The sequence below is a fragment of the Schistocerca nitens genome, chromosome 2, assembly GCF_023898315.1.
Source record: "Schistocerca nitens isolate TAMUIC-IGC-003100 chromosome 2, iqSchNite1.1, whole genome shotgun sequence".
Taxonomy (NCBI): Eukaryota; Metazoa; Arthropoda; class Insecta; order Orthoptera; family Acrididae; genus Schistocerca; species Schistocerca nitens.
The window spans coordinates 110079815-110343277 of record NC_064615.1 but is presented as its reverse complement, the minus strand read 5'-3'; the positions used below and the strand labels follow the sequence as shown (position 1 = coordinate 110343277).

The 263463-nt window shown below is 41.4% G+C and overlaps 1 protein-coding gene across 1 annotated transcript; it reads right to left on the bottom strand.

Moving 5' to 3' along the window:
• Nucleotides 1-33099: 33099 nt before the first annotated feature.
• Nucleotides 33100-206574, bottom strand: LOC126234863 (clavesin-1-like). The gene is made up of 5 exons (XM_049943604.1): nt 206484-206574; nt 122954-123048; nt 45187-45297; nt 34270-34411; nt 33100-34183 (listed from the first exon to the last, which is right to left on the bottom strand). The coding sequence occupies exons 1-5, from the start codon at nt 206572-206574 to the stop codon at nt 34137-34139; spliced, it is 486 nt and encodes a 161-aa protein (XP_049799561.1). The 3' UTR covers nt 33100-34136.
• Nucleotides 206575-263463: the final 56889 nt, after the last annotated feature.

The following is a 263463-nucleotide window of genomic DNA, read 5'->3' as shown; positions in this document are numbered from 1 at the left end:
AAGTACAAAAGTAACAGTGATCTGTATTCCATAAAGAGCTATTTGTAAAGAGAGTTGACAGCTTTCAGTTTATTTAGAGCATGAAAAATAAGTAACTGTGTTAATGTGTTTTACTGAAATGTTTGCACATGCTAAACTCATGTTGGGAATACAACTTAACCAAATCCCAACCACTAGTACACTGCCAGCTAAACACTTATATGAATTATCTTTCATTAAAAATACATAGTGGTCTGACATTTAATTGACTTGGTAAGATGCATACAACATGTAAATGTTTCTTTTATAAAATAATACATTCTCTTTTGTTGCGTAGATGGCAAAAGATCATGTAATAAGTTTTTGTTAAACCTTAATTGCTAAATAATTTTTGTATACAAAAAAGATATTCAACAATGGACAAGGTCCAGTCTCATCAAAGCAGTACCCATTTCACACCAATGATTTCCAAAATGCTGTGTATGCCTTTTTAGGGTAAATTCTACATCCATATCTGAATGATGGAGCTGGAGAATAAATATGGTTATAGTTGAAACATGTAGTTGCAAAACAAAATGTTATAGCTTGAGCAAAGTCATGGGTAATAAGAAAATTCTTTTAAAGTCATCCATGAAGGTATCAGAATCCTTATTAATAAAAAGGAAGAACTTAATGAACCTATACAGAAAAAATGATAAATGGAATAAGAGCAGAGTACCACATGGAAATCAGTTAAATTTTATAGAATCTTCTTGATGAATACAACCTAATATACTACTGTAAAACCAATAACAAGAAAGAGGATTGGCTACAAATGCAAAACAGGAGTGTGAAGTGCAAGGCCATTCTGATTGATGAAACAAAGGCTTACAGTACTGACATATAGGCCACAAACTGGAAATATCTTAAGCTCCATAAAGAAGCTAGAAACAGTTTTAACACACTGACTGCAACAAATCAGCTGCTGGCAACAGCAAAGCCTCATGTTAGGTGCCATATGTCTCTTGGTGGCCATAGTGATCAACATTTTAATACGGTTATGTAGATTCAACTGCAGCATCATTGCTTGTAAAGATTTGAATGCCGATTTTTCATGAATGCTGATCGAGGGCACCTAGAGTTGTGTATGTCCAACTTTGAATTATTACTCCCAGAAAAATTCCTGAGAAGGATTGAAGTACATCGTGTAACAGAGCATGGTGGTGAAATGTTAACGATTGAATGATGTACACACTTTATACAGTATTGTACGAGGGCTGTTCAGAAAGTAACCTCCGGCTGATTTAAAAAAATACACCAAGTTAAATAAAAATATTTTAATATATACATCTTACAACTACATCTTTGCACTATTTTTCTACATAGTCTCCATAGCGATTGAGGCACTTATCGTATCTCTTCACAAGCTTTGAAATTCCTTCTGCATAAAAATCACCCGCTTGTGCCTGGAGCCAATCTTGCTGTCACTATCTCGTACAAGAGAGTCTTAGAAATCTGTGGAAAACCAGTAGACAACTCCGACATTGAGAAACGTCGATTTTCACGAACTTTTGCATCAACTGTCTGAACGAGTTCGTCAGTCACCAATGATGGTCTACCACTCCTCTCTTCATCATGAACGTTTTCTCGTCCACTTTTAACTAAACGTACCCATTCACGGACAACTCCTTCACTCATAACTCTTGGTCCGTACACGGCACAAAGCTCACGATGAATAGCTGCTGCAGAATATCCTTTGGCTGTAAAAAACCTTATGACAGCACGCACTTCACATTTGGCGGGGTTTTCTATTGCAGCACACATTTCAAACTGCCACAAAAACTAAACTAGCGCAGGTACGACGTTCACTCGACCACGGCTTGATGCCGACTGACCTGTTGAGTGCGTGAACGCACAGATGGCGTTGCTACTCCCCCCACAACCCGCACTGTGACCAATCGGAGGTTACTTTCTGAACCGCCCTCGTATTATAGAATCCCAAAATTATTTTAATATGGAGTTTAGAAAGACAGTATGGAAGAACGCAGAGGAGAAAAATATAAATCAGACAGTGTAGATGGAAAATTTAACTCTTTCCTCCATGTACCCCTAACAGCACTTTGTCTTGTTTTCACTAAAACATACAAGAGAACAATCAAACAGTAGTAGGGGTAAGGGTAAGGGTAAGGGATGGGTGACCTTGGGATCAAAATATCTTGAGATAATATGATTTACCACCCCTATATTAAGCCACCTGAATAAAGATATCCATGTTCAGCTACCTCCATCACAACCTGTCAGTTCTTTAATTGGTATCAATTGGATCACCAGACTTACTATAAAAGTTATACCTCATGAGATAAATGCAATTTTCTACATACAAATCATCAGGCTACTTTATCTTATGAGTAACCAGCATCAGTTCATATGTTCAGTGACATCAATGCTGGAAGACTGTCTAAATTGATGAACACCTCCTCTGTTCATGTATACCTGCCACATTCAAAGTTTAAAGTGCTCGCTAGAGATACAGGAACAACACAAACTATCTGAAAACACTTACAGAGGAAAAGATTATCAAAAAGGGCATGCCAATATTCAGGGTGACTCAAAATTCCATTAACATTTGAAAATGGATTAATTCACAGAATATGTGGTAGTTAGAGATGTAAAAATTGAACACACATGACTGAAATGACATTGGGATTTATTGAAACCAAAAAGATAGCAAAAGCTGGCCAACAGATGGCACTCAAAGGCAACATGCACATGATGCCACTTGAGAATCATGTATAAAGTGGCCATTGTGAGAGACGGAGTCAAATCATTCTTATCCTGGCTGATAAACACCTGCTGAAAAGTACAAATTTTATGCAAGATGGTGCTCCAGCCCATGTTGTTACATGTGTGAAAGACCTCCCGTACACCTCATTTGGTGAGGATCATGTGCTGAGCTGCCATGTCCTTCATGCTTGGCCTCCCAGGTCCCCAGACATAAATCTGTGTGATTATTGGTTGTGGGATTACCTGAAGTTACAAGTCTACCGTGAGTATCCAACCTCTTTAGTGATGCTAAAAGACAATATCTGACAGCAGTTTCTCACAATGCTTACTAATATGCTGTACAGTGTTAACAACATTATTCCTTGCCTATGGGTATTGTTGATGAATGACTGCTGACACATTGAGTATTTGTTATAAAGAACATTGTCTTTGCTAAAAATCAATTATTATGCTAATTATTGCTTTTGTATCATGTGAAGCGCCATCTGTTGGTCATTTTGTGCACTTTGTTTTGGTTTCAATAAAACCGCATGTCATTTCAATATGTGCATCTGTATTTACCTCTCTATCTACATTATTCAGTGAAGTAGTGAATTTTCAAATGCTAATGAAATTTTGGGTCACCCTGTAAATTAAAAGTGAATCTCTGATAATAATACCTACTTCCACACTTTCGAAAATATGATGTCACAACCAGACTTAATGAACTTTCCTCCATATGAAGACAAATAATTACTAAATGACAGTGTCTAGAATGCGTAAGTGAAACAATATTTAATTTTCTTGGTTCCACCATCTATGAAATGTAGCAGTGCACAAATACGCCAATTAGTACTGAGATATAAACTATGCAAATATAATACGGTTAGAATATTATAGAAGGACGTGTACAGAAAGCTCTCTTTCAGTCTTTTTCTCTTGTTATTAAGTCTTGGATGGAATTAGGTCTTCGTTGCTGAGCTGTATTACTAAATGTGACTCATACTTACGTTTGAAACTGACTGAATGCCCATTAAAAGAATTAAAAAATATTTTATGACATTAAGACTATGTCATTTAAAGAACGTCTTTTATTTTGTATAAAAAGGAAAAGATCCATTTTATTCAGTGCTAGGGAGATAACTAAATACAGAAGCTTTTATTTGGTTTGTGTTTATTTCAAAACCTATTTTATATGTGGTTACTAGTTGCACATTACACTAATTAGAAGCTGCGGTTGCTTATTAAGTCTGATTTTTGTGATCAGCAAAATACCAAACGAACTGTTTCCAAACTAACTGTAAGCCATAACTATTTTGCAATTTTGAAGTAAATGTTTTTATCCTTCTTCACTTCTACAAAAATAAGTGAAATTAAATCAAACTGGGCACCCACAACAGATTAACTATAACAGCCCACACTCCCCCATACTCCAGTACTGTGACACTCTTTTGTGCCTTCTTACTCTTTTGTTTCGTTCTCCCACCAAAATCTAAAAATCTGAGCTCCCATAGGTTGTATAGCTCCTGTGCTGCTCCCCATTGCCTTTGTAAGCTCTCCTAGGAGCATTTCATGTACAGCCATTGCCTAGAAACAACAGATTGTATGTCTTGGGGAGAGGGCATGGTGATTACAGTGATAAATAATCACTTGGTGAGGCTGTTGGTCTGCCCGCGATGGTCTCCGGGTTATCAATTGTTATGAAGTGCTCTGGGGCTGACACGAGCAGGTAGCTGTCGAAAGAAAGAGGGGATTTCAGACCTGTTGTGTCGATCGTAGGTGGAAGCGGCATGGACTGCTCTAATTACCTTGAGACTGTGCTGTAGCCCGACTGTCTATTGTCAAATTTGGCCCTAACCATGAGTAGTGAGTCCTGCAATGTTACAGAAATGTCTTCTGGGAGGTAGTCTCGCAGGTCTAGGCTGACTGTAAATTGGCTTGATGGGCCTGGAGCTGGGGCTGATGGAGGGTAAACATTGGGTGTGTCCACTAAGGTCCACGCCAGTTTTATGTTGTTCAGTGACAGTGTTGTCATTTTTCAAGCTTGCAAGATATCAAAAGTGTTTGGCCCTCATTTTAACACCTTGTACGGACCACTGTACACATAGTGGATTGTGGGTTTGATGGCAGCAGTTCTGAGTATGACGTGTGTACATGATTGGAGGTCCTTGTTCACAAAGATGGTCAATTTGGCATGATGGGATGTGGATGTGGTGGATGTGATTCCTCACACGTTTTACTAGGTCTGGCAGGTTGATATCCATGGGATCAGTGGTTTGTGATACAAACTCTGCTAGGAGAGTGGTCAGTTCCCCGTAGAGCACCTCTGCTGGTGAGTCATCCATATCTTCTTTGTAGGCAGTTAGTATACCCATCAGCAGCCAGAGGAGGGCCACCATTCATTCCTGGTCATGGCATATGAGCACTGTCTTGAGGGTGCAGTGCCACAGTTCCACAAGTCCGTTGTATTGAGGATGGTAGGATGTTGTGTGGAACAGGTGACACCCACAGAGGTGGCAAAGCTTGGAGAAAAGGGCCAACTCAAACTGCTGGCCCTTGTTAATTGTCAGGGACTCAGCAGCTGAAGAGTGTAATCCATAATGCGATGAAAAATCAGGTGATGGTGTTGGCCCAGATATCAGTCAGAGGTGCGGCCACTATCCATTGAGACGTTCTTTCTATGGCTGACAAGATGTCCTTGTATCTGTTTGAATCTGGGAGTGGCCCCATCAGGTCTATGTGGGCATGCTGGAAATGGTCTTCAGGATGGAGAATTTCTCAAAGGGTGGTTGGGCATGATGTCTAATCTTGGCCCATTGGCATTGGATACAGGCTCTCATCCACACAGCACATATCCTAATAAATCATGTCTGTACTTCATACCCCAGGCATGTTACTATACCCTAATGAATTCAGAAATGTCTTCATTCACGTGACCAACTGTCACTCAAAAGTCTTTCATTAGTTTTACAAATAACATGTTAATACCATTTTGTGGGTAGATACTGAACAGTCTTTAATTATTTATCAGTGTAAATGTCCCAAATACATTGCCTAACACTAAGTATAAAGGTGCAGGACATTTCATTGTAATGTACCTGACCCACAGTACCCTCCCATGGGTTTTCCTACTCATTTCTACTTACTTTAATCCTAATGTGGGTGCACTTCACCTTATATCCCATATCAGCCACACTGTAGTTACTTTATAACACTACATGAAGAAGTTCCTTTACTGTATCTAGATGCCAATCTAAATCTTCTGTCACTTCAGCTTTATTTGTTTTGTTTTGTTGCAGCCTGCCATGGATTCCTCTCCTGTGCCAACATCTTCATTTCCGAGTAACTTTCGCAACCTACATCCTCAATTATTTGCTGAATTCATTCCAATCTCTGTCTTCCACCAGAATTTTTACCCTCTACAGCTCCCACTAGTACCATGGAAATTATTCCCTGACATTTTAACTGATGTCCTACCATCCTGTCCCTTCTTCTTGTCATTGTTTTCCCTATATTTCTTTCCTCACCAATTATGTGGAGAACCTGCACACCCCTTACCTTATCAGTCCACCTAATTTTAAACATTCTTTTGTAGCACCATATCTCAAATGCTTCAAGTCTCTTGTTTTTCAGTTTTCCCATGGACCATGTTTCACTGCCATACCGTGCTGTGCTCCAAACATACATTCTTAGAAATTTCTTCTTCAAATTAATGTCTATGTTTGATACCAGTAGACTTCTCTTGGCCAGCAATGCCCTTTTTGTTGTCTTATACCATATCATATATACCCAAGCTCACTTCCTCTAAATTAATTCAGTTACTTCACCTCTACGTGCTAAAAGTTTGTTTATCATAGCTGTGTAGATATATGTTTCCCAAAAATATTTTACAACAATATCATACTCTCATCAGTAGTCACAAGGATAGTTTTTTAGTGTGGATAATTTCGTCACTTTCTCAACTTCCAACCTGTCAGTATCTACCTCATATCTCACTATGTCTCATTCTCCAATTATTTCTACTTCTTCTTTTGAATGGGCCTGCTAAGGACCACAATATCCAATTTTTCAGCCTGGAGAGGGACTTGATGTTTGCCCAGTAATCCCACATTCTCTGGCAATGTTTCTCCTTTCTCTCCTTTGTCCAAAGGGCACCGGTCTTTTTACAGGGTGATCTGTCCTGAAACCTCTTTTCTTTTAGTATCCTTCTGAGAAGTGCTCAGTTTCTAATGTCCTTTCAGTTATGTTCAGTTCCTGGATGTCTTTCTTGACTTCTATAAGCCATGGTGTCACCGTCTTCCTGCTCTTCCAGTAGTTGAGAAATCGGTTGGTCAGTCTTTTTTGGTCCATCCTTGTGATATGTCTGTAGAAAGTGAGATGTCTCTTCCTGGCTACATCTGTGATTTTCTCAGTATGATGGTATAGCTCCTGGTTTAATTGTCTTCTGTACTCACCATCTGTTTTGATCAGTCCCAGAATTTTTCTCACGATCTTCCTCTCCTGAATCTGTAGTTTATCTGTTAAGCCTTCCCTGTTCAGGTTGTGGCATTCTGAGGCATATAGGGCTTCAGGGTAGATAACTGTTTGTTGGTGTTTTAGTTTGGAATTGCAAGATAGGCATTTATTATTATAGATGTTCTTGGTTGATTGATATGCTAATTGCAACTTATTAATTCAAGTTGTTAGTGCTGTTCATTTTGATAGGCTATGTTCCAACCATTCTCCTAGATACTTGAATCTGTCAAATTTCTCAATTTGACGTTTTTTGAGCTGTAGTTTCACTGGGAGTATCACTGCTGTTGGTGAGATATTTTGTCTTTTCTAGTGACAATTGAAGTTCTACCTTAGCAGCCTGGAGTTTGAGTATATTGAACTGCTTTACTGCTACTTCCACTGAGCTTGCTGTAACTGCCAGATCACCTGCAAAAGCTAAACCGTCTACTACTAGGCCCTTCCGTTTGTGTCCCAGGTAAATACCACTCGGTATACACTCCTGGAAATGGAAAAAAGAACACATTGACACCGGTGTGTCAGACCCACCATACTTGCTCCGGACACTGCGAGAGGGCTGTACAAGCAATGATCACACGCACGGCACAGCGGACACACCAGGAACCGCGGTGTTGGCCGTCGAATGGCGCTAGCTGCGCAGCATTTGTGCACCGCCGCTGTCAGTGTCAGCCAGTTTGCCGTGGCATACGGAGCTCCATAGCAGTCTTTAACAGTGGTAGCATGCCGCGACAGCGTGGACGTGAACCGTATGTGCAGTTGACGGACTTTGAGCGAGGGTGTATAGTGGGCATGCGGGAGGCCGGGTGGACGTACCGCCGAATTGCTCAACACGTGGGGCGTGAGGTCTCCACAGTAAATCGATGTTGTCGCCAGTGGTCGGCAGAAGGTGCACGTGCCCGTCAACCTGGGACCGGACCGCAGCGACGCACGGATGCACGCCAAGACCGTAGGATCCTACGCAGTGCCGTAGGGGACCGCACCGCCACTTCCCAGCAAATTAGGGACACTGTTGCTCCTGGGGTATCAGCGAGGACCATTCGCAACCATCTCCATGAAGCTGGGCTACGGTCCCGCACACCATTAGGCCGTCTTCCGCTCACGCCCCAACATCGTGCAGCCCGCCTCCAGTGGTGTCGCGACAGGCGTGAATGGAGGGACGAATGGAGACGTGTCATCTTCAGCGATGAGAGTCGCTTCTGCCTTGGTGCCAATGATGGTCGTATGCGTGTTTGGCACCGTGCAGGTGAGCGCCACAATCAGGACTGCATACGACTGAGGCACACAGGGCCAACACCCGGCATCATGGTGTGGGGAGCGATCTCTTACACTGGCCGTACACCACTGGTGATCGTCGAGGGGACACTGAATAGTGCACGGTACATCCAAACCGTCATCGAACCCATCGTTCTACCATTCCTAGACCGGCAAGGGAACTTGCTGTTCCAACAGGACAATGCACGTCCGCATGTATCCCGTGCCACCCAACGTGCTCTAGAAGGTGTAAGTCAACTACCCTGGCCAGCAAGATCTCCGGATCTGTCCCCCATTGAGCATGTTTGGGACTGGATGAAGCGTCGTCTCACGCGGTCTGCACGTCCAGCACGAACGCTGGTCCAACTGAGGCGCCATGTGGAAATGGCATGGCAAGCCGTTCCACAGGACTACATCCGGCATCTCTACGATCGTCTCCATGGGAGAATAGCAGCCTGCATTGCTGCGAAAGGTGGATATACACTGTACTAGTGCCGACATTGTGCATGCTCTGTTGCCTGTGTCTATGTGCCTGTGGTTCTGTCAGTGTGATCATGTGATGTATCTGACCCCAGGAATGTGTCAATAAAGTTTCCCCTTCCTGGGACAATGAATTCACGGTGTTCTTATTTCAATTTCCAGGAGTGTATTTTGTACTTCCATTTTTTTCACCAGCGTCTGATCACCTTGTCCAGTGCACAGTTGAAGAGAAGAGGTGAAAGTCCATCTCCCTGTCTAACTCCTGTCATTATCTCAAAGCTTTCTGAAAGTGTCCCCCCAAACTTTACTTGTGATCTAGTGTTAGGGTCTTTTGAATAAGGCTGTGGGTTTTCTGGTCCAGGCCCATTTCCTGCAAAATTCTCTGTCAACAGAATCGTATGCTTTCTTGAAGTCAATGATAGTAACTACATACTGTTTATTCGCTACTTTAATTTGACTTAATATTGACTTCAAGTTAAGGATCTGTTCAGCACAAGAACGTCCTTTTCTAAAAACACCCTGATAATCTCCAAGTTTTGGGTCCAGTTGAGGTTCGGCTCTGTTTAATAATGCCTTAGATAATATCTTATAGGTGACTGGTACCAATGAGATCCCTCCATAATTGTAGATGTCAGTCAGATCACCCTTCTTGTGTAAGGGGTGGATCAGAGCAAATGTCTAGTCATCTGGCAACTTCTCAGTAGATGATCTCAGTCAACTTGCTGATTGCTTTGTCTCTAGCGTGCTTCCAGAGCCATGCAACTGTAGCGTCTTCTCCTGTTGCTTTGTTATTCTTCAGGGACTGAATGATATTTTTCACTTCTTCTTCTGTTGGAGGGTGAGAGTTTGGTTGTCTGGGACTGTCTTGATAGATAAAGGAGGTTTTAGGGGATCCACAGTTGAGGATATTCTCAAAATATTTGGCCAATATGTGACAGTTGTCTTTGTCATTATAGGCTATGTTTCCATCTGGTCCTCCGAAGTGTAAGCTAGGTGGGGCATAGCTTCTAAGGTTTCACTTGAAAGTTTGGTAAAAGTTTCTAGTGTTATTCTTCTTGAAATCTTCATCTAATTGAGTCAATTGGTCCTGAGTGTACTGAAGTTTAACCTGCCTAATGGTTTTGACAGTTAGCCGGCACTGTTCTATGAACTTCTCCTTATTTGCTTTGGACTTCTGTGAGCTCGATCTTAACCAAGCTGCTTGTCTCTTTGCGATCACTTGGTTGCAGGTACTGGTCCACCACTCATCCCTTCTTTTTCTTTAGTGGGGCAACTTCTGTTGTGGCTTTTACTAATTTGTCCCTTAGTTGGTTCCAGTTGTTGCATTCATGATCTAGTGTTTGCATTCTCTCTGCAAGTAAATTACAGTTTTTCAGTTTTTCCGAGTTAAATTTGGTAAGTTTGGGAGTTTGAGATTTTCTTGTATTCCTAGGTAGAAATTGGAACTTTATTTTTGAGAGGTAGTAATCTGAGTCCAGGTTACCACCTCTTAACACTCTCACATTCTGGACTTCTCTACAGGACTTTCTTGAAATGGCCACATGATCTATTTGAAACTCTCCTAGGAGTTTATTGGGTGAAGTCCATGTCTCCTGTTTTCTTGGTAGATGCTTAAAAGGCCATTGATTTCATTACTAGGTTAAGTGCGTTACAGAGTCCCACAACTTGTTCTCCATTTCTGTAAGTGTGCTTGTGAGCTCGGTATTTCCCCACTACATATTTTTACTTCCACTCTTTCCCTAACTGGGTGTTAAAATCACCCAATAATATGACTGTATTCTGCTCTGGGATCTTGCTGATAGTGTCCTTGAGTTCTTCCCAAAATTGGTCTGTGCCTTCAGTGTTTTTCTTGTTGTCCTGGTTAATAGGTTCATGTACATTCACAATGGTGTAGACCTCACTGGAGCATCAAAATGTTAATAGAGACATTCGACTATTAGGTGAATGGAAGTTGATAACTGAATCAAATATTTTGTTACTGACAATGAATCCAGTTCCCAGGTGAGTGATGTTCTTCATCTTCCAACGTCCCACTTTGCCCTTGAATATTTGATAACCCTGAGATTCAAAGGTGTGTTCATCTGTATACCTGTTCTCTTGTACCACTGTGATAAGAATCTTGCGTTGTGTCAGGGTGTCTGTCAGATGCTTCAACTTGCCCATCTTGAGCAAGGAGTTAACATTCAGCATGGCAAAGTAGTTACATTGTTTATGCCGTATCTTTTTTCTAGAAGTTTTAGGATGCTCCAACTCATCCTTGTTGCATGTTGGTGTGGGCTCCCCAGAATCCAAAGACCCACTAACATCACCCGAGGCGACGGTGGATTGAGTACCACTTGGGGTAATTATATCTGTAAGTTTGTCCTCCATGCTTTTGTTGAAAATGTTGTTGGGTGGATTAGGATTGTTACAGCCTAATCATGTTACTACCGAGGTTGTAAGCTCCAGTAGGTTTGATTTCAGGGTTTACTTCCTTAGATTAGTTGCCTTCCCAGGTTATGGAGACCAACCTTCCCCTAGTGGTTCTCCAATTATTTGCTACTGCTCTGATGCAAGTTAGTGTATCATTTCCTTTACCATTGTAGCATTTTGTGACTTGCTCTCCTCCTCTAAAACAGTAACCTGTCTAAATCATACTGGAAAATTGTTTGTCTAATTGTCAATGTATTATTATGAACTCTTCATTCTCCAGGATTCCTGTGAATACAAGTATAACAAGTCATGTTGTAGTTTCACCTTTAGAGCTCTGGAATAGAAGAAAGAGAAGTTCAACACATGAAGAAAGAAAAAAATAGTTAACAGCAATTCATTATTGTCATCAGTTTGTCTATCATTCATCATATTTATTCCCCATCTATGCTACACCTCCTCTAGAAAAATAATACGTACCCCTTCACTATATATTATGTTGATAAAACATAATAAAATTCCCTGTTAAGTAAAAAATAGAAAAGTTTCATATTACATATGTATTATGTAATACTGTTGCAACATGTTAAAAAGATGTATCTTCAATACTTATACTAATTAGGAATTGTGAATTCATTCATGTTTCAGATATGATAATCATATACGTTTTATTGCAGAACTTATTCTGCTCAGCATCTGCAATACATAAACAGTCGTAAATTTATTTTTTCTATATATTCACGATAAAAGACTTTCTCTGTTTTATATGTTAATATTACTATGTATTTGTTTATACTTAATAACATGGTACCCCAGAGACCTAGTTATAAATATATTAATTCATAAAGGGTGAGGAACCAATGCAGATAAAATAAATATGGGATGTTGCATTACTTCATATAACTCCTAATCATATCAACATTACATAACCCTTTATTTTGCCCATTGGGTGGATCTACCAGAAATACTACCTTGGGGTGAGAAATATCAATTATTTTACAAGGTCCTTCACAATAAAAAAAATTCCAATCTCCTTTGTCAAGTTGTAGCTCTGATGGGATTTTACTAGAACTAGTACATCTATGTATAAATGATGTGTGACTGCATTCTAATTAATTTCTTTGACTCTAATTTCAGACTGACATTTTAACTATTTTTCTACTTGCTTTTGTATATCATCAAAGTTGATGTTTCCAACATCAGGCCTGGTGTAATATTTTAATAATAGTTCTCCAATAAATTGCTTATGAAGTACTTCCATTGCCAAGAGTCCTATAGATAGTTGTGGAAGCTCATTTAGAATCACCTGGAACCTGGGGATCATCTGTATTCATGTAGTGTGTCTATGTGAACAATACATTCCATGCAGTCATCTGATTTCCTTCATTACTCTCTGTCAGATTTGACTGCAGATGGAGTAACATGTATAGTTATATGTCTTGAACCAGCACTCTCGTATCACAAGAATGTAGGTCACACACCTCCTCTACCTTGTCATATGTTTAATGACTTTCTTTATTTCAAAGTGTTCATAACCTCTGAGTATAAACCAGATCAGGTCCATCTCCATGTCTTCTGGGATGCAAATCCTCCAGTAACAAGAGTTCTCATTTAGTCTCCAAAACAAAGTATCCTAACAAACAATCCACATTTCCTTTCATTTTCTGGTAAAATATTCTGCTCTAATAATGACAATACTTAACTGAAAAACTCATTCATTTTATCTCCCTCCTTGATTGTCTTGCTAGAATTCTCACTTCATTATTGGTGCAAATTATAGATAAAAAATTAATAGTAAAAACTAATTCCTGGTCCCTCTGTTCTAGTTAACATATTCATGAAAAGGGATAATCATGAAAGTGCATCAGGTACTGTATTTAATTACCCTTCAATATGATGTATCTCTTTAGGAAACTTCTGCAAAAATCTTATTAGTCTACTGTGAAGAAGTTTAGTCCCCATTACAAAACTCAAAGGCTGGTGATTGATGTATGTTACTATCTTTGATCCCCAAATCAACATTTGAAACTTTCTGAACTCCATACAATAGCTAGTATTTCTTTTTCCATAGCTGATAATTTAATTCATTTTTATTAAGAATTCAGCTAGCAAAAGCTATGATATTGATTTCTCCTTGTGCCACTCCCCTTGAAACAGTTCACAACCTAATCCATATTCTGAAGCATCCTTTGCTAACCGTGAATTGTGTTTTATTCATCTCATGACACACATTTGCAATCCATTAGGCTGATGTAACCTTGGATGCATAAGTTGCTTAGCATCTAATAAACAATATTTAATTTTGTTAAGGGTTTCAGCACTCCCTCATCCCATTCCTATTTAGTTCTTTGCTTAAGAAATGACAATAAGTGTGGATCATTCATGGATTGACATTTTATGAAAAATCTGTCCAGCTAAATCCAAAAATGAACCTAACTGCTTGGCATTTCTTAGCTCTAGGCAATCTTTGGTTGCTCATATTCTTTCAGGGTCAGATTGTATCCCTTTTACTCTTACCATATGTCCTAAAAAAATTTATTCATTTCTACCAAAGTGAGAATTTTTTAAGTTAACTGTAATACCCCTAGTAAGGTTTCAGTTAATAATTCACAATGTTCCTCCCATGATTCTGATATTAATAGCAAATCATCTACATATATTATTAAATCTTGTATTAAATCATCTTCCAGCACTCTGTCCAATACTCTTACTGATATATTCCAAATGGAAGTACTTGGAACTGGTAAAACTTCCCTTCAAACACAAACACCATATGTGGTCATGAGTATTCGTGCAATTTTGCTTGAACGTACCTGGCTGTGAGATCCGTTGAACTAAAGAAATTGGCTTGCTCAAATCTGCTTAGTGATTCATCTGTTCCTACTGGTTGGTCTCTTTCTGTTTTGATGTGTTTCTTTAATATCCAAGCATCTAATACCAAGAACATTCCACCAGTCACTTTAATTACTACCAGTAATGGATAATTGTACACACTTAGACTACAGTTATCCCATTTTTGATCATTTTGTGTATCTCTTCCTCTTTTTGTAAACCCATAGGAATAGCATATGGCTTACAAAAAAAGTCCTATTATATAAAAAGGCCTATTATATTTTATTTTAAAATTACAGACATAATCTCCTATTGCTCTTGCCATAACAGAGAAAACTACCTTATTTGTAATTAATATATCATATAATTCCTGCTTTTATTCTTCTGTCAGATGTCTGATTCACAAGGTTTCCATTGTAGACTTTTGTGGATTGCAGCCATTTCAACTACAGCATTCTCCATTACTACTGTTTTAGTAGTGGCTACCAATTATATCTTGGCTACGTCTTTTCTGTCTGACTAACTGCTTTTGCTTTATTCTTAAATGGTACATTTTAAGAAATTGTTCCAATCCTCTATGATACTCTGTTAGTATGAAAAATCAAGCATTACTTCCATGTTGTAACAACCAATCAATTCTGAGTAATACATGCAAATTAAAATTAGGGATGACTAATAAAGTTTGTTGACTGGAGGGTATCATCTCTCTAGGACAACTGGCCTCTGTATTACAAGCAGAAATTACTGCAATCAGGACATGTGTGGAGGAGAATATGCATAGGTGCTACAAGGACCATAGCATCTACATCTATTCAGACAGTCAGACAGCCCTGAAACCATTCACAGCTCCTGCAACAAGATCTAAGATTGTTGCAGAATGCCACAAGGCTCTGGTGGAGCTATGGGGAAGCAATAGGATAAACTTAGTGTGGATCCCTGGCCACTCAGGGATCTGTAGCAATGAACAAGCTGACAGACTGGCTAGGATTGGGGGTAACAACTCCATTTATTGGACCAGAACTTGTCCTGACAATCATTAAGGCTATAATCAAATTAGAACTACAGAACTGGCTTAGGAAACAGCACATAGGATGTTGGACCAAGGTCCATAAACAAACACATGGTAAGGTAATGATTCCCAAGCCATGTTTTTAAAACATAAGCTCTGTAATCCTGGGATTGAACAGGAAAGAGATCAAACTCATGACCTGGACTGATGACCAGCCATGGGAATTTCAAAAAACATCTACACAGTGGGTATAATGGAAGAGGACCCTAAATGTAGGATCTGTGATGAGGGTGAAGAAACTGCATCACACCTAATCTTCGAATGCATGGCATTGGAGAGTAAAAGATACAGAATCTTCGGGACAGCTAGACCTGAAGAAATTGTGTCTAACAAAAAACTGGTAGAGGGACTCCTTGCACTATTTAAGGGCATTGGTTGGCTTTACTAGATATACAGGGAGCAATACTGCACATTAAACTTAGTTTCGGTGCAGGCAGTGGTAGGTTAGACCTAAGCCGTTTTAGCTTCCCTGTTACAATCAAATCAAAATCAAATCAATAATTAGTTTACTCATGTTGAGCTTGAAGAGCCAATCTGGAGTGACTGCTTAAGAGGAGAACTACTTAGCCAAGTTTTCTATAAAAAAACTTTATTGCAGATAACTGGTTTTTGGTAAAACTAACTTACCATTTTCAGATCTTCATAAAGGTTGTGAAGATGTTTGTAATAACCTTTACGAAGTCCTGAAGATGGTAACTTAGTTTTATCAAAGCCGGTTATCTACAATAGAGTTGTTTTTATAACTACCTCAGCTACAAAGCTGTTCTTCTGCTAAGTAATAGAGTTTGGTAAAATGGAGAACCATTCACCATAATTGGTGCTATTGTTTCTTCTTTTATAGGCTTACCTCTACTTCGGGTTATGCATGTTACATAAACACTAATTACTGGTAGTACTGGACATTTTTCATTTTCTATACTCAAGGTCATAAATTCCTGTGAAATTATTGATGTATTGCTACCTGAATCTTAGTGAATATCTACCTCTATTTCAAAAATTTTATCCACAGTTATAGGTTTTATTTGTTCCTCCTCTATTGTTCCTTCTTCTTCTTCTAGCAGCCAGTCACACCCTTCCTTTCATTGTTTAAATTATCTAACCCTTCCATTAATGTTAACAAATCACTAACACTTGTCCATCATTGATACAAGACTTCTTTATGTACAAGATAAAGTAATCAGCTTACCAATAAATCTGCTAAGTGTCCTATTTTACTATCTAAATATTTGGTATGTGTAAGGTGCCATTCCATATATTTCTTGTGGGAACCCCAACTATTACTATAATTCTTAGGATTGAGTAGGTCAAGTATTAATATTTCCTACATGCTAGCTGACCAGTATTTCCTCTTGAAACTACTTTTGAAACCTTCCCAAGATTTGAAGTTTTCAGAATGGGAACTATTCCATTCTGCTGCATCTCCTATTAAATAGCCTAATGTAAAACCTATTTTTCTTGAGTCTTCCCACTTACTTGGTAATGATTTAGAAAATGCTCATAAGAGATAAATTGGATGTACTTGCTTTTCCACTTTAGATTTAGGAAATTACTTGGATGATCGTAACTGGAATTCCTCCAAGAATTCTTTAGACACCCTATATTAACACTGTTCCCTCTTTTTACAATATCTAACTGTGTTTTCGCTAAATTTTGAAATTTTGTTGTTGTTGTGCAGCACTACCCACAGAAGTGGTAAGTCCACTAAAAGATTCCACAGTGTCCTGTACCTTCTGCTCTACAAAATCTTGCGGTTGTTTCTCTAAACTAGTTAACTCTATGCGGATTTAATACCTGGTGGTTTTATAAGGTCTCAACTCTTTCTTGAATCTTTGAGATTTCATTGCTTACTGCTTAGAAATTCTCTTCAACCTAGCTGTAAAATGATCTTTAAGTTTAGTCATCACTTTAGTGTCTACTGTTGCTGGTAGACTTTTAGTTAAGGTACCAACTTTATTTTCTAAGGAACCTACTAGATTTTCTATCATAGTTATGCATGACAGAAATTCTGTTTCAGTGGTGTCCTCCACTTTCTTGTTTATATTTTCCTCTAATTGCGTGATATATCCTTCTTGTAAAGTCAGTTTGGTATTTATTAATGTTTGTAATCTTTCACCATTAGCTTCTAATGTGTTTTTAAGACTATTTGTTAACTCTTTAACTTAGGCATTTGCGATGCTGCTACAGATTCCACTGCTTTTGCTTCCATTGCACACTTAACTACTGTCACAAATTAAAGCTATTTTAATTTCAATTTGTAGTAGAAATAAGTAACCATCAATGATTGAAATGAAATTATGAAACAAAATCTCACTGTTTCACTTCTCATGAAGTGTCTCCATCATTACTGTGGAAACAAAATTTTTGTATTTGGCTCACTGGATGAAGTGAACTGCATGCTGGTGTTCATTGACAGTAAACAGCTGATGCACTGGCGAAGAGTTGCTGATGATCAGTGTACCATTTTGCCGATGGGCTGCAGCTGGCTGTGATGCATTTTGGAGCTGTATCTGGCTGCTGATTAGCTGCTACCGCCAAGTTGGTGAAACAATTCTGTAATTTTGGAGTGTACATCAGCTCACAACTAGATGCTAATTACAAACTCGACTGTCTTCTTCTCCAAACCTGAACTGAATTTATTGTTATGTTGCTAAGTATGTAATATTTGCTCAATATTCATCATGCATTTACTCTGTTGTAATAATTCTGGCTGGTGTTTACAAGTTTACAGCACTATTGCACCCTTCAAATTACGGATAACTTCTTGAGCTATTGTTGTAAAATAATATTGGATAACTTGTCTTCTCCAAAGTGTTGAAATTTGTATCACAATGTATTGTGTGCACTTGGTAAGTTGTTTTGTTGATTTGTTGTTGCTTGTAGCAAAATATTGTTTCTTCTTAATGTTTTGTTGAAACCCCTTGAAAATTTGTTCATCTTTTTAAAGCTTCTTTTTTCAATCATACACCATGCTTCTGACTCACTGTGACACCACAACATGGGCTGAAATGTACACACTGGGTAGTTGTGTGTGAGCATGTAGCATCTGCATTGGATCTGTCACTCAAAGCTCAAAGTCAGTGTTACCTTTTTGATAATTCTGGCAAACAATTACAGTCACTATTCTAAAAGTTCTCATGGTCTAGCTATTTCATACCATAGTTGTTTACAGAGTTGATTTCGTTGGACTGCTACTTCCTACAGGGTGGCACTGAAAGAAAAGTCTTCACTACTCAACACTAATGAAATAATCAGTTTACTCCTTTCTTTGGTATTCTTCTATATTTGAACAACTCAAGTCAAGCAAATGACAGATCCATTTAACAATAATGACAATCACATAACTCAACATACATTGAAGCATTGCAAGCAACGTCTACCATCAGGGTAAGTCAGTTCGAAGACAGTGACCATATTGCTCTGAGGAGTTCGCCACAACTTCCGTATGTACCACCAAAGCACCACTCATCATCCACAGCCAATGATCTTTTTTTGTATTTCATTGCCTGTTTTGGTAATCACATGTCCATATAATGTCTGCACCATCTGCACATACATATACGAGGCTGCACACAGTGCATGTTTACTCATTTACACTACACCAAGTTAATATAGAACATGATCACCTTTGGCTACTGCAAGAAACCACAGTGGAACAGGCTGTTCCAAGGAACATCACACTGCACACCTCTTAGAAAACAAATTTTACATATAGTTGGGTTGAATCATACTTAACAAACAGAATTCAAAAAGTTGTGATGAATAATTCTAACAACGTCGCATCAAGAGAAAAATTTAATTACTGCAGAGAAATCATAAAGTCCCACAGGATAGAATTTTGAGTCCACTTTTATGTCTTATATCTGTGATGTCTAGCAGAATTGGTATATTTTGCAAACAATACTAGTGTTATAATAAATCCCATTAGAGAGAAAGCAACAGAAGAAATTGATAATGATGTTTTTTTCAAAGAAGTGTTAAGTGGTTCTCTGAAAATGGAATCTCTCTAAATTTTTAAGAAACATATTACATTCAGATCCATTCAACAAATAATCATACAACAATTGATGCAGGACATGAACAGCAGTCAGTAAACAAGGCAGAATGCTCCAAATTGTAGGGTAAAAAAGCCTTTCACTGATGGAAGCATGTTGCTGAGCTTCTCAAACAGCTAAATTCATCTGCTTTCACTCTTCATATAATGGCAAGTCTTGGAAACAAACAAATTAACCCTCGAGCGGGTGCGCCTGTGCATAAAGTGCGCCAATCAAAAATAAAATTTCATGGTTCCATTGTCATCTCACAACTGCAAATCCATACCCATTCCTTCACTATTGGTTCAGGTAACACGGAGATAAATTCTGTTATCATACATCCAAGTGAGCAATGGTAATAGAAAATACAAAGTGATGTAGGCAAGAGAAAATGTACGATCCATGCAAAAAAATGACCCTGATTACGAACTAGCAACATAATCCCACATTGAGGCAGTTGTCTAGGAGATAATTAGTGATCGAATAAGCAGCTGGCTGGGATCTGATGCTACTGCACTGCTTAATGCTTCATGTGGGTCATTACTGTCTATGTAACACCTGCCCTTGACAACAGAGGTTGATAGTGAACATTTATTTCATTATTGTTTGATAAAACAGTGGTTAAGATCTAATTATGTAAGTTTATTTACTTGTTGCTTAAATAAACTATGATTAAACTGTGATTTTGATCATACATGACTTACCTTGATAATATAAAGAAAGCTGTCCTACACATTTGTGAAAAGTGCACCTTGCGGCCGATCGTGTTATGAAAAACAGCGTGCCCACTTGAGGGTTAACCTTCTAATACATTTTCCATATTTCCACTCAATGATGTATTATGGAATAACTGTCTTGGGTGACTTGTCAGTTAGAAAGAAAGTGCTGATTACACAAAAGTGAGCTGTAAGAATAATATGTGGTGTTCACCTGCAGTCATCTTGTGGGTACCTCTTCAAGGAGTAAGGCATGTAAATTGCTCCTTCACAATACATATACTCATTAGTAAAATTCATCACAAGTAATCCAGCACAATTTGAGAAGAATAGTGATGTCCATTCCAACACTATAAAAAATGACCTTTATTATCCATTATTATAACTTTCAAAAGCTCACTGAAAGATGCACCAACAAAAGTTTTGATTATTTTGCCAATAACATAATGTGACTACAGGTAGCAAACAAGTTTTAAATCAAACCTACATTGATTTTTCCTGGATAACTCTCCCTATTTTTTAGACAAATTTTTATTTAAAAACTGGTAGCCTGTAAGAAAATCTAGTTTTTAAGTGTAGTTGTGTGAGTAGAAATGAGAAATAATATGTCATCATCAAGGAAAGAGGTGGTATTATACTGTATTAGTGTGATGTCTCATGGTGCTGAATATTTTGATGGGTGCATTTATTTGGTTGTGCTGGTAGTTACAAATAGTAAAAATATTATGTACAGGCCTGCAAGCTTCAATGAAACAACTACAATGAGATAAGTGTATCCATAGTAGTCAAACAATGGAAAATCTAGGATAGAATGTAACAGTTTAAAGAAAAGGACAGTTGTTACTCACCATATAGCAGAGATGGTGAATTGCAGAAAGGCACAACAAAAAGGCTGTCAGAAAGTTAGCTTTAGGCTAACAAGGCTTTTGTCAAAAATAGACAAAACACACACACACACACACACACACACACACACAAACACACACACACACACACACAGATGGCTCCAGCTGCCAAAGACTGTAGTAATGTGTGTGTGAGTTTTAAAGCTTCTTTTTTTTTCAATCATACACCATGCTTCTGACTCACAGTGAGATCACCACATGGGGTGAAATGTAAACACTGGGTAGTTGTGTGTGCACATGTAACATCTGCATTGAATCTGTCTCTCAGAGTCAATGTTACCTTTTTGCTAATTCCTGCAGACAATTACAGTCACCATTCTAAAAGTTCTCCTGGTCTAGCTATTCTGTGCCATAGTTGTGTACAAACACACGCATGACCACAGTCTCTGGCTCCAGCTGCCAGAGACTGTGGTCGTGTGCACATCCGCGAGTGCACGCAAGTGTGTGCATGTGTGTGTGTGTGTGTGTGTGTGTGTGTGTGTGTGTGTGTGTGTGTGTGTGTGTGTGTGTGTGTGTGTGATGGGGGGGGGGGGGGCAAACGTGCGTGTGGGTGCGTGCATGCGTGCGTGTTTTTGTCTATTTTTGACAAAGGCCTTGTTGGCCGAGAGCTAGCATCTATTCCTTGCTCCAGTCCCCCTACAACTGCTTGGTAAGTATGTCCAAAAGCCAGAGGAAGGCAGCTGCGTTGCACCTCCAGTAGGATATTTCCTGGTAAAGCACTGTGATTTTAAAACCAATGTTTGTGATTATGAAAGATTTGCTTGATTGTTAGATCAGTTATCTGTTTCATATTTACTATTGGACACATTCATCAGTACAAGGAGGAGAGGGGGACTAAAAAAATTAACTCTTTGTAACGCAATAATTTTTGAACAAAGTTGCTTACTGTTACAGTAAGTGGAAATGTAGTGTAGCTATTACATTTGTTGTGTATGAAAGCAGGATGATCTGATCAAGTATAAGACACATTCTTAAGGATACAAAGGGAACTTGTGCATTCCAAGACTACTACACATAATCAATGAGAATAGCCTGCATCAAAGGATTGACCGTATGTACTCGAAGCTAAGCCACACTCAAATCTAAGCCGCACCTGAAAAATGAGACTCGAAATCGAGGAAAAAAAATTTCCTGAATCTCAGCCGCACCTGAAATTTGAGACTCGAAATTCAAGCGGAGAGAAAAGTTTGAGGCCGCACCTCCAAATCAAAACAAAGTTGGTCCATTCAAATATTAGACACAATTTAGGTCGAATGAATGACGATACAGCTATGGTAGTTTGGTTCGAGTCGTAAGCTTAGCAGTCAAGATTTACCAGGTAGCCATTGCTATGCGTCAGGCGCTCCATCCGTATTTATACGGGTACCCTCCCCTTTTCACGTGCTTCATCTGGTTTAAATTGATTGCCTTTTTTCTTTGATCTGATAAGTGCCGTTCTTTGTTACAGGTGTTTTCGTCACTCTAATCTGAAAATGCATTACTGTACTGTGTCTTGCATTGTTTGTCGCATTCAGATAATGAGTGTTTACGGCTTGTTGCCGCTCGCGGCATGGCTTGCTTTTGTGCATGCTACCGCGCTTACAATTAAAAAAAGAAAAAAAGAGAGAGAGAGAGAGAGGAATCGTCTCGTTAGCGAAACAATGGCAAGAGACTGCTATTTGTTGATACTTACACTGCTGCTTTCTTTGATAATGATCAACAAGAACCAAATAATAGACTGCGTATGATAGAAGATGTTCTGAACGAGAGTTTGGTGAAAATTTTTCTCTGTTTGAAAATCTTTGCAGACGCCTCTTTAGTACATTACATTCTGCACAGAAATTAGTCATCTTAGATTTAAAAATCTAGTCAATTGCCATGCTTCATTTCTGACTGTATCACTTTTAGGCATAAGGATAATACGAATATAAACATGACATGACATGTATATTGTTTCGCCTTTGTTGTTGTCTCACTCTAGTTTCGTAGGTTATTAGGCAGACAGGATTTAAATGAGATAGCAGCAAACACGAAAAAATACATGGCAAAATGTTTATATTCGTATTATTCTTATGGTGAAGAGAATATTGCATGTGATTCACAATTCATAAAAGTTCCTATTAGCAACCGCGTCTTCTCACAGGTAGGAAAAAATTCAGAACGTAGAGTTGGCAATATTGACAAACATCCCAAACAGTCTTGCCAGTCGGATTTTCGTAGTACATCAAAATGCCGCTACATTCGAAGATGAACAATACGGAATTTGTATTTACTTCATTGGATAATGTATGAAAGTGCAGTGGTCGAAACTCAGGGCAGAGAAAATAGCTCGTCTTCCACCTTTTTTTTTTTTTAATTTATTTACTGACGCAGAGGTTTTGGCACCAGAATTTGTCTTTGTGCCTGCAAAGCATGCCTGTGTAGCGCTACATATATTCGACGGCAGAAGTTAGTTGCGGCGGCACCTACCAACATTTTTCAGAACTTCCACTTACTTTGCACTCAATTGTAAGCCGTAGGCGGGTTTTTGGATTACAAAAACCGGAAAAAAGTGTGGCATAGATTCGAGTAAATATGGTGAATACTGTGTATGGTAGGCGAGGATGAGGTGCGAGGGTTGTCCATAAAGTAAGGTCTCCAACGAGCTCCCATTGAGACAAAGCAAGCCAGCTTAAATCTGACAACACCACCGTGTTCCTGTCTTCCCACACAAATATTCTTGCCAGTCCCCACCTCTCTGTGACACTCATTCTTGGTGTAGCAGCCATTAATGATGGAAGGGAAACTCAATGTTCCCACCAAGTGTGAATTGCAATCAGTGGTTAGATTTTGAAATATCACAATGTGTGCTGTGTTGTTCAAGCAAGACACAGCCAGTGCAAATGCACCACAGGCGCAAAGATGCAAGCTGGTGCCAGTGCCACAGAGACTCACCACTTGCATGAGTTCCACCAGCACCACGGGTGGCACTGAGGATGAAGATATCGACTTTGCCTCAGCCAATTGCTGGCCGAGTACATTCCACCAATGAACGGATGACAATGGACAGAAGCGTACTTAGGAGACAGAAGAGCAGCTCTTACCCATTTAGTTATAAATCATCGTCCAGGGCTGACTTAGACAGGAAACATCATCTAGTGAATTCTTAGAAGTGAACAGACTTGTTGTAAATTGAATTTGCTATTTACTCCGAAGTTTATCTATGATTATTTGCACTTAGCCATTGAGGGCCTTTTTTGCATTATATTTCATGTAGTGTTACTGACTTCATTATTCGACAAGTCACAAAGATATGTAAACCTTCTCAACTCACTTGTGTGACTTTGTTACTAACTTGTTGGAGTGTTGTAGAACCTTTGTTCTATCCTGTTACCTGACCGTGGGGCATAGCTGTGTAATAGTGGCAGGGAGAAATTGTCTTAGGAGCATACTGCACCAGAAGCCATTTCATGAACTCACAACTCGGCCTACCATAACAACAGTGGCAATTCAGCCTCCACAGCAGTAGTGATAAGGCCTTTACAAAAGGGTGTGTGCCAGCTGGGTCCCACAGACACTCACTTATGAACACAAAAAGAGGTTTCTGCGCCACTACTGGGAAGAGGGTGAGGAATTTCTGGATTCAGTTGTAAACAGGGATGAGACTTGGGTCCACTACTTCATGCTAGAGACTAAGGAACAATCAAGAAATTGGCAGCACTCTGGTTCTCCAAATGTCAAGAAGTTGAAGCAAACACTGTCTGTGGGGAAGGTGATGGATTTGGTGTTGTGGAACAGGAAAGGCGTCCTGCTGGTCGACTACCTGGAAAGATGTACAACAATCAACACTAACAAAGTTAAGCTGGGCTATACAGAACAAAAGGAGGAGTCGGCTGACAAAGAGAGTTCGTTTACAACATGACAATGCCTGCCCTCACATTGTCCACAACATGACAGATCTCACAACCAAATTAAGGTGGGAAATCATTGACCATCCTCCATACAGCCCTGATTTGGCTCCCAGTGACTACTAATTGATCCCCAATTTGAAACAACACTTGGGGTGAATGAAATTCCCAGGCGTCAAAGAACTAGTGGCAGCTGTCCATTCCTTCCTGCATGAGTCGGCAGGAGAGTGGTATGATACAGGTATGAAAAATCTTCTGAAGTGTCTCCAAAATGCATCGATCATGATGGGGACTACATTGAAAAATACCTAGAACTCCAAGCTTTTGGAATCTGTACTTTTGCAATAAAATGATATTTACTATGTAAAGAAACACTGGAGACCTTAATTTACGGAGGACCCTCATATTTGTGGGGAAACCTGTGTGGTCAGGAGAGGTACTATTCAAAATTAACAGCCCTATGGACCACCAAAATTGTATCTACTGGCCTTCTAAAAATCCTCATGTTCTTGTAGACAAGGCAGTGAACATACCAGTGCTTAATGTGTGGTGTGGTTTGTTATCACAAGATTTGATTGATCCTTTCTTCTTTGAGATTACAATAACGGGTCAGGCATATCCTGATATTCTGCAGACAATGATTTAACCCGCCATCCAAACTCTGAGTAGAGAAGAAACATCTGACAAGCAACAAGACAGAGCCCCACCTCACTCACATTGAAATGACACAGTGTACCTAGATGACAGTCTACCTGCATGGTGGGTAGATCGGCCACAGGGAACCGTCTAAGATTCTGTGTATTGACAAAAACCATGTACATTCAATGTGCTGCATAAAAAAAAAAAGAAATCATAGCCTCATGTGCTGCAGTTGCACCAGATCACTGACACCTGTGGTTGAGTCTACAGTTCAGCGCCAAAAGTGTTTAGAAATTTCTACTTGTAGTTTTGGACAAAAAACATAACTCTCTCCCTATGTCAAAAACTGTAAATTAAGTCAATTTTTTTAAAGTTGTGTATGCTGTCAAACAGTGAGTACATTCTTTGGACCCCTGTATATGACAATTTTTAATAAAAGTAATGTTAAACATCACTTGGTTTATATATTTTACTGCACATCTGGCCATGTCTTGCCTAAATGTGGTACAAATGAGAGTATGGGCATCCACATTTAAAGCAAAGTGGATAACCTTTATGTATGCTACACACCGGTCTTCCATTTTTCTGTACTTTAAAGAATATTATATACTATAGCAATGAAAGTATCTAATTCAGTCTACATATTTTTTTCTCTATACATTGTATAACTGTAAATTCAACATTACTTTTAAGGGCTAAGGTTGAATGTTAAAAGCATTAGACTCAATGTCAAATCTTGCCTACTCCACTCAAAATGTACACACAACAAAAAGTTTTGAAACACCCCATTTCCCAGAACTCCTGGAGATAGACGTTGACTGTGGATGTTGTGTCACAGACACAGTCCCTTTGACTGTTCAGAGATGTCACTAAACCCGCCCAAAGATGTAAACAACCATGCATGAGCAGCACCTATTAGGTGGAGGAGGTCTGACAGCCAATCAATTCCAGTCATTCCACCAGGAATGAGGTACACAGCTCACGTTGTCTGTAGTTCAACCTGGCCTAGATGATCAATACTGTGGTTCGATTGCATCCGCATTGTTACTTTGTGCCAGGAAGGGCTCTCAACAAGTGAAGCGTCCAGTGTATAAGAGTGAACCAAAGCGATGTTGTTCAGACATGGAAGGGATACAGAGAGACAGGAACTGTTGATGACATGCCTTGCTCAGGTCTGCCTAAGGGCTACTATTGCAGTGGATGACCACTACCTATGGATTATGACTCACAGGAACCCTGACAGCAACACTACCTTGTTGAATAATGTTTTTGTGCAGACACAAGACATTGTGTTATGACTGATTGTGCACAATAGGCTGCATGATGCACAACTTACTTCCAACTTCCATGGCGAGGTCCATCTTTGCAACCTCGACACCATGCAGCGAGGTACAGATGGGCCCAACAACATGCCAAATGGACCACCCAGGATTGGCATCACGTTCTCTTTATCAATGAGTGTCACATATGCCTTCCACCAGACAATCGTCGGATATGTGTTTGGAGGCAACCCAGTCAGGCTGAAGCCTTAGGCACACTGTTTAGCGAGTGCAACAAGATGGAGGTTCCCTGCTGTTTCAGGGTGGCATTGTGTGGGGCCAAAGTATGCTGCTGGTGGTCATGGAAGATGCCATAATGGCTGTACAATACGTGAATGCCATCCTCCAACATAGTGCAACCGTATTGGCAGCATACTGGCGAGGCATTTGTCTTCATGGACAACAATTCGCAACCCCATCGCACACATCTTGTGAATGACTTCCTTCAGGATAAGGACATCACTTGACTAGAGTGGCCAGCATGTTCTCCAGACATGAACCCTATCCATAATGCCTGGGATTGATTGAAAAGGGCTGTTTATGGACGACATGACCCACCAACCACTCTGAGGGATCCATGCTGAATTGCCGTTGAGGAGTGGGACAATCTGGACTACAATGCCTTAATGAACTTGTGAATAGTATGTTGCATTGAATACAGGAATGCATCAATGCAAGAGGATGTGCTACTGGGTATTAGATGTACTGGTGTGTACAGCAGTCTGGACCACCACCTCTAAAGGTCAAGCTGTATGGTGGTACAACATGCAATGTGTAATTTTCTTGAGCAATAAATATGGTGAATATGATGTTTATTTTGATCCCTATTCCTATTTTCTGTACAGGTTCCAGAATTCTCAGAACCAAGGTGTTGAAAAACTTTTTTTGGTGTGTATATAAAGTGAATAAGTGTGAGTTGAGGAGACATCTTCATCAGCATAATATGTTCTCATACGGTAAGATGAAATCCAATACATAACTCAGTCTCCTGGCACTCATTGTGACAATTATCAGTGGTGTTAGTACCATCTTTCCTATACTGGTGGCTATAATGAGTCACCCTCCTCTAACATTACCTTTTTTTTTAGAGAAATAACCGATACCATGTATACTATCGATTCTTGTGTAGGTGAACATTATATCAGCTGTCTAACTGAATTAACTTCATATGATTTTGTATATGATGTGTTACATTTCATGCTAAAGTATGTAAAAATAAATTAATTTCTTAGTACTCTGTACGATAGTTAAAATTTTGCAAAGGCAGAGAATTTTAATAGTGATGTAGGGGAGGGTAATATTACAAGTGTGGGCATCAGCCATGATCTGTTGACTCATAATGAAGTTTTGTCTGTTGCAGAAGAGGAAAGGACAATTACTTGTGTATTTTTGTATAAATGAGCTTCAATCACCTGACAGAGGAAGACCCAAGGACTGCCCAACAAAGTCGGATCAACAGTGACAAGATAATATCAACAATGACGGACCAGATGAATTGAAAGAGGACTTCACAATGACAACGAGGCACATCAATAAGAAAAAAAGATAAGTACAGACTATTTGTGAAATTAATATTGTAGGTGGCCTTGTGTGATTGCTAGGAAAATGAATAGAGATGAGGGTAGTAGTGATGAAGTGAAAGCTGTACGATGTAGCCTAGACATGTTTGAACCAAGTGAAAGTGTAGAAAGCAAAGAAACAGTGAAAACCAATATTTTGAAGTTGATTTTATTAAAATTAGACGAAATGAAGATGGAATACAAAGCAAATTTAGTGCAGTCAATGATCAGTTAATAGAAATAAAAACAGAACAGTCTGAAAACCATGATAATATGGACAGGGTACAATACCAAATAGACCAACTTATTAATCAGGTTTCAGAACTAAAAGATGGTTTGTCAGAAGGATTAATAAGTGTAAATTAAAAAGTTGATGTGTTAGAAAATAAATTTATTGTTTTGGAAAATGAGTTCATGGCCCAATCTGCACAACAGGAGAAGAATGTTGATGATGTCAGAGTTAAACAGAGAGCCACAGCAGAAAGAATGGAACAGTACTGTAGTGGCTAGGATAAAAAAATAATAATAAATGTTGAAAACAGTATGATAACTAATGTAAATGTTTTAGACCAAAAAATTTCAGTAGTTGAGGAAGTTTGTATTCACGACAATCTGAATTCAAATAATGGTATTGCATGGTCCAACATTCCAACCGAAAGTTTCCCATCAGACAATTTACATCCGGTGGATTTTCTACACCACTGTAGAGATAGTTTTGTGTCAGGCATGAGTGATGAACAAAAGATTAAATTTGTTAAAAGATTTCTTGAAGGTGAATCCCTGTCTTGGGTAAACCTAAATTTCAGTCAGTGGGAGACATATCAAAGTTTCAAAAAAAGTTTTTCAAATAAATTTTGGTCAGAAGCTGAACAAGGCAGAATTAAAAGTGAGCTTCTGAATGATCTAAATTATAGGAATAGGGACAGTACAGTGAAAGAATTTTGTAAGAATCAACTTAAGAAATCACCGCACCTTGACAGGCCCTTTGATGAAATGACATTGACTGACACACTCAAAAGGAGATTACCAGAGACATTGCAGTGGGATTTAGTACACGGACCTGATGATTGCCTTGAACAATTTTTACGATATGTTGACAGGCTGGACAGGGTAGTAGAAAGAAGCATGTACCATAACAATCATAATGATAGTGATCACAATGGTAATAATTACAGAAACAGATATAGTGGTAATTTTTATCAGGGTCTAAATGGTAATAGAGACAGAAATTTTGAACAGACAGAATAGGAATAATGGTGATAATCATGGGTGAATTTATAGGCGAAACAATCATAGACATGGCTATTCAGGAAATGGCAATCCAGCTCAATGAAGGGCCACAGTTTTGAGGCAAGGAAGCACAAGTACAGGACCCCCAATTAACAACTGAAATTAGATAATGAAAACAGTATTAAAATGTGGCACAGATATCTGAAGTTGAACACAAGGAACGTCAGATTTCTCAATTACGTATCGATCAAAGGTTTTGAAACGCTATGATTAATTATAAAGATGTGGATGTTAATCACAAACCAGGATGTGAGAGTAATGAGAATTTTGATGTAGTGTGTATGTGTGTACTAATAATTTCTTCTCTTGGTCAGAAAACAGTGTTATTGATGTATGTGGAACAGGTAATAACTGTATTGTATCTGAATTAGGTCATATGTTTGATGAAGATGTGAATGAGAGCTGTGAAATTACTGAAGTCAGTAAGTCTGAGACTGGTAGCTAGTGCAAATGAATGTAGGTGAGGTGTGTGACTTTGATGGTGATGAGACTGGTGGTGTTAATGATGTTATTGATGAAGTAATTTTGGAAGAATATGATGATGATGATGAGTATCATGTTTTTGTGGAGTTTAAGAATAGTGAAGTTCCAGAGTTATTTGTGAATACAGGTAAGGTGAGTGATGTTTGTGATGATGTAAGTGAGAGTCATGGACTACCAGTCCAGTCAAAGCAGTTTTTCATTAATGTCATGCAGACTAATGATCCGAACAGTAAAGGTGAGTTATCTGTAAGCCTAGAGAATAAAGACGAAAATTTTTTTAAATTTGTTTGGGACCAAATTGATGATAACATAGATAATGCAATAAGTTAGCTGTGGTTAGTCAAAATTTATATCCAAATTGATGGAATGAAGTGAAAGAAGATCTAAGTAGGAAATGTAATTTTGTCAGTAATATATTTTGTGTTCCTTCTGTAATAAGTGATGTTAGTTGTGCTATGGAATCCGTTCAGTGTATTCAATTTTTATCTGACAACGTTTGTAAACAAAGCAATGCTATGATACCAATAAAGTTGATAAAACCCTGAAAAATCTGTGTGGATGTAGCATCTGATGCAATTGAAAGTGATATCTTACATGAAGTGTCTAATAACAAAGTTGATGGTTTAGATTTTGTATGTCCTTTCATTAAGATTAAGACTGACCAGTGGGAAGGGAACTGTTTGGTTGATACTGGTAGTTCAATTTGTGGTAAATCTGAATAATTTAAAGATGATATCCAATATAGTAAGAATTCAGTGGAAATTTCCATTGCACTTGTAATGATAAGAGGTGCCACTGGTAAGCAAAGAAAGTATGTGAAATGTCAAGTACTGTTAACATTTATTATAGAGGACAAGACCTGTAAATATGATAATGATCCTTAGTCTAGAAGAGAACATTCACTACATCTGTAGATTTTTAAGACTGTGTAATTGTGTTTTGTTTGCCATGAATGTAGTGTGTAAGACCACATAGTTTCTAGTGTTCCATCGTATGCATTGACTGAATTTAAATCTATTTTTAGATTCATAAAACTATATAATTGTGTTTTGTTTTCTGAAATTTAGCATGTAAGATGATGTAATTTTTTAAAGATTTGTCTTATCTATTGACTGAGTTAAAACCTATGATACACTATACAGTTGTGTTCTGTAATGGATTTGTGCTTTAGAATTTAATACATATATGCCATGAGATTAAAGAGTAGCTCTTTTTTCAATTTTACAATGGGACAGTATTCACAATTTGCACTGCAAAAATTAGGAACAGTATCTGCACATATCTGTGTGTATTAACTTACTAGTCCATTCTTTTCATTGTGTTTAACTCAATTTATTAATGTATATTATGTGAACATTCTCACTGACATAAATCCCATATAACTGACCTGAAAAAGTTAATAAGGATACCGTATCTCGTGTGATGTGAAGAAGGTACTGAACAGCATATTTAGTACACAAAACAATGTTTCAGGATTTGATGTGAATGCTAGACAGGAAGTCACCTATCTGTTGGAACATGTGATGAGAACTCTAGGGAGGTAGCTGAAAGATGTGAGCAGATCCACTTCCCACACTGCTGTATGACTGTACCCTGCTGGACAAGTCAGCTTGCAAGAGATCGTAGGTGCTGGGTAATGTACTCTAGCATCTGTTGACTGGATCTGTGTTGTGACTGATATTTGTGAACTATTAGCTGAGACTGCTAAAGACAGTGTTATTCAGCATAAATGCATGTAGGGGGATTGTCTTTCCAATACATTATGTAACTTTAAATCAGTATGTATTTTTTTATCAATTGTGAATGAATCTTCTAGATTTTTATATATGTAGGTTAGTTTGGGTGGACAGTTAGAAAATAGTGTGGAAGACATTTATTAGTATGGACTATATAACAATATGAATACATGTCTGCTTTTGTACACTGATTTATGCTGTCAACCTACTGGATTGTGTCATCAATCAAAGCTATTTATGACTATGCTTACTTGAATCTATCCTAAGTGTTGCAATATTGGATCTGACTGGATCTTGTGTCATGGACAGACTCATGCTTTATGACTATGAACCTTATTTTGTTGCTGGTTTGTAGTCAGTGTGGTTTGGATTCATGGGTTGGTCCCCACATCATAAACTTTGGCTCTAATATTTTTCCATTAGTTTGTTCTTTCATGAGTCAACATACTGTGAATATTATGGCTTACATGGCTGATTGGTTCCTACTCATGAATGAGTATATTCTTATGGTCTGTAACTGTCGTTATGAGATTTAGGTGTCAGCCCACTCGTCATACGCTTATGCTCTGAAATTTTTTCTCTTCTCTTTTGAAAGTTTGATTGTATAGATCTTAACATAAAATTTATAAATTCTAGTAGTTTGCATTATCTCTGTAATTATGTCTATAGTTTAGTGGTATAATGTTGTAGTTTTGACCTTGTATTATTTGTCTTGTGACAATGTGTTCCACAGATCTGAAAATCTGAATGCCATATCCTGATATAGGTATAGATTATGATCTGTATAGTAGATATTTTTCTTATGTTCTCTGTAATATGTTATGTATCAGATACTTCTATACATCCATCTTCTATCCTGGGCATCATTTTATATACCGTTTGGCAAACCTTATAGACTGTCACACAATATTGTAAACATTCTGTTTTCAAATTTTGTAAGGGGGATATTATAATGGGTCACCCTCCTCTAACATTACCTTTTTTTATAGAAATAACCGATACCATGCATACTATTGATTCTTGTATTGGTGATCATTATATCAGCTATCTAACTGAATGAACTTCATATGGTTTTGTACACAATGTGTTATATTTTGGGCTAAAACATGTAAAAAGAAATTAATTTGTTAGTACTCTGCATGTACAGTTAAAATTACTCTTCTTTTAAAAATATGTGAAATTACAAAATTTCAGGTATACTAAAAATTCATATTATTAATTGCAGAATCTAACACGAATTATTACATTTATTTCCAGGGTCATTCATAAAATAATGTGATATCTTGCTTGGGATTCTTTTTTGTAAAGAAAGTCTGTAAACTCTCTTGCTTTGTAAACTCTTTGGAATTTTGTGAGTCCATTAGGATGTAGGTAGTAGTGGGCATCATTCAGATGGAAGTAGACGTTTTTCTAAGTTTGTCAACAACAATGTAATTTGTGGTGAGATAGAAGTGAAAATTGTAAAGTCAGTGTGATTTAGAAGAATGGGATAAAATAAAAAGATATTCATAATTACAGGCAAATCTTCATCAGTTATTCAGTTCAACAAGAACCCGTAACGTTATAAAATTACAGCCTCAAGTATGTACCCCTAGACAAGATCTGGAGCCAACAACAACAACCACAAAATAGTGAAGATAAGTAAAATGTTTTTCTTTTGTATATCTTACACCTCTTGAAGCTTTCCAAATTTGTACAAAGACAGAGAATTTTAATAGTGATGTATGTGAGGGTAAGATTACATGGCAGAATGTGATTTCTGAAATGCTTTTCACCTCCAGGAGTCTAAATGACTTCTCTCTATAGTGTAACATAATTATCATAATTTAGTGACCTCACTCACCAAAAAGTGTTTTGTAAAATAACAATTTTATGGTGGTGTTAAATACATACCCACCCTTGACTCTTTAAGGTGGATCTCCACAGTATTTTATTGCCAAACAGCTGTAATGTACCTAGAACTTGAGTACATACAGGTCACAACAAACAGAATATTGGGTGCTTCTATATAAGTTCACAACTTCCTAATTACTGAAGTAGGAGGATAAAAATGATAGCAGTTGACATATAAAATGAGCAACAACACTACAGTTTGCATGTGTATAAAAATGCCATTACAGTATTTTTTTCCAATGTAGGCATTGTGAGAAAATACACTATTCTAGATACAAAACTATATTATACACAAAGCTTTAGCTCTCTTGTACAAACATGATAAAACCAGTCCACTTGCTTTTACTGTACAAAAATATTTTACTCAATACAGAAAATGCATGTAACTATGACAGTGATGCTTTTTTCAAGATATCTGTCTTCTTCTAAATAATCAGATCATCTTCAAAAATGTAACCAACTTTCTTCAGCCCTAGAAAGAGAGAAATAAACTCACATGTAAGAAACAGTAACTTCTTCATGATAGTAAAATCATAATGTTTCACTGTGAACACTCACCTAATACCACAGGTTGACTGAGAACATAGGAAAGCCACTCATTTAGATCTGTTTCTTTTCCAGAGCCTCCTAGGTCAGGGGGCAACCAGTCAGGAGTTATGTGGCTATGTAGTGATTCCATGTCATGTCCATGTAAGAACAGCTAAACAGAAAATATTTCAAACTAACAAGTAATCACATGTATCTTTTTGATATGGCTAACATTTGTTTAAAGATATTCTCTTTTGCAAATAAAAAATATAATAGCTGAGCCAGTGCAAGAAGATCCCTAACAGTTGCAGTGGCTGGAGTAGTGCAGCTTCACGCTCCTACCTTAACTAGTCATGTAACATGATTTTGTAAACAGCTCTATGAGAAAGTTATGGAGTGAACCACATGCAGAAAATATTCTGTGGTGATTATTAGGATCGGTAAAACTTTCAGCAAAAAAGGTTTTTGTCAACTAGATGCAAAGCAATCAAAGTATTTGACTCGGATCATAATATAAGAATAATGAAGAGAAAAAGAGGCAATCTGTTAGAATACGGTATTCTGACAGTTTCATTTATGGGGAAATGAATTAGAAACTCAAGTCTGTGGCCACAACAGGGTTGCTTTTATGCGTAGATAATCCAAGATGAAACCTAGGAGTCTGCAACTTGAAAGGACCCATGCCACAACATTTAGAGTATTACATGGCATAAAGTACAAACTAATCTCAATAAATTGGAGAGTAGTTTAAAAACAGAAGTTCCAAATGAAAATTCTTTTCCTTTTTTAATCTCCTCAAGTCATTAAATTTTCATTTGTGTAGTAAATTGTTATACAACTAAATAACAATCCTTAAACATTGCATTATGGGTTTTTAGTTTGAACTTTACCCTAAAATGATTTCTTTTCAAAGTCAGTTATCATAAAATCTAAAATTTCACTTCACATTGCCTGAACATTCAGTGTAGCAATCTGTAGATTCTGACTACTGTCCTGAGCCACAAGGCTGGGCACACACATTGATATGAGTAAACAGAAGATGCAGTAATGTAACAATAATAAACGTTGACACTGTGGCAATCATATGAAATATAAAGACAAAAATTGTGGATACCTGAAGAAATATTCTGAGTTCTGAGTTAAAAAAATTGGTGCAAATTTGTGTGGGACGTCAAAGAGTACTGACTGTGTGTAAATTGACTAAAGAAATTATCAATTTATGTTTGAAGAAAGAGGTTCAAAAGGAAAGTGGTGCCAGAAAGAGAAATGTGAAGGAACTGAGAGTAACCATTATTAGAAGAAATAATTGAGCACAGAGGAATATTGAGGCCAGTGGCATGTATCCAATGGATGTGAAGTAAGCACTGCTTACACAGCATAAACTGGAAACAATGGTGAAACTAATGGAAACAATGAAGTTTAAAAGCATTCCTTACATAGGCTGGCAAACTTTTGGATTAGCACTGCTGATTTTTCATGAGTCTCACCAAAATTTGTAAGATTGTGCTCACTACAAGTTACAGTCTGGGTAAGGTCTGATGTTCCGTGAATGGGTTGTACAACTGGAAACAAAGCTCTGTGGAGGATGGTTACCTGCTACCTCCAGCCACCAGCTCCCACAGTGAATTGACTGAGGGCCTTGGTATAAGGTTATAACCACTAAACATAATAATTTCTTTTCAACTGCTGTAGAAAATGTGCTTATTGTTAGTGAAAAAATTATTTATGCATGTGGTATACAATTTTGTATTATCTCAACAACATAAACAGGCCTAACAGTCTCTAATGCCCATTTCACAGGTACACTGCTATTGGTAGGAAGGTAATCAACCAAGTCCATTGTTTATCACACTGCTGAGCAGCAAAATTGTGAAAGTTGGAGCAGGGTAGCACCAGAGGGAATGCTGGACTCTGCTGCACAACTTTGTTGCCAGTAGTTTCAGAGACAAGAACATAATACAACTGGGTAGACTATAACTGAATCACGCATCACAACTATAAATCCATATCACAGTTCAATCTGCATCTATACAAGAGCAACAAGTGGTTATCAGGATGCCTAATACTTTAAAGCTGAAATATGCAATAATTCTGAACTCATACATCTTCTCAGTAAATGTGACAAAAAGCTAAAACTTTATTCAATAGGTTCTTCTGTGTTTACAGGAGCATCAACTCTAATAGAAAATGGCTTGACTGCATCTATTTCAAACACTTTCATGAATAAAATAACAAAGGAGAATAATGAATTTTGTCTAATTTATTCTGGGTAATGTAACTGATATGTACAATTTCTCGCAGGACTTCTTGATGATAGCTGTCATAGCTGTTAGTCAAGTAAATTAAAGGTTTATAAAATTCATGGAAAAGCTCAGAGTTTTGATGGAAATGCAAATGGATGGTCATTTTAATGGATTCCAGTTAAGAGTGATAAACATGTTTCTAGTCCAATGGTCATTCATCATTTCACTGAATTCAGTGCTATTGCAAGCTGTGCCAAAGATCAAAGGATGCAGATTTTCTTTTCCTCTCTTCCACTGGTCTACCTACCTTTCTTTCCAAGTAAACAAAAAGAACTGGGTTCTACACTGAAGAGCCGAAGGAACTGGTACACCTCCCTAATATCGTATAGGGCACCCAAGGGCAAGCAGAAGTGCTGCAACACAGCATGCCATGGACTCTACTAATGTCTGAAGCAGTGCTGGAGGGAATCGACTCCATTAATCCTGCAGCACCATTCATAAATCTACAGAGTATGAGAGGGTGGCAATCTATTCTGAACAGTACACTGCAAGGCATCCCAGATATGCTCAATAATGTTCGTGTATGGGGAATATAGTGTCTAGCAGAAGTATTTAAACTCAGAAGAGTGTTCCTGGAGTTACTCTGTAGCAATTATGGATGTGTGAGGTGTCGCATTGTCCTGTTGGAATTGCCAAGTTTGTCGGAATGCACATGGACAGAACAGATGCAGATGATCAGACAGGATGCCTACATACATGTCACCTGACAGAGTTGTATCTAGACAATTCAGGGGTCCCAAATCATTCCAACTGCACAAGCCCTACACCATTACAGAGCCTTCACCAGCTTGAACAGTCCCCTGCTGACATGCAGGGTCCATGGATTCATAAGGTTGTCTCCATAATTTGAAATGAGACTCTTCTGATCAGGCAGCATGTTTCCAGTCATCAACAGTCCAATATCGGTGTTGACAGGCCCAGGCAAGGTGTAAAGTTATGTGTTGTGCAATCATCAAGGGTACACAAGCAGGCTTTCGGAACCGATAGCCCATATCAATGATGAATGGTTCACATGCTGACACTTGTTGATGGTCCAGCATTAAAATCATCAGCAATTTGCAGCAGGGTTGCTCTTCTGTCATGTTGAATGATTCTCCTCAGCTATTGTTGGTCCCATTCTTGCAGAATCTCTTTCCAGCTGCAGCAATATCTGAAATTCGCTTTTTTACCAGATTCCTGATATTTCATGGTACACTCGTGAAATGGTCATACAGGAAAATCCCCTCTTGATTACTACCTCAGAGATGCTGTGTTCCATCACTTGCACATTGACTATAATAGCATATTCAAACTCACTTAAATCTTGATAACTTGCCATTGTAGCAGCACTACTGATCTAACAACTGTGTCAGACACTTTTTGGCTTATATAGGCATACCCAACCACAGCACCATATTCTGCTTGTTTCCATATCTCCATATTTGAATACACATGCATATACCAGTTCTTTGGTGCTTCAGTGTAGATGAGGAAGTAAAGAAATGACTGTCTCAGGTGTCAGCTATGTGGTGGAGTTTTGCATTCTGTGTGTGAGAACCCTAAACTGGAGTTGTTGGTTTCATGAAAAGCCTATACTGCTGCGCATGGATTTGAAATCATGATGCAAGAATTCGTTTCAGTTTCATTCAACCTACTTTTGCAGACTACTTCCCTTTCACTGACACATTATTTGATATATTTCAGTCTAGAATTTATGATGTTAGCTAATGTATGATGAAATAAATGAATTTGAAGAACTGCTGAAAATTAAATGGGATGGACTTGTGAGAATATGGGAAAAACTAATTCATGGACATCATATGTATTAACAAGTAATTAAATGTCAAGAATAATACTTCTCTCATTTTGGTAACAATCTATGGAATAACCTACTAGAATTTTTTTTACACAGTTGTTTTTTCCTGTTTAAAGATAGTGGTAGCATACATTTCCAATTAAATGCATCATAAAAATGTTGGTGATTTCTTGAATTTTGTTGTCAAATGGGCTCCAGACTGCATACTATGAAATTATAAATCTCTCTGAACTTATTTAGACTACTCTTGCATCCAGTGCCTCAGCTAAGAGCCTTTCAGTCATGAAAAAAATAAAAGACTATGTATGCACTTCATACCCTGAAGAGCAGCTTACAATGTTAGCTCTATTATTAATTGAAAATGATCTCCTGTGGAAGCTGATGTCTTGAGTTTTATGGCCCAGTAAGCAACAAAATTGCCAGAAACGTATTATCATATTTAAAAATGAAATTTTATTGTATTGTAACTGTTTATCCTGACAATAAGTTCAGTACATAGCACTGATCAAAGAGTAATATTGGTAAGAGAGAAGTAAAGTCATTCACATCTACTGGGAATATGGCAGACCATGAGGGAAGGAAATGGCATACTTAAAGACTCAATGAAGGGGAATTGCATGACAGAGTCCCAAAAAAGACAGTCTTAAACAAAGCAGCAAGGGCCAACAAATACAATCGAAGTCACATAAACCTGACAAGAGGATTGAGAACTAGGAGTTAATTTATAAACAAAGAATAAACTCAAAGAAACAGGAGATTTTTCAGAAGATCACTATCCTCTCTACACAACTGATAAAACTTAGAACAGCTACATTAAGAAAAAAGAAAAATATGAGAGATTAGGGTGTAATGTCCTGCTGACAACTTCATCAGACAATCATAGGCTTAGATTGGAGAGAGGTGAAGAAGTTTTATGTAAAAACTCACAGGTTGGTACTAACTCTATGACTGCTGATGTGATACTTATTTTTTTTTTTTTCAGTTATCTATATTCTTGACAGTGTATGCTATGCTGCCCAGTTTAGTCAAGAATAAATGTGTTCCAAATGGTAATATTAATTATCTGAAGTAGTGTGTCAGGTTTATTCTTATGGGTGCAGCAAAAAATACAAAAGTGATCTCATCAAAGCAACAAGATCGCAATACTGTATGCAATAAAACTAGTGCTTGTAGACATTGTCAAAGTTACAGTTAAACAGTAGATGGCTGCACCATTCAAACTCAATCAGTCATTTAATAAAATGTTTACAACTGCACTTCAGACCCCAGTGGCTAATGCTGGTGCAACACCTGGTGAAAATCAGTCATTTTTTATGCCTATCCAACTGGGACCCTACTTTTCTTCAGAACATCACTCATTAGACAATGATTTCTCATATGAATTAAGATGTAAACTATACAATCAAATTTCAAATTACTCAGGTCAGTTAAAATCATTTGTGATGAAGCAAGCTGGCATAATTTTAATTCCCCTCTTGTTTTGCCATCTGCCTCCTTAAATTTGTTTTGTTACTTTTAACTAATTATCATTAACATACATGAATATAATCTGCATTTCCATAAAAGAGAAAGATTGGCCCTCAGTTTTAAAGTAAATAACTCTAGATCTAATTTTATGCTTAATTTTATGTATGTAATTGATTTTCTAATTTATTTTTACTATTTCTTGTTAGAATCTTTCATTATAGGTGAAATCAGTAATTATTTCGTGACTTATATTCTATTGTTGACATGTAAACAAATATAAATTCTGTAAAAATTGTAAACATTTGGAAGGTGAGATACTAGCAGTCTTAAAGTATCTATTTGACTCTATTCGGAAACATGTTAGCAAAACCAGCCCTGAATTAATTCCGAAGTAATTAACAGTTTGGTCAAAAGTATTGTTCATGCAACTATATTTGTTAATTTCATGATTTAAACAAATAATTTGACCTAACTCTTGTAGTACAAGGAACTGTTAAAAAGAACCAATTTTTTATGTATTCAGTTAATTTAATGAGTTTAGTTTTAATTGTAGTTTCTGTAATTTTAACTTCGAACAATGTGTAGTTTCAGCACCTATTATTGTGATAATATATAAGGGCCCAATTTTTGGTCACGAGACAGTTGGTCCAGGGCCGAGTTTCAGATGAGAAACCTGTGCTTGTTATTACAACAACAATGCTTCAATTTAATTGTGAAATTGTTAAACAATTAGGTCGTGTGTAAAAACCAATGACAATGGCTGCTTCATATGCACCTGATTATTCTTCAAGAACTGTGGACTTTGTGGTTATGTTTTTACTGCTCGTGGATGCTCAACAGTAAACTATTGTAGCAGTATGTGGAGTTTCACCTGCAAACTATTAATGAGGCTTATCGTAAGTTAACAATAGTGCACTGGCCATATAACTGTATATTATTGGGAGGTTGTGAACAGTGAAATTAAAGTACTATGAAACACAACCGTGCACCTGTCGGCTACATAATTTGCAGTAATCAGTGTCTGAATCCACAGTCCATTTTTTCAGCAAGTGTAGCAATGCAGTATGTTGACACCGAGGACAACAATCAACAAACGAAGAAATAAGGCAGGTGGAACCATCGCATGCCCTGGTGGGTGAGGAGTATTGTACGTAACCACAATAAACAAGGATTCGCAAATTTTGAGCAGTGAATTCAACAGCGGTTTACAGTGCAGTGGAGCACCAGCCAATCGATGCATGGTTTTCATGGCCACTTAATTTCTTGTGGTGGGTCGTGTGTTGCCATATAGCCGCTGTGACTGGGTCCGGGGTTCGGAGTGACTGAAAGTAACACCACACCGGCTCCCGTCCCCACTCACACCGTTGCCCGTGTCCCGCCACGTGGAGGCGGGCTCTGTTTAGATCCATTTGATATCTTTTTTTTTTTGTGCGGTATTAGAAAAACTTATAACTAACACAAAATCAAGTAAGATATTAATAAACAAAACGAAATTAAATATTTAGAAAGAAGGAAGGAAGAGAACTGAATAGAGAAGGGATAGGTATAATATTGCCAGTCACCTGGTTGTGGGTGGCGGCCCGGCTCTTGGAATGACCCTCAAGACGCTGGCCGTTGCTCACCATGCCTTTAACATCTACCATCCTAAAAACTACCTTAACTAGAAGAGATTAGGGTACGTTAAAGCTAGAAACTAAGACTAAGACCTCCATGTCCAGCCTGCTAAACTATTTACGATATACAATAGAGAGGTAACTGATTTTGTGCTTGGCTCAAAGTTGCTAATGAAAGGCTACTTGTGATAAAAGTAATAAGGTAATGACGCTAACGGTTTGTGTTGAGCCTACAAGGCTCCTAGTAGAATACATCAGGCGCAAGCACCTCCCGGCCCCGCCGACAACACGACCTGAACGGTGGTTTTCCCCGATCTACCATAGGTATCCGTCGGGTTGGGCTCAGTGAGACAGCAGCCAATCAGTGAGCAGGTTCTATGGAAGCAGCCACTGAGCACAGGAGCAGCCAATCTGCATGCAGGTGGACACAGCTGACCAAAGGTAAACAAGACGCCTTGCTGAGAGATTTACAATGCGCAGCAGACGATGAATCAAGAGGACAATCACAAAAACAGCCTTTATTCCCACAGCATTACAGGCCAATTAGCCTCTTGCCAACTCTCAGCAAGATCTATGTGTGCCTCCTGCTTATTCCCATATGAGACCACGTCACCAATGAGCGACTTCTGCCGGATTTCCAATTCGTATTCCGACAGAAGCACTCCGCCCCACAACAGTTCATGAGACTGGTAGAAGCAGCCACAGAGGGCTTCAACCAGAGAGGCTACTGCAGGATAGTGTTAGTTGATGCAGCCAAAGCCTTCGACTCAGAGTGGCATAAAGGGCTATTATACAAGTGATACACGCAGGGGTTCCCTGGGAACATAGTCAGGTTAGTCCAAAGCTATCTCACAAACAAAACTTTCTCTGTCAAGGTAGAAACAGCCACCTCCACCAAAAGGCATATTCACGCTGGGGTGCCACAGGGATTGGTCTGGGGCCCGTTTTGTACAGTCTGTCAGTCTGTACACTGTGGACACTCCCACAGCCCCCCCCCCCCCTGGTGCACACTACACAGTATGCTGACGACACAGCCTTTTACACTCGTAATGCGAGTGAGGACCTGGTCATTCGCAGGCTGCAAAGGGTTTTAGATAACACGGAAACCTGGGCGTGTCGCTGGCACATCACCAGCAACCCTGAAAAGACACAGGCTATGCTGATCACCCGGAGACTCGGGAGACGTGAACCCCCTCAATGTCCCCCCTTTCACCTCCACCGATATGGATCCCGACTCCCCTGGTGCAGATCCGTCAAGTATCTAGGCAGAACCCTGGACTCGAGAGTAAGAATGTCCATCCTATACCCAGTCCTCAACACAACCAGCTCCATCCCTGCTCTGTAGGAGTAAATGTCAATCGGGCCCTTATACAGCCAGCAATGGAGTATGTGTGCCCTGTCTGGGGATACACGGCAAAGCAGCATCTGGACAAACTCCAGAGGCTGCAGAACTGAGCCCTCAGGAGGGCACTGCATCTACCCATGGGATTCCCCACCAACAGTCTGCACGCCACTGCCGAAATCCCCCTCCTCAAAGAAAGATTCCAAGATCTGGCAAGGACTTTCTATGAGAGCTCATCCACTGCTTAGGTCGGCAAGACATGTCCCATGAGAAGCACAAACGCCCTATAGCAATCTTCAACGACTAAGTCGATGAGAAAAATCCCAAAATTTCCAAGTCCTAATACCAATCCTTAATCCTTAAAATACCCAATATTTCACCAACCACAGGCAAGTACAAGATAGGTTTTTCTGAGTGATAATTTTGTCTGGTCAGTAATGAAAGTTAAATTTGCCTTAGCATAAGCATCTATTACTGTGGAGTGTTTTTCAGTAGAGTAAACTGGGCATTAAATAAGCAGAGCATGTGTTTATTTATTAGATAATGAAACAATAACGAAATAAGAAAGGGAGCCTGTCTCTGCAGTAGGGATATTTTTTGAGAATGCACTCCACTTGTTAACTAAATGAGAAAGGTAAGTAAAATAATGGTTCTGACAGACATGACTGAGTAGTGACCAGTGATGTGCTCTGAAGATGTTTTTTGGAGGGATCAGCAGTAACAGGACTGGATGTGATGGCCCGACAAATCTGCTTTTTAAGTAGGCTGGTGGGGTAACTGTGTCCAGTAAAGGCTGAGGTGAGAATGGTGGTGTATTGCTGTAAAGAGTCTGCATCTGAACAAATATGTTTGCCTCAAATGCCAAGGCTGTATGGGAGGGAACGTTTGACATGCAAAGGATGTCAATTGTCAAAAATTAAGTACTGTTGTTTGTTAGTAGGTTTAATGTGAACAGAAGTGTGTAGCTGGCCTTTGGTAAGGACGAGACCAACATCAAGAAAAGTGGCACTGGATTCAGAATAGGACCATGTGAAATTTATTTGGGAGAAGGTGCTCAGAGATTCCAGGAATTTTACCAGGTCAGCCTCAGCATCTCCGCAATATTCTTCTCAGACCCTATGCTGTTCCTGCACCCATCTCCCTAAAGTATGGCTCCTATTCCTGTGATCATCCCCGCTGCAATAATTGCCCAATGCACACTCCTACCACCACCTATACCAGCCCTGTAGCTGACAAAACATATAATATCTAAGGGACAGCCACCTGTGAAAGCGGCAGTCAGAAGCCCAGGATGGTCAGCTAGACCTCATGCTAGTGAGTTACAAATCAATCGTGAATCAGTTAGATGAATTTTGCATAAAGAATTAAAATTCCATCTCTACAAGATGCTCATTGTCCAACAACTTAAGGAAACTGATTTTGCTGTACGAGAAGACTTCGCTTACAGAATGCAAGTGATTTTGGGATCGAATGAAAATGAAATTTTATTGATGAGCGATGAAGCTCATTTTCATTTAAACGGGGCCGTGAATAAGCAAAACCTACGTTACTGGGCTCCAGAGCATCCACACCTTATCCACCAGAGTCCTCTACACTCAGAAAAAGTAACAGTCTGGTGTGCTCTTGGCTCTGTTGGCATTATTGGATCTTATTTTTTGGAAGAGAACGGGGCCACAGTTACTGTTAATTCAGTTCGCTACATTCGTATGCTTGAAACATTCTTGAAAACAGAACTAAGAAGACGACGAATCCCTTTAAAACGTGCTTGGGTCCAGCAGGATGGGGCAACATTGCACAACGCAATGACAGTTCTTAGACGCATGTTTCCTGGCCGGATTATCTCACGTTTTGGCAATGTTCCTTGGCCTCCCAGGTCTCCCAACTTGTCAGAATGTGACTTTTTTCTGTGGGGGTACCTTAATAACTGTGTCTATAACCACAAACCACGAAATTTGGACGAGTTGAAGAATGCAATCATTCAAGAAATTGCTGCCATCCCTGCAGAGATTTTAGTCCGTGTGATGGAGGATTTTGAGAAGAGACTTGAGTCCTGCATTCGAAACGATGGACATCACCTTGACGACAGTATTTTTCACAAATAACTTCGTTAACCAGAATGACAAATAATGAGCTTTGATTTTGTATAAATAAACATGCATTAATTTTAAGGTTGGCTGAGTATTATTTCATTAAAAACCGTCCGTCTCCCGTGTGTCACCCTGTAATATTGTTGGTCTGGAGTTTATTTTTAAAGCTATAGACGCCGAACTGTGTGTTTATTAGGAGCCTACAAGACATCTGACACATGAGAGTATCGAAAAGGAGGAAGCAAAGTGCATTAATAAAATGTAATGCATCCTGTTCAGTTATATGTAAATTAAATTTTAATAAATTGTAAAAACTATGTAATAATATTTGGAAACTTACCCTTTTCTGCATACGTTCATTAAGGAAGCTCTTGAATAGTGAAAATACCAGTCCAAAAATTGCTGGTTCATTTACAACATGGACTCCATTTATTCGTATAGGAAAGCAATTCTGTAAATGAAAAATTTAGCTGTACCAGTGTTATTATAGTGCTAATATATTATTAATAATAAGGTCCCCGGTGCAATGTCCCCATTTTGCGATCTATTATCTGACAAAAAGAAAGAAAGAAAGAAAGGAAACACATTCTTTCAGGAGTCAAATGTTGAATCTTTTCATCCTCTGTCCTCTACGACCAGTACCACACAGTATAGAAAATGAGCAAAGTGCTTTTCTACTGATTATATTATGCAACCCTGACAACTCTGTGTTGGAATTTTAATGCAAACTTACGGCCAGAAGTTCACAGTGCAGCTACAATAGTGTATTTATGACAATATTTTACACCTATACACTATCCAGTATGGAAATACAAAGGAAGAGATAGCACAGCGTGTGGCCACAGATCGGGTAGACAAGCAAAGGAAACACCATCGTCATAAAGTGTATTTAAATTCTAGGACAACAGAATAATAGTAGCTGGTAGAGGAGCAAAAGATTGCCAAAGCAATGCCAGATTTAAAGTCCTGGTTCACAAATGGCAAAATTACCATAAATATGAACATATGAAAACTGTAAATTTAGCAATATGCAGTAAAATGTTCTTATAAATTAAAATGTGGAAGACTAAATTATTGCACAGCATTACAAAAGAGTGATCTTCTAGTGTACTTTTGATATTAAATTGACCGTCTTGGTAACAACTATATTAGTGAGCTAATAAAAATAAATGAATAATAGGTATTTGATCATATCCTTATACGATTCAGTGTAAGCATCAGCAAACTGAATCATTCATTTGGATAGTTTTCCCAGTCTAAATAGTGTAACAGTAAGGCAATGTACAATCACTCATGATGCATGTGATTTCAGAGAGCGTGTCCATACAGTTCACAGCCCTGCTTATAGAGGCCGCCTGGGTCAGCCTCCTGGCGTGCTCTGCTCAGCTGCCAAAGAAACAGCACTACTTAAGCAATCACAAATGAGTGCTTGGCTTATTCTTTCTGTTGTATTACTGTTGTCCGGTCAATGTGCTCAATGCTATGCACAGTCAGAATGTTATGTGTTAATCTATAAAGTACTGTGTTCCATAAAGCTTGTTTTTTCTTGGTATAATAAACTTGACGATAAGTGAGGGTTATGTTTTCTCTGTGTGTCAGTGCTAAGCCAGCTGACATCATCTCAATGGAAGAAATACTCCAACATCTACGAAACGTAAATGGAATGAGGCTAATGATTCAAAGACATTTCCAGCTTCACCACAGTTCCTATCGTTTCACATACTGAAGGTGGTCAGTCCTTCGCGACAGTAAATTCGTTTATTATTCGGAAAGGTGTTGATGCAATTGCCGGCCCTGTGAAATCCTGCTCTCATTAACGTAATGGCACTTTGCTTTTGGATACTACTTCTGATTCACAGGCACAACAATTGCTTGCCAACTCGCTTCTCCATGGCTGTCCTGTTCATGTCGAGGCCCATAGAACTCTGAATTCTTGCTGTGGTGCTACGTGCACTAGACTGCTTGACAGTCTGACCAAGGCCGAAATCTAATCATACCTCTCTGATCAGGGTGTCATTGCCATTCATCAGGTGATGAACAATGTAGATTCCTCCTTAGTGCCCACCTGCACGGACTGGTGCTTCTGTCCAAGATCAAAGCAGGCTATGAAATTATCACAGTCTGACCACACATTCCAAACCCGATGCACTGCTACCAGTGTCATCATTTCAACCACGCTAGAACATATTGTTGACACCCAGCCAAATATGTAAACCACAGTAGGGATGCACACGAGGGCAATTATCCACCTCTTTCTCCCCACTGTATCAATTGCAGTGGCAGCCATGCTGCCTCCTCTCGGGATTGTCCCATGTATCTTGATGAGAGGGCTGTCCAGGAAATCCAGGCAAAGGAAAAAGTGCATTACCCAGCCGCTCGCAAGCTATTGGATAGTCACAAACCTGCGTTCTCCCGCCTGGCACTTATAGTTCTGTTCTTGCTACCTCTCGCTCCATGAAGGACGTGGCCATGCAGACATGCGATCTCAAATTCAGCTCTGAAGTTGTGAAATCGCCCAGTGTCAAGGTAGCATCGCCATCCCCTCGTACAGCTGTGCATCAAATCATCAAACTCTCGCCTGAGGGGGCGAAGCCACCAGCTACACGAGTAGGCCAGAATGGACAGAAGGAGTGCTCCCGTCAAGACTTCCTATATCCCTCCAGCCAACCAACATCTGAGTCATCCTCTGCTAACTGGAAAGGCTCAAAGAAGACCAACAAAGACAAACAATCTTCTCCTTCACCGAATCAAAGATCCTCTTTGATGGTGTTGCCATGTGGTACCTTAGCCTGACCAGTCCCCCGTCGCTGAGGTGCACCACCGACCCTTTTTCTGCACTGGACTCCACAGACCAACAGCACAAGCAAGCTGATGTTTCTGTGGACCTCATGGAGCACGATCCTCCTGCTTCCGTGCCCTGCAGGAGCAGTTCTTTGCACGCTATCACTCGGCAGCCGCCAAGGTGACACCATTTCATTTCTTCATCATCATGACTCTCCTCCAATGGAATGTTCTTGGGCTTTGGACCCACATATAGGATTTATGGCTGCTTTTAGCATTTTACGCGTCCTCTTGTACTCTGCCTTCAGGAAAAAACATTGCATCCTCATGTCCACTTTGAGCTTTCACATTTCTTCCCAGTTTGTTTTGATCTTCCCCCTGAGGTCGGCATTATGTCTCATGGGGACGTCATGCTGCTCATAAGGGATTATATTCGTAGCCAACCCATCTCCCTGACTATCCATCTTCTTCAAGCTGTTGCAGTTCGCCTTTTCCTTCCTCACCTGACTTTTTCCCTCTGTACCATTTATGTCCCTCCATCATTCAGCGTCACCAGGGCAGACTTCTTTCAGCTTATTGGCAGCTACCTCCCCCATTTCTGCTACTCGGTGACTTCAATGCACATCAACCCCTTTGGGGTTCTCCCAGGACCTGTCAGAGAGGAGCCCTCTTGGCTGATCTTAATCAGCTCAACCTCTTCTGCCTTAACACTGGAGCACCCACATTCCTTTCTGACTCCTTGCACACCTATCCCCATTTGGACCTATCGTTCTGCACTGCCCAGCTTGCCCATCGTCTTGAGTGGTCAATTCTTTTTGACACCTACTCGAGCGACCATTTACGATGTGCTATCCATTTGCTGACTCTGACCCCAGCTGCGTGCATACCCAAATGGCTGCTTACTAAGGCTGACTGGCAGCTTTACTCCTCCTTGGCGACCTTCGAAGAACAATATTTCCCTAGTAGTGATGACCAGGTGAGCTATCTCACAAACGTTATTCTTACTGCTGCAGAACATTCCATTCCTCGCACTTCCACTTTACCACGCCGTGTCCCAGTCCCGTGGTGGACTGAGGCACGCTGTGACGCAATTCGCGCGTGGAGACGTGCTCTCCGCATTTTTAACCATCATCCTACGACGGCAAACTGCATTCATTATAAACATATGCGTGCAAAGTGACGTTGCGTTCTTTGGGACAGTAAATCAGCTAGCTGGATTTCATTCACTAGTTCTTTTAACAGTTCCACCCCTTCCTCTGTTGTGTGGGCCAACCTTCGGCGGCTCTCTGGGACCAAGTTCCATTCGCCAATTTCCTGCCTGACAGTAGCAAACAATGCCATCGTGAACCCTACTGATGTCTCCAACACCTTGGGCCGCCATTTTGAGGAAATTTCGAGCACTTCCCACTATCACCCTGCCTTCCTCCATCGGAAACGAGTGGAGGAGGCTCAGGCGATACCCTTCTCTTCTCAGAATCATGAGTGCTACAATGCCGCCTTTTCTATGAGGGAGCCAGACCATGCTCTCAGTTCATCCCGATCGTCCACCCCAGGGCCAGACACTGTCCACATTCAGATGTTGCTGCATCTTTCTCTTGTGGGCAAGCACTTTCTGCTTAATACATACACCCGCATCTGGGTAGAGGACACGTTTCCCGGACGTTGGCATGAAGCGACCGTCATACCTATCCCTAAACCCAGTACGGACAAAAACCTTCCGTCTAGCTAACCCCCCCCCCCCCCATCTCTCTTACCAGCTTACTAACGACTGCACAGTGTGGATTTCGAGCACGCCATTCTGCAGTTGACCATCTCGTTTCTTTGTCCACCCATGTCATGCATGGTTTTCTGTGGAAATCCTAGACTGAAGCCATGTTTTTCGATTTGGAAAAGGTCTACGGCACCAGCTGGAGAACTGGTATCCTCTGTACTTCTTACACGTGGGGCTTCTGTGGCCGCCTGCACCGTTTCCTTCAGGAACTTTTAAAAGGCGGAGTTTTCAAGGTGCATGTGGGCTCTGCCTTGTCAGACACCCTTTAGCCAGGAAACCGGTGTGCCTCAGGGTTCCGTCCTGAGCATCGTCCTCTTTGCTATTGCCTTTAACCCTATATTGACATGTCTCCCACTGCGCATCTCTTGATCCCAAGTTGACGATTTTGTCATCTGTTTTACTTCTCCACGGACCTGTCTCACTGAGCGGCGTCTGCAGCGATGTAGCGATGTTTTGATCGTCTTTACTCCTGGAGCATCGACAATGGCTTTTGTTTTTTTACTGACAAAACCGCCTGTATGAATCTCTGGCGGTGCATTTGGTTTGTCACCCCATCTTCACATCTTGGGCCTGTTGCTCTTCCGCTCTTTGAAACTACGAAATTCCTGGGACTCATGCTCGATAGGAAACTCTGTTGGTCCTCCCAAGTGCCTTACCTGGCAGCCCACTTTACGCGGTCCCTCAAAGTTCTACGTGTCCTCAATGGTACTTCGTGGGGTGCAGATCGAAGCACCCTCCTCCGTTTGTACCAGTCCCTTGTCCGTTTGAAACTAGACTATGGGTACTGTGTTTATCTGTCTGTATGTCCGTCCCTCTTACGCTGCCTCAACATAATCCACCTTCGAGGCATCCGTTTGGTCACTGGCATCTTTTACACTAGCCCGGTTGAGAGTCTGTATGCTGAAGCTGCTGAACTACCATTGTCCTACGGCCGTGACTTTCTCCTCAGTAGAGTCTTCACCACCTTGGCTTCGTGCAGCGCCCCATCTTCACCTTGGGCTTCATTTGCTTCCTAAGTACACTACACCAGCCTTGCTCTGTCGACTTCAGTTTCATGACCTTTGCATGGAACTTCGCAATAGTACCTTTGTGTTCACTGATAGCTCTCGGACTGACCATGGTGTCGGGTTTGCCTTTGTTATCGGCGCCAATGTTTTTCGATATCGACTTCTGGCACACTGCTCAGTATTTACAGCAGAGCTCTTTGGCCTGTATCTGGCCACGGAGTACATCCAGCAACACAGACTTTTCAATTGGGCCCTCTCTCAGACTCTCTCAGCGCCCTTTTATTTATTTATCTATTTATTATCATCCCAATGATCACATTTGTGATATAGGATTTGTCAGGGTACATTTTAACAACTATGTAATATCTTTACAAAATTTTTATCTGTGCTGAATTCATATGAATCTATCTTATATTTAATACAATATACAACTAATAAGTGTTTTTATAACATAATTTCTTATGTGCTTGACAGACATATTCACTGATGTAATTTCATTTGTCACATTAACTTAAACATATATTCTTATACAGCTGCACAGAGATATTCACTTATGCTGTAGTAACATTTGTCAAGCATGTGGTTCTTTATAACAGTTTTAAATTTATCCTCATTTTCCAGCTCTTTGATATGTTTTGGTAGTGCATTAAAAAGCTTGATGCCTTAACTACATACATGTTTCCAACTTCGGGTCCTTGTTACAGCTTGTATGTGGAGATCTTTACATTGGTAGTCCGTATTGGTTTTCATTTTGTCCTGATTTCTTTTGATCACCAACAGACATTTCAGAATGTATAATGATGGAACTGTTAAAATTTTCAATGCTTTAAAAAGGGGCCTACAATGTGTTTGAGGTGGGCTCTGGGTCATTATCCATATAGCGCGTTTTTGTAATTTGAAAATCTCATTCATCATCATCATCATCATTTAAGACTGATTATGCATTTCAGCGTTCAGTCTGGAGCATAGCCTCCTTATAAAATTCCTCCATGATCCCCTATTCAGTGATAACATTGGTGCCTCTTCTGATGTTAAACCTATTCCTTCAAAATCATTCTTAACCGAATCCAGGTACCTTCTCCTTGGTCTGCCCCGACTCCTCCTACCCTCTACTGCTGAACCTATGAGTCTCTTGGGTAACCTTGCTTCTCCCATGCGTGTAACATGACCCCACCATCTAAGCCTGTTCGCCCTGACTGCTACATCTATAGAGTTCATTCCCAGTTTTTCTTTGATTTCCTCATTGTGGACACCCTCCTGCCATTGTTCCCATCTACTAGTACCTGCAATCATCCTAGCTACTTTCATATCCGTAACCTCAATCTTGTTGATAAGGTAACCTGAATCCACCCAGCTTTCGCTCCCATACAACAAAGTTGGTCGAAAGATTGAACGGTGCACAGATAACTTAGTCTTGGCACTGACTTCCTTCTTGCAGAAGAGAGTAGATCGTAGCTGAGCGCTCACTGCATTAGCTTTGCTACACCTCGCTTCCAGTTCTTTCACTATGTTGCCATCCTGTGAGAATATGCATCCTAAGTACTTGAAACCGTCAACCTGTTCTAACTTTGTTCCTCCTATTTGGCACTCAATCCGTTTATATTTCTTTCCCACTGACATTACTTTCGTTTTGGAGATGCTAATCTTCATACCATAGTCCTTACATTTCTGATCTAGCTCTGAAATATTACTTTGCAAACTTTCAATCAAATCTGCCATCACAACTAAGTCATCGGCATATGCAAGACAGCTTATTTTGTGTTCACATATCTTAATCTCACCCAGCCAGTCTATTGTTTTCAACATATGATCCATAAATAATATGAACAACAGTGGAGACAGGTTGCAGCCTTGTCTTACCCCTGAAACTACTCTGAACCATGAACTCAATTTACCGTCAACTCTAACTGCTGCCTGACTATCCATGTAAAGACCTTTAATTGCTTGCAAAAGTTTGCCTCCTATTCCATAATCTTGTAGAACAGACAATAACTTCCTCCTAGGAACCCAGTCATATGCCTTTTCTAGATCTATAAAGCATAACACTTCTCCATTATTTGCCGTAAGCTAAAGATCTGGTCCTGTCAACCTCTAAGAGGCCTAAACCCACATTGATTTTCATCCAATTGGTCCTCAACTAATACTCGCACTTTCCTTTCAACAATACCTGAGAAGATTTTACCCACAATGCTGATTAAAGAGATACCTCTGTAGTTGTTACAATCTTTTCTGTTTCCATGTTTAAAGACTGGTGTGATTTCTGCTTTTGTCCAGTCTGATGGAACCTGTCCCGACTCCCAGGCCATTTCGATTATCCTGTGTAGCCATTTAAGACCTGACATTCCACTGTATTTGATGAGTTCCGACTTAATTTCATCCACCCCAGCTGCTTTATTGCACTGCAATCTATTGACCATTTTCTCAACTTCATCAAATGTGATCCTATTTCCATCATCATTCCTATTCCATTCTACCTCGAAATCTGAAACATTACTGATGGTATTTTCATATACATTGAGCAACTCTTCAAAATATTCCCTCCATCTGCCCAAGGCATCCACAGGATTCACCAGCAGTTTTCCTGACCTGTCCAAAATACTTGTCATTTCCTTCTTACCTCCCTTTCGAAGACTGCTAATTACACTCCAGAATGGTTTTCCAGCAGCTTGACCCATAGTCTCCAACCTGTTTCCAAAGTCTTCCCAAGATTTCTTCTTGGATGCTGCAATTATCTGTTTGGCTTTGTTTCTTTCTTCAACATAACTTTCTCTGTCTACCTGAGTTCTAGTATGTAGCCATTTTTGATACGCCTTCTTTTTCCTTTTACAGGCTGCCTTGACTGTGTCATTCCACCAAGCTGTTTGCTTCATCCTACTTTTACACACTACTGTTCCAAGACATTCTTTAGTCACTTCTAGTACTGTGTCCCTGTACCTTGTCCATTCCTTTTCCAATGACTGTAATTGACTACATTCAACTAACTGGTACCTTTCTGAGATCGCTGTTATGTACTTGTGCCCTATTTCCTTATCCTGAAGTTTCTCCACTCTTATCCTCCTACATATGGACCTGACCTCCTGCACTTTCGGCCTCACAATACCAATTTCACGCAGATTAAATAATGATCAGTGTCATCAAAGAATCCCCTGAATACACGCGTGTCCCTCACAGCCTTCCTGAATTCCTGATCTGTTATTATATAGTCAATGACAGATCTGGTTCCCCTGCCTTCCCAAGTATACTGGTGAATGTTCTTATGTTTAAAAAAGGAGTTTGTGATTACTAAGCCCATACTGGCACAGAAATCCAAGAGTTGTTTCCCGTTCCTGTTGGCCTCCATATCCTCTCCAAATTTACCCATAACCTTTTCATACCCTTCTGTTCGATTTCCAATCCTGGCGTTAAAATCACCCATGAGCAGAACACTGTCCTTGTCCTTTACTCTAACAACTACATCACTGAGTGCCTCATAAAAACTATCCATCTTATCTTGATCTGTCCCTTCACAATGCGAATATACTGACACAATCCTAATTTTCTTGCTAGACACTGTCAAATCTATCCACATCAGTCGTTCATTTACATACCTTATTGCAACTACGCTGGGTTCCATTTCTTTCCTGATGTAAAGCCCTACACCCCATTGTGCTATTCCTGCTTTGACTCCTGACAGGTAGACCTTGTATTCTCCCACTTCCTCTTCTTTCTCACCCCTTACCCGAATGTCACTAACAGCTAAAACGTCCAGCCCCATCTTACTTGCAGCCTCTGCCAGCTCTGCCTTCTTCCCAGAGTAGCCCCCATTGATATTACTAGCTCCCCATCTCATTACTATTTGTTTGCCAAGTCGTATCTTAGGAGTCCCTGGTTTGTCAGTTAGAGGTGGGACTCCGTCACCTCCAAAGGTCCAAGGCATTTTGTTCTGATTGTTGCCAGCATCATGTTTAAAGTACCAGGGAAGCAGGTTGCTAGCCTTACTTGCCCCGAGTCCCATTGGGTTTTACCCCTAACGGTTGAGGGACTAACCGGTGGATTTGGTAGTCTTTGCCGTATGATCACAAAGGTGAACAGGACTCAGAATATGTCCGAGATGCCCAGCCTTATTCCAAAGTAACTGGTATCCCGAGTGTCGGGACCACTCACTTGGCCACTCATACGTTGCCCGTGGTTCATGAACTAGGACATGACTACAGGAACCCACATCATGAACCACAAAAATCTCATTTAGACGACAATTTGTTTTTCCCCAGAATACTATCCCATAGGATGCAATGGACTGAAAATAGCCAAAACATACTAATCTGGTACAGTCATTACTACAAACTCTTGAAATTATTCTAAGTACAAAACATGCTGAATTTAGTTTTAGCGCTAAGCTCACCACATCGTCCTTCCAGTTAATATTCTCATCAATGTGCATACCCAGGAATTTTGCACACTGCACTCTTTCAAGTTGTTTGCCCTTCATGGTGGAATTTAGGTCGTCACGTTCACTTATTTTTCCATATTGCACATAATTAGTTTTTTTTTTTTTTTTCAGTGTTAGCTTGTTAGCACTAAACCACTTTTGTACATCTTGTAGGACATGGTCCACAGTACTGTGCAATGACTGCTTCATATCACTAACTATTAAACTTGTATCATCAGCAAATAACATGATTCTAGCTTTTCTCTCTGACACCTGAATATCATTAATGTAAATGAGGAACAGCAAGGAGCCTAATACACTTCCCTGGGGTACTCCTACTGTGACCTCCCTTGGATCTGATCTTAGTTTAATTTTTTGATTAATATTTGGTGCTGTAATTTCAAGCAGGCTGGAGTGGCCGTGCGGTTCTAGGTGCTACAGTCTGGAACCGGGCGACCGCTACAGTCACAGGTTCGAATCCTGCCTCGGGCATGGATGTGTGTGATGTCCTTAGGTTAGTTAGGCTGAATTAGTTCTAAGTTCTAGGCGACTGATGAGCTCAGATGTTAAGTCGCATAGTGCTCAGAGCCATTGTAATTTCAACCACCTGCATCCTCCTTTCCACGTAAGACTCAAACCACTTTTTTACCGGTCCTCTGATACCTATAGCTTCAAGCTTTTCCAAAAGTATGCTGTGGTCAACAGTGTCAAAGGCTTTTGACAAATCTAGATTTATCCCAACTACACTTTTTCCCTCTTCCAATTTAGTGATTATTTCTTTTGTGTATTCCAGTACAGCTGTTTCGGTACTTCTCCCAGCTTGAAATCCATGCTGATTACTGTTTATCAGATTGTGGATATTAATATAATGTGTGACTCTATATTTCATTAGTATCTCTAAAACCTTAGTGGGAGACGTGAGAAGGGTCTGTAGTTTTCTATTTTAAGCTTATCACCCTTTTTCAACAGGGGAACGACTTTAGAAATTTTCAGTTTCTGTGGAAACACGCCCTAAGACATTGGCAAGTTTGCTATGTGCGCCAATGGCTTTGCTATTTGATTAGCTGTTTTCTTTACTAGTATTATTGGCACCTCATCTACTCCAGCTGACATCTTGGACTTGAGACTTTTAATCACATCTAAAACTTCCTTTTCGTTTGTTGGAACTGCCATCATACTGCTGGCTGCCTTGGGTGCTTCCATCTTAATCTGCTCCCCAAAATTCCTGCTTAATGTCTGGGGTACATTTAAAAGGTAATTATTTATACAATTAGGCATGGCATATTTATCTACCATTTTATTCTCCTCATCTTTTAGAATAATTTCCTCGTATTTGATAGGTACCCCGGTTTCTTTTCTCACAATTTCCCATGCTATTTTAGTTTTATTTCTGGACTGTTTTATTTCCATATCATTACTTAATAACTTTGCATTTGCAATTACTCTGCGGTATGTTTTCCTATACCTTTTTTACATATTCTATAAAATCAGTATCTGTATACTCCCTCAACTCTGAATTCAGTTTTTTAATGTTTTCACATGATTTCTTAATGCCAAGAGTCATCCAAGAACTTGACTTTATGTGTCCAGTAGACTTGATTCTAGTCAGTTTCTTTGGAAAACACATCTCAAAGTTCATCATATAAATCGATGCAAATACACTACATGCCTCATCTGTACTTGTTTGCTTCATAACATCTAACCAATTTTCATTTTCTAAGATACTTATGAACTGATGACAGCTGTCCACAGAGAAGTTTCTTTTTAAATATTATTTACACCTTTATCTTCCTTTGACCTTAAAGGGATTTCAATGGTGAGAGCATTGTGGTCAGACAATCCTAAATCTATATTTGTTACCTCTATGTCAGTTGCTGACATATTTGAGAAAATGTTATCTATGAGGCTGTTGGAGATTTTTGTTATTCTAGTTTAATTATTTATGTGTGGTGACATGTTGAAATTCTTTAATATGTCCAAAAATTGCCTTTTTTGTTGACTTTCAACTAGAAGATTAATATTGAAATCACCACAAAGAATAATCACAGTTTCTTTTTTGTAAAAAGTATTTAGCAACAATTCTAATTTATCAAAAAAGACTTCTATGTTTCCACATGGTGACCTATACACTGTTATCACTATGACTTTTTTCATCAGGCCATATAGCTGGAGAGCACCTGCTTCAAAAAACTTTTCAATACTTAAGTTCTCTGCTTCACACCTCTTTTTAAATTCTAACTCTTGTATAAGGTAAATACCGACTTCACCACCTTTTGCAATTTTCCTACAATAATGATTTGCCAGTTTAAATGGATTAATATGACATCAGGTTGGGTGTTACTTACTGCTATTTGAAGTTCACAATATTTGTGCTTGAGGCACTGCACATTTAGTCATAATCTTTAGAATAGGGGAGTAAGCATTGATGGTATTTCTCCTTTCGTTTAACACTGTTAACTTGGAGTTTTCATTATGGCTGGATACCAAAAATCCTGTTGTACCACAGGTTTCTTGTTTCTGTTGCTTTTCCTACTTGAAGTGGATGATGCTGATTGATTGTTTATACTAGCAGTGGCAGCTGATGACATTTTAATATTCACTATAGCAGATGTTGATGTTTTTAGTGCTTCAGCAAATGTTGCTCTTGTTAAGGTTTTCATTTCTTCTGCTTCTGCCCTCATTTGGAGTGGGATTTTAGGGAACTTTTCTGTTGATATACGGCTTATTTCTTCTAGTATCTTTTCACCCATCATCTTTTTTCATAATAGTTCCTGTGCTGTCCATGCCTCATGAAATGATTTCTCACTGAGCTGTTTGCATCCACAAAAGTTGCACACTTAAAAGCACAGCAGATCTTCCTAAATTTATTATTTGTTGACTTTATTTCTTTTTTTACTCATGATTCCTCGATTAGATCATGTCTATGTGGCACACTTACAACGAGAACCTTGAAATTTAGATCTGACAGCTTTTTTAGAGTTGTTTGAAGTGCGCTTGTCGCTAGTTGGTTTTCATTTTTGTATATGTCATTTGCTCCGCCTATTAGCATACAGCATGTTCCAGTCTTAACTAAGTTTTCTCAGTTATTTACTATTTCATTAAGGGGAGCACCAGGTTTGACAATGCCTGTTACCCTAAACTGGGACTGCCGATCATTTATTATTTGTGCCACACCCTTTGCGTGACTATCAACTAATACACAGACTTGATATTTATTGTTCTCCAGGTGCCCTCGTTCCGTCGGATTTATAGTACACTTTGAAGAAACATTTCTCTCGTTAGAACACACAGATGATCTAGATTCACTTTCGCTTATCTTATTTTTTGAGTTCACATTTCGTCCTGTCGTGTCTTTGTTACCCGTTTTTCTTTGCACTCTATTTCCTGACGATTTCATACCGTCAGAAAGATTTAGTTCACTACGAGCAGAAGTTTTGTTTGAAACGAAAATTGCCGGTATGTTTTCATTACACTCGTCTTTTTAAATCGTCATATTTCCGTTGCTTTATCAGTTCCTCTAACTTATTTACGTAACGATTTGCAAGCACAAGGTCTTGCTGAATGATGCAGTAACACTTTCTTGTATGCAGTTATCGTATCTTGACAAAGCTACCATTAGTAGATAGCAGCATTCCATGCCACAGTCACATTTCGCGTCCCATTCTTCCGTTCCCGCGAAACACTTTGCAAGAATCCATTTCTGCGACACTGCACATAACCTGATACCTTTCGCGATGTAGTTATTGCAATTTATACAATTTATACTCGATATGTAGCCGTTTACCGTGGAACTATTTATACACACTTCTATACCCGACGCCATCTTTACTCTTATTCAAGTCTATGTGTGCTGTACGCCGCCCATCCATTAATGCAAGGATCCAAGAAAACTGTCACTTGCTCATTCTTGGTGGAGCAAGTGTGATGTTTATGTGGGTTCCTGGTCATGTCGGTCTGCCAGGAAACAAGGCTGCTTAAGCTGCTGCCAAGGCTACAGTCCTCGTACCACAGCCCACTAGTTCCTGTATTCCCTCCAATGATCTCTGTGTTGCCGCCTGCCAAGAGATGGTGACACTTTGGCACTGCCATTGCTCCTGCCTTCATGGGAATAAGCTCTAGATTATCGAGCCTCGCTCAGCGGCTTGGACGACCTCCTCTCGGCTCTCCCGCTGGAAGGAGGTCATTTTAACTAGGTTGCGTGTTGGGCATTACCTCTTCAGCCATCGTCATTTGTTAAATGGCGCTCCCCCACTACTTTGTACACATTGCGCCGAAGTTTTAACTGTCCCCCACTTCCTCACGGAATGCCCATATTTTAACCGTGCGGGCTTTCAAAAAAGAAAATGTAAGGAGTGGCCCTCAACTATGTACCCTCAGACTCAGAGTTGAAATATTAAAAGTTTTGGCTGGTTTCGTTGTCTAGGGTCTGGGATACATAGTTGCCGCATTACAAGCCAAGCAGAGTCTACAGTATACAATATGAATATAGGGTGTTACAAAAAGGTACGGCCAAACTTTCAGGAAACATTCCTCACACACAAATAAAGAAAAGATGTTACGTGATTCCTAGAGTAGATTCTGGGTTTCCAGAAATTACATGATACGCGAGCAAAAACCATGTTCTAAAATTCTACAATAGATCGATGTCAGAGATATAGGCCTATAGTTTTGCGCATCTGCTCGACGACGCTTCTTGAAAACTGGAACTACCTGTGCTCTTTTCCAATCATTTGGAACCTTCCGTTCCCCTAGAGACTTGTGGTACACGGCTGTTAGAAGGGGGACAAGTTATTTCGCTAAGCCGCCTATAACACCATGTTCAAACTCACTTAAATCTTGATAACCTGCCATTGTAGGAGCAGAAACCGATCTAACAACTGTGCTGGACACTTGTTGTCTTGCATAGGCGTTGCCGACCGCGGCGCCGTATTCTGCCTGTTTACATACACTCCTGGAAATTGAAATAAGAACACCGTGAATTCATTGTCCCAGGAAGGGGAAACTTTATTGACACATTCCTGGGGCCAGATACATCACATGATCACACTGACAGAACCACAGGCACATAGACACAGCCAACAGAGCATGCACAATGTCGGCACTAGTACAGTGTATATCCACCTTTCGCAGCAATGCAGGCTGCTATTCTCCCATGGAGACGATCGTAGAGATGCTGGATGTAGTCCTGTGGAACGGCTTGCCATGCCATTTCCACCTGGCGCCTCAGTTGGACCAGCGTTCGTGCCGGACGTGCAGACCGCGTGAGACGACGCTTCATCCAGTCCCAAACATGCTCAATGGGGGACAGATCCGGAGATCTTGCTGGCCAGGGTAGTTGACTTACACCTTCTAGAGCACGTTGGGTGGCACGGGATACATGCGGACGTGCATTGTCCTGTTGGAACAGCAAGTTCCCTTGCCGGTCTAGGAATGGTAGAACGATGGGTTCGATGACGGTTTGGATGTACCGTGCACTATTCAGTGTCCCCTCGACGATCACCAGTGGTGTACGGCCAGTGTAGGAGATCGCTCCCCACACCATGATGCCGGGTGTTGGCCCTGTGTGCCTCGGTCGTATGCAGTCCTGATTGTGGCGCTCACCTGCACGGCGCCAAACACGCATACGACCATCACTGGCACCAAGGCAGAAGCGACTCTCATCGCTGAAGACGAGACGTCTCCATTCGTCCCTCCATTCACGCCCGTCGAGGCGGGCTGCACGATGTTGGGGCGTGAGCGGAAGACGGCCTAACGGTGTGCGGGACCGTAGCCCAGCTTCATGGAGACGGTTGCGAATGGTCCTCGCCGATACCCCAGGAGCAACAGTGTCCCTAATTTGCTGGGAAGTGGCGGTGCGGTCCCCTACGGCACTGCGTAGGATCCTACGGTCTTGGCGTGCATCCGTGCGTCGCTGCGGTCCGGTCCCAGGTCGACGGGCACGTGCACCTTCCGCCGACCACTGGCGACAACATCGATGTACTGTGGAGACCTCACGCCCCACGTGTTGAGCAATTCGGCGGTACGTCCGCCCGGCCTCCCGCATGCCCACTATACGCCCTCGCTCAAAGTCCGTCAACTGCACATACGGTTCACGTCCACGCTGTCGCGGCATGCTACCAGTGTTAAAGACTGCGATGGAGCTCCGTATGCCACGGCAAACTGGCTGACACTGACGGCGGCGGTGCACAAATGCTGCGCAGCTAGCGCCATTCGACGGCCAACACCGCGGTTCCTGGTGTGTCCGCTGTGCCGTGCGTGTGATCATTGCTTGTACAGCCCTCTCGCAGTGTCCGGAGCAAGTATGGTGGGTCTGACACACCGGTGTCAATGTGTTCTTTTTTCCATTTCCAGGAGTGTACATTCCTCTGTGTTTGAGTACGCATGGCGATGCGAGTTTCTTTGGCGTTTCAGAGCAGAATGATTGTGAGACACAAATTTTATAAAGTCGTTACACCGAGAAACGATTTGGCGATTTCTATGTTGTGGATATTTTATCGGCAGGAGATTAGTAGAAATCTCGCGGCACGCCTGACATTATTGGCGGCACGCACCAGTGTGTCGCTACACGGCGGTTGAGAAACGCTGCACTAGACCGTAAGCTGCGGACAAACCTACGATGGACAAAGTATAGTATTCAGAATGAGATTTTCACTCTGCAGCGGAGTGTGCGCTGATACGAAACTTTTTGGCAGATTGAAACTGTGTGCCGGACCGAGACTCGAACTGCCAGGAAGTTTCAAAGTATAGTATTCACGAAGAGTGAAAGAAGTGGGTGAACCAAGAGCGTGGAAGAGTACTGAAGGTCGTCGACCTCGGCGCAGCTGAGCACTCACCGCGAGGTAGTGGACCATGGTGCGCGCGAAGCCTGGCGAGAGCGCGCGCAGCTGCTCGAGGCCGAGCCCGCGCAGGTCGAACACGGCGTGCACGCCCGACAGCTGCGCCGCGGGCTCCAGCGCCGCCACCTCGCCGCACAGCCCGGCCGCCTGCAGTAGCTCCTCCGCCGGCCAGGCTGCGGGCCGCCAGCGGCCGAGGCGCAGCAGCAGCAGGCGGCGCGCGCGCACCTCCAGCACTCCAGAGGCCAGGCAGCGCCGCACCCACGGCCGACGCGGGCGCCGCCAGCCGGGCCCGCGCTGCCGCACGAACTCCTCGTACAGCTGCGCCTGCGCAACAACGGTCACCTCACTCAGGGAGGCGGCTGCGAGCATTGAAGTCGCGCGGAAGGCGTGCGTCGGTGCCGGGATGCCACGATAAAGGGAGACCTCACCAGACAATATTAGTCAATTGAAGCCATAGTGGCTACGTTTGTGAACCGTGACTGTGTGGAATAATTACTGATTTGTATTTTCCGTTACCAGTCGCTTTTATTTGCTTCATGTTTAATATATTGCAAAACAAAATTTGAAATTTTCCTGGCGAATCAACTGTTCTAAAAGATTTCGAGTTTCCAGCCCGTCGTCGTAAACTTCATTGCACAATATTTCGGCTGGACAACTGTCAGCCATCTTCAGGTGAGCCGAACGAGGACTGACGGAGACGCTGATTCTGACGCTCTACAAACGGGCCTTGGCCTTCGCCCGAGGTGTAGGAGTTTTGAATTATTACAGTCTTTCCTCCTGTTCCTGATGATGCGATGATGATGTGGCCTCACTGTATGGTGTGTCCTCTCGTTGTCCAGTGTTGCTCCTGGCTACTAGCATGCAGGCATGCTACTGGTGAACTTTGGTGTTTTGGTTCTTCTTTGTCTCGCGCGAGACGTTCTGCAGCGCTGTCTGTAGGTTTGCGGACAGCTTCCTCTCGCCGTCGCGGACCTCCTTTCTCAGCCGCACGACTGCGTCCTCTAGGATGTATTCCCAGTCGCGCGGCGTAGAGACCGGGTTCGCGTTGATGGTGTTGAGGTCTTTGTTGGTAACGAACTCGAGCAGAATTGCCCGATGCCCGCCACGTAGCTCGTACGGCCTGTGTGGGAGCGACGGCTTCCGTTCCCCTTCCACCTGGGCGAAGAGGTACGAGTTCTTTTGGGCGTTGTAGGGCCCATCCCGTACCACGGTGGCAATCTTCTTCAGCACGTCTGGCTTGTTCGTGCCGTCCGGGAAGGGTATGATGTCCGTGCGTAGTTTGCCAACCTCTTCTTGCTTCCCCTGCTGTGTTACCTCCCCACCTGGAGTTGGGGAAGGGGAGGACGGTGCCACGTCCATGGGCGTCTCCCCGGTCTCCTGTATTGCTACAGGTTCCGGGGCGACGGCCGTTTGAGTGGCCACGTCCTTCTGCGACGGTAGGTCCGTCTGCGTGGCGGCGTCCACCTCCAGCGGGCGCACCGCAGGGGAGGCGGGCGCGGGGGCGGGCACCATCTTCTTGTTCAGAACTCGCAGCTCCTCACGCAGCTGCTGGAGCTGGCGGTGGACTGCGACGAGTTATTCTTTGAGTGCGGCCCGTTCTGCCCCAAAGGCGGCTCGGAGGCCGGCCGTGGCGTCGTCATGGCGGCTTCTGCTTCGTGTCGGCGCGGCTCGCACCCCTCGCCGGAGCGGGAGGGGGGGGGGGGGAGCGGGCGGCAGGGCGGCCGTCGTGGCGCTGGACGCCGCCGCAGGCCGTGGTGCGGCGGGCTGACGGCGTGACTCCCTGAGGCAGCTGCAGCTACGCGAGTTGGCGGCGTGTGGCCCGCCGCAGTTCGCGCAGCCGCAGGCCACCCCACCAGGCTTCGTGCAACTGCGGGTGTCGTGTGCCGCCGCGCACTTCAAGCACGCGACGGCGTTCTTGCAATCACGCGCAGTGTGCCCCAGCTGCTGGCAATTGTAGCACTGCACGATCTTGCTGTTCTGCTGAGTGCGCTTGCGCTTTGGCTGCCGTCGGCGGTCGCTGTTGTTCTCCATCGCATTGGTGAGAGTTTCCAGTGCGGCTGCAATCTGCTTTCCTTTCCGTCCAGCCATGGCGTTGGGCTAGTGGCGTTGGCGTGCGTGACCGACGGTAACGAAGTGAGCCGCAGCGATTCGAGCAGCGGAGTGCGTGCGTCGCAGACTGACGAAGACGTTCTCCAAAAATGGCTCAAATGGCTCTGACAAGGGAACCTCCCCATCGCACCCCCCTCAGATTTAGTTATAAGTTGGCACAGTGGATAGACCTTGAAAAACTGAACACAGATCAATCGAGAAAACAGGAAGAAGTTGTGTGGAACTATGAAAAAAATAAGCAAAGTATACAAACTGAGCAGTACATGTGCAAGATAGGAGTACCAAGGTTTAAACGAACACAGGAGCGTCGTGGTCCCGTGGTTAGCGTGTGGAGCTGCAAAACGAGAGGTCCTTGGTTCAAGTCTGCCCACGAGTGAAAACTGTAATTTTTTTATTTTCAGTTTATGTGACAAACTCTTATGTTTTCATCACTTTTTTGCGAGTGATTATCACATCCAGAAGAAAACCTAAATCGGGCAAGGTAGAAGAATCTTTTTACCCATTCTCCAAGTGTACATGTTAGATGGGTCGACAACATATTCCTGTGATGTGACACACATGCCGTCACCAGTCTCGTACAGAATATATCAGACGTGTTTTCCTGGGGAGGAATCGGTTGACCTATGACCTTGCGATCAAATGTTTTCGGTTCCCATTGGAGAGGCACGTCCTTTTGTCTACTAATCGCACGGTTTTGCGGTGCGGTCGCAAAACACAGACACTAAACTTATTACGGTGAACAGAGAGGTCAATGAACGAATGGACAGATCATAACTTTGCAAAAATAAAGAATGTAAACTTTTCACTGGAGGGAGGACTTGAACCAAGGACCTCTCGTTCCGCACCTGCTCACGCTAACCACGGGACCACGGCGCTCCTGAGTTCACTTTATCCTTGATGTTGCCTATCTTGGCATGGCTACTAAGTTTGTATATTTTGCTTACTTTTTTCATAGTTCTACACAACTTCTTCCTGTTTTCTCGATTGATCTGTGTTCAGTTTTTCAAGGCCTATCCACTGTGCCAACTTATAACTAAATCTGAGGGAGGTGCGATGGGGAGGTTCCCTTGTGAGCACTATGGGACTTAACTTCTGAGGTCATCAGTACGCTAGAATTAGAACTACTTAAACCTAACTAACCTAATGACATCACACACATCTATGCCCGCGGCAGGATTCGAACCTGCGACCGTAGCGGTCGCGCGGCTCCAGACTGTAGCACCTAGAACCGCTCGGCCACTAGACGTTCCCCGCTCCTTCTTATGTAGTGCGCTGATAGTACTGTCGCGCATGCGTTGCAGTCGCGGAGACAGAAGGGCCACAACGCCCGGCGACAGCTCCCTCGCTGGTGGAACTGTAGTACTCTGCTGCCGTCGGTATTGTCGCTGGCCGCAACTATCGAAGTCTTCTGGCGTCTTCGTCTCGAGAAAATTTCGGAGATGACGGGATTCCATGCGTTACTCAATTGGTAACCACTGTCACGGTTCATTACATTTACCGCAATGCGTATTTCAACGGATTCTTTGATAATGGTGTCCCAAAAAGTTGTTGCTGTGGCCAAAATCGAAGTTTTGTCGTACTCCGTCAAATGTCCGTTAGAAATACAATCTTCCGCAACTGCAGACTTATTGGGTTGAAGAAGGCGAGTTCAACTTTGATGTTCCGTACAACGCTATTCCACTGTACGCGTTGTCTGTCCTATATAGGCCATACCACATTGACACGGTATTTTTTAAACTCCCGCCTTCCGCAGTAACAACTCATCCTTCACCGATCCCAGCAAATCCGAAATCTTAGAAGGCGGACGAAAAACCACTTTCACATGAAAATTATTAAGAATCCTCGCTATCTTGAAGGAGATATTTCCACCGAAGGGAAGAAAAGCTAGGGATTTGGCTGGCGCGTTCTCCTCTTTATCCACTTCCCGGTTCCTGGCTCTAGTTGAGAAGGGCCTGTTAATTTGCCGGGTCGAATATCCATTGTCTCTGAACACCGGCCTTAAATGTACAAGTTCCTTAGGCAAATTCTCTGCATCCGACAACGTATGTGCCCTGTGCACTAGGGTTTTAAGTACACTCATGGTCTGGGATGGGTGATGGCAACTTGAAGAATGCAAGTACAAATCAGTGTGAGTGGGCTTACTATAGACAGAATGTCCCACCGAGCCGTCACTCTTCCGTTTAACCAAAACATCCAGGAATGGAAGACAGCCATCTTTCTCTAGTTCCATAGTAAACGTAATATTCTCATCGATGGAGTCAAGATGATGAAAAAACTCCGAAATATCGTGCAGTGAAGTTTACGACGACCGGCTGCAAGCCCGAAATCTTTTTGAACATATTGCAATGCGTTTCGAGGACGTTCTGCTGACTTCAGGCTTTTATACGTACGGAATATTATTACTTAAAAACAAAATGTTCATATGGCTCCATGCTGATTAATAATCGGAGCTGCATGTATTGTCAACTTATTTTTTAAAAAACGACACTCAACTATATTTGTTATACACTGAAGAACCAAAGAAACTGGCACACCTGCCTAATATCGCCTAGGGCTCCCATCAGCACGCAGAAGTGCCTCAACACGACGTAGCATGGACTCCACTAACGTTTGAAGTAGCGCTGGTGGGTATTCACATCATGAATCCTGCAGGGCTGTCCAGAAATCCGCAAGATTACGAGAGGATGGAGATCTCTTCTGAACAGCACGTTGAAAGGCGTCCCAGATATGCTCAATAATGTTCATGTCCGGGGGGGGGGGGAGGGGGGGGGTTGGTGGCCCGTGGAAGTGTTGAAACTCAGAAGAGTGTTCCTGAAGCCACTCTGTAGCTGTTCTAGACTGCACTGTCCTGTTGCAATTGCCCAACTCCATCGGAATGCATAATGGACGTGAATGGATGCAGGTGATCAGACAGGATGCTTACGTGCGTGTCACCTGTCAGGGTCGTATCTAGACGTATCAGAGGTCCCATATCACTCCAACTGCACACACCCCACTCCATTACAGAGCTTCCACCAGGTTGAACAGCCCCCTGCTGACATGCAGGCTCTTTGGGGACATGAGGTTGTCTCCATACCCGTACACGCCAATCCGCTCGATACAATTTGAAACGAGACTCGTCCGACCTGGCAACATGTTTCCAGTCATCAACAGTCCAATGTCAGTGTTGACAGGCGAAGGCGAGGCGTGAAGCTTCGTGTCGTGCAGTCATCAAGGGTACCTGAGGGGGCCTTCGGCTCCGAAAGCCCATACCGATGATGTTTCGTTGAATGATTCGAGCGCTCACATTTGTTGATGACACAGCATTGAAATCTGCAGCAATTTGCCGAAGGATTGCACTTCTGTCACGTTGAACGATTCTCTTCAGATGTCGTTGGTACCGTTCTTGCAGGATCATTTTCTGGCCGCAGCGATGTCAGAGATTTGATGTTTTACCGGATTCCTGACATTCACGGTACACTTGTGAAATGGTGGTACGGGAAAATCACCACTTCGTCGTTACCTCGCAGATGCTGTGTCCCATCGCTCGTGCGCCGACTGTAACACGACGTTCAAACTCACTCAAATCTTGATAACCTGCATTGGCCGACCACAGCGCTATATTCTGCCTGTTTACATATCTCTGTACTTGAATACACATGCCTTTACAAGTTTCTTTAGTGCTTCAGTGTAAGTTTACGCGTAAAGGATAGTGAGAGGTATGAGGTCATCCACATGAGTGCTAAAAGGAATCCGTAAACTATCGGCTACACGATATATCAGTCTAATCTCAAGGCCGTAAATTCAATGAAATAGCTAGGAATTACAATTACGAAAAATTTAAATTGGAAAGAACACATAGAAAATGTTGTGGGGAAGGCAAACCAAAGACTGCGTTTTATTGGCCGAACGCTTAGAATATGTAACAGATCTACAAAGAGACCGCTAGCACTACGCTTGTCCGTCCTCTTTTGGAGAACTGCTGTACTGTCTGGGATCCTTACCAGGTAAGATTAAAGGAGTACATCGAGAAAGTTCAATGAATTACAGCACGTTTTGTATTAATGTGAAATAGGGTAGAGAGTCTCAAGGACATGATAACGATTTGGGATGGACACCATTAAAACAAAGACTTTTTCGTTTCTGCGGAATTTTCTCACAACATATCGATCACTAACTTTTTTCCTCCGAATGCGACAATATTTTGTTGACGACGACCTACATAGCGAGACACGATCATTATAATAAATCAAGGGAAATCAGATACAGGTGTTCGTTTTTCCGCGCTCTGTTCGGGAGTAGAATAATAGAGAACTATTTTGAAGGTGCTTCGATTAACCCTCTGCCAAGCACTTAAGTGTGACTTGCAGAGTATCCGAGTAGATGTAGATGATGATTTCACTGCAAATTTTACATTTTTTAAAAATGGCAGTGTATATACTCAAAACACAATGTTATTTTAAATCTCACAAATAATTTTAATGAGACTGGAGAGAAGACATAATTGCAGTGTGGCACATGTATCGAAACTTATCAATTATCGGACACCACTATGTAAACAAACGTATACTTGGCTATCTGTGAAAACATTATACTAACTAAATTGCCATTGTGGTATCAAGGGACCACGCTGGGACATCAGCACATGTTGTATGTTTTAATTGTGTGATGTTTTATTTGCGACATGCTAATGTAAGACCTAAGACGAAACAAGGCCCCGAAAGTAGACAACATTCAATTAGAACTACTGATAGCCTTGGGAGAGCCAGCCCTGACAAAACTCTACCATCTGGTGAGCAAGATGTATGAGACAGGCGAAATATCCTCAGACTTCAAGAAAAATATAATAATTCCAATCCCAAAGAAAGCAGGAGTTGACAGATGTGAAAACTACCGAACTATCAGTTTAATAAGCCACGGCTACAAAATACTAACACGAATTCTTTACAGACGAATGGAAAAACTGGTAGAAGCTGACCTCGGGGAAGATCAATTTGGATTCCGTAGAAATGTTGGGACAAGTGAGAACTTAAGTATTGACCCTACGACTTATCTTAGAAAATAGGTTAAGGGAAGGCAAACCTACGTTTCTAGCGTTTGTAGGCTCAGAGAAAGCTTTTGACAATGTTGACTGGAATACTCTCTTTCAGATTCTAAAGGTGGCAGGGGTAAAATACAGGGAGCGAAAGGCTATTTACAATTTGTACAGAAACCAGTCGAGAGACATGAAAGGGAAGCAGTGGTTGGGAAGGGAGTGAGACAGGGTTGTAGCCTCTCCTCGTTCTTATTCAATCTGTATATTGAGCAAGCAATAAAAGGAATCATCATCATCATTTAAGACTGATTATGCCTTTCAGCGTTCAGTCTGGAGCATAGTCCCCCTTATAAAATTCCTCCATGATCCCCTATTCAGTGCTAACATTGGTGCCTCTTCTGATGTTAAGCCTATTCCTTCAAAATCATTCTTAACCGAATCCAGGTACCTTCTCCTTGGTCTGCCCCGACTCCTCCTACCCTCTACTGCTGAACCCATGAGTCTCTTGGGTAACCTTGCTTCTCCCATGCGTGTAACATGACCCCACCATCTAAGCCTGTTCGCCCTGACTGCTACATCTATAGAGTTCATTCCCAGTTTTTCTTTGACTTCCTCATTGTGGACACCCTCCTGCCATTGTTCCCATCTACTAGTACCTGCAATCATCCTAGCTACTTTCATATCTGTAACCTCAACCTTGTTGATAAGGTAACCTGAATCCACCCAGCTTTCGCTCCCATACAACAAAGTTGGTCGAAAGATTGAACGGTGCACAGATATCTTAGTCTTCATACTGACTTCCTTCTTGCAGAAGAGAGTAGATCGTAGCTGAGCGCTCACTGCATTAGCTTTGCTACACCTCGCTTCCAGTTCTTTCACTATGTTGCCATCCTGTGAGAATATTCATCCTAAGTACTTGAAACCGTCAACCGGTTCTAACTTTGTTCCTCCTATTTGGCACTCAATCCGTTTATATTTCTTTCCCACTGACATTACTTTCGTTTTGGAGATGCTAATCTTTATACCATAGTCCTTACATATCTGATCTAGCTCTGAAATATTACTTTGCAAACTTTCAATCGAATCTGCCATTACAACTAAGTCATCGGCATATACAAGACTGCTTACTTTGTGTTCACATATCTTAATCTCACCCAGCCAGTATATTGTTTTCAACATATGATCCATAAATAATATGAACAGCAGTGGAGACAGGTTGCAGCCTTGTCTTACCGCTGAAACTACTCTGAACCATGAACTCAATTTACCGTCAACTCTAACTGCTGCCTGACTATCCATGAAAAGACCTTTAATAGCAAAAAAAGAAAAATTTGTAGTACGTATTAAAATCCATGGAGAAGAAATAAAATCGTTGAGGTTCGCCGATGACATTGTAATTCTGTCAGAGACAGCAAATGACCTGGAAGAGCAGTTGAACGGAATGGACAGTGTCTTGAAAGGAGGATATAAGAGGAACATCAACAAAAGCAAAACGAGGATAATGGAAGTGAGACGCTTAAAGTAGTAAATGAGTTTTGCTATTTGGGGAGCAAAATAACTGATGATGGTCGAAGTGTAGAGGATATAAAATGTGGACTGGCAGTGATAAGGGAAGTATTTCTGAAGAAGAGAAATTTGTTAACATAGAGTATAGATTTAAGTGTCAGGAAGTCGTTTCTGAAAGTACTTGTATGGAGTGTAGCCATGTATGGAAGTAAAATGTGGACGATAAATAGTTCAGAAAAGAAGAGAATAGAAGCTTTCGAAATGTGGTGCTACAGAAGAATGATGAGGATTAGATGGGTAGATCACATAACTAATGAGGAGGTATTGAATAGAATTGGGGAGAAGAGAAATTTGTGGCTCAACTTGACTAGAAGAACGGATCGGTAGGTAGGACATGTTCTGAGGCATCAAGGGATCACCAATTTAGTATTGGAGGGCAGCGTGGAGGGTAAAAATCGTAGAGGGAGACAAAAAGAGATGAATACATTAAGCAGATTCAGAAGGATGTAGGTTGCAGCAGGTACCGGGAGATGAAGAAGCTTGCACAGGATAGAGTAGCACGGAGAGCTGCATCAAACCAGTCTCTGGACTGAAGACCACAACAACAACAACAATAACAATGCTAATGTACCCTGGCACGTTTATTACAATGTGACGCAACATCACTGTGTGACTTTCAATGTTGAAATAAGCATGCACATCTAATAATGTAACGAGGTACGTTCTAATGTTGCAGTAGTGTCCACAGTGGCTATATGAAATCATATACAGGGCTATTACAAATGATTGAAGCGATTTTATAAATTCACTGTAGCTCCATTCATTGACATATGGTCACGACACACTACAGATACGTAGAAAAACTCATAAAGTTTTGTTCGGCTGAAGCCGCACTTCAGGTTTCTGCCGCCAGAGCGCTCGAGAGCGCAGTGAGACAAAATGGCGACAGGAGCCGAGAAAGCGTATGTCGTGCTTGAAATGCACTCACATCAGTCAGTCATAACAGTGCAACGACACTTCAGGACGAAGTTCAACAAAGATCCACAAACCGCTAACTCCATTCGCCGATGGTATGCGCAGTTTAAAGCTTCTGGATGCCTCTGTAAGGGGAAATTAACGGGTCGGCCTGCAGTGAGCGAAGAAACGGTTGAACGCGTGCGGGCAAGTTTCACGCGTAGCCCGCGGAAGTCGACGAATAAAGCAAGCAGGGAGCTAAACGTACCGCAGCCGACGGTTTGGAAAATCTTACGGAAAAGGCTAAAGCAGAAGCCTTACCGTTTACAATTGCTACAAGCCCTGACACCCGATGACAAAGTCAAACGCTTTGAATTTTCGGCGCGGTTGCAACAGCTCATGGAAGAGGATGCGTTCAGTGCGAAACTTATCACTGATGAAGCAACATTTTTTCTTAATGGTGAAGTGAACAGACACAATGTGCGAATCTGGGCGGTAGATAATCCTCACGTATTCGTGCAGCAAATTCGCAATTCACCAAAAGTTAACGTGTTTTGTGCAATCTCACGGTTTAAAGTTTACGGCCCCTTTTTCTTCTGCGAAAAAAACGTTACAGAACACGTGTATCTGGACATGCTGGAAAATTGGCTCATGCCACAACTGGAGACCGACAGCGCCGACTTCATCTTTCAACAGGACGGTGCTCCAACGCACTTCCATGATGTTCGGCATTTCTTAAACAGGAGATTGGAAAACCGATGGATCGGTCGTGGTGGAGATCATGATCAGCAATTCATGTCATGGCCTCCACGCTCTCCCGACTTAACCCCATGCGATTTCTTTCTGTGGGGTTATGTGAAAGATTCAGTGTTTTAACCTCCTCTACCAAGAAACGTGCCAGAACTGCGAGCTCGCATCAACAATGCTTTCGAATTCATTGATGGGGACATGCTGCGCCGAGTCTGGGAGGAACTTGATTATCGGCTTGATGTCTGCCGAATCACTAAAGGGGCACATATCGAACATTTGTGAATGCCTAAAAAAACTTTTTGAGTTTTTGTATGTGTGTGCAAAGCATTGTGAAAATATCTCAAATAATAAATTTATTGTAGAGCTGTGAAATCGCTTCAATCATTTGTAATAACCCTGTATGTTTGAGTCTGCATTACTTGAGATGTTTGTTTTTGTAAATGTTAGAACCGATGATGACACCGTACATCTGTAGAAAGTGGTAATAGCAATTAAGAGATTTCCTAGCGATCTTGCTAAACTTGATTCTTCAAGAGTAAAAAGTGTTAATCTAAATTAGCATACGACTTTTTGTTTGTTATTCGCTGCTGGCGTGGCTGGTGAGGTATTTGGAGGGAGGAGGAGGAGGAGGAGGGGGGGGGGGCAGGCAGTGGTTGGCTGGAAACTGATGTCCGGTGATGCCTTCTGCTGTTGTGGAGCTGTGTCGTTGTTTATTATTACTGACGCCACAGCTTGTGTAGGATGCAGAAAGTTTTGCATCAGTGCTTACGGTGCGAGAATCTGCCTGTGCAATCTTTTACTTGATAGTTGTTAATTTACGATTTTGATGTCCCAAAACCAGTTTGCATCATTGATACACTGGCGGAAATGTTGTGAGACGTTACAATATTGTGCTACACTCCTGGAAATGGAAAAAAGAACACATTGACACCGGTGTGTCAGACCCACCATACTTGCTCCGGACACTGCGAGAGGGCTGTACAAGCAATGATCACACGCACGGCACAGCGGACACACCAGGAACCGCGGTGTTGGCCGTCGAATGGCGCTAGCTGCGCAGCATTTGTGCACCGCCGCCGTCAGTGTCAGCCAGTTTGCCGTGGCATACGGAGCTCCATCGCAGTCTTTAACACTGGTAGCATGCTGCGACAGCGTGGACGTGAACCGTATGTGCAGTTGACGGACTTTGAGCGAGGGCGTATAGTGGGCATGCGGGAGGCCGGGTGGACGTACCGCCGAATTGCTCAACACGTGGGGCGTGAGGTCTCCACAGTACATCGATGTTGTCGCCAGTGGTCGGCGGAAGGTGCACGTGCCCGTCGACCTGGGACCGGACCGCAGCGACGCACGGATGCACGCCAAGACCGTAGGATCCTACGCAGTGCCGTAGGGGACCGCACCGCCACTTCCCAGCAAATTAGGGACACTGTTGCTCCTGGGGTATCGGCGAGGACCATTCGCAACCGTCTCCATGAAGCTGGGCTACGGTCCCGCACACCGTTAGGCCGTCTTCCGCTCACGCCCCAACATCGTGCAGCCCGCCTCCAGTGGCGTCGCGACAGGCGTGAATGGAGGGACGAATGGAGACGTGTCGTCTTCAGCGATGAGAGTCGCTTCTGCCTTGGTGCCAATGATGGTCGTATGCGTGTTTGGCGCCGTGCAGGTGAGCGCCACAATCAGGACTGCATACGACCGAGGCACACAGGGCCAACACCCGGCATCATGGTGTGGGGAGCGATCTCCTACACTGGCCGTACACCACTGGTGATCGTCGAGGGGACACTGAATAGTGCACGGTACATCCAAACCGTCATCGAACCCATCGTTCTACCATTCCTAGACCGGCAAGGGAACTTGCTGTTCCAACAGGACAATGCACATCCGCATGTATCCCGTGCCACCCAACGTGCTCTAGAAGGTGTAAGTCAACTACCCTGGCCAGCAAGATCTCCGGATCTGTCCCCCATTGAGCATGTTTGGGACTGGATGAAGCGTCGTCTCACGCGGTCTGCACGTCCAGCACGAACGCTGGTCCAACTGAGGCGCCAGGTGGAAATGGCATGGCAAGCCGTTCCACAGGACTACATCCAGCATCTCTACGATCGTCTCCATGGGAGAATAGCAGCCTGCATTGCTGCGTAAGGTAGATATACACTGTACTAGTGCCGACATTGTGCATGCTCTGTTGCCTGTGTCTATGTGCCTGTGGTTCTGTCAGTGTGATCATGTGATGTATCTGACCCCAGGAATGTGTCAATAAAGTTTCCCCTTCCTGGGACAATGAATTCACGGTGTTCTTATTTCAATTTCCAGGAGTGTATTTATATTGGCACTATTTTTTGACGCAGTTCACTGCAGTTTCATCCTGAGGGATATCGTGCAAATTCTGTCCTAATGGCGCGATAGACTGTCAAAAACCTGAGCTTGTTGGAACGCCCTGCCAATAATATTTCAAACGTTCTCAACTGTGGAGAGATCCAAAACCTTGGTGGCCATTGCAGTATTTGGCAAGCAGGAGAACAAACAGTAGACACTCTAGCCTCGTGCGGGCGGGCAATAACTTGCCGAAATGAACGTCGAGGATGACTTGTCACGAAGGGCAACAAAACGGCGCGTAGAACATCGTCAGCGTACCGTTGGGCTGTAAGAGTGCCGCGAACAACAACCAAAGAGGTCCTGCGATGAAAAGAAATGGCGCCTCAGATCATCATACGTGGTTCTTGTGCCGTCATGCTGTGTGACAGTCATGCAGGTATCCCACTGCAGTCAGGGAGTTTCCAGAGATGTCTTCGGTGTGGAATATCATTGATTGGAGTAGAGTTCCCTTCAGTGATGAGCCCCGCTCCAAACTGAGCCCCAATGCCTAGTGAAGACGTGCGTGGAGATACTCCGTACAGTGAAGAGATACCAACCTAAATGTTGCCCGCCTTATGGTCCGACATCCTGGAGTGATGGTTCAAAATGGCTCTGAGCACTATGGGACTCACCTTCTGAGGTCATTAGTCCCCTAGAACTTAGAACTAGTTAAACCTAACTAACCTAAGGACATCACACACATCCATGCCCGAGGCAGGATTCGAACCTGCGACCGTAGCGGTATCGCGGTTCCAGACTGCAGCGCCTAGAACCGCACGGCCATTTCGGCCGGCGGAGTGATGGTCTGGTGTGCCACTTCATTTCATAGTAGGACCCCTTTGGTGGTCGTCGGTGGCACAGCGGTGTGTCGATGATATTCTACGCTCCATTTTGTTGCCCTTCATGGCAAGCAATTCTGGGCTTACATTTCAGCAAGATAATGCCAGTCCGCACACGGCAAGAGTTTCTACTGCTTGTCTTCGTGCTTGCCAAACCCTACCATGGCCAGCAAGGTCGCTGTATCTCTCCTCAATTGAGAAAGACCCTCAAACCAGCTGGTGATTTTTGACAATCTAACACGCCAGTTGGGCAGAATCAGTCACGATGTGCCTCAGAGGCACGTCGAACAACTCTATCAATCAATGTCAAGCCAAATGACTGCTTGAATAATGGTCAAAAGTGGACCAATGCGTTACTGACTAGCTCTATTTCCGAAGGTGAAGCTCTTTCTCTTGAATAAATCATCCAGTTTTTCTGAAATTGTCATCATTTCTTTGCCTGCATTTGAACATTACATCTATCGATTTCTGTCCCATTCGGATAGGTCGCAGGTTCGAATCCTGCCTCGGGCATGGATGTGTGTGATGTCCTTAGGTTAGTTAGGTTTAAGTAGTTTTAAGTTCTAGGGAACTGATGACCTCAGATGCTAAGTCCCATAGTGCTCAGAGCCCATTCGGATAATTTCTTCTTGGCGCGTCTTTCTTTTCCTTTTTTCTTGGAGTGTATCAGTGTTCCTCCTTAAATATTAAAACAAGCAGCTTTTCTATAGGTCAGAACATAGAAGAGACTGCATGTGAGTTATTACTGCAGAATACTTCACTTCTTGTTTTAACACACTATCTATTCCCTATGGGAAACTTTCCACAATTTATGAGAAATCTAGATCCATTACTGTTGTTCCGGTCAGACAAGAGGAAACAATTAGTAGTTTATGGAGATTTCGATGTAGATTTCTCAAAGGAATCTGATTGGAAGATTGAACTGGAAGTATTAGTTGGCTGCTTCAACGTGATTTTAGTGAATTTTCCAACTCGGTTGCAGTAACGTAGCAGACCGTAACTGATAACGTTTTTATAGACAGTGCTCAGGCTGATACAGTTAATGTTACTCGATTGCTAATGGACTATCTGATCATTATGTACAGTGTAGCACTTTCATATAAAGCAGAGAGGCTTATTAAAGATACCGGGACGGGATTTTTCAAGAATAACTTAAAAGAATTGAAATGAGATGAGGTATACGTGGAAAGACACGCTAATGTGATATCCAATAAATTTCATAGTAAACCTAGATTACCTTCCTTAAGAAGTTATTCAGAAATTTCATTCAATAAAAGTAAGCCATGGATGACTAAAAGGATTAAAATATTACGTAAGAGAGAAGGGGAAATCTATATAAAGACATAAGAAGTCAAGATCTGTTGTTACTCGGATTCCGCATAAAAATTCTGTAATATTTTGAGGAAACCATTAAATTGTCCAGAAACAGGCACATCATGACAGAAATTAATAAGTAGATAATGAGATTAAAACTGAAGTACAAGGGATATAGTGAAACAAGAGACAGGACAAACGATCCGTGTAACACTCACAATGAAATTCAGAGAATGCTGTGACTCATCATTCATAATTTCCGACAAATGTGTCAGTTGCACAGGAAACTTTTCCAGATAAATTAACGTATTCCTTTTTAAGGAAGATGACAAGAAAGACTTAAGTAATTATTGTCCAGTTTCTTTACAGACATCTTTTTCCAGGTGATGAACTTAACAGTAGTCTCATCTCTTAGCAGAAACACTTTACTTGACACGTTGAGAGTTTGAATTCCAGAAGGGCTGTTCGACTGGTAATACTATTCATATATTATGAGTTTTAAATAACATAATATCGGCAGTTAGTGTTTTTGTGATCTTTCCAAGGCGCTGGTTAGGTCACGTTATTCTCTTTGAAAAACTTAATGTTATGGACTTGATAAATCATACTTAACAGGCAGAAAGCAAAGAATTGTGCCGAATATTTCAAATAACGTTGGAGGGGAAATTTAGCTAGTGGGGAGGAATCACGTAGACAATTGCACAGGGTTCAGTTTTATATCCACTGATGTTCCTTATGTTATATGTGAACGCTCTCCCACTTAACATTCCTCAGAGTTGGTACTTTTGCAGACATTATTAGTGTTATAATAAATGCCATTGGAGAGAAAATAACACAAGAAATTATTGTTCATGATGTTTTTCGAAGGATCATTAAGAGCTTCTCCGAAAATGTGCTACCGCTTAATTTTGAGAACATTCATTATTTTCAGTCCTGTAAAACAAATAGCGTCTTACCATCGGAACATGAACAGTAATTAGCGTAAAAGATAGCATGTTCCAAATTGTTGGGTCTACATATCGATCAAAACTTGAACTGGTTGAAGTGCATTACTGAACTGCTCAAACAATTAAAGACCGAGGAGTAACGTGCTCATTAATGCGAAATTTTTGGTCATAGGCACATTTAGGAACTTGTAAATGGCCAGCATGTTGCCATACTTTGAAACTAATGATGTATATACATTCTGTAAACCGACTCGTTCCACATCATTTTGATAAAAAGATCGATCAATTGGTCTAGGAAACATGTATCTAACTAACTCAAAGAACACACTGTTCGCCTTTCGTGCTGTACTTGCTGAAGAACTGGCGCCAGGCGCTCCTGTGACCTGCCAAATTGAGACGTTTCTTTAGGAAATATACATTTTTATCTGAAGGGTAGAGTCTAGTGTAGTACGTATGTACACCTTCTGTCCTTAATTATGTAAACATAAATTTTGTTTAAATCGATATTGTAAAACGCAGATGTCATATGAATGATACCAGCGATCTGCATTTCAAATCAGAACTTTCCAGATGTTCAGAGATATATGGAATTCGTTTGCTAAAGCAATGAAATGTAAAGCTGTTTCATTTGTTTTATGAGCGCTGGCTCACTTCTATCTTGCCTTCCATCCACGGTGTTGAAGAGTTGATTTACTTGTGTCTTCTCGTGTACGCGTTTCTCGCTGGCATTAAATAATATTAAACTTGCGTATCTAATTTAAACGTTTGTTATCATTTATAATTTCCTTTCTTAGAACTCTGACATGTGTATGTATTTATTCACTATTTTTCAGAATATTCAATGGCTGGAATAGCGAAGTTGGTAAGCAATTGTTGGAAGACGAAATGAGCAAACACGTTTCGTGTTCAATTTGCCTTTAAACCAAATACAATGCGGCCCTGAGATGCAAGTTATGCTGTGAATGATTCGTCCACTGGTCTCCAATCAATGATGTTGTCGATCTTCAATATCAATCGACGGTACTACAAAAAAAAGATTAATATTCTCATACAGCACTATGTACTGAACATAAGTACTTTCTTTACAAGCACGAGCCCCGTGCGATAATATATTCAACACAATCAAAAAAGTGTTGTTCTCTCATGACCGTTGTTGTCTGTATCCGTTACGTAGGGTAAGATAGGGTAAGAATATGCGGTGACCTTTTCTCTACATTGGCTACACTGACCGGTAACGAAAAACTACATTCAGTTGTTTCTTCCATAACGACGCCATCACATGTAATCTTCAAGAGCTTCGCCGGTTTTATTGGTTGTACCAGGTAAATATAAATTTTTGTTTCAAATTATTTATGTTGAAGTTGTATATCGTAAGCAATAAGCACTATCTAGGTATTCACTAGAAAATAAAATTATTTGGCAAAAGAATCGCCGTTCTGTGAGGAACAAACGACAGCACGACAAACAGCGGAACCAAGCAGTGACTAGCATTTGTGATTTTGTTTTTAACTCTTTGGTGCATCAGTTAAGAGTACGCTCTAAGTTAGTGGGAAAGACTAAGCGCATACTCTTAACCCCCACCTCTCCCTCTTTGTTTCTAACGGTCACTAATCCAGTAAAACCCATTAGGTAGACAGGTGTGAGTGCTTTGTTTCGAGCTGCATATTCTAGTGGCCACTATCCACACAGTTGAGAAATCCTTCAAGTCAATGGGAATATTGCCGTTCAGTCTGGGTGTCTTCACAGCAGGAGATTTTGCTCCATCAGAAATCACTGAGAGAGCTGAATTTCCAACATCTGAAGAAGGCAAAGGAGTTCGATAGGAGCCCACGGACAAATGCTGCTCAGTGACAGATGATCTCTCCACTCGAGAAAGCCACAGTGTCCACTTGATTCCCGTAGTGTTACGCTAATGTCTGCTCTTGCATTGGCTCATGGCCATCCCCACCAAAAATACGTCGTTCTTACTTGCTGAAGACATCATTTGACTCATCTTGACCACTTTTCGCACTAAACTAATACATTACAACAAATATTTACGTAAAGAAATGTTATAAACATTCGGTCACAGAACATTCACAATAAACATAAATACAGGTTTGCCCATAAGTAAGTAGTCAGTATTCTTGCGCAAGTGCACTCAAGGTAAATGACAGCGAATTGTCGTTAAAATGATTTAAACAATCACTTATCCCTTCTTGCTTCTTGACAGAAGCGTCTTTTGGTTCTCTTTCTATTTTTGGTGCCTGCTAACGCTTGCAATCGACCGCTTTTAAATTAGCACAGCTTTTTAGTTGCACATACAATCAACACTTAAATAATGTTACTGGAAAAATAGTGAACTGCTCATTAGATAACGAAACAAGTATAAAAATATGTGAGATATTCATACTGTACTCATTTGCTGTGTAAGTGTGGAGAAGTTATGACAAACATTTGCATACTAAAAAAGATGTATAAGACATTATAAGTCAATAAATAAAATAGATACAGATGAGTGGCTTTCTGAGATGATTGCTATTGTGCAATGCTATCATCTGAGATATCGTTTGTTGAAATCAGATGAAGCGCTTAAAAATTGAACTTCCTGGCAGATTAAAACTGTATGCCGGACCGAGACTCGAACTCGGGACCTTTGCCTTTCGCGGACAAGTGCTCTTTTTAAAAATTGGTAATTCAGAGGTTCATTGTGAAAATGTTTATTCGCTGTGAAATGTTAATTTCTGTAGTTTTAAAGATATTGAAATATTGCTGAGTCATTGGATGTGCCTCATTTTTCTGAGATCGCAGATGCATTCAGATTTGCATTAATATTTGACTGAGTTATTCTCGAATCTCAGAGAGCTGTAAGAAGCCATCTTTCAACTTGTCTCACAGCCTGCTATTTCTTGGATCGTTGTATGTCCTGTTAAACGTCAAAATTCCCAGTACGGGGATTTTCCCATTTACGGTCAATTCTTTGTGCCAGCACCTGGACTCACCACTGGACCGGCAGCGGCGCTTTGACGACCCAAGGGCTGCTGGACAGCTATCAGTCGTACAAAAAATGCATCTTACCTACAACCTTTTCTAGGCGACCGATTAGCTCGCCTACATACGCGTCACGTTACACGCTGTAGGTGCTGTTTCTCTGAAGTTTGCTAAGCGAAAACGGGCTAGAAAACTGCATGGTTCTCAATAATCGTGTAAAGACAGTTGTTGTAGGTATACTGTTCATTACGTCACAGGATCCTCGTCGAAATCTTATATCTTACTGGCCGTCTTACCAGTGTGCGATTTGTGCTTTTACCAGTGGGGGGGGATGTCTTAGGGGGTTAGTATAATTATATATTTTACTAGCTTGGACCGTGGCGTTACCCACGTTTAAACAGTTATTTATAAATAGATGTTAATGCCGAAACTCACTATTCACGCGTACGCACTATCAGAAAAGCCATCCCTTGTTATATCTTTAAAAGTACATTATAGGTAAAGCTTATTTACAAAATCATCTACATACAGGTATACGAGGGGAATTCAAAAAGTAAAGGCACATTTGTGAAAAGCTGTACTTATTCTGATGATAGAAAACTGGAACATGCTATTTTTCTACGTAACCTCCCTGGACTTCAATGCAGTTTTCCCGACGTTTTACGAGTTTTTTTTTATTTCATCAGAAAATACGTATTACGGTTGCAGCTGTAACCAATTTTGCACCGCACCAATGACGTCTTCATCACTTTCAAATCTTCTTCCCTGTAGTGCTTCCGTTAAGGGTCCAAACATGTGAAAATCATTTGGAGCCAGGTCTGGACTGTATGATGGTTGTTCTAGCACCTCGAATCTCAACTCCTTTATTGCGTCGGCTGTCCATTTGGCAGAATGTGGGCGAGCGTTATCTTGCTGCCGGATGACACCTCTTCACAGTTTTCCACGACGTTTGGATCTGATTGCAGGTTTTAGTTTCGTACGCAACACATCACATCCATCATACAATACAGACCTGGCTCCAAAGCCTCGTTTACGCTGGGACGACGTCTTGCAACATCGTGGCATGCTACGGAAATGTGTCGTGCGTCGTCTTGTAGCATGCTACAACAGGCAACATTTTGCGGCGTATGTTGCTTGCGGCAGGTTAATTTATACCAAAGCATCAGAATTTGTGCCACACGTGTGTCGGTCTTGCAGTATAATGGATGATAAAGCGATCGCAGCGGCGGCCTACTTGGTACTTGCACATGCAGCTAACAACGTAAATGAAAAACAAAGGAAAAGAAACGATGGTGGAAGAGAAGAGTATTTAAAGAAGGTCCACGAAATAGTATCCTAGGAACTAGAAGCAGACGATGGTGCGTTTTTTAGTAATTTTAGGAGAATGTCGACTGAAGATTTTAATTACTTACCGTACTACAGTTAAGTACCCCTCTTATTGTAAAGAAAGATAACAACTGCCAAGACAGTATTTCACCAAGAATTCGTTGGGCCATCACATTACGATTTTTAGCCACTGGCGATTAATACAAGTCACTAATGCTCTTATTTAAAGTATCATATTCTGCTATTTCCCTCATAGTGCCAGAAGTATGTGAAGCTATTTCATTGGTGTTGAAGAATTACATAAAGGTAAGCACGCAACATTCAATACTGATTTCATTTAAGTAATGTTTTATTGGCATTTTTAAGCAAATTAAAATGGATATTAAAGAACTGTTAAAAATACTTATTTCTAAAATCGAATTAATTCGAGCTCTTCTGTTTCTGTTTGAACAAATCCGTCACAATTATTATTGTCCACATATACAATTTCACAGCTAGGTTTTGCAACCATTGTTTCGATGCTCGGAGTTTGCTGTTCATACTCCCCTAAGGCCGCTTTAAAAAGAACATTTGAAAATATGTGCTTGACATATGTGGGAGGTACATGTTCTTCAAGAGCTAAATAGCCGTCATCTTTTGATACTGTGTCCTCTGTGTCATCAATCTGAAAAAATAGGGAAAGTAATGAGTATGTTTTACTTTTCAGATTCCAAAGAATACTGAAGAATAGCAGAAGGCAGCAAGGAATTTCGAAGTGGAGTGGAATTTCCCTCACTGCATAGGAGCCATATATGGCAAACATCTGAAAATTACGTGTCCTCCGAATGCTGGAAGTGAATACATCAACTACAAAAAAAATTCAGCATTGTCCTTATGGCAGTTGTAGACGCAAATTACTGCTTTCAATATGTAAATATTGGATGCCACAGGGACAGAAAGAGAGGGGAGGAGGAGATTGACTTAGAGGGGGAGAGGAAATTAGTGAACGGGAGAGTGACGGAGGGGGTAGGGGGTGATAGAGGAGAGAAGCAGATGGACAGAGAGAAGGGCAGGAGAAGATGTGGATGGACATAAGGGGAAGGTAGAGACATCCGGGAAATGCCGAGTTTATTTACCTCATTTATAAAATTAATAAATGTTCATATGTTGTTAATTAACAACTTTGTAAATGATTCATGTAATATACTATACTCAAACTATACTAAAATATGTGATGAATAAAATGTAAAATTTAAATTTTTGTATTGTTTTGTGCTTAATTTTAACACTCTGAAATTATAAGTGAATGTTAATTTGTTAAATCATCGTATTATGACAAAGCCACAGCAAAGTGTAGCCGGTTCAGCTAGTACTACAGTATATAATTGTGATTTTAACTTACAGAGTTTAGTTGAAGAGACGAGATGAATGAGACTGCTCCTGAAGTTTCGAGGGTTTGCCTGTTGCTTTGTCAAGGGCGTTATGGTGCTGAGACTTGATCCACCTTGCTGCAAATTTTTCTGCATCCAAGCAATGCAGTGTTTCTCTGATCAGTCAGTGTTAAATTCATGGCACTAAATCCGCGTTCACATTCAGCCGTAGATATAGGTATAACTTAGACTGCTTTCACAAGTTCCTTCACAGAATTGGGCATGTGTTGAGGGTTTTCTTTATAGATTCGAAAATGTTTAACTGTTGACGCACACGTGCTTTCACGTAATTTAAAATCCACCTTATTACACAAGTGAGAAATTGACATGTCACCATAAAACACACGTTCATAATCATCTGAAGGCCGTGTATCTGAATTTAATACTGCTACATCGGAAAAGAAATCCAGGTTCTCAAAGCGGTTTTTTATATTGCCTACCAAAGACTGAAAAAATTTCTTCCGAAATGTCTGAAATCTGTTATATTCATCACAAGATGGTTCTTTAATTAATACCCCTTTGAATGTGCGCTTTTCCTCCAACTCTTGTACTATCATCCTAATTCGTGGCGAGTCATTTGTTTTCAGTGTTTCAAGAGTTCTTATAGCCACGTCAGTTTCCTGTTTTGCTTTAAGGATTGAAGAACTTCTGTTCTGCATAAAGAATGATAATACTTGCAGAACTTCTAGGGCCTCATAAAGCATGACTAATTCCATTACAAGCAACCACTTTGTTAGATGTTTTAGTAAACCTTCATATTTAGATCTCTCCTGAGTTAATCGGGAACCATCATGTCTCAGTTTTTCAAAAAGATGGACAAGAGTACTGTGACTTTCAAGAAGAGCTCGAACAACATTAAATGAGGAAGCAACCGAACGTACGCGAAAAATACGGCCTAGTTTTAATAGGTGCGAGGATAATTCTTCTGAAACACTTTGTAGTAGTCTCTGATTTTTGGGACTTCGAGAAAACACAGAATATAAGAAATCTAAAAAAACCTGTATATGGTATACATCTGCTAAATCATTCATTACATCGTGGACAGCTAATTCCATTTTGTGGTTCATACAATGAACGACAGTTAAATGGCTGGCTCTGAGCACTATGGGACTCAACTGCTGAGGTCATTAGTCCCCTAGAACTTAGAACTAGTTAAACCTAACTAACCTAAGGACATCACAAACATCCATGCCCGAGGCAGGATTCGAACCTGCGACCGTAGCGGTCTTGCGGTTCCAGACTGCAGCGCCTTTAACCGCACGGCCACTTCGGCCGGCGAACGACAGTTAAATCCTTATGTAAATGACTACGCAGTAGAGCGGCTACGCCTTTGTAAGGTGCAAGCATTGTTGAGGCCCATCTCTTGTGATATCTACAAGGTGGTTTTTTAGTGCATCATTTGTAATGCCATACTTTTCAAGAGCTGCTAACAGTGTGCTGAAAAATGCATTCTCCTGCCCCACTTTCTAATTCAACAATGCCAAAAAAATAATTGCAAGCAATTCCCTCAAAGGTCAAACGTAAATATATTATCAAACAAGTTTTATTGGAAACCGTTGTACTTTCGTCCATCATGATACTAAAGTTTGTACCCGAGTCTACAAGGAAGTGAGCAAGATTCTTTTTCATTTCTTCTCCTACAAACATAATGATATTTCGGCATGCATGGTCAGAACGAAGCATATTACCGACTGATAAACCATTAAGCTTTTGTAGTTCGATTTCTGCAGGATACGATTTGAATGATAATTTCTGTTTAGCTATTACATATACAGATCTGAACAACGAAGCAGTTGCGATTACTTTTTCTTGATGCTGCTTTCCCCACAACTTTTCACTTTCACTCACGCATTTTTCTAAACTTTTCTTTTCTTTTATACTCATGATTTCTACGCAGTTCATGTGTGATTTGCACTTTGTATGATCACCGATTTTATCATTTAGTTTTTTGGCGTTATTAGCAGAAACACCAGCTAAAAACGCGTTATCGATACGCACACGCTCACTGCTTTCTACCTTAAGTTTGAAAGATGATTACTGTTAATGAAGTAAAAGATCCACACAGTGGACACCAAACGAAAAAGCTACTCCTTATGTTTCTGATCTAGACTGCCATAAAAATGCGAAGGAACTGTTAATCAGATTTCAAGGAGAAGTTATAGTCTAATTCACAATCGTTTTATTGATCTTAAACAAGACAAGACAACAAAATTATTGAAGAAAAATCATACAAAAGATAATTATTTAACAAAAGCCTTACTAAAATGGGATATATGGTGGACAAAGTGATCTGCTGGGGATCGACCCACGACACTAACCAGAACACTACTCGCTCTATCTCACTTCATACACGTGAATCCAGGTTATGGCATCAAACTACGCCACCACCAAGCATCTATATTCTACCATACAAAAAAAAGGAAAAATATGGTTCGAAAGAACAGGGTGCTGAGAAATAGATATTATAGCCCTACGTCGCAGCAGCGAATACTTAACCATCCTACTGGTCAAGGAGGCACACTACGATGCGGTCGGCGACTGAAGTCATGGACGGCGGCAATCTGTTATTAAATGCGCGTTCCTGAAAAATGCAAGTATGCGGTCTCGCGTTCGGTTAATTCAGAACGCAGGTACTTCCCTAAGAGCCTCTGAAACCTCGACTGATTCCAGTGTGCAGGTGGAACTGTTTGCTGGTCTGCCAAACCAATTTGACTCCGTGCCACGACTGTGCGTGTCGGAATTCGTCAAATGTTTAGACGGCCGTCTCAAGACAAATAAGTACACACATACGCCACTCGTTGTGACCGTGATGATATAAGCAGTACCTCCGACGGTTCAGAAGGTGACTGGCACGGGCTCTAAGTCGCTCCCTAGCAAAGGACACAAGTCTCACCGTTTACATAGAGACCTGCAGTTCTTTACTAGCGAAGTGCCAGTACAAGAGACTTGTGCAAGAGTGACGATCTCCCTTTCTCTGTGTTGCCTCCTCAGCTCGGTTCCAAAAGCACATTTCTTTTTTTTTACTTCCCCCAATTTCGCACAACCCAATCACAAGCTGGAGCCTGGCATTCTAAGCTCGGTGAATGGTCTTTGGTCTGCAAACTGATTTGACCAATCAGAGACTTAGAGATAATTAGCAGAAAATGGAAAAAAATTCAGCTTCGCAGCATCTTTCCCACACGTTTGCCATGTTTTTTGCTAACACAATACAGGGTGGAAGCACAGCCCTCCATAAACAGCTTGTTATCTCCCCTGTTGCGTCCATTTCAAAGTTTCCAGGGAACAGCCATAAAATTGCATTGAAAAACATGTTTTGAAACAGGGTCTGCACGTCTGGGCATCAGGTTTCCTGTCCCACGGACATTTGCAGAACGTTTACATTTCTTTTGGCGGCTTGCTCGCTACCAATGCCTACAATGCGCTGTCGGCAACTTTTTGGTGCTAGGCCGTATACCTGGATGTCTGCCCCTGCCCGTGGCGCCAAGCTTAATGTGTTTCTGCACAATACGACCGCGGCACGGGGCCGTCTGGAAATGTCTCTTCATCGTTCTCCAGAAAAAACGCACTTTGTCGCCCCACCAACGCCGTGCTTTTACTGCAGTCGTTTAAGTCGGCACCCTATTCCTTTGAACACAGGTAAAGCTTACCGTATTTCTTTCCCTAGATCAAGCAAACAAAACCATAAACTGCTGCCCACCATTTCATCACAATGTATGAAGTCAAATCGCCGTAGATCGCATTCCCTACACCAAAACAGAAGTGAGAGTGCCCTGCAGTCTCTCAAGTTCACGAACTTGTGAACACACTGTGCATATTACTAAGTTTTTGTCATTTACGGACAGCCATGACTTAATCTTTTGCCAGTTTTGAAAACGCGATAAGGCAACACAATTTCCTACTATAATCTCAAGAGTACTGTTACTCCCATTCCTACCTTGAGACGTGTCACAGTTTTCAGTCACCGGAGATTCAGTCTCTTCCCCTGTATTAGCACCATCATTACCGTTTTCTTTTTTACACTCAATGTCTATTTTAACTCTTTTAGCACCACTGTTAGTATCCTGACTGTCAGAGTTTGTACACGTATCAGGTAATACACTGCTCTTAAGGAAATCAGAAATTTTGCTTTGTTTGAATGACATCCTGCAATTCCATAGTTCTTACAGGCCCAGATGCACTCAACTCACTAATGAAGATACTGCAGTGGGAACGTGTGAAGATCACGATGTGTCTGGCGGATTCGAGGCAACGAACGAACGGCGCCAATTAATTTGGAGTACGCGATGCTGGGGAGGCTGTGTTAAGCTCCACCCATGTGGTTCGCAGCTAGCGGAGTCAGACTGTCCGATCCTGTCTGGTAGGTACCGTTGCTCACTTCGCACTACTTTGTGCCTTCGTCCCATGCGCATTAGTCTGCGCCATACCATTGCCAAAAGGTGGCCTAACGGTAAATGTTCGCACAGGTACCGGGTCGGTCACCACCCTGTGTCAGGGCCCAGGGTAGGAATTTCAGCCCACAGCTCACCCAACTCTGTGGTACGACTGCTGTGGTATGACTGCCACACTACGTCCCTCGCAAGCTCGCAAGTAAACGGATGATGCACCTTAGACGAAAGCAACAATGACAACATGTGAATGATAATTTAGTTCTAAATGTTTTGAAATGCTTAATTACTACATAAAACTTTTTCAAAATTAATAAGCAAACATATTAATAGTATTAATAGTAAGACTGTATTAAAAACTTTCAGTGTTCGGCTCCACAAAATTTAAATTATATGTAAAATTTTACTCCAGTGCATGGGAAATAAACATCCCAGGTTGGGATGCATAAACTAAAACCAGAGGAGGGGATGGTCTGATGCAGAGGGGGGGAAATCCCCCCCATCCCCCCCTGCAAATCGCACACTGATTGTTACATACAGTAACTTCGTTAATTACAATCTGCGAAGTTGTTCAGAATTGCAGAAAATACTATCATTCGGTAGGTATAATTGAAATACATGAAATAGGATACAAGATCAAATATGTATCTGTCGCCTCAATGGAAAATAAGTGAAATGATTCAAATTAACAATGCTGATAACATTTTTGTTAATTACACAGAAACTACTCCATCCTAAATCTTCCTAACATGTTTATGGGTTCAAATATGTGTACATTAGTTTTCGGTTTGATTAATATTTCAATAAGTATTACAGTAGTCCTAATAATTGCTTTCTTTACATCGTAAATAAGATTTCGTTTTATGAGTGTCTGTAATTACTAAATAATTATGTGTTGTTATGATTAACAATTGGATAGTAAGCTGACGGTATAGTAATCAGAGATGTTATAGGTTTCAGACAGTCACAAAACAGTATTTTTGGTGTCTCTTTCATTATTTGATTCTAAGTAACTGAACGGTTCTAACTGTAATTAGTTAAATTGATTGTTTGTGTCTCTAGCAGTGAATGGATGTAATACTGACGAGCACTTTAACATGATGTTATTGAGGATTATATTTTAATGTTGAAAATGTGAAGTTACCTACATGGGTCCTGCCGAATAATGTAACAGTTAGTAAAGTAACGTTAATTAGCTTTAGTGTCGTGTGAAAGATAAGCTAACTTAGTTGCTGGAATCATATGAAGAATGAACTGTAACGTTTCATGATGTTTTTCTTGCCATTCAGACGAACATGATTCAGATTCTCGATAACCAAGTGTTTCCCTTTCCCCTACGTCTTCATGATTATCCTGTGAACGTTCCCTCCTTCCTAGATGACAGCAGCCGTGTTCCTTGTTCGATGAATACTCAGGCAGACTACCACACCACGACTGACCCTCTAAATCACCCGAACTTAATCCTGCACAAAATGTCTGGAACTATTTGGAACGGTGTGTGTAACTAGGCAATCATCATCGCCATCAATAGCAGCTCCACTGGATCTAAGGATCGGTGGATGGCTTCAGCTAGATATGGTAAAGCTGCAGAAACTTTTGGACTCTGTTCCTAGTTGAAATGAGGCCATTATCAAGTCTGGAGACGATGTTACACGGCATAGACCAAGCATTCTGTGACAGCCCCCAAATGCTAAATTTGCAAAAATTATTATCTGGAAACAAAAAAATAAGACCATATAGCATATTAAATTTAAAAAAAAATTCCTTTTTCATGAAGCTCGATTCAAGATGGCGAACATAGCCACAGAAATCCGTAAAGTTGTTCTCAAATAACGCCTGTAGGTCCGATCGAAAGATCGGAAACGAGAAAGCTGTAACGCTTAAAAATCTAAACAAACACTGTTCTTTGCCTTTTTTAACAAATTTTATTATTGCGCAACCTAAGTTTCGAGTTATATGCCCATTTTCAAGTACATTACTGATTCTCATAAATGATAATGCACAGATAAACATGATGATAAGCCGAAGATAGTCTTCTCCACTTCTTAATGTGTCGATCCACAGCTTAATGTAAAAATACTTCAATGACCAGTTTTTAACAAATTACATATGGAATTACACAATTCAGCAACTACAATAACATGATGGGACTGAAGTTATGCATCAGTGAAGAAATTTTAACTACTGATGGACTGAGGCCCAAAGTTTAACCACTTAATAAAAACCTTATTTTGCAACTTCGCAGATTTTTGTGGCCATGTTTGCCATCTTGGATCGAGTTGCATCAAAAAGGAACTGCATTTAAAATGTAACTTCCGAAATGCTAATTTTTTTTGTTTTCAGGTAATAAGTTTTGCAATCACTTCTCAAATGGTTCAAATGGCTCTAAGCACTGTGGGACTTAACATCTGAAGTCTTCAGTCCCCTAGACTTAGAACTACTAAAACCAAACTATCCTAAGGAGATCACACACATCCATGCCTGAGGCAGGATTCGAACCTGCGACCGTAGCAGCAGTGCGGTTCCCGACTTAAGCGCCTAGAACCGCAGTCACTTCTCCATATTGCTTGGACTAGTATTAGTGCGATGTGTCCCAAGGGTAATTATTTTTTTTCGTCTGTTGTCTTTTTAGTAACTGGCAGATAGATCACCAGTTACTCAAACAAATTATGAAAACTGCTATGTATAATACAATTTTTAAATACTTAAATAAAAACAATCATTATATAAAAAGGACACAATTAAATGAACACAATCTAGTGTCGATATTGGTATTCTCCCCCTTATGCTCTGGCGTGCTGTTTCGCCCTATCGGTTATTTAAACTGCACTTCCAAACCACTGTAGAAACATGTGCAGTATTCTGAGATTTCTGATCGAAACTGCGTGAGTAAGTAATCCTTCCACCAAAAGAGAACAATTTATAAAGCTGTGCAGCAAAGCAGCACTGTCAATAAGTGAGTGCTTGAAGTTACACTGAGGTGTCAGAAGTCACGGGATACATCCTAATATCCTGTTGGACTTCCTACTGCTCGGCGTAGTGCAGCAACTGGATGTGGCTTGGAGTCAACAGGTCGTTCGAAGTCCTCTGCAGAAATATTGAGCCTACCCTGCCTCTATAGCCGTCTATAATTGCGAAAGTGTTGCCGCTGCAAGATTTTGTACACGAACCGACCTCTCGGTCATGTCGCATAAATGTTCGCGGGATTCATGTCAGGCGATCTGGGTGGCCAAATAATTCACTCGAATTGTCGAGGATGTTCTCCAAACCAATCGCGAACAACTGTGACCTGGTGAGATGGACTATTGTCATCCATAAAAATTCCGTCGTTAAGTAGCTACAAATGGTCTCTAAGTAGCCAAACATAATAACCATTTCCAGCCAATGATCGGTTCTGGTCGACCAGAGGACCCAGTCCATTCCACATAAATGCAATCCACACTATTATGGAGCCACCACCAGCTTGCACAGTGCATTGTTTACAAAATGAGTCCATGGCTTCTTGGGATCTGCGCCGCACTCGAACCCTACTATCTGCCATTACCAAATGAAATCGGGACTGATCTGACCAGGCCACAGTTTTTCTGTCGTCTAGGGTCCAAGTGATATGTCACGAGCCCAGGAGAGGCGCTGCTGGCGGTGTCGTGCTGTTAGCAAAGGCACTCTCGTCAGTCGTCTGCTGCCATAGCCAATCAACGCCAGATTGCGCCACACTGTCCTAACTGATACGTTCGTCGTACGTCCCACATCGACTTCTGTGGTTATTTCATGCAGCGTTGTTTGTCTGTTTGCACGAACAGCTCTAAGCAAATGCCGCTGTTCTCGGTTGTTAAGAGAGAGACGTCTGCCGTTGCGTTGTCCGTGGTGACAGTTATCGCCTGAAATTTGGTATTCTCACAAGGGAACCTCCCCATCGTACCCCCCTCAGATTTAGTTATAAGTTGGCACAGTGGATAGGCCTTGAAAAACTGAACACAGATCAGTCGAGAAAACAGGAAGAAGTTGTTAGAACTATGAAAAATAAGCAAAATATACAAACTGAGTAGTCCATGGGCAACATAGGCCACATCAAGGATGTTCTGAGCTCTAGAGCGCCGTGGTCCCGTGGTTAGCGTGAGCAACTGCGGTACGAGAGGTCCTTGGTTCAAGTCTTCCCTTGAGTGAAAAGCTTAAACTTTTATTTTCAGACAATTATCAGAGTTCAGGCACTCACACATAATCAACTTCGCTCTCCAAAATTCCAGGACATGTTCAGATTTGCTTGGACATATGCAGGATTTGACGGTCTACACACGGCAAAATTTGAAAACGTTTAAAACATACGTTGTGACAGAGCACAGACAAAACTGTGCGACTGTGAAACTGTTGCATTCATTTGTTGCAGTTTATGTGACACTCTCTTATGTTTTCATCACTTTTTTGGAAGTGATTATCACATCCACAAGAAAATCTAAATTGGGCAAGGCAGAAGTATCTTTTTACCCATTCGCCAAGTGTGCAAGTTAGGTGGGTCGACAACATATTCCTGTCATGTGACGCACATGCCGTCACCAGTGTAGTATAGAATATGTCAGACGTGTTTTCCTGTGGAAGAATCGGTTGACCTATGACCTTGCGATCAAATGTTTTCGGTTCTCATTGGAGAGGCACGTCCTTTCGTCTACTAATCGCACGGTTTTGCGGTGCGGTCGCAACACATACACTAAACTTATTACAGTGAACAGCGACGTCAATGAACGAACGGACAGATCATAACTTTGCAAAAATGAAGTAAGTAAAATTTTCGCTTTGGTGAAGACTTGATCCAACGACCTCTTGCTCCGCAACTGCTCACGCTAACCACGGGACCACGGCGCTCCTGTACTACCATCCTCCTTGATGTTGCCTATATTGCCCATGGACTACTCAGTTTGTATATTTTGCTTCTTTTTTATAGTTCCACACAACTTCTTCCTGTTTTCTCGATTGATCTGTGTTCAGTTTTCAAGGCCTATCCACTGTGCCAAATTATAACTACACTCCTGGAAATTGAAATAAGAACACCGTGAATTCATTGTCCCAGGAAGGGGAAACTTTATTGACACATTCCTGGGGTCAGATACATCACATGATCACACTGACAGAACCACAGGCACATAGACACAGGCAACAGAGCATGCACAATGTCGGCACTAGTACAGTGTATATCCACCTTTCGCAGCAATGCAGGCTGCTATTCTCCCATGGAGACGATCGTAGAGATGCTGGATGTAGTCCTGTGGAACGGCTTGCCATGCCATTTCCACCTGGCGCCTCAGTTGGACCAGCGTTCGTGCTGGACGCGCAGACCGCGTGAGACGACGCTTCATCCAGTCCCAAACATGCTCAATGGGGGACAGATCCGGAGATCTTGCTGGCCAGGGTAGTTGACTTACACCTTCTAGAGCACGTTGGGTGGCACGGGATACATGCGGACGTGCATTGTCCTGTTGGAACAGTAAGTTCCCTTGCCGGTCTAGGAATGGTAGAACGATGGGTTCTATGACGGTTTGGATGTACCGTGCACTATTCAGTGTCCCCTCGATGATCACCAGTGGTGTACGGACAGTGTAGGAGATCGCTCCCCACACCATGATGCCGGGTGTTGGCCCTGTGTGCCTCGGTCGTATGCAGTCCTGATTGTGGCGCTCACCTGCACGGCGCCAAACACGCATACGACCATCAATGGCACCAAGGCAGAAGCGACTCTCATCGCTGAAGACGACACGTCTCCATTCGTCCCTCCATTCACCCCTGTCGCGACACCACTGGAGGCGGGCTGCACGATGTTGGGGCGTGAGCGGAAGACGGCCTAACGGTGTGCGGGACCGTAGCCCAGCTTCATGGAGACGGTTGCGAATGGTCCTCGCCGATACCCCAGGAGCAACAGTGTCCCTAATTTGCTGGGAAGTGGCGGTGCGGTCCCCTACGGCACTGCGTAGGATCCTACGGTCTTGGCGTGCATCCGTGCGTCGCTGCGGTCCGGTCCCAGGTCGACGGGCACGTGCACCTTCCGCCGACCACTGGCGACAACATCGATGTACTGTGGAGACCTCACGCCCCACGTGTTGAGCAATTCGGCGGTACGTCCACCCGGCCTCCCGCATGCCCACTATACGCCCTCGCTCAAAGTCCGTCAACTGCACATACGGTTCACGTCCACGCTGTCGCGGCATGTTACCAGTGTTAAAGACTGCGATGGAGCTCCGTATGCCACGGCAAACTGGCTGACACTGACGGCGGCGGTGCACAAATGCTGCGCAGCTAGCGCCATTCGACGGCCAGCACCGCGGGTCCTGGTGTGTCCGCTGTGCCGTGCGTGTGATCATTGCTTGTACAGCCCTCTCGCAGTGTCCGGAGCAAGTATGGTGGGTCTGACACACCGGTGTCAATGTGTTCTTTTTTCCATTTCCAGGAGTGTAAATCTGAGGGGGGTGCGATGGGGAGGTTCCCTTGTCAGCACACTCTTGACACTGTGGATCTCTGAATACAGAATCCCCTAACGATTTCCGAAACAGGATGTACCATGCGTCTATTCCTCATTCAGAGTCTGTTAATTCCTTTCTTGCGGCTGTAATCAAGTCGGAAACCTTTTCACAAGAATCTTCTGATAACAAATGAGAACTGCGGCAGGTGCACTGCTCTTTAAAAAACCTTGTGTACCCGATACTACCGCCATTTGTACAGGGTGTCCCAAAATGAATGACCCGATTTTAAATAGAATTTTTTATTAGAAAGAAGGGCTTAACACCAACAAATTGTATACAAAATTACTCAGAAAAGACAGAAGTTTGTAAAAATCCATCATAAATGTTCAATATGTCCTCCATTGGCTGCAAGGACGACATCTAGCCAAATTCATCCCAAACTGAGCGTAAGGCGTCTTCTGTCGCTGAAGCTACAGCAGCTGATATTCTGGTTTTTAGTTCATCAATGTCACGAGATTAGGGAGGAACGTAAACACATTGCTTAACATATCCCCACAGGAAGAAATCACATGGTGTTAAGTCGAGGGACCTAGGAGGCCAAGAGTGTAAAGCCTGGTCTCTCGGTCCTGTACGCCCTATCCAACGTTGAGGCACGTTGGGATTAAGGAAATTGCGCACTTCGTTGTGCCAGTGCAGTGGTATTCCATCTTCCTGATAGGTGAAATTGTCAGAATCAAGATGTGGGAATAACCAGTTCCGTAGCATTGCAAGATATGATTGTCCTGTTACGGTTTCTTCCTCAAAAAAGTAAGGTCCATAAACCTTGCTTTGTGAAACAGCACAAAAAAGATTCACTTTTGGTAAATCACGTTTGTGTTCAATTATTTCATGAGGATTTTCGAGCCCCCATATACGCACATTATGACGGTGAACCTTACTGCTAGTATGGAAAGTTTCCTCATCGCTGAATATCAACCGTGACATAAAAGTGTAATCTTCCATGTCCCCTAGAACAGCATTGCTAAAGTCCACTCGCTTCACTTTGTTATTATCTCGAAGAGCTTGTACCAGTTGTAATCGGTATGGTTTGAGGACTGAACGACGCCGTAACACATGCCACACTGTCATGCGTGGTAACGCAAGTTCTCGGCTAGCATGACACGTAGACTTGAGGGGACTCCGCTCAAATGCTCGTCGGATTTTTTCCACTGTTTGTTCAGGAAAGCGTGGCCGTCCAGGACTTTTGCCTTTACAGAGGCACCCTGTTTCTTCAAACTGTTTATACCACCATCGAATGTTCTTTGGTGATGGTGGTTTAGCAAGAAATCGAATATGAAACGCCCGCTGAACTGCGTTCACTGATTGAGTACGACTAAATTCAATAACACAATACGCCTTCTGTTGCGCGGACGCCATATTGCGCGAGACTGGCTGCACGCTCCAGGTCAGCGCTCGTAGCGACATCTAGCGGATTTTTTATGAAACTCTAGACCATGCCGATTACATCTAGCTCTGTTTCAGTTACCTAGTGACATTTGCCACAATATTATTACAAGTTAAAATCGAGTCAGTCTTTTTGGGACACCCTGTATATGAGCATATCGCTATCCCACTACTTTTGTCGCCTGATTGCAGACAGTGGACGGCGGGAACTGTTGGTCTTGCCTACGTTATTGATCAGTAAAGTGTTGAACGACGCCAAGTGTCATATTTCACGGAATGAAGCGACAGGAGACGCGTCACTGCCGCTAAGCAGATTCCAAACACGAGGGAGGCTGTTGCTGCGGCCAAGGGCGGCCGCGCGGCTTTCTGCAGACGCCGAAGGCCATCGGCGAGCTGCTCATCACGTCTCGTGCCTCTGGACGTGCGCTCCGCTCTTGCCAACGGCTCTTCAGGCTGCCGCGGCTACGACCGACCGCCACAAGGCTCTGGACCGCGAGACCTATGCCCTCTGACGAGTTTGTAAGGGGTTCACCACCCTGCTGGAGCAAATGTAATCTCGATGTATTGCTCATTTGCTAGAACGACAATTCACAGGCGCTGCCTGAGACATAAAATGTCTTTGCCCTGTTGAAAGAGAGCTGCAATAGAGTCGCAGGTCAGAGCAGTCTCTGCCGCAGTTGCAGTCACTCGCTCCTACAGTGTAGCTGTAGTCTGTCGCTGGTACAGCGCAGTTTACATTTAGTAGTTGTTAAAGTCTCAGTGCAGAACAAATTGTAAAAGTTCATTATATGGAACTGAATAATAATTGTGATCAGCTGTAGAGCTAAATGATACCATGGAATGAGATGATGATGAAAAAATGAATAACTGTTAATGTAATGAAAAATCAACAGTGTAATTAAGTCAACCATCTTTTGTAACGTAAATTTTATTATTTTTATTGGCAAGCACGTAGTTAAGTCACTTGTCTGAGATGTTAATATGAATTTGTTTCAATCTTTTCTTTTGTGACTCGTCAGCACCAATTGACCCGGATTTGTAATACATTCAGTTTTCCCGTGTAATGGATTGTAGGTCTTTATAAATAACGTAAAAAATGTTCAGAATATAATTGTTTTTACCAGTCAACATAAAAGTATAATTTCCCCTTAAGTCGTTGCCAGCCCCGATCCAAGCATTTATCTAAATTAAAATATTCCAGAATTTTTGTCAGGTCATAGTCATGTGCTCTTTAGTAATCAGACGACCAGCTGTGCAGCTGTGTCACTAAGTAAAGTCAGTTTTTCTAGTAATTCAGATCTCAGACAAATGTTTATCCAGTATTAGTAGATAGGCCAGCACTGCACTAAGCTGTGCCATTTACGAGCAGATATATAGACAGTGTTATCCAGGTTAGTCGAGAGCGCTAATGCGCTGCTTCCTGGACTGGGGTAGGCGCGCCGGCCCCGGATCGAATCCGCCCGGGGGCGTAACGACGGAGGCTGGATGTGGTTTTTAGGCGGTTTTACACATCCCACTAGGTGAATACCGGGCTGGTCCCCACGTCCTGCCGCGGTTACATGGCTCACAGACATCTGAACACCTTCGCACTATTCCATGGATTACACTAGACACAGACAGTTGAGTCACACTAATTCCATAATGGGGGGTACGGGGTTGTGGCAGGAAGGGCATCTGGCAACCCCTTAACTTAACCTTGCCACATCCGATTAACCATGCCGACCCTGCGTCTTTGCGGGAAAACGGCACAAGCAAAAGAAAGAAAGAAAGAGTACAGGCATTGTTATCCGGCGGCACCATCACAAGGTAAGAGTTTTTCAGCTTACTTCTCACGGAAAGATTCAGATTGATTCCACAGGGCCATGGCGTAGTGCTGCTTACATCAAAATTTATCCGTTTTTCATGGGTTAACATTTATCAGTTTTCATACGTCAGAATTTAATCATTTTTATTTTTTTTATTTACACCGGAAGGTTACACTGCATTATTTTACATTTTTTATTTATACCGGAAGGTTACAAGTTCTCGTCCCTTTCACTGCATCACTCCACACCGATAACACCAATGCGAGGGCTATTTTTTTTCCAACCTCCGATCGGTCGCGAAATGGTAACCACAGCGAAAATCGAAAATGTTACACAATAGTGGAAATCAGTATAAAGGAGTGGATATTTGCAGAAAAATTAACACTGTCAGTTGGAAATACTGTCGTGTGGCGATAGCCTCTTGGCGCACGTCTTTTGAGTTGACAACACTTCGGCGATTTGCGTGTCGATGAGGATGATATGATGATGAAAGCAACACAGCACACAGTGTCCGAGTGGAGAAAATCTCCGACACAGCCGGCAATAGAACCCGGGCATGGCTTTCTGCCGCGATGACCACCTCAGCTATGGAGGCGGACGTTGGTTGGAATAGTTGCGCACAATGTACGTGCATTACTATGAAATCCGACAAATGCAGTCAAATGGAATCGCCTTTGATGTCAGTAGTACAGTACCTAAGAACATCTCAACATATGAGGTGGTAAAAGTATAACTCGGTATAGAGACAGTCGGCTTTGTGCAGTGTTAGTGTGTGCCCATGGGCGTCTTATTACTACTCATAGGGAACAAATACCATTAGTGACAGTGCGTGTTGTGTACATTAACCACCATTGTGACAATGACACAGAGAAATCAGTTATCATGTGATAGTAAAGCAAAAATCGGTACGCACAAGGAAATGGGACTCTAATCGTCAAATTAGAATGGAAAATATGAGCAAAACAAAATTATCTGAGCCACAGAAAGGGCTACTTTTGCGGACAGCAAGGTCCGAAAACCGTTATTCTTATCAAGTTGTTAGTAATTTTCAGTTGCCAGTAACTGCCAGTCGTGTACGACAAATTTTGTCTCATTGCGAACATCTTGCATTCAAAAAACAAGAGTAGAAACCAGCTCTATACCCAAACATAAATAGGTTAGATTGGAGTTTCCTGAAAAACATATATCATGGACTTAAGAATAACTTCTTCAGAGAAGAGAAGAAATTTGATTTAGATGGGCAAGACGGGTTTCAATATTATTGGCATGATCTGAGAACAGAGCAACAGGTAAGAATGAACAGAAACTTCGGTTGCAGAAGTGTTATGATTCGTGCAGCGTTCTGCGCTAAAGTTGTTATGCATTGCTTGGTTGAACACTAAAACGAACTCTAACACGTACAGCCAGATGCTAGAGACAATTTTGATTGGGGGAAGAAAATCTGACGCTTCAACCTTCAACAAGATAATGCATCTGTGCATGTTTCGGTTACAACCAAAAAGTGGTCTGAAGCTTGTCCATGACTGCACGTAGCCTGGATTTGAACCCAATGGAAAAGCTATCGAGAATACTTGCAAAGCGCGGTTATCACAATGGAAGGCAATTTGAGGCCGTATATGAGCTGAAAAGAGCTATACGACAAGAGTGGACGAGAATTTCACTGCAAGAACTACAAACCCGAACGGAATCAATGTCGAAGAGAATTCTTGAGGTAGTTAGAAAGGACAGAGGTTGGACAAAGTACTAACAATACAAAAACACAACAGGACAGTGAGTGCATTTGTATCAATTTCCATCCAGGAAATGCAAACGCCTGATTTTGTTAATCGTGTTATGGAAGAAACAATGTAATTACGGTGTGGTTGTTCATGACTTATATGTATCTACTGCTTCCATAGAAAATTCGATACATGTATGCTTCATACATTGTACTGTTACTTTCGTGGAAACCTGTCTTTATACTGATTTCCACTACCGTATTTGCAACTTTTAGCTACACCTTCCAACTACTCCTCTAGACAGACATTGCTCCAACTCAGTCTCTCCAGACTCATGGAAAACGTTTCTGTTACTTCAAATATTTTTTCATAATATCGCGGCATATGAATGTCTTAAATGAGCAGTCCAACAACAGTTCTTTGTGACTGTTCATTCGGAAAGAGATTTTCCTTTGTCCAGATGGATGGACAGTGGGACTCAAAGTTATTATCCACGGTATACGACCATGAAATTTGTTTTCTAATATTTATTTAACTACAAAACTAAGAGACTGAAAAAGCAGTTTCAGTCATAACTTCTCAGTTGTGGAACTCTAAGAAACATTTTCTCTCTTCAGTGATACACAAATATACTTGGCATTCGGAGCTTATAAACTTGGTTCTAGCTTTGCAGCACTTGTTTTGGCATCTCATCCATTTACTTTTGTCTGCAATCGGCGAGAGAGGCAAATGTCTGTTTGCACTTTTCCTAACATCTCCGTTTGGAACTTGAAATACCTTTACGTCTTTCGTAGGAGCTACTTCATGAGATTCAGATTGAGAGTGTGAAGAGTAAATATGTCCTGTCATGCTGCAGTTGCAGCAGAAATCATGGCCTTACCGATATTAATCTTAAAATCCAATAAATCCATAACTGACTTGTTGTTAGCGTCGAGTGCCTTCTGATCCTTTCTGGCCGCGCGGGATTAGCCGAGCGGTCTCAGGCGCTGCAGTCATGGACTGTGCGGCTAGTCCCGGCGGAGGTTCGAGTCCTCACTCGGGCATGGGCGTGTGTGTTTGTCCTTAGGATAATTTAGGTTAAGTAGTGTGTAAGCTTAGGGACTGATGACCTTAGCAGTTAAGTCCCATAAGATTTCACACACTTTTGAACATTTGATTTGATCCTTTCTGTACTCATTTCACGAGTTCATGGTCGCCATGTAAACGAAATGGAAGAAGACTTTTACAGGCCATTTCTTTGTCTGTGTAGATATTCCACAATAAGAAATCATTTCGTCACATAGATCCACACTTCCCATTGGTTTGTTGTAATCATAGATACATTTGGGCTGAGACTCTCCAATGAATTCTGTTGTCTTCGTATGCCACCTTTTTACTATACTGGTTGGAGAAGCATCAGAGACAGTAGACGCTACTGTAATATAGCTATTATCTGTTGTGGACTGAGGACATCCACTTTGATGAAATCTCGCTGCCGCTGAAAGAGACTAATAAAGGTGTCCTGGTAGGACGGATGTGCGGGTTCCAGGGTAGTATACACGGAATGAAAGTAACACAGAATAGTGAATAGTAAAATTAATCAACTTTGGTTACGCTGGTTACAGAAATTGTAGAATGCAGCTTGCGGGCTTTCAAATAGATAATGAATGATGGTTGTGAGCACTATGGGACTTAAATTCTGAGGTCATCAGTCCCCCAGAACTTAGAACTACTTAAACCTAACTAACCTAAGGACATCACACACATCCATGCCCGAGGGAGGATTCGAACCTGCGGCCATAGCGGTCGCGCGGTTCCAGACTGTAGCGCCTAGAACCGCTCGGTCACTTCGGCCGGATAATAATGAATGAAATGAGGTGGCTCTCAACTACGTACCCTCCGACTCAACGTTGAAATATTAAAAGTTTTGGCTATTTTCGTTGTCTAGGGGCTGGGATACGTAGTTGAAGCATTACAAGGCAAATACTGTGGAGTCAACAGTATACAATATGAATAGACACATGAATCGAATGGTCGAAGGTTTCTATCACTCGGCAATTGCGAATTATGCATGTAACATAGAAATTTATAAATGAAAGATTGCAATTAAATAAAATCTGCAGGTACTATCTTAACGATTTTTGAATGATGAGTACGATGGTTCAAGTACTTTTGAGAATGCGGTATATTTCTGCAAAATACTTATTAGTGTCGGTGGTCCAACAATTAAATAAAATATAAGTTGAATAATAGGGAAACAATATATTCCTGCTGCACGTAATTAGTTATGAACGACAACATAGCTTGCGAGATATTCACTTCTAAAGGCGCACTACGTCTTCACTGTAGAAGCCACGGAAATCTCACAAGTTCACAAGTCGGCACTCCGAAGTATTTCTATCGCTCGTGATCACGCGCAAACTGTTCCTTCCCGCGACTGTGCGTCCCTCGCGCCGTCGCGTCCAAGACTCCACGCGTCCTCTGCAACTCTGTTCAGAACCCCCGTACTCCTGTGTCCTCTCTCGAAACGATGCTCTTCTCCCACTTCCGTCCAGTCTCCCCACTCACAGAGCGCTGTGATTGGCTAGAGCGCTCCCTCCACGTCTCCAAACTAACGCATACTCACAAACATATCGAAACACATACGAAATGCTGGATTTACATTTAAACAACTTGAAATTAAATAAATATTCCTACGGCTGGACCATAAACACGCTCTAACACACATTATTAGATACATAAACAAATTAGATAAACGTATATCTAAGGAATAGAACAAAAGGTAGGACAGTAGCTTAATGTCTCTGGGCTTTCTAAAACACAGTAAGTATTTAACCAATTTCTTCATGAATAGTACATGTCGGATATAAACAAAGACAAAGACGAATAAATATATTTATAAGCATGCTGCTACCGTTTTTTCGTGTAACCGTGGAGTGCCTGACGCGATCGATAGTAATCGGCCACTTTGACCTCCAATAACTCATGTACTATTCAAGTTACATGCCTGTAATTTATACCAATTTAGATTTACACTAATAGCTTTCTAAAGATACGGCGATCGACAAAATCGGATGTAGCATTTATATTTTGGAAATTCGTTGCTGGGTGTTACTTGTATAATTTACCATCAGATACTTCACTATAAACTAATAAAGATACTGAAAATCTGATTACACCATCAGAATCGTCGTGCGAATAATAGTAATGTACATGTTTCTTTTTGAGGTATCATGATTCATCTGGCTGCTATTAATTTCTATACAAACTGTGAAATGTCTACCATTAAGCTTTCACAAAGTCCGCTATCTTTGGCCCTCTCGGCGCACAGCGTCACCAAGGAATTCCCAGCCACGTGCTCGATGGACCACGTGCTGGGGCTACCCCTCTCGTCCGACTAACTTTCGGCACCACGTGTTTGCTGTCGGGCCCCGGTTGGCCTAGCGACCGGTCCGGCCACTGCTTCCTTCGAACTTAGAACACTTTCAGGGCGCGACGACTCGCCCGTTACCTCACAGGCTTTAGCCTACTTGTCCTGCGTTGATTACCGTTCCATGAACACAATGCAGATAACATTCTTTGAACTAAAACCGGAAGAAAACAAATTTTCTGTCTTTATGTACTATTCGAAGGGCAGTTCCGAACTAATAGTACTCAGTTAAATCTCTAGGCAGGCGGTCTCTTTCCATACACGATAATTCTATTCACTGCTCTGTTTCTACTGAAGATTAACCACTGTCTATCTATCGATCATTGTTTGTCGCACTCGACGACTTGAGGACTAGACGAACGTCGCACCCTGTCTAGACAACTTACAACTGACAACTTCTGCTCGTACAGTACACGGTTATTTATGCGCATGTGTGTCTTCCTGGTGTCGCCGCAACTCCATGGGGCGTGGTTCTCGCGGGCGGCGTGATTGGTTTGCGCTGAGCAACGTTAGCGCTGCGGACGGACGATCACGGTACTTCTGGTACCAACTGTCGCAAACTCTTCTTACGTGGCCGGCCGCGGTGGTCTCGCTGTTCTAGGCGCTCAGTCCGGAACCGCGCGACTGCTACGGTAGCAGGTTCGAATCCTGCCTCGGGCATGGATGTGTGTGATGTCCTTAGGTTAGTTAGGTTTAAGTAGTTCTAAGTTCTAGGGGACTGATGACCACGGATGTTAAGTCCCATAGTGCTCAGAGCCATTTGAACCATTTTTTTCTTCTTACGTGATATCTCAGTACACCACATTATCGATCCGCTTCAAAAGGGAAATGTTGCTACATTCTCTGACGAACTCGTAGAAATGAACGTCTACTTCTCTTTATCAGTTCCCTGTCTCCAGTGAGTTTGGATGGAATACGGTAGCTAAAATGGCTCCTATTTTACACGTTTGTCTTTGCAACAGGTAGTGCAATAGTAGAATGGATGTGAAATATCTGTCAAAATACATAGCATGCTCGCTGGCAGACTTACTCTCTTCCAGCTTCTTCTCCACAGAATCTCTCAAACCAAGATCAGGCCCTGGTTGCGCAGACTGACAAGTGTGGTGTATAAAAAAGTTAAGTACCAGTTCATCAGCATTTGTCGGCATAAAATTCTTCATACCGACGGCATTTGGCTTATTATTTACACACTGTCTAAGAGAAGTCTTGCCACGGAAAGCAATCATTTGTTCACCTATCGAAACATGCCTAGAAGCTGGCAATGAAAAACATTTTCTCCTAACACGGTCAATGACTGGTTACACCTTCCATAATTTTTTTATTTGCCTTGGTTTCGTCTGAATCACTCAGACATCTTTCAAAATGCATGTAGTTCCTTAGTTTGAACATACGATTCCTTGCAATTACAGTTACAGCAGGGACCCTCCATCTGCTGCGGAAATAAATTCTCAGTCATATACATTTATCGTAGCATGCTACCATCTTAACAATACCTCGTCGTAGAGGGCAGCCTTCTGAGATTACGTCAATTGACTCAATTCCCTATGCTCGTCTGCTGCTTGTTGTCTGTGCCAAAATGCTGTCTTCATAGCCAGTGGTTCACGTGAGTGAAGAGACGAAAATCAGAGGGAGACAAGGCCGGGCTGTATGGGGCGTGGTCAAACACTTCTCATCGACACTTTTGAACATGGCTGTCTTTCAGAAACCGTATACAAGTTTCGGTGGGGAAATAACACAGCCAATCGGTCGCAAATAATTGTTTGATACATTTACCTAGGTTTCGACACATGTAAGGATGTCTTCATCACAATGAAAATTTCAAAGCCCTATAAAATAATATATAGAAAAATAAGTTTGACAGAAACATTAATCAAGATGAGAAATGTCATAACACAGAAAGATTACTTATGCAACGTTACATTGCGACAAGGAAATAATCAAAGTTTAGTGCAGACATGCTCAAGTCAAAGATTAAAAATTAAGAATGTTCCAGCCTTTGGTACGTGTACCTTGCAAGGAACAACATCAGACTGGCCGTCCCAGTGGCTTACACTGCTGCTACGAAAACAAGACACAAGTTGCGTCGCCTGTCGGTCGCAAACTGTGACATACTGTATGCCTATTTGAGACATCATAACAAAATAATCGAATTAGACAACAGTTAATTGTAAAAAACAAAATTCAAGGGATGAGAACTTAATGTATTTTTGAAAATGCAAACCAGTCAAGTAAATGAAGTATAAGCAAGAGCCTTCTATTAAGTCTTACTGAAGTATCCATTACATAATGTACAGAGTATTGTAGAATATTTACACCAACAGCTGCACAGTCCAAAAAGAGATGCGTCAAGGAAACTTGTAACTTCCCCTTTTTACAATTTATACATATGACTGTGCTTAAACTGACACACAATATTTTGTTGGCGCAACGCAATCTGACTTTCAAAAAAATCCCTACAAAAGAATGGCCCTGACTAACATTAAACTATACCTTTCACAAATCACTTACCTCACAAAAATCTTCGCTGCTCAAGCTACTGCAATACAGCGAGCGCCACTACTGCCAGCTAAATAAAAGATTCAAACTATGGAAGGCACTAACTACCGATAGGGATAGTTAGCAAATGAAAGATATTAATAGAGAACAAACAATGTATTTACCTTGATATTATCATTTATAAATATAGCAGTTCATGACAAATTTCAAAGCTCCGCCATCTCTCTCCCCACATCCACCACTGCTGGCGGCTCACCTCCAACTGCCCAACGCTACGCGCTGTTCACAGCCAGCTGCCTAACACTACAATGGCGAGTATTACAACAATGCAAAGCAGCCACAGACTGCACACGGCACAGCCAGTGATTTTCATACTGAGGTGGCGTTACCAATAAAAAAACCTAAACAGCCTACTTACAAACTTTAGTAATGCACATCTAAATGAGATCTGAAGAAAAAGATGTTTCGGAGTTATAGGCAGGAAAATATAGAAAAAAATAAAGGAATAAAAAATTCGCGAGTAGTGGATTAAGCCATTAAAAAAAGTACGTAATTGTAACTGTTCGCTGAGGTCGAGGCCATCGTTCTTAGAAGTATGCTTGTAAATCTCCAGCTCTTCGTGTACGTCGAGCCTGTGACCTTTCTTTTCCCGATGTAAAATGCAGAGTTCTTCAACATTTTTCGGTTTGTGACCGGAAATTAACAGATTATCAGCAAAAATGGAATTAAGTACATTAGCGCCCCACTTCCCCAATAATGGTTCGTTATATCTGACACTGAAAGATCATACAGTTTGTCATATGAAATAAACAGGACAGGTAACACAAGTGATTTTATAAACTCTTGAACTGTGTATAGGAGCAACTGTGAACTTACGGTTATGAATAAGATTTTTCTGCACGCCCTCGTTGTTGTTACTTAGTTTCTCTTGCGTTGCGTTGTAAACTAGTTCGTTTATCTGTTCCGAAGTGCATAACGAAGCAATTTCTGGTCCATTACGGAAGCCACTTACAACTCAGAGAGGACACTTTCACGAGGTATTTAGGTGTATGTGACGTACATGTCCTAATTTTACTGTCACAGGTGCGTGGTATAAAGTACTTGTTCGTGTAGCATAGCGCGTAGTGCGCTAGTTTACGAGAAGGGGCGGTGATCCAGACCTGGTTGGTGCACATTTTCTGTACTCTATTAAAATTTAACATAAGGTTACAGCTCTTAATGAGTAGGTTATGACAGCATTTTAAATTTTTAAACTGAGCCAAAAATTATAAGAAAAACTGAAAATCAAATTCTGGTTCCACCAGCAACTTCAACTGTGACTTTGAACCTGACCCACGAACCGGGATAGACGTTAAGTGTCGTAGCTTATTACGAAATATTATTTTCAATTTTGTATTTATGTGTTACATATCAGTGCTACGAAATTAACTAAAGTAACGTACTATTTCGGAACTGTAAAACTATTGTAAATGTAAGTAATTTTTGCATACTGGTGCGGAAGTCAATGCAGTTATTGATAGGTATGGTTGTTGAAGTAGTAGGTAAGTATGGAGACATGGAAGACGTTCTACGGTGTACTGGTTTTTTTTTTTTTTAGGCCACCCGTTTTCAAACGGCAATTCTTCGATGAAATAGGAGTTGTCCATCAGGAGAAATGATTGTAAGTTAGAGTTAAAACTTGTTTTGCTCCCTGCCAGCCATTTTATGTTATTAGGCAAATATTAAAAAAAAAATTCTTGTTGCATATTGAACTCTTTTTCTAAGCCACTAACAGCTCTAATAATGGGTTACAATCAATATGTTGTAGAAACGGATATCACCATGTTCTCAAATTATGATGCATTATTTATAACGAATTTAATTAGCGAATATATGTAATGGAATGGTGCAGTTAAGATGCCTAACTCTTACATGACAAATGTGAGTAAACACGTTAAACATGCTGTCATATTATTTTTACTGCTTGCCTTTGTGCCATCAATACTTCATTTTTAAGTGACGAGATACTCCAGAAAATTAACCCATAAGAAATTTTCGAGTTGAACTATGCAAAATACGCCAGGTGATTGATTCGTTTGTTTTCAAGCCTTGCAATTATACGAAAAGCAAAAGTAGCTGACATTAATTGTCTGAAAAATCCAGTAATATGCTTCTTCCAGCTCAAATTTACAACAGTATGTACACCCAAAAATTTGGAGCATTCTACCCTATTCACTGACTACTGTTCATGTACTACATGAGTCGTTGGTATGGCTATTAACTGTACAGAACTGAACACAGTGTGTTTTTTTCAAAATTTAGGGAGAGTCCATTTTCAAAGGACCACTTGACAATTCTTTGAAGAACACGCTTAACGATCTCTCCTGTTGCTTTCTCTCTAATGGGGTTTATTATAAAACTGGTATCGTCTGTAAAAAGTATCGATTTTGCATGGAGGCTGTTTAACTGAAAGTCCTTCACATATATAAGGAATAGGAATGGGTCCAAAATTGAAACCTATGGGACTCCCTTTGTGGTTCCTCCCCAGCCACTAAATTTTTCTACCTCCCGAACACTCTTTGAATTATTCAGCACAATTTTTTGCATTCTATTTGTTAAGTATAATATATACCAGTCGTCCATGCAACCATCTGTTCCCTAAAACTTACGTTTTTCTAAGAGAGTAACATGGTCTACGCTCTCAGACACCTTGGAAAGATCACAAAAATATCGACTGCCGATATTTTATTGTTTATAGCTTGCAATATTTGGTGGGTGAATGTATAAACAGCATTTTCGGTGAAGCAACCCTTGTGGATAGCATATATAACTAAGGACATTACTTATTAAATTAGAACAACTTTTCAGAATCTGTCTGAAATTTCAGCAACACCACATCATCTTTCGCTTTTTAGAATTTTTGTGATACCATTAATTTCAGTGAAGGATGTTGTTGCTACTTCTGGTTGGTTAAGGTTTTGTGGAACTGCTTTTTTAATATATTCTCTTGCTACTTCAACAGAATCATAATCTTATTTTTGCTGCTATATTTAGAAAGTAATTGTTAATAGTACTCGCAGCTTGTGAATTATCAGTCACAACTTTGTGGTTTAGTTAATTAATAGAGTAATTAAAAGTTGTTGTACGATCATTAACTAATCAATGACCAGTGCTCCAACAAAATGTGATGTGATGTGACGAGATGAAGTTTTAAGTGGAAACTGCAACGAAGACCACGAACTGTAAGTTTTGTCTACTGTTTTTATGCGACTCTTACAACTTCAAAAAATGTGTTATAGACTGAGATAGCAATCAATAACGGTACGAATAATAAAGAGTGACCAACTTTTGTGCCAACGTAGATCAAACTAATTTCAATGTGCTAAGGCTATCCACCCTGGTGAATTCAAAATTAGTAAATCCACTATTGTAAATTATTTCAATAGGTTTATATCGATTGAATTTGCTTCCTTTTGCCAAAATCTGAAAGACTGTGGCAACACCCTTTACTTTTTATGGCGCAGTTCATTCACCACTTGCGAGCGATCTGCCAGTTGAAAATCAACTCAAAAGATGATGCGGAATTATTCTTTTTTATCGTCCCATCGACTTGTAAACACGTTTACATCGTCCACCATGAGAGACGTTTCTAGTACAGAAGGTAATGAAGAATCGTCGTTCTATTGTGTAGCGAGTGTACCAGTGTAAATTACAGTAGCTTAATTGTTGACAATAACCAGCACTGTTTATTAGAAGTAAAAGTACTACATATAGTCTCAGTTAGGAGGGAATTTGCCGCCTCATTCAGGATTAGTGGTTTTAAGAAACCCACAGGAGAACAGGCAGTAGAAACGTTGCAATAAACCAAGAAATTCTATAAATTATCAGTTATTGTTTAAGTAAACGTTCTGCTTCCTTTTCTTTGTGTTCGGCCGCTGATGGGAGTCCATGACTTTGTTTTGTGACTCATTACCATCGCATTTCCAGCTCGTCAGTTTATGGTTGGTTGGTTTTGGGGGGAAGAGACCAAACAGCGAGGTCATCGGTCTCATCGGATTAGGGAAGGACAGGAAAGGAAGTCGGCCGTGCCCTTTCAGAGGAGCCATCCCGGCATTTACCTTATCCGGTTTAGGGAAATCACGGAAAACCTAAATCAGGATGGCCGGACGCGGGTTTGAACCATCGTCCTCCCGAATGCGAGTCCAGTGTGCTAACCACTGCGCCACCTCGCTCGGTGTCAGTTTATGAAGTGCAATGAAACAGAGCACGCATATATATTACACGTCTCAAAGTCGAAGGCCTCAGCATTGTCTTCGCAGCCTTTGTGTGCAAACTAGGATGGGAATTTTCCCATTTTAACTGCTCTTAGAACGAGTCATGCTGAAAGCCCGGGCAGCAACAGGGAGATTTGTTTTACTTTGCATATCTTTTGCTCTGTTTCATTAGATCCGTTTTCTGGAAGCGCGATTTTTTGCAAGAATATTGTCCTGCTGTGAAATTAGAAGAGACAACAAAATAATTTTGAAAAAAATCCGTTAAATGTTTCGTAAAATGATTCGCCTAAAAGTAAGAAATGAAACAGATTAGAGAAGTGCTTGCCTTACCTCATTTGCTGTAAATAAAATCGAGCATCATGTTTTTCTAACCTGTTTTATTTCTTGGTTTTAGCCAAATCGTTTGACCAATTTTTAACTATTTTTTGTTTTCAGGTTTCGTTCAGAATGTGTTATCTTTTTAACACCTCACTTGCTTCCGTAACGTGTTCTATTCCCGAAGTGTCCTGAATTTACTACTTGATTGGAATAAAACCATTTTCACAGTACAGTAGCAAAATTTTTAAGAGCGAGAATTTTTGACACTTCATTTATGTAGCTAGCAACAGGTATTCGTGAAATGTTTAAATTTCCCCTCAGAGCACTAATTTTTCGTGATTACCACGACCTGAAGATGGTCAGTTTAACGCCCATTTGTCCATTTGCCACTCTTCGTTTGGCTATGAAAATTCGGGCAAAAACCCACTGCGTAATTTGTAGGGAGTCATGTGTTTATTCCGTTGATGCCATCCAGAGATAATACACAAAAGCTAAATCAATACGTCTAGATAGAGATTTGACTATCTTCCCTATTGTATATAAGTTCGGCCCATTGAATGTAGCGGAAAGAAGTTAGAGATGATAAGTTCTTTTCCTCCGCTAAAGCCGGCCGGAGTGGCCGTGCGGTTCTAGGCGCTACAGTCTGGAGCCGAGCGACCGCTACTGTCGCAGGTTCGAATCCTGCCTCGGGCATGGATGTGTGTGATGTCCTTAGGTTAGTTAGGTTTAATTAGTTCTAAGTTCTAGGCGACTGATGACCACAGCAGTTAAGTCCCATAGTGGTCAGAGCCATTTGAACCATTTGAACCTCCGCTAAATATAAAATGATAAGGGCAGAAAAATTACACCGATGGAAAAGCGAACATTGTCACATCTTTATAGATCCCAACAATGTGTGAGTTAACTCTCGTGTTGACTCCGTACCGAGTTAAAAATATTTGCTTACTATGAAAGTAACAACCGTATCGCTGCTGTCGAAGATCTCAGCAAACATATAACGTCATAAAAAACGAATCGGTGCAGTAAGAGTGCATTTATCTAGGACAGTCTATCAAGTTGGCCAAATTGAAATGTAGTGATAAAGTTATCAATTTGACTTGTGAATAAATTTGTGCAGTAATGAAACTGTTAAGTGGTGTCAGTTGCCTGAAAGTTTTTACATCGTACTATTCCGCTGATTCTCTTAAGCTTTATTGTTATCTCAGTACTTCGTATAGAAAAGTACGTACTACTGCAACTTCAAAGCCGCTATCGACAGGGGATCTCAAGTTGATTCCGTATTTCTAGATTTCCGGAAAGCTTTTGACACCGTTCCTCACAAGCGAGTTCTAATCAAGCTGCGGGCCTATGGAGTATCGTCTCAGTTGTGCGACTGGAATCGTGATTTCCTGTCAGGAAGGTCGCAGTTCGTAGTAATAGACGACAAATCATCGAGTAACACTGAAGTGATATCAGGTGTTCCCCAGGGAAGCGTCCTGGGACCTCTGCTGTTCCTGATCCATATAAATGACCTGGGTGACAATCTGAGCAGTTCTCTTAGGTTGTTCGCAGATGATGCTGTAATTTACCGTCTAGTAAGGTCATCCGAAGACCAGTATCAGTTGCAAAGCGATTTAGAAAAGATTGCTGTATGGTGTGGCAGGTGGCAGTTCACGCTAAATAACGAAAAGTGTGAGGTGATCCACATGAGTTCCAAAAGAAATCCGTTGGAATTCGATTACTCGATAAATAGTACAACTCTCAAGGCTGTCAATTCAACTAAGTACCTGGGTGTTAAAATTACGAACAACTTCAGTTGGGAAGACCACATAGATAATATTGTGGGGAAGGCGAGCCAAAGGTTGCGTTTCATTGGCAGGACACTTAGAAGATGCAACAAGTCCACTAAAGAGACAGCTTAGACTTCACTTGTTCGTCCTCTGTTAGAATATTGCTGCGCGTTGTGGGATCCTTACCAGGTGGGATTGACGGAGGACATCGAAAGGGTGCAAAAAAGGGCAGCTCGTTTTGTGTTATCACGTAATAGGGAAGAGAGTGTGGCAGATATGATACGCGAGTTGGGACGGAAGTCATTAAAGCAAAGACGTTTTTCGTCGCGGCCAGATCTATTTACGAAATTTCAGTCATCAACTTTCTCTTCCGAATGCGAAAATATTTTGTTGAGCCCACCCTACATAGGTAGGAATGATCATCAAAATAAAATAAGAGAAATCAGAGCTCGAATAGAAAGGTTTAGGTGTTCGTTTTTCCCGCGCGCTGTTCGGGAGTGGAATGGTAGAGAGATAGTATGATTGTGGTTCGATGAACCCTCTGCCAAGCACTTAAATGTGAATTGCAGAGTAGTCATGTAGATGTAGAAATCACATCACTGTAGGCACTTTCATCCTCTGTTCGTTAAAAGTTACATAGCAGAGGCTGGTATCCATTGTACTGTACTTCAAGGCGTCTTTGTCGATGCCTTCACCGATGTAGTGTGGAATTAAAGTTTCTTCTATACGAATGAGTAATGAAACTTGTTCATATCCCTTCCATCTGTGTAACATCATTAGATAAGAAGCCGAAGTCTATTCATAGATAATCACTGAAGGCGATCCCATAAACATTGTAAGTTTTTATAAGGCATGTGGCTTATTCGTATGAACTTCTACTAGTTAAGATAGTTGAAAGTTTCTGTAATACAACTTCGCAAATTATGAGGTCTTCTTAATTATTTTAGATTCTCGAGTCACTCACCCCGGTTGCTAATAAGGATCCCGGATGGCAAATGCTGTGCACGTGACGTCACCAGCTGACGTACCTTTCCGCACTTGCAGCGGCTGTGCCTATCGGGCAGTCACACTTGATCAGGCCAACCAAAGTCCAGTATTCACTTCGGTGCCGCTCCGTGCCTGCGTGCGCTACTTTAGCTCGGGAGAGGGGAGGGGGGGGGGGGTAGGCGAGGTCAGGGTTTGAGTCATGTGTCTAGCAGGCAGTATTTTTTCATTGCCTGAGACAATTATGTGCTTAATTGACCTATTAATTTATTAATGTATTTATCGGTCTCGCGGTCTCCGCGGTTTTATTGCAAAGTACAGTATTGCGTCACAAGTAAACGGAATTGCGTCACTGCCAGTAAATGACCTACGTTTTCCTTACTGCAAAATGTCTGTAAACAAGAAACACGGGAAGAAAGGTAACTTCTACGTTTACAACATGTCACATTTTAAAAAAGGTGTCCGAAATTTGCACCGTTAACTCAAATGTAATTATTGCATCGCTCAATCATCCCTTCACGCACGCCCTCGACAATATCCTCTTTATTTTGGATGTGACGTCATGTGTTCAGCATTTGTCATCTGCTTTTGAGGTTCTTACAGGAAATTACTTGTCTCAGCATCGTCTACGTCGCTACGAGGGTTTTTAAAAGTTAATAAGAATCACCTTGTATAATGTCTCTCCTAGGTGATGCAACTGGAGTGAAGACTGCCGTCTGCTTTAGATGAAGGAATTTGAGTGTTATTGCAATTGCATGTCACATCAAATTTGTGTTTACGAGTGCTTCTATGACTTGAGTGACACTATCTGCGTCTCAACAGTCGTTCTGTTCCTCTAGTGGTAACTGTCAGTGTTTCGATTACCTGAAATCTCGTTCGATGAAATTTCAGGCGAACTGCCGAGTGTCTGATATTTGCTGCCACGATATTCCGGTGTAAAGCCTTCTGACCTTTGCATGGTATACCCTGTTATCGCTGCAGATGCGCTGCTTTAGTGCACGACCTTCTGCTGCAGTTCAGTACGGTACGGTACGCTGCACCGTGCCCCTCCGTAATGACTAGCTCACCTGATCCATATCAAATCGTTCGCCTTCAAACCGTACAATCGCAGAGCTCGAAGTTTTTCTACAACAAGAAACCACGCAGAACCCAACTGGAAGCCGCCATTCCGATTGACCGAGTTCCAAAATTTTAACGTATGGATTACAATTTTTGTTTTACAGTATTTCCTCGAATAAGCGATAGAAATACAGTGTTCGGCTATAGCAGACTCGCTGGCTTGGAGGAGGCGAGTGTGCCGATTGTGCTGAGCGATCCTGAGCAGTCCACGTCCTTTGCCCTGTATACAATTGGCCGCACTCACACGAAATCCTGCATGCAGAGCATCGCACAACTCTTAAGTCGTCTCTGATAGATCCCATAAACACTGAGATATTTACGGGAGGACGAAAGATGACTCTCACATTATGCCTTCTAAATACTCTGGCTATTTCGGCGTAAACGTTTCCCATATATGGTAAATAAGCTTTCCTTTTGAAGGGCTCATCGTTTTCCTTTTTCTTCTGTTTGTATGCCTGTAGCGGTCTCTCTACCTGTTGTGACGAATATACATTGTTCAGGAACATAGTTTGTACGTAGGGTGAACAAAATACGGAAACACCTAAACCACGTTACCATAATATTACTAACAGTGCGGTGTGGGGAAACTGCTAGCATTCAAAACAGCTTCCAGTCGCCTGTGAATGGATAAATATTGGTCTTGTATGCTTTTCAAGTGAATCTTATACAATTTTCCTGCAGAATAGTGGCTAGTTCAAAAAGCGTGGACAGCGATCACGCACCCTTACCTCCGAAGTACACCATAATGACTCAATAAAATTGAGATCTGCTCGCTGTGGTGGTCAGTGGAGAAGCGACAATTCATCCTCGTGTTCACGAAACCACTCCTAGACGATGGGAGCTGTCTGAGCAACAGGCGTCTTGCCTAGTGGCGTAAAATGCCGCGGCATTTATAAGTTGTGGAAAATGCCCAGCATAAATGCATAGGCAAATGCCCAAAATTCATAAATGTCCATGTATTTATGCATTATAAAGACAAGTTTGTTTTTGTGGCCATCCTCCGCAGCAAGCTTATAAATACTTGTTTTGTAAATAAAACTGCCTTTTCCTGCTGCTAGTTACTTTATTTCTCCCATACTCGTTTCGCCTTCTCCTGTTCTAAGACATCATCAGATGGATCTATAACGACACAGTTTTATTAGCTTTAGATTATTAAACAGTTCACTACGCGATTTTTTTTATAAAAAAAGTAATTACTTACGATTTGCTGATCTGCGTTTCCTCACATCTGGCCTAGAGGTCGCACTACCACTTTTATCACTGCCATATAATCACATCTTTGTGTTCTCGCCTTCCACACACTGTTCACCATGTTTCTCACTCTTTTCTGTGGTGGACTATTGTTCTTTTGTCACTCGATACCACTGTTTCGTCGTACTCTGTTTTTCGCAACGTAAATATTGCGACTCCATTACGTGTTTCATCTTCTTTGGTATGTTTACCTATTTGTTGCCAACCTAACGAAGTATATGTTCGAGACTAACTTATATTTATGATGTTTATACCGTGTGTGTGTGTGTGTGTGTGTGAGAGAGAGAGAGAGAGAGAGAGAGAGAGAGAGAGAGAAAGGGGGATAGAGCCAACGAGTTTTTTTTCGTCACAAAAAAAACCACACTCACAAAAGCAAGCAGCACTTCGACACATGCTCCGTACACTCAGCACAGTACAACGCTCCAAAGGAAGCTATCAAAAAGAAATGGACATAATAATGCAGATAGCACAAAATAGTGGTTACAATAATAACACAGTCACAAAGCTAAACAACAAAATTAAAAGTAAAATAAAAGCAGAAAGCTCCAAATCACAGACAACACAACAGAAGCAAACACAAACACGCAGTCCCGTAACAACTACACAGGATAATCAGAAAAAGATGAAAGAAAACACAAGACGGTACACAATGGCATACAAACACAAACTCACCCATAAAATCACCAAAATTTTCAAAAGACAGCATACACAACATAGCATAGACAACAGATAATTCTATACAAAAATACACCCCAAAACTGGCAAAAAATAGAGACATATACCAGAAAGCAGGTATATATCAGCTACAGTGTAACACTTGTGAAGGTACATACATAGGGCAAACGGCAAACAGGGAGAACATTTGATGTCAGATACAAAGAATACATGAGAGCCTGGAAATATGGGACAAACCACTCCACATTATCAGAACACATAAGAGAAAATTACCACAAAACAACCACTGGAGAAGACGACATGAAAACAAAAACACCTCCTAACCATGCAAAAAAATTACCTTATACAGAAAACTAAAGCATAGGGGAAAATCCTGTTGAATGACCAAGTACACATGCCGAGCAAATCATTATTCACACTAATAGATAAAATAATAGAATAACGTTTGCAAAAAGTATTAACATAATAATAATAGTGTTATAATAATAGTGTCCAATATAATAATAATAGAACCCAACATCTTTACGCTCACTCATCCATGAACCCCTCCACAGAATATTGAAACGAAAAGTCAAATCAGCTGTCAACAAAGTTTTCAACCACCCACTAACAGCTAGTACACCCGCTCCCCCCCCCCCCCCCCCCGCCCCCTTCCAAAAAAAAATTGATCAATAATCTAAAGCTAACAAAACTGTATCGTTATAGATCCCACTGATGATGAGCAGGAGAAGGCGTAACGCGTATGGGATAAATTAAGTAACTAGCAGCAGGAAAAGGTAGTTTTATTTACAAAACAAGCATTATAAAAAATTTAAGCTGATATTTCGTATTGGAAAACGTGCTTCGCAGCACTGCTTCTTTAATGGTTAAGTAACCAAGTTGTAAACGCTGCTTGAGAGTTAGAAGAGAGGTAATAGGGGAAATAAATACGACTGTAAACGTTACTTTTTACATCTTTAATAATGTCAGTTCTTCGTATAGTTACACAATAAAGAAAGAAAGGAGAAAATTATAGTCTGTTTCAAATTTCGCCACATCTGCCAATAAAGCATTTTTCTTTGTTTTTTCACTGAAAATAGTCCAATATTTATGAATACATTTGTTGTAGTAGTGGTCTTTAGTCCGAAGACCGGTTTTATGCAGTTCTCCATGTTGTTCTCTCCTGTGCAAGCCTCTTCATCTCCGAGAACTGCTGCAACCTACATCCTCTGAATCTGCTTACTGTTTTATCTCTTGGTCTCCCTATACGATTTTTACCCCCCCCCCCTCCACGCTTCGCTCCAGTACTTAATTGGTGATCCATCGATGACTCAGGATGTTTGCTACCAATCGATCCCTTCTTCTAGACGGGTTATCTCACAAATTTCTTTTCTCCTCAATTCTGTTCAATGCCTCCTCATTGGTTATGTGATCTACCCATCTAATCATCAGAATTATCCTGTAGCACCGCATTTCAAAAGCTTCTATTCTCTCCTTTTCTAAACTGTTTGTCGTCCATGTTTAACTTCCATACATGGCTATATTCCATTCGAATACTTTCAGAAAAAACTTCCTTACACTTAAATCTATATTCGATGTCAAAAAATTTCTCTTCTTCAGAAACGATTTTCTTGCCATTGCCACTCTATATTTTACATCCTCTCTACTTCGAGCTTCATCAGTTATTTTGCTGCCCAAACAGCAAAACTCATCTACTACTTTAAGTGTCTCATTTCCTAATCTTATTCCCTCAGGATCACCTGATTTGATTCGACTACTTTCCATTATCCTCGTTTTGTTTTTGTTGATGTTCATGTTATATCCTTCTTTCAAGACACTGTCCATTACGTTCAATTGCTCTTCCGAGTCCTTTGCCGTCCCTGATAGAAGTGCATCATCAGCAAACCTCAAAGCTTTTATTTCTTCTCCAAGGACTTTAATTCCTATGCCAAATTTTTCTTTGGTTTCCTTTGCTGCTTCTTCAATGTACATATTGAATAAAATCGTGATCAGGCTACAACCATGTCTCATTCCCTTCTCAACGACTGCTTCCCTTTCATGACTCTCGACGCATATAAGTTCAAAGACTTAATACTGCCATTTTTACTGTTCGAACGGTATCAAACGTGAATGATCGTTGGACGCGAAAATTAGTCTACTTTGCTTTTCATTCGCTTATGTCGTATGGTATTATATTTTGGGGTAACTCTTCCCATTCTAAAAGGATATTTTTGGCTCAGAAACGGCCGGTTCGGGGCAATAAGTGGTGTAATTTCACGAACCTCTTGTCGACCCCCGTTCACGAGTTTGGGTATTTTGCCACTGGCCTCTCTCTATATATTACTGTCATTTCTTGTTAACAATATTAGCTTATTCACAAGAATAAGCAGCTTTCACTCGGTTAATACTCGGCAGTAATCAAACCTGCGATTGGATCGGACTTCCTTAACTCTTGTGCAAAAAAGTGTGCAGTATACTGCTGCATCCATTTTCAATAAGCTACTACTCGAATTCAAAAATCTTAGCAGTAATCCACGCGATTTCAAATCGAAACTGAAGAGTTTCCTCATGGGTCACTCCTTCTATTCCGTCGAGGAGTTCCTTGAAAAATTAAGCTGGTTCTTATTGTATTTGTTGATTGTGTTTACTTAAACTTATGGACTGACTGTTTTCGGGTTCATAAACATTTATTTTTGTCTGTTATTACTTTTATGTTGTAATTTCATGTACTGACACTTTCCATGACCTTGGAGATTTGCTCCTCAATTTGGTCCTATGGAACTTGACGTGTAAATAAAAATAAAAAATATTCAGAGGTCTACACACTTAAGTGCTGTGTAATATACTAGCTAAGAAACCGGGTATTCATTTTGCCAATTTTCGAATAGAAACGGAAACAAAAAAATGAACTATTTTTGTAATTAAGCATTGAAAAAATTTGATTTAAATGTATTCGTAAAAACACCTTTTAAGTCATGAAATAGTCGCACAGAGAAATATGCATAATGTACAAATGTATAAGTACGGCATTCAAATTAAGAAGACCCCTGACAGTTTTTGTACACTGGGCGCAGGTGCTTAGTGCGTCTACAAATGGTTCAAATGGCTCCGAGCACTATGGGACTTAACATCTGAGGTCATCAGTCCCCTAGAACCTAGAACTACTTAAACCTAACTAACCTAAGGACATCACACACATTCATGCCCGAGGCAGGATTCGAACCTGCGACAGTAGCGGTCGCGCGGTTCCAGACTGAAGCGCATAGAACCGCTCGGCCACAACGGCCGGCAGTGCGTCTACAACGCGATTCTGTAAATGTCTCAATGGCAATGCCTCTTCATAGCTCTATAGACGGCTACCGTTTTTACCTACAGCCGTTTGCACTTTGCAGTTGAAAGCTGTCAAAAGCGCTGCCACATGTCAGCGGTTTCCTTAAGTTGACTGTACTATAGGAGTGTCTTAGTGGCAGATAATACATGTACTAAAACTTCATGCATAATGTGGCATTTCTTTCACGTTTCTCAGTGTTATGACGTCATGTATCTTGAACTGTGTCGTACAATGATATATTTGTGTAGGTACATTCAGCGGCTTACGTGGATACTGTCTGCGAAATATGTTGCGGAAAGAGATAGTAATAAAGAAGTTTTGCACGCATCTCAGCATTTATGATGTCATACCTCCAAATATATGTGTCATAGAAAGAAAATTGAAGATGTGTTACATGACAGTCAGTGTGGCTTTAGGAAAGGCAAATCTGACGTTGCGGTTGATAACACTGTGCAACAATGAAAATGTAAATCGAATGAAAATAGCCAATTCCTATCAGTTCTAACGTGCTGATCGCGAATATCACAAACACAATTCAAAATTAGCTCTAGTTTTCATTTTACACTGTTTTATTATGGTGAGATAATGATATACGGATTTTTATGTTAAGTTTAAAATCAAATACTATAATGGTTTGTCAAAGTCATAATAACTAGTAACAATGGATTACATTATTGTCCCTGGTCTTACTTGGGTACAATATTTTGGATATAAACATTTTGATACAAATTTTACTGATCTTTTTGTCTCCCTCCTCTTCAACTTCAGTGACTTTATTAATGCAGGTAATAATTTTTGCACATTTGTTTCCAGATTAGTTGTTCAAGTTGACTGCTAGTGAAGTGAACAAAAATGCCTCGAGTTTGTGTTAACAGTGCTGACACATTTTGCTATGTGTGTGGAGAAGTGACATTTGCTTCACAAAAACAGTAAATAACTCCATTGATTAAAAAAGCTTACAGTTGTTGTTTTGGGTGCAAAATAGGTGATCAGGTTATACCCAGCGCTCCACATGTGATATGCAACACTTGTGCCAGCAACCTCAGGAATCGGATGCATGGGAAAGACGTTCAGTGCCCACGATCTGGCGTGCCTGCTACTTTTGTATGGTTCCTCCTATCAAGAAGGGAATATCTGAGAAGAAGAAGCGGACAGATCTACCCTAACATTGCATCTGCCATACGTTCACTTCTACATGAGGAAGGATTGCCAATACCTGAACCACTGACAGAGTACGAGATCACTTCTGATGGGGATTCTGAATATCCTGAACCATGTACATCACAAGATCCAGAGTTTCTTCCAAATATATCATCAACTGATCATCCACAAAAATTGTCTCAAAGTCAGTTAAGTGATCTCATTAGAAATTTGGAGCTTTCTAAAGCTAAGGCTGAGATTTTAGCGTCAAGATTGCAGTAGAGCATTTTTCTCAAAAGCAGTGTAAATGTTTCATTCTATTGCAGGAGAGAGCAACAATTCACTACAATTTTTTTTGACATGCAAGATAGTCTTTTGGCATGTGTAGACATAAATGGTCTAATGAAGGCTCTCAGAATTAATTACAGTCCTGATGAGTGGAGACTCTTTATTGATTTGTCAAAGTTGAGCTTCAAAGCAGTGCTTTTACATATTGGTAATTAGCTTCCCTCTATTCCAGTTGGGCATAGTGTGCATACGAAAGAGTCATGCCAAAACGAGAAAATTTTACTAGAAGCCATCACGTATAATGACCCTCAATGGCAGATTTGTGGTGACTTGAAAGTGGTGGCACTGCTATTAGGTATGCAGTTAGGGTAAACTAAATATTGCTTTCTCTGTGTACGGGATAGCAGAGCTCGTGTATCTCATTACAGTACACGTGAATGGCCCACCAGAAAATCTCTTCAACATTAAGAGTGAACCTCTAGTAGACCCTAAAAAGATTCTGCTCCCGCCCTTGCACATCAAGTTGGGTCTCATTAAAAATTTTGTTAAGGGAATAAACAAAGACGGTGACGCGTTTAAGTACTTAAGGCAAAAATTCCCTTACTTAAGTGATGCCAAAGTAAAGGAGGGCATCTTTGTAGGCCCACAGATTCGAGAGCTTTTTAGAGACAGTACTTTTGATAGAATCAAACAAGGTGATGAGAAGAATGCATGGGAATCTTTTAAGACAGTCTGTTTACAGTTCTTAGGGAACAAACGAGCGATAAATTACAAGGACATTGTAGATAACATCTTGTCATCTTATGAAAAACTTGGTTGCAACATATCATTGAAAATGCATTTCTTGCGTAGTCATCTTGACTTCCTCCCCAAAGATTGTGTTGTACTAAGTGATGAACATTTGCAGCGATTTCATCAAGATAATGCCACATTTAAGAATAGGTATGCCGGAAAGTGAAGCTTTACTATTTAAGCAGATTACTGCTGGGCTGTCATAAGGGATGTTCCCGAGAATGTGTAACCGCCAAGCCAAGCGAAAACGGTCAACTTCTGAATTTACCTCTGAACAAAATATGTAATTCTATATACTGTACATATGGACATTTAACATTTGTAATCTTTTATATACATTTGTGTCCAGTTAATGTACATTTTTATTTTGTCCTTTACATAGTTCTGGTACAAAGTAGACTTATAAGTGTTTTGATTCATGTCATATTATCTTCATTTTTTCTTAATATTTTACTTTTGTACTTCCAGAATCGCACTGAAATTTATCAATGCATAACACGTAACATAATTCAAGTAATTATTCAGTTAAAATTTGCTATGCTGAATCTTGGAACTTGAATGCATATTTGGTTAGTGAGTTATTTACACAAAAATGTAATTACTTTTTTTAAAAACTAGGGCTAAATATTTATGAAGATGATGATTTTGTATCATTTTATACTGAAATAGACATAACTAACTCAAAATCATATAGTTTACACACTTGCACTTCAGTGGATGTGTCGACCTGGAAAAAGCGTTCGACAATGTTAAATGGTGCAAGATGTTAGAAATTCTGAGAAAAATAGGGGTAAGCTGTAGTGAGAGACGGGTAATATATAATATGTACAAGAGCCAAGAGGGAATAGTAACAGTGGACGACCAAGAACGAAGCGCTCGGATTAAAAAAGGTGTAAGACAGGTATGTAGTCTTTCACGTCGTAATGGTTCTCTTTTCCTTTCTCTCATTACATTGTAAACCTGTGCAGGTTTTGTATTTGGCGAATCTTTACCTGTATGGGACCTCACACTTGTCTCTGTGACCAGATCTCTTCCTTGAGGCACAGTATCTCCGTCTAATTGAAGGATCGACGTGCATATCTTTTAATTACAAATCTAGTAAAATTTTTCGTATGTGCTCGTGACTTTTGTCTGCCGTGTTTCTGACGACGCAAAATAACAGCATGTTATTCGCCTAAAGGGGTGAAGAGGAAGCCCTACGAAAACCACAACCACATTGAACGACCATACAGCCAAACGGTAGCAAGTCCCTCCTAGCAGACAGGGTCCACTCCTGTCCCTCCTCCATGTCTGACAGGCAGCAACGCAGACGATAGCATCGATCTGCAGAATGACCTGCAGAGAATTGATGAATGGTGCAGGCTCTGGCTGTTGACCCCGAACGTAAATAAATGTAACATATTGCGCATACATAGGGAAAGAAAAAGAGATCTTAAGTGGAATGACCACATAAAACAAGTAACAGGAAAATCAAATGCCAGACTGAGATCCATAGAAAGAGGAAATGTAAGTCATCCACGATGGAAGTGGCTTATAAGGCGCTTGATCGACCGATTCTTGAGTACTGTTCATCAACGTGGGATCCTTACCAGGTAGGACTGATAGAAGAGAGGGAGAATATCCAACGAAGAGCGGCGTGTTACGTCACGGGATCTTTTACTCAGCGAGGAAACGTTACCAAGATGCTCAACAAACTCCATTGGTAGATGTTACAAGACAGGCGTTGTGCATCACGAGCCGGCCGGTGTGGCCGAGCGGTTCTAGGCGCTTCAGTCTGGAACCGCAAGACCGCTACGGTCGCAGTTTCGAATCCTGCCTCGGGCATGGATGTGTGTGATGTCGTTAGGTTAGTTAGGTTTAAGTAGTTCTAAGTTCTAGGGGACTGATGACCTCAGATGTTAAGTTCCATAGTGCTCAGAGCCATTTGAACCATTTTTGTGCATCACGGAGAAGTTTACTACTGAAATTTGGAGAGAGCACTTCCCGGGAAGAGTCAGACAACTTACTACCTCCTCCCACATATATCTCACGTAATGAATACGAGGAGAAAATTCGGGAAATAGGAGCCAAAACAAAAGCTTATCGACAGTTATTCCTCAAACGCGCCATTAGCGAGTGGAACAGAGTAGGGGGGGGGGGGGGGAATCTGTTAGTTGCATCCGACACACAGCATTAGATGGTATAATTTAGATGTAGATTGCTGTACTCACCAGACGGAGAGCCTGTATGGGGTCGTACAGCTTGCACCGCAGGAAGCGCAGCAGATACCAGTCCTCCAGGCAGCTGAGTTCCACGTCGGGACGCTCTGCAACGTGCAAGTCACAGACGTCAGAACCACCACAACATAAAAATGGTGCAGCATTTTTGTCTGGAAGGTTCCGAGTCCTTAGTTCCTCCGAGCACACTGAGTGGTTTTACCTGTTGGGTCTAAAGCAATGGTCGCCCAATTTTGCTCTAAGGCCAATATCACATTGTGTGGTGACACGGGGCCCATGTGTACTGATCTTATTATTAACTGGTAAACTACATAAATTATTATGTTACCTGCTCTCTATATAATAGATATGGTAAGGACGCGATATGCTAGCCGCCGGCCGACAATAGTTAAAAATCGACACCATTCGGAACACTTCGTGTCGACCAAAGATGGGTCGCTCGCGAAATAATGGGTCCAAAGGAACAGTTCATCAAGAGAAAGGAACTAGTGATGAACGAAGTCTAAGGAACGGTCTTTCATAGTTCACTTCGGTCGCGGCTTTCCACTGACAGTTGACGGGAACGGGAAACGGTCGGTCTCGTTCCCGCAACGACACGTCGGCTGATCCAGTTCCAGCCTCGGTCCCGTTCCCATCTTTCTCGGTCTCGGTCTCGCTCGGCCGGACTCGTCCGTCTTCGCGTGGCCACTCATCGCAGTTCCACTGCCCACTGCTCATAGCTAGTTCTGTATAGAGTTGTTCGTTTCGTTCGCTGCGCGCACGCCCATTCTAGATCTGTTTCAAACCTTTTTTGACCTCTGAACTTCTGGTTCTTTTCGTATTCTATTCAGCGCCCATGACCGGTAATTGAAACGTATTTTATAATATCGTAAATTACATAAAATTTCGTGGTATGTAATACATACATCTTTTCAGGCAATAAAACGGCATATCAGCTTACTTCACTATTTCGTTAACCAGTAGAAGAAATACTTGTAAAAAGGCAAGATTTTTTGTTATTACACATGCAAAGGAAGTCGGCACGGCACATACGAGTGACCATTTTCCGTCTTTTGTTGATAAAGGGTAAAAGAGCATGTTCATTGTTATGGAGGGCAGACCGACTTACAACCGAATGAAGTCAGCGTTCCATAATCAAATGTCTGGTGTCGCATTTTGTAAAGAGAATGTGATAACTTCTACAATATTATTTCAGTGGTACAGAGAGGCGCACGAAAAATCGGCCCCGAGTACTAGACTGCTCATTGCCGCCTACCAATCGTCATCTATTGTTCTGAAGTTGTTGTTTGCATTAGCTTATTTGTAATTGGCGAGCAGTCTGTACTCGGGGCCGGTTTTGTACGCCATCTTATATCAGTTCACTGTGATCAGCCACATAACGCTACAGTTGGCTAAACGAGAGGTTTTCCAGAATTACGAAAATTACACGTGTGCGAGAATTCCGTTATGAATAAAAACTCTGTACTCCAGGGTGGAGTTATGCTTCCTCTTGGCGCCTTCCATCTTCAGTCACCTACGCTACTAGTTTTCAATTTTTCATGAGAGCTGTATACGAAGCACAAATGAACGGTAAACGAGTAGAAATGAACGGTTCCCAAAAAAGAGCGATCACCAGTGAACTAGTTCCCAAGGATGAACGAGTTTGCCCATCTCTAGTGTCGACTGTTCTCTGTTTCAGAGTTTTGGCAACCTCAGCGACCCCAGAGTTCTGTCACTGTAATTGCCTTACGAAATGTTACGTTGTCAGTGTGCGCGGATTGTTAATTGTTTACCAATAGTAACTGCACTTATATTTGAATACATTATGAACTATGAGATACGATCATAAATGTTTAGTAAATACAATGAATGACATTTTTTATGCGTTGTATTACAACAGCAGTGTTATTTTAATGTTCCTTGCTACAAATAAATACCGCATTTGAAGCAAGCACCAACCACGTCGTAGTGGTTCCTAAACTGAAGCCACCATTTGCAAAGACGAATATGGATGCTGACCTAGTGACTTGAAGGGTACGAGAGATAACAAACGGAAACTGAACAATAAAATAAAATGATGTTTACTACTGAAATGATGTTGGCCGGGAGGCCCCATGTGGCTGAGTTCGGCCGCCGTATTGCAAGTCCTTTTTGGTTGACGCCACTTCGGCGACTTTAGAGTCAATGATGATGAAGGACAAACAACACCCAGTCATCACGAGGCAGAGAAAATTCCTGACCCCGCCGGGAATCAAGCCCGGGACCCCGTGCGGGGGAAGCGAGAACGCTACCGCGAAACCACGAGCTGCGTACACTACTGAAGGATCATGACTTTTAAATGAATGCTCTTCCCGAGTCTGCAGTCCTAGTACATACAGAAATTCCCAGGTCACAGTCCCGTAGCACTCCACTAGAGGAAAGAAAGTTGATGGTGCGGTAAAAAATCTTTTTCTGCATTTGAATAATAACAATAATGGCATGTGACGAGGGCCTCCTGTCGGGTAGACCGCTCGTCCGGTGCAAGTCTTTTGAGGTGACGCCACTTGGGCGACTTGCGCGTCGGTGGGGATGAAATGATGATGATTAGGACAACACAACACCCAGTCCCTGAGCGGAGAAAATCTCCGACCCAGCCGGGAATCGAAACCGAGCCCTTAGGACTGACAGTCTGTCGTGCTGACCACTCCGCTACCGGGCGCGGACTTCTGCATTTGAAGTGGACTTGCAGCAACAATTCATTCAGAGCTAGTGGAAATGTTCAGCAACAATGTATCATATGAGAAGGGTAAAGTAGCACAGTCGATTCCAGTGTCCTCAGATTAGTCTGAATAACATAAAACTAAGCAGCAGACAATTTCTGAAGAATCATGAATCGCATGGGAGGCGGAGGACTTGGTGCTCGAAGACCAGGGATCACAAACGGGATGACAGTGGGGAACTTCGAAATTTATTCGCTGACTCGGAATTCCTTGACAAAACCTGTATTAGATATCGTTCTACTACCCAAAACTGGCGTAATGAAAATTTGAGCCCGACCATGATTCGACCCGGATTTCCCACTTTATTGCGAGGGATCACCCGACCTACTTCGGCTATCTGTGCACGCTCCCCACCTAAACCTCCATATGTCAAATTGTCTACATTCTTACGTCGCAGTCCACTAAATTAATCACGTAAAGCCCTCAATGTTCGTAAATTTGCGAGCATTAGGTGATTAGCTGTTGTCAAGGAATTTACGAATAAATGTCGAAATATTTCGTACAGATGTGGATCGTTAGCAGTGTCTGTTCTTTCAGACATGGTTGTAAGACAGTGGAAAAAGTGAAAACCACTCACGGATCAGCTTTAAAATGGTGTACGACATTTTTGAATACGACAAAGTTTCCGACGTTATCCATGTTGTCAATTTGCATTACAATCAATAGCGAAACTGACACTGGTGGAAGCATACAGTAAAAGAGGTAAAGAGGTTCCAGTAAAAATGTATCTGCAAATGAACCATTTGCGAGGTACTGCAGAATGTGTTGTTTACAAACCTCCACTGACTTCAGTATGAGATATAATCATAGTGAATGTGAATTTTCGACGTAAAATTTTGCATTAATGAGTCTCTTGATTGGGCTCAAATTTCACCTATGATTCTTGGTTGAGGAGTGTGGAACATGCATGACAAGCAACAGCACATTTGGCTGCTAGCGTAAGATACCTAATACTGATAGGTTGAACAGGGACTGTATATTGTTTTCCAAGATTGCCTGACCATAAACCTCTGGATTTTTCAAGATTGGGTTATCTCAAATGTAAAATGTATAGCACTCCCATTGATGTGGTTGACGAATTGGAGCAGCGAATTCTAGGGTCTTACGAGATGATCTGGTCTAGCTTGAAAGATTTCATAGCCCTTTATAGAGGCGGTTGCGGTATTGGATATAAATGCGAGCAGGACAAGTGGAACACCTCGTTAAACACATACGAGTGTACAGTAAACTGTGATATGCAACGTGCTGAACTGGTACCGTATTTCTTCTTGAGATGGGTCATGTGTGAAATTCACGGTCCAGTTAGAAGGAGACCTGAGAGTAAAGTTTTAGATTTCAAATATATTTGTATTAACGAAGACGGGTAGACCCGTGGACTAAAAAAAAAAAATAAAAAAAAGGGGGTAGCGTCTTTGATTCATAATCAAAACGTCTTCGGTCACGGGTTCGATCCCCGCCACTGCCTAAATTCTGATAAATAATCAGCATTGGCGGCCGAAGACTTCCGGCATAAGAAGTCAGCCTCATTCTGCCAACGGCCTTGTCAAAGAGGGCGGAGGAGCGGATAGAGGTTCAGGGCACTCTCTTGTCCTAGGGGTGGGAAATTGCCCCTAAAGGCGGAAGAATCAGCAATGATCAACGACATGAGGATGCAGAAGGCAATGGAAACCACTGCATTAAAGACACGTAACGTGTATCCACAAGACATGTGGCCTGTAATTGAAGAAGTGTCATGATGATCTCTCCATTGGCAAAAGATTCCGGAATAGTCCCCCATTCGGATCTCCGGGAGGGGACTGCCAAAGGGGAGGTTACCATGAGAAAAAGATTGAATAATCAACGAAAGGATAACGTTCTACGAGTCGGGGCGTGGAATGTCAGAAGCTTGAACGTGGTAGGGAAACTAGAAAATCTGAAAAGGGAAATGCAAAGGCTCAATCTAGATATAGTAGGGGTCAGTGAAGTGAAGTGGAAGGAAGACAAGGATTTCTGGTCAGATGAGTATCGGGTAATATCAACAGCAGCAGAAAATGGTATAACAGGTGTAGGATTCGTTATGAATAGGAAGGTAGGGCAGAGGGTGTGTTACTGTGAACAGTTCAGTGACCGGGTTGTTCTAATTGGAATCGACAGCAGACCAACACCGACAACGATAGTTCAGGTATACATGCCGACGTCGCAAGCTGAAGATGAAAAGATAGAGAAAGTGTATGAGGATATTGAAAGGGTAATGCAGTATGCAAAGGGGGACGAAAATCTAATAGTCATGGACGACTGGAATGCAGTTGTAGGGGAAGGAGTAGAAGAAAAGGTTACAGGAGAATATGGGCTTGGGACAAGGAATGAAGGAGGAGAAAGACTAATTGAGTTCTGTAACAAGTTTCAGCTAGTAATAGCGAATACCCTGATCAAGAATCACAAGAGGAGGAGGTATACTTGGAAAAGGCCGGGAGATACGGGAAGATTTCAATTAGATTACATCATGGTCAGACAGATTCCGAAATCAGATACTGGATTGTAAGGCGTACCCAGGAGCAGATATAGACTCAGATCACAATATAGTAGTGATGAAGAGTAGGCTGAAGTTCAAGACATTAGTCAGGAAGAATCAATACGCAAAGAAGTTGGATACGGAAGTACTAAGGAATGACGAGATACGTTTGAAGTTCTCCAACGCTATAGATACAGCAATAAGGAATAGCGCAGTAGGCAGTACAGTTGAAGAGGAATGGACATCTCTAAAAAGGGCCATCACAGAAGTTGGGAAGGAAAACATAGGTACGAAGAAGGTAGCTGCGAAGAAACCATGGGTAACAGAAGAAATACTTCAGTTGAGTGATGAAAGGAGGAAGTACAAACATGTTCCGGGAAAATCAGGAATACAGAAATACAAGTCGCTGAGGAATGAAATAAATAGGAAGTGCAGGGAAGCTAAGACGAAATGGCTGCAGGAAAAATGTGAAGACATCGAAAAAGATATGATTGTCGGAAGGACAGACTCAGCATATAGGAAAGTCAAAACAACCTTTGGTGACTTTAAAAGCAACGGTGGTAACATTAAGAGTGCAACGGGAATTCACTGTTAAATGCAGAGGAGAGAGCAGATAGGTGGAAAGAATACATTGAAAGCCTCTATGAGGGTGAAGATTTGTCTGATGTGATAAAAGAAGAAACAGGAGTCGATTTAGAAGAGATAGGGGATCCAGTATTAGAATCGGAATTTAAAAGAGCTTTGGAGGACTTACGGTCAAATAAGGCAGAAGGGATAGATAACATTCCATCAGAATTTCTAAAATCATTGGGGGAAGTGGCAACAAAACGACTATTCACGTAGAATATATATGAGTCTGGCGACATACCATCTGACTTTCGGAAAAGCTTCATCCACACAATTCCGAAGACGGCAAGAGCTGACAAGTGCGAGAATTAATCGCACAATCAGCTTAACAGCTCATTCATCGAAGCTGCTTACAAGAATAATATACAGAAGAATGGAAAAGAAAATTGAGAATGCGCTAGGTGACGATCAGTTTGGTTTTAGGAAAAGTAAAGGGACGAGAGAGGCAATTCTGACGTTACGGCTAATAATGGAAGCAAGGCTAAAGAAAAATCAAGACACTTTCATAGGATTTGTCGACCTGGAAAAAGCGTTCGACAATATAAAATGGTGCAAGCTGTTCGAGATTCTGAAAAAAGTAGGGGTAAGCTATAGGGAGAGACGGGTCATATACAATATGTACAACAACCAAGAGGGAATAATAAGAGTGGACGATCAAGAACGAAGTGCTCGTATTAAGAAGGGTCTAAGACAAGGCTGTAGCCTTCCGCCCCTACTCTTCAATCTGTACATCGAGGAAGCAATGACGGAAATAAAACAAAGGTTCAGGAGTGGAATTAAAATACAAGGTGAAAGGATATCAATGATACGATTCGCTGATGACATTGCTATCCTGAGTGAAAGTGAAGAAGAATTAAATGATCTGCTGAACGGAATGAACAGTCTAACGAGTACACAGTATGGTTTGAGAGTAAATCGGAGAAAGACGAAGGTAATGAGAAGTAGTAGAAATGAGAACAGCGAGAAACTTAACATCAGGATTGATGGTCACAAAGTCAATGAAGTTAAGGAATTCTGCTACCTAGGCAGTAAAATAACCAATGACGGACGGAGCAAGGAGGACATCAAAAGCAGACTCGCTATGGCAAAAAAGGCATTTCTGGCCAAGAGAAGTCTACTAATATCAAATACCGGCCTTAATTTGAGGAAGAAATTTCTGAGGATGTACGTCTGGAGTGCAGCATTGTATGGTAGTGAAACATGGACTGTGGGAAAACCGGAACAGAAGAGAATCGAAGCATTTGAGATGTGGTGCTATAGACGAATGTTGAAAATTAGGTGGACTGATAAGGTAAGGAATGAGGAGATTCTACGCAGAATCGGAGAGGAAAGGAATATGTGGAAAACACTGATAAGGAGAAGAGACAGGATGATAGGACATCTGCTAAGACATGAGGGAATGACTTCCATGGTACTAGAGGGAGCTGTAGAGGGCAAAAACTGTAGAGGAAGACAGATATTGGAATACGTCAAGCAAATAATTGAGGACGTAGGTTTCAAGTGCTACTCTGAGATGAAGAGGTTGGCACAGGAAAGGAATTCGTGGCGGGCCGTATCAAACCAGTCAGTAGACTGATGACCAAAAAAAAAAAAAAAAAGACAACATTTCATACTGAAGTCAGTGATGGATCGTAACCACACAATCGCCATTATTTTATTTATTTATTTAATCCTTTTTTAGCCCGACCAGATTAGGTCCTTAAGGCGTCTCTTAGATTTGACTAGGGACATCAAACATAAAAAATATTACACAACAAGTCCGCCCCGGTAGCCGAGTGGTCAGCGTGACAGACTGTCAATCCTAAGCGCCTGGGTTCGATTACCGGCTGGGTCGGAAATTTTCTCCGCTCAGGGACTGGGTGTTGTGTTGTCCTACTCATCATCATTTCATCCCCATCGACACGCAGGTCGCCGAAGTGGCGTCAAATCGAAAGACCTGCACCAGGCGAACGGTCTACCCGACGGGAGGCCCTAGCCACACGACATTTCCATTTCCATTACACAACAAACTTGGTAATAATAAAAAAGGTCCCGAGTTCGAGTCTCAGTCCGGCACACAGTTTTAATCTGCCAGGAAGTTTCATATCAGCGCACACTCCGCTGCAGAGTGAAAATCTCATTTAGCAATAATAATTTGCATTATTAACAAACTGTAATAATTTGCTATAATATAATAATAATAGTAATACTGTTATTAATACCAACAAAATAACTGATTCATTAAGAATGATATTTAGTAGATTAGCACTTCTGAAACCTTGTTTGGTGCTAGGATAAGTGGAAGGGATAATGAAAGAGGAGAGGATTGAAATGAAACTAGCAGTGACTCCTAGAAGAGAATATCAGTGAAGAATTGTGTAAACAAAGAGAGGGAAAAGTGGTGGGGGAGGGAAGGATTGATGAGAGTGACCTGCACGAAGAGATAGCTATTGTGACAGAAGCTGGGCCGTTAGCTGTCTTTTGAAGTTTGAAAGTATTTTAATTTCTCTAATATTTTGAGGAAGATTGCTCCAAAGTCGGGTTCCTAATACAGAAAATAATTTAAAGATCACGGCGATGTTTTGCAGAGCTGCAAAGAGGATTTTACGTTGTATAATCGTGTATTTAGGCTGTGCTGTTCAGATAGTGGCGTAGGGGTTGAATATAAATAGGGAGTGCAATGATTGACAAGACGATGCAGCAAATACAGGGTGTGATAATTGTTCATAGGCAGAAGTGATACAGTCAAAGTAGCGTACATCACAAATGTGTCGCTCACAAACATTCATCGCCACTTCCAGTCGACGTGAGATCTCATACGAAAGTCCTTGGAGAGTACGATCACCATAATCAAGGATGGGGAGTGTTAGGGACTCTACGAGTTTCTTTTTAAGTTCGCAAACGGCTCGCTTGCGGATCCATATGCACTGGAAGATTCTTGCTTTTATTATCATATGATTTCACTCGCGTCAGTTTTCGTTATTAATTATGATACAGCCTGTGTGTTGCTAAAGAGGAACGACTGTGTAACAGTCACTTGGGGTACTCCCGAAATCACCTATAACAGTCTATTGTGTCCCATTAAGAACAACGTCTTGAGTTCTATCTGCTAGGAAGTACTGAATCTAGTTACAAATCTGATCAAATAATCGATAAGGTTGCATTTTGTTCACTAAATGACAACGCGGAACTGTGTAGAAAGCTATCATAAAGTCAAGGAACACAGAATCAACTTGGACGCCTTTGTCTTCGACGCCCTGCGTCTCATGGGCGAGATCTCTGCGGAGTCAAATGGCTCTGAGCACTATGGGACTCAACTGCTGTGGTCGTAAGTCCCCTAGAACTTAGAACTACTTAAACCTAACTAACCTAAGGACAGCACACAACATCCAGCCATCACGAGGCAGAGAAAATCCCTGACCCCGCCGGGAATCGAACCCGGGAACCCGGGCGTGGGAAGCGAGAACGCTACCGCACGACCACGAGATGCGGGCTCTGCGGAGTCCATGTTGATTTTTTATAGATGAGCTTTTTCTTCTCCAAACGTCATAATGCGTGAACTAAAAACATTTGCCACTATGGAACAACAGAATGACATCAGCGATATAGTCGCATAATTATGTGCATATACCCGAAGACCGAAGAATCTTCTTCAAAATGGGAATGGACTGAGCTTTTTCCCTGTCGCTTAGTGTCATTGGTTGCTCTAGCGAAATCCAGAAACTGCTGCAAGAATGAGAGCAAGCTCTTTCGCATCCAGTCCAGATGCCTTTCCATTGTTGCGAATTTACAGTTTATTTTCTGTTCCGCGTTCACTTATGCTATCTCAGTACTGCCATTTTCGCGTTCGTGCGGTGATTGTACGGTCTTCCGCAGTGAAACAATTCGGAAGACTGAATTCAGTATTCCTATCCTCTTCGTACGATCTTACGTGTTGGTGCCAGAAAGGTACGTTTTCGATCCGCTTACAGACTTTACTTAAGACGTATGACCTCGACGTCGACGGGAATTCTATCATCCTTTACATCCTTTACTTACCAAGCACATCGCCCAGACGGAACGAATGACATTAAACTATCAGCTAAGCTTTACATCCCCATTCCAACTGGTCATATTAATGAATAGTCTGATGATCAGAAAAGGTAAGTCACCCCCCCCCCCTCCAAATCCCCCTCTCCTCCATACACAGACTTGTACACACAAGAAATCTCACTCGAGCCGGCCGGAGTGGCCGAGCGGTTCTAGGCGCTTCAGTCTGGAACCACGCGACTGCTACGGTCACAGGTTCGAATCCTGCCTCGGGCATGGATGTGTGTGATGTCCTTAGGTTAGTTAGGTTTAAGTAGTTCTAAGGTCTAGGGGACTGATGACCTCAGACGTTAAGTCCCATAGTGCTCAGAGCCATTTTTCTCACTCGAGTTATGTAACGGTGACGGAATTCTCGACTACCACTAAGATTCGCACGAAGGAAGTAAGATTATAGTTTAACGTTCCATCGACGACGTGGTCATTAGCGACGGCGCACAAGCTCGAAAGAACGATCCCGGAATTTCCCTCAAGCGGTTAAAGGAAACCACAGAGTATTTAAAAAGCTGTGGCTAAACCGAGATTTAAACCGCCGACCTCCCGGATGCGAATCTAATTTCTTAACAACAGTACCACCTCCAAGAACCGGTGAAGATATTAGCGTTCAAGCACAGAAGCAGGTTGACCTTGAACTTCCCCTAGCCGAAACGTGTTCGTCACACCTACCAACGCTAATTGTAATTACGATCAAACTGCCAGCTACCTATGTGACAAAAACTGCATTAAATCCGAGAAAACATTTGTTCCACTTTTCAAGATCCGTTGCACAACGGTGGCTCAGAGATCTTATTTGCTGCGGGAAATAAACATGCGGATTCTTTTTTTTTAGTCTTCTAGCTGGTTTATTGCGGCTCACCACGAATTCTTCTCCTGTGCCAGCCTTTTCATCTCACAGTGGCATACGTTCTCTCTGTATAATGGACAGAATTTAGTAAGTATGGTTTTTCTTACTATCAGCAAACTAAAATTTATTATTTACTTATAAACCGAATCAACATCATTATTTCAGATCATTTATCTGTAATTAACAGAAAATTATAATTAGCTGCAAAACCTGATGTTGTGAACCAACATACTGTCGTAAACTTGAGCAAAACTTATAATTCCATTCTCGTGATTGCATGATTACATTCCCATAGAAATGTCACGAGAAATATCTATGACGTAATTAAACCAATAGTTACTTAGAAAAAAATCGTCAATTTCAACTACCTGAAAACTGACCTTTGGGACATTTATTAGTCATCTGATGTATTTAACGTGACTTGTGCACTTTATGTATCATGTCAATAACGAAAAAGCAATTAGGGCAGTTGTATTTAACCTTTTTACTAGCGATTCTCGAACATGCTGATGTAAACACTATTGATTCTCCGGCATTTTGAAACTACGAAGCCGGCAGGAGTGGTCACGCGGTTCTAGGCGCTACAGTCTGGATTCGCGCGACCGCTACGGTCGCAGGTTCGAATCCTGCCTCGGGGATGGGTGTGTGTGATGTCCTTAGGTTAGTTAGGTTTAAGTAGTTCTAAGTTCTAGGGGACTGATGACCTTAGAAGTTAAGTCCCATAGTGCTCAGAGCCATCTGAACCATCTGATACTACGAAATTATCAGAAAGAACTTTAATCCGAAATTCCGCTTTAGCATTTTGTATTATATCTCAGTTAAAGTTACGAATTAAATCCAACGTGAAATCAAGCTGTAATTAATAATTTTAGGACAGGTATTGTTATTGTAGCTTCATAACCAAATTTCCACACAAAAATCAAAAGAACACTATTTGGAAATGTATTCAGAATGAATCAGCACTTATTGTTTTTAAAACCGTACTAAAAGTTTGTTGCAAATCATTAACTCTGCATTATAAGTCAGTAAATGTAATTGTTTTTGACAATAGACGAAGAATATACATTGTAAAGATAGAGTATATAGTGAGCGGTGCAAACCGCTTCCAAGTCAGTCCCAGTTTGGTCAATGTCGGCTACTGACGTAAGTTGCTATCTTCTCAGTCATGTTAGTAGAAAGCAGTTTATGTGTGAACATCCTAGTAAATGCTTACGGAAAATACATTTGCTGCTAAAAGGATTCATCAGCGGGTTCGAGAATATTATATTAACATCCAAGTTTTCATCACGTCCGAAATCAAGTCATTTCTACAATATACATCCCGTAATGGACGTTACTGATGGAAGAGATTAGACGGTTCGCAGCTAATATTCCACTGCAAAGACTATATCACTTCATACTCCGATGAATTTCTCGTAATGAGAAGTATTTTAGCCAGAGTCGCAGTCAGAGTAATGTTAGAAGCACCACATCTGAAAGGCTTCGATTCTCTTCGTTTCCAGATTTCTCACAGTCCATGATTTCACTACCATACAATGTTGTGCTCCAAACGTACTTTCTCGGAAATTTCTTCCTCAAATTGCCGCCCATGTTTGATACCAGTAGATTTCTCTTGGCCAGGACTGCCCTCTTTGTCTCATCTAATTTGCTTTTTACGTTCTGCTTGCTTGTCCGTCAAATTTTATTTTGCTTTCAAGGTACAGAATTCCGTCAGCTTATCTACTTCGTGGTCCTCAGATTTGATGTTAAGTACATCGCTAACGTCATTCTGCTTTTTCTCATTACTCTTTAGATTTATTCTCAACTCATTTCGCTGCTGATAGCAATGACATCAGCGAACATTATCCATGATATCCTTTGATCTGGTGCCCCTATCTTTTCGAAAGACAAACTGATCGTCATCTAACAGGTCCTCAGTTTCCTTTTCCATTCTTTTGTAAGTTATTCTTGTCAGTAGTATGGTTCCATGAGCCATTAAACTGATTGTACGATGGCTTTCGCACTTGCCTGCTCTTCCTATTTCAGCAATTGTTTGGATGATATTTTTCCCAAAAGTCTGATGATTTGTCTCTAGAATCATATATTCAACACACCAACTAGAATAACTGCTTGATTGTCACTTCTCCTAATGATTTAAAAAGTTCGGAACGGACGTTATCTATTCTTTATGCCTTACTAGCTGTAGTGCCCGGCGTTGCCCAGGATGTTCAATTCCTGGCCCTGTGCTTCATTCAAATCATTGAGAATGCAAGCCGCGTGGGGAACTACAATCGCTTTGAATGTAACTTTTATTGTTTCAGCTCAATTTTCACTGTTTCAAGTAGGGCTGTGTCTGAGCACGACTCGAACTGTTGGAATAGCTTACGTCACAGTTCGGGAAGTCTCGGGTTCCGTTCGATCTTTTGATCGGCCCGCGGTCTAGGAACTTTTGTTGGTACAATAACCAAGACCTGCCTTAGGATTTGTATGGCACTGTGGATTTTGTTAATAAAAATGACTGAGAAAAATGGACTAACATATCTTCTATGGTATACGTCATATGTAACAACGGCAACTAAGTAATCGATGTAGTGACGCCTGATAGTGCTGTCCCCAAGACGGGTATTGCTGCTGTGATTTTTTCTCGCTATAAGAATTACAGTCAGTTTACTCTTAATGTAGAAATTTGAAGTAAGTCGGCGAAGAACTTTGAAGTAAATTCGAGATGTTTGGTAACAACGTCTCTATAGTCTTGAAAGAAAAGTGTGCAAGATCGGATTATATCTGGAGATTTGTCTCCACATCTTCTGTATTGACTCAAATTTCTTCCTCAAATCACATCATTTTGTGTGAATTCCTCAAATAGTTTAAAGCGAATGTCAGGATGGTTCCTTTGGAATGGCACGGCCGATTTCCTTCCCATTTCTCTCTCTAATATGAGCTTCTGCTCCGCCACTAACGAGTTCGTTGTTGACTGGACGCTAATATCTCATTTTCCTTTTCCTTCATTAAACAAGGCCACCTCCCCTCCTAGAGACCTTCAATGTCTAAGTAAATTTTTTAAACGACATGCTAGTAGTTCACTTTGTCAACTGCAGGCAGTTTTATCAAAGTAGCAGAAACCCTGGTTTTGCTGTTTATTCATGTATATGACTTCATTAATATGAATATTCTATGTCACACTTACATGAACTCGTCTTTCAAAATTCACACATTAATACACTTCGTGTCAGCTCGCAGTGACGCCGTTTGCGCCAATGGAATCCACAAAACCCCTCCACTTTCAGACTAAACATAATTGTCTCCTTTCACCTCCAAAGTCTTTCTTCGTGATACTTTTGCTAGCCTACCCTAACCCCACGCCTATACTTCCCCAAAGAGTCCCTCACCAATGTCACCTTTTTCTATCCATCCATCAATCCATCTCAAGTACGCCACAGCTAACCTTCCTCCATATCAAAAGAAAAAAAAGTCCAGACGCCTGCTTTAATCGATGGAATGAGGAAATTTCGTAGATTATGCTCAATGAAAAAAACATTGAAAATTACAACATTTCAACTGCTACGGAGCGCCTTAAGACCGACTTAGGGCCCTGTCCGTGAGCTCAAGACATAATGAACGTGGTGTTAATGATGAACCGTTTGGTTTCAAAATTTCTTTTCATCACAGTAGACCTATGTTGATTGGATTCGTTATATTGAAGACTGCCAGTAGAAGTTAGGGAGGACATGTTACATAGGCACACGGTTATCGGAGTTATTACAGTGGTACATGTGCATCGGGTGTAACTTGTTCGAAAATGCTGTCTACAAACAGTCCGATGGCGAATTAATGTGCAGCAAACTCCTGCAATTTACATAAAGCTCCTGCGAAGAATGGTGACAACAAGAAACTTGTTAAATGAATTTTTATTGTGAAGTTTTTTCATCATAGTTTGCATATAGGTTCCTCTGGTTCCCGAAATAGGTTGTGACGTTAGATCTTTGCTGTGAGATGAGGAACTTTGGACTCGTGTAGGGCTGAGCCTTTGCACAAAACCCTGTAAAGTGTGCAGAATGGTCCTTTCTACCACGAAACTGCCGCGCGGGATTAGCCGAGCGGTCTCAGGCGCTGCAGTCTTGGAGTGTGCGGCTGGTCCAGGTGGAGGTTCGAGTCCTCCCTCGGGCATGGGTGTGTGTTTGTCCTTAGGATAATTTAGGTTAAGTCCCATAAGATTTCACACACATTTGAACATTTGTTTTTCTACCACGAAACTGTGAAACTGAAATTATTTCATTTTAACCTCCTCAACTTGATTTCATTGTAATCTGCAGCTACTGAACAGTTCTGCATCTGCTTCATCGAGATTCAGATTATCGTTCGTTTCCCCGACTTGGAAATTAATTACCAACAGTAGGATTCTAAATTACCATCAGTTTACATTGAGTTAAAGAGCAGTACACAATTTCATTGCGGTATAAGGTACAGTGGCTTCGAAGCGGAACTGTAAGTTACGCCACATTACACAGACCGGTTTGAAGAAACCAATGTTTGAACGGCGCACAGCAGAGAATAAGTGTGAAATGCGTTCTATAGTCAAGTGAAATCTGTGTAAACGTGAATATTTGCATGACGAGTTGTATTCGGTTTTTCCTGTGGTTGCCAGAAATGGCTCTCTGTTGCGAATGGAACGAGTACACAACTGTTTTTCATGACGTCAAGCTGAAACCTTACTGAGAAAATCGCGTGCGTATGACGAGATATTCTTGGCAGTTTTTCTTTCATCTGTCCGTTCACAGAGTCCAGTTGTTGGGTATACCGCATTTTACCTCTGTATCAACATTTTAATTTTTAGGGACTGTTAGACGATGTTTTTAAAATAAGCGCTTGCGTTTGTGTATGACACATCATCTTGTATGACACATTAGGAACTGAGTAGTATGGAATATAGCCATATAATTTATTATGATCTTTCAGTACATCGTATTGTGCAGAACATTGTAGATTACGTTCAGCTTGTTCACCTTTAACTGATACAGGTTGTACAGATTATGTACCTTGAAGCCAATAAATAAATCACTGAACAAAATTTTTGCACTATCCCCACGGGCCAATAAAATTAATATGACCACTGCCTATGTTCGATGTCAGTATGGAATAACCACTCACATACGGCAAATGGCATCATTAGCAGTGAAGGATATACAATGCGTGTCGGAGAGACGCGGACAACAGTGCAGTCCTTGTCGCAATGCGGGAACGGAGCGATTTACCTGGTTTTGGAGTGATCATTGGCTTTCGGGCCAAGGGTGGAAACATTTCCGAAACTGCTGAGTTTGTTAACCGTTGGCGTGTCGCAGTGGTTAAAGTGTACCGTGCACGCCAAACCAGGCACCGAGGCAGAGGCGGTGCCGCTTATGACAAGGGTGAACAACGGCTGCGGAAGTGTGTGAGGGAGAATAGACGTGCAACTGGTGAGCAACTGACCACCCACACGAAGCAAGGGGCTGCCAACAGTGTCTCCTCAATAACCGCTTAGCTAACGTTGCAGCGTACAGGCCTCCGCAGTAAGCGCCTGGTTCAGGCACACATGCCGACTGCTGTTCATCAGCGACGAAGGCTGAAATATGCGCGCCTGTAGCGCAAATGGACGTCCACTGAGTGATGAAAGGTGGCCTTTTCAGATGAATCGCGTTTTATGCCCCAGTGGATAGAAGGCCGTTGGCGTGTACGGCGTGGAACGTCTGAAAACAAAACACCCTGCAACAATCGGCGGAAGGGTCCAGCGTTATCGCCTGGGCAATGTTTTCGTGGCGTTCCCTAGGTGATCTTATCATTCCGGCAAGCACAATGGATCAACACAAGTGTGTATGTATCCTTGGGAACCAGTCCCTACATGCAGTGTAGAATAAATTAGGACATGTTATAACACAAGCTTAGAAGCTAAGTTAAGGAAAGTAAAACCTACGATTCTAGCATTTGTAGACTTAGAGAAAGCTTTTGACAATGTTCACTGGAATACCCTCTTTCAAATTCTGAAGGTGGCAGGGGTAAAATACAGGGAGCAAAAGGCTATTTACAATTTGTATAGGAACCAAATGGCAGTTATAAGAGTTGAGGGACATGAAAGGGAAGCAGCGGTTGGGAAGGGAGTGAGACAGGGTTGTAGCCTCTCCCCGATGTTATTCAATCCGTTTATCGAGCAAGCAGTGAAGGAAACAAAAGAAAAATTTGGAGTAGGTATTAAAATCCATGGAGAAGAAATAAAAACTTTGAGGTTCGCCGATGACATTGTAATTCTGTCAGAGACAGCAAAGGACTTGGAAGAGCAGTTGAACGGAATGGATAGTGTCTTGAAAGGAGGATATAAGATGAACATCAACAAAAGCAAAACGAGGATCATGGAATGTAGTCGAATTAAGTCGGGTCATGCTGAGGGTATTAGATTAGGAAATGAGACACTTAAAGTAGTAGATGAGTTTTGCTATTTGGGGAGCAAAATAACTGATGATGGTAGAAGTAGATAAAATATAAAATGTAGACTGGCAATGGCAAGGAAAGCGTTTCTGAAGAAGAGAAATTTGTTAACATCGAGTATAGATTTAAATGTCAGGAAGTCGTTCCTGAAAGTATTTGTATGGAGTGTAGCCATGTATGGAAGTGAAACATGGATGATAAATAGTTTAGACAAGAAGAGAATAGAAGCTTTCGAAATGTGGTGCTACAGAAGAATGCTGAAGATTAGATGGGTAGATCACATAACTAATGAGGAGGTATTGACTAGGATTGGGGAGAAGAGAAGTTTGTGGCACAACTTGATTAGAAGAAGGGATCGATTGGTAGGACATGTTCTGAGGCATCAAGGAATCACCAATTTAGTATTGGAGGGCAGCGTGGAGAGTAAAAATCGTAGAGGGAGAGCAAGAGATGAATACACCAAGCAGATTCAGAAGGATGTAGGTTGCAGTAGGTACTGGGAGATGAAGAGGCTTGCACAGGATAGAGTAGCATGGAGAGCTGCATGAAACCAGCCTCAGGACTGAAGACCACAACAACAACATAACACAACTTCGAAGATAGTCATTGCTGACCTAAACCGGTAGTCTAAAGATCAAACGTTTTGTGGTCATTGACGGAATTAAACGAAATGTATTCTACTCTTCCTGGATCACTGCTTTAATCTGCGACTATGCCGCAGCTTGTAATACATGCAGTTTGTTTTCCATCGGAACGATGGCATCTACCAGCAGGACAGTGCAATGTCTCACGCAGTTGACGGTGTGCGTGCGTTGTTCGAAGAGCGCCAGGATAAGTTTACCGTAGTCCCATGGCCACCAAACTCCCCGGATTAAATCCGAATCGAGAATCTGTGGGAATACCTCGATAGGGCGCGAACCTCAACCGACACTGGAGTGGGCATGGCTCCACATCCCTGTCGTTATCTTCCAGAACCTCACTGACCCTCCTTCTGCAGTCTCGTAGCAGTCCACGATGTAAACGGTTGTTATTCAGGCTTTTGACAGGTGGTGGTCACGTTAATGTGAGTGGACAGTATACAGGGTGATCAGAAAATGTCTGAAACGCTTGTAGGAATGTTACAGGCCAGGTTGTACTGGGACATAAATGCTAAGAAAAAATTTCGATAGTTTGCGCCCTTTTCGAGCTATTTAGCATTGAAGTTAGCCCATCAGGTCTTCGTGTGGGCAAATTTAAGTTCCAGCTATCCAAACAAAGCATTCGTTGGGCAACACCACCCCTGGCAGGCCGCTTGAATGCGAGCGTGCGACGATCTGATTGGCTAACTTCAATGCTAAATAACTCTGATGTGGCGCAGATTATCGAAATTTTTTCTTAATATTTGTGTCTCAATACAACATGCCCTGCAACATCCGTACAAGCGTTTTAGACATTTTCGACCACTCTATATAGATATATATATATCTCGAAAACCTCATTATCAAGTTATTTTGGCTACGTAGAGCCCTGTTTGCAATAATGATTAAAGTAAATCTGCATTCTCTTTGTTGTTCAGTGCAAGGAGCTATGCCTCCAAACAGGAGGAGAGCCCATTCGGCTTGTGTACACTTTTCAACATGTCAGCATTCATCTAAAGGTTGTTTAAAGTTTAGACCTTGTGGACAAAGTTAATCACTATGGTGAGACACTAAATATTGAAGATCTGCTTCGTACTGATCGCCTGCAGTCGACAACACCAGTTAATAGCCAATAACTATAAGGAGCCATCAAATGTAAACGATACCGATTGAGAAAAAGTGAGCAAACTGTTTATTATTTGAAATGTAGTCGCCATACCTGTTAACAGGTTATATTCCAACGGTCTTCATGGCTCACTTCCTATGGAGTATTGCAACGATTATTGATATACTAGTTGTGAACAGTGCAGCCCAAATTTTAGGGTGTTTGATCGTCAGAATATATTTGGATCTTACCAGTTAAACTTGGATCTCACTGTGTGAGGGTATCCCCAACCTGCCACTACTAATTAACGTTGCAGGACCGAATCCTTAGCTGGCGGTGGGAAAGGCAAGGTGACAGTCACGGGCTAACCAGATACGTAGGGCTTAGGCACAGGGTCGTTAAATATGCAGTCCTCGTCCCTGTGTTTATGTGCCTTGAGCAGCGCACGAACTCAGAAGTACCGTTATGCTGGGATGTGTTCTATCTCCGGGCGTCTTACACCACGGAAAGATATTTGTACCCACGCATGCACCTCTTAGTCCGAAGCAAATCGACGGCCACGAACGTCTGTCTTCAGGGCTCCAAAAATGTCGAAATCGCATGGGGACAGATCGGATCCGTATGGAGGACGTGTAAGGGCTTTATAACGAAACTTCAGCAGCATACTGGAAACAAACCTTGACCACATGTGAGCGGGTCCACTTTCGTGGCTGTCGTTTCGCTTCGGACAAAGAGGTGCACTCCTGGGTACAAACATGTGCCGTAGATAACTGCGGAAATATTTCCAAGGAGGCATTGACCGTCTTGTCTCACACTGGGATAAATATATTAAAAGTTACGACGAATACGTTTGAAGCAGTAAACAGTTTATTTACTTTCTAGCAATCTGAACCTCCGTCAATAAAAACGGAACCCTTACAGGATCACTTTGCTGTCTGTCCGACTGTCGAAAATCCCTTTTCTCAGCAAGGAGAAGACGTATCAAGTTAAAATTTATGTCTCCTACAAGGGTCTACGGACTCTTGGCGGTGTAAAACACTGAAGTTTCTAAGTCAGTGCAATGGAAAAATAAGCTCATGTATGTCACATATCGTGATATCGGCAAAATCTACAGGGTACTTCCCTTTGAGCTGTAGTTATAAAATTTGGCAAGAAGCAAGGGTCCACTGTCCAAAAAAAAAAAAATCCGAAAATTGTTAATTTCTAATTTAGTTACTCGAAAGAAATATTTCTTCTGTCATTTGTTGTCCGATACGAAACTTGGATTTAAACAATCAGCAGTTCTGCATTCGGGCTGACTGGGTCGCAGTAGTAAAAGTCGTTTCTTGCCTGTTGTTTGAGTTTTACTATTCCGACCCAGTTATCCTGAATGATTATTATAAAAACGGTCACCTTCCTCCTGCATGTTTCATGTCACATTTGTATTATTGAAATTAAAACATCCTCTAAAACCTTGGAATCCTTGGGACCGATATCTTGCCAGTATCAATCTCGATGACGGGCAAAAATGATTGAGATTCTCGATTCCCAGAAAGGATGAACTCTTTATACACATAATTAAGTTTGAACGGAACGCTTAGTGCGCGGGTCCTACTTGCACCTGGCCAGTTTTTTCCTTTTCTCCAGCCCTTTTATTTTTCCATCCGTCGTATTTTCATTCGACAGCCGCTTATACAAATGAAGATCCGAAGGTACATCGAAAAGAATGCAACAGAACTGCGCACTGCGTTTATGGGGATGAATTGAAGGATTTTGTCGACGCAGATGATCTACACACAATGAAAATGTCCTCCAGCCGTTCATTACGAACAACCACATGAACCTATCACCATCACGGCGCGCGAAGTAGGCAGGAAAAAGAACACTTGAGATGGAACCTCTGGTTCTCTTCATCGATGATTTGCCTGACACCCGACTGACTGTCGCAGGGCAGTTGGAGGACGCAAGACACCAATGCACGTTTTAGATATGCATTCTCGTAAGTTCTGGACCTGTCATGTTTTGGACTAGTGACGTGTACAGATGTCGAACAACTTTCATGACTGTTGAGAGGGTTTGCCGTGTCCTCTAATACACCATGCGGCCCTATAGTCAGCTTTTCGGCGATAGGATTAGTCTTTCGCTATAATAGTGAACGAGTACACGCCCTGAACTCCTTCCTTGGGGACACAGTTATCTACTGACTGGAATACCTGCAGCATATACGTACTGACATCAGACCAATACCGCATATTTGGGACCAACAATCCAGCGCTGCAGAGTCTTTCAGCTCACACTGCTGGTCTCAGGAGGGGGACAGGTTTGGGCAGCCACATCTCCGTCACTTTCTGGTTAGAATGCCAAGGAGGATCGAAGCCGGCGATAATGCACGGGCTGGAGCGACATTGCATTCGTATTAACCGCCAATGCAGTCAGATTTCACAGATGTGTTCTTTCTAATACACTACCTTTATTTTTATTTTTAACAATGTCTGAAGGACCAGACAACGGTAACGGCCTTGCAGCCGTACATTATTTTCATTATGTTCTCCTTTTTATTCGGCAATAAAGCTACATTTTTAAGTTTCTTACTGGGGGTTGTTATGTCGTCTTCATCATCATCATCATCATCATTCATCCCCATTACAGTCGGAGGAAGGCAATGGCAAACCACCTCCGCTAGGACCTTGCCTAATACAGCGGTGCGGGCCTCCCGCATCGTCCCCTACGCTCTGTAAAGGAGCATGGGACTTCATCATCATCAAGACTTATTTTTGCATTCGTTATATCCTTCGACACCGAACGAAGTAGCGCAGTGGTTAGCACACCGGACTCGCATTCAGGAGTACGACGGTTCCGTATTTCCCCTAAATCACTTAAGTCAAATACCGGCATGGTTCTTTCGAAAGGGCGCGGCCGAATTCCTTCTCTGTCTTGCCCTAATCCGAGCTCGTGCCCCGTCTCTAATGACATCGTTGTCGACGGGGCGTTAAACACTATCTCCTCCATCTCCTCCTCCACCAGAGAGCTCCCAAACGTTCAGAGATATTCAGGTGGCGCAAAACTATTAGGTAGATGCATAAGTCGCAGCGTTTTTCCATAAGTTTAAGATACGCAACAGATACACATAACGGAGACTTTAGTCATCAATAATATATTCTCTTTCACTATTTACTACAATCTTCCAACGCTGCTGTAACCGGAATACCAACACCCAAAACAAAATCTCTACGAACTTATGCGCCAAATTTACACTTAAATCGCTATCTTACAGGGCAGTGGTTACTGACTGTAACACTAGATCACTGTCGTTGAAAAGAACGTAGTTGACATGAAAGTAGTCGCCGACAAGCATTGTGAATGTTTTCCTATAGGTAAACTTTAGAAGATAAGGAGAAAAACCAGGAGATTACTTTTTATTTATTTTTTGTTTTGTCTCTTCGACATCAGTTATTTTGATTACACCTGAAACCTCTGCTATCCAATTACGGCATTGTGTGTATTAGAAAGAGCGTTAAAACCTTATTCGATAATTGCGATTTACGTTTCCCTGAATAGTATCAACCAAATGCTTAGACGATTTCGTCGTTGCGGTCAATCCCTGTCCTTGCCGAACAGAGGTTGTCTACAAAGAACGCAACAGACACGTAACACCATAGCGTGTCCCATCTGAGAGATCTATAAACCACTTTGCACTCAGCTCCGTTACCTCCATATACAACACAAACACTGCCTTGCAGCAAGCATACATTGCAGTCGCCAACAGTGCAGTCAGAAACTTCAAACACTACGCCGAGAAAAGTCCTGGGGACGCTGCCTCATCCGTGACAATGGTCACAACTGTAGGTTGGTAGTAATGATGCGGTAGCTCAAGGGTCGCACTGTGAAAACTGTGTCCCGACTTGATGCATCTGATTTTCACTACCTACTGAAAATTGGGCCCGTACTATATAAAAAAAAAACGTTAAAAATGTCTTTTCTGAAGGCGTTTGTTTGTAGTGCAGCATTTTACGGAAGTGAAACGTAGTCGACAACAGTGCAGACAGGAAGGCAACAGGAGGTTTTGAAATGGATACTACCGAAGAAGGCTGGATGTTAGGTAGATAGAATAACTAATGGTGAAGTTCTAAATCGAAATGGAGAAAAAAGAAATGTGTGACACAATTTGATTAAATGGAGGGCCGGTTGATACGACACATCCTGAGGTGTCAAGGGATTATCGTTTTGGTAATCGAGGAAAGTATGGGCAGTAAACTGTAGAGTTACATAAGAAATTGGTTGAAGTAAGAACGCTACACTTATCAGTTATCACACGCAGCAGAATAGATCTGCACAGGACATAATAACGTAGAGCTGCATGAAATCAGTCTGCGGACTGAAGACGACAACAACAATGACAACAACAGCAACTATATAAACATTTATTATTAAAAATTTCCAGTAATGCGGCATCTAGTGTGTTATCTTATCCTTCCAAAACACATGATACAGGGTGTTGTAAGGTAGGTTGTACTCAGAAATAATTGTTAAGATAATATTCGATATGTTGCCCACTTTCTGAGTTAATTGAAGTTAGCCAATTAGGTCACAGCGTGCGCAAATTCAAGCGGCCGCCAGATACAATTAGTGTCAGCTGTTCCCATAGCGTAGATGACAGCACACGAGACTGCTCAGCCTCTGCTCCAGGTTCGATCCCTACTACTATCCCATGACCAATTTTTGTATCGCCTGCTCCGTTTTTGGGAAGCAAACTTAGAATACGTTTCGCGACACCGCCCCGGCGCTCACAACAGCCTGATTGACTAACTTTAATACTAATTAACTCGGAAACGGGGCAACGTATCGAATCTTTTTCTTAAGAATTATTTCTCAGCACAACCTATCCTGCGACACCCTTAAGAGCTTTTCAGACCGTTTCTGACCAACGTGCACAGATACTTTCCTGAAGGATAGATGCTCCAGACTACATCCTAAGTTAAAACTTCAAAGGTGATTCCTTTCAGTATACTTGTCCATCCGAGCTGGTGCTCTGTTTCTGTTGATAAGGGCGTTGACGAGGCGTTAAAATCTGTAGTTTTTCACTTCCTTGTTCGGTGTAACCTTTAACACTAGAAAACTGTGGAACGTGTTTTTCATTGTTAGTATTGTGTACAGTAAACTGTTTCCTTACTGTAAAAAACAGTTAATATGCAGATGAATTGATTGGTACAGGACTGCGAAAGGAAGTGAACTCATTTCTGTCTTACAGCAGCGGTGGAGGTACTTCAGTTTTGGATATGCTAATGATTCCGCTCCGAGGGACTTCTACACTCGAGTATGTATACTGTGCAGGCCGTGCCATCAAATACAGCGTTCAGGTGTTGTTGACCGAGTCACTGCTTACATTTCGCAGTGAGTCGGGAAGTTACCTCACCGTGTTTCAACTTATCCTTGGGTTGACATTGCAGGGAGGACCTTATCCGGGATTGCACAACAACATTTTTCGGCTAAGAACATGGAAACGGCTTGTCCTGACCGTCTAGTCCTCTAACCACTGTGGTACAATTATGAGATATGTAACAATTCCGCTCTCTCTCCACGGGAATATTTAAATAAAATGTAAATGTCGTGTGACTAGGGCCTCCCGTAGGGTAGACCGTTCGCCAGGTGCAAGTCTTTCGATTTGACGCCACTTCGGCGACTTGTGGGTCGATAGGGATGAATTGATGATGATTAGAACAACACAACATCCAGTCTCCGAGCGGAGAAAATCTCCGACCCAGCCGGGAATCGAGCCCGGGCCCTTAGGATTGACGTTCTGTCACGCTGACCACTTTTTTTGTTTTATTCTATATTGTTCGTTGAATTTGTTCGTGTTGGACGTCCGATGACACTCGTTCAGGTTGTTCGTTGATCCGTTCACTCAGATTTTTTTTTTTTTATTACTGAGGGCAGCTAAACCCTCTGACCGAACACGCTGAGCTACCGTGCCGGCTTCCACTCAGCTACCGGGAGCGGACGCGGGAATAGTTAAAGAAACTGAAGAACACCACACCTAAATACGGAAATGATGAATTATCTGACCTACAGCTTGAAGGTATCGCTGAAGAACCTCAGTCTTTGTAGGGAGAATGGAGCACGCGCTCAATATTTGCTTTGTTCTATTATCTTATTTATCACGAACCATAATAACGTGAGGAATTTTCCTTGCCGCTGAATTTATTGCGGTTTTAGTGGTTTGTAGACTGTTGCGTCCACTGTGATGAAAATCACGCTGCCACGAAAAAGACTAATGAAGTTGTCCTGCTAGGACAGATGCGTGGATCCTAAGGCAGCACACACACGATGTGATACAGAATAGTGAATAGTAAAACCTGTTACTCAAATTTGGTAACGCTGGTTACAGCAGTTGTAGAATGCAGGTGTAGCCTGTCTGTCCGGCGTTTATTACAGTTCCATGAACACAAACTAAATAATGTTCTCTGAACTGAAGTCGGAAGAAAACTAATCTTCTTTCTTGATGTACTGTTTGTTCCGTTTCTACTGAAGACTAACCACTGTCTACCTATCGGCCATTGTTTCTGTCTGACTCGACGACCTGGAGACTTGAAGACACGACGAACGTTATGCCCGAAGTCCCTAGCAAAATGGTTCAGATGGTTCTAAGCATTATGGGACTTAACATCTGAGGTCATCAGTCCCCTAGACTTAGAACTACTTAAACCTAACTAACCTAAGGACAACACACACATCCATGCCCGAGGCAGGATTCGAACCTGCGATCGTAGCAGCAGCGCGGTTCCGGACTGAAGCGCATAGAACCGCTCGGTCACAACGGTCGGCTCCCTAGCAAGACTCTGACTGACTTACACCTGACAACTTCTGCTCCTACACGGTTTCATAAGCGTGCATCTCTCTTTTCCTGGTTGCACTGCCGCTCCAGGAAGCGTGATTCTCGCGGGCAGCGTAATTGGTTTGCACTCAGAGATGTGGCTGCTGCGAACGGATTTCCACGGTCGAGTCCGCTCAGGATACGGTGGCCGATGCGCATGAGCAATGTTCGTCCAAAGCGCTTGACGAGTTCATTCGTTTCTTCAGAAGGGGAGGCCGACAGTGTTTGCCACCCTTTGGACTGTCAGCGATGACAGAATCGATGCGCACGCCCTGCAATCTTTATCAAATAATTTTGCAGAAACTAATCGGTAAAATTTCATTTTTGTGTTACTTATAGCTTTATATGGCAGGTTCATCGTGATGTGCTCAATATCTCGTTAATGGTCGTAGTTATTGTGACATTAACACGGAAGTAAGACACTGCGTGACATCCGAAAAAGTTTGCAATGAAAAATAGCGGTCGCTTTGGTTTTGCGTTTGTTGCATATTATATAATACGTTGCTGCATATTATATTTAGCTAACATATGGAATGTTTCTATAGACTTGGGTGTTGGGTGGATGTCTACAGGGTGTAAATTTTAAGTTGACGAACCAGAATAACTCGAAAAATAAACCTCACACGAAAAAATGTGTAGAATCCAAAGCTGATTATTTTCGAAGGGACATCTGCTGGTGCTAAAATTAGCCCGCAACTTTAAAATTTCAAATGGGAACCCCCATTTTTTACTGCAGAATCAGATTCTACATAAAAAAACTACGTACATTTTGTCTTAAACACTTGTTTTGATTCTTGGTAGTTGGCGCTGTAATTCAAGAAAATCCATGTTCTCATTTTTGCGTGGAAAATGGTTGCGGATAAATGAAAAATACTTATTTACTTCGTAAATTTTGATTCGCTAGCACTAAAACTCTCCCTCCTTCCCCATAGGATGGGGTTTGAGAGAGAGGAATTAGAGTTTTACAAATGTTGACCCAATCCGAATCTGCGGAAAAAATTAATATTTGGGTCAACATTTGTAAAACTAATTCCTTTCTAAAACCCCATCCTAGAGGGAGAGAGGGAGAGTTTTAGTTTTAGCGAATGAAAATTTACGAAGTACAAAGTATTTTTTATTTATCCATAACCATTTTCCAAGCAAAAATTAGAACATGGATTTTCTTGAATTACAGCGCTAACTACCAAGAACCAAAACAAATGTTTAAGAGAAAATTTACGTAGTTTTTTTATGTAGAATCTGATTCTACAATAAAAAATGGGGGTTCCCATTTGAAATTTTAAAGTTGTCTCCCGTCCCACCCCCAGGGGCGGGCTAATTTTAGCACCAGCAGTTGTCCCCCTCGAAAATAATAAACTTTTGATTCTACACATTTTTTCGTGTGAAGCTTATTTTTCGCGTTATTCTGGTCTGTCAACTTAAAATTTACACCCTGTATATCTGTCACCAATGTCGAGAAAATTGATCTGATGTAGCACACTCATTTGTGATTGCGCTGCAGGCTGCGCCAGCGATAAAGCCAGAATGAAATATTCACAACAGTTCTCATACATCATAAACAGTTTGAGATGTAGAAAAGAGATTTTGGCAAATGATAGCACACAAAGAGGAGAGTATTTTGCCTTATAGTTACTACACAAAACTTCATTATCTACTGTGTTATTCCACCAACTACAGATCTTTTTCAATGAAAGAATGTAATTATTAAGGGCCATGCTATGGGTTTTGGAACAACCTAGGTGAAGACAAAAAAATGTTCAAATGTGTGTGAAATCTTATGGGGCTTAACTGCTAAGGTCATCAGTCCCTAAGCTTACACACTACTTAACCTAAATTATCCTAAGGACAAACATACACATCCACGCCCGAGGGAGGACTCGAACTTCCGCCGGGATCAGCCGCACAGTCCATGACTGCAGCGCCTAAGACCGCTCGGCTAATCCCGCGCGGCTAGGTGAAGACATTACACGTTTAGTTTGTAATGAGTCTGTGCTTTTTCATAAGCTACTGACCTTACTTTTCCTCACTTCCTCACTTAATAAACCATTGTTCCAGAATTCTCTAGCAGTTGCATCGGGTGCACAACATTAATGGGGTGACGCTGTGTAAACTCCACTGTGTTTTGGCAAAAGAAAGAAGTTGTAACATGGCAACAAGAGAAGCGTGTATGTCTACTCAAAATTTGCCTGTCAGTATGCTTCTCTGAAAGTTACAAACGGTTAAGGAGCCAGGCGAAAAGAAATCGCTGTATTTTCAACGGAATTCTTGTTAGATATTAACCAAAGCAGAGGTGACAAATATTTTTGAATGGCCACCACGCAAGTGTGAGCATGGAGGGGCTTCACTAATATTTACGAAAAAACTGAACATAGACTTCAGTTTAAACTGTCACTTTCCCTCCAGTGCTTGAAACAGTACACTTGAGCGCCTGCCCGTAACCCCCACTATTACCGCTCTCCACACACATGCCTTGCCGACTGCACATCTATCGGCCATGTTATCCTGCGTAGACTATACTTCTGGTACCAACTGTTGCAAAAACTATTCCTGTGTGCTATCTCAGTACACCACTACAGATCCCTTTTATCTGACCACGGTGCAGGATTGTTGTTGCTCATATTACGAATAATAATGAATAAATTCGCCCTGGATGGCTGATAACTATATGTACTCATCGAAGAATGGAAGGGAAAACGGTTTAAGTAGATTAGGAGAAGGGCAGTTTGGCTTTAGGAGAAATAGCTACATTCGAGAAGGAATCTGAGCTCTGAAGCTGATAACAGAGAACCGATTTAGGAGGTGCAACGTGGCACACTCTGCCGTCATGGATTTGGTGAATGCTTTTGATAGTATGGAATGGTATAAAATGTTTCCCTTTATTAGGTAGCAGAAGAGTAATTTCTTCTCTCCAGGCGAAACAGGTTTCGATAGTTAGCACTGACAGAGTGTTACAACAGACCGAAATCAGGAAAAGTGTAAAATTGGTTTGCTCATTGTCTCCACTGGTTGCTTCCAATGGCTCTGATCACTATGGGACTTAACTTCTAAGGTCATCAGTCCCCAAGAACTTAGAACTACTTAAACCTAACTAATCTAAGGACATCACACACATCCATGCCCGTGGCATCCAGGCCGTCCAGGCGCATCGGTCGCGCGGTTCCAGACTGTAGCGCCTAGAACCGCTCGGCCACCCCGGCTGGCTGTCTCCACTGGTACTTAGGTTATATATTAAGGAGGCACCGAGGGAAGGACTATATCAAAACAGGAATGGTCTGTCACTGACAGAAAATCAGTATGATACAGCAGAGGTCGCTGAAAATGAACATGAATTGTGATGCTTGATAAGTGAAATGGAACATGTCACAGTTCATGGCTATAATATGTTCATAAATAAAAAATAAGTCTAAGATAATAGTGTGTGAAGCAGGTGGAAAATTATAGTGTAGTTAGGTGTTATCCTTTCAAGAAAATTATATAAAAGTCTGCATTAGGCAGGTTTTTAATAGATTCAGAAATGGAACTTTTTTTATGGCTACTTACAAGTCACCATTTATATTCCAAAATATTAACAATACTCCACACCTCCAGTTCCAGCCCTCCCCCCCCCCCTTCAAGCTATCGTATTGGAGCCTTTGTTGGGCGGCCAATTATTGAACTTGAGGAGCTCGATGTATTTTACTTTCTCGGAGCAGAACAGATATAGAAGAAAAACATAAAATTCGGATCAGAAAAATATCCTTGAGCAGCAATATTTGAGCAGGCCTTCATAAATGTATTTATTTGACATACACTTCAGTCCACATTTGAAAATGATAGTTACGAATGTTTCTCGCTCAGGAATTGCATCTCTTTTCGGTGGATACTCTTCGCTGAACTGTCAAATCGACATAATAATATGTTGGTTAAGTCTCTTGGCAAGCCTCCTGAGAAGGTCAGTCTCAGTGAATTGCGGTCAGATTGAATAAGGTCGAATGACGTGGCGTAGTGGTTAAAGCCTTGGACTCATTTACGGAAGAAACGGTGTTTAATTACTGTAGACTCATCCTCATTTAGGTTAGTCGAGGTAGTTACGGACATAATAGTCCAACTACTATACTTTACTATCGTACTACTCGCCACACAACATGTCTCATATCATGTCTAACTACTCATTCCTCCACTGGTCGAAGGGGTGATGGCAGAGGAAAAACCGCTAGTACGAAACGAAACATTCGAGACGAAAACTGGAGAAGCTGACTACTTACTGGACGGCAATCCATCAACAGAGAGATCGTCCTTCGAAAAATAAATGCAAAATCTGAATTCAAAGCCCCGGCCATCCCCCCCCCCCTCCCTTCCCGACAAAGAAGGCAGCAGCAGATAACATCAGATAGCTTAAAAGCAACTAATCATTTGCTAAAGACGCATTACTGCTGAGATGTGGAAGTTTGGAGGAGACGAGTTCTTAAAGAGAATACAAACATATTTAATAGAGATCTGGAAAACTGAAACGATTTCGCACGACTGAAAATCTGCATTGATACACCCACTGCATAATAAAGTTGAGAAGACAGACTAGAATAATTACAGAGGCTGGTCACACACTTAGTTCTAAACCGTTTGGAACAACAACCTGACCACTGACAGATGACTACCAGGCAGGTTTCAGAAATAGTCGATCGTGTGCGTAACAGATATTTAACCAAACGACGATATTAAGGACCTGCCGATGTACCACCACAATTGTCATCTTTGTGGACTTCTTGAGACCAACGACACTATCGACGGACAGACTGCTTCTGACATTATAAAAGAGCTCAGAGTAGACAGGAAGACTAGACAACTCATCTGTCAGATTCTTAGAAATTTGAAAAGTAAAATTCCCACGTGAAATTTCTGAGCCTTTTGAAATATATACAGTGTTCAACAAGGTGACTTTTCGCCTCCTGTGTTCTAGACACAGTTACAAGAGAGTGGGAGACAGACATCAAGGGCATAAACATTGGAAATTTTGGATACAGAATCTATATTAAATACTCATCTATCGTTAGCGAGCACTAAGCCTACAGAAAAATTAAATACGGCTATATAATCTACAGAGAATAGCGGCGTAGGCAGATAAAACATATTACATGGAGAGTCTGCATCAGAAAAATAGCAAAGTCCCATTAAAAATGGAATATGGTGCTATTTTGCAAGTATCCTCTTTCAAAGATCTCGGAGAGGTCATACTGCCCTCAAGGTTCGATAGTAGCGCAAACCTAGAAAGAGCCGTTAAACTTATAAGGTCACCCAGGATCACGTGAGACCAATGCAGTAAAAAAGGGATTTCGCGCAATATGAACTTGCGACCTTACCAAAAGAATGATAATCATGTACCATAGTTGCAGGAGGGCACTATAAAGTAGCAGAAAGTGAAAAATAGGAGAGAGAAATGCTTAGGAAAGCTTACGAACCCGCAAAAAAGGAGAAAGGGGGACTTGGATGAAGAGGCGAACATATGACGTCTATAGTGTAATAGGTACGTTCATTACTAAGACCGAGCGCAACAGACACTTCAAACTCAATGGTCGTATTCATATAATAGACACCAGTAAACTCATCAAGGGACTACTCGACATTATTAACTGAAAGAATATCAAAACAAGTATTCAGAAGAAACTCGAGAAGATATGCAAAACATGACCATCACGAGAGAAATCATGATAAATTGTCTATCGTTTGGGTTACTAGTAATAAAGCACAGATTCAGGAGAAAGTTTGAAAAAAGGACTGCCAAGAAATTGTAAGAAGCCGGAAAAAAGAAACATTGCGAATTCGTGAAGAGACTTTGGGAGGATAAGAAGCCAAAACCGCGATGTTAACAACCAACTTCAAGCGCAGTGAGTGGGCAAAACGAGGAGAGAAAGAAGAAAAACATCGACAAACAAGTAAATTAAACATTTCGTCTTCTGTCATAACAACTCACAGAATAAATTGAACTACATCTGCATGTGTTAGTGAGCTTTTATTCATATATTATGTCTGTCGTATGATTTACTTGTGTGTCTTTCATTAGTTTCGACACGTGGCAGAAGCTACGTTGTGATTTGGCGTTAGAACGTCTCTTAGTTTTGAAACTACTTACATGTGAAAGTACATTCTCCAGTCCGACATATAACCAGATATATACTAGATGAATCTACAGTAACTATCTGACCAAATTTAAACGGTCATCCCTGGGTAATGTGGAATTCACCGCTGATGTCATGAGCGGAAGACCCGCAGCATAAAATAAGGCGGGGAGTCTATTGTGTTGCCAATAACGAAACAGGAACAGGAGAATGAGTATTTTACGAGAGCTCAGTGACTTCGAACAGATCCGTCACGGAGATTTCAACCCTTCTACAGCTACCCAAGTCGAATGTTGGTGACGCGACTGTGAAGTGGAAACGCGAAGGTAAACCCACAGCTAAACCAGAACCAGCCAGACCTCATGTACCGATGGACGGACACCGTCGAACATTGCGGAGGATTATTGCGTCCCTATACCACTATGTAATAATAATATTAAGTTAAAATGTTAGTTGTGTTGTGTTTTATTAACAGCGGTGTTATACGTTTGTCAAATAATCCTAGTTTCCAGAATCACAGTATTGTCTGCAGCGGAGCGAATACAGCATCGCTGGAGCGCTGCAGTCGCCCGCCATTACGCGGCACATTTACGGGCGCGTTACTTACTATCAGCAAAGAGTGTTGAATAATTTTTCTTCCAGCAAAGCTGGAGACTTCGACCAGGTAGTTTTATTGACGAATTTGCCAGTCATTTTAAGGCACTGTGTGGAATTGGGCCCCGGCCTGTACTACGTCTGAAGCACGACGACTCTTCTTACAAGGAGTGAACACTATACGAGGTGTGGCTAGAAAAAAACCGGACTAGTACTGGTGAAACAATAAAACGAATGCAATAAGGCTGAAAGTCGCGTGGCCTGTCACATGACTCTCGCTCCGCCTACTGCTCGAGTTTCATCTGCCTCCTGCACTCAGTCTGCCCGTGGCGCCTGTTTTAAGTAGTTGACGTTTTGTCTGTGCGTCGGAAAATGTTGAGTGTACAGAAAGAACAGCGTGTTAACATCAAATTTTGTTTCAAACTAGGAAAATCTGCAAGTGAAACGTTTGTAATGTTACAACAAGTGTACGGCGATGATTGTTTATCGCGAACACAAGTGTTTGAGTGGTTTAAACGATTTAAAGATGGCCGCGAAGACACCAGTGATGACACTCGCACTAGCAGACCATTGTCAGCAAAAACTGATGCAAACATTGAAAAAATCGGTAAACTTGTTCGACAAGATCGCCGTTTAACAATCAGAGCAGTGTCGGAGTTAACAGGAGTTTCCAGGATGTCAGAACAAATCATTCTTCGGCGTTCCTTCTGTTCAATTGTGAGACACTTTGGAACCATTTTTGAACACACTTTGTTCATGTTGAAACTTTCATGAAGAATCTGCCGAACACTTTCCTTGTCAACTCCTGTTAACTCAGACACTGCTCTGATTGTTAAACGGCGATCTTGTCGAACAAGTTTACCGATTTTTTCAATGTTTGCATCAGTTTTTGCTGACAATGGTCTGCCAGTGCGCGTGTCATCACTGGTGTCTTCGCGGCCATCTTTAAATCGTTTAAACCACTCAAACACTTGTGTTCGCGATAAACAATCATCGCCGTACACTTGTTGTAACATTACAAACGTTTCACTTGCAGATTTTCCTAGTTTGAAACAAAATTTGATGTTAACACGCTGTTCTTTCTGTACACTCAACATTTTCCGACGCACAGACAAAACGTCAACTACTTAAAACAGACGCCACGGGCAGACTGAGTGCAGGAGGCAGATGAAACTCGAGCAGTAGGCGGAGCGAGAGTCACGTGACAGGCCACGCGACTTTCAGCCTTATTGCATTCGTTTTATTGTTTCACCAGTACTAGTCCGGTTTTTTTCTAGCCACACCTCGTATTTGTCCCAGCCCGTTAAAAAGCAAAGTGACATCTAAAAGCATATTTATTTTCATGAATACTCATCAAGGTGCATTTGGTTGTGTTTTAAAGTATTCATAAGATACCAGTCGTATATCGCTAGAATTTGCGTAGCGTTGCTAGAGTGTGGTGACCGTTTTATCAATTGTAGCAATATTGCGCCACATACAATTTGCATGAAATAGTAATATTTAATTAACATAATAATAACATTTTCAAGAAATATACGAAACTTAATTTAATCATGGTACGGTCACATTAAATGATGGCTGTAAAAAAAATCGCATGAAATCAGTTTAAGGAATCACTCTAGAGTTCCAAAGTGCTACCAGTCTAATTAGCACACTGACTGTGCTTAGGGAATTAAAAAGAATGGGGATACAGTGGTCGAGTTGCTCCTCATGAACCACATATTTCTGCAGTTAGTACATCGGACAAGTCGCACACTACAACTACTACGCGCATTTTAACGTTCCTAGGAACGATATGGAAAACTAGACAAATGTATTTCATTCTTGGAGCGTTATCATACGTCAATCAATGAGAAATAAGACGCGGTAAGAAACATGACAAGAATTTTACAGGAGAACAGCTACGTCAACGACACTGCATGATAGTGGTAGTAACAGGCGATCATAACACCCCAGAGTACATAGATGAATATTTTATGAGTGGTAATGGAATATTTGACAGAAGTTAAGGAAAAGAAATGCGTATATACGAACTGAAAGTAGGGGCTGTAAATTCAAAAGTCCAAGAATATAAGAGATGATGGCTTCAACAAACAAAAATTTATTTGTTATCTCTTAGATTTCTGAATTTTTCGATTTACAATCTTCACTTTCAATCGCCACCGTACGTCCCCATTTCTTTTCTTTCATTTATTTTTCCCCAAAAGAGCCCTTAATTATCGAGTACACGGAGCTAGTGATTTAGGAAAACACAAGAAGCGTCGGCAGGAGATTCTGTGAAGACGGAATAGGCAAATACGTTTATCGTGAAAGAGGCGAGAAAGAAATTAATCTATAAAAGAAGAGGAACAGCAGTAACCTGTTTCATAAGGTCGTAGAAGAAAGGAGCCCGATTTCATCACAAACAATCTGTCTCTTTAACAGACCACTGAAAAAATCCGAAACTTCACAAATGCTTTAAAAGTTTGTAACACCGATACAACCACATTTAGCCGTTTGACAGACCGTGGTTTGAAGTTAGTTACTGCGAAATTTAAAAATATTTTCTAAAACGGTTTTAGTTCGTTGTTGATTATCTGTAATTAGATAACAGCCACACCGTTCAGAGAGATCCACGATGGATAAAGTAACTTCATAATTGTTTTTCTAGGTCACACGTCTCCAACTAGCTTTAGCTTATCAAGCCCCAGTATCTCTTTTCAAGTGGAAAACAAAGACCTTGTACGCTTACTGCCAATCTGCACTTCTTGCAGGCACGTATGACTTTTAACGTTAGTGGAAAACAGTTGTGTCGAAACTGGTCACGTTCCATTGGCACGTCTCACACGTGCCGATTCGAGGCATGCTGCTTCGGGATGGCAGGTCCGCAACGGTATAGTATTTTTTAGTTTCTCCTTCGCAGTTGCATGAATATACAGTTCATTGCTGCAGTAGTTACCGCTTTCGGACTAACTCGTCCATTTTCAAACCACACACCTTGTTGTTAATCGTAGCTAGTTATACATGATTCCAAAAGACACAAGTGGCTTTGTACAAGGTGCGAGCAACAATTACTGTCGTTGACAAGACAGCCTATGTTTCTAATGTTGCATCTGAACGACACAACCGGATTGATTGTCCTGCATAACCCCCCACATTGTTTCGGAATTTCACAGATTTTGACCTTCCGTATTAGCAGAGCAGCCTTCAAAGATGTCACAATAACTGCTGTCTTGGCTGGTGGGTGAAAGGCCACATACATTTTGTGCTTGTTCACGATTCCGACAATTTTGGAAGAAACATTTCCCACATACGTCGACATGTAGAATTTACATCTCTTTCGTCTTCCTCTTATTTTTCGTTTCCTTTGTCTGACATCTTGGCTAGTAGAGCTCTTCATGATGCCGTTTATAGCCATTTCTCTTAACACTGCCTCTAGATGTACCAGTTCGACCTACAGGCTATCAGCGTCAGACACTACATGGATCTTAAGCACTTCAGTTTTGAGTATGGTCAGTGTTTGCGAAGGATGGTGGCAGCTCAATGCCTGCATGTATAAATGAATACGGGTGGGCTTACGGCACGCGCACTGTCTTAGAAACCCTTCGTCCTTCCGACGAACTCGTACACTCGAAAAGGGTAGTCAGTTACTCTTCTCTCGCTCTGTTCAGGTGCTCAAAAAATTCTGCGAGTTCTTCCTTATTGTGGGGCAACGCTTCCGTACTATAGGTAACAATAACGGTGCGTGGAACACCAACGGTACACCCACCTTTTACAGACATATAAATCTGCGGTGGCTGAACGTTATATTTCCACTGGACATTTCACAGGTTATGAAAAACCCGCCAGGTTAGCCGAGGGCGCTAATGCGCTACTTCTTGGACTCATGTAGGAGCACCAGCCCCGGATCGAATCCGTCCAACGAATTACCGACGAGGGCCAGTGTGCTGGCCAGCCTGCATGTGGATTTTTAGGCGGTTTTCCATATCCCGCTAGGTCAGGGCTTAACAAAATGGTTCAAATGGTTCTGAGCACTATAGGACTTAACATCTGTGGTCATCAGTCCCCTAGAACTTAGAACTACTTAAACCTAACTAACCTAAGGACATCACACACATCCATGCCCGAGGCAGGATTCGAACCTGCGACCGCAGCAGTCGCGCGGTTCCGGACTGCGCGCCTAGAACCGCTAGACCACCGCGGCCGGCCAGGGCTTAACAACTGGCCGGTTTTGAGCACGAGTACTCGCGTCTGCTCAGGCACGTGCTCGCGAGCAGCTGCAAGGTCGCGGAGTGGGGAGCGAGGGGAGGGAGGGGAAATGCGCGCGCACGTTTGAATAGGGCCGCATCGTGCCTATTGAATTCGCGCCGACTGTGTAACGTTTAAAGTACTACGATCAGCTCTAACAGTCACTTCGCTGGTTAAGAATCATGTGAAGTCGCCGTTGTGTAACCCAAACCATGCTTTCACAGTTCAACCCCCATTGGGAGGAATTGTATCTGTTTACTGAAAAAGATGGTGTTGCAAAATGATTAGTATGTCACAAAACGCTGAATTCTTTTACGAAATTTAATTTGCAGCGATATTATATGTCGTACCACGCGAAAGACTACGGACGTGGAAAATGTGATTGACCAGATCGTGCACAGGAAGTTATTAAACTTAAAAGGAAGCTATCCGAAGAAGATCTGGACGACAAAGAAAAATCAACTGAGGCAGCTCTCAGAGTGGGTTACAAAATTGCTTTGCTTTTAGCAAAATCCCTGCGCCCCTTAACTGATGGCGATTTAATAAAAGAATGTTTGGTAGCTGCAGCGGAACATTTGTGTCCATCTCAAGTTGAACAGTTTCTGATTGTGCCATTATCTAACATGCCATTATGCGTCGCATACAAGACATGGCAGACGACGTCCAGAGCCAGTTTGCAAATATCTGTAAAGATTTTATGGCGTATTCTCTAGCTCTGGACGAAAGTGTTGATATCACTGGAACAGCGCAGCTTGCCATATTTATTAGAGGTATTAAAAGAGATCTTCAGGTGAGGGAGGAGCTCCTCGATGTAGTAGCCATGAAGAACACTACAACCGGAGGTGATATTTTAAGTAGTGTTGAAAATATAGGATTGTCGTGGAATTCTTTAGTTTCAGTGTCTACAGATGGTAGAGGCATACACTAAGCTAATAAAATTATGAGGCACATGTACATTCTCCTTTATTTGTTTCATTTGTCGCAGTAATAATTCGTGAGTGATATCCCTGCAGGTGGCCGCGGATTTACATCGACTGGCGGCAGCTGTTGTGTACCCCACGTGACTCTCCCCACTCTCCGCTCTGGTCCGGTAGTGGGGGTAGCGTGCTCGCGCTGCTCCGTGCTCGCGCCTTGCTGCTCACAGCTTGCTCCGCGAGCACGTATGTTGTGAAGCCCTGCGCTAGGTGAATACCGGACAGGTCCCCATGTCCCGCCTCAGTTACACGACTCGCAGACATTTGAAAACGTTCGCACTATTTCATGGCTTACACTAGACGCAGACAGTTTGGGTACACTAACTCCGTCCCGGGGAGTACGGGGTGGCAACAGGAAGGGTATCTAGCCACCCTCTGACACCAACATTGCCATATCCATAGTTACAGGGCCGACCCCGCGTTGAAGTGGGACAAAGGTCCAAGAAAATGATGATGATTTCACGGGTTACGAAAAAGATATTGATTACATCTCCATCCTTTTGGGGTTCGGCAGTCAAGGAAGCAGTGCAAATACAACTGGCAGATAAGCTGTTCAACTGAGACTAGGGCTTTCTTCTCGCTGAACTTCGCTGCCAGCGAACTTCGCTGAAATTTCGCTGCCAGCCAAACAGATGTCTGCCTTTAATTGTAATTGTTAACCACCTAACTGATGAACATGTTGATTTCTACCAGCTCTATGCTTGTTTAGACTCGGCGCTTGCGCCATTTCGATCTTCAGCGCAAGCGTTTCAACTATGACTGCCGCATCTGTGCCGACTGCGTTACTGTAGAGTAGAAGCAGTCTATCTATGGAGAGGGTCTTCATATGTACAGGACTTTTGTCATCAAAACACGTTGTCCTCCAAGTTATGTGACTACAGAATGGCTCGAGGCTGCCTAGAACACAATTGCGCGGACTGTCAGCAGTTTCATTTATTTAATTTTATTTCCATTTGGCTCTTACATGGGCTATGTCATCTGAACGGTCACCAAATAACTCAAATCGAAAACTCTGAACTGGATCACTGTCCGTTCAGTCAGTAACGGGATCACTGTCCGTTCAGTCAGTAACGCAGTCCTAGTTTGCTTGATGTAATGTACTCTTTCGTATAGCGCCGACTGAAAATGTTATGACCACTCTCCATCGCGAGATTGATTGCCAACCGGTGGCGCTGCGGGTATATGACACAGTAAGCAGAGTACATAAGCGGAGCAGAGGCGAATGAGGAGTTATTCTAGCGACGACACGAGCCACAAAAGGAGAAATCCTCCGAAATAAGCGATTTTGGTAAGGGACAGATTCTTATGGTCCGTTGTCTGGGAACGAGCATCTCGGAAACGGCTAAACTGATAGTCTGTCCACGTGCTACTGTCGTGAGCATCTAGGCAAAGAGGTGAAACCGCTGTAGTATGCGACAGACTATTGGATGGCTATGGCTCACCACAGGCTGTGGAGCACGGATGCTTGCCCGCTCTGGAAAGTACACTACTGGCAATTAAAATTGCTACACCACGAAGATGACGTGCTAAAGACGCCAAATTTAACCCACAGGAATAAGATGCTGTAATATGCAAATGATTAGCTTTTCAGAGCATTCACACAAGGTTGGCGCCGGTGGCGACATCTACAACGTGCTGACATGAGGAAAGTTTCCAACCGATTTCACATACACAAACAGCAGTTGACCGGCGTTCCCTGGTGAAACGTTGTTGTGATGCCTCGTGTAAGGAGGAGAAATGCATACCATCACGTTTCCGACATTGCTGCTCGCGTTGGTCGAGATCCAATGACTGTTAGCAGAATATGCAATCGGTGGGTTCAGGAGGGTGATACGGAACGCCGTGCTGGATCCCAACGGCTTCGTATCACTAGCAGTCGAGATGACAGGCATCTTATCCGCATGGCTGTAACGGATCGCGCAGCCACGTCTCGATCCATGAGTCAACAGATGGGGACGTTTGCAAGACAACAACCATCTGCACGAACAGTTCGACGACGTTTGCAGTAGCATGGACTATCAGCTTGGAGACTGTGGCTGCAGTTATCCTTGACGCTGCATCACAGACAGGAGCGCCTGCGATGGTGTACTCAACGACGAACCTGGGTGCACGAATGGCAAAACGTCATTTTTTTTGGATGAATCCACGTTCTGTTTACAGCATCATGATGGTCGCATCCGTGTTTGGCGACATCGCGGTGAACGCACATTGGAAGCGTGTATTCGTCATCGCCATACTGGTGTATCACCCGGCGTGATGGTATGGGGTGCCGTTGGTTACGCGTCTCGGTCACCTCTTGTTCGCACTGACGGCACTTTGAACAGTGGACGTTACATTTCAGATGTGTTACGACCCGTGGCTCTACCCTTCATTCGATCCTTGCGAAACCCTACATTTCAGCAGGATAATGGGATAATGCACGACCGCACGTTGCAGGTCCTTTACGGGCCTTTCTGGATACAGAAAATGTTCGACTGCTGCCCTGGCCAGCACGTTCTCCAGATCTCTCACCAATTGAAAACGTCTGGTCAATGGTGGCCGAGCAACTGGCTCGTCACAATTCGCCAGTCACTACTCTCGATGAACTGTGGTATCGTGTTGAAGCTGCATGGGCAGCTGTACCTGTACACGCCATCCAAGCTCTGTTTGACTCAATGCCCAGGCGTATCAAGGCCGTTATTACGGGCAGAGGTGGTTGTACTGGGTACTGATTTCTCAGAATGTATGCACCCAAATTGCGTGAAAATGTAATCACATGTCATTCTAGTATAATATATTTGTCGAATGAATACCCGTTTATCATCTGCATTTCTTCTTGGTGTAGCAATTTTAATGGCCAGTAGTGTAGATCTACACCTACATGGACACTCCCACAAATAATTCTCTATTATTCCAGCTTCGTATAGCGCGCGGAAAAGACGAACACCTGTATCTTTCCGTGCGAGCTCTGATTTCCCTTATTTTATTATGATGATCATTTCTCCGTACGTAGGTCGGCGTCAACTAAATATTTTCGCATTCGGAGGAGAAAATTGGTGATTGAAACTTAGTGAGTAGATTCTGCCGCAACGAAAAACGCCTTTGGTTTAATGATGTCCAACCCAAATCCTGTATCATTTCAGTACACTCTCTCCTATATTTCTCGATAATACAAAACGTGCTGCCCTTCTTTGAACTTTTTCGATGTACTCCGTCAATCCCATCTGGTAAGCATTCCACACCGCGCAGCAGTATTCTAAAAGAGGACGGACAAGCTTAGTGTAGGCAGTCTCCTTCGTAGATCTGCTACATAAGTATGCTGCCAATAAAACCCAGTCTTTGGTTAGCCTTCAGCGCAACTTCTATGTGTTCCTTCCAACTTAAGTTGTTCGTAATTGTACTTCATAAGTATTTAGTTGAATTTACGTCCTTTAGATCTGACTGAATTATCGTCCAATCGAAGTTTAATTAATTCCTTCCGGGACTCATGTGGATGACCAGGCACTTTTCGATAGGGTCAATTGCCTATTTTGGCACCATACAGATATCTTTTCTGAATCGTCCTGCAATTTATTTTTATCTTGTGATGACTTTATTAGTCGATAAACGACAGCGTCATCTGCAAACAACCTAAGACGACTGCTCAGATTGTCTCCCAAATCGTTTACATAAATAAGGAACAGCAAAGGGCCAGTAACACTACCTTGGGGAACGCCAGAAATCACTTCAGTTTTACTCGATGACTTTGCTTCAATTACTACGAACTGTGACCTCTCTGACAGGGAATCACGAATCCAGTCACGTAACTGAGACGACATTCCACAAGCACGCAATTTCACTATAAGCCGCTTGTGTGGTAGTGTGAAAAGCCTTCCGGAAAACCAGAAATACGGACTCAATTTGAAATCCCTTGTCAACAGCATTCAACACCTCGTGCGAGTAAAGAGCTAGTTGTGTTTCAGAAGAACGATGTCTCCTAGGTCCGTGTTGACTGCGTGTCAATAGACCATTTTCTTCGAGGTAATTCATAATGTTCTACCACAATATACGTTCCAAAATCGTGCTGCATATCGACGTTAATGATGTGGGCTTGTAATTTAGTGGATTACTCCTGTACCTTTCTTGAATAGCGTTCGGCATACTATAAGGCTGATGCATAATTTCGTACCGTTTTCGCTTTACATGCTGGTATTCCGGTTGCTATGTGTTTATTTATCGATAGTCATTTTTTATTTGTATTTCACTGTTGCTGTCTGAGTTTGCGTATTGTTATTCGTCATTTGGATATAGTGAGTGAAGCTGTGGACGCTTGTAAATGGAGTGCCAAATGGAGAAATTGGAACACTTTCGACATATTTTCTGTTTGAGATGAATAGAGCGGTAACAGCAGCCGAGGCAGCCAGAAACATTTGCGCCGTGTATGGGGATAATGTCATTGGACACAGCACGGCAATAAAATGGATTTGTTTTGTAATTAGTAACTCTCCACGTTCAGGAAGATCTTCAGGGTTTGATGAAGGTCATTTAAGCCCACTAATCCTCAATGATACTCATCAGCGTATTCGAGAACTGGCAAATGTGATAAACTGCGATCATTCCACCATCGTGCGACATTTGCACGCAATGGGGAATGTTCAAAAATCGTGTGTATGGGTACCTCTCAGCCAAAATCACAAAAATCAGTAGGTGGCCATATGTACATCTCTGTTTGCTCGTTATCAATCGACTCGTGAACAACACCGACGATTCCCATATTGTGTTGTTATTGGAGACGAGAAACGGTGTCTTTATCTTAATATGTCCGCCCTCGGTAGCTGAGTGGCCAATCCAAAGGGCCCGGGTTCGATTCCCGGCTGGGTCGGAGATTTTCTCCGCTCAGGGACTGGGTGTTGTGTTGCTCTAATCATCATCATTTCATCCCCATCGACGCGCAAGTCGCCGAAGTGGCGTCAAATCGAAAGAACTGCACCCGGCGAACGGTCTACCCGACAAGAGGCCCTAGTCACAGGACATTTACATTTATCCTAATATAAGAAAAATAAAGGAATGGTTCAGACCAAACAAAGCAGCAACTCCCCATACAAAAACCTGCGCGCGTCCAGAAATGTAATGTTACGCATCTGGTGGAACAGTGATGCTATGGTGTACTACGTGCGAATTTCTTCCCCGAGGCGTAACCATCACTGATGACATTTGTTGCCAACAGCTGAGACTCTTGCAGACGCAGTCCAAGAAAAACGAACAGAACACTGCATGAAGTGATGCTACACCAGGATAACACCCGCCCGCATTCTGCTAGACCGACAAAAAACGCTATATAGCAGTTGGACCTGAAAGTCATTCCGCACCTACCTTATTCACTTTATCTTGCTCCCTCAGATTTTCACTTTTTCCGCTCTCTTTCGAACAGCCTTGAAGGAACCAACTTCCGAATGAAAATGCGCTCTATACATGGCTCGACAAGTTCTTCGGCTCAGAACCACGAGATTTCTACAGTCGCGGAATCGATAAGTTATCTCAGCGTTGGCAGTTTGTTGTTAACTGTGAACTGTAATATATTACTGACGACTAAAGTCTCTGTTATGTGTATTTGTTGTGTTTATTAGACTTATGGGAAAACGCTGCGAACTTATGCACGAACTTAATAATAGGTGTATTTTACCAAATTAGGTTTAGTTGTGCTACAGCAGTTAAAAGAAGTCGTTTATTTTCGTCAGTATCAAGGATAATTGTCTCAGCTACACAAGTAAATTTGGGAAGGACTCTTCTAGAAGTCAAACATATGCAGTACATGAAAGAAATTACTTAATGTGTGGTGATATTTATATTCTTGTTGGTGTCCACAGACAACGCATTGTAAAACAGTAGTATACTAAGAGAAAACGTGTGTTCACCGTTTTTAGTGGGAAAGATGTGCGAGGTTGCTTATTTTTTTTAGAGCCGGCCGGAGTGGCCGAGCGGTTCTAGGCGCTACAGTCTGGAACCGCGCGACCGCTACAGTCGCAGGTTCGAATCCTGCCTCGGGCATGGATGTGTGTGATGTCCTTAGGTTAGTTTGGTTTAAATAGCTCTAAGTTCTAGGGGACTGATGATCTCAGAAGCTAAGTCCCATAGTGCTCAGAGCCCTTTGAACCATTTTTTTTTTTTAGAAATATTCCTGTGGAAGATTTCCACCGAGTTAATATTGAATTTACGTAGGGCAACACGATTTCTCCCGTCCTGAGGAAGGGCTTTGTGGCTGGCGGATCAAATAACAAAAACAGTCAACAACGAGAAAAGCTGTTTTCGGTTTTGGTGTTGAACATACAGTGGCGCCATTACATCAGATGACGCGAACGTCGGATTGTAAACATTGCGGCGGACACGACCAAGGTCAGAAAAGGCGAAGCGCGCTTAGCCGCCCGCTCTTGAGCCACGTCGCTCAGACCGCTCGCCACTCAGCACACGGCCGGCGGAACCGCGACGCGACGTCAGCTGTTTGCTGACAGCCGCTGGTTACGGCTGTGAGGCAAGGGCCCTCCGCAGGCTGACGAAACAGCCGCTTGCGGCGGATTTCCAGGCACAGCTGCGCTGTCGTGTCCAAATAACGCCACACGAGCGGAATTCCACGGCCGCCGCTGTTTACGTCGAGCGATGCGAATAAACAGCTGTCAGCTACGGCGAACGTGGACGCAATACCCAAAGGAGCCAGACCGCCGCATACCCTGGCCGCAATCAGCTGTACACGAGCGCTTCGAGAATTACTTGCACGTAAACATTTCGCGGCCAGCTAGTACCCTTAGCATTCACAGCACGCGGCTCTTACCGTCTTCGTTTCTACGGTCCGCGTCAGTGTCCCGTCTCTTTTGCCCGTACATCAAGCATTTAACGTATCAACTTTACAGCAGAATCAACAGAAATTCCATATAGCTGTATTTTATGATGTGCTCTCTCTTGGTTACAAAAACCAATTATGACGTACAGTGGTCAAAAAAGTATCCATACGATTGAAGATCTCGGCTGCAAACAATGGTAAAGCCGTCCTCCCACGGGACGAAGCAGCTAACGTGGACGCAGACCGGACATCCGACCTAACGAGAGGGAGAGCCGACCGCACACGGGACGAGCTCGCTAACGTGATTTACACTCCCAGTACTCTCCAGCGGCAGTTGTCGGCTTTATTTGGCTCGCAAACCACAAAATTCCATTACGAAAATGGACGCTCGTAAAATAGCTGCGTCAACACTGTTAGTGACTGTCGAAGAAGAGCGGAGAAAATCTTGAAGAAGATTTTGGACTCGTCCATGGCGTGAACGGCGAATTGCTGGTAGAGGAACTCTACATAATGCAGTACAACGATCTGAGATACAGACTAGTAAAAGTTATTCGTTAACTCAATTGAATTTTCATCTCATTTCCGGTTTTAAATCGAATACAGTTAAACTATAGTGTCTAATGTAAGTTTGCACGTGCAAAATATCCATATCTCGACGTTGCATTGGAAAAGATATTGACCGGCAAGATATAAACACGAGGCAATCCATAAAACCAAGAGATAGGATAGATATTTTACGCAAAGTTTTGTAAGAGCAACAGCTTCTAGCGTGTAACTTGTGTTTGCTTTCTGGGATAGACCTGCAGTCACGATAATATTTCTGGCCGCTGGTGAAACATTCCAGTCGTTGGGCTATCCATGAAGAATTTCATCAAAAATATTATTTGTAACGTATAATATTGACTTTGCACATAACATTTCTGTTAAATTAAAAAAAAAGACCCAGAATCTTTTAGTAAACAATAGATCACGACGCTATTAACTACGCCCGCGCTTCGACATGACAGCCAAGTCTTAGTATACGGCATGCAGTGTGTAAGGGATGTATCTACAGACGTCATTATTTGGTATTTAACTATGACAAATTGTACCAATACGACGATGTTTTCACAGGTCATCATTGTGCCGTAGCACTGACATGGTATATTTTCACAGCACACAAGTTATAAGACTGAAAACATTAAACATGGAAAGTCGAGGTGTACTACCATTTCATTACAACAAGTCGTGTCTAAAACGTAGCGTCATCGAGTGATCCTCAATTTTTTGATGTCCTGAAACAGTTTGTATTCATACCACGTACACCATAATGAAACAAACCCACCAAATACGAAGTACATACAACATGGCGCTTCCGAAGTTCTGCCTGTGACGTTAAAGACGATGTCACATCTCACTGGCAATGTTCCTCTCCACGAGGTAAAAGTTTGACATGCCGCATTCTACATTTCACGCTTCGCAGTGTGGTGGAACGTGGAATTCCACGCTGTGATGTCACCGGACCGTTTTCCGCCTGCGTTTTCATGTCCCGTGAGAGGACGCCTTAAGAGACAAGGTGGTTGTTTTGAGAAATTGCGCAGTAAAATTTCAAAAACTCATACGTAAGGTGTTTCGAGTACACGCTATGTGATGTTTTATTCATATCACTCATTGTTATCAAACATATGTTTATAACGGTGAATTCTACCAGTAATTTTATTTTTAAAAATTCTTCAGTGAGCACTTAATATTAGTTACTTGTAAACTGAGTGCACTTAGGGTGGATTAGTACTGACTTATTAATGTTTACTTGCTTGGCGAATTTTCGAAACATTACTACGAAACGTCTCAAAAATACGAATTTAAAAAGTCCTAATTGTTACTGTTTTTGGTACTAAGATTTAAATTAAAGTTTTTGAATGAAGTATAAAAATACCGAAAATTAACCTATGATTCTCTACAATATAAAATAATTTTATCGATCATCTTAGTACAACACTTAAGCAGTGTTAGGGCCCTTAACGATTCTCTTAAGTTCACGTAAACTGTAGTAAGGGACACAACATTGTTTACTTGCTTAAGTAATTTTCACATACCTAATTAGCAACCACTTTTCAATCGCATTTGCATTCAGAAAGATATACGGTATTTTTATACGAATCGTAGTTCTCCACATCGTCCTCATTTTCATACAAATCGTCCCTGAAAAGCATTTTCCTAGCACGAACACTGCACAGACTACTGGCAGCCACGTTTTTGGCATGTACCACTGTCCACATGCACACGGTCTGACGAAGTTGCCTTTAGCGAGAATATGTATCAGAAATAAAGCTCTGTTTCTCATCGGCTGTTCCTTACCACTGTTTACATCCGAGGTCTTCAATTATCCATTATCATAGCTGTTTATTTTTTGAATCCATCTAAAAACCAGTCGTTCATTAAACACACGTCAGAAACACGAAGGGGAAACGGAAAAAGCATGTACATACTATATACGAGTATTGTTCGTTCCTTTACTAATAATCAGAATATTGTAATATTGTTATTATAACTATTATGATGTTATTACCGTATGGTCTACTAAATTTAACAACGTATTTACAGGATAATGTTATAAATCTAACTACCAGACTAAAGCATTCGGTGCCATTTGATGCGACTTTCAGATCACCTTAAAAAGGGGGCAGTTCTCCATATTGTCCTAGCGGCTGTTTCTCCGCACCGCAGTCACATGCAGAACTGACAGTTATTCCACTTCTTCAAGATGAGCTCACAGCTCCCCTGTCCCGTCGAAACGGGACAGTTTCGATCGTTTACGACGGAGAAGATCAGTCCATGCAACCTTGGTGTTATAATTAGATTGGAGTTCTGAGAAGTACGTTCATTCCAGTTTCCTTTCTACCTCTCGGTGGCATCGAAGACGACTGTGATGCAAAGACCGATCCAAGGTGACTTGCGTAACTTTAGGCATATAACTGTATGTATTGTTGAAAGCACTGTTTAGAACTGAGTTATAACGGGATTCCCGTCTTTTTAAGAATCTGCACTATGACAGCTTTTATTCTGAGATCTGGGGGAGGAGTACTGGACAGAACAGGCAGAACAGGAGTTGATCGGGCAGCGCCGCTGATGGTACACATGTCCTCATTCAGAAATCTTATTTGTATGTGAAGGACATCATCTTTACAACAGTGACTGTTATAAGTTTTTAATTACACACTATTGCAATTTCGGCCTTAGGCCATTATCAAGTGCTGGTATTACGGCTTTAAGCCATGTCAACATAATGTAAGCTTGACATGGCTTAAAGCCGTAATATCAGCACTTGATAATGGCCTATGGCTGAAACTGCAATAGTGTGTAATAAAAACTTATAACAGTGACTGGCGTAAAGATGCTGTCCTTCAAAAAGTTTTTTATAACTGTGAATCACAGCTACAGCAAGTGTTATTTGTATGTGTACTGTTTTCGCATTCAGGGATACAATATTCAGCAACTGAAAACACAAGTGAAATTGTAGCGTTGTGTTCTGTGTCTGTATTTGCTCGCCAGTTGCTTCCGGCTATTTTGTGAGTAGTTCTATAATGGATTTGCTGTTGAGGCGCGATTCCTCAACAGATTAACGAAGTGCCACTGTTTTGTCACAAAAAGGGAGGGGGAAGGGGTCCGATTTGCAAAAGAGGACCTTAAAAAGACACCTGCCTGTCATTTAATCTGAGAATTTCCATAAAGAACGATAAGCTATTTTATTCGACAGTGATCTCAGAGTTTTCACGAAGCGGAGATATAATCTTGTTACTTAAGAGTGCTGTATTTTGGTAAACCACTAAGAAGCACTCATGCTCCGATCTCCCTTCAGCTCCAAGATAATTTTATACCTTTCTTCTTTAAATATGGATCTGAGCCGAGGAAATGATCAGAAATGCACGAGCAAATTTTTTGGGACACCGTGAATATTACCGACAGGGCTTTTGGAATAAAGAGATCTCTGTTCGACACAGAAGCTAAAATAATTTTTAGTGGTGAAACCATACAATTTCACAAATTTCCTCAGTTAAGTATGCATCGCAAGCAGTAAAGGAAACAAAAGAAAAATTCGGAGTAGGAATTAAAATCCGCGGAGAAGACATTGTAATTCTATCAGAGACAGCAAAGGACCTGGAAGAGAAGTTGACCGGAATGGACAGTGTCTTGAAAGGAGGATATAAGATGAACATCAACAAAGCAAAACGAAGATAATGGAATGTAGTCGAATTAAGTCGGGTGATGCTGAGGGAATTAGATTAGGGAATGAGACACTTAAAGTAGTAAAGGAGTTTTGCTATTTGGGGAGCAAAATAACTGATTATGGTAGAAGTAGAGATGATATAAAATGTAGACTGACTATGGCAAGGAAAGCGTTTCTCAAGAAGAGAAATTTGTTAACATCGAGTATAGATTTAAGTGTCAGGAAGTCGTTCTAAAAGTATTTGTATGGAGTGTAGCCATGTATGGAAGTGAAACGTGGACGATAAATTCTTTGAACAAGAAGAGAATAGAAGCTTTCGAAATGTGGTGCTACAGAATAATGCTGAAGATTAGATGGGTAGATCACATAACTAATGAGGAGGTACTGAATAGAATTAGAGAGAAGAGAAATTTGTGGCACATCTTGACTAGAAGAAGGAATCGGTTGGTAGGACACGTCCTGAGGCATCAAGGGATCACCAATTTAGTATTGGAGGGCAGCGTGGAGGGTAAAAATCGTAGAGGGAGACCAAGAGATGAATACACTAAGCAGATTCAGAAGGATGTAGGTTGTAGTAGGTACTGGGAGATGAAGAAGCTTGCACAGGATAGAGTAGCATGGAGAGCTGCATCGAACCAGTCTCTGGACTGAAGACCTCAACAACAACAAGTATGCGTCTGTCAATTCTTGCAATGCAAGAAAATCCATTTTCTACACTGTAGAATTTGCCAGCAGACAAATGCATGAGCCTAAATGAGGAGAATTTGGATTATTATTTATTTACCATTGGCTTTTAGTGCCGGGAGTCTCCGTAGTGAAGCTCGGCCCGCCTTCGATGCAGCTGTTTTTATTCAAGCAGACTTGCTGCATCTTTAAGGGAATCGGAATCTGTAAGGAAAGAATGGAATTCAGAAGTAATTGAGTGTGGTCTATAGTAAGGGACCAACTTCGGTATTTCCCTAAATTGAAAATGGAAAATCGTAGGTTGCCGGCGGATGGTTTCAAACCATCTCGCCTCCCAAATCCATGGACTGCTAGCTCATCTGCTCATCACACAGAGCTACTTCAAACCGTTGGAGAATTTCGAATAATTGGTTGTTATACACTGTTTTAAAATAAAGTGAAATGCACCAGAATAAAAGATTGAATAGAATGCATGCTTATTTTAAGATTTAAATGTTTATGGAATTGCTGGCGTCAGTTATTAAAGTATTACAAAAACGTAAATACGAAAGATTTTGGACAAACGGGGGAGGGAGGGATACAGGGCACAGTCTGCTCGGACGAATTCAAGCAGCCGGCTGAAAAAAATCTTTTAGAAACGAAAACAGTATAGAATGTGCTGTCATTACTCCGCTCACCACAGACCCCTCTCCATAGTTCCCGCCCCGGCCGTTGTGGCCGAGCGGTTCTAGGCGCTTCAGTTTGGAACCGCGCGACCGCTACAGTCGCAGGTTCGAATCCTGCGTCGGGCATGGATGTGTGTGATGTCCTTAGGTTAGTTAGGTTTAAGTAGTTCTAAGTTCTAGGGGACTGCTCAGATGTTAAGTCCCATAGTGTTCAGAGCCATTTGAACCATCGTTCCGCATCACAAATGGTTTTCATCACTCAGTACCGCACGGATGACCAGATTGGACGACATATTGTCTCTTGGGCTAATAATGATAGAATATTGAATAAATTTTTTAAAGAAATGTAACCATCGCCATTTGGATGATGATTTGTTGATCAGCGCGATTATTGGGCGACAAAAACAAATCCAGGTGTGTTTATGTGTAGTAAATTTTAATTTAATGTTATTTGTAATGATATTAACCGCTCCCATGCCTTATGAAATGCTGAAATATTGCAACCTCAGAGTTCTCCCAGCATCCAAATAACGATTCCAGTGCTAACATTAAACTGCTATAGATAGCTAATTAGGCTATTACAGAACAGCGAACATATTTTTTAAACTTACCATGACGCTAACGGTCGAACCAAAATCGTTTTCCAGTTCTTTCTTAATACAAACTTATCCATAGTTAGAAACTATCACAACAACACACAGCACTAGAACATTAAACGGTAGCACTTACATTAAAATAAACAGCAAATAAGGACTGAACTGACTAACAAAACAACAACTGAGCTCAAGTAAGGCGAACAACTGGTCTTTGCTAAAATAGGGATGAGCGATAGCCGATAGTGCATTGGATTTATAGATAGCTTAAATCTGTCGTTGGCCTTGCTGATTATCGATAGAGCATACCCTTTCTCGTCACATGACTGAAAGTAAAAAGTCTTTAAATTTCACTCCGCGGCAGCTAAGTCGTTTATAATCGCATTTAGGTGATGGGAAAGGGGGGGGGGGGTCCGAACTCCCTGGACCTCTCCTTTGGCTACGTCCTTTGCCTAAATGACAGTGTCTGATCATGGTGACTGTTAGGTATTTAGGATAATTACGGGAAACTTCAGCTCAATCCAGTAAGGCGTATAAGGTCCTGTATGTCTTTTATTATGAAGATGGAACAGTGTGGCTTCACTTTTACGTGATAAGTCTGGAGTCTCCATATCTGTAAATGCTCGTTTATCATGGTAACGTTATTTGAGAGCGTACTCTCGCATTCTGTAATGTCTTTGCTTTGAAATATTAATGCCAGATGATACGCATACTGTATTTTCTTGGAGATATAGCTGGAATGTCACGGACTTACAAATTAGACAGAATGGGAGCCAGGACTCTTCCGTGAGGCAGACCATTGTTCAAGGTTCTTCATCTGCTCACTTTTACTCTCAGATAAACTGAAGAGAACTTCGATTAAAGAGCATTTTTCTGAGTGAACTTGCTGGCTTCTGGCATGAAATAGCATCAATAAACCTGAGCATCAGGCCTGCTCTCCATTGTGCATCGAAAGCTGCAGTCATATCCGCTAACGCTGCAATCGAGTTGAGGGCTCTCTGAAAACCATCGTCGTTAAGTGTTACCGCCTGATCCCAGCAACTCCGGTTAGTTCTAAAGCTGCCCTGATGGAATGGGATTATTTTATCTCTAGCTTCCTGGATGTGGTTGAAAATTAGACTCTCCAGTAATTTCGTATACTGAAATAGTTAGCCACATTAGTTCCTTCTTTGCTTGGTTTTAAAATTGTCATTACTTCAGCTTTATTAAACATCTTAGGTAGTTTTTCAGTTCGCAATAGTTCATTGAAGAATTCTAGAGGCAACTTTTATCGTCGCGAGGGCTACAGCTTAAAGCCATTCCGCATATACTCCGTCAAATGCTTCAGCGCTATACGCTGTCAGCGTGCTCAAGGCTAAGTTGGTTTCGTGTGCTTCCGTGTCGTCTGCATATTGAGGGTGAGTTTCCAAACAAGATCTCTTTGCTCGTAGGACTTTCTTCACTGCTTGGTTACGTGCCTTATTCACTTTCGCGTTTAAAATTTTTATTTAAGTAACCGGCCCAGATAGCCGTGCGACTTAAAGTGACGCTTCCGGCACGGGAAGGTGAGCCAGCTCCGGATCGAATCCGCTTGGAGAATTCACAAGGGCCGGCGTGCCGGTCAGAATTTCTAGGCGGTTTCGCAAGTCTGACACGGTGATTATCGGGCTGCTACTCAAGTCCCCCTTCAGATACACGACTTTTAAAAAAACGTTCGCACTCTTTCACGTGGATGACACTACACGCAGGCAATTGGGATACACGTATTTCGTACCGGGACTAACGCAGTTGCGACAGGAATTGCATTTGGTCGCCTCTTAAAATTAACGATGCAATATCGAATGGTAACCATGCAGATCCCGTAAAGACGTGGGAAAAATCCACAAGAAGAAGAAACTTTTATTAACCTAGCAGCAACAGCATCAGCATTTGCGTGTGCTGTGCTGCTTGGTACATGTCAATCAGTTTACACTGAAGTGAGAAAAATTCATGGGATAGAGATTGTGGTATCCTGCCCACTCATCTCTTGTAGGGTGCCTAGGAAGCTGTTTTCTCGAACAACTAGACAACCTACAAGCAAATCATATTAATGGAGTTTATTACAGTAATTGAATCGACAATACTTAACTTCAGTTTCTACATTATGGGTCGCAAGCAATTGGTGACAAACAAATAATCAATGTCCTTTGATAGATACAATTTCCATGCAAGGTATCAGTCAAGTTCATAAGTCACTGCTATCGTTAATATCACGGCGGCTCTTTAGTGCGCGACTTCTGCTGTCCCGGCCTACTAGTGCCGTGGCTATGCGGCGCGTCGCTTTTATTCTCTTCGTGTGGATGCCGATCCTGTCGTGGTGACGTCGTAGTCAGCGTCCTATTGGCTGGCGTCGTCTCACAGCCCTCTCTGCTGTATTGTACTTGATCTTCGTGTCGTTACGCCGGAGCAGCGATATGCACATATACAGGTGGCGGCAGTATCGCGGACCCAAGGTATAAAAGGGTAGTGCATTGGTGGGGCTGTCTATGTGACTATCCACAATTCCAACTCCCGTACTTTCTATCCCTCTGCTGGCGTGCCCCAAGGCTCCGTCCTTGCCCCTCTCCTCTATCTTCTGTACACCACTTATGTGCCCAAACCTCCCACGCCTGTTCATCTCCTCCAATTTGCTGATGACACCGCCTTCCTAGCCCTTTATCCTACTCTTCAACGGTCCCAACTTACCCCCCCAAACCCACCTTGACCAATTCACCGCCTGGTGCAACCAGCGGTTCCTCTGTATCAACCCCTCCAAGACCCAGGCGATCATCATAGGCCGCACCACCCGCTCTTTCCGTCTCCATGATTTCTGCCTCACCCCGAAGTGGCCGTGCGGTTAAAGGCGCTGCAGTCTGGAACCGCAAGGCCGCTACGGTCGCAGGTTCGAATCCTGCCTCGGGTATGGATGTTTGTGATGTCCTTAGGTTAGTTAGGTTTAACTAGTTCTAAGTTCTAGGGGACTAATGACCTCAGCAGTTGAGTCCCATAGTGCTCAGAGCCATTTGAACCATTTCTGCCTCACCATTTATGGCCGTCCTGTCCACCTCACTCCTATCCTCAAATACCTAGGCCTCACACTCGACCGCCACCTCACCTGGACTCCCCATCTCCTTACCATCCAACACAAAGCTCACAACAGACTCCGCCTCTTGAAACTCTTGTCTGGCCGGACACGGGGACTGCATCCTTCCACCATCCTTCCCACCTACAAATCCTTGATCCACCCCATCCTCTGTTATGCCAGCGCTGATTGGATTTCTGGCCCTCCCAGTTGTATAAATCCTTCCAAATCCTCGAACGCCGTGCACTCCGCCTCGCCTTCCGCATCCACCTTCCATCCCCCACGCGCATCCTCTATGACCTCATCCCCTTCCCCCACCTTCTCCTTTTCTTTGAACATATCTGCACACTATATATTGTCCACCGTCTTGATCCCCCTCAACCCTTGGTGTCTCCCTTCTTCTCCACCCCCAGCCCGTTGCCGTGCCTTTACCATTGTGTCCCACCCTCTCTCCAATTCCACACCCTCTGCCTCCTTTCCCGATGCAACTTCCACCAGCTACCCCCCCCCCCCCTCCTGGATGATGAGCTTCGCCCTGACATCTACCCTTCCTACCAACCCTAACCCCACCTTCCTCCTGCCCCCTCCTCAGGACTCCCTCTCCTCCCCCTCCATTCTTCTGAGCGGGTTTTACCCTCCTACACCCCGTCCGTCTTCCGTGCTCCCCTTCAGTGTCTCTTGTACGACACACATTGCACTTGCCACAGCTCACTTTTTCATCTTTCTGCGGAGCACCACGAGGTCGCTGCACAGTCTCGGCGAAATAAAGGTAAAGACATATGTTTTTCTTATTACAAGTGATTTCGCACGGCCTACCTGGGTGACCGAGCGGTTCTAGGCGCTACAGTCTGGAACCGCGCGACCGCTACGGTCGCAGGTTCGAATACTGCCTCGGGCATGGGTGTGTGTGATGTCCTTAGGTTAGTTAGGTTTAAGTAGTTCTAAGTTCTAGGGGACTGATGACCTCAGAAGTTAAGTCCCATAGTGTTCAGAGCCATTTGAACCATTTGATTTCGCACGCTTTAATAATTTATCAAAGCTGTAAAGACCTTCCTCAATTACTAGATAACTATAAATTAATGTTGTAACGGATTTATAAGCTGTAAACTTTTGGAATTCAGTCCCAATTTTGTTTACGTCAGTGGAAGTGGGGTTATATTTTTTTAGCTTGATGAACAGGCTTGAATACCACGTTCAGAAGAACAGGTCAAAACGCCGGTAAGAAGGCTGCAGCTGCAGAGGCTCTACTTTTTTGTGGCGTGAAGAGTGCAAAGTGTTCCTTTGCTTCACAACTGATGGCAGTTTTTTTACGCATTCCACAAAAAATTAAATTAAGGTTGATAATGTTAACTTCATACTGATCCATGAGGTGACGTCAAGAAAAGCAAAAACGCTTTTAAAAATTTTGCTATGGTAATTTTGTTTTAATATTTTGATTTGCTTCTTACAATTGTTGAAAATTTTGATACCAAGTTGTATTTTAAGCTGTCTTAAAATCTATGGCAAATATGAGCAATATGTGTAATGTATATGATTGGTTTCTTTTTTTCCTTTTTTTAAGCTGCAAAGTTGTGTGTATCATTGTCCTGATTAAGTCTGAGGTATCTTATGTGATACCATCTATAAAAAATTCACTATGATCTCAAAAAAAAAAATTGGGGATAATTCATTGTGAGCTAGCATTAACACGAAGCAATTAACACAGTAGTAGCCCACTTGTACTTTTAATATGCGCTCGGGACCGAAGAGGTATGCGGACTTGAGGTGGTCATGGTGTATACCCAAAGACATTCCACATCATCACATCTGGTGCCGAGCCCTCATGTCGAAGACAAATGCAATATGGCATCATTTGCGCTCCTCGGAGGCCTCACACATGGGTACATCCACTGGGCACAGCCAGGACTCGTCTAAAAGAACGTGCCACTCGTACGTTCAGTATTGTCATTGGCCCGCCTTTCTGCTGTCTCCTCAAGATAAGCGGCACCTATGGTCGACGTCCTGGCAGTTCCTGCCATACCTTGTCGCACGGCCTGTGTGGTTACCTGCCTCACTGCAAACAAGCCCATTCCCTGAATCGAGGTACACCAGAGCCAACGAGATACATGGGCTTTGTGGTCCGCATCACGGATCGTGGCACTACAGGTCTTACGACTTTTAGCGACTTTTGCCAGCGAGGAGCGAGTTACCAGCTTCACACCAATCTTCATTGCTGTGTGTTTAAATACGGTTGAGCTCTCGATAACATATGACAAAGTTAAGGGCTTTATTTAAGGACGCAGCCATGATTTTCTCAAAGATGGGATTTAATTTGTTAAAGAGGACCTGTAAAAGGGTCATATTTTTCATTTACTCTGGAATCAGATTTTTTAAAAATTTTATGTACATAATGTGCTTTTGAGGGCCTCCATACAGTTAGTATTTGGTCTATAAAATTAAGCGAGAAAAGCTATATATACTCCTGGAAATGGAAAAAAGAACACATTGACACCGGTGTGTCAGACCCACCATACTTGCTCCGGACACTGCGAGAGGGCTGTACAAGCAATGATCACACGCACGGCACAGCGGACACACCAGGAACCGCGGTGTTGGCCGTCGAATGGCGCTAGCTGCGCAGCATTTGTGCACCGCCGCCGTCAGTGTCAGCCAGTTTGCCGTGGCATACGGAGCTCCATCGCAGTCTTTAACACTGGTAGCATGCCGCGACAGCGTGGACGTGAACCGTATGTGCAGTTGACGGACTTTGAGCGAGGGCGTATAGTGGGCATGCGGGAGGCCGGGTGGACGTACCGTCGAATTGCTCAACACGTGGGGCGTGAGGTCTCCACAGTACATCGATGTTGTCGCCAGTGGTCGGCGGAAGGTGCACGTGCCCGTCGACCTGGGACCGGACCGCAGCGACGCACGGATGCACGCCAAGACCGTAGGATCCTACGCAGTGCCGTAGGGGACCGCACCGCCACTTCCCAGCAAATTAGGGAGTCTCCATGAAGCTGGGCTACGGTCCCGCACACCGTTAGGCCGTCTTCCGCTCACGCCCCAACATCGTGCAGCCCGCCTCCAGTGGTGTCGCGACAGGCGTGAATGGAGGGACGAATGGAGACGTGTCGTCTTCAGCGATGAGAGTCGCTTCTGCCTTGGTGCCAATGATGGTCGTATGCGTGTTTGGCGCCGTGCAGGTGAGCGCCACAATCAGGACTGCATACGACCGAGGCACACAGAGCCAACACCCGACATCATGGTGTGGGGAGCGATCTCCTACACTGGCCGTACACCACTGAATAGTGCACGGTACATCCAAACCGTCATCGAACCCATCGTTCTACCATTCCTAGACCGGCAAGGGAACTTGCTGTTCCAACAGGACAATGCACGTCCGCATGTATCCCGTGCCACCCAACGTGCTCTAGAAGGTGAAAGTCAACTACCCTGGCCAGCAAGATCTCCGGATCTGTCCCCCATTGAGCATGTTTGGGACTGGATGAAGCGTCGTCTCACGCGGTCTGCACGTCCAGCACGAACGCTGGTCCAACTGAGACGCCAGGTGGAAATGGCATGGCAAGCCGTTCCACAGGACTACATCCAGCATCTCTACGATCGTCTCCATGGGAGAATAGCAGCCTGCATTGCTGCGAAAGGTGGATATACACTGTACTAGTGCCGACATTGTGCATGCTCTGTTGCCTGTGTCTATGTGCCTGCGGTTCTGTCAGTGTGATCATGTGATGTATCTGACCCCAGGAATGTGTCAATAAAGTTTCCCCTTCCTGGGACAATGAATTCACGGTGTTCTTATTTCAATTTCCAGGAGTGTATATACAGGGTGTTTATAAATGAATATCGGGGTTTAACGCTTTATAATATTTATTACATTAAACTTACAGTTATAAATGATATGTCAAATGAAACAGCAACTCAAACAGTTCTACCAAGAACCTTATAAATGTTCAATGTGAGCACCATTTGACACACTGCACACATCAAGTCTACAGCCAAGCGCTGGATAGGCCGCAAGGGTCCCAATGACAGGACTTGCTTTGCATGGCCTCCACGTTCACCCGACCTAACTCCATGCGATTTTTTTCTTTGGGGCTTCATCAAGGATCGTGTGTAGGTGCCTCCGCTACCAGCAGACCTCCCTGAATTAAGAAACCGGATTAAAGCAGCTGTTACTACAATCACTGAATACACACTTTTCAACGTTTGGGAAGAACTCGGCTATAGACTCGATGTGTACCGTGTGACAAATGGTGCTCACATTGAACATTTATAAGGTTGTTGGTAAAACTGTTTGAGTTGCTCTTTCATTTGACATAGCATTTATAACTGAAATTTTAATATAATGAATATTATATAGCGTTAAAACCCCGATACTCATTTATAAACACTCTGTATAATGAGAAATACCCAAATGAACAATTAAATATTTCTTCTTTTGGCAGTATGATAATTTCACTTTATTACCAAACGAATTAAAATCCCAATACAACATACAATGATCAGCCAGAGCATTATGACCACCTACCTAATAGTCGGTATGTCAATCACTGGAGCCGGCCGTTGTGGCCGAGCGGTTCTAGGGGCTTCAGTCCGGAACCGCGCTGCTGCTACGTCACAGGTTCGAATCCTGCCTCCGGCATGGATGTGTGTGACGTCCTTAGGTTAGTTAGGTTTAAGTAGTTCTAAGTCTAGGGGAGTGGTGACCTCAGATGTTAAGTCCCATAGTGCTCAGAGCCATTTGAACCCTCCATCATTGGCATGGATAACAGCGGCGGCGCGTCGTGGCATGGAAGCAATGAGGCCTTGGTAGGTCGCTGGATGCTGTTGGCATCACGTCTGTACACAAAAGCCACCAAATTCCCGTAAATTCCGAGGAGGGAGGGAGGGGGGGGGGGCGATGAGCTCTAACGCCATGTTCAGTCACATCTCAGATGTGTTCGATCGGGTTCAGATCTAGCGAGTTGGGGGACCAGCACATCAACTGGAACTCACTGCTGTGTCCCTCGAACCACTCCATCATACTCCTCGTCTTGTGACATACGCATTATCTTCCTGAAAAGTAGCACTGCCGTCGGTAAACATGAACCTCATGAAGTGTGTACGTCGCCTGCAACCAGTGTACAATGCTCCTTGACCGTCATGGTGCCTCCCATGAGCTCCACTGAGTCATGGATGCCCACGTAATGTTCTCCAGAGCATAATGGAGCCGCTGGCAGCTTGTCTCCTTCCCGCAGTACAGGTGTCAAGGAGTTGTTCTCCTGGAAGACGACGGATTCGCACTTGCCCATCGGCCCGATGAAAAAGGTGTCGAGATTTATAAGATCATGCAGCGCCAACGTCCAGTACCGATTGTCACGTGCTCATTTCAATCAAAGTTGGTGATGTCGTGGTGTTGACATTGGAACATGCATGGTTTGTCGGCTGAAGAGATCCATCGTTAGGAACGTCCGTTGTGGTTTATGTCCAGAAACGCTTGTACTCTGTTCAGCATTAAAGTGATGCTAGTTCCGTCACAGTTCGCCGATGTCCTGTTTTACTGGTCTGCCAGCTTACGATGTCCGACATCTGTAAAGACTGGTGGCCACCCAAACCCATGACGTCTAGACGTGGTTTCACCTTGGCTTCGCCACGGGCTGAAGACACTCACGACTCTGCCCTCGGTCAAACTCAGATTGCGTCCCTTCCCCATTCTTCACACGGACAGTACACTCACTGATAATACACGTCTACATCTACATCTACATACATACTCCGCAATCCACCATACGTTGCGTGGCGGAGGGTACCTCGTAGCACAACTAGCATCTTCTCTCCCTGTTCCAATCCCAAACAGAACGAGGGAAAAATGACTGCCTATATGCCTCAGTACGAGCCCTAATCTCTCTTATCTTTGTGGTTTTTCCGCGAAATGTAAGTTGGCGGCAGTAAAATTGCACTGCAGTCAGCCTCAAATGCGGGTTCTCCAAATTTCCTGAGTAGCGATTCACGAAAAGAACGCCTCCTTTCCTCTAGAGACTCCCACCCGAGTTCCTGAAGCATTTCCGTAACACTCGCGTGATGATCAAACCTACCAGTAACAAATCTAGCAGCCCGCCTCTGAATTGCTTCTATGTCCTCCCTCAATACGACCTGATAGGGATCCAAAACGCTCGAACAGTACTCAAGAATAGGTCGTATTAGAGTTTTATAAGCGGTCTCCTTTACAGATGAACCACATCTTCCCAAAATTCTACCAATGAAGCGAAGACGACTATCCGCCTTCCCCACAACTGCCATTACATGCTTGTCCCACTTCATATCGCTCTGCAATGTTACGCCCAAATATTTAATCGACGTGACTGTGTCAAGCGCTACACTATTAATGGAGTATTCAAACATTACAGGATTCTTTTTCCTATTCATCTGCATTAAATTACATTTATCTATATTTAGAGTTAGCTGCCATTCTTTACACCAGTCACAAATCCTGTCCAAGTCATCTTGTATCCGCCTACAGTCACGCAACGACGACACCTTCCCGTACACCACAGCATCATCAGCAAATAGCCGCACATTGCTATCCACCCTATCCAAAAGATCATTTATGTAGATAGAAAACAACAGCGGACCTACCACACATCCCTGGGGCACTCCAGATGATACCCTCACGCACCGTGCGTGTGTCCGACTAGCAGTCATTCCTCGCCAGGTGATGCTGCTATCGCGTGGACGGGTTTAAATCGATAGTACGTCGCTGGCCATAATGTTCTGGCTCATCAGTGTATTGCTTCTTTGGTAACAAAACACAGTTCAGTCTTCTAGTATAAGGTTCACTATGGCAGAGCATAATAATCTCAATTCTGGGTTAAATAACTTATGAAGTTACATGGGTTCAAACTTGTTTGGACAAGAGCTATATTTCTCCTACTATGATCTTGTATTTAAATTTGCGACCTACTTAAAATCAAGTCGGATTTCCTTCAGCACATCAAAGTATCACAAGTTTCTCAATTCAGCGTCATATCTCATTAAGTGACAAAGAACTTTTTAAATTATTATTTCAACAGTCAAAGAGCAGCAGCAAGCAGTGCTGCCAGCTTTAAAAAAAAAATTCACGAGCGGTCTGGCGCGACCAATAACCACCACAAGAGCCTTCTATATTGAAGGTGCGAGCTAAGACGCCAGATAAGTGGATCAATGCTTTTTTATTGTTTTAGAGATAAGGAATTAGGAAAGGGAGCTAAGGAATTTAGATTTATTGTCTATGCAGCATACAGTCACCAACTACTTTTCTTTTACAGTTTCCATTGCCTGCTTTGGCCCATATACACAGGTACTTATCAGCATTCAACTTCTTCTTCCTTCTTGTTGACAGTACAAAGGGCTTATCTGGTACCAACGTACCATATGGGACCTTAGCAAGTATGCCTGAAGTCTCTGTTATACTCCAGGTCTTCCGCGCAAGTATATTTGCATCAGGGAAAGCTTCAAAGCCACCATAGTCTGCATGATTTCTCCACATTACAGCAAGAGTCCACAATGTGCTTCCTCCAAACGCAGCAGTAACTTCCGCGCGACCGCTATGGTCGCAGGTTCAAATCCTGCCTCGGGCATTGATGTATGTGATGTCCTTAGGTTAGTCAGGTTTATGTAGTTCTAAGTTCTAGGTGACTGATGACCGCCGGCCGTTGTGACCGAGCGGTTCTAGGCGCTTCAGTCCGGAACCGCGCTGCTGCTACGGTCGCAGGTTCGAATCCTGCCTTGGGCATGGATGTGTGTGATGTCCCTAGGTTAGTTAGGTTTAAGTAGTTGTAAGTCTACGGGACTGATGACCTCAGATGTTAAGTCCCATAGTGCTCAGAGCCATTTGAACCATTTGACTGATGACCTCAGATGTTAAGTCCCATGGTGCTCACAGCCATTTGAATCTTTTTTTTTTTTTTTTCGAAACAAGTTTAGATCTCCAATAAGCTGCTGCTGATAGAACTGCCCAGCAAGGTCAATGTCCATGGCTTTCAAAGCCTTGTCCACAGGCACCATGCGTCGCCAACGGCGACGATAAGTTTTGTACTTTTTTCTTATAGAAGTTTCACAATAACTGGTATGCTGCTTCCATCTCTTTTGTGCTTTATTGTAATGTAATAGTTGGCAGCTTAATGATGTTAACTATTCCCCTAGGATTTAAATTTCTTCGTTATCTTCTTATTTCGTACTTTGTGATATTTGTGTTCGGTCTGTTTTGCTCTGTATCATAATTTCTGTCTTTACGTTAGATATTTGTAATCCTACTTTTCATCTCTCTTTTCATGTATTTAAATTTCTATCTTGACCGTTTCTATGTCTTCTGCCGGTATTGGTACAACATTTGAAAATACAAGACATTCTAGTTTTACTTTACATCTCCGTAATGTTACTACGTTTTTTACTTCCATTTCTATCATCTTCTTTCTGCGCCACTTCACCAGTTTTTCAAGTATATTGTTTAAACAGTATTATAATTACATTTCCGAATTTCTATTAGCTTCATGCTTCAGACGGGTATACAGTAGAGTATAATCAGCCGTTTAATTTTCTCAAAGTGAGGACAAAGCTCAATGTTACCAAGAACAAGTCTCCACTGGTTCGGTAAGTAAGGACTTCCTGCTCTCCCTCAATGACTGTGTGTAAGGCAAACATCATCTGGCGAGTACCAAGGACACTGTGTCTACGTGCTAACCTGCCGCTCCAACTGTTTTATTCTGTCTCCGTCCTTCGACGATCGAATCAGATTGGTTGTCAATATTAAGTTACAAAACTGATCGGTGTAACAAACTGTTTGCTTTGTCGTTATTCATAATACGGCTCGATGGCTTCTGTTTATCCCTCTGCATTCTATACCGACGCACGTACATATTCCTCTGTGTCCTCGGTGGCTCAGATGGATAGAGCGTCTGCCATGTAAGCAGGAGGAAATCCCGGGTTCGAGTCCCGGTCGGGGCATACATTTTCATCTGTCCCCGTTGACGTATGTCAACGCTTGTAAGCAGCTAAGGGTGTTCATTTCATTCTAATTTCATTCTAACGAGCTGCTTGCTCACCGATGGTATCTGTTCTTTCGGACATGTCCGAAAGAACAGATACCATCTTAGTAAATATTACTTTGTGTATCAATATTTACATTTTTTCACCTACGTCTTAGTGACCAAACAAGAGTGCATGGGTAATGCATGCGAGACAGCACAATATGATTTTATCATTTTCACAAATGCGTCAATATATTTAATGATCATCATTTAAAACGTTTTCATGCATGACTATATCGTTTTATCCTACCATTAGTTTCCACTATTTGTAAAACTTTTTTCTCTCTGTCTCCTGCCTCACTCTGAGGCGTGAGGGTCGTCGTCGTGTACGAAGTAGATCCCCCGACGGGAGATATACTGTCCAGGTAATCAGCACACACTACATTTCATGGACTTCCAAGAAGCGACTGAAGTTCACCCCATTATTCATGTAACAGCTTGTAAACGAAACATTACCGAGTCGACGTTGATGTAACCATTAACGTTAATTCTGTTTATACGTCCGGTGTCCTGCCCTTAAGTACTGACTCGTACTTTAAATATACCCTGCATAGCAGGAACTTACTACTTAAGGTAGGTGAACCAGTTCTCACGCCACGTACGCCAGGCAAGTGTACCGCTTACCCGACAGGCCTCTGTGGTGCTCAGACTAACCTTCAGGTTGGGGAATGCTTCACTTTTACGGTTACAGCAGTACGAGGAAGCAGACAAGTGGAGTAGTCGTTCTTCGTTTTGCCGGTGTCCTTCCGCATTACCGAACTGCCGCAGCCTTTCAAGTATCAAGTTCGACGAGGCAGACATACTTGTCTGTGCGGCCGAGGTCACGAAGTAGTCGCAGCGCGCTGGCACCCGACTGGGTTCGTTCACTCGGTCCGAAACTCTGGTGCTGGCAGAAACTTCCAGCAACTGAAAAGGAGATGTGACGCCATGCAGTAACTGACCTTCAGACTGCTCGGAATCAATTTCGATTAAACCCTACAAGTCTTGACAGTCCCTTATGGAGTGAGAGTATACGAACATGATGGAGATTCGTCCGTCAAATGTGTACGTTTAACTCAACTAGCCCTCTTGGTGTATTGACAAAATAATAGTGTCTGTACGTGCGCTCCTAGTTCGCACTCTCTCTCTCTCTCTCTCTCTCTCTCTCTCTCTCTCTCTCTCTCACTCTCTCTGTCACATTTTGTACTCCTCTGTAATGACACAGACGCAGCGTTACCATGTAGATGCGCCCTCCGAGGCCACATTACACATTTGAGCACTGGACAGGGCACCTAATGAACACGCGAAAGGAAACCACTGAACAGACGTTATCATGGACAGTAACCCAGAAATGTTAGGTAGTGAATGTGCATTCTATGAGACTTCTGATTTTTGCTTTTAGTTTCAAGACGAAGTCAGGGAAATACGAGGTGCGTTCAATAAGGAATACAACATATTTCATTCTCGGCCTGTTCCGGTTGAAACAATGCTTAACTTGTTGTGGGACATTCCCGCTTCAGCCCCTAGAGTTTCATGAAAATCCGGCGCTGTACTTAGCCTTCAAAATGGCGTCTGTAACGGAGGTGCGATCCAAGCACAGGATTACCATTGAGTTCCTTTTGTCGAAAAACCAGAGCATTGCAGATATTCATAGGCGCTTGCAGAATGTCTACGGAGACCTGGAGGTGAACTAAAGCACTTTGCGTCATTGGGCGAAGCGTCTGTCATCATCGCAACAAGGTCACGCAGACGTGTCCGATCTCCCGTGTGCCCACCGGCAGCTCACAGATACGACTCCTGCAATGTTGGAACGTGTGGACACACTCATTCGGATTGATTGAATGATCACAATCAAACACCTCGCTACACAACCGGACGTCTGTGTTGGCAGTGCTGACACACTCGTCCTCCACCTGGGGTACTCACAGATGTGTGGCTGCTGCGTTTATCGCCGCCTATAGGGAGAGCACAAAGACCAATGAAGGACCATCCGCCGGCCGCGGTGGTCTAGCGGTTCTGGCGCTGCAGTCCGGAACCGCGGGACTGCTACGGTCGCAGGTTCGAATCCTGCCTCGGGCATGGGTGTGTGTGATGTCCTTAGGTTAGTTAGGTTTAAGTAGTTCTAAGTTCTAGGGGACTTATGACCTAAGATGTTGAGTCCCATAGTGCTCAGAGCCATTTGAACCATTTGAAGGACCATCCGTGCGAAATGGTTCAAATGGCTCTGAGCACTATGGGACTCAACTGCTGAGGTCATTAGTCCCCTAGAACTTAGAACTAGTTAAACCTAACTAACCTAAGGACATCACAAACATCCATGCCCGAGGCAGGATTCGAACCTGCGACCGTAGCGGTCTCGCGGTTCCAGGCTGCAGCGCCTTTAACCGCACGGCCACTTCGGCCGGCCCATCCGTGCGAAATTGCTTGCTCTTTACTAGGCTGATCGTGACAATTTTTCGTCAAACGAACATGGGTTAATCACTGCGAACCAGAAACGAAACGGCAATCAATGGAATCGCGCCACACCATCTCAGAGCGCACCATCAGCCGATAAAGTCATGGCGACGACTTTCTGGGACTCTGAAGTCGTTACTCTGATGTCCTCCTTCACGGTGCAACGATCATCTCGGAAGTGTATTGCGCTACCCTCAGATAATTGGGGAAACGGTTTCATCGTGTTCGTCACCACAAAAACGCAAACCAACTCCCCCTTGCTCACAACAACACAAGGCCTGACAGAAGTCTGCGCGCCCGAGAGGAGTTCACAGGTCTTAACTGGAATGTTTTTCTTCATCAACCCGACAAGCCCGCTCAGGTCCCTTCCGACTTCCAGCTGTTTGGTCCAATGAAAGACGCAGTCAGCGGGAAGCAGTACGTGGCTAGTGGGGAGCTTACAAGGGGAGGCCACGACGTTTGGAACGCGGATTTACTTCAAATTTCGCACACTCGTAGTACTCCATTAGGACAACAAAATGTGCTAGCAGTAGCGCGTACTTCTAAAGCGTTATTGAGAAACTCGCGCCGGCCGCGGTGGTCTCGCGGTTCTAGGCGCGCGGTCCGGAACCGTGCGACTGCTACGGTCGCAGGTTCGAATCCTGCCTCGGGCATGGATGTGTGTGATGTCCTTAGGTTAGTTAGGTTCAAGTAGTTCTAAGTTCTAGGGGACTAATGACCACAGCAGTTGAGTCCCATAGTGCTCAGAGCCATTTGATTTGAGAAACTCGCAAGATAATTTCGGTCGTCAAATGTATAACTGTGCGTGCCCATTTTTACCATGAAGCGGTAGCAGCCGAGTGCTTAGCGTTCAAGCTACGTGATCGCTGGATCGAGCCCCGTTCGTCAGTTTTTTTTATTTCTAACACAGTCACTTTCCTTACTATTTATATTACAATTGATATACTGGGAAAAATACGTGTAATCGGATGGACTTTTACTAAATTTGCAATGTTATTTGGCAGTCTACAAATTTTTATTATCACAAATAATATAAAAAATGGTTCAAATGGCTCTGAGCACTATGGGACTTAACAGCTATGGTCATCAGTCCCCTAGAACTTAGAACTACTTAAACCTAACTAACCTAAGGACAGCACACAACACCCAGCCATCACGAGGCAGAGAAAATCCCTGACCCCGCCGGGAATCGAAACCGGGAACCCGGGCGTGGGAAGCGAGAACGCTACCGCACGACCACGAGATGCGGGCACAAATAATATAATATTCATAACTATCGACTAGTAAACGACCAAATACATAAAGTCATACTGAAAATGTATGCTTGTCCGTGATTTGAGAAATCCCTTATACCTGGAAGGAGCCCGAAACTACTTGTTACCTGCAAGTTTTGACCTGCACAGACGGCTTTCGAAAGATGTACAATTAGTCGTCGCTTTCGATATTATGAGTACAAGTTGCAGGATGGTATTTTTCGTAAAAACATGGAAAACATAAAATTAAACGGCACCAGCTGCATTGAATAAATGCTGTTTCCGCATACGCAAGGTCTTTTGAGGTTTTCCGTGGAATAACAAACTTTGTTAACAATCTCAAAAACCTCTTTCAGCAGATAATTTTGCAAGCAAACCATGAATAACGCAGCATTTCCTTAAATAGCGGCGCTGATAATTTGTCTTGCAGTATCGAGTGTATTTTAATAGCGTCTTCACGAGAAGCAATTTGTCGTTCTCTTTGGATTAAATACGAACAGTTCTGAAGACACGGACAAGCATACATTTTCAGTATCATTTTATGAGTTTGATCGTTTACTAGTCGATAGTTATGAATATTATATTATTTGTGATAATAAAAATTTGTAGACTGCCAAATAACATTGTAAATTTAATAAAAGTCCACCCGAATACATGTATTTTTCCCATTATATAAAGTGTAATATAAATAGTAAAGAAAATTTCTGTGTTAGTAATAAAAAAAACTGACGAACGGGACTCGACCAAGCGATCCAGCAGCTTGAACGCTAACCACTCGGCTGCCACCGCTTCATGGTAAAAATGGCTACGCATAGTTATACATTTGACGACCGAAATTATCTTGCGGTTTTCTCAATAACGCTTGAGAAGTTCGCGCTACTGGTTACACATTTTGTTGTCCTCATGGAGTACTGCGAGTGTACGAAGTCTGCAGTAAATCCGCGTTCCAAACGTCGTGGCCCCCGCCTTGTTAGTGATGCAGCAAGACGTTGCCACCAGCGTCGACCAGTAGAGTGGTACCATGCGGGCATACATGCCGTTCCGGCAAGACGGCGTAAGGCCGTCGTATTGAATGGAAATTATGTTAAAAAGTAGGGTTTTATATCCAAAACAGTGGGGAATAATCAGGTGTATTGGAATCCTGAATAAAACCTACCCGCTTTGAGAAAAATGCGTTGCATTACGTATTTAACGCCTCTCGTTGTAAAACAACTGCAGTTAGACATTACTTTGAACGCATGAGGGGCATTTGTATATTTGCATAATGAGTGGTCGACAGTGAGTGAAAAAAAAGTCTTTAAATCACGTAGCTCTGCTGGGCGGCGATGGCAGATTGGTTCAAATGGCTCTGAGCACTATGCGACTTAACTTCTGCGGTCATGAGTCGCCTAGAACTTAGAACTAATTAAACCTAACTAACCTAGGGACATCACACACATCCATGCCCGAGGCAGGATTCGAACCTGCGACCGTAGCGGCCGCGCGGTTCCAGACTGTAGCGCCTTTAACCGCTTGGCCACCACGGCCGGCGGCGATGGCAGAAGGAAAATCGTATTCGATAGATTGTTTTAGAAGATTCGTCCGATTTCATAAGACGACATCTTTTAATGAATGAGGGTAGGAACTTGGGGAAAGTTTTAACAAACGGATCGAAAATAAAAGCTTACACTGGTACCAGCTATACGTGTCGCCTCATGTAGTTGCCGTTAGGGGCGTCCCTGCTGCAACTAGCTTGCTCGTTCATTACCCGCTTTGTGTCGAGTCGAGACAGCAGTAATACAGCAACAAAATGCGTTTTGCGATTTCCTTTCCAGCAGGTGGAATTCAGTCACAACTCTGAGGCGTGAGCTTTGTCTCGAGTACCGCACTGCACCTCCTACAGCTGAAAAGATTCGACGATGGCACTAGCATTTTCAAGGCGCTGGATATTTACTTAAGGAGAAATCCCATGTTCGTTCAAATATACAGTGCAGTATTCTCCTAAATAAATTTAAGTTTTATGGGATTAATGGTATAGCCAACCAATGAATTATGTTGCATCCAACCAAAAGAACGAAGAAACTTGTACTGGTAAATCAACCAATATAGTCCAAGGACGTAATTCTGGCAGTGAAGAAATCACGTAAGGGGTTCTCCAAGGCTCAGTCTTAGGTCGACTATCGTTCCTCATCTATATAAACTATCTTCCGTCTAATATACAAGCAGAATTAGTTCTTTTTGCAAAAGACACTAGTATCGTAATCAGTCCAAACATGCATACAAAAACAGAGGAAATAGTACACAGTGTTCTTAAAAGTATAATTGACTATTCTCTGCGAATGCTCTCACCCTCAATTTTAATAAGACACTGCATATTCAGTTGTGCACATCTAGCGGTACTACATCAATGATACGTGTAACACCGATGACGAAATAATAAATAGGGGGAAAACTTCAAAATTCGTAGGTATTGATGAGAATTTAAACTGAAAAAGAAACATTTTGGAAATCATAAAACAACTCAATTCAGCCACAATTGCACTTTGAATCACTGCAAATCTTGGCGACCGACAAATCAATAAGTTGACATATTTTCATTTAATAATGACATATTGAATAACGGTTTGAGGCAACTTATCATTCAGAAAGAATGACGTCATTGCTCAAAAACGTGCTTCGGGAATAGTATGTGGTACTCACCCTAGATCATCTAATAGATATTTGTTTAAGGACTCGGTGATTCTGATTACTGCTTCACAGTATATTTATCCCCTTGAAAGCTTGTTGTAAATAATCCACTACACTTCAAAATGAACAAATATGTGCATAACTACAACACCAAAAGGAAAAATGACATTCATTACTCGGCGCTACGGTTGTCTTTACCACAAAATGGGGTGCGCAATGCTGAAACAAGAATTTTTGATCACTTATCCGGTGGTACGAAATGTCTGGCAGACAGCAAAGTAAAATTTGAAAACAAACTGAAAAGGCCTATTCTTGACATTTCCTTCTATTCCGTAGAAGAATTCCTGTTACTATAATGTGTAAAAGCTGGTGGGTAGGTATTATTAACTCACACCCGTTATTAAAAAACAATAAAAAAGCTTGCAAATGTTCATCGTGTAGTCGCCATATTTAGTAATTAATTTGCTAGGTGAATGTAAAATGATTCGTTGCACATCAGTACGACTTTTCGTGCAAAATGATCCCTGTAACACGAAACTAACTAACACTGAACAAAATTCTCCGCAGGCGTCTACTCGTCGTGCGAGCCAAAAGCTAGCCATTTCTCGTATGACTGTCCGGCCTGTTTTGCGGGGTCGTTTGTGCTTCGAATCATGCAGGATTCAGATCCTACAAGCCCTTCATGATGATTATAAACAAAACCGTGTATTGTTGTGTGAATTTATTCTGGGAGTGGATGTGGAAGATAATTTCCTTTCACGTTTAGTGTTCGGCGTGAAGGTTGCCTTCCCTGCAGTGATAAAGTGAACAACAGCAACGTTGCACAGCAGCCGAACACCATAGTCGAGCAGTAGCGAGACTCTCGTAAGATTCGTGTGCCCTGCGTCGTTTAAAATCAAAAGATTTATGGGTCGTTCATTTTTGTGGAAAATACGGTTACAGCAACCACGTATCTATTGCAGATCCGACTTTTTATGCAGTTCGAAGAGCTTGTAGAAAATACAGGACACAGCAACACCACACTGGCACCTGCATGTAACAGCATTTCTTAACAACGGTCTCAACGACGGATCAACCGTAACGGCGGTACGGACCTCGCATTGGACCATTGGCGTTGAAGGTCACCTAATTCCACAGTACATGAACATTTTTTCTTTTTTGTTGACTACACCGCGTATGTGTCTCTCCTTCAGACAAGTTTGAGTGAACTGCGACGTCCAATAGCAACAGCAGTGAATTTAGTTGGCTCCACACAAGCTCTCAAAAGTATGAGGCGAATGGTGGAGGACACATTGAGCAACTGTGAAAAGTAAATGAAAACCTCGACCCCGAGAGTAGAGGCAAAGGTGGAAAAATGGGCCCCTGCTGATATTATGGGCCCCCTACATATTTGGAAGTACAGGCCACGAATTCTAGCGGAGAGCGCATGAACTACTAAAACTAGTTGCCAAACTTCACTGTACAGTGCGCAGACGTAGTAGCTGTCATGGTTTATGAGTAGTTGAGCTGTGAATTTTTTGGCTGTCATCAAAAGTTTGAAAAGTTAGTGTTTACTTGAATAAAACTCAAATTTCTAACATGTTATTAGTAGAACTAAGGTAAGGTACGTATTTGACTTGCTGTTGGGATACCGTTTTACGTTAATTAACGTAGGTTGCGAAGCAAACTAACCGTAGGCAAAATCGTTTTTACCAAGATGGCGAGCGTGGATATATGGGCCCCTTTTGCCGCTGGTATTATGGGCCCCGTAAAATCAATCAGATATTGCTACTCTTTATGTTTCAGATGCCCGAACACATCTTGTACCCCCAAAAAAATCGAAACGGCAATCGTGGGACAAAGCAAATATGGCAAATACTATTGTAGCTATTAAAGAGAAAAAAATGGGGTTGAGAAAAGCGGTTAAAGTGTACTCTGTCCCTCGTTCTACGCTCCAAAGGCTTTCCACCGGTTGTACCACAGGGACTTGAGGACGAACTGGTTAAATATCTTCTCATTATGGAATCCAAATTCTACAGCCTTACCAGAAATGACGTCAGGCGCAAGGCCTACCAGCTTTGCACAAGAAATAAAAAGTTGGTGTTTCTGTCCCTGATGTTGACGACGCTGTATGTCTATTTTGTGAAGGGATTTTTTCAAAGGACACAAAAGGTGAACTTTGGGTCCAGTGTATAGCCTGTGAGATGTGGGCTCAAAAGGAATGCGCTGGATGCGAAAAAGATGCTTATGTGTGTGACTATTGTAAATAGGCTAGGCGTAGGCTGTGAAAATCATCCCACCAGTAGACTAATTAACAACGTTCAGAGTGAATCTTTCTTTCATTATACAGAAAAAATAAATAAAATTGTATTTTTCAAATTTTTGTTTCTTTTTATTTCAAACTATCTTGGGGCCCATATTACCAGCACAAATTCTTGACGAGACAAAATGCAGAGTATCAGCAAAAAAATAAAATTTTGTTTTAAATATTAAAAAGTTGGACCAAAACATGTCGTAACTATTGCAGGACGTAATAGAGAAATGTTTTATGTTAATTTTAGGTGATTATACTAAAAATAAAAGGTGTTATATAAAAAAAACAGAGTGGGGGCCCATTTATCCACCTTTACCTCTAATTGTAAGAAGTACCACAAAGTTGTACTTGCATACATGGAAAAAATACATCCCTGTATAACAGCATAGTTCTCTTGAAAAGGAAAACGCTGTACTCCTATATGTAAGTCAAAATTAACCCTGAAGTAGTACATGTAATACAGTCTTGTAGATGGGATAAATCTTTTTGAAACACCCTGTACTAAACACTACCTTCTCACGCCTCGCCCGAATCTGACATGCTGAAGAATGGTACTGTTTGCAATCAATTTGTGATTCTTCGCTTAACCTCAAATTAATAATGAAAACAGTCTGATAAAAAGGATTATCTGAATTAATGTTCAACACATATGTGACATTGGTTAAAATGTTCGATCTCGTATTAATTCAAACTGTTATTCGCAACGCAAAAGGAACATGCAACTATGTACACTTGTGTCTCACGCTATAGCTGCAACCAGTGACCTTGTACAGTGACACGTTGCGGAACAATAACAAGAGTCGGGTACGTACCGAATATGAGCTATTCATTGACGACCGTTGTTCTGGTACACCAGTCAATCTGGGTGTGATTTTAGGTGGTTTTCCATGTTCGTCAGATCTGATTCTCTGTCTCCACTTGAGGCTGACAAAACACAAACAGCTGCAATACAAAAATTCAGAGAAAAGACGACATTTTTCGATCTTTTCTTTGCAGACTGCAATGATTATACGTGATAAGGTAAAACTGTGTGTTGGGCCGTGATACACTCATTTTTCGTTTAATGTGCTACACGAACGAGCACCTCTCACGTGTTCATCTTCTAAATTTTCAAAGGAATGAGGACAAACATGAACACTTCAGAAACTTTCAGAAAAGCAACACTGTTACTTTATTCCAACTGGCGTCTACCCAATCGTTTCAAACCCTGCAAAGGTTCTCCCACGAAGCTGTGAGATGAGATGCAAAGGGGGTTTTGCTTCTATAGAGCCTCATTGCATTAATTACGCGACGTGTTCATTGTGCATAACAAATCTATTCTGTGCCAACTACGTTCACACGACACAGAGAATATGTATCCGATTCGCATACAATAAAGTGCAAGAATGACAAAGTGTACTCTAAAAGGTACCGCGGAAAAACGGGAACTTTAAAACTAAACGAAATGAATAGCGTGGTGAGATAGTACCTATTAGTATTTCATTGGGATAATAAGGACAGGGCAGCCTTTAAGGATATCAGAAGGCCTTACTTCAGGGGAAAAGATGGGACTACCAACACTGAAAATAGCTCCATCTAGAACGATCAAGAGTTTAAGCATAAAACTGAAAGTCTGAATGTGTGCCTTCCTGGTTTTCAAATAATCCTACAATCAGTGTCACTATTCGCTTGGTTTACAGCAGTGACATCTGAACTTTCAAAACAAAATCATAAATAGCTACTTATTGAGATATCTCGAAGTCGTGAAAAGTAAATTTACGGGCTGCAGGTAATCCCAGTATTTCCCTGGAATGATTTAGAGAAAGTACAGAAAACCTAAAACTGAATGGCCGGTTGCGAATTGGTTCAAATGGCTCTGAGCAGTATGGGACTTAACATCCTAAGTCATCAGTCCCCTAGAACTTACAACTTCTTAAACCTAACTAACCTAAGGACATCACACACATCCATGTCCGAGGCAGGATTCGAACCTGCGACCATAGCGGTCGCGCGGTTCCAGACTGAAGCGCCTAGAACCGCTCGGCCACACCGGTCGGCAACTGCGAATTCAAATCTCGATCCATCGGAATGTGAAGTCACCTCACTCAATTGTCGGAAGTTGTAGCAGTATTTCTCAGCGCTTCACAGTGCTGGGACATATTCCTGAAAACGTCGTGCACATTAAATCCGACAGAAGTAGAGGTAACTTTTGAGAAATGCTCCAAATCTATATAAATACTGAATAATCAGTCGCATTTCACAGAAATAAGAGCATTTTCTGTTTTAGAAAGAGATTTAAAACGCAAGCGCTTTTCCCATTTTCATGTGCAATGGTACCTCTTGTTGTAAAACACGCTGACACCTGACGAGAAGTTACTGCAAGCAATTTTTAAACGTATTTGGCATTAAAAAAAATCTACTTCAAAGAGTCATATCTGTCTACTTTCTAGCCGGCCGTGGTGGTCTCGCGGTTCTAGGCGCGCAGTCCGGAACCGTGCGACTGCTACGGTCGCAGGTTCGAATCCTGCCTCGGGCATGGATGTGTGTGATGTCCTTAGGTTAGTTAGGTTTAAGTAGTTCTCAGTTCTAGGGGACTGATGACCAGAGCAGTTGAGTCCCATAGTGCTCAGAGCCATTTGAACCATTTTGTCTACTTTCTCAGAATTAGTCTTCCGTTTCACTAACAGAAAGACCTTATTCATTTTAAAATACTTGTTGGAATGTATTTCTTACTGTAGCGTGTTCTAAGAATTGTTCCTGTTTCATTCAAGGAAGTAGAGTGGGGAGAATGTTTGGTTATACGCCTCTGCGTGACCTGTTATTAGTCTAATTTGATCCCCACGGTCTCTACAGGGGATGAAGACATTCGTGAACCCCATTTCTTGAAAGTTTCTTGTGGGGTTTTGCTATATGTATCGCCAATTAGGCAAGTCTAGGGCCATTCACGGCCCCAATTCCTGAAACACTCGATATTACCGGTCAGTCTGATATGGGACCTACATATTTACGCAGTGTTATAGAGTACCGCAAGTCGTTTAAACGTGTTGTAAGGTATGTTTCCTGCAAACAATCTAAATTGCTATTTCTATGATAATAGTGTGTTCCCGTCTTTAGCACTGTCAGCTTACATGTTTCTACATGAAGTCATAACTGTCAGTCTTTTCGCCTACGCGATATTTTCTCAAAACCTTACTGGAGGTTCCTATAAGTTTCATTGGATAGAACGTCATCATACAAAACCTCACAGTTTAGGAAAGGGAAAAAGAAGAAAGATTAGACTTTGAAGTCCCACTGATTTTGAGAGTATTAGAGACTGAACAAAATCTCGGACAGGATACTATTAGGAACGGAAGTCGGCTATGTCCTTTTCAAATGACTCATGCCGGCATTTACTTCACTCGATTCAGAACCAGTACAACTAAACATGAATGGCCAAAGGAGGATTCGATCCCCGCTCATCTCAAAAGCGAGTCCAGTGCCGTAAGAGGGTTGTAAGCTTTTAAAATTTCAACAAATTTTTTTTGCTTAAAATGTTCTCTGTGATTTCTGTTTTATTGTACTGTTCATTTCAAGTTCGCCAGAACTTCGTTATCGCACTACAAGGCGATTTGTGATTAAGTGTCTTCGAAAACCATTCACAGCAGGGTAAAAATTGCACGTCTTGGCCATTGTGGCAGCGTGTAATTTCAACGACGACTTAACCGGCGTTATGGAAATTACGAAAGTGCTCGAACTTGAGATAGAACCAGCCTGTCACAACTTCTGTACAAAAGCGGACGAAACACGTATCGAGCGAGCTGAGCAGTGGATGGCAGAAGCTGCCATGGTTGCCACCAGGAACACCATCGCCGCGAAGAAGATGGAGGAGGACATGCTTTTGAATTTGTAAGGATTGCTGTATATTCCAGGGATCGCTGACTAGAGATACGTCTAATTAACTTCAAAAAATGTGGCCCAAAACATTAAACGCACTTTGCTCGAAACCATATTTTTGATAGTGGAACATAACCTGAGAACGGTACATACAATTTTATCGGAATTTATTGCCGACATTCTGAATTGATTTCTTATCAGCGTACGTAGCCCTTTAACGGTACCCTCAAAAGTCTGTTTTCGTGCACGCTTTTGTCTAGATTTTGTGGGTGAAGAAAATGATGTTTGTTTCAACATGTCAGCATTTTACTAGAACTTAATATCTTTCAATTATCCTATGTAATAGCTCTCTGCAACAGGGCATTTTCCCTGATAGACTGAAATATGCTATTGTTATACCTTTGCATAAAAAGGGGGATAGATCTGATGTCAACAATTACCGTCCAATCTCCCTTCTAACAGCTTTATCCAAAATTTTTGAGAAAGTAATGTATTCAAGAGTAGCTTCACATATCTGTAAAAATGAAGTACTAACAAAATGTCAGTTTGGTTTCCAGAAAGGTTTTTCAACAGAAAATGCCATATATGCTTTCACCAGTCAAATTTTGAATGATCTGAATAACCGAACACCACCCATTGGGATTTTTTGTGATCTCTCAAAGGCTTTTGATTGTGTAAATCATGAAATTCTGCTAGACAAGCTCAAGTATTGTGGCATGAGTGGGACAGTGCACAAATGGTTTAATTCGTACCTAACTGGAAGAGTGCAGAAAGTTGAAATAAGTAGTTCTCATAACATGCAAGATCAGTACATTCCTCAAACTGGGGAACTATCAAGAATGGGGTTCCACAAGGGTCAGTCTTGGGTCCTTTGTTGTTCTTATTATATATTAATGACTTGTCATTCTATATTCATGAAGAGGCAAAGTTATTTCTCTTTGCTGATGATACAAGTATAGTAATCACACCTGACAAACAAGAATTAACTGATGAAATTGTCAATACTGTCTTTCAGAAAATTACTAAGTGGTTCCTTGTAAACGGACTCTCACTGAATTTTGATAAGACACAGTACATACAGTTCCGTACAGTGAATGGTATGACGCCATTAATAAATATAGACCTTAATCAGAAGCATATAGCTAAGGTAAAATATTCCAAATTTTTAGGTGTGTCCATTGATGAGAGATTAAATTGGAAGAAACACATTGATGATCTGCTGAAACGTTTGAGTTCAGCTACTTATGCAATAAGGGTCATTGCAAATTTTGGTGATAAACATCTTAGTAAATTAGCTTACTACGCCTATTTTCACTCATTGCTTTCATATGGCATCATATTTTGGGGTAATTCATCACTGAGGAATAAAGTATTTATTGCACAAAAGCGTGTAATCAGAATAATAGCTGGAGTCCACCCAAGATCATCCTGCAGACATTTATTTAAGGATCTAGGGATATTCACAGTAGCTTCTCAGTATATATACTCTCTTATGAAATTTGTTATTAACAACCAAACCCAATTCAAAAGTAATAGCAGTGTGCATAACTACAATACTAGGAGAAAGGATGATCTTCACTATTCAAGATTAAATCTAACTTTGGCACAGAAAGGGGTGAATTATACTGGCACTAAAGTCTTTGGTCACTTACCAAATAGTATCAAACGTCTGACAGATAACCAACAAGTATTTAAGAAGAAATTAAAAGAATTTCTGAATGACAACTCCTTCTACTCCATAGAGGAATTTTTAGATATAAATTAAGAAAAAAAAAATAAAAATAAAAAATAAAGAAAAATAAAAAACACAATAAAATAAAGTTGTTATATTAACTTAAGTATGTTGTTAAATTAACCTAATTATGTCATGTATTGGAAAATTCGACTAGTTCCACATCATTACGAAATATCGTATTCATGATCCATGGAACTTGTATTAATCTAATCTAATCTAATCTAATCTAGTCTGTATTTTGACAAAAAATACATTGGGAACGACTTATACAAAATTATCTAGTATTCTGTTACGTGTAAAATAGGAGGACTTCGGAAATTCCCGCCGATGGCCAATGTTCCGGCTGCAAGGGCTTGTTTCACTGGTTCCAAGAAGCGTCCGATTTGGACACAAAAATGATTTCTTAAAAATAAAAGTGAAAGGAATCAAACTATATCATCAGATTTTCTATTTTACTTGAAAAAAAGATATATCTTCTATTTTTCGTTTGTTCAAAGAGGGATACCCCCTTAAGCTGCACCACCTACCCCGGTGATGGCGGAAATTCTGAAATTTTAAGGAACATAATATCAACAATTTAATTGCTTACGACGCATATATCCGCCATGAATTTGCGCTTACCCTGTGCTACTGTTGTATATATGCGGCAGATGCCAACAGTGTCAGTAGCACGAATGCAGGACATCTACATGTCGATGTTTTATCACAAAACGAATACACGGCATGACCTACAGCGATTCATGAGGTTGTGTCACACAACGTTTATTATGGCACATGTAAGGCAGAGGAAGCTTTATTCGCCCTTCGCTCCTATATATGGGACTACTCTGCAGAAGCATTTTACAAGGTTGTTCAAACTTGTGCAAGAGCGTACCGCTAAACGCGGAAGTACGAAGGTTATTTGAGGATAGAGACGGAGAAGATGAATTTACTTTTCTTTCATCTTCGTATGAGTCTACTTTGGCTATTGTCAATCCTGCTCATTCAGTATCTCGAGGCCGAGCAAATCGTTCTTCGTAGTTCTCGCGCTCGCCTTTCAAGAGTGAGAAGGCTCAAGATTAGGTCTATTGGTGGGTTAAGTTGTTGTGAACTTCGGTCCGAAGACTGGTTTGATCAAGCTCTCCGTGCTACCTTCATCCTGTGCAAACCTCTCCATCTCCGAATAACTACTGCAACCTACATCTTTCTGAATCTGCTTACTGTATTCATGTCTTGGTCTCCCTCTACGCTTTTTACCCTCCACGGTCCCCTGCAGTACTAAACTAGTGCTCCCTTGATGTTTCAGCATGTGTCCTACCAACCGATCATTCGTCCAGCCCTCCGTCGGACGTTCGAGTCCTCCCTCGGCCATGGGTGTGTGTATTGTCCTTAGCGCAAGTTAGTTTAAGTTACTCGTAGATTAAGTAGTGTGTAAGCCTAGAGACCGATGACCTCAGCAGTTTGGTCTCATAGGAACTTACCATAAATTTCCAAATTTCCATCGTCCAGTCAGGTTTTGCCACAAATTTCTTTGGTCCCCAATTCTTCCTAGTACTGCCTCATTAGTGACGTGATCTACCCAGTTAATCTTCAGCATTTTTCTGCAGCACCACATTTCAAAGCGTCTATTCTATCTAAACTGTTTATCATCCAAGTTACACTTCCATATACGGCTACACTTCGTACAAATACTTTCGCCGCGCGGGATTAGCCGAGCGGTCTGGGCGCTACAGTCATGGACTGTGCGGCTGATCCCCGCGGAGGTTCGATTCCTCCCTCGGGCATGGGTGTGTGTGTTTGTCCATAGGATAATTTAGGTTAAGTAGTGTGTAAGCTTAGAGACTGATGACCTTAGCAGTTAAGTCCCATACACACATTTGAACATTCGTACAAATACTTTCAGAAAAGACTTCCTTGTACTTAGATCTATACTTGATGTTAGCAAATTTCCCTTCTTCAGAAACGCTTTTCTTGCAATTGCCAATCATTTTGTTGCCCAAATAGCAAAATTCATTTACTACTATAAATGTCTCAATTCCTAATCAGATTTCCTCGGCATCACTTGATTTAATTCGACTACATTCCATTATCCTCGTTTTTCCTTTGTTTATGTTCATCTTATATATCCCCTTTGCGACACTGTCCAATCCGCACAACTTATCTTCCAAGTAGTTGTTGCCTCTGACAGAACTACAGTGTCATCGACAAACCTCAAAGTTTTGATTTCTTCTCCCTGTACTTTAATTTCCACTCCAAATTTTTCTTTTGTTTCCTTTACTGCTTGTTCGTTAGACAGATTGAATAACATCGAGGACAGGCTACAAGCCTTTCTCTCTCCCTTCTCAATCATTGCTTCCCTTTCGTGTCCCTCGACCTTTGTAACTGCTATCTAGTTTCTGTACAAGTTGTAAATAGCCTTTCGCTCTCTGTACTTTACCCCTTCTACGCTCAGAATTTCAAAGAGAGTATTCCAGTCAACTTCGTCAAAAGCTTTCTTCAAGTCTACAAATGCTATAAATGTAGCTTTGCCTTTCCTTAACCTTTCTTCTATGAGAAGTGGTAGGGTCAGTATTGCCTTTCGTGTTCCTACTTTTCTCCGGAATCCAAACTGATCTTTCACGAAGTCGGCTTCTACCACTTCTTCCATCATTCTGTAAAGAATTCGTGTTAGCATTTTGCTACCAAGACTCATTAAACTGACAGTTCGGTAATCTTCATACCTGTCAGCACCTGCTTTCTTTGAAATTAGAATTATTGTATTCTTCTTGAAGTCTGAGGTTATTTCGCCTGTCTCATACATTTTGCTCGCCATGCGGGGAGTATGAAACAGAAAAATTCAGATCCACACTCACTTCATATTAGAACGTTTGTACTGACGAAATTCTCTCGTTAAAGGGTGCCTCGCTACCAGCCAGTATATTCCGAAGAAAGAAAGTCGTTTTGAAATAAATACCTTTTTATGTGTGACTGTTCAACTGGATTTATAATGGACTTCTTAGTACAGCGAGTGCAATGATAGGAATAATTAGTGAAGGTTGTCTAACAAAAATCGAGCAAAACATTAAGAACGCTTCTGATACGTTATTTGGGAAGAGAATGGTCACTATCCAGACAAGTGGTACACGAGTCGATCTATTCCAGTATTTACGCAACAGAGGACCAGAAGAATACACAAAATTTCAAACTCAGGTTCCAGTGAGGAGGAATGGAAATCAGCTTGACGAAAACACTAACTGCGTTAATGTAGTAAGACAGAACGAACATACGTACGTTTTTCAAATATGATACAGCTCAACTGGTTTCATCGGGAGAAAAGGCGGCCAAAGCAGTCTCGAGAAACTGAAACTGAAATATGTATTGGACTACTGTCAACCAATGAAAGCGGTAGACATGGTACTGGTACTGAGTGAGTTCGAAAAAACGTGGAGTTGTTTAAAAGTTAGCCGGCCGGGGTGGCCGAGCGGTTCTAGGCGCTACAGTCTGGAACCGCGCGACTACTACGGTCGCAGGTTCGAATCCTGCCCCGGGCATGGATGTGTGTGATGTCCTTAGGTTGGTTAGGTTTAAGTAGTTCTAAGTTCTAGGGGACTGATGACCTCAGAAGTTAAGTCCCATAGTGCTCAAAGCCATTTTTTTGTTTAAAAGTTATTTGTTCACACATTGAACATAGGTGTAATAAGGTCTTATACAGCTTACCAACAAGGGGACAATAAGGACTGCCCCTCTTTGAGTTTCTTTATACCTAAGTCAGTATGTTGACATAAATTTCCTAAGGCAGTGTACTCAATTCTCATAAAATCGCCTTTGAAATTTAGAAGATTTCGGAGACTATTGACCTCAAAATATTTCGAGTTCATTAACATAGCTGCCGGTAGTTTAATGCGTGGCGTAAAAGTCTGAAGTGTGAAGTCGTTGAATCGAATCTCGTTGAAAGGAACATTTTTGTTTTACTTGAATTTCCTATTTATTAAGAAATGGAAATGTTTGTTTACAAATAATGTACGGCAATCTTTGGTGAAATTTGATGCCCTTTTGTGAAATTACAAATTTGAGTAAATCAATACTACTCTGCAATTTCTAAAAATGAGAAAGTATTTCATTTTCTATTTTATGTTTTGCAGTTGTGTACTAAAATTTAATTTATCATAATTACTCGCATTTTCATGCGATTAGTAATGAAAAAAGAAGGACGGTTTACTTTACTTTTACTTTACATTTTTTCTTCAGTTTACATATGGCAAGGGTCTTACCGGCCATACGCCAGCTCTACGAGCCCCCCCCCCCCCCCCCCCGCCCCCCGTTTCTTTCTGTGGAGTGCTCTGTGTCGATTTGGTGTCAATGTTCGTCGTAGCAGTGTCTATCTGAATGTTATCTCGCCACCCAATTCTCGGCCTTCTTCTTCTTCTCCTTCCATCTATTGTCCTCTTATGTTACGTTCATTTAAAAATGTGATCAAATATTTGTTAATTAACATTTCCATTTGTTAATAAACGTGGAATAAAAAAATAAAAAAGTTGCTTTCAACGACATTCGAACCAACAGCTTTACTATTAATAGACTTTCAGCCTACACACTTTTCTCCGGCTACCAGCAACTACGTTAATAGCAGCAAATACGTTAATAAGTTCGAAATGTTGTTTCATTAACAGCGGTCAGAAATGTTCTAACTTTCAAAGGCGATGTTTAGAGGCCTGTACGTGAAATGAATCAATCGATGTCTGAGTTTCTTTCTGCTATTGTTCATGTAGTTACGGAGAAGCATCACCGAGAAAGAACAAAATCAAAGGTCACCGATCGAAGAGGAAAATCAATTGCGGCTACGAGGGAAGTTCTTTCCTCGAATTTTTTAATCGTTAGAAAATAAAGCCACTCTCTGAGAAGATCACGTCGTTAGCAGCAGAAGAAATCGCGATATTGTAGACGTACCGCGCTGTGCGACAGAAATGACCATCACAGTACCACAAGCGCACTGTAGACGTGAACTCAGAAGCGAAAGGGGTAACGTGTACACTAATGGCACGATTATATTGCTCTGGGGAACACAAGAAATTAGTTTACTTGTATTCGTCCGCTATCTGAGTAAATTCGCTAACATTTCGCAACGTTCTGTGCACTGATAGACATACTATACTACCCTGGGGAACATCAGAAATTAGTTTATCCGTGTTCGCCGGCTGTCTGAGAAGATTACTAATATATTGCCAACGATCTGTACGGCAATGGTCCGATTATACTTCCCTGGGGAACACCACAAATTAATTTATTTTTGAACGCCAGCTATACGAAAAAATTCACTAACAAGTAAACCTACCCAAGGGATACACATCGATTTTGATCGGCTCCGAATATTACGCAGCGTAAACAAAATAACAGACTTACTTTTTTACGTGCTTAACATGAATACCGTTGAAAAGGTAACAGATGTAAAAAACACTTAAAGTAAATGGTCTATGGTTTTTAATGTGCGTTACGACGGTACACCAAGATTTCTCGAGAAAGTCACTATTTTCGAAATCTCCCCCAATCCCACTTTTTTTGTTTTTCGTGTCGATATGTGACCAATAGCAAAATATGTAACATCGTTAATATCAAATTCAGTTATATATGATGAAGTGGTAGTCCAAAGACGCATTTGTCAGGAATGAGCTAAAAATATCTCTGCATTGTTGTACACGCGCTCGAAGAAAACAAATGCTCTATTGGATGTATTTATCTGGGAAAGACTTATTAAACAACCCAGCATGAAAGCTGGCACTGAAGCGTACACACATGTGTACAGTAATGGTACTATTATACTACCCTGGGGAACACCAGAAATTAGTTTATCTGTGTTCGTAGGCTATCTGAGAAATACATTGCTAGCTTATTTCTAACAAATGGATCTTTGGAATATAACTTCATCTTATATGACTGGGTTTGACATTAACTAGCTCTACGTTTTGCTATTAGTCAAATGTCAAAATGAAAAATAAAATATTGTGGAGAGGGGATTTCGAAAATTATTACTTTTGCAACAGGTCTGAGTGCACCGTTGTAATGTACATTAAAAACCATAGAACTTTTATCTGAAGTTCTTTTTTGTACCTGTTATCGTTTCAACGGTATTGATTCAGAATTATTAAACTCAATTTTTTTCCGCGTCGTGTTTCGCCCTCTTAACGGCCGTATGGACAGGTATAAAAAAATACATGCCTCTTACTTTGGAACCTTCAACATCGCAGCGCGTCAGCAATCGTTGCTTAATATATTAAAAAACTAAAAAGCCGCCTCGATTGCGACAAAGTTTTATGAATTTATTTGTAAAAGTATAGACAGTAGAAATTAAAATGTCCTGTGGTGACTCTCCTGCTCCAAGTCGGCCCGTTTAACGTCCTACCCCTCTTAATACCTCTTATTTTGCTCTACACTACAACATGTTCAAAGCCTATCAAAATCGAAGTGTAGCCCCTGTGTAGGTTTACTTGTAAGATTCCGCCGGAGTTCTGTCCTATAGAACAACCCCTCCGAGCGGCAGTGACTAAATAGGAATTAAATGAAGAGCCTGCCAGGTGAATTATGGAAGCTAGGTATGGAGGAGAGCGCGGTTACCTGCGAGTAGCGCCCGCATCTGCCGCAGAGCTTTGCCGGCGCTGGCGGCGTTCTCCTCTAGCGGCGATGCGTGCAGCTGCGGCGCCTCCATGTTGCACTCTGAGCGGCAGGTCGGCGGCGCCCACAGTAGTCGGGCTGTGCGTGACGTCACACGGTACCCACGGCTGCAGCTGACTGGGCGGTAAGGTGGCAGCGGCGGGGAACAGCTCGCGGACAGCGTGGTAGGAAACCGAGCCGTACCGGCCGAGCGAGGTGGCACGGTTGACTCGCACTCGGGAGGACGACAACTCAAATTTCCGGCCGACCATTCAGGTTTAGGTTTACCGTTGCGCCGAGAAACAGCTGAAATCGTTAAAACTGAACGTAGCTCCAGGCACGATGGAATCCCTACGACATCCTGTGGCCAATTTTCGCTTGTGAACCGATGTTCTAACTACAATCTACCGTAGATCCCACGAACAAAAATCCGAGCCCAGTTGTTGGAAGAAAGCACAAGATATACACCCGTATGCAAGATGGGCAGCAGAACTGATCCACAAAACTACCATCCAATATCCTTAACATCCATTTATTACAGAATCTTAAAAGCAGTGCCTGACTTGTAAAAATGAGGTTTTGGTACTGACAAGGGGAGGCCGCCAATTGTGAAATTCAGATTCGATTCAAATTGCGCATAATAAAAGCTCTTGGCCAGAGGTGTAATGTGGCAAAGCACCAAGATGCACTTCTCAGCCGTTGTCGAGAAAATCGACAGTTAAAAGAAACCGTTGCGGTGAAATACTCTCTACAGTTAGTAATGTTCTACAGCGTCGTGGTGCAGCGGTAAGCGCTCGGGTTCGTAATCCGAAGGTCGCCGGATGGAATCCCGCGGCACGCAAAGTTTTTTTTATTATTATTTTTTTGTAATTCAAATATATATATATATATATATATATATATATATATATATATATATATATATATATATATATATACCCATTGCATGTTGGTGAAGGCGGATCGCTCTCCAATTGTACCGCCTCCATTTTTCCGTTTGTTTAACAGGGTGTACCAAAGCTCTCACGCCCGCACTGATTTTCGACGATGTTATAAGTTGCGCTACGGACCGCATCTACCTTCTTTCGAAGTTAGCAGGCAACTACGCTGTTATGCGGCGGCTCGTTTCGGCCCATTCAACATCTGTCCATCAAGTGTAACGAGCGAGTAACGGAGTTTATATTTCATACCTGCCACAGTAAATTTGTGTTCGTGGGGTCTCTTTTCTAATTCGAACGTTTGACTTACGCTATACGTACGTATTCGTTTCGGAATATCGTTTCTACGTCTTCCGTTAACTATACGTGGCAAACATTATGAAGACAATTAATAACATTTGTGAAATACATTGTTTGCGGAAAACAATGATGTTCGAAGTCGCCAGTTTTTCCACGACAAACGACTTTCAACAACTTATTATATGCATAATTGTTGCAACTGATTGCCGGGAATTATATATATATATATATATATATATATATATATATATATATATATATATATATATTTGAATTACAAAATACAAATACTAAAAAAAAAAAGTTGCATGGCGCGAGATTCGATCCGGCGACTTTCGGATTACAAACCCGAGCGTTTACCGCTGCGCCACAACGCTGTAGAAAATTGTAAATCGTAGAGAGTATTTCACCGCAACGCTTTCTTTTTAACTGTCGGTTTTCTCGACAACGGCTGAGAAGTGCATCTTAGTGCTTTGCCACATTACACCTCTGGCCATGAGCTTTTATTATGCGCAGAATGAATCGAATCTGAATTTCACAATTGGCGGCCTCCCCTTGTGATACCTTCCGGGAGTGTGTGTGTGTGTGTGTGTGTGTGTTGGGGGGGGGGGGGGATTGAAATTAAGACTTTTTAAAACGTCATTTTAACGCTTTTCTGCTCATTTCAAAAATGCGAAAACAACTTTTGTACTAGTAAAAAATTAAGTTCTATAGTTTAGACAAGAAGAGAATAGAAGCTTTCGAAATGTGGTGCTACAGAAGAATGCTGAAGATTAGATGGGTAGATCACATAACCAACGAGGAGGTACTGAATAGAATTAGAGAGAAGAGAAATTTGTGGCACATCTTGACTAGAAGAAGGGATCGGTTGGTAGGACATGTTCTGAGGCATCAAGGGATCACCAGCTTAGTATTGGAGGGCAGCGTGGAGCGTAAAAATAGTAGAGGGAGACCAAGAGATGAATATACTAAACAGATTCAGAAGGATGTAGGTTGCAGTAGGTACTGGGAGATGAAGAAGCTTGCACAGGATAGAGTAGCATGGAGAGCTGCATCAAACCAGTCTCTGGACTGAAGACTACAACAACAACAACAACAACAGTACTGCATCTCAAAATTTGCGGTTCGGAATTTTTTTTTTCGTCAGAGGTACCGTTACGGGGTACCGGTGCGCACCGTTACAAGTCAAGCATTGTTAGAACATATTCTGAGATCAAACGCAATAAGGTGCATCGAACGGAAGGATTTCTTCCATGCTAACCAGGGTGGATTTCGAAAAGCCGGCCGCGGTGGTCTAGCGGTTCTAGGCGCTCAGTCCGGAACCGCGCGACTGCTACGGTCGCAGGTTCGAATCCTGCCTCGGGCATGGATGTGTGTGATGTCCTTAGGTTCGTTAGGTTTAAGTAGTTCTAAGTTATAGGGGACTGATGACCACAGATGTTAAGTCCCATAGTGCTCAGAACCATTTGAACCATTTGATTTCGAAAACACCGCTCATGTGACAGCCAGTTCACACTTTTCTCTCATGACATGTTAGCTATGGATCAAGTGTTTGGTTACCTAGAATGAGATTTTCACTCTGCAGAGGAGTGTGCGATGATATTAAACTTCCTGGCAGATTAAAACTGCGTGCCAGACCGAGACAAACAGTTGTAATCTGCCAGGAAGTTTCAAGTGGTTGGCTCTTTGTTTGATTTGGGGAGAGGGGATCAAACAGCGAGGTTATCGGTCCTAGCGGATGAAAGAAGGATGGAGAAGGAAATTGGCCGTCCCCTTTCAAAAGAACTATCCCGGCTTTTGCCTGAGGCGATTAAGGGAAACGCGGGATTGAACCTCGTCCTCCCGAATGCGAGTCCAGAGTGCTAACCACTGCGCTACCTCTCTCGGTCATGGATCAAGGCAGTCACGTGGAAGCAGTATTTCTCCATTCCTGAAAATCATTTGACTCAGTACCAGATCTACAGTTATTATCAAAATTTACGACCTTATGGGGTTGGTACGCGTCTTGCCGTGCCTAGCTGTCTTGGGATCGGAAGGACTAGACCAAAGGTGTACTGAACATCATTCGTGGCACCAACAAGTTTTAAAATACATTTACTGAACACGCATCAAACAAATCGGTTAAAACACTAGGCTTTCCTCCACAATGATTATAAGGCCTAAAACAATACGGATCTCAAAATATAGAATGATGAAAGCGTGTTTCACACCAAATCACAAAACCAATACTTTTATTTAAAATAATTATTAAAGGAAAATTATTCATAAGGTTAATACTTGCGTGAGCAACTAGTGTTCTTGACATTTGCGTAAGAAAAATCACTGGAAACGTTAGCGGTCACAACAAGTTATCGAAGTTAGCAAAGCACATAGCAAGAACAGGAAAAATATGTATATAAGTAAACTCTACTTGCGAGGAAGCCACAGAATGGCTAATAACGTGACCAGACGTCGCCACAAACTGTCTTGCAGTCATCCAATTAGCCTTAAGTGACAACAAGCAATGAAAGCTCTACGGTCGGCAAGTTTTCTTAACCTCCAGACCGAAAAAAAAAAAATTCTCTCGTCTCGAAGATATTTCCAGCGACAAGGCTCCGACTCCAAACCTTACGGGTCCCACCAATGACAGAGTTAACACAACACTCTCACATGATAAAGGCAAAACAGAGTAATAACAACTATTTCAAAATGTAATAACTCATTAAACAAAGCCAGCTTAAAGATCGGCGCCACATGCAAAAAAAGTGAGATCACTTCATTAGCGTAAGCCTGAGGCAGGAGCTGTTCGTTTCACAATTTTAGCAGCTGAGAATTACACTACAGACAAGAAACAATTGGCCGGCCGAAGTGGCCGTGCGGTTAAAGGCGCTGCAGCCTGGAACCGCGAGACCGCTACGGTCGCAGGTTCGAATCCTGCCTCGGGCATGGATGCTTGTGATGTCATTAGGTTAGTTAGGTTTAACTAGTTCTAAGTTCTAGGGGACTAATGACCTCAGCAGTTGAGTCCCATAGTGCTCAGAACCATTTGAACCATTTGAAGAAACAATTATTAATTCTTGTCGAGGTTTACGATGGCGTCATGAGCGATGGCCAGCCTACGAGGCAACACAAGAAAATAGTTCACTCAAAGGCTTCAAGCATCTATTAACTGCTTTGTACAAATCCGCACAAGGTGGCATGCAAAACAACCAAACAGTTACAAAACTTGTGCTCTGGCACGAATGCACAGAGATCGAGTAGCTACATGCAGCTCGCAATGAAGTCCAAACCATGTTTACGGAAACGTTATCAACGTTACCGGAAACTAAATAGGAAATACCTCCTGAGATCCAACGATTGACCAAAACACACAGTCCACGAATCAATGGTCACTCTCCTGAAAAAGGAAACTCTAAAAGTAACACACTGAAAATACGTACGTCAATACCACTTCAGGTTAGGAAGGCTGAGCAGTGATTGCAGCTCGACCGTTAATGTTGTTACCCTCTCTAGGCAACATGGAGTCACCAGTTTCAAAACGCCGTGGTGATGGTGCTGCAAAAGACCACTTGCGAAGGAATACACACAGGCGTACAACGATACCGTTTCAGACGGCTTAACGCCGAACACGAACATTTAAAAGGAAGAATGTTCTCGAAACTGCTCACCCTTCGTAATGCAGAAAGGTGTAGGCGCAGAAAAAGCTGCTAGCAGAAGCCAAATGTGCTCCCATTTGCTCAGGACTAAACTGCTTTCCAAAACGATGTCCCGCGGAAGAATTTCGCAGGCGTACGGCGGATGTCTTCCAGCTGGCCCGACGGCCCAAACTCAATCCGTTTATGTTGCCTTTGTTAACCTCTAAAAAATCACGCCCCGCGTACTCGGGCCAACACCAGGCAACGAACCCACGGATCAGTAGAAGAGACCTGGACGGTCACAACAGTGACCGACTCAACCGTTACTGTCTCCGTTAAAGCCACTCGCTCCCTCTCAGTGCACCATGCCAGTCAGTGCCCAAGTTCCTCTAACCCTCTCCAGTCACTCCCACCACGCCCCGTGCCCTCCTCTCTGGCCAAAATTGACGAGTGCGAGAGCGTGAAGCGAGACACTGAACGCGGCACGGCTCATGGGCATCAAGCGAAATTTGTCACTAGAATGAAGATTTCTTGGTATGTAGGACGCTGCAAGTTATCTTAGATGGAACGTCATCTGAAGTAGACGGAACATCGAGCGATAAGTGTTGGGACCGTTGCTATTCATCTTGCGTATTAACGACCTTGCATACAGTACTAACAGTAACCTCAGACTTCTCGCAGATGACTTAGTTATCTGTAGCGAAAGAAGCTGCACAAATTTTCAGTCAGATCTAGATAATGTTTGAAAGTGGTGCAAAGATTGGCAACTTGCTTTAAATGCTCAGAAATATAGAAAAATGCACTCCAGAAAACGAAATAAAGGTAGTATCTTATCACCATAATGTCAATGAGTCACAGCTGGAATCGATCAACTCATACAAAAATGATTTCCAGAGATATTAATTGGAACAATCATACAGTCTCAGTTATAGCTAAAGCAGATGGTAGACAGCGGTTCATTGGTAGACTACTAGGAAAATGCAATCAATCTAGAAAGGAGGCTGCATACAAACCACTAGTACGAGCCATCCTAAAATAGTGCTCAAGAGTGTGGGACTCATACTACACTACTGGCCATTTAAATTGCTACACTAAGAAGAAATGCAGATGACAAAGGGGTATTCATTGGACAAACATATTATTCTAGAACTGACATGTGATTACATTTTCACGTAATTTGGATGCATAGATCCTGAGAAATCAATACCCTGAACAACCACCTCTGGCCGTAATTACGACCTTGATACGCCTGGGCATTGAGTCAAACAGAGCTTGGATGGCGTGTACAGGTACAGTTGCCCATGCAGCTTCAACACGATACCACAGTTCATCAAGAGTAGTGACTGGCGTATTGTGACGAGCCAGTTGCTCGGCCACCATTGACCAGACGTTTTCAGTTGGTGAGAGATCTGTAGAATGTGCTGTCCAGGACAGCAGTCGAACATTTTCTGTATCCAGAAAAGCCCGTACAGGACCTGCAACATGCGGTCGTGCATTATCTTGCTGAAATGTAGGGTTTCGCAGGAATCGAATGAAGGGTAGGGCCACGGGTCGTAACACATCTGAAATGTAACGTCCACTGTTCAGTTGGAACAAGAGGTGACCGAGACGTGTAACCAATGGCACCCCATACCATCACGCCGGGTGATACGCCAGTATGACGATGACGAATACACGCTTCCAATGTGCGTTCACCGCGATGTCGCCAAACACGAATGCGACCATCATGATGCAATAAACAGAACCTGGATTCATCCGAAAAAATGACGTTTTGCTATTCGTGCGCCCAGGTTCGTCGTTGAGCTCACCATCGCAGCGCTACTGTCTGTGATGCAGCGTCAAGGGTAACCGCAGCCATGGTCTCCGAGCTGATAGTCCATTCTGCTGCAAATGTCGTCGAACTGTTCGTGCAGATGGTTGTTGTCTTGCAAACGTCCCCATCTGCTGACTGAGGTATCCAGACGTGGCTGCACGATCCGTTACAGCCATGCGGATAAGATGCCTGTCATCTCGACTGATGGTGATACGAGGCCGTTGCGATCCAGCACGCCGTTCCGTATTACCCTCCTGAACCCACCGATTCCATATTCTGCTAACAGTGTTTGGATCTCGACCAACGCGAGCAGCAATGTCGCGATACGATTTACCGCAATCGCGATAGGCTACAATCCGACCTTTATCAAAGACGGAAACGTGATGGTACGCATTTCTCCTCCTTACACGAGGCATCACAACAACGTTTCGCCAGGCAACTCCGGTCAACTGTTGTTTGTGTATGAGAAATCGGTTGGAAACTTTCCTCATGTCAGCACGTTGTAGGTGTCGCCACCGGCGCCAACCTTGTGTGAATACTCTGAAAAGCTAATCATTTGCATATCACAGCATCTTCTTCCTGTCGGTTAAATTTCGTGTCTGTAGCACGTCATCTTCGTGGTGTAGCAATTTTAATGGCCAGTAGTGCAAATAGGACTGACAAGGAATATTGAGTGGATGGAAAGAGGGGCAGGACGAATGGTCAGGGGGTTTGTTCAAGACAAGGGGAGAGTTTCAGAAAGAGGCTCAAAGAACTGACTTTGCACACTGTTGAAGATAGAAGCATGTTATCCCGTGAAGACATACGTAGAAAGTTTCTAGAACAAAGTGGTGCAGTGGTATGTACTCTCTACCATGCATTGCACAGTGTTTTACTGAGTGTAAATGTAGGTGTACATTTCCTAATTCGGTCGAGGAATATACCGATATGGTTCCAGTAAAAGGGTAAGGCCGATTTCCTTCCATATCCTTTCCTAATCCAACCTTTTCCCTAGTAACCACGATGTCGTCGGGGCGTTAAGCTTGAATCTTTCTTTCTATCCAGAGCTGTACCGAAATAATCCTGTGCTTCTGCTCTAACTCCAAAGCTGAATCCCCGTCAAGACAGACAGACAGACAGACACACACACACACACACACACACACACACACACACACACACATACACACAAAATGAACTACACTGATGAGCCAAAACATTATGACCATCTGCTTGATAACCTGTTTGTCCATCTTTAGAACGAAATACACTCCTGGAAATGGAAAAAAGAACACATTGACACCGGTGTGTCAGACCCACCATACTTGCTCCGGACACTGCGAGAGGGCTGTACAAGCAATGATCACACGCACGGCACAGCGGACACACCAGGAACCGCGGTGTTGGCCGTCGAATGGCGCTAGCTGCGCAGCATTTGTGCACCGCCGCCGTCAGTGTCAGCCAGTTTGCCGTGGCATACGGAGCTCCATCGCAGTCTTTAACACTGGTAGCATGCCGCGACAGCGTGGACGTGAACCGTATGTGCAGTTGACGGACTTTGAGCGAGGGCGTATAGTGGGCATGCGGGAGGCCGGGTGGACGTACCGCCGAATTGCTCAACACGTGGGGCGTGAGGTCTCCACAGTACATCGATGTTGTCGGTTGTCGCTAGTGGTCGGCGGAAGGTGCACGTGCCCGTCGACCTGGGACCGGACCGCAGCGACGCACGGATGCACGCCAAGACCGTAGGATCCTACGCAGTGCCGTAGGGGACCGCACCGCCACTTCCCAGCAAATTAGGGACACTGTTGCTCCTGGGGTATCGGCGAGGACCATTCGCAACCGTCTCCATGAAGCTGGGCTACGGTCCCGCACACCGTTAGGCCGTCTTCCGCTCACGCCCCAACATCGTGCAGCCCGCCTCCAGTGGTGTCGCGACAGGCGTGAATGCAGGGACGAATGGAGACGTGTCGTCTTCAGCGATGAGAGTCGCTTCTGCCTTGGTGCCAATGATGGTCGTATGCGCGTTTGGCGCCGTGCAGGTGAGCGCCACAATCAGGACTGCATACGACCGAGGCACACAGGGCCAACACCCGGCATCATGGTGTGGGGAGCGATCTCCTACACTGGCCGTACACCACTGGTGATCGTCGAGGGGACACTGAATAGTGCACGGTACATCCAAACCGTCATCGAACCCATCGTTCTACCATTCCTAGACCGGCAAGGGAACTTGCTGTTCCAACAGGACAATGCACGTCCGCATGTATCCCGTGCCACCCAACGTGCTCTAGAAGGTGTAAGTCAACTACCCTGGCCAGCAAGATCTCCGGATCTGTCCCCCATTGAGCATGTTTGGGACTGGATGAAGCGTCGTCTCACGCGGTCTGCACGTCCAGCACGAACGCTGGTCCAACTGAGGCGCCAGGTGGAAATGGCATGGCAAGCCGTTCCACAGGACTACATCCAGCATCTCTACGATCGTCTCCATGGGAGAATAGCAGCCTGCATTGCTGCGAAAGGTGGATATACACTGTACTAGTGCCGACATTGTGCATGCTCTGTTGCCTGTGTCTATGTGCCTGTGGTTCTGTCAGTGTGATCATGTGATGTATCTGACCCCAGGAATGTGTCAATAAAGTTTCCCCTTCCTGGGACAATGAATTCACGGTGTTCTTATTTCAATTTCCAGGAGTGTACATAACTGTCTCTGCGTATTAGGAATCCGATCGTTTATCCGATAGTTTCTTGGTAGGTTTGTGTAAGACGTTCGGTACACACACCATCAGATTATTTGACATGTCGCTCTAGCGAAGTAGGCAAGTGTCAGCAATATGTCTTGTGGTCTTATCGTGGCGTGTTTATCTTCTGCCGTTAGGTCAGACGATAGAAATGCCACTTGCACGCTTAGAGTAGCAGATTGACGGTGACCAACTTTAAACAGAACTTGCTTAATTTTCACACACATTTATTTAAGCAATAAAAATCATAGACATTACGTAACTTGATTCTGGATGCTGTTTACAATTGACAATCTTTTGTTCCTTTGGTCTTGGTACATTAATCTTATTCTCACATATCTCTGATACTCGACAAAGTGTCTATACATTTCTCTTCACGGCTATGTACAGGAATATGATAATCTTATTAGGCGCAGACTGAAACTTGACTATTGACTGGTACAGACTAATGCAGACTAATGCAGACTGACTACTCGGAGGTCTGTACACTCATTATATTACCTCGAGCGTTCAGGTATCACTGCGCGAGTGTGATGCGCGAGGAGAAAAGGTCCTATGTTAGCAGCAATCTCATTGGCTGCGTTACATATTAATACGCGGATCGGCGGAGGCATAATTTGGTCCGTCTCTAAGACAACGCCATCTCGTAGTGCGGAGACGGACGAGCGCTGCGCCTGCGTTGTTGTGCTTAGCGGGGCGTGCTCTAGTGGGAAAGTTGTGTACGCGCTGACTACGCGGAACTATGTACACAACAAGATGTCTTCGCACGGGTCATGCAATTCGCGTAAATAGCGGGCGTACGCGGTGATGGCGCCTGTTAGCGACCTAGATAGGTTCCACAGGATTTACGTCAGGCGAATTTGGACGCCGAGACATTAACGGGGAGTTCAGTATAATACTCCTCAAACCACTGCCACAAATCACCATCTATCCTACTTTACGGAGCAGACAAGCCTCCGATCCTCACATCCTGTGAAGAGTCATGGACTTCCAACCATTTAGCGCCAGTGGTAGTTTCACTGCCCATCTACCTCTTTCCGTAGATGCCCACGACAGTAGCACGTGAACATTCCACCAGCTTCGCCGTTTCGAGATAACACGTTCAAGGTCTCTGCTTAATAATAATGTGCCCTTTGTTTATTGGGAAGTTTGGAAGGGGGCCAAACAGCGAAATGAAGGGCTTGAGATCGATGATCACGTTAAACTTGCCACTGTAAAGATCCATGTGAAACTTCAGGACGCCATATACGATAGCCATTGCTTCCTTCCCGATTTGCAAACCATTCCTCAGCTCAGCATTTAACGTTTTAGATGCAAATGCAGTGCACTGTTCTACGCCGTTGACGTATTTGTGGGACAGCACGCCAGCAATGCTACAATTCGACACACCAGTGGCAAGCGTTACATGAATGCCAGGCTGTACAGTGCTAAACGAGGAGCCAATCTAAGGCAATTTTTAAGTTGGATGAAAGCCTTGTAACTTGCCTCTGATCAAACAAATTTAACACCTTTCTTACGCAATTGTTTGAGTGGATGAGAAACATAGGCTGCATTTGGAATAGATGGGTGTTATATTTTACTTTGCTGAGGAACAACTGGTAAGTTAGTGATCGCGTCCACATGATCTTGTCTGGATGTGAGCTCATCTCCCCTGAACATATGTCCCAGTACTTGATACTTGGCTCAAAGAAACTATATTTATAGAGGCGACATCGCAGACCAAGGGCTTGGAATCATTCAAAGAACATCTGTAGGTCGCGCAGGTACTGCTCCCACATGGCCCCAGTTACTGACAAGTCATCTAAATAATGCGTTGCTCAGATCAGAATATCTCTGAAACGTCACAAAAAGACTTGCAACTTCAAATAGCAAAATATTTTAACGATACATGCCAAATGTTGTATTAATCACTAAACGCTGTTTCGTCTGGTTATCAATAGGCAGTTGGAAGTAGGCATCAGAGAGAGAGAGAGAGATTTGAAAAATAATGACTGCCTGCTAATTTAGCCAACAGCTCCTCTGATGAGCAAGTGGATACAAATCGACATTTGCTTGATCATTAACGGTAGGCGTAAGAATACTATAAATGCGAAGTGATCCATTAGATTTCTTCACTTACGATAATGGAGATATAGCACCCACACTTTACAACCTATCTAGTTCCGCTTTAACTTGCTCGCGCATGGCGAAACTCATTGGACAAACTCTACAAAACATAGGCACTGGTCACTGCTTTCAGGATACAGGGACATGGAATCCTGCTGACAACCTAACGTAGGTTCAAGTAGCTGCTTGAATTGTACACACAACATATCAAGTTCTGTGAATGGGATCACAGTTGAAACTCGATTAACCTGGTCCTGAATTTTAAAAACAAAAAGTGCAAAATCATCTAGACCAAAAATTTTATGGCCGAGCGGTTCTAGGAGCTACAGTCTGGAACCGCGCGACCGCTACGGTCGCAGGTTCGAATCCTGCCTGGGGCATGGATGTGTGTGATGTCCTTAGGTTAGTTAGGTTTAAGTAGTTCTAAGTTCTAGCGGACTGATGATCTCAGAAGTTAAGTCCCATAGTGCTCAGAGCCATTTGAACCCAAAAATGTTAGTTGTCGTCCAGGGGCTGACTACTTACAAGGTTAGTTGCCGAGCCACATTTTTATACCTAGGTTGGACAACGATCTGACCCTGCAATGGAATCGACTGCCTGCTGTACATCACAACTTTGCTCTGAGGACACTGCAACTACGGGAAGCCAGTGCTCTGGTAAGTGTCCCCATTAATTACAGACACAGCTGCGCCTGTGTACAACTGGAAATCCGCCATTGTCCCATTAATGTCCAGCTGCAACATGAGACGCTGTGTCCTCCCTGCTGTTGCTATGAGCACCAGCAAAGTAGCGTGCTGACGGCCGATGTGACTGTTGCACGCCGGCCAAGGCGGACACTCACGAGGTGTCCAGGTTTGTGGTATGCAGAATACATGACGTCACGAAAAAGGCAGTGACACCGCTGAGGCTAAGGGCCGCAAACTGGACATGATTTGACAACGATGGGAAGAAAAACGTTGAATGAACCTCGTCTCGCATTGCGACATGCCGATGGCGAACAAAGCGCTTCCGTTTGTACGTGCGTACCGACGATGCGGGTGCGAGATCGCTAACTACCAGGGTAATCCCAAAAGTAAGGTCTCCTATTTTTTTAATAAGTACGTAGACCTGTTTATTTCTACAATGGTTTACATCAGTTTACAGCTTGTACACTTAGCTATTTTTCGACGTAATCACCATTTCTGTATGTATGCATTTTTGTAGATGTTGTGGCAGTTTTTGTATACCCATGTCATACCAGCTCGCCGCCAAGCTGTTCAGAAAGTTATGAATTTCTTCTTTCACCTCGTCGTCGGAGCTGAATCGCTTGCCGGCCAAATGTTCTTTTAACCTAGGGAACAGGTGATAGTTACTGGGCGCCAAGTCAGCACTATAGGGTGGGTGGGTGACTGTGTTCCACTGAAACTGTTGCAGGAGAGCAACGGTTTGCCGAGCGATGTGTGGGCGAGCGTTGTCATGGAGAATGTGTACGCCCTTGCTCAACATTCCTCTTCTCCGGTTCTGAATTGCCCGTTTGAGTTTTTTCAGAGTCTCACAGTACCTGTCAGCGGTAATTGTGGTCCCAGTTGACATAAAGTCGACCACCAATATCCCTTTCCGATATTAAAAAACGGTTGTCATGACTTTACCGGCAGACTGTGTTTGTTTGAATTTCCACTGGCGTGATTGTGGCTTGGTCTCAGGTGCAAATTGGTACACCCAGGTTTCGTCACCTGTGACAACTGAGTCCAGAAAGTTGTCCTGTTCGGCTGCAAGGCGGTGAAGAAATGCGCGGGAAGCATCAACTCGTTGCCGCATGTGGTCCTCAGTTAGCATGCGTGGCACCCATCTTGCGCACACCTTCCAGTAGTTCAATGTTTCCGATAAAATTCTGTGAGCGGTGCTTCCGGTAACCTCAGGAACCAACTTGCAGAGATCATCCAGGGTGATCCGCCGATCTTCACGCATGCTTTGCTCAACCTTCAACACTGTCTACTCAGAAATTGATGGTCTCCCGCTCCTTTGTTCGTCGTGAATTTCGGTCCGACCAGCTGCAAACTCTCTACACCATTTACGAACATTTTTGACATCCATGCACGACTCACCATACACTTCCGTCAATTGTCGATGGATTTCAATCGGCGCAGTGTCCTTTGCGTTCAAAAACCGAATAACTGCGCGCAATTCGCACTTGGCGGTAACATCCAACGGGAGCTCCATTCTCAACGGCTGCCGAGCCAAGACTGAGCGCCTCAGCGCGGCGTGCGCATGTTTACACACAGCGCGTGAAGCGCTCTTCATAACAGTGTGACCAACTGCCACACAAACAGAGTTCTATACTTATAAAAAAAAAATAGGAGATCTTACTTTTGGGATTACCCTCGTACTATACTATCTGCTGAATCTCGTGTCACGAGACTATCGGACAAACGGATGCTCAGTAAATCGGATGGTGACGTTGATTGGAAGTCATCAGTTGATCATACAGCACAATGGCACCTAACAGTACTAGGAACGTCGAACCAGACGAATCATCAAACAGCTTGTGCTGCACAGTTACTCCGTGAGCTCTGTCAGTTTCTGACAGATGTCTGAAGGTGGAATTTGGCACCTTTAAAGCCCTCGCACTAATTTCTGGGTTAGGAGTAAGGCAAATAACATCATAGATTAAGGAATTTACAGGAAAAATCATACTTTCGTGCCAATCTTGCAAATCAAGAGCCCACACTGCGTAGGAATGTTAATTAATGGTACCGCCTGTGACAACGGGTACTACAATCCGTCTCTCAACTGAAGTCACTGGAATAGCTGTCGTAAATCTGACTCAGCCAGTGATATACTGGGCGGAGAAGCCTCTAGATGTGTTGTCAGCCTAGAACATAGCCTTCCGAAACGAGACTTGAAACCTCCTACATTCTATAGACGAATTCATAGCATCGTGAAAGGAACAAATCGCTGTGGAGCAAATGGTTCAACACACACAACAGTATTACGAGATCAACGCCAGACTGTTTTCACCGTAACTGCCACAGCCTCTAGCGCTATGACTGTACTGGTTGGGCTTTGTGTTGCCTACATCTGTCGTAAGCGAAAGACTGTACCCTCTCATGAACCACCTGTCAGTCAAATAAAAGTAGAACGGTTTGTTAACAGAATAAGTATAGTTACGAAACAATTAGATAAATGGATTATCTATTAAGTGGCGAAACAATTAGATAAATGAATTATCTGTTAAGTGAGTAAGATTATACGAGATAGTGAATTATAGTATGATTACGAGTGATACAGGAAAAACGATTGTAGTTGTGTATAAATAGTAACATGGGCGAAATGTGTTAGTGCTCTACGGATAGTGTCTTTGTAATCACAACATTCTCCGTTCTGGGATCGTGTCTCACCCCTGCTTAAATTTTGAATAAAAATCATCAGCAATGAGTGCCGAAGACGTCCACCAAAAGAAGTTACCCTCGTTCCGCCAACGGCCTTGTCAAAGATGGCGGAGGAGTAGACAGAGTTTCGGAGCACTTTCTTGCCCTTGGGGTGGGAAACTGTCCCTGAAAGGCGGAAGAATCAGCAGTGATCAACGGCTCGAGGATGCAGAAGACTATGGAAACAATTGAATTAAAGACACACAATATGTATCCACAGGACATGTAGCTGCTAATTGAAAAAGTGTCATTATGATCTCTCGATTGGCAAAAGCTTCCGGACTAGTCACCCATTCGGATCTCCTGTAAGGGACCGTCAGCGGGGATGTGACCGTGACAAAAATATTGCGCGGAATGTCAAAGTTTGAATGTGATAGGGAAGTCAGAAAATATGAAAATGGAAATGCATACGCTCAACCTAGACGTAACGGGAGTCAGTGAAGTGAAATGGAAAGAAGGTACGGATTTCTGGTCAGACGAGTATAGGGTAATATTAGCAGCAGCAGAAAATGGTATTACGGGAGTAGGATTCATTATGAATAGGAAGGTAGGGCAGAGAGTGAGTCACTGTGAACAGTTCAGTGACAGGACAGTTCTCATCAGAATCGACAGCAAACCACCACCAGCAACATCACAAGCATAAAATGAAGGGGGAGAGCAATTATATGGGGATATTGAACAGGTAATTCAGTACCTAAAGGGAAATGAAAAACTAATGCTCATGGACGATTGGAATGTGCTTGTAGGGGGAGGGGCGGGGGGAGTAGAAATGGGCTTGGTAGTACCAACGAGAAAGGAGAAACAACAATTTATTTCTGCTATAGATATCAGTACATAATAGCGAATACTCTGTTCAAGAATCACAAGAGGATGGAAGTACACTCGTGCTTGTAAAAGGCCGGGAGATACAGGAAGATTCGAGTTAGATCACATCAGAGTTAGGCAGAGATTCAGATGTCAGATATTGGATTGTAAAGTGTACCCAGGAGCAGACTAGTCTCTAATTACAATTTAGTGTTGTGAAATGTAGTCTGAAGCCTGAGAGACTAAACAGGAAGAATCAATCCACGAAGTAGTGGAATATGGAATTACTAAGGAACGAAGATATATCCTTGAAGTTCTTTGAGGCTATAGATACTGTGGTAATTAATGGCTCAGTAGGTAGCTCAATTGAAAAGGAATGAAAATCTCTAAAAACGGCAATTACAGAAGTTGGAAAGAAAAACGTATGTACAAGAAAGGTAACTGCGAAGAAACCACTGTAACAGAAGAAAGACTTCAGATGATCGGCGAAAAAAGGAAGTATAAAAAGCGCAGGAAAATTCAGGAATACAGAGATACAAGTCATTTATGAAAGAAATAAATAGGAAGTGCATGGAAGCTGAGGCGAAATGGCTGCGTCAGAAATGTGAAGAAATCGAAAAACTAACAATTATCGGAGAGACTGACTCGTCAAATTAGAAAAGGCAAAAGAAGGGCGGTAACACTAAGAGTGCAATGGGAATTCCACTGTCAAATGCAAAGGAGAGAGCGGGTGGGTGGAAAGAGTACATTGAAGGCCACTGAAGGAGGAGAAGGACTTCTCTAATGACTTGATGGTAGAAGACACAGGATTCGACGGAGAAGAGAATTTAAAATAATTTTGGAAAAAAATAAGATCAAATAAGGCAGAAGGTTTAAATAACATCTGGAATTTCTAAAACGACTATTCACATTGTTGTTTAGAACATATTGTAAGTAGGCTGTTTAGGTTTTTATGTTGGTAACGCCTCTAGCACTCTGTATGAAAATCACTGACTGTGCTGTGTGCAGTCTGTGGCTGGTTGGCTTTGTTGAAATATTCGCTATTGTGGTGTTTGGCAGTTGGATGTGAACAGCGTGTAGCGTTGTGCAGTTGGAGGTGAGCCGTCAGCAGTGGTTGTAAGACTGGATGTCATGAACTGATATATATATATATATATATATATATATATATATATATATATATATATATATATATATATATAAAATGACTTTTGAACACTATTAAGGTAAATACATTGTTTGTTCTCTATGAAAATCTTTCTTTTGCTATGTCTATCAGTAGTTAGCGCCTTCAGTAGTTAGAATCCTTTATTTAGCTGGCAGTATTGGCTCATGCTGTATTGCAGTAGTTCGAGTAATGAAGATTTTTGTGAGGTAAGTGATTCATGAAAGGTATAGGTTATTGTTAGTCAGGGCCATTCTTTTCTAGGGATTATTGAAAGTCAGAATGCGTTGCGCTAAAAAAATATTGTGGGTCAGTTTAGTGATTATCAGAGTAAGTAAAGAGAGAGCTGTCTGAGTACGTCCAGTTTTGCTCAGCTGTTTGAATTTCAAATAACGTAAGAGGTTTTCAAGCACAGACATTCATAATTTTTCAAAGGGGACGTTTCAATTTGAGACTGGCGATACACTATCAGACTCGAAAAAACATCAACCACACAGTTCCAAAGATTACAAGAGCAGACAAGTGGGAGAATTACCGCACAGTCAGCTTAACAGCTCATACATCCACGTTGCTGACAAGAATAACATACAGGAGAATCGAAAACAAATTTGAGGATCTGTTAGACATAGATCAGTTTGGCTTTAGGAAAGATAAAGACACTAGAGAGGCAGTCTGCACGCAAGACTAAAGAAAAATCAAGACATGTTCATAAGATCTATCGATCTGGAAAAAGCGTTCGACAATGTAAATTCTGAGAAAAGTAGTGTAAGCTATACGGAAAGACGGGTGTTATAAAATAAGACAAGAATCAAGGCAAACAATAAGAATAGGACTCCAATAATAAAAAGCTCAGATTAAAAAGGATTATTCAATCTGTACATCGAAGAAGCAATGACGAAAATATAGGGAAGGTTCAAGATTGGGATTAAAATTCAGGGTGTAAGGATATCAATGATAAGATTAGCTGATGAAATTGCTATCATCAGTGAAAGCGATGAACTACAGGGTTTGTTAAATGGAATGAACGCTCTAATGAGTACAGAGTATGGATTGACAGTAAATCGAAGAAAGAAGAAAGTAATAAGAAGCAGCAGAAATGAGAACAGAGAGGAACTTAACATCAGCATTGGTGATCACGAAATAGATGAAGTTAAGGAATTCTGCTATCTATGCAGCAAAATAATCGAAGATGGACGGAGTGAGAAGGACATAAAAAGCAGATTAGCACTGACAAAAAGCGCATCCCGGCCAAGAAAAGTATACTAACATGAAACATAGTCCTTAATTTGTGGAAGTAATTTCTGAGAATGTACTTTTGGAGCACGCTATTGTATGGTAGTGAAGCATAGACTGTGAGAAAACCTGAACAGAAGAGACTTGAAGCATTTGAGCCTTGGTGCTACATAAGAATGTTGAATATTAGGTGAACGGATAAGGTAATGAATGAGGAGGAATATATGGAAAACACAGGCAAGAAGAAGGGGCAGAATGATGAGTAATTTGTTAAGACATCTAAAGTTAATTTCTATGGAATTAGCGGAAGCTGCTAAAGATAAAAATTGTAGAGGAAGACAGAGACTGGAATATGTGAAACAAATAGTTGAGGATGTAGGTTGCAATTGATACTCTCAGATGAAAAGGTTGGCACAGGATAGAAATTCGTGGTTGGGTGCATCAAACCAATCAGAAGACTGATGACTCAGATACAATGGACTGAGTTTAAGAAAATAATATTTTACCTTTAAGAGACTACTGACGAACCTTGTGATTTGAACTGGACGGACTGAGCATTGTATAATCATATTCTGTGCATGTGTGTCAAAACTGTTTGTGTTATCTCAGAGAAATCAAAGGTGGATTTCTTAAAGACTGGGGGAATATTGCACAGCAGAGTAGTATATTTGGTGCAGCCAGAAAAATTTCAAATTTCTTCCCTTGCAACACCAGACACCGAGTAACATGAGTCAATAGGCAGGTGGAAGGCCACTGAGAAAGGACTGCTGATGGAGCAGCAATGAACACAGATGTTGTTCCAGCTTCATAAATTGGCTCAGTGCTGGAGGAAGAAATGTAGAAAAATGGGATCATAGCAATGGAAGGATATTGTCATAATGGTGACTACACAAACTGTTGCAAGAAGGCTTAAGTCAGATGCAAATCACAGCATTTCAGTTTACTGACCTAGCTGAAAGAGAGTCTGAAAGACAAAGTTATGAAATCCTGAAGTGACCGAGGTAGCTGACCAAATGGAAAAACAGAATGTATGATGTCACTGCTGCCCTGTGCCAGAGGACAGAGCACACCAGCTCATCCTGTACAAGAACTACATCTGTTCTTAGTGAGTTCTATTCAGTTTTCAGCCATTCAGTCGAGAGGGGAGCCATATGTTGGTTGACCCTCTACTCATCTAGTCACCTTCGAGCTTGAGTCATGTCTGGAGGGACTGGGTCTTTGTGAGCTGCAGTGCCAACTAACCAGCTACTGAGGGGAGCTGTGGTGGAGCTGTGGCTGTCTCCATCTGACAGGTCTTCTGGTGGCCCAACCAGCAGGGCTTGGGGGCAGATCATCATCTGTCATCATGCAGACCAGCCACTGCTGCTGCTAACCATCGCTTCTGTGGCAGGCTCTGTCTTTTGACAGGCTCTCTCTTTTGACAGGGGCCACAGCACTTCCCAGCATGACTTGAAATGTACTTCAAACAGAGCTGGTAGTGCTTTGCAGTGTGCAGTCTGTGAGGAAGTTATGGTGGCCATCGTTTTCCATAGGGTCCCAGCAAACTCGCTTTGCACAGACTTGGCTGAGCACTAATGCAGGCGAGGTGACTCACCTCATGACGTCATGACTGCTGATCTGATGTGCCACCAACTATGTGCTTGAGTGCTGACTAGTGCATTCCACGGCAGTATACTAGCACCAGCTGTGCCCCCACTGGCTGCCTGTATGTCAAAGCATCAACTGTTGTATTTTGTGTACAATAATTGTTTAAAGTTGTAATATTGTTTTAATAATGTCGTCAGACATCAGACAGGCATCTAACCTCCAAGACAGTATAGCAATATCTCTTGGGTGGTCACCTGTCAGCTGTGGCCTGATCCCAACGTGCTGCCTCTACACTATCCACCATAGTGTCCTCACCCCAGGATGCTACAAAACTAATAAATTATGTTCCTACATCAAATATTCTTAGTCTGAGATTAGTATAAGTTTTCATCACATCATGTTGTGTCATCTACCATCAATACACTATACAATTTGTACTGTATCACAATATACTTTATTTGTGTATCACAATTATCAAAATTTGGATGTCAAAAATTATTCAGAAGATCAAAAAGAAATAATAATAACAAAATTTATGGGTCCAAGGAAATATATGCAGATGAACAATATCTTGAAAGCAGCATTCATCAACCTGTTGCTAAACACCCTATTACAACTTATATATAGGTGTCAAGAATAGAGAAACGTCAGCACTTGAGAAAAAAGCAGGATATATTCTTATCTGACAATTGTGTAAAGTCACCAGATAACAGTGATAGCACAATCTTCTGTAGAATATTTAACTGACAAAGAATGTCATTCTATTGTAATGATGGTCACTCTAAATGCTGCCATAATAAGGGAAGTTTGGAATGTTCTGATTTTTTGGTGTCTGACATCTGCTATGAACTGACCTTAATCCAAATGTAAAGAAGAAGTTTTTGTATCTAGCAACTGTAGCAAAAATAAGAAATACAATCATTAAAAAACTAGCTCATCATGCAGCCTCCTGGAGAGGGTCATTTAATAACAGTTCCTCAGATAAATAATATCATCAATGTTTTCTCCATTTGACATTTCTCTTTTCAAATCAAAACTATCAGCAGTAAAGTTATTTTATAAAATGGATTACCCATAAAATACACAAAAGATTAGGACATAGGTATTTTATCATGCTCTTTAAGAAGAACAGAAAATCATATTAAAACTATGTAACTTTTCTTAATAAAAATAGGATTCTTGTATGCACTCAAAATGTGTCTTGGAGAAACAGATCAACTACAACAGCTGTCTATCATATCCTGGAGTAAGTTGTTACTTGCGGATTTTATGAATGAAGGCAGTCTTAGAAGTTATGTTATCAAAAGGGACCCAAGGACGATTATGGTTTAATTCCTCATCAAGAACAATGTCATTAAAGAAAGGAAACAAGCTTGGGTTGGCGAAGGATAGGGAAATAACTATGTTGTGGCATGTTAAAGGGACCATCTTGGCAGTCACCTTAAGCAATTTAGGACACTCACAGAAAACCTAAATCTTGTTGGCTGGATGAGTTTTTGAAGACAAGTGTCATTTATTGTAAGGTTGGGTTGTAGTCGTATATTTGTTTAGGTTTTGGCACAGTTAATTCAAAGAATCCCATTCAGCCATTCTTTTTTCCTTTCCACCAATTTAATTTGATCTTTTCCATTTATTATTAAGTACATATTTTCCCATATGTAGCGTAAATCTCAAGTTTTTTGATTTAGAACATTCCTCTCTAGTTGTATATTTACGAGCATTTTGCGAACAGTAACGTTACATTCTGTTACAATTAAAATAACGAACGGTTACTGCAGTTGAGTGCCAAGTTCTTGTTGTAAGCGAATATAAGTAACTTTTTACGTTATAATATACACCTGAAGCACTAACCTGTAGCTCTGACTTTTGCTGATATAAATAACGAAAATTCGTGTAGGGTAAAGTGCGTTAAATGGTTTCGGTTCTATTTTTAAGCGTGTAATCTGTGTTGCAAAGCATGATAAATGTGAATGTTGCAATAGGATAGTCAAAGAGGGAGAGACGTGTAGGATGTGGATTGGAATTTCGTTATGATGACTGTAGTGAGGAACTGAATGGGAAACTCAATGGGGCTTTCCCATGTAACAATAGGCTGTGCAAAAATACAAGAGAATCGCTGACCAGGAGCAAAGATTTGTGTCCTTCAGGCTGTATTAGATCATGCGAAGTTTGAACTAGAGAGGTTGAATGGGGGGGAGGGGGATGGGGAAGTCATGGGAGTGAAGGTAGCAAGCAATGGGCGATAGGCGAACAGCTCTTCGACTTCATCTGCATTTGAACTTACAGTATTGAATGAAGTTGACTTGTTACCTGAAGAAGTAGGGGGAGTATGATCCAGGTGTAGGTCACAGTAGGGTGCAGTAGATCTCCAGCAAAGAAAATGTAGGTCAGTATCAAACGAGAATAGGAATAAAAGAATCTTGCTGCTATGTGTAGAGCCTTGGGAGGGGTGTACCCAGATAGTACAGCAAAAATTAGGAACAGGGTACCAGGTTCCAGTATCGCTAAGCCAAGTGGTAACCTTAGCCAGATGACAGAGGACATAGCGAAATTATAAAAAGGTTTTGGCAAAAAGGATCAGGTTATGATAGTAGGTGGAGCAAGAAACAGCCTGGTTAAGAACAGTAAATGCAGTATAATTGGTGATGTGGGTGAAATAGGAGTAGCAACTACACACACTAGTGTGATTTTTGTGGAGGTCCTGCAGTGCCGTGAACAGCCTAAGGTTAACACTGCTATTGAGCCGTGTGAACACTGAGTTGAGCAGGTTGATGCTAACTGAAATAAAATTTCATATGAGTGCAGTGCCTGTTACTACAATTTGGAGGCGGGGAATACTCGTATACTAGACATGGCCTGCACCTGAATAGGAGAGGGAAAGGTAGGTTGGCTGAACTTCTTGTAGGCAATATACAGGGGGCCACCATCACACATAGCAAGATCCCTGTGGTTGCTGGTGTCAAAGAGGCACCTTTTTTAGGTTATAATCAGGATTGAGGCACCCTGTGAAAATAACACAAGAGCCACACAAAATATTTAATAGTGCACAGAAAAGTAAGGTTAGCTTATTTCATCAAATTATTACGGGATTGAGTAATAAGGTAGAACAGCTTCTTGCTTGTTTGGAAAATTTAAAGAGCTCTGAAAAGATAAACATCCTTTGCCTGTTTAAGCACCACGTAATCACAGTATTAGATTACACTATAACAGCTAACTCATACAGAACTAATATGGGAAAAGAATCAGTTGTTGCATATTTTTAAGATGAAACACAAGTTCAGGTACATTGAGACTACTAGATTTTGTAGTGATCATCACATAGAAGTGTGTGCTTGTGGATTAACGCTCAATAATAGTTCACATTCAATTGTAACTGTATATAGATCACTACTGGGAAGTTTTATACTGTGTATAATGAATCTGGATTCCTTACTGTGATATATCAGACATCAGCAAGCAGTTAATAGTGTGTGGTGACTTCAATGTAGCTTTTCTAATTGATTGTGAAACGAAAAATGATCTGGAAACGTTATTTAGATCCTACAATCCGATCTCAGTAATTAACTTTCTAACATAAATGACAAAGAAAGTTAGGCCCTAATTATACTGATTTATTTGGTAAAGTTCAAAGTAAGAAAATAACTGTTTACACAGTAACAAATGGTCTCTCTGATTATGATGCGCAATTAGCACAGTTAGTTAGGATAAATAATGTGGGGCCTAACAGTATGGATACTCCAGCTCAAACTTTTATGAATATTTTACAGAATATGTACTGGAATGAAATTTATAATGAATGAAGTGCTACCATAAAATTTAATCTATAAAATGATAAGTTCATATTATTATTTGAAAATAGGTTTCCACATAAGCTAACCAGAAAGGCCACTAAACAGCCACACGTAAAACAACCATTGATCTCTAGAGGTATTAAAGTATCTTGTGAAAGGGAAAGGGAATTGTATCTTTTGGGAAGAACAATTAAAGTTCCAGTAGTAGTTGTGTGACACAAAAGTGCTCAAAATTGCTGAGAAAGATTCATAAAAAATCAAGAACATCCACATAATGTCAGAAGTCAGTACTTCTGACAACAGACTTAAGGCTATTGGAATGTTGTGAAACGAGAGACAAGACAACCAGTCACAGAAATGGATAACATCCATATTGAATGGAACAGAGTGCAGTAATAGATGAGTTACAGGTAGCAAATTTGTTTACTAATCATTTCTTAAATATAGTAGAAAATATAGGGAAAAACAGTCTAAGAGAAAAATCACAATGGTTTGTTGAAGTAGCAAATCACATAAAATTCAGTTATATGAATGTATCACGAACTTCTCCTTCTGAAATTGAGAAAATTATACATTGTTTCAAAAATAAAAAGCACATCTGGTTTTGATAGCATTTCCAACAGAGTACTAAAGATTTTTTCCACACATAGTAATCCCAGAAATTTGTAATGCATCGCAGCGTGATATGTTTCTCGATACACATTGTACCTCTCTACGCGAAATTTTTTTGAAACAAATAGGTTAACTCTAAATTCTCTATATCTTACATCATTGGTATTGTCTACTCTAAAGTAACATCATGTGCGCAGTGTGGTTTCCCTGGCAGTAACATTTGTTTGAATTCAAAGAAATATTAAAAAATCAAACATTTATTGTGACCATTATTTCTGATATACTTCTACATTGTTTTGCTGCTTTGGTTTATTACCTTGATATTTGACATTCAGACCAAATCAAAGAGTCGATGGATAAGCTTTCTCTATAGCTTACTCCTGTTCCCTTCAGAATTTCGAACATCTTGCACCATTTTACATTGTCGAACGCTTTTTCTAGGTCGACAAATCCTATGAAAGTGCCTTGATTTTTCTTCAGTCTTGCATCCATCATCAGTCGCAGTGTCGTGATTGCCTCTCTGGTGCCTTCACCTGCCTTAAAGCCAAACTGATCGTCACCTAACAGATCCTCAATTTCCTTTTCCATTCTTATATATATTATTCTCGTCAGTATCTTCGATGCATGAGATGTTGATCTGATTGTCTGGTAGTTCTCACATCTATCTGCCTTTGCTATCTTCGGAATTGTGTGCATGATATTTTCCTGAAAGTCTCATGGTACGTCGCCAGTCTCATAGATTCTGCTCACCTAGTTGAACATTCATTTGGTTGCTACTTTTCCCAATGACTTCAGAAATTCCGATGGAATATTACCTATCCCCTCTGCCTTATTTGATTTCAAGTCCTCCAAAGCCATCTTAAATTCTGCCTCTAATACTGGATCCCCTATGTCTTCCATGTCAACATTTGTCTCTTCTTCTAGCACTCCATCTGACACGTCTTTCCCCTAATAGAGTTCATCAGTGTACTCTTCCCATCTATCTGCCCTCTCCTTTGCTCTCAGCAGTGGAATTCCCACTGCACTCTTATAATGTTACCACCGTTGCTTTTAACCCAGCAGTGCATGCGCCTGGAAACAGGACTCACAAATGTCAAACATGTAGCTGTTCTTTCAGACCCTTACAGATTACATCGATTTTTAATTACTATCAGATGACTCTTATTGTTATCTTTTATAGGTGCCGACAAGATGGCTTCTTTTAACCAATTCTCAGACATTGTATTAACGTGAAGATTTCTTCATGGTCTGACAGACCAGCTGAGTTTACTGCTAGGTTAATTTCCCCCAATGTTGTTTTCACTTTTCTATATGCTGAATCAGTCTTACCAATGATAATTTCATTTTCAGTTTCTTCACATTTTTCCTGCAGTCATTATGCCTTAGCTTCCCTGCATTTCCTATTTATTTCATTTGTAAGTGACTTGTATTTCTGTATTCCTGAATTTCCCTGAACATTTTTATACTTCCTTCTTTCATCAATCAGATGAAGTCTTTCCTCTGTTACCCATGGCTTCCTCGTATTTACCTTCCTTGTTCCTACGTTTATCATCCCAACATCTGTGACTGCTGTTTTTAGAGATTTCCACTCTTCTACACTTGAACTTCCTACCCTGGTATTCACGACCACAGTATCCACAGCCTTCGCGATCTTCAAACACGTCTCATCATTCCTCAGAGCTTTGGTATCCCATTTAATTTCCGAATGGCTCTTTCAGCCAGTTCTCTTAAACTTAAACCTGCTCTTTATCATTCCTAAATTGTGATCTTAATCTATATCGGCTCCTGGGTACGCTCTACAATCTAATATCTGATTTGCGGCGATCTTTTGTATGCTCACACATTTGCGCAGATATCTGTGCAGACGAATCGTAACGTGCGGACCGGCCTTTCCTTGTAAGCACCAACACACTAAATAAATGCTTTGGTGATTTCTTTTAGGTAACTTCCACTGTGTCTCAGCAGCTGATATTTGGCATGTGGGTTTAAGTGACGTCAACTAGAAGTGGCAGAAGTCAAGCCAACTTTCGACATGATATGTCTGATTGTCTCGTCTAGATTTGGCCTGACCTGGGGAGAGTACTTGAGCCAATAGGTGGTACTTGAGCCCAGAGGGTTCTTTTGTGTGTGGGCCATTATAAATTATTCATATGTTATTGTTGTTATTATGTGTATAGGTTTTTTTTCATTTATATTTCATTCCATTCATATTACATTTCCTTTCATACAACAAATAAAAGCACTCCGTCTTCAGGCCACAAGTGGTCCATCGGGACCATCCGACCGCCGTGTCATCCTCAGGTGAGGATGCGGATAGGAGGGGTATGTGGTCAGCACACCGCTCTCCCGGACGTTATGATGGTTTTCTTTGGCCAGAGCCGCTACTATTTTGTCGAGTAGCTCCTCAATTGGCATCACGATGCTGAGTGCACCCCGAAAATTGGCAACAGCACATGACGGCCCAGATGGTCACCCATCCAAATGCCGGTCATGCTCGACAGCGCGTAACTTCGGTGATGTGACGGGAACCGGTGTATCCACTACAGCAAGGCCGTTGCATTCATACAACAAAGAGATAGGACCTAAAAAACTCTCTGGAAGTGCATTTAAAAAACTAAGAAAAGAAAAGGAAAGAACTGCATTTCTCCTTTCTGGAGACTTGAAAAATTGGCTAAAACCCAACAAGGAGGTGGACACATGTAACACTGCAACAGATCAAGATGAGAGTAATGCCGATTTTGAATCTGATGATATGGAAACACATCTACATACAAATGATGACAACCAACCACAACCATCAACGTCCCACCATATAGCCCCACCAGTTCCAGGAAACAACAATGAAGAGTACGAGTCTTCCACACATAGTTCTTTAGATGAGGAAGAATCAGCAGTTGGTTGTCGATTTATCTCCACTAGAAGAAGACTATTCACCAGAAATGGGTGAAATAGTTTTTAATGATCCAAAAGAGTGGCCTAGCAGATTACTGATAGTATTCGAATTGTGCTGGTTGAACGTGGCCCTCAAATAGTTTACATATCAACCTTCAAGTTTCCCGCGTCGGTTGGAGATAGACATTTAGATGTCAAGTGGTTTTACAAAAAGCTCCAAACGGCGAATGTGTCCGAAGACAATGGTTACTTTATAGCCAGTCGGAAGATTCTCTGTTTTGTTTTCCCTGTATCCTCTTTCGGAAGGATCATCGTGGAAAGTTGTCTTCATTTTCAGATTTTAATACAGGCTTCAATGACTGGGAACACGTAAACCCTCTCATTTACCTTCACGAAAACTCGTCCAGCCACAGGTTGTGCTGCATGCGGTGGAAAGATTTGCAAAACTGACTAAAACAAAATAAAACTGTAGATTATGACATTCAAGAAAGTATTCAGAAGAAGGTAGAGAAGTGGAAGAACATACTGAAAGTAGTCATAGGTATAATTATATTTTGTGCTAAGAACAATCTACCACTTCAAGGAACACCAAAGAAAGAAATCATTGGCGAGTCAAGTAGTGGAGTGTTTTTAAACACATTAGAACTAATAAGTCACTGTCATCCTAAACTAGCAGAAAATATGGCATATCTTGAATCAAATAAAAAATGGAAAATACTTTTAGATCATGTTTGATTGCACACCAGACAGTGCTCACATTGAGCAAATGAGCAAAGTTATTAAATTTGTTAACTTGTCACATGGGAAGTGTCAAGTTAAAGAAAGTTTCATTGACTTTATCAATACTAATGAAAAAACAGGTGAAGGCATTTCAGTGGACATTCTTAAAAAACTTAAACAAGTGGCATTAAGTATTGATAATTGCAGAGGTCAGGGTTATGATAATAGCAGTAATATGGCTGGAAAATATACAGGTGTGCAAGCTCAGATCCTGAAACAAAATGATAGTGCTCGGTTTGTACCATGTGCTGCACATAAATTAAACTTTATTGGATCGCATGCTGCCGCTGTTCACCTTTAATGATTACTTTTTTTGGAACAGTTCAAAAGATATTTACTTTTTTCAGTGGCTCTACAGGTAGGTGGCAAGCAGTGTTAAGTAATATCGACATTACGTTGAAGGGTCATTGTGACACTAGGTGGTCAACCAAACGAAGAGCAGTCACCGCTTTAAAAAAAAAACACTGAATGAAGTGTATGCAAGTCTGGAGGAAATGGCTGATATTAACCAAGACAAATGGAACCTGGAAACGTCAGTGGGGGCTCAAGGACTCATCAAGCAAATCAACTTCAAATTCCTATGTCTTTTGCATCTGTGGGAAAGAATGCTAGTCTCGATTGATAAAATCAGCAAGTCACTTCAGAAAGAGACTGTTGAAGTCGACAAGGCTAGCCAAGTGGTAAAGGGATTGTCAAATACGATTCAGGAAATCCGAGATGAAAGTTGTGGTGTCACCGCCAGACACCACACTTGCTAGGTGGTAGCTTAAATCGGCCGCGGTCCATTAGTACATGTCGGACCCGCGTGTCGCCACTGTCAGGATCGCAGACCGAGCGCCACCACAAGGCAGGTCTCGAGAGACGTACTAGCACTCGCCCCAGTTGTACGACGACTTTGCTAGCGACTACACTGACGGAGCCTTTCTCTCATTTGCCGAGAGACAGTTAGAATAGCCTTCAGCTAAGTCCATGGCTACGACCTAGCAAGGCGCCATTAGTTACTTCATGAATCTAAAGGGTCTCACTTGTATCATCAAGAATGCTGTATACCAAAGGACGATATAAAAGTTAAGTGTTCTAGTAGCTACGTTCTTTTCTTTATCACATTCATCACGTATCCTGTTCCAGACGTCGCGCCAGTCGGCGTGTGTGTATGTGTGCCCTTTTGGCTACCCGTCTCTGTGGACTGGCTGCCTTGTCAGTCCACTACAAAAGTATTGGTCCAGCAATCGACTATGCAACAAAGCAAGCGCAAGAAATAGATATCGATGATAATTTTGCTGAAAAAAGAGGGAAGATCATAAGCCAACGTCTTTCAGATTCAAACAAACAAATGCATGATGACTATCTTGACTCAAAACAGGAGTTTCAGAGGGAAATAAATTTGGTTTATGATAAAATCCTGACATAACTCAGTAAGAGGTATGAGGCAATGGTTTCAGTATCTTCAGAATTTTATTTTATAACTGGAGAAGCTGTAAAAAAGGAGACAATTGATGTTCTTCTTAAACATGCTGCAGATTTTGGGATTAAATATTCACATGATGTAGATGTAGTTGAGCTGTCACAAGAATTGGAAATTTTTCGAATGCAAGCTAAAGAACTCATTAACGATGTTGAAAAAGCGACACCACTTGACATTCTTAAAAAGATTCAAGAGCTTTCTTTAGAAGATATATATCCAAATATCCAAACAGCTCTTAGAATTTTCTTAACACTTCCTGTTAGGTGGCCTCTTGTGAACGAAGGTTCAGTAAAATAAGGCTCATCAAGAAATGTTTAAGATCATCCATGGGACAGGAACGTTTGTCAGATTTAGCCATTTTACCGATTGAACATAAACAGGTAGCGAAACTTAATTTAGAGGAATTAATTGATAATTTTGTGAAAATCAAAGCCAGGAAAGTAGCATTTAAGTACATTAACTGAACTTAATAACAGCATTAAGTTAAATTTGCTATAGGTATTCCTAGGAACTCAATGTACTTTGAAATAGACTTTGTAAAATATAACGAGTTTTTGTATTTAAATGTGTGTTTCTGTTTCTTAATCCTTCATAACACCTTTGATTCTGGGCTGTAAATTAGTTTCGTTCTGTCTTAAATTTCTGTAAATTAACAATACTGCATATATATATATATATATATATATATATATATATATATATATATATATATATATATATATATATATATATACCAAGAAACGCCTTCACATTTTCTTCGCACAAGGGAAAATATTAATCTCTCTATATTGATGAGGGGGTGCATTCTTTGCTTCCTGGGGGGGGTTCTTTAGAGGGCGCCATTTTAAATTCTCGCCAGGGGCGCCACATACCTAAGGTACACCACTGGTCAGTATTAACATTGTAAGATTCTAACTACAACTGATTTGCTGAAAAAAATATTTTTATAATCCTGTCTCAAACATCAGGAATGAAAAAGCAAGAACAAGGCTGTAACTCTACTGTCAACATGACAATAAAATGACAAAATATTTTGCTGATTTCTTGTAATTTGGAGACTAGTTAGTAAAACAGCAGCCAAAATTAATAACTGGAGAGCAAAAGATTGCTATGCCTATCCAACTCTGTAATAAAACAAATAAGAAAGGAAATTTTAATGACATTAACCAAAGTCATTAACAAGAAACAGAGTGAGAGAATCTATGAAGACTGTCTGAAAGTATCTGTAATGAAAGCTATTCATTACTTGTTTATTACTGTCCTGTATCTCTTTTAACAATAATCTCTAAGATAGCTCTGGTGCATGCAGTAAAAGATTAATAAATATTTTAATAGTAGGTTCACGATTTGCTTCACAGTATGGCTTCAGGCTGAATTATTTTAGCACCAAAACAGCATAGAATATAGCAGCAAAAATTATATGATACCTCTGAGAAGAAAGCAATCGACAGTGTGAAACCTTTGACCTGGTTCGAAGTATTAGATGCTGTCTGCCACAAAGTCTTGATCAGAGACTTCAGTATTGAGAATAGGTGAGAATGCTCTTCACCTGTTGGTGCCCTACATAAGCAACAGAACACAACTAATGGGTCAAAATAAAAAAGTCAGTTTGCCTATCAACCACAAAGAAGGTACAAGAAGACTTTTTCTTAAATCTTTTGTTCATTGTACATGTGAATGATCTGCCTTCTGTCTTGTCTTGTCAACCATTTGTACCTATGGATGACACAGTGTTAATTACTGTATTCAAAATGTCAATCATAATGATTTACCTCCTTCCACTTTCCTAAGCTCAACATGTAAGGGGAGGCAGACTCGGTTCTTCACACAGGACGAATGGAAAACCTGAAGAATATGAGTGCAGAAGTATTGTCATAGTCCTTAAATCAGCTCAAACGATTATTTACATTATCACTAACTTGTTTATGAATAGGTATATGTAAAAGAAAGCATTGTATATGCTTTATAAATTCTGTACAAGAACATCCATACCTGGGGGCAAGGGGGGCAATACAGTCCCCCCTCACCTCCACCTCCCAGAAAAACATAAAATGTAGCGTAGTCTGGTCTTTTTCTTTCAAGAAAATGATTTACAAGTTAATATTATGCAGGTGTTTAACAGGGGAACATTTATAGCTACTTACAAGTCGCCATTTGTCTTCAAAAATATTAAAAACACTCGATGCTCCCAGGCCTAGCCCCACCTCCCCCTACAGACTATAACATGTCTACCATTGATTCTGTGTGATGTAAATCTATCTGTAATAAAACTTAGTTTATTTTTATTATGCATGACTTTTCATGAAAGTAATACGTGAAACACCATTTTGTAAATGACCTGTAGATAGATAACTTAAATACTAAAATACAAAAAAACATTGTGGCGGCAATGGCTGCATGTGCCTTGTTATTTAAAGTAAGTTTTTTAGTGGTAAAGACTTAACACTGACGCCATCTTCAGTTTAAATTATATAAAAAAGACACTAAATAGTTAATCATATTGCTTGCTCCACTGATCAGTGACTCAGCTAGAACATGCTATTGTTTAATAAACTCCCTATAAGTACGTATTTACTATTTGTGAACAAATGCCTGGCAGCAAAATGGATTTAGTGTAAGTAAAATCACATTATTCCAGAACTTTAGGAGGATTCATTAGATTATATGAGTTCTAAATCTATATTGTACCAATAATAGATTGCAATAGTGTTCAATATTATTTATTGTGATCTGGGTATTTAAAATTAGTGTTTTACCAACTGCAGTGATATGAATTTAATGAATAACAAATTCCAGAGTAAAAACAGTCTTGGCTGCAAAGTTATTTAATATCAATAAAGCGATTCGCCATTTTGGGGCATCATCAGATTGTGTAAAAGTAGCAGCATGTGTAACCCAAATAAATCTATCTGTAAAATATCAAATCTGTAAAATATCAAATAAAATGGAAAGTGGACACTAATGTAACTAGATATGTAATCCATCAATCATAAGACGTGTAAAATGTGAAGTGGACCTGATAATAATAAATTTGTGTATCATGAACTGTCATTTAACGAAAAATTTAGTATACTATTAACAGAACTGAGTCACTATTTTGAGTTTTGTACAGCTTTACTAGGTTATGTGCTTTTTAATCACACTGTGAAAATGTATTGTCAAAGTTGTGTACTATGTAATGACACTGATTACATGTAAATTTATCCAGAGTTTAGAAAGTCCTACTCTGTTAATGAACTACTGAATTTATTCCGATGAGCAATATTTTCTGATAAACAAAACTTCAGTGGAACTTCTCATAGCGAGCATAATTCATTCCAGGATATTACTTATACTGAAAAACACTCATTAAGTGAAACAATATATCCCATATAAATTAATGTAAAATACGATAAGTGTTCCATACCGAAAAAGTACAGAAAGATTTATCTTATTCATGCCATTTATTGAAAAAAATATATACATACAGTATTGTGTGCTTAAATATTAATGGTACAAAACTAATTCTTTTTTACTAGGAAGCTGTGTACTGTTAAGGCTTCAACATTTGGTAAAAATGCGACACAGCATTATTGTCAAACAAATTTGATACATGCGTAGCCACTGCTTTATTGGGGTGATGATTTTCAATGTACAATGCAACTGATTCCTACGCTTTCAGCATTTTTCTTATTGTGCCAAAAGATTGCTGCTTTGCTGTTACTGCCTCCTCCTCCTTGTCTGAAGAACTTCCTGTTTTGAAACCTACTGAAACTCCATAAGCTCTTCGACGGTAATTTCTTTTCTGGTTATTTCATCGATACCATTGTTATCACACCTAGTCCCATCATCTTGGTCAAAGACACAATCTCATTGACTATAGGCTCTACAGGTACTGACTCAAGTACCTCAGAGTCAAATTTGACAACGCACTCTGACCACAGCTTTTTCCAAGCAGAAGTGAGAGTTCTCTCGGTAAGCCCTTTCTGTGCATTTTTGATCATCTTAATGCAGGCAACTGTGTTGAGGTGATACTTTCAAAATTCTCTGAGAGTGAGAATGGTAGTTTCAGCCAACTCAAAGCAGTGCTGAAAGAGTGCTTTAGTGTAGAGCTTAGTTATAAATACTCTGCTGGTCCATAGGCTGGAGTTATGGGGTGGTGCTGGGAAATAGAAACTAGATATTGATGAATTGAAATTCTTAAAAGAGGTGGTCTTGTAGGTCTGGAGAATGGGCAGGAGCGTTGACCCTAACAAGAATGACATGAAGTGGCAGATTCATCTCAAGGAAATATATTTTCGCTAAAGAACCGAACACTTCATTCATCCAATCACAAAAAAGATTATGTGTCACCCAAGCCTTGTCATTGGACCTCCTCTTCACATTTTACCTACTCTTCTGGACTTTATACTTCTGGAAGGCTCGTGGAGCTACTGAATGGTAAGCAAGCAGCAGTTTCATTTTCAAATCGCCACTTGCTTTGACACAGGATAGCACTGTGAGATGATGGTTCATTGGCTTGTGACTGGGCAATGCATTATCCTCTGCTATTAAAAATGTATGCTTCGGCGTATTTTTCCAGAAAACACCTGTCTTGTCACACTTAAAAATCTTATGCATGCTAAATCAGCAATGCTCACACCACATTCGAGATTTTAAGTAATTTTACATTTCATTTCTAAGGTCATTTTCTTTCTCTTATGGTGGTCTTCTTGTGGCTTTATGCTAAGGGACGTTTCTATGAAGGTTATTAAAATTTGCAAAAGAAAAAAAAAATACTGCGTGAACACAAGATTGGAAAAATATATGATCACAAGCTGCACTAAGATGGTAGCAGAAAGAGCACCAAACACAGACTGCAGTACATGCTAAAGATATTGTTCATATGCCACTGCCGACAATGAAAGGTGTTCATATTACTGAATGTTTCGCCACCATGCTCAAATGGCTGGTGACATCTCACTAAATCGTCGTCACTTATTTGTGCAAAAAATCCTACGTTAACCTTGTCATTTTTTTGGAATTTGTTTTGCTCATTACGAAAACTGAGTATTATGGGAGGTACTCATGAAGTGAGGGTCCTCTGTATTATACTTTTATAATCGTGGAATTGACTGCAACTGTCTTCTTTCTTTGAGCCACAGAACACAAGGTGCATTAAAACAAAGTAACTAGTGGAGAACCTCAGTGTACTGCATTACTGTGTTTTTTCTTATTGATTTTAATAAATGATTAAATTAGGTCTTGTCAGTAACAAAGTTTTACTAAAGTATATTGCACAGCTGATTAACACCAAAATGCCTTTGTACCAAGATGAAGCAAGAAGATACTTATCTTTTTGCGAACAATTACAGCTTTAGAGAGACAAGAACAATAACTAGGAGCAATACAACATTAGAATTACAAGACTGCAACACTGAACAAACAAACTGAACAAAATTTCTGGTGGTATCAACAAGTAAATGAACATCTCATTTCAAAACAAACTACTGAACTGTTTAATACAGAGTGAGTAAAAGTTATAATATTTCATGAATGTATTGTGGCTGCTGTAATAAGGTACTGAAATAGTGTAATGTACTTTTTGCTAAATCATGCATAGTCTAATTAGGTATGATATGTCATGCTAATGCAATACAACTTTAGGAACACCATTAGAAGTACCTATAATCTGCTAGATATGTACGTGAAGAAAGTACTATAGCTGTGGAAGTGTGTTTATTATACAACAAACAAAATTATTCTTAAATATTCTAATATGGATTAAAAATATGTTTATTCAACAAAGAATTGAAAAAAGGCAAGTCTCTAATAGTTTCTGCAGCATTGAGGAGCGATTTCATTATTCACATGAGACAGACACCCCATTTCGTTCAACAGATATAATCACATACAGGATCACAGCTGGTGGCATCAGGCCATCAAATAGTTACTGCTGCCAGTAGGTGTCAACCTCAGTGAATCATTCTTACCAAGACTTTGGTCCTTAGGCCTAGTATACTCACACTAGGTTGAGCAATTTATTTATCTAGACAGTGTTTCTAAACAATAGACGACTTTTATATATAGACAACTAATAAACATTTTTTGTCTATAGGAGTGCTTTTGAAACAAAATTGAAGAACTTTCGACTCCTATTTGAAATAGGAGATATGAGACAATTCTTAGACAACATTATTCAACATTTTGTAGTGTGGACAATAATGATAGACATAGCCTCCAGTTATTCTCTTTGTTCTGTGCGACATATTTCTTCAGTTTTTTATTTGTTTTATTTTCCCCATAGTTAAACACAACTTATGAAGATGTGGCCAATGAGGAAGATTTTGCAGATGATTGAAGATTTTCACACTGAGTCACGTTTGTGGGCAGTTAATAGTTCTGAACACAAAAATCGCAACAGGAAGAAGAAAGTTATTGAAAACCTGGCCAAAAAATATGAAGTATCAAGGAGTGATATTGAAGAAAAATGCACAATTTGAAAGCAGATTTTCATCAGGAGCATAAAAAGATTAGCCGAGTGAAGAAGAGTAGGATACCTCCTGTAAACAATGTTTGGTTTGCATCTGACCACTTTTTATTTATAATGCAAGTTTCACATTCAAGCAGCAGCAGAAACACTGATTCCAATGAGGGAAAAAAAACCAGTGAATCAGGGCAATATATGTACTTCACATATATATTTTGATTTAATTTTTATACATGAATATAAAGGATGAAACAATACTAACAAAAGGCAGAAATTAAAATTATTAACAATAGCTATTACTTGCAGATGCACTCTCATATCATTAGTTTTATTATGACCATGAGTAAATATTTTTCCCTAATTTGCATAATATCCTTAAATCCAATAAGTATATTTCATTGGACACTTTCCAAAGGTGCCTATGTTCTTCCTTAGTGTTCAAGCTATCTCCATACCAAATATCATGGAAATTGGGTTGATGAGTAAAACTTTTCATTACAATATGTTTTTTTTATGAAATGAAGCCTATACAGTTCCCCAAGCTATGCTCAGTTACCTGTGAAAACTCCACAAAAATTTGTGTAGCAATTTCAGAGATTAGCAAGTTCAAACAAAGAAACAGAAAGATATCGCGATTTTAGATAAAACTTTACATCTCGATATCTTTTTTCCATGATCCAATTTTGATGAAGTAAAGCCAATACAGAGCCTCAAGACATATTCAAGTTACTTGCGAAAATTCAGTATAAAGGAACCTAGTAGTTTTGGAGAAATGGTTTCAGACAGACAGAGACGCCAGTTATACAGCTTTCAGACTATTATGTATAATATCTTATAATTAGAAAATATTTAATTAGGGTGTTTTTAAAGACATTTTCAAAATGATTGTTTTAAATATTGGAAGCTATCTGAACTCATCATTTAGTAAACATCTTATTGCCCTAGAACCTCTTCCCCCATCATATTGTAATCTTTGGTGGAGAGTTTAATCACCCAACAATCAATTGAGAAAATTACAGTTTTTTTAGTGGTGGGTGTGATAAGACATTCCGTGAAACATTACCAAATGCTTTCTCTGAAAACTACCTAGGACAGACGGTTAGGAGCCACACCCATGATGGAAATATCTTGGATCTAATCATCAACCAAAAGAACTGACCTCTTGGAGGATGTCCACACAGAAACTGGTATCAGTGACCATGACAGAGCTGTGGCAACAATGATTATCAAAGTACAAAGGACAACTAAAACAAGCAGAAAGACATATGTTCAGTAAACCGTATAAAAAATCAATAGTGTTATATCTCACTGAGAAACTTGAAACTTTCAGCACAGGACAAGACCATGAAGAGGAAATATGGCTCACTTTTAAAAGAATAACTAACGATGGAAAAACTCGTAGAAGCTGACCTCGGGGAAGATCAGTTTGGATTCCATAGAAATATTCGAACACGTGAGGTAATACTGACCTTACGACTTATCTTAGAAGAAAGATAAAGGAAAGGCAAACCTACGCTCCTAACATTTGTAAACCTAGAGAAAGCTTTTGTCAATATTGACTGGAATACTCTCTTTCAAATTATAAAGCTGGCAGGGGTAAAACATAGGGAGCGAAAGGCTATTTACAAGTTGTACAGAAACCAGATGGCACTTATAAGAGTCGAGGGGCATGAAAGGAAAACATTGGTTGGGAAGGGAGTGAGACAGTGTTGTAGCCTCTCCCTGATGTTATTCAATCTGTATATTGAGCAAGCAGTAAAGGAAACAAAACAAAAATTCGTAGTAGTGATTAAAATCCATGGAGAAGAAATAAAAAATTGTAATTCTTTCAGAGACAGCAAAGGACTTGGAAGAGCAGTTGAACAGAATGGACAGTGCCTTGAAAGAAAGATACAAGATGAACATCAACAAAAGCAAAACGAGGATAATGGGATGTAGTCGAATTAAGTCGGGTGATGCTGAGGGAATTAGATTAGGAAATGAGACACTGAAAGTAGTAGAGGAGTTTTGCTATTTGGGAAGCAAAATAACTGATGATGATCGAAGTAGACTGGCAATGGCAAGGAAAGCGTTTCTGAAGAAGAGAAATTTGTTAACATTAAGTATAGCTTTAAGTATCAGGAAGTCGTTTCTGAAAATATTTGTATGGCGTGTAGCCATGTATGGAAGTGAAACATTTACGATAAGTAGTTTGGACAAGAAGAGAATAGAAGTTTTCGAAATGTGGTGCTACAGAAGAATGGTGAAGATTAGATGGGTAGATCACGTAACTAATGAGGAGGTATTGAATAGAATAGGGAAGAAGAGGAGTTTGTGGCACAACTTGACAAGAAGGGACCGGTTGGTAGGGCATGTACTGAGTCATCAAGGGCTCACAAATTTAGCATTGGAGGGCAGCGTGGAGGGTAAAAATCGTAGAGGGAACCCAAGAGATGAATACACTAAGCAGATTCAGAAGGATGTAGGTTGCAGTAGGTACGGGGAGATGAAGAAGCTTGCATAGGATAGAGCAGCATGGAGAGCTGTCTCAAACCAGTCTCAGGACTAAAGACCACAACAAGTACAACAACAACAACAAGACCTGACGATGGTGCAAAACAAAGTGTAGGAGTATAGGCAGAGAAACGTTGAATGAAATGTGTTTGACTTCCAAGGGAGCAATGCATGATACCTTCAATGACTATCACAGCAAAATATTGTCAAATGATATTTCACAAAGCACAAAGAAATTGTGGTCATGTGTAAAGGCTGTTGGTGGCACCAAAGGTAGTATGCGGTTACTAGCAAACGAGATGGGAAATGAAATTGAGGGTAGTAAAGCAAAAACTGAAATCCAGCATGAGATTTTCATTCTGCAGCGGAGTGTGCGCTGATATGAAACTTCCTGGCAGATTAAAACTGTGTGCCGGACCGAGACTTGAACTCGGGACCTGTGCCTTTCGTGGGCAAGTGCTCTACCAACTGAGCTACCCAAGCACGACTCACGTCCCCTCCTCACAGCTTTACTTCTGTCAGTACCTCGTCCCGAGTTCGAGTCTCCGTCCAGCACACAGTTTTAATCTGCCAGGAACTTTCAAAAACTGAAATGCTGAACTCAGTTTTCAAGAATTCCTTCACAAAGGAAAACCCAGGAAATTGCCTCAATACTTGTACCACTGAAAAGATGAATGAAATATGTATTAGTTTCAGTGGTGCTGGGAAACAGCGGAAATCGTTAAAACTGAACAAAGCTCCAGGGCTTCATGAAATCTCTATCAGATTCTACACTGAATTTGTGGCTGACTAAGCCCCTCTTCTAATTACAATGTATTGTAGATCCCTGGAACAAAAGACAGTGCCCATTTCTTGGAAAAAAGCAGAGGTCACACCTGTCTACAAGAGTGGTACTAGAAGTGTTCCACAAAACACCCATCCAATATCCTTCACATAAATTTATTATAGAATTTTTTTTGGAACATCTTTTGTACTCAGTCATAATGAGGTATTTTGAAGAGTATGACCTCCTCAGTGCCAACCAGCATGGATTCCCGAAACATTGCTCATGTGAAACCCGACTCAAACTTTTCTCACATGACATACCGAAAACTTTAAGCCAAGGCAGTCGAGTAATGCAGCATTGCAGTATTTCTTGATTTTCGAAAAGCATTTGACTCAGTACCACACCTATGCTTCTTGTCAAAAGTATGACCATATGGGGGGATCAAATGAAGTGCTTATTTCAATACTTGTACAAGTTCATTACCTCCACTTTTCTGTCTATAATTCTTCTGGCATTAATGATCCAAACAAAAGAAAGAAAGGTTCATCTCTAGCAAGAAGCCATCTGCTTGAATATTTCTGGTATCTCAACTGCAGATTTTTCAGCGTTCATTTAACTTTAGGACTCTGTATCTCAAAATGAACTAAAATGGACGTGTACCACTATTGAAATAAGCCCTTCAAATGAAATTTGCAACGGGATTGAGTACTTTCTGGTCAGGAGGATGCAGCATGTTATCTTGGACGGAGAGTCATTGTCAGATGTAGGAGTAGCTTCATGTGGCCCTCGTATAGTGCATTGGAACCCTTGCTGTACATTTTGTATATTAATTATCTTGCAGATAATATTAATAGTAGTCCATTAAATTTCGGCCATGCAGCTGTGCAAATAAAATTTCTTCCAGTGATATTTCAGCTGTGTATTCAGTCTTGTGATTCAATCTGTGGATGGCTGGACGATACCTGGCCGAAATATCAGTGATCGAAATTTTATTTGCTCATCTGCATGCCCGAAGTGTAATGGACTACTCATTACACAGTGAAAAGCTGAAATTGCACAATATTAATAGTAATTTCAGACTTAACGAATGATGCAGTTATCTGTGACTAAGCAGTCTGAAAGAAGTGGCTTAAATATTCTGTCACATCTTGATAACATTTCAAAGTGTGGAAATATTGGCAAGTTGCTTTAAATGTTCAGAAATGTAAAATTATACACATCACAAAACAAAAAAAGACATAGTGTCTGCTGTGTCTAGACAAGACAGTCTAGACACAAGGGAGGTAGCGGAAAGGGCACGCGTCAACTCAAGCCGTCTTGCGTTAAGTCTGAAACAGGATACGTGATGAAAGCTATAAAGAAAAGAACGGAGCTTCTTGTATACTTAACTTTAATTCTTTGTGGTACATTTCTCTTGATAATACAAGTGAGACTCTCTCCAGATATGGTTAATGGCGCCTTGCTAGGTCGTAGCCATGGACTTAGCTGAAGGCTATTCTAACTGTCTCTCGGCAAATGAGAGAAAGGCTTCGTATGTGTAGTCGCTAGCAATGTCGTCCGTACAACTGGGGCGAGTGCTATTCCGTCTCTCGAGACCTGCCGTGTGGTGGCGCTCGGTCTGCGATCCTGACAGTGGCGACACGCGGGTCCGACATGTACTAAATGGACCGCGGCCGATTTAAGCTACCACCTAGCAAGTGTGGTGTCTGGCGGTGACACCACAGTGTCCTATGACTAAAATATCAGTGAGTCACTGTTGGAATTGGCTAACTCATAAAAATACCTTTGCAAAGATGTGACTGTGATTATCACATAGGCTCAGTTGTAAGTGAAACAGAAGGTCGACTCTGGTTTATTAGTAGAATATTGGGGAAGTGCAATCAGTCTACAAAGGAGATTGTTTACAAATTACTCTTATGACCTGGTCTAGAATATTGCTCAAGTGTGTGGGACCATACCAAATAGTACTAACAGGAGATATTGAATGTATACAGAGAAGGGCAGTAGGAATAGTCACAGAAGTGTTTGATTCATAGGAGGGTGTTACAAAGATACTGAAGGAAGTTAACTGAAAGATTCTTGAAGATAGATGTAAAGTACCCTGAGAAAGCCTATAAACAAAGTTTCAAGAAGTGGCTTTAAATGACGACTCTTGGAATATACTACAGCCCCCTACGTGTCTCTTACATAGGAATAGTGATATAAGATTAGAATAATTACTGCCTGTCCTGCACTCCATACGTAAATGGAATGAGAAGACACCGCACTAACTGCTGCAATGGGATGCAGCCTCTGCTATGCACCTCACAGCGATTTGTAGAGAACAGATAGAGATGTAGAACTGATCTCTCAGTTCATTTCGAATTTCATGCCAGTTTGTTGCTGACTTTCGAAGCAGATTTTGCGGATTGATCACAGTGTTATTCTCGTCCAGTTCTGTCCTCCAGGGCCCCTCAATCAAGCTTCCATCTGTATCATATGAATCAAAAATACGAGCTGGAGTATTGAATACACTGATTATGCACAAAAATTTGTGCAGATAAATGCAGGATTAAACAATGGCCTCTGCTTTTTGTCGATCTAGAGCTACCATAAAACATAAGATGAAATTGTGGAAACTATGCTACTAAACACGTTTTGAGCTATTGCGTGCTTACTGAGACAATAATATGTCTCTCTAGAGCTATTTACACTATCATTACATGGAGTTTAACACAGTGGATGTAAAAAATATTTATGCAGACATTGCGAAAGATAAGTCAGTCTCTTAATTTAGCTAGGAAACCTGCATATGTGCTATATATTGAGATTACAGACCTTATAGTGTAAAGTATTGTCAAGGCGATTTGCTAAGCGAAATATCTTCAGGTGGATGCATACAGTAACCACCCAGAAACACACACAAAAAAGTGCCCACAATTTACCCATACAAGCAGTCAGCAGCAATACTGAAACAAACCCTGGTGTTCTGGACCTTGATAGAGTGAAACTGAAACTTTACATTTCCAGCAAGGATTAGGAGATAAAACCTTCATAAAGTCTGGTGGTCATTTGCACACAATTTTTATGGAAATGCTGTCCATCAAATGGTCAGTGCATTTCATACATGAATCGATCATTTTAGAAGCAGCGCAACTCCATAAATTCATGTTTTTCAGGAAAAACAAAAAACTACTGCATGGGGGCTTAATTAAAAATAAAATGCAAATAATTTTTTTTTTTTTTTTGATTTAGTAGCTGTCTGTTCGATTACGAAGTCTCGTAACGGTTGGCCCTGACTAGTATTATTACGCTATCTGACTGCATAGAACAATAACAAAGAATGAAATGGAAATTTTCATTAACACAATTAATTAATTAAGTCCCCAGCAACTATAAAACCTACGAAACCAAAGCACAAGTATAACTGTTCTGTGTGTGGAAGTATGACTCAACGTACGCATCTGGCACGGTTCTTCTTCAACAACACAAGAAATTTTAAGTATCATTTATACTGAATTAATTAAAGGAAATAAAAATACCATAATTACTCAAGAAAACCAGAATTACACTCTAATCCCAGAACACAAGCCAGATGCTTTGTTGACTGAACCTGTAATGAAGCATTATTTACGACATTAAATAATGAAAAATAAATCAAGTTTCATTACCTTCATATATTGACCAAAATCACTCTAATCATTACAATATATCTCCACACCGACTCGCTATTACCACATCTCAACAAGAACTTTTCAGTATCACATCTCAGCAAGCACTCTCTACTAGCACATCTCAACAAACACTCTCTGCTACGAGTTCTTAACAAGCACTGACTACCACGAGCTCTCCCCAAGCACTGCCCACTACGAGTTCTCAATAATCACTGCCAGTGGAGGCGGCGGAACAATACTCTCTAGCGCGATCTCTGGCGCTGTGGATCAGTGTAGCCACCTTTCATATGCCCTTCCTCCACGGGCTAGAATTTGATGGTATTTTTGCCAGCATTGGTGGTGAAAATACCACCAAATTCGTCAAAAAAATACAGACAAAAATAAAAGATAATATTAATGCGTAAATATCATATAACTAGATAAAATTTTGGCTTTGCACTGACCTTTCAATAACCTAATATATAAAATACAGTAAGCAATACAAATTCTTTCATACATGTGACTTTACATAATAGTTTACACAAGTATTATGTGGTTAAACAGTTCAATCAATAGCGTCAGCAATGACGAATATGTGCAGGTAAGAGTCTCATAACTTTTCACAAACAGTAATACACAAAAAATCAGTTTATACAAATATTCACATAAACGCTTTCCATAGCTCAAGAATAAGCAGTTGACAGTTCCAGCAGTAGCACCCAGCAATGGACAACAGGTGCAAAAACCAACAAGTGACATTTTTTCGGTAGAAACAGTCCATCAGTGGCACCCAGTAATGTTGAATAGGTGCAGACACCAACAAATAACACCATTTCAGTATAAGCAGTTCCATTAGTTGCACCAGCAATGTTGAGCAGGTGCACACAGCAACAGGTGACATCTTTTCAGTAGAAGCAGTCCACCAGTGGCACCCAGCAATGTTGAGCAGGTGCCGACACCAACAAGTGACATCATTTCGGTAGAAGCAGTCCATCAGTGGCACCCAGCAATGTTGAGCAGGTGCAGACATCAACAAGTAACACCGTTTCAGTATAAGCAGTTCCATCAGTGGCACCAGCAATGTTGAACAGGTGCAGATATCAACAGGTGACATCTTTTCAGTAGAAGCAGTCCATCAGTGGCACCCAGTAATGTTGAATAGGTGCAGACACCAACAAGTAACACCATTTCAGTATAAGCAGTTCCATCAGTGGCACCAGCAATGTTGAACAGGTGCAGATATCAACAGGTGACATCTTTTCAGTAGCAGTAGTCCATCAGTGAGACCCAGTAATGTTGAATAGGTGCAGACACCAACAAGTAACACCATTTCAGTATAAGCAGTTCCATTAGTGGCACCAGCAATGTTGAACAGGTGCAGACCACAGTCCATAATATTCACTTTCACTAATCACACTGTTCATCAGCAGAAATTAAACATGACTAAATGTCACACATCATGTTGAAAAGTGCAGCACCATCACTAATCAGACAGTTCAGGCATGAACAATAGTTTGAATATACATACAATGCTTTTACACTAAACATACAAATCATAACAAACACACAAATGATATCAGATAATTGTCCTATTAACTATTACAATACACAAATACCAGTAAACCTATAATATTTATGGGTGTCAGTGCAAGCCACAACAAATAAGTAAAATAATATTTAGGAGATAGGTTGGGATTACTTCTCTGGGATTATAAAAGGAAAACACACAAAACACACTCACTCATCTTTCATCCACATTAGTGCTACTGTGTAATTGAATAGTGTTAACTGTGTAAATGCAATTCTGTCAAAATTTTATGTTCATCATGTGTATCAAGTAGTAGTGGCAGCAATGTATAACAGTCAATAATAGTTAGTCAACGTCATAGTCATCATGTCAAGACCAATGTTTGCCAAGCCAGATCAAATTGTACGGTTGCTGAACAACTGTCAGTGAGCCAAGATATGCAAATGCTTCCTCTCTCCAAAAAAAAGTATATACTGCTTAGTGATTTGACAAAGTGTGTGTGTAGATAATCTTCCTTCTACTTGAGTGTTCTAGTCTGCCATCTTTATCCTCCTTGTTCCATATAGACCAACAAAAAAAAAAATATGCTCCTCACTTACTTCACCTCTTATCCACCAAACCTCCAATAATCATCAGCATCACATAATCTCAATACTTCAATAATACCTCTTCAATACGTCGATCATCAATATCATTTACCTTACCTCTTGTCCACGAAAACTCCAATAATCATCAACTTCACATAATCTCAATACCTCAATCATACCTCTTCAATACGTTGATATATATAAACCTCAGCACCAATATCATTTCACTTCCATAACAACTCTTTCCTCTAGTCAGTCTCCTCGAACAAGTACAGACAAAATCCTAGTGCAACTTCAATTCAGCATCCCATACAATCCGAAGACAGTGTCCACACACAACCTCTGTGTAATCCATCTGACCCAAATTTTCTACTCATTATAAATTATAAGATACATTTTGGTTCCTTGTCCATCATTAAATAAAAGAAATGCATACATGACCTCTAACAGACTTAGTTCGAATAATTAAGTACGATTACGAAGTGTTAATGATTGTGATATTTCAGTGTGTACACCACTTCAAAAATTATGGCAAACAGAAGCAAACATGTGGAGTATTTCTTGTGTCACGTGTCACTTCCTATTTCAATTGCTCACGAAGAATGCAGTGTAATAACTGTCAATGGTCTAAACCTAGTGTTGGTATGTCATGTCGTTAGCTTCCTTCCTATTAGCATAAATTTATACAGCTTCCATAAAACCTCCAGCTCATGTGACTTCTATGAAGTTTCTCGTACTAATGTCGTTCATCGAATTATAGCAGTTCATTTTCTTATCTTAAAAATATCAGGCACTGAGCGTAAGCAAAACATGCAATAGCGAGTAAATATACCAGTAGAGAACAGAATGTCAACAAGTGGATGCAGCACAATCCCTACAACGAGGCTCTGCCAAGCAAACATCTATAATTAATACCACAGTGTAACCTAAACTCTATGTTCGTACACAGTATATCAGCATTTCTATATTCTAAATTGAAGAGTAGTTATGACAACAAAACAGAAGTGTGTAAATATGCAATCCATACGCACAGCAGCAAACATATATCTTACGTAATAAACAAGTCATTAGCATCATTCAGCATAAGCAAATAAATGTTCATATGTAATCTTAATAAGTAAACATGAAGGCGCAAGCAAATAAATCACAAAGTGTAACCTACGTACCTAACTACAGTCAGCACAATTAATCAGGTGACAATTATAATTTAAATAAATAAGCACAGCAGGCACATAATAGAAAAATATGACATCAGTGAAAACGCAGTGCAGCCAAGCGATGCATAATATATACAAATAACAAGCCTCTTCATTAATCAATCATCGTCAAAATCAGTTAATGTGCGTAAGCACGTCGTGTCACAAGTAAATTCATAGAACATGAAATTTAGCACAAAGTATGAATCACGTAATCGCAAGCAGCAAATTACGTCTAAAGTACGTACCTAAGTGGAAATATGTTACCTGAAAAATAAACTCAATTAATAGTTACCCTTTTTTAGTTTATTACTTTTTTCTTCGAAATTACATTCTTCCTGAAATTTTCTCCAAAGCAAGTCGTCTTAACGTCGGACACGCACAGAATTTACCTGAAGGTCTTAAATATTTTACACAACCGTATCCTGAAAAATACTGAACGTTAATAACATAATTTATAAAGTCACCATAGCTTTATACAGAATCTATTTGGAGAATTTAGACTGTGTATTTGATTACGGCTGTCAGTGCATTCGCACTGAGCGCTCGATCAGCTGTAGACGCGTGACGTAGGAAGTAATTGTTTGCGGTCAACGACTGCCTTGTGCGGCGCGCAGACTTCACTGTTGCTTTGAGTATCTGCCGCCGCCGGAACACGGCGCGGTATCCTTGCATTCTCCGCATGTTTACATATAACCGTTGGTTTCTCAAAAGTATGTCATTCCACAAAAAGTTTAACGTTAGATATGTGATGTATTCCCTTAGAGCGCCGAGAATAGTGTTATCATGAATAATTTTGCGAACTCTATATGGACCGTTATAAAGCAGAAAAAATTTGCGACATAAGCCTTTTCCTTTGTGAGACAAACGATGAGACTTAATTAATACCTTCTGACCAACTGACAAAGTTTTTAAACAACCAGGACGCTTCGCTGATTTTTCTCTTCTAGCAGCCGCAGATGCAATATTTCGTAGAGCCAGGTTGACAACTTCAGAATGCCGCAGTTTCCGTGAAGGCGGAAAAGGAACAATTTCAGAAATGCGATTAGTCGGTGTATTGTTTTTTAATATCAATAGAGGCGGTAAAGAAGTTGAGTCATTAGGAAGTTCATTCAGAATGTTTTGAAAAATATGAAGATACTGATCCCACGTTCTGTGATTCTGATGACAATAAAGACGACACAATTTATTGATTTCTTTCATCCATCTTTCTGAAGCGTTAGACTGAGGGTAAAAAAGTGAAATGAAAATTGGTTTAATCTTACGACGCCGTAGAGTACAAAGCCAAATTTTAGAGCGAAACTGTGATCCATTATCTGATATAACCTTATCAACATGACCCACTTCTTTAAGAAAATGTTTGATGAAAGCGTTAGATACTGAACGAGCTGTTGCTTTGCGTAAAGGTGTAAAACACACATATTTTGATGTCAATTCCATTGCTACGAAAATGTACGCAAAACCATTAGTAGAACGAACCACTGGACCGAACAAATCGACTGCAGCCATGTCCTTTAATTTCGCTGGAATGATAGGAAACAACGGTGCTCTGTGAGAAACAGTTGGCGGCTTAGCCTTTTGACATAATTTGCATTTGGCAAGAACAGATCGAATACGTTTTTCCATATTACTGAAGTAGCAATTTTCTCGCAATTTATGAAAGCATTTTCTGGGACCAAAGTGCGCATAACTGAAATGTGTGTACCAAATCAATTTATTGACCCACTCATCAGGAATACAAACTAACCAAACAGAGTTGTCGACCGATTTTCGTTGGAAAAGAATGTCATTGCGAACTAAATAATGCTGTCTAATCGCTACGCTTTCCTTTCTCCTCCACTTCTCCTTAATGTCCTTCCAGATTGGATCCTTATTTTGCTCCTTAGCGATGTCCTGGAGCGAAGACGAAATAAAGTTCTCAAACGCAACACCTTGAATGTACATCAAACAATAATGGTTTTCTTTGCAATCCTCTTCAACACTTTGTTTCAAACCCATAGGTGCACGTGATAAAGCATCAGCAACAATATTTGAAGATACCTGTATGTAAACAATACTAAAATCAAATTCCTGTAGGTACAACGCCCATCGTGACAATCTGCCATGAGTTAATTTTGTCGACATAAGAAATTCCAAAGCTCGATGATCGGTGTAAACCTTAGTATGTCTGCCATACAAAAATGTGCGAAATTTTGTGAAAGCCCAAACAACAGCCAAAGCTTCAAGTTCCGTAATCGAATAATTCTTTTCTGATTTAGAGAGAACACGACTTCCAAAGGCAATAGTTTTCTGTACTACAACGCCATCTTCTTCTATCTCTTGAAATAAGTGTGCACCTAGGCCTTTGTATGATGAGTCCGTCGCCAAACAAAAATCTTTAGATAAATCCGGGTGTGAAAGAAGTGGAGCAGCAACTAAAGCATCACGAAGTTGTTCAAATTCTGACTGAGCTTCCTCATCCCAACACCAATTAGATTTCTTTCCAGATAGTTCACATAAACGAGGTGTGGCCAAATCGTCCAATCTAACAAAGCGTCTAAGAAAATTACAGACACCAAGGAAACTACAAACATCACGTTTTGTGGTAGGAACAGCATAATTACGAATAGCGTCTAGTTTCTCTGGATCAGGAAGAATACCGTCTGTAGAAATAATGTGACCGAAAAATTTCACCTGAGAACGACCAAATTCAGATTTTTCCAAGTTCTCTGTAATGCCAACTCTTGCAAAAATACGTAATAATAAATCCAAAATTTTGTTATGCTCACTCCAAGAATGTTTAGCAATAAGAATATCGTCAACATATGAAGTAATATTGTCACGAAGATAAACAGGTAAAATTTCATTTAAGCTACGAATGAATGCTGCTGAAGATACAGTAAGTCCAAACGGTAATTTCCGAAGTCACTTTTGGGTAAAACAGTCAAATCTGGTTATTGTTTACCTACTGTCTAGATAGATGGATAGTAGAAGAATTGTTTTTATAGATGCAAAGAATAGTGAAAGAGTAGGCAGCGGTGCAGAAAACTAAGAGGGAAATAGCACCACTACAGCTCGGGGCCCTGTGAACGCTACGGCACATATTCACTTAGTATAGTGAATCCCCTGAGGACTTTAATAGCTGCACATAAATTTCAGTTTGTGACTTAGTGGCAAATTTGGCGGAAGTGCGTACGTAAACTGATCTATCCATGAACATGGATGTATGTCATTCTTAGAATTACGGAAGATCTTAAATTTCCGAACAGTCAAAAAGTGTTTATAGTCAAAGTTTTCGCCTCGTGGCGACAAAGACCTACCGCGTCTGTCCCAGTCCCAATGTCGATTATTGTCAAGTTCCCGCGCCTGGCGCTCTCTTGTTACATCCCGTAAATGAAACAAATTACTTTCTTCAAAGCCCTCTGCTATCTGTGATACTAAAATTCGTCTGCTGTCTTTTCCTACGATTTCGCTTTCAATATATTTGTCTTGCTTTTGTAATGCCTCAACTTCCCTTTTAACGCGTTCATTAATTTTTCCCTGATTCTCAACATGTTTATTTATGTTCTGATACTCTTCAGTTTCTGGAAATGGTAATGGAGCTGTATCATCCGAATCTCTGTCCCCATGTAAACCAAGATTTGTCAATTTATCTGAAATTTCCTCAACTCTTTCCAATAAGTTTACGTCTTCCGTAAGTATCACAACTCGGGTTTCGGTATTGTCACATTTAGTAGTTGACTGTTCATATTGTTGTGTTAGATTATTTATTCTGTCATTTGGTACGGATTCCTCGATTCTCTCAAATATTTCTTCCTTATCGTGTGCTCGTTGTAAATTTAACTCTGAAAATTTTTGAACTATCACGCGATCTCTTTCCTCCTGTTCTCTATCCTGTTCCCTTTGTCTAATCTCTACTGCAATTAATCTATTATTGTGAGCATTCAAAATCGGTTGTACTTCTTCTCTGATTTCTTTCTTTAATTCATCTTTCATATTTTTGAAACATGTCCCTATTCGTGAGTCTAACTGTGTTTCCATTGTTTCCATCTCTGTCTTTAATTCAGATCCAAACCGTGTTTCCATTGTTCCCATATCAGTTTTTAATTCAGATCGTAAAGTTCCCATATCAGTTTTTAATTCAGATCCCAAAGTTCCCATCTCGGTTTTAATTGTTCCTATCTCTGTTTTAATTGTTCCTATTTGTGATCCCAACTGTGATCCCAGTGAGTCCAACAGTGTTTCCATTGTTCCCCTTTGTAAGTCTAACCGTGTTGTCACTGTTTTTAATTCAGATCCCAAATTTAATATTGCACCCATCAACTGCTCCATAATAGCCGGTTCGAAATTCTTTTCGCCTCTAACATTTCCCGCGAAACCAACTTCTTTCGTCATGGCTGTAAAGCTATCTGTGTTCGATACTATTTCAGAATCTTCTATCGTTAATCTCGTATTCTGTGAATTTTCTGATTGAGAAAAATTTTGAATTGGTTCCGGACTATTTTCCCGACTTATTAAATTGTTTTCCACTTCATTATTCATGATACTGTTTTCCTCTGTTGGCGAGTTCGCCATGTTAACAATTTCGTCATTCTCACTATCCATCATTTTTGCCTTTTTCATCGATCGTGTAATCATTTACAAAACATACAAAACTCGTCACTATATGAAAATTACACACAATGACACTTTATCTCCAACAATACCATTCACACGAAATGTTTCCCTCAAACACGATTAATCGAACAATTGAAATAATTGCACTAATTATCAAACCCGTAGACAAGACAACAGAAATGAAATTTTGCAAAAAAAAAATACCATTAGAAGAATGACAATTACCAAATCTACACATGCAAAATAGACTACAATTGCTAAACTACAAATTACTACAACAATACTACTGTCTACTATTTTTACAATCAGAAGATTCCAAGGGACGATCCTGGCAGGGTCGCCACGTGCATGGGGGCTTAATTAAAAATAAAATGCAAATAATTTTTATTTTTTTATTTAGTAGCTGTCTGTTCGATTACGAAGTCTCGTAACGGTTGGCCCTGACTAGTATTATTACGCTATCTGACTGCATAGAACAATAACAAAGAATGAAATGGAAATTTTCATTAACACAATTAATTAATTAAGTCCCCAGCAACTATAAAACCTACGAAACCAAAGCACAAGTATAACTGTTCTGTGTGTGGAAGTATGACTCAACGTACGCATCTGGCACGGTTCTTCTTCAACAACACAAGAAATTTTAAGTATCATTTATACTGAATTAACTAAAGGAAATAAAAATACCATAATTACTCATGAAAACCAGAATTACACTCTAATTGCAGAACACAAGCCAGATGCTTTGTTGACTGAACCTGTAATGAAGCATTATTTACGACATTAAATAATGAAAAATAAATCAAGTTTCATTACCTTCATATATTGACCAAAATCACTCTAATCATTACAATATATTTCCACACCGACTCGCTATTACCACATCTCAACAAGAACTTTTCAGTATCACATCTCAGCAAGCACTCTCTACTAGCACATCTCAACAAACACTCTCTGCTACGAGTTCTTAACAAGCACTGACTACCACGAGCTCTCCCCAAGCACTTCCCACTACGAGTTCTCAATAATCACTGCCAGTGGAGGCGGCGGAACAATATTCTCTAGCGCGATCTCTGGCGCTGTGGCTCAGTGTAGCCACCTTTCACTACTTTTAAAAGAAAGTTCACAATGTATCAAAAGTTGCTTTGTCGTTTTTAAAGAGTGTAGTCAGGTGAGTAATTTAACATACGATATAATCTCCAGCTCCTTGTAGAACCAGCCAAAATAGTGATGAAAGTGATTGGAGTTATATTTTTTCTAAAATTAACTAAAATGCTTGTGAAAATCTATCACTGAAATGTCCTATTATAATCAACCTAATAAAAATTTTAATTTCAAAAGTTGTGAAATGTATAAAAATTGATTTGTACACCAAACTTACACAGATGTATGAAGCTAGTAATATAATGCCTTTAACACTGACATTAATTTGAGGCATCTAACATGTTTTTAAATTATACAACAAAAATAATCTTATAATACTATGACTTGGCACTGCAAATGCAGGATTGAAAATAATTACTACAAATTATCAATGACTGTCCAGAATTTCAAGGGAAAATTGCTGATATTCTTCACAAATATACTGCAAGATGCTCTTCAGATCGGCAAGTTTAGTTTCAGTGATTGACAACTGTCTGTTGTATGCCCTTGTTCGCATTAAACACACATTTCGCTTGCCAGTATCCTGCAGGATGAATGTATGTTCCACTGCTATGTTGATGAATGGTGATGCAACTAATGACCTTGGATGCTGAGATGAGTGCTTGAAATGCCTTAATGCTGATATCTGGAATGCAGTATGCTTGTGTCTCGAAAGATGTTAGCTTTCCAATAAATTTAGTATCTTCTTATGTAGAGGTGGCCACCAGTTACTGAAGTCAATTACATCTTCAGTGCATGTGATGGTAACCATGAAGTTTGTAGGGAATCTTGACTGTTCTATTACCTCACATACTTCTTTAGGAAGATAAATACGATCGTTATTTGAAAAAAGCCTCTTCACAACACCAAAATCATGGACAATGGGAAGAAGAGAACATCCTCTCAGGGGAAAGAAGTGCTGGATTTTATCAAAATGCTCTCCTTCTCCAAGAGCCATTTAAAATCTTACTACGGTGTGATTCCTGTTTTGACCACCACAGATATCACTAAGGACGTGTAGTTCCTTCACATCCTTCACAGTGCAATTATCTATATAATGCAGAAGAAAAGAAGCTGCTTCATTTGGTCTTTGTTACCTTGGGTTTCGTCATAGATGTAAAAATGACCTTCTCCTGATGTTGCACTATGAATTTCAAAAACGTTAAAGGTTAACTGTCAAACATATAATAACTCTTACTCCAGAATTTTAGGCAGTGAAATATCCTACATGTAGTCAAATGTTTTAACAGCCAGATCCTCGCCAGCCGGGGTGGCCAAGCGGTTCTAGGCTCTACAGTCTGGAACCGCGCGACCGCTATGGTCGCAGGTTCGAATCCTGCCTCGGGTATGGATGTGTGTGTTGTCCTTAGGTTAGTTAGATTTAAGTAGTTCTAAGTTCTAGGGGACTGATGACCTCAGAAGTTAAGTCCATAGTGCTCAGGGCCATTTGAACCATATCCTCCCTTTCTTTGCACATGTTTGTTGAAGCTGGAAGAGTATTGCATAATCTTTTAGTTCTTCTTTTGTGGATCATTAATTCTGCTTCACCAACCTTCTTTGAATTCTCGTTAAGAAATGGGTGCTTCAATTTCTGTGTCATAACTTCCCATGTACAGCAGATATATACCTGAGACCTCCAAAAATCGAGGTAAAATGGTATTTGCACAATTTTACATAGCACTAAATTTAATGTCTATGTCAGGTTGTTTTTCCTTAAACATCTGATTTTCACATTTAACTTTGCATCAAGGTAATTTTCCACCTTGGAGGAACAGTGTGTCTGTTTTCTTGGCAAAGACTCAATATGTTGATGAATGGGTATTTTAATTTTGGCAGATTTTGAATTTTCTGTGCGGTTTTTTCCTGTTAAATCAACTCTAGATTTACTGGCTATCAACAATTCACATAGACAGCGGAGTCTACTGTCACCCTTAAGATCATGAAAAGCTGTAAATGCCTTCTGGGAGACTTCCTTCCTTTTGTCATTGAGAGTGAACTTAAAATTGTGAGTATTGGATGACACATCGTTCGGTGGATGAGTTCTTTGTACATTGTCTTTGCTCTTCAAATTATTAAGTATATCTGACAAAGATGTGTGATGAAATATATCATTATTAGCATAACACACTTTCTTACATTTGCATTTCTCACCTGTTTTCATTTGTGAAATTGTTTTTCCTGGATACTTAATGAATCCACTTCTTTGAACATGTGCTCTTTTAATTACCTCACTCTTGAATTCAGCTTCATTTCTCACACCTCTATTTCGTTTTGCAGAGTTTCATATCATAACAGAATTTTACAATAAAACTGTCAACCTGCACCATGTAATCACAGAAGATAGCCAGGACCAAGAATGCTCTGTTCTGTCTAAAAGACAATCAACTCTGCAACAATGACAAATCTTATTATTAGAATAAACAGAACACATAGCACTACCAATAGAATCAACAGTTGTACGACGTTAAGTTTAGAAACACCGGAAATCCAGCACTTCATACAAATCTTCTAGGCACAAAACACATACACAGTTAGATGGAAATTACCTCTTTTCTATATGGATTGCTTTGGCTACCCTTAAAGAAGGCCTGGACATAAGTAATGTATTTTGCGTAAAATGTGGAATTACATTGTTTCTAAAATGACTGATTCACTTGGTGGAACGATTGATGTTTACAGAAACAAACTAACATAGTTGTATAAAACTTTGAGAATCACTGTGAGTAAAGTGAAAAAGCAAATAGGTATCATGACAAACATTCCTCACTGTACTCATCTAATAAAATCCAGTACATAAAAGTAATTCATAAGGGTGTACATTGTCTACAGAAAAATCTACTTGTCAACTGCAGATACATTTTCCTGGGTATTTTATATCTCCTCTGTTTACTGCTAATGACCATAAGCTTATGCTTTCTTAGTTCTGTGGAGAAACAAGTATACAAAATGCACCAATATTACTGCTGAATTTTCCTGGCAGATTTATCTGGTTTTAATCTATGAGGAAGCTTCACTTCGATGTGCACTATGTTGCAGAGTGTAAATTCATTCAGGGGTATTACTGATATATATAAATCATTTCAGATGTTTGTGTAATATTTCAATTTGTTTCATATGACCCATAATTAAAAATTAAATAACGTTATTTTCATTAGAAAATTATGATTCACTATTTGGTTATTATAATTTCAGCTTGACAGAAAATATAAAAGTTAAGGAAAAGTGAACTCAATTGCATTAGATGAGACTTGAACCAGAGACTATTCTATCACCAGAATTCGACACTATGAATTCACTCCAGGAACATATATTTTGCGTTTATCAGTCCTGAGGAATCTTCTTATTTTGAGAGGCAATTTTTCGGAATTTTTCTTTTTTAAAATTATTTTTTATATATTTTTTAGTTTTTTAAAAATTATTATCACTGCTTTAGGAAATTGATGTCTGAAGATGGAATTAAAAATCCGATAAATATAAAGAAAATCGATTTCGGAAGTCTATAAGGTCTCCTTGTCAGATTTACCCTCACGGTCGTGAAATATATGCAATCACCAGCCTGAGTAAAGTGCAAACATACAGAGTTCATAACAAATCTGACAATAACCCAGATATGTTGAAGTCATTTCCTCAAGTCTTGAAAAGGACAGCTCACTGAGTGTGCCATCTACTGGCAACATTAGGTACCTGCTTGAGCTCACCATGTTTTTTTTTTTTGGTCCAACCCTGGACACATTATCATATTTAATTGGGTCCAAACCAGGAATTATTTCTGAAAGTACTTAAAAGTCTTAAGAGTTTATGCCACACTAAACTTCATTTATTCAATTGCGTTTTTCACTACCCATTACTTTCTTCAGAAATAGTTTGTGTACAGTGTGTGGTGAACTACCACTTCCTAAAATAGACCAATCTAAATCACTCAGAACCTTTCTGTACTTAGTTTCATTCCGTTTTCTCTTCAAACCACCAGAATTACTGTTAGTGTTATCAGCAGTATAACAAACCAACGTTTCTTCACATTTGTAGTTTTTCACAAACTGCAAAAGTACTGAGTAAAAATTGGAGCGGTTGCACCAGACACTTCATCGAAATTTATAACTTGAATTCCCTCCTCCAGATCAAAATATCTTACAAGGATAGGAACAAATTTCACTTTATATTTGTTTCGGCTATCCATTGTAACTGTCAAATAATTAATTTTGCCAAAGAAACTAACACATCAACAAATATAAACGGCGAAATAACGTTAATAACTGCCTCTGTTTTGGTTTTGGTTCTAGTAAATGAAAATTTTGTGTCATACAAGTTTTTCAGTGGTTTGGATCTGCATTTGATGTTTTGCAACTGAATTCATGTCTAGCACTGTGTTGTGAATATGTGGCACATTCCAAATCACGATTTCCTAAAGAAAGTACAAGAGTGTACTTCGCACATTACAATAAAATAAACACATTGCCCTTGTCGATTTGTCAAACGAATAATAGTAAGAAAAAAGCTGTGACGGGAATAGTAGGCACGTTTCCTCACTGATGTCAAGTCCATGGTTGACTGTGGGAGACATGACCATAAGGGAGTGTCTAAAAACGTAATGTCGAACGTATGTATCTCAATAAAACGTCACCAGTCATAAAATCCTCAAACGCTTGACATTTTCGTAACCTCAGACATTACCCTGGACAGCACTAAAAACCAGGATTGTCTGAGCTAATCCCTGACTTATGGTAACCCTATACTTGCTGGCCTAATATTACGAGACGCGGTCCCAGAAAGCTCGGGATTCAACGACGAGTGTATGATTATTTTCGATAGACGCTAATCCCCTTAGGTGATCCCTGTAGAATGAACAACACTGAGGAAATCTCAATGCAATTGCGCGAAATTGATGTGTGACTAGATAATTAATGGGATTAAGATACCAGTTTTTATTAATACTTATCTTCGATAATTGTTGTTTGCTTTTAGATGCAGACAGTCATGTTTTGTGCAATATCATATCCTTATGTATTCTCAATACCTGCATCCCTGTGTATGTTGCTCACAGGAGAGAGCAAATGTTTAATTGATGATCTGACTAATAATTTGTTGTAAATTAAGTGAAAAATTCCATTCTTGGCGTTACAATGTCCACAGTAATCAAAATTCCATCTGTTGACAAAGAGCACGTTTCTGATTCACTTAAGATGACACCTCGTCTTAAAAGCAGAAACATTACTTCAATCCTAGGTCTTGGGTACCTCAGAAAAGATGATTTTGTGGGGCTTTCTGTTTATTTTGATTAAGAAAAAGTTATTCCAAGCTTTTTGTATGAAAATCTACGAGCAGTGATTA

Coding starts and splice junctions, on each gene's coding strand:
- LOC126234863 (XM_049943604.1), bottom strand. CDS start 206,574: ATGGAGGCGCCGCAGCTGCACGCATCGCCGCTAGAGGAGAACGCCGCC. Junction 45,298..122,953: donor CCATACAGGCTCTCCGTCTG/GTGAGTACAGCA, acceptor TTTCATTTACAG/AATTGCTTTCCTATACGAAT. Junction 34,184..34,269: donor CAGTCAACCTGTGGTATTAG/GTGAGTGTTCAC, acceptor CTCTCTTTCTAG/GGCTGAAGAAAGTTGGTTAC.